Source organism: Coturnix japonica, chromosome 2 (assembly GCF_054131305.1).
Source record: "Coturnix japonica strain WE chromosome 2, WE-NBRP24, whole genome shotgun sequence".
NCBI lineage: Eukaryota > Metazoa > Chordata > Aves > Galliformes > Phasianidae > Coturnix > Coturnix japonica.
The window spans coordinates 10598198-10885136 of record NC_140664.1 but is presented as its reverse complement, the minus strand read 5'-3'; the positions used below and the strand labels follow the sequence as shown (position 1 = coordinate 10885136).

The following is a 286939-nucleotide window of genomic DNA, read 5'->3' as shown; positions in this document are numbered from 1 at the left end:
ACTGCACTGAGAGAGCAGCATGAGCCTTGTTAGTCCCAGCAGTAGCACCTTCCTTCACCTGAGAAGAAGGGAGCAGGATTCCAATGCTCAGCAGCACAACACCTCACATGCTGCTTACACACGCTGATCCTTCCAGGGGCATCAGAACTGAGCTCAGAGGGTCCTGCCCAAGGGCCTGGATCATGAGCGAGCATCAGACTGACAAAGCCCAGCCCTGGTAACAGTTAACAGATTCTTGCAGTTGGCAGCGCTAAATCTGCAATGTAACTGAGTGTGGAGCACCAGTGCAAGTATTAATACCAATAAAATTAATACTGTAAGAGCCAAAACACGAAGAGAGCTGTTGCAGGCAGATGTAGAATTGTGCGGAGCACTGACGTGATGCTGAGTCATTTGGACACAAGATGGAAGCAAATCAAAGCCCCTTTGAGATCAGAGGCAGAAAGCTGGGTTTGGAGGTGGCGTGCTGAAAGTAAGGAGTGGGCCGGAAAAGGAGTGCAAGAAGCCAAGGTGAGAGATAGCCAGCACAATGAGACCAAGGAATGTTCCATAGCCCAGCACAACACTGCTGACTTGGAACAGTAGCCACACAAGGCATTCAGAGCAACATTCATGTTGTTTTCTTTGCAGTAGAGAAAAAACAACATTTTTTTTTCTTTATTGCTGTATTTGAGAAAGCAGTGCCTGTTCTTAGGGAGTGCCACCTGCATCCGCCCTGCCAGGTGCTGGGGAGTTCACTGCTGTGCTGCCAGCGTGAGACAGCCACACGTTCACCAACCACACACACCAAAGTCCCCAAATGGCGCTGGCCATGTCACCGTGTGTTGGACAGCTCAGCCATGAAAGGACAGCATTTGGCAAGCATTTCACGCGCTGCTATTTCCACCTTCTAAACAGTGGAGCTGGTGAGTTCCCACAAAATCCCTCTACAAACCAGGGCCCACAAAAGCTGTGTTCCAACATCGTAACTACAGAACCTAATTAGGAGCTGTGGGAAAGCAGATTATGTCCTTTGTTTAGGGCTGCTCGTGACCATAAGTTTAAGAAGAAATTGGGAGAAGTCCCTGTTCCAGTAACTCAACTTTCGCTGATATGCACGGCATTAAGCTCTCCGTGTTTGTCGTGCCTTTGTTGTAAGATGTTCTCTTGTTGATGGCAACGTCATAATTAACTTACAGCCCATTAAGGACAGCCACGACTGAAAGCATGCAGGCAGGCTGCTTAATGACAGCAGTCAGGCCTGTGTGCTTCCCAGGTGGGCTTCTCTGCCAACCCAGCACTGCTCAACTCACACACATACACAAAAATTTCCACCTAGCAAACACACGCATGACTAAAACGAATATCCCGTAATACGTTGTGAATTAATGCTTACCCAGGTTTCCTTGCCAAGACATCACCTTTCATAACAAGCTGACCAGGATGTGGCTTAATCACATTAAGTCACCAAACTATCAGAGATAATTTGACGTGGCTGAAGGCAATATTCCATTTTGTTGGAGAGATTTCACAGCCGGTTTAGCAGGAGGATACGCTGTACCAAGTGTTAGCAACAGATGTCTTAAGAAGCATCTTAAAGCTTTAAGATCCATCTCAAAGTTGCAGCTGCATCTAAAAGTTTGTTCATGTACAGTGAACTATGTTTCCATTGTGAGTTACTGGAAGTCTCAGCACTCTTTAGTACTGCAGAACGAAACCCAAAGAGAACATGAGCAAAAGTCACGTGAAGAAAAGTCAGTTACATCTGAGAGATCACTACTTTTACATTATAAACTGTATGTTTACAAAAAGCCAGTGAGAGTTTCAGCATCAGAATTTAACAGCACCAAACGGGGCAAGAGCACACTTCTCCCTCAAATGTAAATTGTTTCAAACAAAAGCAAGAAGACATTTGCTGCCTCCTGCATGCCCAAAGCACACAGCGTCAGTGCATCAGAACATAAAGCAAGGAGGTGTCACTGTGAACTGAAAGCACAGGTAAGGATCCGTACCATGCAGGAACAACACTGCTGATTTTCACAGCAGAGGTTCTTCCTTCCTTGCAGGGTTTTACAAAGGACATGCTCTGACTGAGCACTCCTCAGTATGTATAAACAGCCCTGACAGTTTTGGCTTTCCATGTGTAAGCACACCAAGGGCCGGGCTAGAGCGAGTTCTGTGTCTGCAAAAACACTCAGCCTGGAGGAAATCTCCTTCCACTCCTAAGTTAAACATTCACTACTCAGATACTTTCCCAAAACCAAGAAGTTATTGCTATTGACAGCTTCACAGCATAAATGTATCTAAGATCCAGCTCCGAAAAGAAAATCACTGTAATGTCAATTAATCAAGAAATACTACAACTTTTAATTAAGAAAACGGCTAATTCTGTGGCTCCGAGTGCAACAACACAGATTTTGAAACCAAGACATTTTCTAACTGGACATCAGGAAGGAAGAGCAGCACCATAGGCCCAAAAGAACCACTGGTGCTTTAAGAACACCGTGAGGTATACAATGGACAGCTATCCCTGAACACTCCATACTGGATCTCTTATTATTTCAAATATAAAAGAATCTGTGGACAAAAGAGTTTTGAGACACCAAGATTTCAAATGCAGACTTTTACTTTCTTGAAATACATCCCATAAGGAAACGTAAAAAATACAGCATGAACTTTCTGCATGCATAATTCCATAAACCTCTGAAGACATGACAGTAAGTGCAACAGCCCTACGTTGCCAGAGGTGGGATGTGTATATCTGGAGAGAACTGCCCATCCAAGTGGCGTAAATCATCTCGGAGAATATCAAACCATTTGATCTCAAATTCTGAGGCCGATGTGGTTACCAATGATGACAGTGCTGAAGAGCCTATGCATTTTACCTCACCCTGAAATTCCTCTTTTAGTTTTTCTGGTACAAGATCTGCTCCCATCACCTGCAACCAGAGGAAGAACAAAGATAGGAAACAAGTAACGTGACATTAATGAGAGGTCACAAGCACCATCCGCCATCTAGGAGGCGCTTTCAAATCGCAATCAAGTTGTCTGCAACATTGTGCCATAAATATGGAAAACTGAGAGCTCAAACTTCCCCAAACTTCACAGCTCCACATCCCCCACCAAACATGCCCAGGTACAACTGTACATGGTGTGTTTTGCTCTCTGAACACCAGCACAAGCCCCACCGCCAGCTCTGTGTTCAGCACCCACCCCCAAGAGCACCAGTAGCGATCTCCCACCGAGGTGGGGGGTGTCAGACCAAGGGAAGCAAGGAAAGCAGCTCCTTGTCAGCAGCACTTTGGAAACCTGGGATAGTCTGCACGCTGCTGCCCTCTCATGGATGAAAGCCCACAGCACCGCTTGCCAACTCGGCAAGGACTCGGCTTTTATCAACTGAAACCTGACAATGCTGACAGCAAACTTCAACATTTTCTGGCTTCCTTTTGTTCTTTTAAATAGAGCTCCATAGACGCTGGAAACGTTTAAGCCCTATGTATAAAGCCACACGATATGATTCTCTTCCTCTGTGGTTCTTTTAAGTTAGAACCCAGTACATCAAACGGAACAAAGAAACAATGTAAGAGGAGCTTTTTCTGAAAATTTGCTGAAAGAATGAAGACTTGAATAATCCAGTGGCCCTCAGTGTCGTCTCCATTTGCATTTCATACTTATGATTCATTCTGTGGCATCTAAAGTGGCAGAGATAAAACTTGCTTCCCAGGAAATGCACAGCAATGATGCATCTGCAAATACAAGTCCAGCGAGAAACCTAACAACCATGAGCATTCCTGCAAGGAGAATTTCAGCAGAATGGAGATACACCTGCATGACATAAGCCAGCGCTACGCAGCTATCGCAGTCAGTCCCAGATAATGCAGTACCAGGGCATCGCCCTGCCTAATGTTCCTTGCTTCCTGGTATGGTTAATTAGCCCAGGGGAGCGTCAGGCACCCAGTCCTGCAAGCATGAACCAACCCACGTACCTCCACCAGGACCTGGTGTGGAGCTGCCTATGTGGTGTGAGCACACATGCAGAGAACACTCCCTTACCTTGGTCACCTGCAGCAAGGAGTTTTCATTTAAACCAAACTGTGCCACTTTATCATCAATTTCTTTCTGACATTTTATGTTATTCTCGAGAGCAAAGGATGACTGTTGCAGTTGAGTAAGCTGAAGTAAAAGCCTGGAATGAAAAAAAAAAGCAGTTAGAAAGGGTACAACTGGCACAAGAACAACTAAAACCAACTACAAGATAATACTTTAAAACAGCTCTTCTTCACTTTTTCCATTTGAGAAAACCGAATACATCTGTATTGATCTATTAAGGTCATTCTGTGTGCACACAATGACTGAAGAAATACAGAGAAAAACTTCTGAATAAGGAAATGCCAAGTATTTCTGGTGCCTCTACATGCAGTCACCACACAATTGAGCATTAGCAGTGGTACATCAAGTATCCCTCATCCTTATTAAGGCTTACAGAGACAGTAGTGCATTGCTGCATGCAGCACTGATCACCTTTGCAACCTGAGAGAAAATTGGTTCTGTTTCGACAAGCACCAAATATCACCTTCACACAGGTTAGTGTGGGAGTATTTTCTAAGACCTTTCACTGCTCTTAAGTTGAAGGCAGAGGCCCAGAAGTCGAGGAGTCAATTATTTACAATGCTCTGAAACAGACCCTCATTTACTGAATAAAGCAATACTAACATACCTTTTCCATGTGCAAATTACCCATGCAGCACCCACATCTCAGCTATACCCAGCTGAGCTGAATGCACCAGATAAGCCAACACGTAACTCTGCGATGGGAAGCTCATCACAGAGAAGCACATATGCTGATAGAGAATCACAGAATGGCCTGGGTTGAAAAGGACCACAACGATCACCTGGTTTCAACCCCCCTGCTATGTGCAGGGTCACCAGCCACCAGACCAGGCTGCCCAGAGCCACATCCAGCCTGGATACAAAGCACAGCACCACCATGCAGTCGAGCAAGGGAATCCCAGAACTGCCTGCATTGTTTCAGTGCATACGGTTCAGCAGTGAGATGAGAAGCACAGATTATTTTAATATGAACACAGCTTAATATTAGATACCAGTACTCAACCTGTTAACTTCTCCCAGGCCGCAAATAAAGTCACTTGCTTTCAAAGTACAGATAAAAACTGTCTTTATGTTTCCCAAGCGTTGCCTGCAGAGGTGCTCTCTGTAAACATGTTCAGAAGCTCAAAAAACTGCACTAAGGACATTCAGTGACTGACACATTATTGAGAGGCAAGAGAAACAAAAATAACAGAACTACTTTAACAAGAAACATTTCCTAATTATCTCTTTGAAATATTATATTTCGGAGATTTTTGTTGCGCGCAAAAAATTTAGGAAGAGAAGGAATAAAGGGAAAGAGCACTTTAATGCAGCCCTGTCAATCAGCTGTCACGGAGTTCATTTTTCAACCTCATCCATTATGCAAATTGGTGCATTATTAAAATAATACATTTTTGTTCAAGCACGAGGCTCCAGGCAAACAAGCCAGGTGGCACTCACAGAAGGAAGACGGGCTCGCTTCCCTTTGGGGGACTTCAGCTGCTGCATCTTTAATACCAAAGCAGGAACAGCCACGCTCTAACAGGAGCATTTGGAGGAGAACAAACCCTTTTGTATATCATTATTTGCAAGGAATCGCATAACAGGATCATTTAAAAAATGCTTTGCTTCTCAGCAGCACGTGGCAGCGGCTTTGTCTTTCCACCCAAATGGCAGCCATTCACAGCCACCATGCTGGTGAGCTTCGCTTTTTACATCCCAAGTACGAGAGGGTTCTCTCTAGGTTGGTGTTACCAATGCTGGAACAAACCTTTAAATCAGAGGTGGAAACTGCGAACATTAGGGATGGGGAATAACATCATTAAAATTGTTCTGGACTGGGAGCAGCTCAGATTAATCCAAGGATGTATTTTGTTACCTTGCTCTAACAAATGAGGCACATGCCTTTACGCCAACATCCTTTGCCATGTCAGGCTCCCAGGACTCGCAGGCTGCCTGTTTCCCTTCAGCCTTCCTTCCAGCACTGTCTGAAGTGCGGAGCGTTTCTGTTACAGCCTGGCTGCTGCTGCAGGTTTCTGTGCTCTCACTCTTCGTTTCTGCTTCAGGGCCAGACTGAGGGCCTTCCCTCTGGCAGTCTGATCTGTGAGGCTGGAGATTAATCTCTCCTCCAGCTGACATTTTAAAACTACCATCACTAACTTCTTCGGACTGATTTAGGTTTGCTTCTGGAATGTGTAATGGAGACAAGCTCTGCAAAAGGTCCATATAAGCTTCAGCAAGTGACTTCCAGTACCAAGGGTTGAAGGGATGTAAGCAGATCAGCTGCTGCAGACACACCATCTTCTTTTCTATGTTTTCCAGATCCCGATAAATGGCAAACTGCAGGTTGAGAACAGTCGTTAAGTGATCCGTGTTTGTAGCACTGTTCCTCTGAAAACAAAAGAAAAGAAGATTATAACAGGAGCAGAAGAACTGAACTGTCCTTCAGAGCCTAAGAAACATCTCCCTGGGTGATAACAAGCAAATATCCCTAAAAAATCTCTTAATTTTAAATGATACTACACGATACCGATCATTCAAGATCAAGCAGGCAGTGTTCCCTTCAGTGGCCTCATCCCAGTTTGAAAGACAAGAAGCCCATGAACACTGCTGTTTGCTTATCTGCATTACTGCTTATGTTCTACAGTTGCCCCTCTCTGTAATACGAACACCTTTTATACACAGTGAATTTGCAGATTTCAGAGCCTCCAGACATCTTCTTTTATGGGAAAAACTCCATTTGTGGTTAGATGCTCTTCTTGGTGGCACTTTGGCAGCAAGTATATGGAAATAAAAAGGAAGTGTTGAACTGTTGCTTTTATAGTGGAAAGATTTAAGCATTCATTTATCCCCTTTCTTATAATTCCTATTACATTACATTAATTCTGCCTAGCAGAGCATGACATTTAGTCCCTTCCAGGACTACCAGCTCCCTGCACAGGGAACTCATTGTGGTACAGGGTGTTCTGATTTCTAAAGAGTGATTATATCTGCAGTGACAGTTACCCTCTGTTTACCAAATACTGTGAGCACTGAACATCCTGAAGGATTAAACACATGCACATTATTTTTGCAGAAAATGGTCTGTATAAAAGAACTTCTGGCAGTATTTTTTACATTCAAAAGATGTGATTTACCATTCCTTCTGCAATATCCAGAGCTTCCTTGTGCCTTCCTAGTTGAGACAAACAGCGAGCCTGGCCCTCCTGGACGTCCCGCCTCATGGCAATGTTACCAGGAGGTAAGCGCTGTAAGCAGTTTGAGTATTCACACAGAGCTTTCTAGTAGCATCATTAAAAAGAAAAGACAAGTAAAACAGTGAGAGAATTTCATTTAAAAGCAATTCCAAGATCAATTTTTCTTTATACCAACTCAGCCAGCACCTATTGCCAGCAGCACACAAAGGCCAGGCCACGGGCTGAGCTCTGAGCGGCCCCAGCCTGGATGGTGAAGAGCAGCCCCAATCCTAATTAATGCCTCAGCTCTTCCAGGATTCCCAGGGCATTTCTCCACCTCTCCCCGACACCAGGCCTGATACAGAAGGAACTGTACGAGCTCACCCACAGGCCTAGGCCAAACATGAAATAAGGCACCTTTATCCCAGCTAACTCAGAGCACTCATCCTGAATTTGAAAGGCCTCACTTCATACACATGCACTCCTTGGTGAAACAGGAGGTGAGAACAAGGAGGTCTGTCCCTCAGCCCATCTGAATAAGCAGCTGGTCAGAGCAGACCTCAAGGAAAGCGAGTCTCCATCATTCCTGGAATATAAATTCCTCACAAGGTCGTTTGAATTTGCATGAAATAATTAAATATTAATTGGGCTCAGGAAAAAGACAAGAATGAGCAATATGCCGTGTCTTAATGCTCAGGGCACTCAGCAAGACTCCAATTAACATTTAAATACATTACATTAAGTATTCAGTGATGCTAAGGCTGGAATCTTCATTCCTTCCTCGCTGTGTGAGAGCTCAGACCAAAAGACCAAAAGACAGCAGAGCTCTCTCAAAATGAAAATGCAGATATTCCTGCTTGCCCTACTAATGTAATGAAGGGGTATGACCCTGGCAGACTTGGCATTATAAATCCCAAGCAGATTCTGCAGTCAGCTCTGTCCTAAAAATGAGTGTGGTGATCACTGCTCTGCTTGCCACTTCCCATCCAGTAGCTTAGGCTGGCATCAAACACTTTCACAGTGAGTGAACAATAGAGGGGCAGGACAGCTAACAGCGCACAAGTCAACCCTCAGGAGCCTGACAACTGCAGCCAGCTGTAACCTGACAGCCAGGGGGAGCTCTGAGAAAGGCGAAGAGCAGCCAGCGAGGTGACAGCGAGTGGATAAACCCTGAGCTGTGGCTGACCAGGACTTCAATGATTGCCAGCAGCATCTCTGACCACTGCTGAACCACTCTGATGTGCAGCTTTGGTATCAGTTGGCTCCAAGTGAAAAACAACCCTTCTGCTGAGCTGCAGAGCTGGGAGCACTGAGATACAGAGTTTGGGGCGGTGCTGGGATGGAGCCAGGCGTTGACTCGATGCTCGCTGGGTCCCTTCTAGCTCGGGATATTCTAGGATTGTTCAGACACACACATGTATATCTATATTCTCTAAACTCACGCAGACCACAGGCCCTTAAGTTACACTCCAGCTGCCACGAGAATACCTCAAACTGTCGTTCCCTGTAGGCCAGGTCAGCCCGGAACTTATGTGCCGTCAGTACTTCGGCGTCCTCCCCGCTGCTGGTCTCAGCGCAGAACCACTGCAGGCACAAACAAACCACGTGTAACCCCGCAGCCCCGCACTCCGAGGCGCTCCCGGGGGCTCCCTCAGCCCCAGCCCCGCGGCCCCAGCCCGGCTCCTCACCCGGGGCTCGCAGCGCTTGGCGCTGTATGGCGGCCCGGCCCCGCCGCCCGCGCCCCGCTCCCTGCTCTGTGAGAACACGGCCTCCTCGAACTCCCAGCCCAGCGGCAGCTCCATCTCCATCCTAGAGCGGCTCTGCGGGCCGCCAGCCGGCAGCGCGACCCCTGCCGGGCCGGGAGGAGCCGGGAGGGAGCACACGGGGTCAGAGAGCTGAGGGTGAATTGGGCTAGAGCGGCGGCGGCCATCTTGGGAGGGCGGAGCGACGTGCTGAGGCGGGCCGGGGTGGGCGGGTTCCGCAGGGTGATTGCCGGTCCCGGGCTGTGGTGCTGTCAGCTCGTCAGCGAGGTGTGTCCGCTGTGTAACGGGGTATCGCCGTATCATACCGTTGGGACTGCAAAGATAGCCCAGTTCCAGCTCCCCCACACACACACACCATGGGCAGGGCTGCCCCCCACCAGCTCAGGCTGCCCGGGGACCATCCAGCCTGCCCCTGAGCTCTTCCAGGGATGGGGCTCCCACAGCTCTATGGGCTGCTGTGCCAGTGAAAATCTTCCTCCCTAACCTAAATTTCTACTCATTTGGTTTAAAACCATTCCCCCTCGTCCTGTCACTATGTACCCGTGTCAAAAGCCGATCTCTCTCCTGATTATAAGCTCCTTTTAAACATTGGAAAGGCACAAAAAGGTCTCTCCGGAGCCTTCTCCAGACTCGAGAAGCCCAGCTCCCTTCTCCTGCCTTTGTAGAAGTGCTCCAGCCCTCTGATGATCTTCATGGCCCTCCTCATTGTGCACGCCAGTGTGCATGGGAGCAGTGGTGGTGATGGATACATGCTCAAAATATCTTCCGTACCAGCCTAGCTATGGCTGGATGTAGCATCAGGACATCAGGGACATGGTTTAGCAAGCACAGTGGCCATGGGCCAGCCAGTTGCACTGGATGATCTTAGTGGTCTTTTCTAACCTTAATGATTCCAACGAGTCTATAATCAGTTGGCATAAATCCCTGGGTAGAAACTACACTTTGGCAAGTAGATTTGAACAAATTGAGGTTTCTTCTGCTTTTAAACCGACCATTTGGCAAGCAAGAGCTCTTGAACATAGGAAATGGCTCAACAGGTGAGTCTGGAGAGAATCAGGAGTTTGCTCCATGTGATGCTTTTGATTGCTTTAAGTGTCAGGGGAACACAGCTGGGGCTTCTTGTGCATGCACACAAAGCTATCCAGCTTCCCTCTGCTCGCGGACTGGTGTGCTGAGCTCCTGCAGGACACGCAGAGCACACAGAAATGGATCCGTTGTTATCCAGCATCTGCGCTGCTCCTCACATGAAGCAGACACATGCACTCCTTTCCCACTCCTGCAGGCCTGCTGGTCATGGTGCAGTGCACCAGTCTGAGTACAGCACTAATATCCAGCAAGATAACTAAGAACAAACTGAAAAGTGGGAAGAAAAAAAACAACAAAAAAACACAGAAAAAGAATCATGAGGAATCAAAGTGAAACGTGGCCCCAGCAAAAAGTAGAACACAAACTGCAAGGCGCTCCCGAGGGCAAATCCAAGAGCAGCCCCATTGGCTGCCAGCTTAGATCGTGGAGTCCTCCAGGGCTCGGGGTTTCAGCCATCGTTGCTTGTGAGGATCCCAACGTGGTCCACAAAGGCTCTGTGTTGCAATGCAGAGAATGCCTTTGTCTGGTGAATCAATGATAGGAGGGAAGCAATTCCTGAGCACCACGCAGGGGGCCTAGCAGCTGACTGCACGGCTTGAGTCATAAGTCACAGCGTAACACCGCAGTTCTTCTTTCTTCCTTCCCTGGCTCTCCCCTTCCCCCAGCTCCCCTCAGACATTTACAAGGCTCCTTGCGTATTAGTTACAGATATAAAAAAAGTGCAACTGTAAGAAATTCCTCTGCCTTGTCAGCACTGGAGATTTGCTCAATTTCTCCTGCAAGCCCCAAGTCATCAGTATAGCTGCCAGAATACAAATTCCCACTTCACTTAAGTAAAGCTGTTTGCCTGAGCTTGCGTGGCATGATTTGCCATGGTGCTGTTAGCCTTGGCTTCATGCAGCAGAAAACGACAGCTCTGGAAGAAACAGCTTTGAGGGGGCTCGGAGATACACGAGCCCTATGGGAGCCCGCACTGCTGCAGCTGCTGTGTGTAGGCAGCTTCAGGGATAGAAAGAAGCCGGAGATGAATCTTCCTAAAGGCAGCCGAGGTCATGTTGCACTGCTAGCCTAAAGCACCAGCTCTGCATATGAAAACCAGACCGATGGAACCAAGGAGGCAAGTCTGTGTGCTTCACATTTCCATCAGGGTGAGCCCAGAGGAAGCCTGGACAGTAAAGGCATCTCAAAGGACAGGCAGGAATTCATTCTGCTGCCATAGGGCCTGAGCCTTCCAGCCAGGAAAAGAAAACACAGCGTGGCAGACAGAGCTCGTTTGAATCCTGACAACCTTTCTCCGGCCCCGTCTACTCTGAGGCAAAATTAATTCAAAAGAATTCCCCCCACTGGTGCCTATTTAATTCCTGATGTTATTGTTTGTATTGTGATAGGCTCTATGGGTCTTTGCCGCAGCCTTGTTCCAGGAGGAGAACACACACCACAGAGGTTTCAAGAGACCATCAGGCACACACAGTGGAAATGAGAAACCCTGGCTGGTAATGAGGGCCCTGTTTTGGTAGGCACTACCCACACATGTCGGCTAAGGAATAATGCAGCTCTGACATCGTTTACAGTTTTAATAAAGCATACTGGAAAGGAGCTGCCCTTGGAAGGAAGCAACAGACTCATTCTCTCCTCAGAGCAAGCGTGCTGTCTGCAGTGAAGAGAGCAGTCAGGCCCACAGGGAGCGTTCCTCAAAGGATGGGCGGCTCCTGAGTCATCAAGTGGGTTCTTCCAGACATTGTGAAATATTCATACCTTGGGGGAAAGATTAGTTTTCTTTTTTGACAGTCATAACATTGGCTCTTCTCTAAACACGTTCATGAAGAGAAGCTCTTTATTTGCTGACATTGTCTTGATGCGTCCTTTTCTCCCTGCACTTATTGTCTTTTGCCTTTTATTGAGATTGCAAGATCTCTACAGCAGAAACCATCTTTCATCCTCTTTGCGTGGTGCCAAACATAAGGGAATATTGTCCATGACTGGCACAGGAGGGTAACACAAACAACGCTTCATGGCTAAGGGCATGCTGAGGCTATCTCTGGTACAGACTAACAGAAAAAGTGACTCAACAAGCAGAACTGCAGTTAAAGTCCTTGTGAGCCTGGATGAACACTAGCAAATGTTACTACAATAGCCTGAGATACAACTGCAGACCTCAAAAGCAATCGTTCTCAAGCAATAAGTGGTCAGATGGAGGGCGGTGAAAGGCTGACCCTTGAGCCAAAGATTCCAGATGCCACCAACCAAAGTTAGAGAAAAATGATACTTGTCTCAAACTCAGTACATCTTCAAAGAAGCGCTGGTAAAAACAGAATGAACTTCTGTATATCTCAAGCTGGTTGAGAAACAGCCAAATGTGGCAAAGTTTCATTTGCTAGGTGTAGATCTGTCCTTGATGAAGGTAAAGCGAGCACTAAGGAAAGGCAAGGGAGCTGAAATGGTTCCTCACCCTAAAAAGTGCTCCAACACCCCACCCTCACTGTCTGCAAGAGGACAAGATGCTGAAACCAGAGCAGTGTGAGCAGGAGCGTACAGGTAAGTGGGCCATGGAATTCCTCTTCTGTGTACGTCATCCTGTCAGCTCACAGTTCTACAAAGACAGGACAAAAATGAAAGGGGAGATGAGGGGCTGTGCATCACAGAAATAAAAATGTAATAAGAACTGCTTGGTGACAGAAGCCAAATTTCCCTTATCTTAATACAGATAAGAGAGGATGCATCACACAAAGACAGTTCATTTGCTTATCTACCTTCTAACAGCGCAGCCTTTCAAACTGCTGGTAAGCCATATTAACCAGGCCATAATCCTTCCCCCTCAGGTCTCACAAAACCCAATAAAGTTGTTATTGCCAAAAGGGCACGCTAAGCACAGATGTGTTCAGCTATTAATGGGCTTTACAACTATTTTATGTCTTGTAAGACGAATGCTGAGCAGAACGAGCACACCCTTGGGCTGGACCAGAATGCTGCCGAAAAGAGGAATAAAGCTTTTAGGAAAGAAAGGTGATCAGATGCCTGGGAGAGTCTTCAGGCAGTGATCCTCCCTTGCAGCTCTGCACACTTCCTGAACTGACAGGAGTCACATGGATGGACCACTTTGCTCAGCCACCTGTGGTAAGCATTAAGGCTGGACCTGACAGTCAGCAGATACCAACTTGTCGCAGAAGCCATCACAAAGGCACTGCTGACCTGCTGCTCAACTGGACCAAACCCCAGACCTGCAGAGAGATGCGTATGCCTCCTTCTGTGCACATTTCCTATTTCAGTTTTATCACTTTGCCTCTGAAAACTCATTAACTTCTCCTGGCAACAGTTATGCTTGTTGCTTAATTGCTACTCCTGATTAAACCAGGCTGTGTGTTAAAACTTCACAGCTATGAGGTCCTTGGGACTGGGCAGGGCTGAACAGCACTGGGTAGCATCTCCTCCAGGATGTCACTGAAGCATCTGGCTGCTGCGCACCTCTGTTTGTACAGCAATCATTAAACTCAGCTGACATCCTGCAACATTGCTGTCCTGCAGGAACTGAGAAACAGTTCAGAGAATTAGGGGGGAAAAAAGAAAAAGAAGGAAAAAAAAGCTACATCAAAGACACAGATCCAGGGCTTTGGGATTGCCCTCGAGTACTTGGGGGCTTCTCTAGTCCCCGTCTCCTTGTCCATATGGAGAGGTAACTGCGTCCACATGGAAATAACCTGTCTGGCTCTTTCTGATTCTCCAGTGCCTTGTTTCCCATGCTGCTTCTGCACAGCTGGAAAGCACCAAGTGGAAACTGCTATTAAATTTAGCTCGCATGGCTTCACGCTTGCCTTGTCCAAGTATCGATGCCTGCAGAAAGCACGAGGCAAAGCAGAGGGAAAGCACCGCTAAATGAATACATGCAAACCAAATACAGAAATCAAGAATGGACTTTGCCCACCATTACATCCTTCCTCGGATCATTGGAAGTGAAATGGATTTGGGGCAAAGAACGACACACAACATACACCTGCGGTGCAGTTTCTGCCTTTGTGGTGTTGCTAAGAAAAATGCCCAGGCACTTCCCTCACACGGTGTCAGTGAGTCTCTGTCCCTGTGTGTGCTCTGTGCGTGCTGGAGGCAATGCCTGCACAGAAACCCTGGCAGATGGACTTCACCTGCAGGCACTGGGCGCTGCTGGGGAGGAACTGAAGGTTTGAGAGCAGATAACAACTGCATTATTATTTGCACCGCCTCTTCTGATTCGGAACACACCACTATTAGAGGTTATTCTGTAGAGCTTCTTTCACATTAGTCCCTTAAGATGGACTTCTCTGCAAGTGTTTTCTACTGTTTGGTTTTCATTTAGGAAAACCAAAAATCACTCAGAGTTACTGCCAACACCAACCCTGATTTTCACCCAAATCAACCAGATAACCCAACCAGTTTATCTCCCTTTTCCTGTCCTTTTCTTCTTCTACCAGATGGATATTTTATCTGAGACTGAAAGGAAACACCTCCACAGTGCTAATAGTTCAACATTACTGCAGTAGAAACATGCATATTTGAAGCGCAACAAGTCATTTAACAACAAAAAATGTTGGAAAACAGAGTCAAACAGCCCAAAGACCACCAGCAGCAGTGTTTCAAAGCAAAGCAAACTCCACAGGGAGCAATTTAACATCACTCCAGAAGGGACTTTCTGGTGCAGAGAGAAAACCAAAGCATTGCACAAAGTGGTATTCAAATTATTAAAAATAGCAGTTGACAGTATTGTTATGAGAACAACTGGAAGATGGAATGGGCTGGAAAGAGAAGGCTGGGAGAGGAGAAACAAGCCACGGGGCCAGCTGGTCTCCTGTCAAAGTGGGGACTGAGCTGCAGTGTTTTGGAGTCACTGACAACACCGTAAACAAAAAGGTAACTGTTTAAATAAACACAGCCCAAAGCTTTTCATAACTCTCTCTTTAGCTGATGGAATCTAGAACAAACATTCTTTTTTATTTTCCCTCCTGACTTTTTCACTGAACTGAGTAAACAGCACTGAGCTGTCCCAATGGCAAGCGCTCACCTCCAGCCCTGTGCGCAAGTCACAGCTTCAGCCAGGACTGTGACTGTAAGGACTGACTCAGACTCCAGCACAGGAACAGGTCTGTTGACTTCACCTTACGCTCACACAGGGACTGGGCTGAGAGCAAGGTGCCAGCTCCTGCTGTCAGTGACTCGTCCTACCAGCAAGGCAGCGGGATGCAGCATTCAACAGAACACGCTCAGACCCAGTCTCCTTGGAGGAGAACACATTTCAAACCAGCCCTGAGCTGACATCCAACTGACAGGGACTTCAGCAGGGAGGTGTGGTGGCGGCTGCTGGAGGCAACACCAGGTACGTTCAGTGTGAGCGCAGAGCAAAACGCTGCACACAGCCCCGACCTGCTTGTGGGGCAGAACAGCCAGCACCACACTGCTGTGCTGACTCGTGTGGGGCTGACCTCGTGCCGGCTCCTCAGCCAGGACACTTCTCCAACTCCAACGCACCTGAGGCATCGCTGACACTCGTGTTTGTGGACGGGGAAAGAAGACGCTTTAAGATGGTGACGTTTTCATGTGAACGCGGTTGCCGATTTCCACCCATCCTTTTAAAAAAGCACACGGTCGCTAAGGAGACATTTATTCCATTATTTCTGTTTTCAGATTTTTTGGTACAAAGTTTATTTTCACAAGTCCCCACGTGATCCTTTCTTCTACCAGCTTCTTTTGGGATTTTTCTATCTATCTCTGCTTTCTTTTCTTTATCTGTTGAAATAAAAGCAGTAATTGCTACAGAAAGCAATAATGGCAATATTAGAAATATGTTACAGCAGCATCCGTTCATCTCTTTGCCTCAAAACAATAACAAAAATAAATCCAAAGACAAGATCCGTACTGCCCCAAAGGCTTAGTTTGTAATAGCAAGCCGTATGCTGCGTTCCCGTGTGTAAGCTGTACAAGTCCAGCACAACTTCCCAAGTTTGTGCAGAGCCTGATAAATAAGACACAGAAATATCAGTTACGTTATACTGTTTCTAAGAACTTTTACTCTGTAAAATGTTTGGTCACTCAAAGCTATAAGCTTAATCACGTATCAAAGAACACAGGCAGTAAAGCCCATCTTACTAGAACATAGAGGATTAGGCCAAACAAAATATAAGAGGACAAAATCTAGTGGTCACTGAAGCCTCTTCCAAAAAGGTCTAAAACAGAATGTTTCCATCGTGTATCAGCATAAAAACGTAGTGTATTAAAATTTGATCTTTTTTTTCTTTCTTTTTTTTTTTTTTTTTACAAGCTGTCTTTTAATCAGTCTTCTATTTACAGTGCAGAACTTCTGCCAACTGCAGTAGTTTTAACTTTGGCACAACACTAAGTTCCAATCCTTTAGAGTATTCAAGTCCTGTGTGTGTCCAAATATTTTCTTGGTTGCACGAAAGATTAGGCCCATTCACAGTTAACCAGTTATCTTGAACTTTTTCAAGAACTGCTTCCCCTTCACCACACTGGGCAGCTACAAAGGAAAGACACTGTAAGCTATTGCATCACTCGTAAGAAACTCTTAATTCTAAACAATAATAATAGCGTTGCTTCCTTTAGCAACATCACATACACCAGACAGATCACACAGACTGCTACATACTGATTACCTTCTAAAAACCTTGCTGGTCGTTAGTGAATCATCTTCCTCATATTCAAATACATAACAATGCATTAACTTAATTTCATTTCACACGTCAAACAGGACATTTAAATATATTGCAATGTATTCTAGAAAATTGCAAAGCTCCATCATTTCTGTAAACGAGATCGACACCTGTTAACTCTCCTGTGCACATGAAGAGCAGTACCTAGTGCCACATTTTCTATACAATATAAAGCCTTCCCGGGTCGGGCAACTCATTTTTAGTGCATTTCTGTACAAACTGTAAGCATACATGCAGATAACCAACTAAGCGGAACTGGAAATGCTTCTGTAAGCTGGAACTGGAGGCATGGGGAACATTCCAGAATCGTAGTGGAGCTCTTGTGGTGGGTTGTTTTGTATCACAAATGAAGACAACTCGAATCTTCGTCATTCTGGCAGATTCTTTACATAAATTTCATGATAGATATCTGGTACTGAATAAGGGTAAGGAAATGCTTTGATCAATGGGGACACAAGTCTGACTTGTCTCAACACATTTTAAGATACGCACAATCCAATGTTCATACAGTAACATTCTCTCTACAAAACTCAGAAACCCCCAAACCATATTTATGCCACAGTTCTATAACCAAGGATCAGTTACTTTATCCACCACTGTATTGCCACCTGCTCTAGAATAACTACCAAAACCAAACCATACCAAACCAAGGCCTCACATCTCCCAGTGAGCGCCAGGTGGGGAGCAGAGGAGAGTACCATGGCTAACCACAAGGAAAGCCCAACAGGACACAACGCACAGTGCTGCCAGCCAGCCAGCGCGCTCCAAGGTGAGGCTGCATCTCAACTAACTTCAAATGGCTCTAACTCCAGTGTCTGCGAGCCACTTCTAACAGTCAGTGGAGTTCAGGGCGCAGCTCATCTGATCAACTGCAGGCAGTTAGGATGAGCTGCTGACACGCACTCGTTAGCTGTACTGATCAGCTACTACGGCGTCTTGCTCAAAGGCAGACACCGACATACAATCAGAAGAATCCCACCTTCATTCATGAAAAGTGCGGTGGGATCCTCAGTTACCATTCAACATTTTAAATGCTGTGTTAAGTCATTTTTAAAATGTATAAAACACTGGAAAAAAACATAGATGCTCTTCACTGCAGAAGGAAGAAAACCCCAAAGCTCAGACTATTCAACTTGAAAATACTGTCTATAACCGGTCTGTGCTTCAAAACCTCCCTTTTCAAAAGTGAGATAACAATACAGAAATTCAAGCTACTGAGCATGTAGTTATTGAAATGTTCACCTTCTGCTACAGCTTTCATTTCCTACCTAGTTTTAATACATCACAAACCTTAAGTCACTTGACCCAACAAGTCTGTGTCATGCCACATACCACACATACTCAGCCCTATGATATCAGAAGCCTGATGGAGAACACAAGAACAACACAGCGCTGCTCAGGGCACAGAACTGAGCCCTGCACTTGCCCTTCCCGTCTGTAACTTATACCATCATCCCAGGTATTGTGAATACCTCTCAAGAGTTCTACTGTTCTCTCATCAGTACTGTATTTTCATTACTACTAAATGCAGGCAAAATAATCTTCCAATAAATAATAAATTAAATCAAGGAAAGTAACTATATTTCATTGAGCTCTACATGTGGGTGTATTCAGGTAAGGGCAGGGATATTTAACATTACAGAATCTTAACAATTATCTTCTCTCCTTGGGAGATATGAATATAGACAGAGAGGAGGAGGTGGTGGAGGATGCAAATTGGGACCGTTGTATCTACAAAAGCAAACACTGAGATCCAATTCGAATACACAGTACTCCATTAAGTGCAAAAGGGAAAATACTCCTGACCTAAAACTACAGCTTATTACTCAGCAGACAGAGACCAGTTGTCAGAGTTGCTGCTGTGCTCTCATTTCAGAGGAAAATAGAGAAGGAGGAGGAGAATGTCTGCATGCTGGGGCCTTCTGGCCTTTGGGACTGCATCGTGCTGTGAATCACTTCGCATGGGCTTCAGGAATCCTTTCTCTGCTCTGCAGAGGAAAAGGGAGTGCATTTGCCTGCCTCGGTTCCTTGGTGAGCTGGAAGAAAATAGGCTTTTGCCCGAAGTCAGCAAGTCATGCATTAGAAAAATTATTTCATGCCACATGTGGATTCTGCATGAGTTTCCTTCAGAGTTACAGACAGAAACAATCCTGCATGTAATGCTGTGGGATAAAAAAATAAAAGCTTTAAAATCATTATCGGACAAAGCTGAAAAATGGAATGGCCTAATTTACTAAGGTGTATTAGAGATAATCCAGTACATTCTAATCACCAGGTGCTAGATATCTTTCTTTTGCCTTCAAATCAAAGCAGAGATTTGTACATGCTAAACATGAGAGACTGCAACAGTTGTTCTGTCAGAACAGCAAGCGTAACATTAGTTTTGCTCATCAGGTTCTAGGTAAGTGAATTCTGCAGGGCAAGCAACAGGCAGTCTCTTCAAGATTCTGCATTTTCCTTTCTTTTCACACCACACAAGCACTCCCTCAGTTCATTCAAAGCAAGGGGGAGTAACGCTGACTTTCTTTTTATAACTCACACCAATCTTGGGGTTATTAAGAGGGCAACACTGGAAAGCCAGCACTACATAGACAGAACTGTGCTTTCCATTGTACTCAGAAGCAAGAGCAGAACATGCCATGAAGCACTGTGGTAAGGGACAATGGATGGCTCACCAATTGCGACACTGCTTGCTTTTAGCCCTTCTCCCTCTCAATTCTAGCAAAGGATTACCTTCATCCTCAGTTAACTGTATTCCACAGACAGCATTAACTAGCATTGTAACATCAGGTACTCTTGGCAGACAGCAGATGAAGGAGAAATCTCAACGTTAGCTCCAGAGGAACTGATGCTCATGTCAATCCAGGGAGAGAATGAGGATGTGCTGAATCCCCTCGACAATTTCTATTTCTCTCAGGCAATGCAGTATGCCTTGGGCAACAATGGTAAGGAGCACAGCAGCCTAACAGGAGATGAGATGAATCTGGACTAGCCACAGTTACCAGCAGTTTTGAGCTCCAACCAGCCATGACCACAAGTTACAGACAAAGCAGTCCATCCTGTCAGCCACCAGCACACTGACAGCTCTTTCCAGTGCTTTTCTTGTCATTTCTGATGCAGGAGGCCTCTGGAAGGTGTTTCCCTCTCTCCCACAGTACACAGTGCAAATACATACATGCTGTAAACATGAAATAAACTGGTAATTAACGGATTCTTCTTTTAAAACAAAACAGATTATAAGTAATAATAAGTGCATACAACTGATGTTTTCAGCTCTGAACTCACCCAGATTCTTCTCACACTTGGCACAACTGAAAGGCTTACAATGTGCATCTATCCTAGAGGAAATGTGGGTACCCTGCATCTTTCATTATCCAACCCAAAGCTCTTTTAATTCAGACCTGTATTCTGCAATGGGGCCTCAGTGGGCTGCAAATACTTTAAAACCACCGGAATACAAGGAACTACAGTGTTTACAGCATCTGAAAATCCAGACCAGTATCAGCCATCCTCTCTGACCATTTTATGGGAAAAAGACATCCAATCCAATTATACTGAGTTTGATAAACAATGCATTTCCTCTTCCTGTGTTTTTCAGATCAGATGTGCTAAGGCCTACCATTATAGTTGAGTGTTATTTAACAGAACACCGCCAAAATGGAAAATTTGCCAGTTTAATCATATAATTAACTTGGATCCTTATTTTTCCCATCTTCTACAGAAGGTCTGATGTAGCGATAACCTACATTAAGTCTCTGTTAACAAAAACAGAGATGTTTAGACAGGTTTACTGGGTCTTTTGGGGGGGTAAGAAAATTAATTCTGGCTTGTCTTTAACATGTAAGGCAATTCCAGATTTGCTTGCTAAAAGCATATCCCCCAGCAGCTTAAGGATTTGCCTTAATTTTTTCATAAATTTATCTCTTTCCCTACTTCTCAGCCACCTGGAGTGGTACATGCTGGAAAGCCTGGATCCTGATCTCTTCTTACACCACAGCCATAGTACTCTAGAGAAACACTGCCTACAGAGTTCTGCTTCTGTCCCTTCATAAAGTCAAGCTGAGGGATTCTAGGCTTGTCCTCACAGTGATAAGCATCAAGAGTTAAAGGCATCACACTGCTGGCTGCTTTGTGCCTTGGTTTCATTGACCTGTGTCTTGGATGCCAGGAAACAGTTTGATAACCAAAACCGTGTCACACATATCAGTATTTCTAGCAATCTCAGAAGGTCAGAAAAAGGCTTTCAAGCAGAGCATCATCTTGCAATTCAGACAGCCCATTCAATCAGAGAGCAGAAAGGCAGCTACATGTGTTCAGGGAGGACGGTGAGTCAGGGAGGTTAGCAAAACCTTTTTTTTTTTTTTTGGTCAGACATTATTCCCTTTCTTTTTTTCACCAAGCTTTCATTCACAATCTGACATGAAACACAGATCTAACATTAACTCTTCTGCTTCAGAAAATCATCACTGAAAGCACTCCCTTGGTCTCTGGACAGTCAGTGATCACAGTAAGAAAGAAAGAGTAATTCTTGGAGATGTGGAAGCATTAGGACACTTTTTCTTCATGCTAATCTCTCTTGTAGGTCAACAGATGCAAATGCCTGCAGAGATGTTGGCAGAGGTGTAAAGGGAGATTGCTAAGATAGTTCCTGTTGGTACCCATGTAAAGCAAACAATACTGGTGACAGCAGCACCAACTCATCATCCATTTTTGGCATCTAAATATTACTCACCCCTAAAAAATACAGACTGACAGTAGCCAGGACACAAATTACTCTTCTTGGAGTACCAGTTTTCTATGATGCCAGATATCTGCATAACCTAGCTTTCATGAATTTGGCCCCTTATTTTTAAGTTGGTTATGCTACTATTTCATTGCCTTGAGACTGAATGGCTTTTTATATATGTACAAAAAGCCATTCTATATATATATATATATATATATATATATACGCATAAGCACTTACTCAAGATGCAGACGTTCCCTATCGGATTAGACTACTTCTGGAGTTCAGTTCAAGGAGATGAAACCATCTCTACAAATAAGTGTTCACCCAGCAGCCCTAAGAACAGCCAACATATCAGTGAGCTCAATTCAGTAGGATGAATTTTAGGTTAAACTTGCACGCAGAACATTCAATTGGGCTTTCGCTAACGAACAGTTAAACACTGGTTTGTTTATCATTTTTAAGCACCTAAAAGGCATATAACTTCATTTTGTTTGAAAATTAAAAAGCAGGTTAGTGCCACCACGTACTTGAAAACCTTTCTCGCTAGCACCTGAAGACACTTTTCATCTCTGTATCTGCGTATTCATACAAACCCCTAAGCGATGCTGAATGACTTTCAGGCAGTTTCCACCTCATGTTTACCTTAAAATACAGTGTAAGATTTCAAGAAATTATTCATATTTGTTAGAAATACACATCGTTTCTAACCATTTTCCAAAGAAGTAAAAGAATGCACAAGCTAAAAATGAATGTTACTATCAACTGCATCAAGTCTGCCAGGCATTTAAATTAAATTGATGTAAGATACACTGATTAAACTTAACAAAAAGCATTTTCTAGCAGTAAACTCATTCAGTTAGCTCGTAATTATCAGCAAGAAACATTTCAACACAAGTTCTGTAAACCCAAAACACTCTGAAGATACGCAAAAGGTGCCAATATCACCTCATTTTCTTAAACCAAGCAATTCTCACCCCTATATTCATTGATTCCTTTGTCACACTTTTCCCCTTCTCTTTTGAATTCTTTCCTTAAGAAACAAACCCAGGCCTTGAAACCTTTCAGGCGAAGTGATGTTTGCAAAAAGACATCTTAGGTTTTTGCACTTTCCTCCTCTGCGAGCAGGTAATGTTCTCCTACAACAACAGAAAAATGTGTCTGTGGTTTGTTTGTTTTTTGGAATTAAACAACATAAGGCCATTAAATATTGAGTAGCAGTCACATGAATGATGATCCTTCCCACTGGTCATGTGGGAGAGAAGGAGCTGAACTGGCGCTGATTTATAACCCCACATGCTCAGCTAGGCCCAAGGACATCCATCTCTGGTAGCAAGGAAGCAAATATCTGTTGCCTGCGCAGACAGCATCTTGCCCACGTTCCTTCAGGTGCAACGAAGATGCTAAGCAGGTGCTTGCTGAAGCTGAAGGCCATGAAAAATTGTTTGGCTCTTCACCATAACATCAAACCTAACTCACGGGTTTTTGGCTCCCAGATTCCAAACTGCACATCAATCTGATTTTGAAAGTTTACGCTTAACATGTCGTGGGGGTTCCCAAGTATCACTATCATCCGTTTCCTCTTCATCTTCCTGATCTTCCAGCATTTCATCTTCCTCCTCGTTTTCCTCAAACAGCTCTATTCCGAGTTCTAATCTTCTCTGCCTTTCTGCAAACCACTCTCTGACCTGCTCATACCCCATGTGAGATTTAGCTACGAGTTCATCAAGGTCTTGCTCATTAAGGAATTTGTGCTTCATATAGTAGTCCTTCAAGATTGCTGTTCCAGTTTTGAATTTTATGACAGACACACCTCGGTCCCAGCAATTTAACCTCTTGCTTCCCCGAGGCCTCCCTCGAGGCCTCCCTCTTCCCCGCCCCTTTGGTCTTCCTCTCCCTCTCTTCCTTGAAAAGCCTTGGCCATTCAGACTGTTTGCATTGGCACTCTGGTAGTAATAATACCACTTCAATCCCCCATTTTTCCAGGCATAGCGAGTATCTCCAAACCAACTCACAATTTCTGATCTCGGGAGCCCCGTTTCTTCTGCCAGCTTGTTGTACTCCTGTGGAGATGGCCACTGAGTACGGACAAAAGAACTTTTAAGCATGTGCAACTGCTCTGGTGATTTTTTGCCTACTTTGCTTGAAGCAGTGCCCCCTGATTTTGACCCTGCTGCTCCATCTCCCACAGATGTTTCTCCCGCAGCTTCCTCTTTTGAGCTGCTGGCATTGCTCTCATTCATCTCAGTCCCCTCCTCCTTTAAGACAGTAGATTTCCTTCTTTCTGTAAACCAGGCATCAATCTCTCTCCTGGTAAGTTTGGTTTGGGCTCTTAACCTATTCATCTCTTCATCAGTAAGGACAGGATTATTAAGAAAACTTGCTTGGAGGACTTGCAACTGCTCGGCTGTCTTCTCTTTGAATTTCTGTGGGGTGAAGTCAGGAAATGCACTCCAGGACGACTTGTTCTGTGGAGCAACTCCTGTTGGAGACTCATTCATTTCGTCACTGGAGTCAATAATGATGGTGGCACATGAGTCACTGTTGAGATGGATCCCATGGTTATTCTTTGAGTTTCTCTGATTGTAGCGTGTATCGCTGAACCACTTCTTGATCTCTCCCTTAGTCAGGCCTGTTATTTTCATAAGTCTACTAATTTCTGAATCCTGAGGAAACTGATTTTTAAGGTAGCTGACCTTTAATTCTGCCAGTTGCTCCTTTGTTTTTTTTGCTCGCATGCCAAAGTTATCGGGATTCATGTGTGCGGTTTCATTTTTGATAGGCTGAGGGGCTGGAACGGCAGCAACTTGTTTGGTTTCTGCAATAGGCTGAGCAGTGTGAATCTGACTCTTCTGTAACTGGGTTTGGTTTGGGACTCCTGCTACAGTCAAAGCTATTGGGGCTGTTACTGGTAACGTATTTGCACCTGCGACTTGAGTGAGAACAAGTCCTGGCTGACCAACTATTTGGCATGTCTGTAAAATTGAAGGTAAACCATTGCTGGCAGCGGAAATATGTGCTGGAATAACGGTAATTGTCTGTGGCACAGTATGCACTGTGCCGTTAAATTGTTTCCTCCTTGCTTCCTCCACTTCCTCTGGTGTCCAGCTCACACCATGTTTCAGACGCTGGGCAGAAAACCAGATTTTAATCTGTTCCTCGGTGTACTTAGCTTGAGTGGAAAGAACAGTGATCTCTGACATGGTTGGATATGGGAATTTGTTATAGGTGTTGAGCAAAAGAGGATTGTTGTCCAAAGCAGTATTATAGGTTGGAATGCTGTTTACAGGTATCAGGACTTTGGGGATCAGGTTTGAGTTCTGTGGAGCTGTAACAGCCGTTATAACCTGTGCCACCCCAGGCTGAATCACTGGGGTCACAACCGTACTAGCTACATCGGCCGCACTGCAAGCAACCGAATGGCTCGCTTTGGACTCAGAAACTGCCAGTGGTGGGTTTTCTACTACTTCTTCAGAGTTTGGCTCGTTTTCCTTTCCCTTCTCTTCACCAGGAATGCCATCGACTACATTGTGGAAAACAGCGATGCGTTTAGTCTCAGTTTTGTTTTTCATCATTTTCATAATAGGAGTTTTGCTAATGGAGATCCCAGCGGAGGGGGCCTCAGAAGGGTCAGCCTGTTCAGCATTTTCTTCTCTAACAAAACTCCCATCAAAAGTGAGATCATTTACTGTTTGTTCAAAGATTGTCTGATTATTACGTTTCACCATGGTCAACTTAAAATTCTCCTCTCCAGGGTGATACTTCAAATTATGTTCTGAGAGAGCATCGTATCTTTTGGTGAGAAAATTGCATTCTACACAGACATAGGATGAATTTAATACTACATTGGGATGTTCTGAGTCCACATGGAAAGTAAACATATTGAGATCTGGAGTCTGAAAAGAACAGTATTTACACTCATAACCACCTTCTACTTTATTTGTATTTTTCTGATTGTCTGAATCCACGTTCTCATGGACATCCTCTTCGCTTGCTATGCTCTCTGCTGTAGGATTATTATCTGCTGGCTTGACTACAGGTGGTCCTTCCTCCAAGTCTGATACCATTTCGAGATCCGGATCTTGCTCGTTGGCCAAGACCATGCACGGTGTTGTTGATTTTCGTTTACTTGCCATGCCTGTTAGGTGAAAGTGATACTGACTGGTCAGATACAGACTTAGCTTCAAGCTCTTCTTGATTAATAATAATGGCTTTTGGTACTTCAAGTCAGTTCTTGTAACGTCTCAACATTTATCCCATTAGCAGCTTTTCTTTTGTAGTGCAATCAGATTAAAAAGAGACAGTTGAGGATGAAATGTTGAGACACTGTTTTAAAGTCCACATCCACCACCTGTAGCAAAGAAGAGACAGTATAATTAGTTCAATTTAAAGAGTATCTTCTATTCTGACACACAGTATGATTTAATTCAACCCTTTGGTGTTCAATCTTCCACTGTTCACCCCTGAAACCAGCAGACCCATTCCAAGAAGAGACTGATCCTCAAGGCTAGAGTAAGAAAGGCAAATTCCAACTTACTTATTATCAGCTCAAATTTATGCAATGAATGCAACAAAAGGCATAAGACAGAGAATGGCACAGAAAATATGATCTTCTGTTTCCCTACAAATTTTGGCAGTCTTACCCTTGGACTGCTTTATCTAGGCTACAACACTCAGCTGCAATAGAAGCTCAAGTCCTTCCCATCACAAACTCAGCATGGCATCCCCATGCTTGTCTGCTATGCCCAAGGGTGTGAAGGCTCCTAGAAAATGAACGCTTAGCATATTTTTCTACTGCATTATGTACATACATGTATGCATGCCCTGGGTCATTTCTCCCAAGTTTGAAAAGAGACGAAACAACGCCTTGTTAAGGCACGCCACAAGACAGGGATGACAGCCCTCTCTTCCTAGCTCCCCAGATGTCATTCTCCAATTGAAGGCCAATCCCAGACCAATAAATTGTTAGCATGTGGCAATTAACTACATTGTTTTCATAGCTCCGTGCATTAATAGGGACAAGACTGACCACGCAAACTTCACTAGAGAAAAGGCATTAAAGAGTGACACAGTAGGCAGAAGCCATAGAAAATTATATATTTTCTATTCAGAATTCCTACTTCATTTATAAGAAAAAAACTACAGAAGTACAAATTAAATTTGAGGCCTACATAAATTCAGAGAATAAATATGTTCTTAAATTGCCCAGAGTGGAGTGAGCTGTTATCCCATGGGGACCACAACTAGTCTATTGGAAATGATGCACAAGCTACTGAAAAGGGTTATAAACTCTGTAATAGTTTCCTTCTTAAAACAAAATGAGACACTGATTGCTCAAGCCAGAAATCCCATAGATTCATGAATTTTTAGATAGCAGAACATTACCTACTTCCCAGAGCAATGGCATGCTCAAGTGCAAAAGGAAGACTCAAGCAGCTGTTTCAGAAGGTTTATAAAGGTAACAGCATGTAACAGGTTAAAAACAGAAAGACAGCTTTGCTCATGACAGAATCTTAAAAGAAAGCAGTGTCAAAAGAAGAGTAAAGAAGTGAGAAGGGGAAAAAAATACCATTTCTGCTCCAAACACAATCTTTAATTTTGATAACGTGGACAGCAGATGCTATTCTTAACCTCACACATTTTTTCTTCAGGCCAAAGACATTAACGTTCATCCATAGCTATCACACAGCGCTGCTCTGTAAGCTGATTTTTGAGACTGCACATCACCACAGTCATCTGCAAAATCCTCACCAAATGTCTGTAAGTGATCCTCCAAATCTATCTGTACTACTTCTGTGCACAGCCTGGCACAACGGGCTGCTTATGCCAAGGGTATGATTACACAGCATTAAGGACACTGACAGCGCTGGTAGATAAATCTTAGGTAATCATCATTTTGGAATGATAATTATTTCGTAGCACTGGACTTGAATGACGCTCTTCTTCCACAAACTAATGCTGGCACTCTGGAAAACAGCACAGAGGTGCAAAACTATTTATTTTAATGTATATACAAAGCATGCATCACAGGCCACCTAATTTATCTCTGCAGTGAGAAAACTAGGAAGCAAAGCCAAATGGACCCATTTGTCTCCATGTCCTGAGAGATGAGAGGTAGAACACCATTAACTGTGCTGCTTCTTGTGTGGGGCCAGAGGGCTCGTCACAAAAGGCAGACAATGGCCAAAACTGAATGTTGAGCAATTCTCTTGGAGAAGAGCTGGGTGGTATTACCTAATCCTTCTGCCATCTTGAGCACAACTTCAGAAATACCAGAAATACCAATTTTCAAAAGCTACTTAGCAGCCAGTAAAGCTGGCTGAAGTTGCAGTTTGGAAGGTAACTAAGATGCCTCCCAGCACCCATCCAGAATGGAGAACATAGGATCCATCGGTATGGGGCTGCCTGCACAGGCATAGGGGCTTGCTGAGGGTGACACTGGGCTGGCCCAGAGCACAGGTGAAAGCAATGTTTGACTTCACACACAACACTGCAGCATGCCTAGATAAAGCCTGAGATAATAAATAAACACAAACCCTGTCCAACAGATCAATAAGTGTTTCTCTGCTGTTCCTTCCTTTAGCAAACAACATTCATGGTGCCTGTAAGCCTACGAGTCTACCTGCATCTGTGCCTCTGTAGTTTAATCTCTGTAACATGTCCATTTTTGCTGTGGTTTTGTTTTGCTCATTGTTCACATATTATCCCACTCCTCTACTGTTTACTGAGCAGGAAACTGTTCCTATACTCTTCTTCCTGGAGGCATCCAAGGCCAGGCTGGATGGGGCTCTGGGCAACCTGGTCTAGAAGGTGTCCCTGCCTATAGCAGAGGGTTAGAAACAGGTGATCTTAAAGGTCCCTTCTAACACAAACCATTCTATGATACTCATTGCGCTTTTTTATTTTGCTTTATTTTTTTTCTCACAGGGCACTGTGATTTTAAAATCCTGCATAAATAAGAGCTGTGAAAAAGCTACAGCAGCGTTAGCTAAAATCTCAATGAAGCCAGATGCTTGCAACCTTTCCCAGCCTTCTGTCCCCTACAAGCAGTACAGAAACCTCCGCTTCCTTGCACTGGTTACCAATGGGATTACTTTATCTGTAGCACAATGCTTGATGTGTTCTTTCACTTTAACGGGTAATTATGAAAACTCATACTTGAGTAGAAAATCAAAGCAATTATGCATCACCTTTGTGCTTAAGTTCCTCCAAAACATCCCTTCTGTACTGCTTACAAGAACACCAAGTGCAACCCTGTCATGTATTTTGTCTTTGGCAGGGTTTGTGACATCCTGTTCCCTTAACAGGGAATGAAAGTAAATTAATTGGCTTGGTGTGTGTAACTTGTTTTTGAGAAATTCACCTTTTTTTTCTTTCCTTAAAAGAAAAAATCTCTCGCTCTCCAGGTGCTTACAGATAACAGCTTTTTTTTTTTTTTAGTGAATTCGTCCTGTATATTTCTGGGAACAAATATTTAGTTAATTGATGTGTAATTCTCTGCATGTTCTCCTCTGCTCATGCCTCATTCCCTCATTTAATATTGGCTATTATGTTTGCTTGCTTCGTGTCCATGAGGACCACCCCCTCAGCATTCATAAATTCCTGAAGACCGTCACTAATGGTCCAGAGGATACTCTGGCTTGCCCCTTAAATACTTCAGGATCAAATGTATGAGAAAATATTTGTAAGGTATTCTGTTTCTGTAATTTTATTGCTCTATATTGAAATGGTGTTGTGCAAATGGTTTGTCACAAAGTATTTCAAGTATGCACAACATGCCAAAAGTAGCATCTTTGGCTGGTTCTATCGAGAGAGTTGCAGTCAATAGCTCAATATACAGCTGGAGATCTCTGATAAGTGGTGGTCCTGAGGGGTCCATACTGGAACCAGTACTGTTTAATATCTTTATTAATCACATAGACGCTGGGATCAAGTGCACTCTCAGCAAGTCTGCAGATGATACCAAGCTAGGAGGTAGAGCTGACAAGACAGAAGGAAGGGATGCCATCCAGGGGGACCAAGACAAACTTGAAAGATGAGCTCTTGTGAATCTACAGTTAAACAAGGCCAAGACCAAAGTAATACACCTGAATTAGAACAATCAAAAACATGAGCGCACAACTAAGAGATGAATGGATTGAGAGCAGCCTTGGATGTTTTGGTAGGTGAAAAAAATGGACATGGGCTGGCAGTATGTGCTTGCAACTCAGAGGTGGAGAAAGGCATTTTTACAAGGGCATTTGTGACAATAAGAGGCAATAGTTTTAAACCAAAAGAGGGCAGATTCAGATTAGATGTAAGGAAGAAATACTACTACAAAGGTGGTGAGGCACTGACACAGGCTGCCCAGAGAAGCTATGGATGCCCAGTCCCTGAAGACATTCCAGATTAGGCTGTATGGGCACCTGGGCAGCCTGGTCTGAAGGATCCACAGCAAGGGGTTGGAACTAGATGGTCTTTAAGGCCCCTTCTAATCCAAACCATTCTGATTCTTCAATGGAAGAATCTATAGAATGAAGTTGCACTTCATCTCTCAGGACAAACACCACTGCAACACACCTTTTCCAAAATCTGGGGTAAAATTATGCACTACTGACATTCCTGGCAAAACCAGCCCATGAGAGGTATTTTCTCAGATATAAACAGAAAAAGAAAGTGAGTGCAGTCACACGTTCTCAAAGGTCCAGGAACTTTTATCATTGAGCAGGCAATTGCTCAGGACACAGCTCTTCAGAAATAGAACACAAACAGACACTAACCCCAATTCATTAATAATTTCACTAGCTCAGACTTATTCTCCAGAGTGAAATTCAAGACTTAGATGTTGTCTCTGTAGCAGATCTGGATAAAGACTTATGTAAGTATTTTCTAAATGCAGACAGAAACATGTTGCCTCTTTGATAAGAGTTTGAGAAGGAAACTAGTGAGGGGTCTGGAGCACAAGTCTTATGAGGAGCGGCTGAGGGAGCTGGGATTGTTTAGCCTGGAGAAGAGGAGGCTCAGGGGAGACCTCATTGCACTCTACAACTTCCTGAAGGGAGGTTGTGATGAGGAGGGGCTTGGCCTCTTCTCCCAGGCAACAAACAGGACCCGAGGAAATGGCTGCAAGTTGTACCAGAAGACGTTTAGATTAGACATAAGGAAAAACTTTTTCTTCAGAGAGTGGTCAGGCACTGGAATGGCTGCCCAGGGAGGTGGTGGAGTTGCCGTCCCTGGCAGTGTTTAAGAGGTGTCTCGATGAGGAGCTACGAGATATGGTTTAGTGGCTTGTGGTAGCAATGGTAATGGGAGGATGGTTGGACTGGATGATCTTGTAGGTCCTTTCCAACCAGGTGATTCTATGATTCTATGAAAAGACATGGTTGACAACAACAGGAAAAGAAGTAAAAGAACTTGTTTCCAGGACAAAATTATTACCCTTCCCTCCAACCTCTGAACAAGAGAAGCTGACTCAGCACAAAATAAATGAGGTTACAAAACACGTTGCACACATGTTCAGGCCGTATGCTTTATGAAAGGTCATTTTCCCTACTTGCCGTATGACACCTCTATCCAGCATACAAAAAAGGAGGTTAAAAAGAAAAGGAGGAAAAAACAACGTAGAGCCATACTCAAATAATGCCATTGGAAGAATGCACACAAATAGAGTGGCTTAGGAGAAGACAGGAATGGGAACTGCTTCTAACTTTTAAAATCACGTAGAGTATAAACAGCCTATTTGTCAGCACAGAAAGCTGTGTTTTGAGCTGAGTTTTGTCTTCTCTGTACAGCTTCTGGTTAATCCACAACAATATGGAACTGTCAATCCTTCATTTAGCCCACTCTTAACTATTACCATTCTGTCAGAGTCGCTGTATCCAAGCCAAGAACTATTCTGCACAGAGCTCAGTATAGCCATGATCTTCTCTGATGGGGCTGCCACTACGCTGCCTTACACTGCCCTTCAGTGAGGAAGGTGAAAAATGATGTTTTATGGAGCCAGTTTCTTCAGTTGTTCAATACCGGCAATGTTTAGAAGGTATTACTGCTTATTACTCTAAAATAAAACCAAATCTCAATGTAAACCTCACAATAATCACATTTCATTCTGGTCTTAAAACATATTCCACATCAACATGGGAGAAAAACCTATCAGACTGATAGCAGCAGGACTTCAGGCGTCCTATAATACAGGGGCAAGCTTAAAGTCCTTTCTGCATTAGCTTGCAATGGCTCCCACAGGCACACACCAAAAGTTGCTGTACTCCTGCCCACATACACCTTCTAATAAGCCAAAACCAGTCCTGTGCTGAGGCTGAGAAACGGGAAGTGAACATGAAGCCCAATGGAGACTAAAAAGAGCCTGCCAGAGAATATATGACAACCTACATGGTTAACTCCAATCCCCATTGGTTTTAAAGTATAATGAGCACGATCCATCACTGTAAACATTAGAATTTTAAGTTAGAAAGGATCATTAAATGACCTATGTTATCTTTGTCTGTTACAGAACACTTCCCAGCTACCTCTACAGTGAGCACGATTTGTCCTACTGTTTTTGACACACAAAACCATAGCCAGTTTTTAGGTCTGATCACGTAAGAGCTACTGATCAAATCTGACAGGTCCTTAACAATCATGGGTATGTTGGTGAAGCAGCATCTTTAACATATATGGTTCCTGTCTCTGCTCCTCAGGCACGTAAATAAGCAAGTATTTTCTGTTATTCAATTTGGCAGCTCAGTGTTGCATAGGCAGGTCTTGATTTTTAGCCCCCTACAGTATTTAATTCAAACTGTGAGCACTCGGTGCTTTTACCATCTCTGCGGGATCATTCTTCAAAGTATCAGACCTGGCTGAGATCGCTGATGTAAATGTTTGTCATACGCAGCAAAATGGGAGCGGAGTTAGAGACTGATTTTTCTGCATAGTTACGGCTGTTTTGTTTTGCTTGCCGTGCTGTTACACTGCAAACGGAAAGGAAGAGGAAATAACATTACTGACCTGAAAGGATTGCGGAATGCGTTTTGGGTTGATTAAACATTCACTTCAACCCCCAACACGTTTGCTTCAGGTTAGCTTCTAAAAACCGTTACAGTTAAAATCGATTCGCTTTAGAAATTGTTTATGAAAAAGTTTCTGCTTAAAACATCAAAACAAAAGGTTTTGTTCTCCTGGGATTTCCTTCTTTAAAACGAAGCAATCTGGCACAGACTCCATCTCACAAAATGTTTCTTTCAACTCCAATGTGCATTTGTTTTTTTCTTTCAGCTGAAGAATTTCTAGAGACCTTGGCTTTCCCAGGCCCTGGCCTAGCGCTGGAAGGACGAGACCTTCCTTTCACTTCCTGCTCCTCGTGTCCCCAGGCACCTTCCAGCTTTTTCGGAGGGGAAGGCAGCAGCCCTACAGATGGTCTCCTTTGCTAGACAGCCCGACTCATTCTCTCATCATCTCGTTGCTACACAGGAACCCCCGCGCTGTTAGAGGTGACACAGCTCAGCACAGATTGTCTCCCTCTCCTCTCCCCCTCCTCCACAGACTGAAACTAACTGTGCATGCCCTCATCGCACTGGAAACCGGATTTTAGATCAGCTGCTATTTGCTTTCATTATTATTTTCCCTTTGCTGTAGTGAAATGAAATCTCCACAGCAATTAACAAGCTTGGGAGCTCTCTACCCTTAAACAAGCGGGACGAGATCTCAGGGCTTGCTGGCTCCCAGCACTTCTCCACCTGACACCAGGCCAGCGGCATTGGCAGAAGGGAAGGCAGCAGTAGCTCAAGGACCACACTGCTGCATGCCAGTGTACCAACCTACACAGAGGAGGGGAACACACTTAATGCAGGTGGTCTAAAGAAGCAAATGTGCATGACAGGCATAAAAGTACTTTCAAGAGCGGGTGACAAAATATCCTGTACATTTTACCTTGAATACAAAAAGGTAGCAATACGTTACGGCTCATAATTCTGCCAACTTCTTTTTCTCCCTTCCTCCCTCCCCCCCCTCTGAAAACAGCAGAACACTTTTCTCAGACCTCAGGCTACATCCTTGCCAAATTTCGATTCCTATGTCAAATCCCTGAGGCACAGAGCTGTTCAGAAAAAGATAATGTGGTTTGCACACAGAGACAGACTCTCTTCTATCTCCTGCTTCTTTCTTCCCTTTATGCTCATTCTGCTCTTGAACCAGTTGAACACTGCCCCAAAATTCAAGGAATAAAGAAGAAAAGCAGCACTAACAAGTCAGAAATTCTCATGTCAAAGATCTTAAGAAACCAAAAACAAGGACTTGGAATGGACTCACCAGGAGATGCTAACATGCACTGCTACATATTCCATGCACAGACTTGAATACACCAGAATACAGATCTTGGATTTAAGTAACTTGTTAAAGTTCCCAAAATGTTCGAACATAAAAACATGAGCCCAGAGCCTGTAGGAGCCAGTATTCTATGAACGGGAATAAGCAAGTACTGGGAGTGTCACTTGAAAAAAGAGATCCTACTACACAACCTAGTCCAGCACTTGTTGAGATGAGGACTTTAAGTTACACCATCAGGGCTGCAACTAATCTTGAGTCACATAAGCTCTGTGGGCTTTTGCTCATCTGCACTTCCTCACTACCCCTTCTGCATGCTCCAGCCCCACCTGTGTCCCAATCCCATCCCACATCCTCCTCAAAGGCTCCTGCAGCACTTCAGCTATTGCTTTGTGAGAAGATCAAAGAGTGCAGCACACAGTTGAGTCTTTTATTCATTCTGTCACATGCTTTGTTTCCCCACTTGGAAGTAAAAAACGTGACTTTGGAGCTGACATTTTAGATATGTGTATCTTTTTAACATGGCTTTCGGTGTCATATATCAACATTATACTAAAGCGAATTGCATAATTCAAGGTGAACAAAAGCTAAAATTCACATGGTCCCCACTGACAGACACCTCCACAATGGTGACATGTACACAGCTTTGTGTCCATGCCTGCAAGCACAGCTGACCTTCCAGACTTTCTTCACAATGTTATCCTATGGCCTGATCCAACGCTGATCATGTAGCTGCATTTTTCACAGCAAAAGTATGTGTTACATACTTGTTGAGCTTCCCTCTCTGTATGGAAGGCACTCAGACCCTGCCATTAAGTGCAATACTCCCTCCGACTGCAGTGCTGAATGACCATCAAGATCAAGACAAGACTGTGAAGCTTGCTCAGGTTGGCGGGTATCACAGTGCAATGCCAACACACCCTTGGTCTGCTCCTGAAGAACTCTAGGGCACAGCCACAGCAGTTACAGCATCTCAGTGCTGGCTATGGAGTGCAGGCAGTTGCTGTAGAAGTTATGGAGATATACTGGGAACTTTTAAGGCATTTTAATTCTTTGAAGTTTTCGAAACTTGGCAAGACCCAGAACAACCCTATCTAACTTCAAAGTTAACCTTGTTTTGAGCAGGAGGTTGGATTAGATGATGTCCAGAAGTGCCTTCTGTTCTGCTTTATTTCTCTGGTTTAACCCTGCAGGTGGCTGAGCACCACGCAGTCGTTCACTCACTGCCCGCCAAAGCTTCCCAGTGAAACTAAGACATCCCCCTATGATACGGGGATGTATCACCTTATAACAAAAAGCAAGGAGGCCAGACTGAGTTGCCTGCATAAACAGTCTCTGCAGGTCTCAACCACCTAATAAAACACCACTGGGTTCCATGCTAACCTTTGCAAAAAGCAAAGCATTTTTATTTGCAACAGTGACCCGACTCCATCCTCCTGCTGAGCACTGTTCTGTACTACTAGGATGCTCCTGCTGCTTTCTGTGGGAGATAGCGTCTTATTCTGTGTACTCACAGAGCGGATAAACACTGTTTACTGCCAAAGAGGCCAGTGACAAAAAGAGTAAAAGACATGGGAATACAGAGCTTTCCAAGGATAATGAGCTGAATAAAAAGCTGAATCTGGAAGTTCCGTCACCTGGGGAAGTCAGAGAGATAACAGCATACTCAAGTTACCACGGAGAAACAAAGGCTCTTAAGGAGCCAACACCAGGCTCAGTCCACACATTCTGACCACAAACTTGACTTCCATAACTTAATTTCCCCTCTCTTAAGAGCTCAGAGCCCCATTTGTGATCTCCAGTCCAGGAGACGCTGCCATAGGCAGAACAGGGGCTGCACCTTTTTCTGTTATCCTAGAGCTGTCAGTGGTGTGAACTACTCTGGCAGTAGGAGCCCAGGTGTCCTGGCAGGGAAGAGAGAAAGTGGATTAAAGAAACAGGCTACTTTATTGCACCTTCTGTCTGCCACGTACTGGTGTAATCATGGAAAATGAGGACAACGGGACTTAAGTGAAAAGTATGCAGTTAAATAAAACACTGTGCTTCAAATGAACAGCTGCAGGGCTTTTACATTAAGTTTAAACACGAAATCGGATTAGTTTTGTTTTAAAATACATAGGTAATTTAAAGCTGCATGGATATCCTAGGGTCAAAATAACATTCTGACTGATTTAAATGAGAATTGATGGTAGAATTTTATTTAAAATATCGTATATGCTAAGAAAAACAGACTTGTCACAGAAACAATCCATGTAACCTACTAAGTATAAGTAAGCATTGTATTTTGACTCCCTTATGGGTTTTTTAAAGCTTCGATAAACACATATTCTTACATATTCTCCATATTTACAGCACCTAATTAATAATACAGACACGTTGTGCTGCTTAGGCAAATTTTCAATTAAATTTTAATTTCCAACCAAATGCAGTCTGGCATAAATTGGGAGTGATGGGAGATAATCATCATCCAAAAAACAAGATATGTGTAAGTCACTGTTTTCTAAGAAAATGAAGAGACATAAAAATTAATAACGTGAGTAACTGAATGCTGAGGTGAAGGCCTGATAAAATAGCACCGTATATAGAGAACTTATCCCTCTAAGCACAAGTCTGCAAACAACCATGAAGCAAAACAATGAGAAGCATTTTCTATTTATGAAAGATATTAAAAGTACAAATGCAGTTCAAAACCAGAACACATCATTTAGATCAGTGCTCCATACGTTCAGATTTAACCTGTGGTCAAATCTCCCATATTAAACCCATTTTGATTTCGACCAATTATTCCAATTCTCACGTATTTTAAATACTTTTGAATTAATGCATTTGTTAAGTCACTTCCAGGGCAAGAAGAGGAACAGAGAAACGGGTAAATAGAGGCAAGACGAACATGTCTGGTGTCATTATTAAATCAACCAACTCAAAAGAGTCCAGGGTGTGGTGCTCAGAGAGAATGAGAGTGTCCAAGTTTAGCATGAGAGAATAGGCAGGCCTGGAATACCCACGGGAATCAAACGCATCTGTTGTTGTAGGCAGCCCCAGCAAAACGTTACTGGTTTGGAGGCCTGGGGCAAGATTCCCACCCTTCACCCCCAGCATCCCCTTCTTTTCTATTTTTTCTGGACAGCCAAGTACAATATTAGCTTGTCGGTTTCTTTTTGCCATCGTCAGGCTGAGGCTGGGTGAGAATATTTTGTGTCTAGACTAATAAATGTTTGTAAGGGTTTTGCAAGACTGGTTTATGGGAACAGAATCCCCTTTTTGTTTTCTGCTGGAAAAAAAAAAAAAAAAAAAAAAAAAAAAAGGAGCATTAAAAGCAAATGAGCGCCATCGTGCATTTGTTTTAAATTGCACATTACAGCACTGCTATTTTATGTGCAATCAATACATAATTTGGAAGAAAAATGCTTTTAAAATTCAGAGCTATCCCTGAGCAGCTAAGGTTCTCTTGGAAACTGAAGGAGGAGTCTGAAATTATTGTTCTTTTGTTTGCATCCCCCAGTGGGAAAGGCAGCACAACTCGAAACCACGGTGCTCTGAGGCAGCATGAATCATTAGGAATAAAGATCACCCCTTTCGTTTATGCATTAGATATTAGAACTGAATCTAGGACAAAGGTAAACCAAACAGGCTCCTGCCTTCCCAAGCAGTTATCGGGTTAAATAAAATATCAAAGGGACTGTATAAATCTTGTGACTTCCTCTACTGAAATAAAAAAACAAAGATACTTAACGTTCTGCAAAGCACGGCCTGTGTAGATCCCAATTACAAGCGTCAACTTAATCAGTGGCAATTACTGGGATACCCACAGGCCAAAACCTACATTTTCTTTTTCATATTTGTTGAGGAGGGTGGGGTATTTCAAAATGAAATGGCTGACCATTTGTATTTCACCGCTTTGGGTGGAAATGAGCGAATCTTTCCACGCAGATCAGCGCAGAGTTGCTGCCCTGGTGTCAGCGGGCACCAGGCCCAGGCTCCCTCAGGAGCCGGCTGCCAGGCCTGAGCCGGGCCTGCTGACAGGGCACAGTCCACACACAGCCACTTTATGAGGACCAGGTCCAGGAATGGTTCACTCAGTCTTATAAATAAGGGAACGGACTGACATTCTGCCCTCAAAACTAGCTCGTGCCCATACGTGCATGGCCTAAAGCGCACCGGGAGTGCTGGCTGCTCTCGGTCAGTAAGCACGTGTGATCACAGGGTATGATCATTTGCTCTGTCATCAGCCCCACAAACATGAACGGACCGGGAAGCTTCAAAGCATTCTGAAGTCAAATTTCAGTGCGTGCTGAAAGGGAAAGCTTCTCCCTCTCTGTATTTCAAGATATTAGATAAATAAATTAGATATTTATTTCTAAGGATGTACATACACATCTATTTCCTCACTACGTGTGCAAGGAGTACATTTGTTTTACTCTTGTATATTTTGTATTTGTATATCTTGTATCTTGTATTACTCTTGTTTCGCCTCTCCACTCCTTCCCTCTAAAGGAAACAAACAACCAACGTTATCCGGCCCTTATTTTTCTGCTGGCAGAATTCAAGAACTAGAGAATTAAACGCAACCAAAAACAACCTGACAAGAATCAGATCTAAAATGCTACAACGCCTGTTTGCAGATTGTAAAATGAAACACCCAGAGTTGAAATCATCTTCTAACAAAAAGAAGAAAAAATAAAAAACAAAACAGAAAGAAGCAAAAAGCCTCCTTCCATCATAAATTATTTCTGTTGGTGAAATCACAAACATTAGTTCTCTGCTCACCCACAGCCTCCTCCAGCACATTTAAATAAACCGTGCTAAGAAGTAAAATTTGTAAAACACTCGTCAGATGGAAGGAGTAAAGTTGTGTGGGTTTGTATCATACGTACGCAGATACCTACAATATCAGCAGGTATCTGGTACGGGCACCAGTTCCCCCCAGTGCCCCCAGCACTGACCTTGTGCACTGAGCCTTCCTCAGCCCCCACCCTCACAAAGGACCTTGTGGGAGGGAGCCCTAAGTTTCCAACACAGCCGTGCTGGATGCAGTGCAGCCCTGAACGGTCCAAGAATTCCACCACCCAAGCTACAAATGTGTTTCGTCTTGCTGAGAATCCTACTGAGAAATAGAAACCCCTGAATTTTCATGCTTGCTTCATCCAAGCTCACTTTGCAACTGCTGCCAAGAGCTGAACTGCTGATACAACTCTGATCTGCGCAGCACCCTCAGCTCCTGCAGATGTTGCTGATGGCAGCTGACCTATATGTAAAAAAGCAGCATTTTCCTGCTTCAAAAGTAGTCTGAAGATAACTAGCAATGGTGACTCTTGGAAGAAGCACACAGCTGTAATGGAGGGTTTTAAACCCCACGTACTAATAACTGTTCCTGCCTGACTCCTTCCAAGTGCCTGCCCTCTACTCTTCTGATTACCTATGACACCCCTACATCTCATTTTGTCCCACTGTGCAAAACAGAGCCCGACACTCATGCACACCTCTGTTAGGAGAGCTTTAAATTCATCAGCATGTTGACAAAGAAAGCACATTTTCCTCTCTAACGCAGGGAGGAACACAGTCACATCAGTATCACGACCTGCTTAGGCTAATGTATCTCAGTTTATAGGAAAGCCAAGCATGGACACCTCCACCAAGACAGCTTGGGACTACACAAATACATATTTGCCTCTGAAGTTCTTAGCACCCTTGTAAGGTAAGCCAACATCAGAATAATAACACCCCAAACCTGTAACGAAGAAATCACGCCTTAAAACCTATACCACGTGTGCTTAACACACAACACCCATTACGAGCTGGCAGCTCTTTCTGGCCCAATGTACGTGGTTCTTCAGATGTCCTGAAGGTTCAGAGCATGGAACACGTGGAGCTTTTACCATAACCACTGGAAAGTTCAACAGCTCCTTTCTGTCCTTCTGCCTGTGGAGTGGATTTGGCACTCAGACTGTGCACAGAACAGCGCTGGCTTTGCCAGAAAGTGAGGGCTGGTGTTACACACGCCTCATTGCACAGCTCCGTCTGCGGCTTCTAAAACAAAGCTGCCAGCCTTCAGGGCTGCTGGGGACTAGCTTTAGTTGCGGGTCCCCCTGGCCCCACATTAAGTTCCTTCATCCCCTACTGGGCTCAGTGAATAAGAAAGGTGAGCAGCAGATTCCAAAATGCCACAGGGGAGGGCCAAGTCGCACAACGTGAACCTAAAATACCAAACGACTTCACTGAATGGATCCAGACACAGTTTGAAGCCTGTTCTTTGGCAGTAGAACACTCTGAGCTCTTTTAGGCATGCGAGGCACAGCACAGTTCATACTTCCAAAGGGTTTTTTGCATTGTTAAGTACTCCATGATCTTCAACATCACTTAAGGAGTGCAAAAAGTAGCAACAGCTTCAAAGTTCTTTATGGTTTTTCCCTCCCGTGTTTCCCCTTCCAGTCACACCTGCTGCTCGTTCAGTGCTCCGTGGTTCTCCTCCTTCCAGGGCTTGAGCACAACGCTGCCCTTTCCATAACACAACAAGGTAGCAATACAACGATACACCCTGCATCCGCATACCTCAAGGATGTACTCTGTTACAGTGAATTCTACTGAACTTTATAACAGTTACTGCAACCTTAAAGCACCGGAGGATACCAGAGTGTCACACATCTCCCCACACACGATGACAGCAGACATTTGCTCTATCCAGGCAGACTTCCGAGGCTGGTGAGGAGAGATCCTGCTCTACACAATATGTTCCAGGTCCCTGTACTCTGCAGGACATGAAAAACTTATCAATGGACCTTGTGAAGCAGCTCCCAGAAGGACACAGAACTGGAAAAGATCCATCAGTTGAAGCGATGCATAGGGCAGGACTATAACGTGCCATCTGGCAATAGGGGAAGGAAAGGCATCATCTTTGGCGGCTTCCACCTCCACAGAGAAAGAAACAACTGTTTATGCAGCAAAGTGGTTTGAATACTTGGGAAGGTCCCCAACTAGCAGAAAAAACACAACACCAATACCATAAAAACAACCAAAAACCCCCTAAAAAAACCCACTCTACATGATGAGTTGGAAGAAAGACAATAAATCAGAATTAATAACGAAAATAAAGATGTTGAAAACATAAGTAAGCATCTCCCTGGTGCAGACTGAAGAAAGAAGAAGCAACCTGAATGCCTGATTTGACGATATGACTAAGTTAATTAAAAACACAACGCTGGATTCTTACCAGCATCTGTTCAGCAAAGGTGCTGCCACTGATGTGTTCGGGGATAGATACATCACCTGAACACTGGGACTGACATTGCCGCCTGCTGAGGAGATGCTGAATACAAAAGGAGAAGGGGAAACAGTGCTGTATGGACAAGGGCATCGCTTGTTTGCACGCTGCTGACAACTCTGAGGCAAACCATCCTGGCAGTGGTGGATCAGTGACCTCAGACCCGGAGCACAGTGGGACAGGGCACAGCGGCCATTAACCTGCAGCAGGGAACAGCACGTCCGGGCCCTCAGCACCCAGCCAAGAAATGTCCGGAGCCTCCTCTCCCTTCATGACCCCAGACTGGTAGCAACTGTGAATTACACTCATCAAACAGATGCTGAAACGATCGTTCTCTCAACCTTTGCAACAGCCTCATGATTTCTAAAAACTAGAGAAATCTAATTCATAACATAGAAACATAGAAGGCACAGGGGATCCCTATGTGACAGAGAAAGGGAAGCTGATCACTGAAATAAAGGTTATGCATGGCTTAGCTGCGAGCGGTTGTGCCCTGATTGTATTTACTGTGTGCAAACAGAACAAAAACCAGTTCATACCGATTTAGGGCTTCACAAGTTACAGTTGCATAAGAACGGAAAAATTCTTAAACTCGGGGAAGGCGTCTGACTTAACACGGTCACGTATCTTTGAAGTAAGGCTGTTCGAAACCCAAAAGTCACATCCGACCAAAACGCCGTCAGTGTTTGCAACAACTTGATGAAAACTTGAAGCAAATTTTAATCCTCTCCCTCAGGCTACACGGAAATAAGGGGGGGAAATAGGGGAAAGCTGAAGGACAGCAGGGAGCTGCTGAGGCAGGAAAACAAGGGAAGTGTTTTGGGTACATCGGGAACACAAGGAACCCCAACACAGCCCAGAGTGTCACTGCTGAAATTCTTCAGTGAGGGGAAGTTTGCAGAAGGCAGAACAAGCAGCTCCACAAGCAGCTCCAGCACTCTGCAGTGATACACCGGCATACAGGAATGGATACTGTCTGTGCTGATAACAGCCACCAGTGCTCAGTTATGGCCACAGAGGTGCCAGAGAGAACAGGACCCAGAAGTGCCCTAAGAAGCACTAGGAGCAGGTTAGTGCCTCACATAGAAAAGTTCAACAATACACATCTGGGACAGTCCCTCCGTGCAGGGATGATGACAAAATCCAACAGCAAAGGGCTTCTCAGCCAAGCAAAGTTACACGAATCCCTCTCCTGAAGTCAGCGGTAGATCACCTCTGTTACAGCAGAGCCCTCCAGCCCAGGGAGCTCCTTCACAGCATGGCTGAGGGACAGCCGCGCTGGCAGGAGGTCAGAGCAGGAACAAATGTGTTCTGTGCATGGTGCGTGCTTGCTCAGAGCTCTGCACTGAGGGCAGCCCTATGGTCAGCAGCATGCAGCCAGCTCCCAGCAGTGGTGATGGGCTTCTGTCAGCACCCGCAGGTGATGCTGTATGAGAGCCTTCTGTGCGCGCACACACACAACACAGCTGCTGGTAACAGCCAACCGCACAGCACTCAAGATTCCTCTTTTTTCTACCTTTAATAGACTCCTTGTGTTCACCTAACAACTTTCACAACTATCTCTGCTTATTCATGTAACATTTGCATGCACTTGGACATCCCCGCCGTGCTCTGTGTTGTAAAACAGGAGGCACCGATCGCAGCACCTCAGCCCGAGGGGACACAAAGCAAACTCCTCCATAGAAGCCCGAGCGGCTCAGAAGTGAAGTACGGGCACCTGCCAGAGCGCCGCACTGCCACGAGCCCCCAGGGCCGCCTCCGTGCGCGGCTATGGGAGCGGGTGCTGAGCGGGGCGTGCCGCGGGCACCCTCCAGGCCTCGGCGTTGGGATGACAGCAGCCCGAAGCACCTGGAGGAAGCCCGCCGGCCCTCCCGCTGACAGAGGCAGGAAAACCAAAGTTGTCCGCTCTCGTTTCCAGCTGACAACTCCGATGAATCCTCCTCCATCCCGCGGCAAGTGACAGCGCACGCAGGATGCCGACTTCGCAGACAGCACGGAGCGCGGCCAGCCAGGAGCGCTGCCCCGCAGCCCACGGCTCCGCACGGCTCCCCGCACACACCCGCCGTCCGCCCGCCCGCTCCGGGCTGCCAGACAAAGGGGAGGCGGCGGGCGGGGCCGTCACACCGCGCCCACCCCGCGGGCGGCAGCGGCCCCGCCGGGCCCGACTCCCCCCGGCCCGCCCGCCCCCGCGGGGCTGGAGCCGCCCTTTCCCCGGGGAGGCGCCCGCCCTGCCCCTGCCCCTTCCCCTGCCCCGCCGTGGCAGCGCCGTGCCCGCCGGCAGGACGAGCGGTGCCCGCCCCCGGGTCGCTCTCCCGCCGCCCCGATCCCCCCCCGCTCCCGGCCGGCCGTACCTGCCGCCGCCGCACCGCCTCAGCCCGCGCCGCCCGCCCGCCTCCTCCGCTCACGGCCGCGCCGCCATCTTGCGTCTCACAAACTACTGCACTTCTTTTGGGGCGGGGGGGCGGCGGCCGAGCCGGGAACTCCCAACGCCGCCCGGGCCCTCGCCTCGCCGCCGCCCGCGGCGCCCACTCGCATCGTCCCGGCGCCTCGCTGCCCCGGGGCGGCCGCGCGGGGAGCACGGGCAGCGGCGGCCGTGCCTCTGCCTCCCTCACAGGGAGCGGGGGCGGAGCCGCTCGCCGCCGCCCCGCCCGTCAGCGGCGGACACCCGGCGGAGGCCGGTCCGGGCCCGCGGCCGTGTCCGACTTAGCGCCGGGCTGCGGCCGTGGGCTGCTTCGACGGGAGCGACGGCAGCGCTGCGTGCTCCCGAGCCGCCGGGCCGCGGGCGGACGGGGAAGACAGAACCCGCACGGCCCCGTTCTGTGGCTGGAGGTGGAACTTGGCCATCGTCTGCTTCCAGCCAGCTCGGTCACGGCGCTGTCGGTTCCAATGAGTACTTTTCAAAGCACCCTCATTACAGACTGTGAAGGCTGCTCTGAAAGTAATGCCTCCTGTTGTTTAATGTGGAAACGACAACAAACACACAAAGAGCACATAACACTGGAGGATAGAGCAAATTCCCAGCTAAGAAACACTGTTTTTCATCAGTCACCACTGTCAGCTATGTACTTCTGCCAGCAGTGCACAGCTGCATGCCATGCTTATAGACATGGGCAACACTGGAGCTCACCTACTGCTTTTCAGCATTTCACTGCCCTGTGCTCACATCCCATTCGGTGCCCATAAACATTCAGCAAGCATCCATCAATGCCAGAGTGCCATGTGTTCCACATGGAGGAATTCAGTTCCACACCTTCACTTCATCCACACTTCCATATCAGACACCATTATTGCCCCTCTGCTGCCATCTGGCACACGACAAAATGTATCAGAATAGCGGTGGGCAGCTTCAACATCCACAGCTCAACCACCACCATCTGCCCCTAATTGGCCAACATTATAAAAAATAGGAGGCATGACTTTCAGAGCAGCCCTTGTATTTCTTCTGTCACTGTTTGCAGCTTTGGCTCAGACGCTACATGGGATTGATTCACCAAGAGAGGAAAACCAGAATGTGGCTAACGAGAATTTGAAGATAAGACTGGGGATTGCTCTATCTCCATTACAGAGACTCTTCCAAGTCTCTAAGAGGATGAGAGCAAACCACACGCACACCCCAATCAAATCTGTGACACTAACCAAGCTGCAGAACAAGCCATGGAAAAGCAAAGTTTGACCCCGTTATTACATTTCCACTGTAACAGACGTTAAGGTGAATTTTTAACGTATGCTTTTCTTCCTCCTTCATTTGCCATTGCCACATCAGCAATATACCATACACAAGGTAAGCCGCTCACATAAAGCTCTTCTTTTAAAGTCTTCAGACTCGTGCTGTTTATTAAGAACTTTAATGAATAGAAACAAATGGACATTCATTTCTCATCAATACTCATCCAAACAAATGCAGATGAAAAAATAATCCCATGCAGATTAGAAATGCTGGGACATGCTAATAAGAAACAAGAACATGTACATAAGAAAACACGCTCAGGGATGGCTCCGTTAGGTATTCAGTACCATACCAGCAACAGATACTGCTACATACTTTGTCATTATGTAATTCAGCTAATGTAAAAAATGGTCACGTTTTCTCCACTATCAGAGTCTTGCTCTGATATTACTTACATATATTCTCAGTGAAATATAGTTAATTTTAAGAAATAGACAAATAGAATTCTCTCTTTGTCACTTAAGAAAATTATTTACAAATTTGATTCAACTATAAGGCACCATGCGCGCAACTAATAATTTACATTAAATTAATAAATATTAAAATACTGCTTTCCAGTATAAAGATTGTCACTGTTAGAAGCGAGACCAGGCATCGCGTTAGGAAGTTTCGATAGCAAACCTGACCCTGCCTCGAGTTGGGATTTTCATGGTTGAAAATACACCACAGAAAAAAAAAATCTTCATGGTGGAATTTTCTCCCACATTCTTTCTTTAGGTCGTTAATTACAGGACAGCAGCTTGAGATGCTGTCAGGCAATTAAACACAACATCTCTGAACTGCATTAAGAGTTTCCTAAAGGAATTAGATTTAATATGTCAGAATCAGAGTTGTTTTAAAACCCCTTACAAACCATGCTGTACAATAGATACCACCAGAGATTTCTGCTGAAAAGAAATACATATCTGGGAAAGGATGATAAAAGTTTATCAATTCATCCGTTGTTTTCTTTTATGAAGAGGCACCGGAAGAATCTTGGAAGACATTCGCGTCTACACTGTGACAAAGGCACTGAGTGCAGCACTTCACAAACCACACGACGCAAGGATAAGGTGCTGCTATTGGAGAGGACAGCTGAACGCACTGATCTCAAAAGACCGTATTCCTCCTGTCCGAGCTCACTGTTCATCACAGAATATCAACAAATACAGGGAAAGAATACAAAATAAAAGCCTTTAAAAAGAGTTTCTGAATTTTAGAAATGTATCTTAAGATAAATTTGTTTTATATAAGTAACGAAATAAACACAAAAACAACAGAAGAATGTGCAATGAAAACAATTCAGCAGAACTGAAATCTACAGCGTGTCGCAGATCTTACTTGCGCTAAGGCTTTAATTTCTTTCTTGATATCCTAGGAAGAAAAAAAACAATGGAAAAAATACTATTAGTCAGCAGAAATAAAACTGATAAACACTTTCTACTTTTCCACAAAACGAATAAAGAATTCATAATGACATCTAATCGTCGGTCATAGTTAACAAACAGTTTTTTTTTCTAGACTTTTCTCTAGTCTCACTAGAATCTCTCATTACATTTCATACTTTAATTGGTCTTAAGGATGGAATGTCTACCAGGTACCTGCCTGCCTGTGGGGGGGGAAAGAGGAAGCAGAACACTTAGAAAAGCACCCCTTCGTAGCCCCCCACCCCTATGTGAGCTCTCAAGAGAAACTACTGACAGATTAAGGTTAACTGCTTGGAAAGGGCTGCGTGGGTGACTCATTGTCTTCAAGTTCAAGCTTTTTCCTGCTGAAACCGCCAACAATGATGCCAGATCTAACAATGGTTTTGCAATATGGATAAATGCCTTCCAGACTGAAATGAAAAGTCTTACTTTGGTCGTTGTCTTTGCACAGACAACAAAGCAGTAAAGAGTAACACTAAGGAAGAATGATATCCAGAATGCATATATACTACTTAACTGTGATGGAACATGCTGTAAGACAAAAATTACCTTCAGTAATCCAGTTTTGTCATAATCTTCCCGATGTTGATAAATACACTGAGAAATTGTAGCATATACTTTTTCCAAATAAAATATATCAGCTTTCTTTGTTAGCTCAACAACCATATTCATCAGTTTCTGAGGAAAAAAAGGAAAAAATACAGGTTTAGAATAGCAAGAGATCCTTGGCTCTTTTGATTTTATAAACATTACTGCTAAGCTTCTAAGTGACAGTACTAACAGGTCGTCAGTGGGTTGTTTTAAGGTAAAAGGGTTGGGCGAATTTTAACAGTGAGGCAGAGAGGCTGTCTCTTAAGACAGCATTTACCAAAGTACAAACAGCAGCCTACAGTAATCTACAGCAGCTGTAGGCGTGGAAACACAATCACAGTCCATTATAGGTTGAATTATTTCACATTCTGTATGTCCCTGCCATTAACTGTTTCAATGGGCCTTATTTCATAATTGTACATAGAGCAAAAATATGTCCTATCCCAGAATTTAAGAAGTTGAAATCAGGCATACTTGGAGCTCACAGCAATCCACTAGCAATACAATAGGTGACTCGGTCACAATGCCCATCACTTTCTGCCGCAGTTCTGCCTGAGAACGTCTTTCACGAGTGATGCGAAGTACCGAAGGATCTGGAATGACCTGTCAGGTTTTCTGTTCTTCTGGAACACAGTGTCCATGAAGGGTCCTGTATTGGGGTTCAATCGCCCTCAACATATATAGACATAACACTGTTACAGCTCCTTAACTGAGCAACATTTGGCTTCTGCCTTCTTTCCAGCTAATGTCAGTCCTCTGCAAAAATAAGGAATACGGAGAAAGAGCACTAGAGAATATAGAAGGATAAAAGAAGGAAAAGAGACAGTCGTCAGCAAGTTGAGCATCAACACTTGATGCTACTTCAGAAAGAATTCAGGTTCGGAAACATCTTACACTGCAAACATTAGGATGTGAGTCTTCTACTCCATGTGCTACCCTGGATCCACACACCTTGAAGTGCAGTTTTCTTATCTTACACTGCTCATTATTGGAAAGTTCCCCATACAGCAAAAGAATGTCAATGGATGCTGTTTTACAGGTAGGTAACATTAGAAAGACAGACATCAGAACAACAACAAAAAAGAGAAGCTACAGAAAAATTGGAGCTTGGCTTATGTAATCACATGGGCTACATCACTACTGAAGGTACTGCTGATTCTTAAGAGACGTAACACAAATAATAGAATGAATTCAAAGGCTGAAGCTAATAAATAATATAATCCTCCTCAGATGGAATACAGAACTAAGTGTCCTGTTGCACATTTCACGTACCATTTGCCTCTTTCTCTCCAGAGCCGTCTGCATTTTGGCCAGCAGAAACGTCACTTTCCTTTCTCAGGTCTGAGAGTTCAGGCAGCCCGACACTCTCCTTTTCATCAGCAGTCATCTCCACATCAAGAAGCGCCCTCTCCTTTTCTGATCCAGCTTTATTCTCATTGCTGTTTGCCTGCCGATCCTGAAGAACAGTTTCACTTTCTTCCCAAGCAGAATCCCGTGAGGATTCGAATTCAGTCTGATCTGTGGTAGAAATGTAGCTTGCCAGCAAATCTTCTCCATCAGTCTCATTTAGGTCATCGCCGGGAATTTTATTCTCTTTGCTGGACTCAGAACTCCTTCTTCTCTTTGCTCCAATGGACGAAGAGCATTTGTCTCTTCTGCGCTTCCTTTTTGATGCATCTACAAAGAAACAGCAGGAAAAGTAAAGCAAAAGATTACCAGAAGAATTCATTCAAAATCCATCATCTTCATCTTACTTTACAAAGAAAACAATCAGAAGAATTGAAGCACAGTTGTCCTTCTCCCTACATATGTTCAGAAAAGATTTAAAGTTAACAGAGTCCATTTGCTATTAAAGATTAAAAAGTCAAGGCATAATCTCATTCACAAAATAGTCATCTTCAAGGTGTTACAGGTAGATGATTATTTCTACAAAGCCAGGTAAGACATTTACTATCTTATGACATGAATAACATAGATGAACAGCCAGAAAGCTTTTAAACCTGCTAACGAGCTGTAGTCTTCAAAAGCTAAACACATATTGAGAAGAGCTTAATTAAAGAGACAACTTAAAGGCAACATTTATAGAAGGAAAAAAAACAGCCTGTAAAGACTTACACCTCATACGCTTTCTGATTCTGCTAACCTTGTTAAAAACAAACTTTGTGGTTTTGCCCAACAGAAGAGCTCACCGTGCTTTGTATTTACACAAGATTGCACAAAGCATGAATGAAGTCGGTGGCCAAGATTCCCACTCACCCGTGAGACAAGGAATCTTTACAACATGTCATGTGTTTCAATGGAAAGAAGCCAAAGCCTCTTCATGCCCTACTCAAAGGAGCATGAAAATGTTCCATTTTCATCTCTATTTTTATAGTTAATCGGTTTTCCTTCACTTTCAGCCTTCAGTTGGAAATAGCAGTAAAGAGATAGCAAATATTTTAGCATTCTGGGGATAGAAGGGAAGAGAAGGGGAAGATGCCCTTTCGTATAACTGAGAAGTAGCTGAGTATTCAGAAATCATGATACCAAGAGTTAGCAAATTAGGAGCCATTCAACGTCACTCGAGACATCAAGACCGGTGTTTTAGGCTGGTGAACCAACTTCTTACTTGAACCTGAATTCATAACCAAACTGAATGGACGACCTCTGAATTTATTCAGTTTTTGAAGTAAATTCACAAACATTAAACCACCGGCATGGCCAGTTTCTCTGATGCCTGGCTTTTTATGTCACAATAACACAGGAGACATCAATGACATTAACAGGTTCACCCAGGAAGTCTGAATAAATTGCAACTTGCCATTGGATATTGGTGTACTGGCATCCACAGGTGCCACTGGCATCTTTGTTTTCTCATTGCACTCTGCATCTGTTTCCTTATATCCAGAAGCACAGTTTTCCTTTGGCATCACTGTGTAGAAAGCTGGAGCATACTTTGAAGAGCTGCAACCTTGCAATAAAGAACAGAAAGCAAAGAAGTTTATCTTGCCATTTCAGTTCCAAATACAGAGACAAGACTTAAAATCCCAAGCCTCAAAACACCTACCTCTTTTCTTACGAGATTCTTTAATTTCTTCACAAAGTTGTTCAAAGTCTTCATCTATTTCTTCCTTCACAATGGAATGTGCAGTGTCTTTCAAACTACAGGCTCTGTGCCTAATGAGACGATCTGCAATTTTACAGGCAGGATTTAGTATTTTCTACCAGGCAGTGAAACTCTTTGATCACACAGAAGAACGTTGCTCTGCATTGGTAGTTTCTGAAAGGGTATCTCAGGGAATATTTTTAGCGTAACAATATGAAAGTTAATTTTCAAAGCAAAAACACTAGTTAATTGATTTTCAGTAACATTTACATTCCACATCCAAGTAGTTGAGCGCTACAAGATTTACAATCCAGCAAGCAGTGCTGTCCGTGGATGTTGAAAAGGATCCGATGCAAGGCCCACACACACCATTTATCCATCTGTGCATTTCACAAAGATCAAAAGTGCTAACTCACCTCCAGGGTCTTTATCCGGGTTGTATTCTAAAGCGTTACTGCAGATGAGATCAATATCGTTCAGAAAATCTGCCGCAGTCAGGTATTGGTGAGAGTCAATCTTAGATAAAACTGTTGAAAGATCCATTGGATGTTTAATAATTGTGACATAGTCGGGTACCTACAAATGAAACAGAAGCGTTCAGAGGGTTTATTGGATTCGCATCATCTACCAAAATTCTTTATTTTAAAAACATAAAGTGCCCACTTAAAAGCCCCAAATATTGGAGACATCAGGAGATACTGAAATTAACCTGTAAACTGCTGGGAAATGGAAGGGCTCTTTGCAACACGCTAGAAGGGGAATAAAGAAAAAGAAACAGGGATGTCAGAAGCACATCAATAGTACAAAACAGACAGCCACGGTGGATTCATTTCACTTTGCCTCAGAAAAATCACAACAAAGACGTTTAAGGAAGTCACCCAACATTCTCTTTGTTGCTGGCAATGAGAGAAAGGCTGCATGAATTGCACCTTTGAAGTGTCAATGCTGGGCATCTACTTCAGAATGAGCCCAGGAGGTGCACACTGTTTTACTCAGACTGTAAGAGGAGCCTAATGACTAGCTGAGATGAGGGCATCTACATTCATTTAGATTATTCACACCTCAGGAACCTGGGGGAAAAGCAAAAGACAAGTCAGCAGATCCCTAAGGGAACAGGACTTTGCTGGTACACAGCTATATGAAAATTACAGCTGACTTGTAATGATACACCCCTGGTTTAGATTTATTCAGTACATTAAAGGAGAAAAGACCTAAGAAGTACATGGGAGACAGAAGAAACCACGCAACACTTATGGATGATCTCATACTGAGTATCCCCAGAGGAAACAGAGAATAGAATCTCAACATTTATTTTACAAACTGCTGCTTCTACTCCTGTTCCCCCAGAAACAATGGGCAGTCCACAAAAGTGCTTTAGGCCTTACTAAAATACTCCTACAAACAAAGTTTGTGATTATGAAGAAAGATCCCTCTATGTTTTCCAGAGCTACAGCATGCCTTATCAAAAGTCTTTTCAAGAGCAAATTGTGGTCGCTTTTGGTCTGATGTTTTAGAACAAAAATAGAGCTTTGAATAAGTATTCAAACAACAGACAGCTGAGAGCCTCAAGGAATCAGGAAAGGTAACAGCTCTTCTTGCTTCTCATTCTACTGCTAAGATCACAGCCCTAAAAACAAAGAAAAACCTCCATACACATAGCTCACAAACACTGAGAAATGATAATGCACACACAGATGAAATGGCGTTATAGATCAACGTCACTTTACCTCCTCTAGGTCAACAGGCTTTGTAAAGGCCCTGAAACGTCTGTCAATGGCAAGTCTATGAGTAACGTCCCTCAAGAAAATTCGGAGTTCACGCAAGGTATCTTCCTCCTGCTCCTCCAGACGCTTCATTTCTTCCTCTGTCAGAGGCTGAGGTTCCGGTGGTGGTACTACAGGCAGTGTTTCCAATGTCTGCCCTGCTACAATTAATCAGGCAATTTTAGCCAATGTCAAGTACTCAAATACAAGCACATGCAAAAGTACTGATAGAAAATTACCACCCAAGCAAATAGTGAACAGCTAGTAACTTGCACTTAGGAACGTTTTAGATGTAGAATATCCTAACCTGCTCTCCTTCTTGTTGTGGTAGGTTTAGCAGCTTGATCAAAAATCAAGTCCTCAAAAAAATTTCTTCTTTCTTTCTTCTTAGGATGATGGATATTGAAAACTTCTCCAAACTCAATGTTAAACAACGTTTGTACCTATAACATGAAAAAAACTGTATGATGCACCGGAATTGCTGTGAAATTCACTACATCTAAGACCACTCACTTTGTACCGACTTCCCTTACTGTCCTTTAATTTTAACCTGCATGGTGGCTAGAGAAGGAATGGAGAGGGTTCAGTAGACAAGAGAGGTAAGTTTTTATTGGTGTCAATTTGCACACTTCTAAGGCACAGCCCATTTTTCTATCTCTACTATCAAAAGGTAGGGAAAGAATTTCAATATTACCGTCAAGGAATTTATTTACCAGTATAAAAACTTTTGTGGAAACTTAAGCACTTCGTAACAAACACACCTATGTAATACCATCTTCCCCTTTGAGCACCGAGATAAAGTAATCAGAGTGAAAACAGCATATTTCTATTTGGAACACTTTAATGCAGACCCTTAGGAGTCTACAGTTACGCATGTTCCTTATTGAAGTTTATTCGGGGATACAAGAAAAAACTGACTTCAAAGTTACTTAGAAAGAAGCTGGAACTAGGCTTCCAATTTTAAAGCCTTGAATCTTTAGCCATTACAAAGAAAGAGGTGGATTTTTTTTTTCCTACAAGTGTTTCAATCTTAATTTATTCTAAATGAAATTTCATTACTAGTAGTTTATCCACCCTGCAATGCAATGGCAGAGCATCAGACGAAACGATCTCGCTGAAAATATCTTTTTGTGCAGTCCTTGCAATGGAGGTAGCCATCTTGACAAAGTAATTTGAGTGACTGCAAGGCAGTTAGGTACTATCTGAAGAAAATTTACCTTACGTGTTTGTGAGAAGGGGGGAAATGTTGGGTCAGTCATTTGACTCAGAAAACACTTGAGTTTGCTTTCAGCATTCTTATTCTAAGCAAATTTGGAGGGATTTGTTAGGGGACCTAAGTCATGACGGTATACATTTCAGAAAGCACAGTACTCCAATGCCTCAAGTGTTCCTTAAACAAGAAACTGAATAAAGAGTTAAGAGAAGCATTAACAGAAATACCTCATCTGGGAGATCTGCGTGACGTACATCCGATGTGGCAAGCAGCAAGACTGGAGCAAATGTTGGAATGTTCTGAATTAGTGACGTAAAAGTAGCTTTCAGTGAAGCTCCAACGCTGTCCCACAACAAATGGATATTTGGCATATAAATTATGCTTGGTGCTGTCCACTGAGCTTCTCGGATCACCTAGCAAAACAAAAGCTTGGATGAGACACCTCAACCATGTAGAATAGGCTGCTAATCAATAACTCTCCATATCCATCAAACTGTCCTAGGAAATGCATGTACACAGAGCCAAACCATCAAAACAAACTAACCAAAGAACCACTAAGAGGATAAAACTTGTACTTCTGCTCTAATATAGACATTGCTACACAGACAGAACCAAACCTGAATCTGTCTTTTGTTTTTTTCTTTATTTTCACCCCCAAAACTGCTAAAACATAAGAGAACTCCTCAGGAGCCTTGCAACTCAGCTGTGTGGTGGTGAAGAACCAAGACTAATCTTCCAGCAAGCTGTTTTAGTCTAGCTAAATTCCTACACGACTGCAGCTGCACAATTCTCAGTTCAGAGTAGGCATATATCCAAGTCAGCCTGCAGTACAGTCTGAAGGAACAGGTGTATGTCTGGTGGCCCTGCTAGGCAGGGGGGTTGGAACTACATGATCCTTGAGGTCCCTTCCAACCCAAACCATTCTGTGATTCTGTGAAACAAAGGCTTAGGTGAAAAGATGAGGGCTGACACTGCAAAAGATTCCTGGTTTTAATTCCTATCTTCTGGTACATTTTTATGAGATGACCAGCCTTCAGTCTGAACAAATGGTTCAGTAACTCAGTCACTTCTTAGCAAAGGATTCATCAGACCAGACAACATGCTCTGGAAGCCCAGCAAGCCACTGCCTACATGTGGCACATCATACAGGAGGTCATGCATCTACCACGTGGCAAGCATCCTTTCACACGACATGTTTCTCTGTGCACTCTTTCAGGTTATCGATGTTCAGGGAGTTCCTGCTGCAAGATGGGAAGTGTACATCCAAGGCAGAGATATACTGAATACTCTAATTCTATGGCTACTTGATACTCTAATTCTATGGCTACAGACACAGCCATCACATAACAAAAAAGGAAGTGCTCTCTGTGACAAAGGAGTAATCAGTCATGCATCATGCCTGTCCTTGTACTGCTCTCAAATGCTTCTAATAAAGATCAAAACGTTTTAACATAGTGACTCCCAAAAACAAAATGGATTTTCTGCCTGAAAGAAGCAGCAAAATGGCTCTACAGTCTGTTTCTTTTTTCTAGTTAAGAAAACCTCACCACTGTACAAATGTAAGTGTCGTGATTCTTAATGCATTTATTGCACACACTGCAGTAGCACAAAACATATAATATGCATATGTAACAAAACCAAACACAGAAAACCATTAACAAAAAACCCAAACAATGGTTGCCTTACAAATGTAACAACAACAAGGGATACAGAACTGCAGGATATGCAGTCTGATGCAGAGCCATCTACTGGGAGCACAGAGTCTTAGAAGCTAATGAAAACTACTTTCTGAATCCTACTGAGACGAGCTGGATTTCTTGCCACAAAGAAAGGCTTCTTAGCAGCACCTTTCAGGTTCCTGTTGCACTATTACTGCTAAATTTGCGATGGAAAATATGGCCACGTACAACACCCCTGCAGTTTTGGACTAGGTCAAAAAGAAAGCTGATTTTTCAGACATAAACAGTATTGCCTCTAGCAATAAAGTTTGCTCGTTTTACAACTCATTTGACTGTTTACTCTTAATTAATGAGATTGTGAGATTAAAGAGTAATAATGAAGAGGTACCTGTACACACGTCTCTTCAGCTGATGATACGCTGACAAATAAAACTGACATATCCAGAGTATGAACTGGAAACATTTCCAGAGCATGCAAAACAGCAGGTGCCAGGTGGGATGTCTGGCCATAGCCTGTCTTTCCTACTAATAGCAGGTGTGGCCTGCAGGATGTAGGCTGCCAATAAGCCTTCCTAGAAAAAGAACCACAAAATAAAAACATGAAGTGATAAGTAGACATAGATGTTCAAAGTTATATAAATTAAATGCAATTGGGACAGACACTTACCTACTAAAATCGAGGAATTTTTTTTGTGGTCTGTAAATTGTTTTATCTGTTACATTCTCTTCAAAGATGGAGGGCGAGTCATCACGTCTGTCAATTGTAGCACTATTTAAGGTAGGATTTAAACCACCTGAAAGACAAAAGAGGCTTGTTATTTTTTCCTAAGTAGTCTGTACCTCTTTCTCTTCAGCTTCAAAATCAGTGTCAAAACCTCTTCATTTCACATCACACGCTGACTGCTATTTCCTAGAGATCAACCTACTACACATCTATGGAGGCTGCAAGTCTCTGCAGTGCTGCTCCCTTAAGTTCCACAATGCGTATAACGTATGTTTCTCTGTGGTTCATTCTTTTCCCCATAGAATAAATATAATTAGGAACAATTTCTGTAGTTCTTAAATAGCTATAAAAAAAAAAAAATCCAACGAGGCCATTGCTTCCTGGAGCAGGTTCCCAAAGTGGAAGCATGGAGATTAAGGATGTAGTGGCCACAGACTCCCTGGTCTAGAACTACTGAATCATGACAGTGACAAACCCATCTTCTAATAAAGGACCCTTAAAGGTCACTGAAGGAAAAGACAACAGAAGGAAGGCAACAAAAGGGCAGGGCAATTACCAATCCCCTTTTCTGCTTCTATTTTACGAGTGCAAATGAAACTGCAACTCCACTGGGAGTAATACTAGTAGAAAATACTCCAGAAATCAGCATGTGACTCTTCAGGGATCTCCATTAATCAGGACTGGAATGAGCCTTACATGTCAGTCCTTATGTCCATGGCTAAATGTGTTAGCAACTGTCAGGAACAGGATGCTTTAGTAGAGAACGTGAAGTTCTCTCCTATGTATCGAGGCCTTCAGTACTTCCACCTCACATTTCACTTTGGAATCCAGAATAAATGCTATGCTATGCATTGTATTCCAATTACTCCCATAATAAAAGCGTGCACAAGAAAATAATAGAATTATATCACCATTATGGCTGATATGTTTGTGTACATGGACTGCACAGATCAGAAGCTTTTGCTTTGGCAAAATCATAAAGAAGTGGATCCTCTTATTATACCTGGCTGCTGGTCCTTCTTCAGTGCAAGCTCTGCATGAGGAAATACCCTTTGTAGGGCTTGTAAAATTTTCGTGAGCGTTTTTCCCAGAAGCGGCTTCATAATATGTGACAGTGCTCGGCCTGGTGTAGGCACAGCCCTCTGTGATGCAGGGACAATCTTCTGCATAGCCACGGCAAAATCTTTTGCTTTTATTTCAATTGAATTGATATCTAGTTGCAATTTCTCACTGCTGGAGTAGATCTGGGGGTAGCGTCGGCGGAGTGCACAGAGAGCAGCCTCAGCACACAAAGTTTTTATATCAGCACCGCAGTACCCTAAACAAACAAAGAATTCACTGTTACATCAGTCTCAGGCAAAACACAAGTCAAGGTCCAGGTTTCAAAGGTGCCACATTTAATGAATTTGCGACCCCAAAAACAAGTGGGTTAACCAAGAATTCACTGCACAGAAGGGATGTTTTGTTGTGTGTCTCACTGCCTGCTATCCAGGGCATATGAAACAGCTGGGGGAAGACGCCCCAAACCCATTCAATGTTCTGAGACAACAACAACAACAACAATAAAAAGGACGTAGATGAAAGCAGCTAATTTTGACTGCTGCGAAGGCGCATCAGCTGCCTAGTGGATTGGTTCTGCAGCAGAACACAACAGCTGGGGTACTGCTGGGTACAAGCTAAGATTCCTTAGAACTTAGTCACACTCACTAACCCATTTTATTTTCAGTCTTACCAACGCATTCTGTAGCAAGCTCATCTATAAACGTGTCCAGCGGCTCAGGTTTCCAGTCACAAGTATGAATCTTGAAAATTTCTTTTCTGGCCTGGAAACAAAAAAATTGTTGCATTTTATTTTATCCTATGTTTTTTCTAACAGCAACAAGGAAGAGGGTAGATTTAGATATTAAGACAAAACTCTTCACTATGAGGGTGGTAAGACACTAGAACAGATCCACGCAGCAAGGTTGTGGATGCCCCCTCCCTGGAGATGTTTAATACCTGTAGTATTGGGTCACAGAATTGTTTCAACTGTTGCCTCAAACAATCTTAAATTCAGGAGCACCAAGTTATAAGTTTCCAGGTTAAATTAATGAGTAATATCAAGTGGTCATCATCTCCCCTCCCACTCCCAGCAGATCCCATGTAGACACGGAAAACATAGTACCTGTGAATCTGGTCTTGCTTACTAGACCGAACAGGTGCAAGACCATCAATTTCATCAAAGAAAATAATTGCAGGTTTCATCTGGTATGCCTAGATTGAAAAACAGTAATACTGTAAAACAGCACTACTTAAAAAGAAAATACAGAAAGACATTATGGTTGGCAAGTCACTGAAACTAGATCTCTTAGACTAAAGTCAGGGATCAAACATGTTTGTTCCTTTTAGTACGTTTAACAATAATGTTGTTATGTTGTATTTGACTTGTCTTTTTTCTTTCACCTTTAGAGTATTATCAATCGAGGCCTTGATTGAGTTATAATAGTTATGTTATTAATATAAGTAGTAATGTTATTCTATAGGCAGTATCTTGAAATTGTTCTAACGGGGGAAATGTAGAGAGTGTTATTTACAGCTGGTTAGCTGAGAAGGGTCGTAAACACAGTGCAGCTAAAAAAGCAGCCATACCACCTGCAAGGACAACTAGAACAACAGGATGCCCTGTGATGGTGAGAAACTAGCCATAACAAATTATTGAGGAAGTACACTGCTTCTTTTACCTTCAAGACGAGAGAACAGTAGTTTATAGCCAATGCATATTTTCATTCCTTCTTAAACACACCAGTGATGACCAACATCCTGTGTTTCTTGACTAGTCACAGGGAAACCAAAAACAATACTGAATGAACTACTTGCTGAAACTGTCATCGTATGTATGTATATATAGATATACATACATATATCTGCAGCAGCAGATTTGCTCTGCACAGTATGAAATAGTGTCTCCAGATATCAGTCTTTCATCCAAGCTGGACAACTTTTGCTATCAAATTGGACTTTGTCACATTAGCATTAGGGTTGGATTTACTTTCTGACCTCTTTGTTCGGGAGGCCGAAGAGAAATTCCCGGTCAAAACGTCCAGGTCTCCGTAACGCAGGATCGATGGAATCTAGGCGGTTGGTCGCACCAATGATGACAACCTCCCCTCTGCAATCTAAACCATCCATGAGTGCCAGAAGCGTTGATACGATGGAGCTAATAGAAAGATAAAGTTTTTATTCACTGGTGAAATAAATTTTGTTACAATTGTTTGGCCTCAAGTTGCACCAGGGTAAGATGAGGTTGGATATCAGGAAAAACTTTACAGAAAGGGTTGTAAAGCACTGGAACAGTCTCCCCAGGGAGATGATTGAGTCACCATCACTGGAAGTGTTTAAAAACTGTTTGGATGTGGTGCTCAGGGACATAATTTAGCAGAAGGTTGATAAGAGATAAGGTAGTATGGACAGGCTGAGATTGGACTCATTTCAAGACAGACAAAAATAGGTAAGGTAACACAGACCTTGTGCTAGTGTTGGGCCACTGAATTGTTTTCAACTGTTGCCTCAAACAATCTTAAATCCAGGAGCACCAAATTATAAGTTTCCAGGTTAAATTAATGAGTAATATCAAGTGGTCATCATCTCCCCTCCCACTCCCAGCAGATCCCATGTAGACACAGAAAACATAGTACCTGTGAATCTGGTCTTGCTTACTAGACCGAACAGGTGCAAGACCATCAATTTCATCAAAGAAAATAATTGCTGGTCTCATCTGGTATGCCTAGATTGAAAAACAGTAATACTGTAAAACAGAACTACTTAAAAAGAAAATACAGAAAGACATTATGGCTGGCAAGTGACTGAAACTAGATCTCTTAGACTAAAGTCAGGGATCTCTACTTACTGACTTGGAGGATCTCACATAAGCAATGGAAAGCATCAGTCTATGTCAACCTACTTTGACCAGGTGACAGGAACAAATCATACCAGTAGCTGTTACAGCTATTTGTCCACCATAAAGAACAGTCAGAACTTAATTGAATTACAGGTCATGGAAGCAAACCTTATGAATTGAAATAACCCTGCTTTCAGACAGCATCTGTTTCCTTCTGATCTAAAGCCATCATCTGGTCTCCTGCAGCCTTATTTACAGCTGTTCTGGTGGGAGGGAATTTTTTTAGATTCAAAAGCTTTCCTCATTTAGATCTTTCCCCATTTCAAGCCCCTGATCAAGCTCCCTGACTATGGAGGCATTGAAAAAGCAAACATTGACATTCCCATTTCAGTGGGGAAAAAAAAAACAAACAAAAAACAACAACCCAAATAAAGTATCCCCAGAAAAAGGATGCTTTTAATAAAGATAATCACAGAAAAATACAGTTTCAACTGGGAATAAAATATTCTGCATATTTCAATCTTACCTGCTCAAATAATAAACGAAGGTGCCTTTCGGATTCTCCAACCCATTTGCTTAAGCAGTCCGCACCTTTCCTCATGAAAAAAGCCACTCTCCTGTTTCCTTGGCTACATTCATTAGCAAGAGCTCGTGCAACTAGAGTCTTTCCATTTCCTGGTGGACCATAGAATAGACATCCTCTACAATAGAAACACAATTCAGATAAGAAAAAAGACATTGTGAAATCATCCCCAGAATAAACAACTCCTCCTACTTAACCAAAACATTTCACGTATAAGACATCACAAATAGCTAAAGTTGGGTTAAGGTCCTAGCAGGTTAAAGTTCTGTGTTCCTACAACATTTCCCAAGACAACCAAACAAATGAATAATGCAGACACTTCAGATATACAAAACCTCTAGGAGGGAAGTGTATTGTCCCAAAAGGACTTGTCCAAAACTGCTAGCAGACAAACAGGTTATTAGAGCAAACTGAGGTCAAACAAGCAACGTCTGCCCAGATTGAGTGGTTAATAGATGAATCACCAACTCATTCTTTAGCTGCATACTCTTTGTTTTCACATAAGCATGGATTTGATAGCAAGACATGCTACTAAAACACTTAATTCTCTCTTAAAAAGCTTTAGGTTACAGGATTTAGTCTCCTGGACCACTTATTGCTGGTGAAAAATGAGGAAGTCTAATGCTAAACAGAAAAGTTAATAAATAAATGAATAAATAGTTTTTATTCATTTTGCACTTCAGATGAACATGACCAGCAGCTAAAAAAACACTAAATGTGCTGCTGTTTGAATGAGAATTGCAGTGAATTACAAGTAAGGCCCTGGAAGATTCTCTTTGCATTCTTTGTAATATTTCTGAAGTTACTGAAAGTAAATAGTCTGAACTCGTGCGTCCATTTGCAACAGGCCACATAAACATGACCACAACTTAGTAACTATACAAGACTGTAGAGAGTGTTATTTACAGCTGGTTAGCTGAGAAGGGTCATAAACACAGTGCAGCTAAACAAGCAGCCATACCACCTGCAAGGACAGTGAGAACAACAGGATGCCCTGGGATGGTGAGAAACTAGCCATGGTTTTGTGAACTCGGCAAGGGAGTTACTTTCAGGATGATAACAACATGCTGCAAAGATACTTGGGGATAGTATGTGATTGGGAACCAACGATGAGCTCCACTTTTGCAATATGTATGAGCTAATTATCCGTATTATAAATGTACACGCAGCCAAGGAATAAACGAGAATAGCTGATCATATGTCAATGACAGGTGTGGTCGTTTGCTTTTCTCCCGCCGTTCTACAACAAATGGTGACCCTCGACGTGATCTACCAGGAAGGATCCAAGCGGTGAAGGTGTTCGGATCCTTAAGCAGCGGGGATAGCATGCACCAGGAAAAGAAGGTGCAGGTGCTCTACGTGACCTTATAGAAGGGCCTAGCCGATACAGGCTGCCGACGTCCTTAAGACTGCAACAGCGCACTGACAAATAGGTATGGGAAGGCAAGCGGTTTATGAATTATTTCCTTGCTTTTTTAAAAAAAAGCGTCAGCTATTTTCTTGCTTTTTTTAAAAAAAGCATCAGGTTAAGGGGACAGACTTGCAAAGGAACTCCCCGAGTTGTTAGCATATGGGTATGCTAAAGGGTTATTTCAGAATCCGCTATTTAGTGCATGATCTTGCCTAATGGCGTAAATTTGGAGATGCAATTTTTCAGGGAATGATAGATGAGGAGAAGATGGCTAAGAAATGCTGGAAGTGGTGGCGTGTGGTTTATAATGATTTGCTGCAATATCAGGCAGAAAAGGAAGCGGCAGAGGAAGCTAGTGCTGTGCAGGGGAGGAATAAGAATTATAATGAATGGTCAGATCGCCCGGTGCCCCCTGCTGTGTCCACCGTAAAGTTGCCGCCGGCCGCTGAGCCTGCGTTGCCGGTGGCTGCGGAGCCGAGTGCCCCGTCTCCGTCTCCCGGCACGTCTGTATCAGACGAGCCGCCTGCATCGACCATGGCGCTACAGCCGGGCCCTCGACCCCCCTTTGCAATGAGCCGCTCCCTGGGGCACAGAGTGCCCTGGCGGAGGCCGTCGCGCGGGAGCGGGGGGGGCTTGGGCTGCGCTGGCGCGGGCTTGTTTACAGGCGGGAGACGGTGAGGCGTTGGAAGCGGTGCCACAGGCAGTGCTGCCGGGGGGTATTCGCCTAATGCTGCAGGGGGGGCACAGGCTGCTATCAGTGCTTTAGATTGGAAGTTGTTGTCACTATTGCGGTCTACGGTCAGTCAGTTTGGAGTAAAAAGTGAGCCAGCGAGACAGATACTGGATTATATCTGGAGTACTCAGGTTTTGCTGCCATCTGATTGTCGGGCTATAGCTAGGTTGATTTTTTTGCAGCACCAACAACTGCTATTTAATGCTTATTGGGAAGAGATGTGCCGACTGAGCGTTGCAATAGTTATGCAGCCCGGAGATCCCTTGTATAATGTCACCGTTGAAGAACTTTTAGGGGTGTGTCCTTTCATCCGGACGGAGGCCCAGGCTTTATTAGGACCAGTTAAATGTAGGGAGTCAATGTAATCTGGCCAGGCAGGCTATGGATAAGATCAAGGCACCAGGTGGGCTGTTGTCTTATATGGGAATTCAGCAGGGAAGAAATGAGGATTTTGGAGCGTTCATGGATAAGGTAGGTGGAGCCATAGAGAAGGCTGGAGTACCAGAGTACATGAGGGAAATAATGCTAAAACATTGTGCACTTCAGAATTGTAATGCTACAGCTCGTGGCATTCTAAGTACTTTGAGGAGTAACTGGACAATAGAGGAGGCGTTAGACAGACTATCGAGTGTGCCCACAGGGCCTCAGGCTTTCATAGTTGAGGCTATTAAAGAGCTAGGGGCAGGATTAAAGGCACACGCTGAGGCTTCTCAGAATCAAGTGCTAGCAGCTCTTGCACCCTTAAAAGCGTCTGCGGTAACCAGTGCAGGCCCAAGCACCTCTTTTAAATGTTTCCGGTGCGGCGTTAAGGGACATTTGCGACGGAATTGCCAAGCTGTCGGTGTGTGGTGCCAGAACTGCCGCTCGGACAACCACAACACCGTCACCTGCCGACGCCGGCAGGGAAACCTCCAGCCCAGCGCGAGAAACAACAGCGGCCGCGCTCCGACACAAGCAGCCGTTACCAGCCAACGGCCGCCTGCCGCCCCTCACACGTCGTGCGCAGCTGCGTCTGTGCACCCGCGTGTAACGTGCTTAAAGACACGGATGGACCGAAACCAGGGGATCGTTGTGACCCCGGTCCGGTAGATCCGGAAGGCGAATCGGACGCATTTCCTCCTGATGATACTTTGAAGGGAGCAGGAATGACAAATTTCCCTACGGCGTACTGTGATGTCTTAGAGCAGTGCAGAAAAGAAACAATATTAAGGGGTGATGCTGACACGTTGCAAACCTTTCCTGTGTTGTATCAGCCGAATCAGGCCCCCCGTTGGGAATCCCTGCCTTATGAGGCAGTGAAGGAGCTAAGAAAGTCAGTGAGAACATACGGAGTTCAGTCAGCCTTTACATACAATCTTTTGGTTGCAAACGGTGACAGTTACGCTATGACCCCTCACGACTGGAAAACTGTGTTAAGAATGATCCTCTCTCCTACGCAATACACCGTGTTTATGACTGAATACCGGCTACATAATTTGACTGATACCTCTTTGCCTCAAACTGGGACAAATCCATGTGGCACAGCACCTCTTCAACTGTGTCAGACAAATGTCACTCACGTTCCTGAATTTGGCTGTCTAAAATATGCACATGTAACGATAGATTCTCATTCTTCTTACGTATTTGCCACAGCACATACAGGTGAATATAGTCATGACACCCATAAACACTAGTTATCTGCTTATGCTGCTATGGGAATCCCACATACTACAAAAACACATAATGGGTCTGCGTATACCTCTAAGGCTACTCGAACTTTCCTCCAAGAAGGGGGTGTTAAACATACTACAGCCATTGCTCATTCTCCCACTGGACAAGCTATCACTGAGCACATTTATCAAACATTGAAATCCATTCTTATTATTATTAAACAAAAAAGGGCGGATATGGGAGACACACTACAAGAAATATTATGCAAGGTTTTGCTTGTTTTGCTTGTGCTGAAGTTTTTGAAAATATTATGTAAGGTTTTGCTTGTTTTGCTTGTGCTGAAGTTTTTGAATCGTGTTCACAGAGATACAGCTTATGTGGATTGTCATTTTGAGGCTTCCCCAGTGCTAAAGGAACAGCCTATGGTTAATGTTTGGAATATGGCCACAGGACTTTGGGACTGTACCCTAGCACTGACAACTTGGGGTCATGAACATGCTCGTATTTCCACAGGGACTGGCCCTACGTGGGTTCCAGCATGATATGTTCGGTCTCATCTGAAGGCAGAAAATAGCATCCAGCCTTCATAATAATTGTAATTGTGTATTTCCTACTTAGTGGTCTTGCTTTGTAACCTGCTGTGTTATAGATAATATTAGTAATAGTTTGACATAGTGTGTGATTTTCTGTTTTACCAATGCAGTCTAAAGAATTAGAGTTTAAAGCACTAGCTAGGATGTTGTGTGCTTCTTCTATTTTAGTAATAGATCAGATGTGTATTAAACAGGATTTGATGTAATCAATGCTAGAACCTACAGGAATAGCTCTTTTAATGTTTTAGTACTGTTTGGTTATGATGTTATTAGCCTATTAATTAGCTTTTCTTAATTTGCAAAGACAAAACCTGGAAAGGAATCTCAGTCAAAGAGATGACCCTGTATCATAGAATAGATGCCTCTCTTACATCCAACTAATTGGGATTTTTAAAATATAACCATGCATCATTTTAGACAAAAGTGCATGCTAATAGAGCTAAATTTGATAGTTTATTCTGTTTTCCAAGCAGGTGTTCCACTTGGGCTAATATATCACGCACTGGCCACGCGGATATGGTGAACAACTGGAAGAAATCCTTCAGACCCTGAATGCAGGAGAGAATCTGTGATGGGTGAGAGAGGAAATGTGCACCTTGAAGCAGGGGACGCCCTGCTGGCACTACCTATTGCATCCACCACCAACATGGTTTGCTGTTTCTTAAGGGTCAATAAGTAATAATGCCCCTAGCGATACTTTAGTACATTTGTCCTCTAAAATTGGTTCTGTTTGACATGCTATTCCATTAAATTGTGCGATCATTAATCAATTATTAGCCTGGATAACTCAGTTGGTAGAGCATGGTTATGAACATCTTAAAAGCATTTATTGCACAAATTTTAGTGGTCACTAAAAATCAATGTATCAGAGTTTATGAAAAATGAAGACTTTTCCTAATCAGTTACAGATTAACACAATGGGACCCTCACGGATGATTTTCAGGTTGCAGAAACTTAGGTTGCAGTACAAACACGTTTGTTCTTTTTAGTAGGTTTAACAATAATGTTGTTATGTTGTATTGGACTTGTCTTTTTTCTTTCACTTTTAGAGTATTATCAATCGAGGCCTTGATTGAGTTATAATAGTTATGTTATTAATATAAGTAGTGTTGTTATTCTATAGGCAGTATCTTGAAATTGTTGTAATACAAGAAGAATTTTATGGAGCAGCAGCCATGGATCGAGATAAGGAGTTCACAGAGCAGCTATGAAGCAGGATAAACAGCATGAGAACTAATTGAACAAACAAACTGAATTCCTTGTGAAATATGATTAGTCAGTCGGTAAACCAAGCCTTTTCAGCCTAAAAGAAAACGGGGGAAATGTAGAGAGTGTTATTTACAGCTGTTTAGCTGAGAAGGGTCGTAAACACAGTGCAGCTAAAAAAGCAGCCATACCACCTGCAAGGACAACTAGAACAACAGGATGCCCTGTGATGGTAAGAAAATAGCTATAACAAATTGTTGAGGATGTACACTGCTTCTTTTACCTTCAAGATGAGAGAATAGTAGTTTATAGCCAATGCATATTTTCATTCCTTCTTAAAAACACCAGTGATGACCAACATCCTGTGTTTCTTGACTAGTCACAGGGAAACCAAAAACAATACTGAATGAACTACTTGCTGAAACTGTCATCGTATGTAGGTATATATAGATATACATACATATATCTGCAGCAGCAGATATGCTCTACACAGTATGAAATAGTGTCTCCAGATATCAGTCTTTCATCCAAGCTGGACAACTTTTTGCTATCAAATTGGACTTTGTCACATTAGCATTAGGGTTGGATTTACTTTCTGACCTCTTTGTTCGGGAGGCCGAAGAGAAATTCCCGGTCAAAACGTCCAGGTCTCCGTAACGCAGGATCGATGGAATCTAGGCGGTTGGTCGCACCAATGATGACAACCTCCCCTCTGCTCTCTAAACCATCCATGAGAGCCAGAAGTGTTGATACGATGGAGCTAATAGAAAGATAAAGTTTTTATTCACTGGTTAAATAAATTTTGTTACAATTGTTTGGCCTCAAGTTGCACCAGGGTAAGATGAGGTTGGATATCAGGAAAAACATCACAGAAAGGGTTGTAAAGCACTGGAACAGTTTCCCCAGGGAGATGACTGAGTCACCATCACTGGAAGTGTTTAAAAACTGTTTGGATGTGGTGCTCAGGGACATAATTTAGCAGAGGGTTGTTAAGAGATAAGGTAGTATGGACAGGCTGAGATTGGACTCATTTCAAGACAGACAAAAATAGGTAAGGTAACACAGACCTTGTGCTAGTGTTGGGCCACTGAATTGTTTTCAACTGTTGCCTCAAACAATCTTAAATCCAGGAGCACCAAATTATAAGTTTCCAGGTTAAATTAATGAGTAATATCAAGTGGTCATCATCTCCCCTCCCACTCCCAGCAGATCCCATGTAGACACAGAAAACATAGTACCTGTGAATCTGGTCTTGCTTACTGGACCGAACAGGCGCAAGACCATCAATTTCGTCAAAGAAAATAATTGCAGGTCTCATCTGGTATGCCTAGATTGAAAAACAGTAATACTGTAGAACAGAACTACTTAAAAAGAAAATACAGAAAGACATTATGGCTGGCAAGTCACTGAAACTAGATCTCTTAGACTAAAGTCAGGGATCTCTACTTACTGACTTGGAGGATCTCACATAAGCAATGGAAAGCATCAGTCTATGTCAACCTACTTTGAGCAGGTGACAGGAACAAATCATACCAGTAGCTGTTACAGCTATTTGGCCACCATAAAGAACAGTCAGAACTTAATTCAATTACAGGTCATGGAAGCAAACCTTATGAATTTAAATAACTCTGCTTTCAGACAGCATCTGTTTCTGTCTGATCTAAAGCCATCATCTGGTCTCCTGCAGCCTTATCTACGACTGTTCTGGTGGGAGGGAATTTTTTTGGATTCAAAAGCTTTCCTCATTTAGATCTTTCCCCATTTCAAGCCCCTGATCAAGCTCCCTGACTATGGAGGCATTGAAAAAGCAAACATTGACATTCCCATTTCAGTGGGGAAAAAAAACCAAAAAACAACAACCCAAATAAAGTATCCCCAGAAAAAGGATGCTTTTAATAAAGATAATCACAGAAAAATACAGTTTCAACTGGGAATAAAATATTCTGCATATTTCAATCTTACCTGCTCAAATAATAAACAAAGTTGCCTTTCGGATTCTCCAGCCCATTTGCTTAAGCAGTCCGCTCCTTTCCTCATGAAAAAAGCCACTCTTTTGTTTCCTAGACTACATTCATTGGCAAGAGCTCGTGCAACAAGAGCCTTTCCAGTTCCTGGTGGACCATAGAATAGACATCCTCTGCAATAAAAACACAATTCAGATAAGAAAAAAGACATTGTGAAGAGAAACTATTTACAACCATCATCCCCAGAATAAACAACTCCTCCTACTCCCTTCAGATCAACCTCCTTAAAGTTTAGTGGAAGACACCTGATTTCAATTAAGAAGAAAAAGCTGTCTTATTTCAGATCCAGCTAAAACATTTGTTTCTATGATGGCAAGCGAACATAGAAGACTTTATTAATTAAAATAAATTTCCTAAAGAGTTAATATTCATTTGAAGTCATACACTTATTAACACCCACAAGTAAAGAATAGAAAGTGGTCATTCCAAACACTCATCTGAGACAGTGGGTTGGGTTTGTTTTATTTTTATAAAGCATTTATGGATATCCATGACAGCCAACATGGCACAAATCTGACTACAGCTTTAGAGCCACGTGCAGAAATGATAAACGGACCTTCATTTTAGAAATGGAAGAACCACCAAAAATACACTAACTGCTTTCAAAGATTTTTTGCTTCTATGTCAATAAATAAGTTAATTACAGCCCAAGGAGACACTTATTTCAGTGTGGATTAACATTATGAAAGGCCTCCACTAGAAGATCATGTAGTCCATCCAATACTTCCCGGCTAAATCATATTCCTCAGCACCACATCCAAACGTTTCTTGAACACTCCCACGGTCGGTGACTCCACCACCTCCCTGGGCAGTGCATTCCAGTGCCTGACTACCCTTTCCGAGAAGTAATACTTCCTAATGTCCAGCCCGAATCTCCCCTGGCGCAGCTTAAAACCATTCCCTCTAGTTCTATCACTGATTACACGAGAGAAGAGGCCAACCCCCAGCTCACTACAACCTCCCTTCAGGAAGTTATAGAGAGCAATAAGGTCTCCCCTGTCCCCCTCGGGACAGACGGGAAGCGGAGGGAGCGAGGCGGTCAGAGCTCGCACAGCGCTCGGGGCCCGCTCCCCCACAGCTCCGGTGGCCAAAGGGCTCCGCGCTCCATCCAGCGCTGACCCCGTCTCGCTCTGTACGGGGGGCTCCGTTCCCGCCCGTCCCCCCGCCCCGCCGCCACGCACTACTTACAGCCAATCTCCCCCTCCTCTCAGCCCTGGTGGCGGTCGAGGCGCCGTGCGAACGCCTCCAGGTGCGGCGGATGCTGAGCGCGGTGGGCTGCAGGGAAACGAACTCGGAGCTGGAGTCCATGATGGCGAAGGGCGGCCCGCGGCGGGCGTCGCTGCAGCGCAAGACCACCATGGTGGCGGGATCCCTCCGCGGCCACCGCTTCCCGACACCTTCTCCAGCCCCACGCCGCCCGAGCCGGCCCCACCACGGGCACGGTGCCGCCCCGCTCCCCGCCTTCTCAGCCCGGCTGGCTTCGCTCCGCCCGCGGCCTCCTTTTTCTCCTAGCACGAGTCCCAGCCCGCCTGGACGGCGGAAATCTGGAGGATTTCTATGCTGTTTTCATATCCAACGACAGGAGGATGCTGAGCGGGTTGCGGTCTGAATGTGCTGGAGGCTGTGAAGCCCTGTCTGGGTGCTCGCCCTCACCCTCACACCACAGCCTTTAAACCACTGCCCAGCACAGGGATGCGCCCCCTGGCATTTCAACCCTGATGTGGTTGTTAGACGTGCTTGAGGTTAAGGAAAGAAGCGTGGATAGGTGATGGAGAAACTTTGCCCTGTAAACTGGAAGATGAGAAGAACGATGAGATAGTATGGTTCAGAAGAGTATCTCATGCTCCTAAGAGATAGGAACGAGCAGAAATGTGGTGGCTGCAGCAGTGAGAGGTGATGCAGTGGATCACTGAGATTCGTCTGTGCGGAGCTGGAGTGTTTCATTTCGAATCACTTAATTTTCAGATTCCACTCTGGAAACAGAAATCAGGGCATGGAGACGAACCTGTTGTCTGGGTAAGGATTTCTGTTTTCTTTCTTTTTTTGGTATTTAAGTGCATGTTGATAGTTGACATCTGCGTAATCGGACATAGGCAGTGATATCCATCTTTCCTGTAACATCTGCATATCTGTAAAACTTTTTCACTGTGCAGACAGGTGACTACTGGCACAGGTTGCCCAGAGGCTGCCCTGTGCTCACATCCCATTCGGTGCCCATAAACATTCAGCAAGCATCCATCAATGCCAGAGTGCCATGTGTTCCACATGGAGGAATTCAGTTCCACACCTTCACTTCATCCACACTTCCATATCAGACACCATTATTGCCCCTCTGCTGCCATCTGTCACACGACAAAATGTATCAGAATAGCGGTGGGCAGCTTCAACATCCACAGCTCTACCACCACCATCTGCCCCTAATTGGCCAGCATTATAAAAAATAGGAGGCATGACTTTCAGAGCAGCCCTTGTATTTCTTCTGTCACTGATTGCAGCTTTGGCTCAGATACTACATGGGATTGATTCAGCAAGAGAGGAAAACCAGAATGTGGCTAACGAGAATTTGAAGATAAGACTGGGGATTGCTCTATCTCCATTACAGAGACTCTCCCAAGTCTCTAAGTGGATGAGAGCAAACCACACGCACACCCCAATCAAATCTGTGATACTAACCAAGCTGCAGAACAAGTCACGGAAAAGCAAAGTTTGACCCCGTTATTACATTTCCAATGTAACAGACGTTAAGGTGAATTTTTAATGTATGCTTTTCTTCCTCCTTCATTTGCCATTGCCACATCAGCAATATACCATACACAAGGTAAGCCGCTCACATAAAGCTCTTCTTTTAAAGTCTTCAGACTCGTGCTGTTTATTAAGAACTTTAATGAATAGAAACAAATGGACATTCATTTCTCATCAATACTCATCCAAACAAATGCAGATGAAAAAATAATCCCACGCAGATTAGAAATGCTGGGACATGCTAATAAGAAACAAGAACACGTACATAAGAAAACACGCTCAGGGATGGCTCCGTTAGGTATTCAGTACCATACCAGCAACAGATACTGCTACATACTTCGTCATTATGTAATTAGGCTAATGTAAAAAATGGTCACGTTTTCTCCACTATCAGAGTCTTGCTCTGATATTACTTACATATATTCTCAGTGAAATATAGTTAATTTTAAGAAATAGACAAATAGAATTCTCTCTTTGTCACTTAAGAAAATTATTTACAAATTTGATTCAACTATAAGGCACCATCTGCACAACTAATAATTTACATTAAATTAATAAATATTAAAATACTGCTTTCCAGTATAAAGATTGTCACTGTTAGAAGCGAGACTAGGCATCGCGTTAGGAAGTTTCGATAGCAAACCTGACCCTGCCTCGAGTTGGGATTTTCATGGTTGAAAATACACCACAGAAAAAAAATCTTCATGGTGGAATTTTCTCCCACATTCTTTCTTTAGGTCGTTAATTCCAGGACAGCAGCTTGAGATGCTGTCAGGCAATTAAACACAACATCTCTGAACTGCATTAAGAGTTTCCTAAAGGAATTAGATTTAATATGTCAGAATCAGAGTTGTTTTAAAACCCCTTACAAACCATGCTGTACAATAGATACCACCAGAGATTTCTGCTGAAAAGAAATACATATCTGGGAAAGGATGATAAAAGTTTATCAATTCATCCGTTGTTTTCTTTTATGAAGAGGCACCGGAAGAATCTTGGAAGACATTCGCGTCTACACTGTGACAAGGGCACTGAGTGCAGCACTTCACAAACCACACGACGGAAGGATAAGGTGCTGCTATTGGAGAGGACAGCTGAACGCACTGATCTCAAAAGACCGTATTCCTCCTGTCCAAGCTCACTGTTCATCACAGAACGTCAACAAATACAGGGAAAGAATACAAAATAAAAGCCTTTAAAAAGAGTTTCTGAATTTTAAAAAAATATTTTAAGATAAATTTGTTTTATATAAGTAATGAAATAAACACAAAAACAACAGAACAATGTGCAATGAAAACAATTCAGCAGAACTGAAATCTACAGCGTGTCGCAGATCTTACTTGCGCTAAGGCTTTAATTTCTTTCTTGATATCCTAGGAAGAAAAAAAATAGAAAAAATACTATTAGTCAGCAGAAATAAAACTGATAAACACTTTCTACTTTTCCACAAAATGAATAAAGAATTCATAATGACATCTAATCGTCGGTCATAGTTAACAAACAGTGTTCTACCTCCCTCACAGTGCCTTGTTATCCCCTTTAGCTTCCTCATGCATCCAAACTGGAGAGACTTTTCTCTAGTCTCACTAGAATCTCTCATTACATTTCATACTTTAATTGGTCTTAAGGATGGAATGTCTACCAAGTATCTGCCTGCCTGCGGGGGGGGAAAGAGGAAGCAGAACACTTAGAAAAGCACCCCTTCGTAGCCCCCCAGCCCTATGTGAGCTCTCAAGAGAAACTACTGACAGATTAAGGTTAACTGCTTGGAAAGGGCTGCGTGGGTGACTCATTGTCTTCAAGCTTTTTCCTGCTGAAACCGCCAACAATGATGCCAGATCTAACAATGGTTTTGCAATATGGATAAATGCCTTCCAGACTGAAATGAAAAGTCTTACTTTGGTCGTTGTCTTTGCACAGACAACAAAGCAGTAAAGAGTAACACTAAAGAAGAATGATATCCAGAATGCATATATACTACTTAACTGTGATGGAACATGCTGTAAGACAAAAATTACCTTCAGTAATCCAGTTTTGTCATAATCTTCCCGATGTTGATAAATACACTGAGAAATTGTAGCATATACTTTTTCCAAATAAAATATATCAGCTTTCTTTGTTAGCTCAACAACCATATTCATCAGTTTCTGAGGAAAAAAAGGAAAAAATACAGGTTTAGAATAGCAAGAGATCCTTGGCTCTTTTGATTTTATAAACATTACTGCTAAGCTTCTAAGTGACAGTACTAACAGGTCGTCAGTGGGTTGTTTTAAGGTAAAAGGGTTGGCCGAATTTTAACAGTGAGGCAGAGAGGCTGTCTCTTAAGACAGCATTTACCAAAGTACAAACAGCAGCCTACAGTAATCTACAGCAGCTGTAGGCGTGGAAACACAATCACAGTCCATTATAGGTTGAATTATTTCACATTCTGTATGTCCCTGCCATTAACTGTTTTAATGGGCCTTATTTCATAATTGTACATAGAGCAAAAATATCTCATATCTGAGAACTTAAGAAGTTGAAATCAGGCATACTTGGAGCTCATAGCAATCCACTAGCAATACAGAAGGTGACTCGGTCACAATGCCCATCACCTTCTGCCGCAGTTCTGCCTGAGAACGTCTTTCACGAGTCATGCGAAGTACCGAAGGATCTGGAATGACATAAATCCCTGTCAGGTTTTCTGTTCATCTGGAACACAGTGTCCATGAAGGGTCCTGTATTGGGGTTCAATTGCCCTCAACATATATAGACATAACACTGTTACAGTTCCTTCACTGAGCAACATTTGGCCTCTACCTTCTTTCCAGCTAAAGTCAGTCCTCTGCAAAAATGAGGAACACTGAGAAAGAGCACTAGAGAATATAGAAGGATAAAAGAAGGAAAAGAGACAGTCGTCACCAAGTTGAGCATCAACACTTGATGCTACTTCAAAAAGAATTCAGGTTCGGAAACATCTTACACTGCAAACATTAGGACGTGAGTCTTCTACTCCATGTGCTACTCTGGATCCACACATCTTGAAGTGCAGTTTTCTTATCTTACACTGCTCATTATTGGAAAGTTCCCCATACAGCAAAAGAATGTCAATGGATGCTGTTTTACAGGTAGGTAACATTAGAAAGACATCAGAACAACAACAAAAAAGAGAAGCTACAGAAAAATTGGAGCTTGGCTTATGTAATCACATGGGCTACATCACTACTGAAGGTACTGCTGATTCTTAAGAGACGTAACACAAATAATAGAATGAATTCAAAGGCTGAAGCTAATAAATAATATAATCCTCCTCAGATGGAATACAGAACTAAGTGTCCTGTTGCACATTTCACGTACCATTTGCCTCTTTCTCTCCAGAGCCGTCTGGTTTTTGGCCAGCAGAAACGTCACTTTCCTTTCTCAGGTCTGTGAGTTCAGGCAGCCCGACACTCTCCTTTTCATCAGCAATCATCTCCACATCAAGAAGCGCCCTCTCCTTTTCTGATCCAGCTTTATTCTCATTGCTGTTTGCCTGCCGATCCTGAAGAACAGTTTCACTTTCTTCCCAAGCAGAATCCTGTGAGGATTCAAATTCAGTCTGATCTGTGGTAGAAATGTAGCTTGCCAGCAAATCTTCTCCATCAGTCTCATTTAGGTCATCGCCGGGAATTTTATTCTCTTTGCTGGACTCAGAACTCCTTCTTCTCTTTGCTCCAATGGACGAAGAGCATTTGTCTCTTCTGCGCTTCCTTTTTGATGCATCTACAAAGAAACAGCAGGAAAAGTAAAGCAAAAGATTACCAGAAGAATTCATTCAAAATCCATCATCTTCATTTTACTTTACAAAGAAAACAATCAGAAGAATTGAAGCACAGTTGTCCTTCTCCCTACATATGTTCAGAAAAGATTTAAAGTTAACAGAGTCCATTTGCTATTAAAGATTAAAAAGTAAGGCATAATCTCATTCACAAAATAGTCATATTCAAGGTGTTACAGGTAGATGATTATTTCTACAAAGCCAGGTAAGACATTTACTATCTTATGACATTAATAACTTAGATGAACAGCCAGAAAGCTTTTAAACCTGCCAACGAGCTGTAGTCTTCAAAACCTAAACACATATTGAGAAGAGCTTAATTAAAGAGACAACTTAAAGGCAACATTTCTAGGAGGAAAAAAACAGCCTGTAAAGACTTACACCTCATACGCTTTCTGATTCTGCTAACCTTGTTAAAAACAAACTTTGTGGTTTTGCCCAACAGAAGAGCTCACCGTGCTTTGTATTTACACAAGATTGCACAAAGCATGAATGAAGTCAGTGGCCAAGATTCTCACTCACCCATGAGACAAGGAATCTTTACAACATGTCATGTGTTTCAATGGAAAGAAGCCAAAGCCTCTTCATGCCCTACTCAAAGGAGCAGGAAGAAATAATGACTGTTCCATTTTCATCTCTATTTTTATAGTTAATCGGTTTTCATTCACTTTCAGCCTTTAGTTGGAAATAGCAGTAAAGAGATAGCAAATATTTTAGCATTCTGGGGACAGAAGGGAAGAGAAGGGGAAGATGCCCTTTCATATAACTGAGAAGTAGCTGAGTATTCAGAAATCATGATACCAAGAGTTAGCAAATTAGGAGCCATTCAGCGTCACTTGAGCCATCAAGACCGGTGTTTTAGGCTGGTGAAACAACTTCTTACTTGAACCTGAATTCATAACCAAACTGAATGGACGACCTCTGAATTTATTCAGTTTTTGAAGTAAATTCACAAACATTAAACCACCGGCATGGCCAGTTTCTCTGATGCCTGGCTTTTTATGTCACAATAACACAGGAGACATCAATGACATTAGCAGGTTCACCCAGGAAGTCTGAATAAATTGCAACTTGCCATTGGATATTGGTGTACTGGCATCCACAGGTGCCACTGGCATCTTTGTTTTCTCATTGCACTCTGCATCTGTTTCCTTATATCCAGAAGCACAGTTTTCCTTTGGCATCACTGTGTAGAAAGCTGGAGCATACCGTGAAGAGCTGCAACCTTGCAATAAAGAACAGAAAGCAAAGAAGTTTATCTTGCAATTTCAGTTCCAAATACAGAGACAAGACTTAAAATCCCGAGCCTCAAAACACCTACCTCTTTTCTTACGAGATTCTTTAATTTCTTCACAAAGTTGTTCAAAGTCTTCATCTATTTCTTCCTTCACAATGGAATGCGCAGTGTCTTTCAAACTACAGGCTCTGTGCCTAATGAGACGATCTGCAATTTTACAGGCAGGATTTAGTATTTTCTACCAGGCAGTGAAACTCTTTGATCACACAGAAGAACGTTGCTCTGCATTGGTAGTTTCTGAAAGGGTATCTCAGGGAATATTTTTAGCGTAACAATATGAAAGTTAATTTTCAAAGCAAAAACACTAGTTAATTGATTTACAGTAACATTTACATTCCACATCCAAGTAGTTGAGCGCTACAAGATTTACAGACCAGCAAGCAGTGCTGTCCGTGGATGTTGAAAAGGATCCGATGCAAGGCCCACACACACCATTTATCCATCTGTGCATTTCACAAAGATCAAAAGTGCTAACTCACCTACAGGGTCTTTATCCGGGTTGTATTCTAAAGCGTTACTGCAGATGAGATCAATATCTTTCAGAAAATCTGCCGCAGTCAGGTATTGGTGCGAGTCAATCTTAGATAAAACTGTTGAAAGATCCATTGGGTGTTTAATAATTGTGACATAGTCAGGTACCTACAAATGAAACAGAAGCGTTCAGAGGGTTTATTGGACTCGCGTCATCTACCAAAATTCTTTATTTTAAAAACTTAAAGTGCCTTCTTAAAAGCCCCAAATATTGGTGACATCAGGAGATACTGAAATTAAGCACTAAACTGCTGGGAAATGGAAGGGCTCTTTGCAACGTGCTAGAAGGGGAATAAAGAAAAAGAAACGTGGACGTCAGAAGCACATCAATAGTACAAAACAGACAGCCACGGTGGATTCATTTCACTTTGCCTCAGAAAAATCACAACAAAGACGTTTAAGGAAGTCACCCAACATTCTCTTTGTTGCTGGCAATGAGAGAAAGGCTGCATGAATTGCACCTTTGAAGTGTCAATGCTGGGCATCTACTTCAGAATGAGACCCGGAGGTGCAGACTGTTTTACTCAGACTGTAAGAGGAGCCTAATGACTAGCTGAGATGAGGGCATCTATATTTGTTTAGATTATTCACAACTCAGTATATTAAAGGAGAAAAGACCTAAGAAGTACATGGGAGAAAGAAGAAACCACGCAACACTTATGGATGATCTCATACTGAGTATCCCCAGAGGAAACAGAGAATAGAATCTCAACATTTATTTTACAAACTGCTGCTTCTACTCCTGTTCCCACAGAAACAATGGGCAGTCCACAAAAGTGCTTTAGGCCTTACTAAAATACTCCTACAAACAAAGTTTGTGATTATGACGAGAGATCCCTCTATGTTTTCCAGAGCTACAGCATGCCTTATCAAAAGTCTTTTCAAGAGCAAATTGTGGTCGCTTTTGGTCTGATGTTTTAGAACAAAAATAGAGCTTTGAATGAGTATTCAAACAACAGACAGCTGAGAGCCTCAAGGAATCAGGAAAGGTTGTTACTTCTTGCTTCTCATTCTACTGCTAAGATCACAGCCCTAAAAACAAAGAAAAACCTCCCTACACATAGCTCACAAACACTGAGAAATGATAATGCACACACAGATGAAATGGCGTTATAGATCAACGTCACTTTACCTCCTCTAGGTCAACAGGCTTTGTAAAGGCCCTGAAACGTCTGTCAATGGCAAGTCTATGAGTAACGTCCCTCAAGAAAATTCGGAGTTCACGCAAGGTATCTTCCTCCTGCTCCTCCAGACGCTTCATTTCTTCCTCTGTCAGAGGCTGAGGTTCCGGTGGTGGTACTACAGGCAGTGTTTCCAATGTCTGCCCTGCTACAATTAATCAGGCAATTTTAGCCAATGTCAAGTACTCAAATACAAGCACATGCAAAAGTACTGATAGAAAATTACCACCCAAGCAAATAGTGAACAGCTAGTAACTTACACTTAGGAATGTTTTAGATGTAGAATATCCTAACCTGCTCTCCTTCTTGTTGTGGTAGGTTTAGCAGCTTGATCAAAAATCAAGTCCTCAAAAAAATTTCTTCTTTCTTTCTTCTTAGGATGATGGATATTGAAAACTTCTCCAAACTCAATGTTAAACAACGTTTGTACCTAAAGCATGAAAAAAACTGTATGATGCACCGGAATTGCTGTGAAATTCACTACATCTAAGACCGCTCACTTTGTACCGACTTCCCTTACTGTCCTTTAATTTTAACCTGCATGGTGGCTAGAGAAGGAATGGAGAGGGTTCAGTAGACAAGAGAGGTAAGTTTTTATTGGTGTCAATTTGCACACTTCTAAGGCACAGCCCATTTTTCTATCTCTACTATCAAAAGGTAGGGAAAGAATTTCAATATTACCGTCAAGGAATTTATTTACCAGTATAAAAACTTTTGTGGAAACTTAAGCACTTCGTAACAAACACACCTATGTAATACCATCGTCCCCTTTGAGCACCGAGATAAAGTAATCAGAGTGAAAACAGCATATTTCTATTTGGAACACTTTAATGCAGACCCGAAGGAGTCTACAGTTACGCATGTTCCTTATTGAAGTTTATTCGGGGATACAAGAAAAAACTGACTTCAAAGTTACTTAGAAAGAAGTTGGAACTTAGCTTCCAATTTTAAAGCCTTGAATCTTTAGCCATTACAAAGAAAGAGGTGGATTTTTTTTTTTCCTACAAGTGTTTCAATCTTAATTTATTCTAAATGAAATTTCATTACTAGTAGTTTATCCACCCTGCAATGCAATGGCAGAGCATCAGACGAAACGATCCCGCTGAAAATATCTTTTTGTGCAGTCCTTGCAATGGAGGTAGCCATCTTGACAAAGTAATTTGAGTGACTGCAAGGCAGTTAGGTACTATCTGAAGAAAATTTACCTTACGTGTTTGTGAGAAGGGGGGAAATGTTGGGTCAGTCATTTGACTCAGAAAACACTTGAGTTTGCTTTCAGCATTCTTATTCTAAGCAAATTTGGAGGGATTTGTTAGGGGACCTAAGTCATGACGGTATACATTTCAGAAAGCACAGTACTCCAATGCCTCAAGTGTTCCTTAAACAAGAAACTGAATAAAGAGTTAAGAGAAGCATTAACAGAAATACCTCATCTGGGAGATCTGCGTGACGTACATCCGATGTGGCAAGCAGCAAGACTGGAGCAAATGTTGGAATGTTCTGAATTAGCGACGTAAAAGTAGCTTTCAGTGAAGCTCCAACGCTGTCCCACCACAAATGGATATTTGGCATATAAATTATGCTTGGTGCTGTCCGCTGAGCTTCTCGGATCACCTAGCAAAACAAAAGCTTGGATGAGACACCTCAACCATGTAGAATAGGCTGGTAATCAATAACTCTCCATATCCATCAAACTGTCCTAGGAAATGCATGTATACAGAGCCAAACCATCAAAACAAACTAACCAAAGAACCACTAAGAGGATAAAACTTGTACTTGTGCTCTAATATAGACATTGCTACACAGACAGAACCAAACCTGAATCTGTCTTTTGTTTTTTTCTTTATTTTCCCCCCCAAAACTGCTAAAACATAAGAGAACTCCTCAGGAGCCTTGCAACTCAGCTGTGTGGTGGTGAAGAACCAAGACTAATCTTCCAGCAAGCTGTTTTAGTCTAGCTAAATTCCTACATGACTGCAGCTGCACAATTCTCAGTTCAGAGTAGGCATATATCCAAGTCAGCCTGCAGTACAGTCTGAAGGAACAGGTGTATGTTTGGTGGCCCTGCTAGGCAGGGGGGTTGGAACTACATGATCCTTGAGGTCCCTTCCAACCCAAACCATTCTGGGATTCTGTGAAACAAAGGCTTAGGTGAAAAGATGAGGGCTGACACTGCAAAAGATTCCTGGTTTTAATTCCTATCTTCTGGTACATTTTTATGATATGACCAGCCTTCAGTCTGAACAAATGGTTCAGTAACTCAGTCACTTCTTAGCAAAGGATTCATCAGACCAGACAACATGCTCTGGAAGCCCAGCAAGCCACTGCCTACATGTGGCACATCATACAGGAGGTCATGCATCTACCACGTGGCAAGCATCCTTTCACACGACATGTTTCTCTGTGCACTCTTTCAGGTTATCGATGTTCAGGGAGTTCCTGCTGCAAGATGGGAAGTGTACATCCAAGGCAGGGATATACTGAATACTCTAATTCTATGGCTACTTGATACTCTAATTCTATGGCTACAGACACAGCCATCACATAACAAAAAAGGAAGTGCTCTCTGTGACAAAGGAGTAATCAGTCATGCATCATGCCTGTCCTTGTACTGCTCTCAAATGCTTCTAATAAAGATCAAAGCGTTTTAACATAGTGACTCCCAAAAACAAAATGGATTTTCTGCCCGAAAGAAGCAGCAAAATGGCTCTACAGTCTGTTTCTTTTTTCTAGTTAAGAAAACCTCACCACTGTACAAATGTAAGTGTTGTGATTCTTAATGCATTTATTGCACACACTGCAGTAGCACAAAACATATAATATGCATATGTAACAAAACCAAACACAGAAAACCATTAACAAAAAACCCAAACAATGGTTGACTTACAAATGTAACAACAACAAGGGATACAGAACTGCAGGATATGCGGTCTGATGCAGAGCCATCTACTGGGAGCAGAGAGTCTTAGAAGCTAATGAAAACTACTTTCTGAATCCTACTGAGACAAGCAGAATTTCTTGCCACAAAGAAAGGTTTCTTAGCAGCACCTTTCAGGTTCCTGTTGCACTATTACTGCTAAATTTGCGATGGAAAATATGGCCACGTACAACACCCCTGTTGTTCAGGACTAGGTCAAAAAGAAAGCTGATTTTTCAGACATAAACAGTATTGCCTCTAGCAATAAAGTTTGCTCGTTTTACAACTCATTTGACTGTTTACACTTAATTAATGAGATTGTGAGATTAAAGAGTAATAATAAAGAGGTACCTGTACACACGTCTCTTCAGCTGATGACACGCTGACAAATAAAACTGACATATCCAGAGTATGAACTGGAAACATTTCCAGAGCATGCAAAACAGCAGGTGCCAGGCGGGATGTCTGGCCATAGCCTGTCTTTCCTACTAATAGCAGGTGTGGCCTGCAGGATGTAGGCTGCCAATAAGCCTTCCTAGAAAAAGAACCACAAAATAAAAACATGAAGTGATAAGTAGACACAGATGTTCAAAGTTATATAAATTAAATGCAATTGGGACAGACACTTACCTACTAAAATCGAGGAATTTTTGCTGTGGTCTGTAAATTGTTTTATCTGTTACATTCTCTTCAAAGATGGAGGGCGAGTCATCACGTCTGTCAATTGTAGCACTATTTAAGGTAGGATTTAAACCACCTGAAAGACAAAAGAGGCTTGTTATTTTTTCCTAAGTAGTCTGTACCTCTTTCTCTTCAGCTTCAAAATCAGTGTCAAAACCTCTTCATTTCACATCACACGCTGACTGCTATTTCCTAGAGTTCATCCTACTACACATCTATGGAGGCTGCAAGTCTCTGCAGTGCTGCTCCCTTAAGTTCCATAATGCGTATAACGTATGTTTCTCTGTGGTTCATTCTTTTCCCCATAGAATAAATATAATTAGGAACAATTTCTGTAGTTCTTAAATAGCTATAAAAAAAAAAAAAATCCAACGAGGCCATTGCTTCCTGGAGCAGGTTCCCACAGTGGAAGCATGGAGATGAAGGATGTAGTGGCCACAGACTCCCTGGTCTAGAACTACTGAATCATGACAGTGACAAACCCATCTTCTAATAAAGGACCCTTAAAGGTCACTGAAGGAAAAGACAACAGAAGGAAGGCAACAAAAGGGCAGGGCAATTACCAATCCCCTTTTCTGCTTCTATTTTAGCAGTGCAATGAAACTGTAACTCCACTGGGAGTAATACTAGTAGAAAATACTCCAGAAATCAGCATGTGACTCTTCAGGGATCTCCATTAATCAGGACTGGAATGAGCCTTACATTTCAGTCCTTATGTCCATGGCTAAATGTGTTAGCAACTGTCAGGAACAGAATGCTTTAGTACAGAACGTGAAGTCCTCTCCTATGTATCGAGGCCTTCAGCACTTCCACCTCACATTTCACTTTGGAAACCAGAATAAATGCTATGCTATGCATTGTATTCCAATTACTCCCATAATAAAAACGTGCACAAGAAAATAATAGAATTCTATCACCATTATGGCTGATATGTTTGTGTACATGGACTGCACAGATCAGAAGCTTTTGCTTTGGCAAAATCATAAAGAAGTGGATCCTCTTATTATACCTGGCTGCTGGTCTTTCTTCAGTGCAAGCTCTGCATGAGGAAATACCCTTTGTAGGGCTTGTAAAATTTTCGTGAGCGTTTTTCCCAGAAGCGGCTTCATAATATGTGACAGTGCTCGGCCTGGTGTACGCACAGCCCTCTGTGATGCAGGGACAATCTTCTGCATAGCCACGGCAAAATCTTTTGCTTTTATTTCAATTGAATTGATATCTAGTTGCAATTTTTCACTGCTGGAATAGATCTGGGGGTAGTGTCGCCGGAGTGCACAGAGAGCAGCCTCAGCACACAAAGTTTTTATATCAGCACCGCAGTACCCTAAACAAACAAAGAATTCACTGTTACATCAGTCTCAGGAAAAACACAAGTCAAGGTCCAGGTTTCAAAGGTGCCACATTTAATGAATTTGCGACCCCAAAAACAAGTGGGTTAACCAAGAATTCACTGCACAGAAGGGATGTTTTGTTGTGTGTCTCCCTGCCTGCTATCCAGGGCATATGAAACAGCTGGGGGAAGACGCCCCAAACCCATTCAATGTTCTGAGACAACAACAACAATAAAAAGGACGTAGATGAAAGCAGCTAATTTTGACTGCTGCGAAGGCGCATCAGCTGCCTAGTGGATTGGTTCTGCAGCAGAACACAACAGCTCGGGTACTGCTGGGTACAAGCTAAGATTCCTTACAACTTAGTCACACTCACTAACCCATTTTATTTTCAGTCTTACCAACGCATTCTGTAGCAAGCTCATCTATAAACGTGTCCAGCGGCTTAGGGTTACAGTCACGGGTATGAATCTTAAAAATTTCTTTTCTGGCCTGGAAACAGAAAAAAATGTTGCATTTTATTTTGTCCTATTTTTTTTTTTTTTCTAACAACAACAACAAGGAAGAAGGGAGATTTAGATAGTAAGACAAAACTCTTCACTGTGAGGGTGGTAAGACACTGGAACAGATCCACCCAGCAAGGTTGTGGATGCCCCCTCCCTGGAGATGTTTAATACCAGGCTGGATGGGGTTTTGAACAGCCGGGTCTAGAGGGAGGTGTTCCTGCCTATGGTAAGGGGATTGGAACTAGACGATCCTAAAGATCCCTCCCAACCCAAATCATTCTATGATTTTAATAGATTCAGATTCTTTTCTGTCAGTTCATGCAAGTAAAGTAGTTCAAGCACTACTCTTCAAGCTGCTGCAATTTCTATAAAGAAAATAATCATGATCTGAATATGTTCCATCACCAGTCTTGGTAAAAATTTTTATGGAAGCAAAAATTAATTATTGAGGATGTACACTGCTTCTTTTACCTTCAAGACGAGAGAACAGTAGTTTATAGCCAATGCATATTTTCATTCCTTCTTAAACACACCAGTGATGACCAACATCCTGTGTTTCTTGACTAGTCACAGGGAAACCAAAAACAAAACTGAATGAACTACTTGCTGAAACTGTCATCGTATGTAGGTATATATATATACACATACATGTATCTGCAGCAGCAGATTTGCTCTGCACAGTATGAAATAGTGTCTCCAGATATCAGTCTTTCATCCAAGCTGGACAACTTTTTGCTATCAAATTGGACTTTGTCACATTAGCATTAGGGTTGGATTTACTTTCTGACCTCTTTGTTCGGGAGGCCGAAGAAGAACTCCCGGTCAAAACGTCCAGGTCTTCGTAATGCTGGATCTATTGAATCTATGCGGTTGGTCGCACCGATGACAACCACCTCCCCTCTGCTATCTAAACCGTCCATGAGTGCTAGAAGTGTTGATACGATGGAGCTAATAGAAAGATAAAGTTTTTATTCACTGGTTAAATAAATTTTGTTACAATTGTTTGGCCTCAAGTTGCACCAGGGTAAGATGAGGTTGGATATCAGGAAAAACTTTACAGAAAGGGTTGTAAAGCACTGGAACAGTTTCCCCAGGGAGATGATTGAGTCACCATCACTGGAAGTGTTTAAAAACTGTTTGGATGTGGTGCTCAGGGACATAATTTAGCAGAGGGTTGTTAAGAGATAAGGTAGTATGGACAGGCTGAGATTGGACTCATTTCGAGACAGACAAAAATAGGTAAGGTAACACAGACCTTCTGCTAGTATTGGGCCATTGAATTGTTTTCAACTGTTGCCTCAAACAATCTTAAATTCAGGAGCACCAAATTATAAGTTTCCAGGTTAAATTAATGAGTAATATCAAGTGGTCATCATCTCCCCTCCCACTCCCAGCAGATCCCAGGTAGACACAGAAAACATAGTACCTGTGAATCTGGTCTTGCTCAGTGGACCGAACAGGCGCAAGACCATCAATTTCATCAAAGAAAATAATTGCTGGTCTCATCTGGTATGCCTAGATTGAAAAACAGTAATACTGTAGAACAGAACTACTTTAAAAGAAAATACAGAAAGACATTATGGCTGGCAAGTCACTGAAACTAGATCTCTTAGACTAAAGTCAGGGATCTCTACTTACTGACTTGGAGGATCTCACATAAGCAATGGAAAGCATCAGTCTATGTCAACCTACTTTGACCAGGTGACAGGAACAAATCATACCAGTAGCTGTTACAGCTATTTGGCCACCATAAAGAACAGTCAGAACTTAATTCAATTACAGGTCATGGAAGCAAACCTTATGAATTTAAATAACTCTGCTTTCAGACAGCATCTGTTTCTGTCTGATCTAAAGCCATCACCTGGTCTCCTGCAGCCTTATCTACGACTGTTCTGGTGGGAGGGAATTTTTTTGGATTCAAAAGCTTTCCTCATTTAGATCTTTCCCCATTTCAAGCCCCTCATCAAGCTCCCCGACTATGGAGGCATTGAAAAAGCAAACACTGACATTCCCATTTCAGTGGGAAAAAAAAAAAACAAAACCAACAACCCAAATAAAGTATCCCCAGAAAAAGGATGCTTTTAATAAAGATAATCACAGAAAAATACAGTTTCAACTGGGAATAAAATATTCTGCATATTTCAATCTTACCTGCTCAAATAATAAACGAAGTTGCCTTTCGGATTCTCCAGCCCATTTGCTTAAGCAGTCCGCACCTTTCCTCAAGAAAAACGCCACTCTTTTTTTCCCTTGCCTACATTCATTGGCAAGAGCTCGTGCAACCAGAGTCTTTCCAGTTCCTGGAGGACCATAGAATAGACATCCTCTGCAATAAAAACACAATTCAGATAAGAAAAAAGACATTGTGAAGAGAAACTATTTACAACCATCATCCCCAGAATAAACAACTCCTCCTTCTTAACCAAAACATTTCACGTATAAGACATCACAAATAGCTAAAGTTGGGTTAAGGTCCTAGCAGGTTAAAGTTCTGTGTTCCTACAACATTTCCCAAGGCAACCAAACAAATGAATAATGCAGACACTTCAGATACACAAAACCTCTAGGAGAGAAGTGTATTGTCCCAAAAGGACTTGTCCAAAACTGCTAGCAGACAAACAAGTTATTAGAGCAAACTGAGGTCAAGCAAGCAACTTCTGCCCAGATTGAGCGGTTAATAGATGAATCACCAACTCATTCTTTAGCTGCATACTCTTTGTTTTCACATAAGCATGGATTTGATAGCAAGACATGCTACTAAAACACTTACTTCTCTCTTAAAAAGCTTTAGGTTACAGGATTTAGTCTCCTGGACCACTTATTGCTGGTGAAAAATGAGGAAGTCTAATGCTAAACAGAAAACTTAATAAATAAATGAATAAATGGTTTTTATTCATTTTGCACTTCAGATGAACATGACCAGCAGCTAAAAAAACACTAAATGTGCTGCTGTTTGAATGAGAATTGCAGTGAATTACAAGTAAGGCCCTGGAAGATTCTCTTTGCATTCTTTGTAATATTTCTGAAGTTACTGAAAGTAAATAGTCTGAACTCGTGCGTCCATATACCATGACTGAGTTTGGATGACTAACAGTAGATAAGGATAATTAATAAATCTGTAATAACCCGATTTCATAATTGACAGGATTAGCTATGCAAGAAACAGCTTCTTACTTTATCCCAAACACAACAAATACCACAACATTCTTGTAAATAACAAGCATTACAAGTGATATGTGAGGAATTCATAAAAGGTGAGAAAGAGAAGCAGGCTTCCAAGCAACAAATCACAAATTACACTCATTAGACAATCTAATTGATTAGACAAGCTAATCAAGCCAACCTGTACATAAAACTCATAACAGAAAACACCCCAACCCAACTTTATAATAGCAAGACTCTTTTGACGTACGTTCTCATTTTCAAACACCAGACAAGAAATCTTTATACGTGACAAGATGCTGCTTTTGTTTTAAACCTATATACGTCTACTCTGGACTCCATCCATTTTAAAGAAATTATCTTTTACTGCTACTAAAACAAGCCCCCACTGTTGCCAAGAAGCAAAGAAACACATTGATAACTCGGTTGAATATTCTCCTGAAAACAGCTGACTTACAATGGATGGTTTTAATCAGTTACCTTGGAGGTTGAATTTTGAATTTCTCAAACACCTCCGGATAAAGCATTGGGAAAACGATCATTTCCTTTAAGGATGAAATGTGGTCACAAAGACCACCCACGGCATCGAATCGCACCTGAAGATCAGGTCAACAGAACACACGTTGTTAAACAAGTTAGCAACATGGATGAAGTTGTCACTAAAGATTAGATACATCAGCAGGCAGGAAATGCTCTGGGCTTTTTCTAAAGTTGCTTGACATAAAACATAGCTGTAGATGCCCCATCACTATAAGCCTCTACAAGCACTGGTGCAGTGAATTAAAACCACTTACCGAACTGTCAATTTGCATTGGCTCAACATCAGCCAGACTTTTTCCAATTTTCATTCGATTCTTGCAAACTCCCCTCAGATCATCCTCCATAGAGTTTACTGGAAGACACCTGATTTCAATTAAGAAGAAAAAGCTGTCTTATTTCAGATGCAGCTAAAACATTTGTTTCTATGATGGCAAGTGAACACAGAAGACTTTATTAATTAAAATAAATTTCCTAAAGAGTTAATATTCATTTGAAGTCATACACTTCAAACACCCACAAGTAAAGAATAGAAAGTGGTCATTCCAAACACTCATCTGAGACAGTGGGTTGGGTTTGTTTTATTTTTATAAAGCATTTATGGATATCCATGACAGCCAACATGGCACAAATCTGACTACAGCTTTAGAGCCACATGCAGAAATGATAAACGGACCTTCATTTTAGAAATGAAAGAACCCCCAAAAATACACTAACTGCTTTCAAAGATTTTTTGCTTCTATGTCAATAAATAAGTTAATTACAGCCCAAGGAGACACTTATTTCAGTGTGGATTAACATTATGAAAGGCCTCCCACCACTGGTCATTCTCGAGTAGCTTACGTATCAGAAAACAATACCAGTCAGAAATACATCTGGCTGAATCTACCTGACACATGCACATCTAGCTGAAATTATCCACACTGTGAAACATAAGCCCTTTTCACCAATGTAAGTTAGGCTTCAAAAACTTCCTTTCCTGACCATCTGTTTTCAAAAGTGCTGAACAAAACCCTCCTCATGTGCCTATCAACAGCATTCTCTGTGCTGGTTTTTTTTTTGGTTTGATTTGGTTTGGTTTGGTTTTTTTACATCCAGCAAGTACCCACCTCCTGCTATCCAAAGACTGGTTTCCTTTAAAGGCTCAGATTACCAGTGATAGTCATAAGGTTACTCTGTAACCACCAAAAAAAATGAAAAACCCTTTAAAGCTGATAGAGCAACAGAACTAAAAACACTACAGATAAATAGAAATTATCACTAGCCATGCACTGACCTCTTAGTCCGCTTCCTTGGTCCTGGTGAAAAAACAAAGAATTTAGAAAAATGTTAGTAAAATATTTGACAGAGTAAATTAGATGAAGATTCAGAAAATGTCATGTGTTTCACTATATAATCTAATATCTAATATATAATCTAATCTATAATCTACATATCTAATTCCAGAGGAAATTTCAACTGTTTTTGTTTTTCTATCAGTGCACAGTAGAAAAACAAACAAATACCTGTCTCTAAGGAGATTTGACATTTGAACAAGACTAGCAAGCCTGTTTAATTACAGTGATGGTGGTGAGTCATTGGAAAAAGGTTGCCCAGGGTGTACCAGTGGTTGATGTCCCATTCCTGGAGACATCCAAGGCAAGGCTGGATCAGGCCCTGGACAACCCAATCTAGCCTTTAAAGGTCCCTTCCAACTCTAAGGATGATAACTATTGTTTCAAGAACAGCTAGGTAGTCTTTGATTTTTAGTTCTCTTCTTTACTCCCCTAACTTAAAATCAGAAAATTCTCAGATGGAAAGAAGTCAACTATTCTGTACAGAATAGTACAACGAAGGAAAAATGGTAATACAAACTCTGAACTGCATATAAAGAAACACCAGAAGAACAAAGCAGAAATTCTAAAGTCATACTATAGCAGTTAGCAATAGCACTGCAAATGCAATACAGCAAAGCAAATGAAAAAGATCAGCAATAGAAATGGCATAGAAATAACGCACACAGGACACATGCATTTGACAACACCAGAATTTACTTGCAGAATGAAAGTACAGCATTAAACAGAACGGTGTGTAATTAGATATTAATCTTACTTCTGTGCAAGAAATAAACTCTTCAAAGAAACCGTGAACATAACTTACTTTCAAAAGGAGCTTGATAGGGCACAACAGTTTTCCTCTTTCGGAGGCCATAACGCTTCCGATTATCTTCAACATAAACATCTTCTTTAGCCTCAATTTCTTCTGATGACACTAGCATACCACAGTGTGATAGTAAATTGTTAGGTAGAGTTGCAAATGGTCCTAAAACCAACATGCACTACACAGATGCCTGTTGCTTTTACTGTTAACATCACCTAAACAACACAACAGACCTGGAAAACCTTAAGACAAATTAATGCAACATATTTCAGAAATTCCTAATCCAAGCAGAGAAGCACACAATACAGACAGGGTTCTCAGAAACCACTGGGGGACTTGCCATCATGCTGTTTAAGAATGAAATTCTGTCATCATGCTTAGCTAAAATGCAACTCCTATGAAAACAGATAGTTCAGAAAGTAATCACTTGTAATTTCAATCAAGTGTTTCCTGACAAAAAGTTTTAATATTCTACAATGGTAAGAATAACCATAGCAATCTACCTCCCATTCTAGCTGTGCCCAGTTCTAGCTGTGCCCAGGCCCAGTCATTGTCCATCTGGAATCCTTCACTTATAGTTTTCCTCCCTGCCACTAAACATCCCTGAACTCCTCTCAGCTTCTAATGGGAACTGGAAAAGCTTTTCTTGGGCTCCATTTGCACTCTTTTTCACTTAGAAAGTTCCCACAAGGATCATCTAACTTACTGCCTTCATCACAACTTTCCTCTTCAAAACTTCAAGTTTACCCAGCATTTCCAAGTTAGTGTGGTCTTTTGCTACTTAACCTCACTAATCTCATTTCACACTGAGTAAGCTCCTTATTACAGGCCTCAAAAGCAGCTTCATAGGCTTCCCACTAAATACAAAACCAGATAACACCAAGTTCTGCACAGATGATCTTCACACTTGGGAGGAGACTCTCAAACACATCTGGCAGCCTACTTTACTACCTGAAAATTCTTTCTGTGTTGCTCAAAACCATGAAAACGAGGCTTTTGACAAGAACATAGTAGAGAAAAATTGAAAGATAACTAACCTTCAAGCTCCTGATGACTGTCAGGTTCATCAATTCCTTCAATTACTTTCTCTTCACGAGAAAACATATCAAGGCTTTCCTAATGAAAAGCAACAACAAATATCAGTCATAAAAGTGCAGAACATCTGACATATGTGAGCCTGCTTGCCTACAGAATAAGATTACCAGAGGATCCCATAAGCACACAAAAATACAATAACACACAGGAGAATATAACAGGATCATGACTATGGCATCTACAATTTGGAACAAGAATTGCTAAACTAGACCAGGTCATACTTGTACAGGTTAAATACTTACCCGGATTAGTTAATAAACGAAGAACACGGCAAAATCGAGGAAAAAACAACAAAAAACCCTTCCTAGCAATACTAAGAAAGAAGAAACACTCTACTATCAATACTAAGAAACAAGAAACACTCTCCTAACAATACTAAGAAACAAGAAACACTCTCCTAACAATACTAAGAAACAAGAAACACTCTCCTAACAATACTAAGAAACAAGAAACACTCTCCTAACAATACTAAGAAACAAGAAACACTCTCCTAACAATACTAAGAATACTAAGAAACACTCTCCTAACAATACTAAGAAACAAGAAACACTCTCCTAACAATACTAAGAAACAAGAAACACTCTCCTAACAATACTAAGAAACAAGAAACACTCTCCTAACAATACTAAGAAACAAGAAACACTCTCCTAACAATACTAAGAAACAAGAAACACTCTCCTAACAATACTAAGAATACTAAGAAACACTCTCCTAACAATACTAAGAAACAAGAAACACTCTCCTAACAATACTAAGAAACAAGAAACACTCTCCTAACAATACTAAGAAACAAGCAAAAACCAAAAAAACGCCAACTACTCGCTGAGACAGGTGAGAGATGCTGCGTCAGGTAACGGCAGACAGCTCTGTTTGCGTTTGGTGTTCCATGGCAACCAGCCCTAGGTGTCCCACCCTGAGGAGGGGGCTTGGAACTGATGACCTCCAGAGGTCCTACCCGACCTCAACCACTCTGTAACTTGAGGGAAACAAAAAGCAATTCAAATCTAAACAAAAAACCCAAACCCCAATGGCAAATTTTAAATATCTTAATAGTCTATGCACCTATAATTCAATCGTACAGTAGACGTTCGTAATTTAATGGCATACAATTTTGACAGTGTTGAATTTAAAGGGCTTTCATTTCCGGAGAAGAAACACAGGAAACCGTACATTGCCTTTTGTTAAATTTGCCAACTCTAAGTGTGCTTGAACGCAATAAGACAGAAGAGCAAAGAACGAAGGAAAAACGGCCATGTTACACAAGCAGGATGGAAAGCATCACATAATCTTTATGTCTTCAGCCCTCAATCAGAACTTTTAATAAGACTTAGAGACAAAACTCAAGTCCTGAAACAAGTGTTTATTTGACTGGATCTCGTTTTAAATGGAATTTTAAGTCAGTTCACAGACTGTGCTATAAGACATGTATTTTAGCAGCTCAGCATTATCTCACAGCTTCTGCAGATGGTATTTCTTCCACTCTTAGAGGATGCCTGTAGAACAACTATATTGAAAGGACAGTAAGTTCCGATTAGAGAGCAAAATTGCACGGTGCTTTCGAAAACACGCGTTATTCTTGACCAGAAGTAAATTCTTTGGAAGAGACTTATTTCAGCTAAATTACTACTAAATTACTACGCAAAATATTCAACTTATGCAAAAATTATAAAATAAATGAGTATTTACTTGAGTATTGTTGAACACCCCAAAGGCTTCCAAGCCCTTTTTATGGCGTCTACGCATCTTCTCCATGTCATCCATTTTTTGCAACACTGCTTCTGCAGTACTAAGACAAAAAATTGACATGTAAGAGCAAAGGTAGGCAAGTATGCAAAGAAATTAAATGGAACACATCTGCAGTACAACATTTTAATATGGCATGCACAAATCAGAAGTCACTGACACCAAGCCGAGTTTTTAAACATTAATAAAGAATGGCATCAAATGTTTATTTATTTTACACAGATTGAAGAACAAGCATTTGAGGACGTGCCAACACGCACTGTTTTCAGATTTATGTTCCCTCTTGCTGAGCACAATTAAAAAGATGTGCATAAATACAGGATGAAAAGTATTCTGAAGATCATAGCAGGACCATTACATAGAAAATACAGTCGTTTTTAAACAGAGCTCAAGCTGCTCCGCATGGTAGCATTAAGTCATCTTTACTTAACTGACACGAGCTGTTTATTCTTCCTGTAACTGTAATCCACGTTTCTCATTTTTCCATAATTATATGTGCTGGAAAAATAATCCCTGCTGCTGTCACATTTTGCAATTCTTTTAGATAACAGTGCCAATTTGAGCTTCAAAATGAGAGGAAAGTCACAGGTAGAAACACAGAGTTGCTACAGTATTTCACTTTGGCTCTGTCAAACTTTTCTCGGTATCTTACCTGAGAGTTACGTAAACTTTTGTGAGCACAGAATTAAAAGTTCACTAGAAATGAAGACATCTGATACCAAGAAAGCTATTGAAAACAGTATATTAAATCTAAGGAAAAAATCAGAATGTAAGGATAACAGTTTGAGTCAGAAGACACAGAAATCCACATATGAAAGACGCTAAGAGCATGAAGATTCCTCATCCAACACCTATCTCTGCTGTCTAGAATGACCAAGTCCAAAGGCAATATTGTGTCATAGCACAAAGGCTTGCTAATAAAGCAAGGAAAATACACTTACTTTGTTATAAGTGCATCAAAAAGAACAGAGTGATTTGTAGTAGCGTTAACAGCTTCGTCGGACCTCCAAATCCCCATTTTCTTCATGGACTTGTTTCGCAGCTATCGCATCAGCTCTGGTTTTCAGCGCCCTTGGGACTGAAATACAGTCAATATGTGAGATATTCTCAGACAGCAAAGATGCAATTCCAGTTCTTTCACCACTGCTCTTGTAAAATGTAAAAAACAAACAGAAAACTTGTAGTGGATTTTTTCTTTAGAGGTTTTTGTCATGACCACAGCACTCTATACAAATGTTTTATTACCCTACGTATGTATGGATCACTTCTGTTTTCTACATCATGACACAAGGAGACACAAGCTCAAGGAGATGAGAACTGTTTCAAGATATACATCCAAATAGTAGAAAACTCCAGCTTCTATTTTCTTTAAAAGCCTGCCTAGCATTTAACATAGTGCATCCTTTTCCACTAGTTTCTTACTTGTGCTGCACTGAAATACTGGACAGAGGACACTGGGAAGGTAATAGCTACACCACAGCGTTAGTATGACGACAGCTATGATTTCAACTTGTCATTGCCAACTATAAAACTAAGTTTGAGACTTTTAAATAACATACTGGTACAATCAGAATACAAATAACAGCATGTGCAATGCTCTATTTCAGGCACTTGCCCTAGTTTAGTCTATAGCTGATAAGACACTGAATAGAACTAGTTGATTTTTCCAGTTGTCAGACAATGATTTCTCTGCACTTAGTGCTGCTTTCTTCACCACTGGCTCCAAGTTAAACCCACAAACATCAATGAAACCTTCAGCGTATTTGTGTATCTCCTGACCAAACTGCTATTTAAATTACTTTATAATAAAACTGTAGCAATCCCATCTACTTGCAAGAACAACTGTCAACTATTTTGTGTCCTGCAGACTCCAGAAACCCCATGCAAAAGAGAAACCTGAGGTAAGGATCAGATTCCTCAATGTCTAAGAAAGAGCTGGAATTCACACTGCATTCTATTAATTCCTTGGAAGTCTGGGAAGAATATCTTCCTATTTGCATAAAATTCTTAGGAAACTCACTGTCTTTGAGACATATTAATTTTGGCTGATAAATTCCAAAAGTTCTGGGGCCAAGCGAAATAGACAAAGTGAACAAGTGCCATCCTCCTCAAAATCCAGGCCAAATGAGAATCCTGTTGAGTTACAAATACTTACCTTCCTTATATTCTTCTTTTTTGGGGTCAGATTTCGGCTTTGCCAATTGCCTACATTAAGACAGAATAAAGAAGGAAGAGTTACTATATCAGCCCCATTAAAACTGGAAACCTCTCCACCTTTAAAATACAGAGCTTCACAGTACATAAAGAAAAGCCTTTAGGCTACACGCAGGACTCAGATCCCAGATCTGTGTTGTAACATATGTACACAGTTCTATACAAACATACATTTCCTAACATGCTGTAATGCTACAATGTGATGGAAAGTACAGCAGTAATACTGAGGTGGCAAATTCTTTAGCTGCAGCAAATAAAAGCACAAATGCAGCAGCTGTGGTCACAGAAATGAAGGAGCTCACCCTTGGAAGGCCTCAAGAATGAAGCAATCTCCAGTGAGATACCCTTGCCTCCACTTCCAGCCCTTAAATGAGGTCTGGGAAGGAGCACATCCTGGCTCCACCCCTTCCAGTCACTCAGGGGCATTACATACACCTGAGTTCCCCTGGGTTGAGGACAGGCCTTCTCCACCAGGAGCTCAACCACTGGTTCAGGCCGTGTCTTAGCATTTCCACTACACGTGCTTATCCTGAAATCTCAAAATATCAACTATATCTCATGAACCAAAGTGGAAGAGAGACCTCAAAAAAGTTGGGAAAGGATGCGTGGTTTTTGGACAAGGAGACGACTTTCTCCTTTGGACTTAAGCTAGTGACATTAGTCTGATAGTGACATTAACGTACCCAGAGAGCACTACACGTTCTTACCTGTAGACTTATCGTTACAAGACTCACTGGGTGTGCTTTCACTCTTGCTTATCACTACACACTGAACACAGGCGAAGTGTATATAAATACAATACCTTCCAAAGTGTCTTCTATTTACGTTCTCACTCAGTATTTCCATACTTTTCTCAAAGCTGGAATCTGAATGCACAGTGATATTTTTTCTTATTGGTCTCAAATACTGTCCATGGAAATATTCCATTTTGCCAGGGGAAAATCTCTATGAAAAGAAGGAAATAAGAATACATTTATTGGAACCATATTTATTCATCTGAAAAAGAAATTCCGCCTCGTTTACACAAGTTCATTCTTTAACTCTCCTGTCTTGATCGTGGGGTGACCAATGGCTGGTAGACACTGAACCCAATAAAAAAAATCAGAAAATGGGCAGCTTTCACAGCAAAAGCTCTCCTCTGTTCATCCTTTTCTTATGGATAACATAATATCTACAGTTAAAAAAAAAAAACAACACCAATATTCCAGCAAAGCCATTTGCAAAAACTTACTACTTCACTGAAAAAAACACCAAACAATCCACATTTTCAATTTCAGAACTGGTTCTAAGGGACAGTCTAGCCTATATGACACTGTATATCCTAGGATCAAAACCTATTTAGAAGAAGAAAATTAATAAGATACTTCTACTTCTGCGCACAAACTTTGCTATGAGCTACTTCAGTTACCGTTTGATCAAGACAATGACAGGAGAGTGGTCATTGGCTGAGAACAGCACAGGGCTCATGGGACGCCAATCGCCACTGCTGTCCTTTCTTCTTGTTTAGCTCTAGCTCCCAGTGAGAGAAGCCATCTGCATCCACGTGGCCTAACCCCTGCTCAAGCAGGGATATGCAGAGCAGGGTGCCAACTACCATGTCTAGGTGGCTGATCTCCAAGATCGCAGCCTCTCTGGGCAATTTGTGCCAGTGTTCAGGCACCCGCGTAGAACAGAAGTACTGACTGGTGTTCAAGGCAAGCCTCCGATGTTCCAGTGTCTCCTTGTCCTGGCACTTTTTTATTTTTTACTTTTTTTTTTTACTTTATTTTTTATTTTTTTACTTTTTTATTGCACTGACCCTCCAGGTATTTATATATGTTGCTAAGATACCCTTGAGCCTCCTCCAGGCTAAGCAGGCCCAGCTCTCTTAGTCTCTCCACACAGCAGAGATGCTCCAGCCTCATCACCTTGGTGGTCCTCCTCCAGACTATCTCCTGGTCTTTCTTGTACTGGAGGGCCAAAAAAGGACTCCAGGTGCTCAGTGCCTCATGCATACATATATAAGTGCTTACAGGAACAGAAGGGGACATCTATCATCATGGCCCATGCATCTTCGATGCCAGCAAGTGGAGCCTGGAGCACATCCACATAGTGCATGAGTGTGTACATCAGCACATGCCAGCACCAACAAACGTTCTACATAGTTGGCAAACAGGATAAGAGCATTGAAACAAGGTACTGCATGAGTTACAAGTGTGGACCAGATAATGGAGACACCAGGGTGTTTACACCAACTGCTGTGCTGGGGGCAGCTACTGGAGACCACAGATCTGGGCCTGCTACCAGAACCCCAGCTGTGTTTGAGTGCCCACGTGAGGCAAGTGGTAGAGGTCTCTGTAACAACCTCAGTGCCAAACAGTCGTTCTAGACTTGACAAACTGTGCAGACTCTTCTATCTTCATTTTTCCTCAATTCGGGATGCTGACAATACAGTACCAATGTACACTGATAACTCTGACCATCCTCCTCTCCCAGGACAGCACTGCAGTTCAGTGAGAGGGACGGAAGCACCAGGTTAACTGCAGCCAGCTGCCAAAAGAGCAGAACTATCTCTATGTCAGCTGCAGGAAGCTGAAAAAACACACTTGAGGAGTAAAACAAGTAGAAAGAAGTAGGTAAACCAGAACAAGAAGGAAACTGGATGAAGGAATTTTGAAGTTCCTTTCCTCCTTCCATAGGAAGCAATTATCAACAACTGTTTCTCAAAAGTTACCTATTATCTCAAAGGAACTGACTGTATGCTGCAGGGCCATCAGAGGACACAGGTGTGTTTAGGCTACAAGGCTGTGAGCTCTGTGCTGAGCCCCCATGCAGATGAAGAGTCTACAAAAGGGCAAGTTTTCACCTTGTCCAGACAAAAAGCAAACTGTGGAGCACACAGAGCTCAAGCACTGCTCACAGCGCAGTGATCTTGCTCAGCCTGGGGAGTTTTACTAAGACTACAAACATAAGGATACGTGGCTCCCAGAGGAACAGTAAACACCCGTGGCCTCCCATGGGACTCCTTGGGCCTGAGAACTTTGGAGAAGATAAATCCAGCAGACTCCAGTTTACCTTAGGCTTTCTGCTATAAGCTTCTTAACCTGTATAATGAAAATAACCTGAATAACTTGGAGATAAATGGCTTGGTGATATAACTGCAAGAGCTGCTACCAAGACTTTGCACACCAAGCAGTTCTGGAAATGACATCAGGACTTTAGTGACTGAAGAAAATGGGGCTGTTTAGTCTGGGGAAAAGGAGGCTGAGGGGAGACCTTATTGCTCTCTTCCAATATCTGAAAGGTGCTTACAGCGAGAGCGGGGCTGCTCTCTTCTCACTGGTGAAACATACAACAGCACCACAAAACAAAGAAAAACATTACAACTGGTTTCATAATAATGATTCTACATTCACTGCAGCTATTATGTTCACATTAAACTCCCTCATTCCCATCCCCACAGTGACAACGTGCCAAATGTGTTCTTCTGCCTCACTTTACATGTGAGGGACAGCAATACAATGAGCCTGAGACCACGGAGGCTTCCACAGCCAGTTATGGTTGAAAAAGTGAAAAAGAGGGGATTTTAAAGTAGACAACAGAACAGCGAGCACTCTCTACAAACGTGCCCACATCTACTTCAAAGCAGAGACACAGTCACAGAATCATCAAGGTTGGAAATGACCTAGAAGATCATCTAGTCCATCCAATACTTCCTGGCTAAATCATATTCCTCAGCACCACATCCAAACGTTTCTTGAACACTCCCACGGTCGGTGACTCCACCACCTCCCTGGGCAGTGCATTCCAGTGCCTGACTACCCTTTCCGAGAAGTAATACTTCCTAATGTCCAGCCCGAATCTCCCCTGGCGCAGCTTAAAACCATTCCCTCTAGTTCTATCACTGATTACACGAGAGAAGAGGCCAACCCCCAGCTCACTACAACCTCCCTTCAGGAAGTTATAGAGAGCAATAAGGTCTCCCCTGTCCCCCTCGGGACAGACGGGAAGCGGAGGGAGCGAGGCGGTCAGAGCTCGCACAGCGCTCGGGGCCCGCTCCCCCACAGCTCCGGTGGCCAAAGGGCTCCGCGCTCCATCCAGCGCTGACCCCGTCTCGCTCTGTACGGGGGGCTCCGTTCCCGCCCGTCCCCCCGCCCCGCCGCCACGCACTACTTACAGCCAATCTCCCCCTCCTCTCAGCCCTGGTGGCGGTCGAGGCGCCGTGCGAACGCCTCCAGGTGCGGCGGATGCTGAGCGCGGTGGGCTGCAGGGAAACGAACTCGGAGCTGGAGTCCATGATGGCGAAGGGCGGCCCGCGGCGGGCGTCGGTGCAGCGCAAGACCACCATGGTGGCGGGATCCCTCCGCGGCCACCGCTTCCCGACACCTTCTCCAGCCCCACGCCGCCCGAGCCGGCCCCACCACGGGCACGGTGCCGCCCCGCTCCCCGCCTTCTCAGCCCGGCTGGCTTCGCTCCGCCCGCGGCCTCCTTTTTCTCCTAGCACGAGTCCCAGCCCGCCTGGACGGCGGAAATCTGGAGGATTTCTATGCTGTTTTCATATCCAACGACAGGAGGATGCTGAGCGGGTTGCGGTCTGAATGTGCTGGAGGCTGTGAAGCCCTGTCTGGGTGCTCGCCCTCACCCTCACACCGCAGTCTTTAAACCACTGCCCAGCACAGGGATGCGTCCCCTGGCATTTCAACCCTGGCAAAATCATAAAGAAGCGGATCCTCTTAGTATACCTGGCTGCTGGTTCTTTTTCAGTGCAAGCTCTGCATGAGGAAATACCCTTTGTAGGGCTTGTAAAATTTTCGTGAGTATTTTTCCTAGAAGCGGCTGCATAATAGTTGACAGTGCTCGGCCTGGTGTACGCACAGCCCTCTGAGATGCAGGGACAATCTTCTGCATAGCCATCACAAAATCTTTTGCTTTTATTTCAATTGAATTGATATCTAGTTGCAATTTCTCACTGCTCGAGTAGATCTGAGGGTAGCGTCGGCAGAGTGCACAGAGAGCAGCCTCAGCACACAATGTTTTTATATCAGCACGGCAGTACCCTAAACAAACAAAGAATTCACTGTTACATCAGTCTCAGGCAAAACACAAGTCAAGGTCCAGGTTTCAAAGGTGCCACATTTAATGAATTTGTGGCCCCAAAAACAAGTGGGTTAACCAAGAATTCACTGCACGGAAGGGATGATTTGTTGTGTGTCTCACTGCCTGCTATCCAGGGCATATGAAACAGCTGGGGGAAGACGCCCCAAACCCATTCAATGGTCTGAGACAACAACAACAACAACAATAAAAAGGACGTAGATGAAAGCAGCTAATTTTGACTGCTGCGAAGGCGCATCAGCTGCCTAGTGGATTGGTTCTGCAGCAGAACACAACAGCTCGGGTACTGCGGGGTACAAGCTAAGATTCCTTACAACTTAGTCACACTCACTAACCCATTTTATTTTCAGTCTTACCAACGCATTCTGTAGCAAGCTCATCTATAAACGTGTCCAGCGGCTCAGGTTTCCAGTCACAAGTATGAATATTGAAAATTTCTTTTCTGGCCTGGAAACAAAAAAATTGTTGCATTTTATTTTATCCTATGTTTTTTCTAACAGCAACAAGGAAGAGGGTAGATTTAGATATTAAGACAAAACTCTTCACTGTGAGGGTGGTAAGACACTAGAACAGATCCACGCAGCAAGGTTGTGGATGCCCCCTCCCTGGAGATGTTTAATACCTGTAGTATTGGGTCACAGAATTGTTTCAACTGTTGCCTCAAACAATCTTAAATTCAGGAGCACCAAGTTATAAGTTTCCAGGTTAAATTAATGAGTAATATCAAGTGGTCATCATCTCCCCTCCCACTCCCAGCAGATCCCATGTAGACACAGAAAACATAGTACCTGTGAATCTGGTCTTGCTTACTAGACCGAACAGGTGCAAGACCATCAATTTCATCAAAGAAAATAATTGCAGGTTTCATCTGGTATGCCTAGAGTGAAAAACAGTAATACTGTAAAACAGAACTACTTAAAAAGAAAATACAGAAAGACATTATGGTTGGCAAGTCACTGAAACTAGATCTCTTAGACTAAAGTCAGGGATCAAACATGTTTGTTCCTTTTAGTACGTTTAACAATAATGTTGTTATGTTGTATTTGACTTGTCTTTTTTCTTTCACCTTTAGAGTATTATCAATCGAAGCCTTGATTGAGTTATAATAGTTATGTTATTAATATAAGTAGTAATGTTATTCTATAGGCAGTATCTTGAAATTGTTCTAACGGGGGAAATGTAGAGAGTGTTATTTACAGCTGGTTAGCTGAGAAGGGTCGTAAACACAGTGCAGCTAAAAAAGCAGCCATACCACCTGCAAGGAGAGCTAGAACAACAGGATGCCCTGTGATGGTGAGAAACTAGCCATAACAAATTATTGAGGAAGTACACTGCTTTTTTTACCTTCAAGACGAGAGAACAGTAGTATATAGCCAATGCATATTTTCATTCCTTCTTAAACACACCAGTGATGACCAACATCCTGTGTTTCTTGACTAGTCACAGGGAAACCAAAAACAATACTGAATGAACTACTTGCTGAAACTGTCATCGTATGTATGTATATATATGTATACATACATATATCTGCAGCAGCAGATTTGCTCTGCACAGTATGAAATAGTGTCTCCAGATATCAGTCTTTCATCCAAGCTGGACAACTTTTTGCTATCAAATTGGACTTTGTCACATTAGCATTAGGGTTGGATTTACTTTCTGACCTCTTTGTTCGGGAGGCCGAAGAGAAATTCCCGGTCAAAACGTCCAGGTCTCCGTAACGCAGGATCGATGGAATCTAGGCGGTTGGTCGCACCAATGACAACCACCTCCCCTCTGCAATCTAAACCATCCATGAGAGCCAGAAGCGTTGATACGATGGAGCTAATAGAAAGATAAAGTTTTTATTCACTGGTTAAATAAATTTTGTTACAATTGTTTGGCCTCAAGTTGCACCAGGGTAAGATGAAGTTGGATATCAGGAAAAACATCACAGAAAGGGTTGTAAAGCACTGGAACAGTCTCCCCAGGGAGATGACTGAGTCACCATCACTGGAAGTGTTTAAAAACTGTTTGGATGTGGTGCTCAGGGACATAATTTACAGAGGGTTGTTAAGAGATAAGGTAGTATGGATAGGCTGAGATTGGACTCATTTCAAGACAGACAAAAATAGGTAAGGTAACACAGACCTTGTGCTAGTGTTGGGCCACCGAATTGTTTTCAACTGTTGCCTCAAACAATCATAAATTCAGGAGCACCAAATTATAAGTTTCCAGGTTAAATTAATGAGTAATATCAAGTGGTCATCATCTCCCCTCCCACTCCCAGCAGATCCCATGTAGACACAGAAAACATAGTACCTGTGAATCTGGTCTTGCTTACTAGACCGAACAGCTGCAAGACCATCAATTTCATCAAAGAAAAAAATGGAAGGTCTCATCTGGTATGCCTAGATTGAAAAACAGTAATACTGTAAAACAGAACTACTTAAAAAGAAAATACAGAAAGACATTATGGCTGGCGAGTCACTGAAACTAGATCTCTTAGACTAAAGTCAGGGATCTCTACTTACTGACTTGGAGGATCTCACATAAGCAATGGAAAGCATCAGTCTATGTCAACCTACTTTGAGCAGGTGACAGGAACAAATCATACCAGTAGCTGTTACAGCTATTTGTCCACCATAAAGAACAGTCAGAACTTAATTGAATTACAGGTCATGGAAGCAAACCTTATGAATTGAAATAACCCTGCTTTCAGACAGCATCTGTTTCCTTCTGATCTAAAGCCATCATCTGGTCTCCTGCAGCCTTATTTACGGCTGTTCTGGTGGGAGGGAATTTTTTTAGATTCAAAAGCTTTCCTCATTTAGATCTTTCCCCATTTCAAGCCCCTGATCAAGCTCCCTGACTATGGAGGCATTGAAAAAGCAAACATTGACATTCCCATTTCAGTGGGGAAAAAAAACCAACAAACAACAACCCAAATAAAGTATCCCCAGAAAAAGGATGCTTTTAATAAAGATAATCACAGAAAAATACAGTTTCAACTGGGAATAAAATATTCTGCATATTTCAAACTTACCTGCTCAAATAATAAACGAAGTTGCCTTTCGGATTCTCCAGCCCATTTGCTTAAGCAGTCCGCACCTTTCCTCATGAAAAAAGCCACTCTCCTGTTTCCTTGGCTACATTCATTAGCAAGAGCACGTGCAACCAGAGTCTTTCCATTTCCTGGTGGACCATAGAATAGACATCCTCTACAATAGAAACACAATTCAGATAAGAAAAAAGACATTGTGAAATCATCCCCAGAATAAACAACTCCTCCTACTTAACCAAAACATTTCACGTATAAGACATCACAAATAGCTAAAGTTGGGTTAAGGTCCTAGCAGGTTAAAGTTCTGTGTTCCTACAACATTTCCCAAGACAACCAAACAAATGAATAATGCAGACACTTCAGATATACAAAACCTCTAGGAGGGAAGTGTATTGTCCCAAAAGGACTTGTCCAAAACTGCTAGCAGACAAACAGGTTATTAGAGCAAACTGAGGTCAAACAAGCAATGTCTGCCCAGATTGAGTGGTTAATAGATGAATCACCAACTCATTCTTTAGCTGCATACTCTTTGTTTTCACATAAGCATGGATTTGATAGCAAGACATGCTACTAAAACACTTAATTCTCTCTTAAAAAGCTTTAGGTTACAGGATTTAGTCTCCTGGACCACTTATTGCTGGTGAAAAATGAGGAAGTCTAATGCTAAACAGAAAAGTTAATAAATAAATGAATAAATAGTTTTTATTCATTTTGCACTTCAGATGAACATGACCAGCAGCTAAAAAAACACTAAATGTGCTGCTGTTTGAATGAGAATTGCAGTGAATTACAAGTAAGGCCCTGGAAGATTCTCTTTGCATTCTTTGTAATATTTCTGAAGTTACTGAAAGTAAATAGTCTGAACTCGTGCGTCCATTCGCAACAGGCCACATAAACATGACCACAACTTAGTAACTATACAAGACTGTAGAGAGTGTTATTTACAGCTGGTTAGCTGAGAAGGGTCATAAACACAGTGCAGCTAAACAAGCAGCCATACCACCTGCAAGGACAGTGAGAACAACAGGATGCCCTGGGATGGTGAGAAACTAGCCATGGTTTTGTGAACTCGGCAAGGGAGTTACTTTCAGGATGATAACAACATGCTGCAAAGATACTTGGGGATAGTATGTAATTGGGAACCAACGATGAGCTCCACTTTTGCAATATGTATGAGCTAATTATCCGTATTATAAATGTACACGCAGCCAAGGAATAAACGAGAATAGCTGATCATATGTCAATGACAGGTGTGGTCGTTTGCTTTTCTCCCGCCGTTCTACAACAAATGGTGACCCTCGACGTGATCTACCAGGAAGGATCCAAGCGGCGAAGGTGTTCGGATCCTTAAGCAGCGGGGATAGCATGCACCAGGAAAAGAAGGTGCAGGTGCTCTACGTGACCTTATAGAAGGGCCTAGCCGATACAGGCTGCCGACGTCCTTAAGACTGCAACAGCGCACTGACAAATAGGTATGGGAAGGCAAGCGGTTTATGAATTATTTCCTTGCTTTTTTTAAAAAAAAGCGTCAGCTATTTTCTTGCTTTTTTTAAAAAAAGCATCAGGTTAAGGGGACAGACTTGCAAAAGGAACTCCCCGAGTTGTTAGCGTATGGGTATGCTAAAGGGTTATTTCAGAATCCGCTATTTAGTGCATGATCTTGCCTAATGGCGTAAATTTGGAGATGCAATTTTTCAGGGAATGATAGATGAGGAGAAGACGGCTAAGAAATGCGGGAAGTGGTGGCGTGTGGTTTATAATGATTTGCTGCAATATCAGGCAGAAAAGGAAGCGGCAGAGGAAGCTACTGCTGTGCAGGGGAGGAATAAGAATTATAATGGTCAGATCACCCGGTGCCCCCTGCTGTGTCCACCGTAAAGTTGCCGCCGGCCGCCGAGCCTGCGTTGCCGGTGGCTGCGGAGCCGAGTGCCCCGTCTCCGTCTCCCGGCACGTCTGTATCAGACGAGCCGCCTGCATCGACCATGGCGCTACAGCCGGGCCCTCGACCCCCCTTTGCAATGAGCCGCTCCCTGGGGCACAGAGTGCCCTGGCGGAGGCCGTCGCGCGGGAGCGGGGGGGGCTTGGGCTGCACTGGCGCGGGCTTGTTTAGAGGCGGGAGACGGTGAGGCGTTGGAAGCAGTGCGACAGGTGGTGCTGCCGGGGGGGTATTCGCCTAATGCTGCAGGCGGGGCACAGGCTGCTATCAGTGCTTTAGATTGGAAGTTGTCACAATTGCGGTCTACGGTCAGTCAGTTTGGAGTAAAAAGTGAGCCAGCGAGACAGATACTGGATTATATCTGGAGTACTCAGGTTTTGTTGCCATCTGATTGTCGGGCTATAGCTAGGTTGATTTTTTCGCAGCACCAACAACTGCTATTTAATGCTTATTGGGAAGAGATGTGCCGACAGAGCGTTGCAATAGTTAGGCAGCCCGGAGATCCCTTGTATAATGTCACCGTTGAAGAACTTTTAGGGGTGGGTCCTTTCATCCGGACGGAGGCCCAGGCTTTATTAGGACCAGTTAAATGTAGGGAGTCAATGTAATCTGGCCAGGCAGGCTATGGATAAGATCAAGGCACCAGGTGGGCTGTTGTCTTATATGGGAATCCAGCAGGGAAGAAATGAGGATTTTGGAGCGTTTCTAGATAAGGTAGCCGGAGCCATAGAGAAGGCTGGAGAACCAGAGTACATGAGGGAAATAATGCTAAAACATTGTGCACTTCAGAATTGTAATGCTACAGCTCGTGGCATTCTAAGTACTTTGAGGAGTAACTGGACAATAGAGGAGGCGTTAGTCAGATTATCGAGTGTGCCCACAGGGGCTCAGGCTTTCATAGTTGAGGCTATTAAAGAGCTAGGGGCAGGATTAAAGGCACACGCTGAGGCTTCTCAGAATCAAGTGCTAGCAGCTCTTGCACCCTTACAAGCGTCTGCGGTAACCAATACAGGCCCAAGCACCTCTTTTAAATGTTTCCGGTGCGGCGTTAAGGGACATTTGCGACGGAATTGCCAAGCTGTCGGTGTGTGGTGCCAGAACTGCCGCTCGGACAACCACAACACCGTCACCTGCCGTCGCCGGTCGGGAAACCTCCAGCCCAGCGCGAGAAACAACAGCGGCCGCGCTCCGACACAAGCAGCCGTTACCAGCCAACGGCCGCCTGCCGCCCCTCACACGTCGTGCGCGGCTGCGTCTGTGCAGCCCGCGTGTAACGTGGTTAAAGACACGGATGGACCGAAACCAGGGGATCGTTGTGACCCCGGTCCAGTAGATCCGGAAGGCGAATCGGACGCATTTCCTCCTGATGATACTTTGAAGGGAGCAGGAATGACAAATTTCCCTACAGCGTACTGTGATGTCTTAGAGCAGTACAGAAAAGAAACAATATTAAGGGGTGATGCTGACACGTTGCAAACCTTTCCTGTGTTGTATCAGACGAATCAGGCCCCCCGTTGGGAATCCCTGCCTTATGAGGCAGTGAAGGAGCTAAGAAAGTCAGTGAGAACATACGGAGTTCAGTCAGCCTTTACATACAATCTTTTGGTTACAAACGGTGACAGTTACGCTATGACCCCTCACGACTGGAAAACTGTGTTAAGAATGATCCTCTCTCCTACGCAATACACCGTGTTTATGACTGAATACCGGCTACATAATTTGACTGATAGCTCTTTGCCTCAAATTGGGACAAATCCATGTGGCACAGCACCTCTTCAACTGTGTCAGACAAATGTCACTCACGTTCCTGAATTTGGCTGTCTAAAATATGCACATGTAACGATAGATTCTCATTCTTCTTACAAATTTGCCACAGCACATACAGGTGAACATAGTCATGACACCCGTAAACACTAGTTATCTGCTTATGCTGCTATGGGAATCCCACATACTACAAAAACACATAATGGGTCTGTGTATACCTCTAAGGCTACTCGAACTTTCCTCCAAGAAGGGGGTGTTAAACATACTACAGCCATTGCTCATTCTCCCACTGGACAAGCTATCACTGAGCACATTTATCAAACATTGAAATCCATTCTTATTATTATTAAACAAAAAAGGGCGGATATGGGAGACACACTACAAGAAATATTATGCAAGGTTTTGCTTGTTTTGCTTGTGCTGAAGTTTTTGAAAATATTATGTAAGGTTTTGCTTGTTTTGCTTGTGCTGAAGTTTTTGAATCGTGTTCACAGAGATACAGCTTATGTGGATTGTCATTTTGAGGCTTCCCCAGTGCTAAAGGAACAGCCTATGGTTAATGTTTGGAATATGGCCACAGGACTTTGGGACTGTACCCTAGCACTGACAACTTGGGGTCATGAACATGCTCGTATTTCCACAGGGACTGGCCCTACGTGGGTTCCAGCATGATATGTTCGGTCTCATCTGAAGGCAGGAAATAGCATCCAGCCTTCATAGTAATTGTAATTGTGTGTTTCTTACTTAGTGGTCTTGCTTTGTAACCTGCTGTGTTATAGATAATATTAGTAATAGTTTGACATAGTGTGTGATTTTCTGTTTTACCAATGCAGTCTAAAGAATTAGAGTTTAAGGCACTAGCTAGGATGTTGTGTGCTTCTTCTATTTTAGTAATAGATCAGATGTGTACTAAACAGGATTTGATGTAATCAATGCTAGAACCTACAGGAATAGCTCTTTTAATGTTTTAGTACTGTTTGGTTATGATGTTATTAGCCTATTAATTAGCTTTTCTTAATTTGCAAAGACAAAACCTGGAAAGGAATCTCAAAGAGATGACCCTGTATCATAGAATAGATACCTCTCTTACATCCAACTAATTGGGATTTTTAAAATATAACCATGCATCATTTTAGACAAAAGCGCATGCTACTACAGCTAAATTTGATAGTTTATTCTGTTTTCCAAGCAGGTGTTCCACTTGGGCTCTATATCACACACTGGCCACGCGGATATGGTGAACAACTGGAAGAAATCCTTCAGACCCTGAATGCAGGAGAGAATCTGTGATGGGTGAGAGAGGAAATGTGCACCTTGAAGCAGGGGACGCCCTGCTGGCACTACCTATTGCATCCACCACCAACATGGTTTGCTGTTTCTTAAGGGTCAATAAGTAATAATGCCCCTAGCGATACTTTAGTACATTTGTCCTCTAAAATTGGTTCTGTTTGACATGCTATTCCATTAAATTGTGCGATCATTAATCAATTATTAGCCTGGATAACTCAGTTGGTAGAGCATGGTTATGAACATCTTAAAAGCATTTATTGCACAAATTTTAGTGGTCACTAAAAATCAATGTATCAGAGTTTATGAAAAATGAAGACTTTTCCTGATCAGTTACAGATTAACACAATGGGACCCTCACGGATTGATTTTCAGGTTGCAGAAACTTAGGTTGCAGTACAAACACGTTTGTTCTTTTTATTAGGTTTAACAATAATGTTGTTATGTTGTATTTGACTTGTCTTTTTTCTTTCACTTTTAGAGTATTATCAATCGAGGCCTTGATTGAGTTATAATAGTTATGTTATTAATATAAGTAGTGTTGTTATTCTATAGGCAGTATCTTGAAATTGTTGTAATACAAGAAGAATTTTATGGAGCAGCAGCCATGGATCAAGATAAGGAGTTCACAGAGCAGCTATGAAGCAGGATAAACAGCATGAGAACTAATTGAACAAACAAACTGAATTCCTTGTGAAATATGATTAGTCAGTCGGTAAACCAAGCCTTTTCAGCCTAAAAGAAAACGGGGGAAATGTAGACAGTGTTATTTACAGCTATTTAGCTGAGAAGGGTCGTAAACACAGTGCAGCTAAAAAAGCAGCCATACCACCTGCAAGGACAACTAGAACAACAGGATGCCCTGTGATGGTGAGAAAATAGCTATAACAAATTGTTGAGGATGTACACTGCTTCTTTTACCTTCAAGACGAGAGAACAGTAGTTTATAGCCAATGCATATTTTCATTCCTTCCTAAACACACCAGTGATGACCAACATCCTGTGTTTCTTGACTAGTCACAGGGAAACCAAAAACAATACTGAATGAACTACTTGGTGAAACTGTCATCGTATGTATGTATATATAGATATACATACATATATCTGCAGCAGCAGATATGCTCTACACAGTATGAAATAGTGTCTCCAGATATCAGTCTTTCATCCAAGCTGGACAACTTTTTGCTATCAAATTGGACTTTGTCACATTAGCATTAGGGTTGGATTTACTTTCTGACCTCTTTGTTCGGGAGGCCGAAGAGAAATTCCCAGTCAAAACGTCCAGGTCTCCGTAACGCAGGATCTATTGAATCGAGGCGGTTGGTCGCACCAATGATGACAACCTCCCCTCTGCTCTCTAAACCATCCATGAGAGCCAGAAGTGTTGATACGATGGAGCTAATAGAAAGATAAAGTTTTTATTCACTGGTTAAATAAATTTTGTTACAATTGTTTGGCCTCAAGTTGCACCAGGGTAAGATGAGGTTGGATATCAGGAAAAACATTACAGAAAGGGTTGTAAAGCACTGGAACAGTTTCCCCAGGGAGATGACTGAGTCACCATCACTGGAAGTGTTTAAAAACTGTTTGGATGTGGTGCTCAGGGACATAATTTAGCAGAAGGTTGATAAGAGATAAGGTAGTATGGATAGGCTGAGATTGGACTCATTTCAAGACAGACAAAAATAGGTAAGGTAACACAGACCTTGTGCTAGTGTTGGGCCACTGAATTGTTTTCAACTGTTGCCTCAAACAATCTTAAATCCAGGAGCACCAAATTATAAGTTTCCAGGTTAAATTAATGAGTAATATCAAGTGGTCATCATCTCCCCTCCCACTCCCAGCAGATCCCATGTAGACACGGAAAACATAGTACCTGTGAATCTGGTCTTGCTTACTAGACCGAACAGCTGCAAGACCATCAATTTCATCAAAGAAAATAACTGCAGGTCTCATCTGGTATGCCTAGATTGAAAAACAGTAATACTGTAAAACAGAACTACTTAAAAAGAAAATACAGAAAGACATTATGGCTGGCAAGTCACTGAAACTAGATCTCTTAGACTAAAGTCAGGGATCTCTACTTACTGACTTGGAGGATCTCACATAAGCAATGGAAAGCATCAGTCTATGTCAACCTACTTTGACCAGGTGACAGGAACAAATCATACCAGTAGCTGTTACAGCTATTTGGCCACCATAAAGAACAGTCAGAACTTAATTCAATTACAGGTCATGGAAGCAAACATTATGAATTTAAATAACTCTGCTTTCAGACAGCATCTGTTTCTGTCTGATCTAAAGCCATCATCTGGTCTCCTGCAGCCTTATCTACGACTGTTCTGGTGGGAGGGAATTTTTTTGGATTCAAAAGCTTTCCTCATTTAGATCTTTCCCCATTTCAAGCCCCTGATCAAGCTCCCTGACTATGGAGGCATTGAAAAAGCAAACATTGACATTCCCATTTCAGTGGGGAAAAAAAACCAAAAAACAACAACCCAAATAAAGTATCCCCAGAAAAAGGATGCTTTTAATAAAGATAATCACAGAAAAATACAGTTTCAACTGGGAATAAAATATTCTGCATATTTCAATCTTACCTGCTCAAATAATAAACGAAGTTGCCTTTCGGATTCTCCAGCCCATTTGCTTAAGCAGTCCGCACCTTTCCTCATGAAAAAAGCCACTCTTTTGTTTCCTAGACTACATTCATTGGCAAGAGCTCGTGCAACAAGAGTCTTTCCATTTCCTGGTGGACCATAGAATAGACATCCTCTGCAATAAAAACACAATTCAGATAAGAAAAAAGACATTGTGAAGAGAAACTATTTACAACCATCATCCCCAGAATAAACAACTCCTCCTACTCCCTTCAGATCAACCTCCTTAAAGTTTAGTGGAAGACACCTGATTTCAATTAAGAAGAAAAAGCTGTCTTATTTCAGATCCAGCTAAAACATTTGTTTCTATGATGGCAAGTGAACACAGAAGACTTTATTAATTAAAATAAATTTCCTAAAGAGTTAATATTCTTTTGAAGTCATACACTTATTAACACCCACAAGTAAAGAATAGAAAGTGGTCATTCCAAACACTCATCTGAGACAGTGGGTTGGGTTTGTTTTATTTTTATAAAGCATTTATGGATATCCATGACAGCCAACATGGCACAAATCTGACTACAGCTTTAGAGCCACATGCAGAAATGATAAACGGACCTTCATTTTAGAAATGTAAGAACCACCAAAAGTACACTAACTGCTTTCAAAGATTTTTTGCTTCTATGTCAATAAATAAGTTAATTACAGCCCAAGGAGACACTTATTTCAGTGTGGATTAACATTATGAAAGGCCTCCACTAGAAGATCATCTAGTCCATCCAATACTTCCCGGCTAAATCATATTCCTCAGCACCACATCCAAACGTTTCTTGAACACTCCCACGGTCGGTGACTCCACCACCTCCCTGGGCAGTGCATTCCAGTGCCTGACTACCCTTTCCGAGAAGTAATACTTCCTAATGTCCAGCCCGAATCTCCCCTGGCGCAGCTTAAAACCATTCCCTCTAGTTCTATCCCTGATTACACGAGAGAAGAGGCCAACCCCCAGCTCACTACAACCTCCCTTCAGGAAGTTATAGAGAGCAATAAGGTCTCCCCTGTCCCCCTCGGGACAGACGGGAAGCGGAGGGAGCGAGGCGGTCAGAGCTCGCACAGCGCTCGGGGCCCGCTCCCCCACAGCTCCGGTGGCCAAAGGGCTCCGCGCTCCATCCAGCGCTGACCCCGTCTCGCTCTGTACGGGGGGCTCCGTTCCCGCCCGTCCCCCCGCCCCGCCGCCACGCACTACTTACAGCCAATCTCCCCCTCCTCTCAGCCCTGGTGGCGGTCGAGGCGCCGTGCGAACGCCTCCAGGTGCGGCGGATGCTGAGCGCGGTGGGCTGCAGGGAAACGAACTCGGAGCTGGAGTCCATGATGGCGAAGGGCGGCCCGCGGCGGGCGTCGGTGCAGCGCAAGACCACCATGGTGGCGGGATCCCTCCGCGGCCACCGCTTCCCGACACCTTCTCCAGCCCCACGCCGCCCGAGCCGGCCCCACCACGGGCACGGTGCCGCCCCGCTCCCCGCCTTCTCAGCCCGGCTGGCTTCGCTCCGCCCGCGGCCTCCTTTTTCTCCTAGCACGAGTCCCAGCCCGCCTGGACGGCGGAAATCTGGAGGATTTCTATGCTGTTTTCATATCCAACGACAGGAGGATGCTGAGCGGGTTGCGGTCTGAATGTGCTGGAGGCTGTGAAGCCCTGTCTGGGTGCTCGCCCTCACCCTCACACCACAGCCTTTAAAACACTGCCCAGCACAGGGATGTGCCCCCTGGCATTTCAACCCTGGCAAAATCATAAAGAAGTGGATCCTCTTATTATACCTGGCTGCTGGTTCTTTTTCAGTGCAAGCTCTGCATGAGGAAATACCTTTTGTAGGGCTTGTAAAATTTTCGTGAGCGTTTTTCCTAGAAGCGGCTGCATAATAGGTGACAGTGCTCGGCCTGGTGTACGCACAGCCCTCTGTGACGCAGGGACAATCTTCTGCATAGCCACGGCAAAATCTTTTGCTTTTATTTCAATTGAATTGATATCTAGTTGCAATTTCTCACTGCTCGAGTAGATCTGAGGGTAGCGTCGGCGGAGTGCACAGAGAGCAGCCTCAGCACACAAACTTTTTGTATCAGCACCGCAGTACCCTAAACAAACAAAGAATTCACTGTTACATCAGTCTCAGGAAAAACACAAGTCAAGGTCCAGGTTTCAAAGGTGCTACATTTAATGAATTTGCGACCCCAAAAACAAGTGGGTTAACCATGAATTTATTGAAGCATACACAACCTTATATAACCTACGTCCATTTTGTCTACGCCTACTGTATTACACACCAGTAAGATTCTTCCAGAATATGGGGAAGGGCCTGTCACGTCACATCCCAATAAGATCCCTGTATTTCGCCTAATACAACATCTCCCCCTCCCCATGCTAAGAAAGCTTAACCCGTTACAATACGCAACAATATAAACCTATAAGCCTATAGACCTATAAACGTGTAATCTTATAAACCTATTAACGTATGAAATCTATAAACTTATAAATCTATAAACTCTATATACTATTTGTGTATAAATCATTTTTTGAGCCATACGTTGCAAGCAACCTAGCAAGCATTGAAACACACACAGCACACACAACATAAATGCAAGGAATATAAGAAGCCCTATCAGTACTATCTTAAGCAACTCCTTGAACCACGGTGCAATACCACCAAACCAACCCTCCAACCATTTCCCAAAAGGCTCATCCTGAATGCCAATCTTCCTGGTGTGTTCTTTCAAGCACTCCAACTTCTTGTGCAATGACTCACTATGATCACTCAAGTTAAAACAACACATCCCTTCAAAGTCTTTGCAACCATGACCCTGTGCAAGAAGCAAGAAATCAATTGCTGCTCTGTTTTGAAGCATAGCATGCCTAATACTGTCAATGTCCATGAGTAGTTCACTCAGCAGTGTGGAAGTCACTGACAGGCTGAGGGAGTTGGGTTGACAGGCTGAGGGAGTTGGGTTTGTTCAGCCTGGAGAAGAGAAGGTTGCGGGGTGACCTCATTGCAGCCTTTCAGTACCTGAAGGGAACTTACTCCCAGGAGGGGAGTAAACTCTTCGAAAAGGCTGATAATAGCAGGACTAGGGGAAATGATTTTAAGTTAAAAGAGGGAAGATTTAGGTTGGATGTTAGGGGGAAGTTCTTTACTAGGAGAGTGGTTAGGTCCTGGAACAGGCTGCCCAGGGAGGTTGTGGATGCCCCGTCCTTGGAGGTGTTCAAGACCAGGTTGGACGGGGCCCTGTGCAACCTGATCAAGTAAAGGTGTATGTTTGGTGGCCCTGCCAGGCAGGGGGGTTGGAACTACATGATCCTTGAGGTCCCTTCCAACCCGGGTCATTCTGTGATTCTGTGTGATTCTGTGATTCTGTGAAGTCATGTTGGCCTGTTTTACGGACCTTTCTATGTCTTTCAGCTCTTGCACTGCAGCAACTCCTAGGGTAAAAATAGATGCAAAGATCCACGCTGTTGGTCCCCAAAGGTGAACTTTGTCACCACAATCCAACGCCAGCGCATGGATGTTCCGTCTCTCCCAGGTCTTAGTCATGTTTCCGGTCAAGTGTACCCACTCGAGGGCATGTGGGGACAAGACAGTTAACCGTCCCAGATAACAAGGCCCTCCCACTGCATTTGCTGGTATCCCTTGCCATGCACGGTCACCACAAATCAAGAATATACCTGGTGGCAGTGCCTTCGCAGTGGAGTTGTTCCAGATGTATTTTTCTGATCCCTGTCCTTTCACCCTGGGTTCAAAACAGCAGCCTTTTGCATACTCGCTGCTGAGATCGCAATCTATTCCCCGTTGAGAGCCATCAGGCCTCAACACGTTAATGACACCAGGGTTACTCACCCAATGTTCGGGTGGACAATAACTTCTATTTCCCATTGGTGTGGATATATTTGGAAGGAAGCCACAATATGACCCATCCCAAGTAAATTGCTCTGTATTGTGTGGATAAACGAGAGTGAATGGATCCGACCTATTTTTCCGTGCATTCCAATAAGGACCTCGGGGTGTGAGAAGGTCTAAAATATTTGAATGGCTCCTCTCATGGTTAAATTTTGCAAAGTCAGTACATCCAGGAGACCACCAATAGCCTCCCTTTTTATCCCACGTGTCATTAGGTACCCGTTGTGATCCCAATATCTGCAGCTCTTGGGGGTCCCAGGGGAGAGTGACATTCAGTGTGCAAATGACACATGCCATCCTTTTGCTGGCGAGGATTACAGTGTCATTCCCTAGGTCTCTGAGTGTGATGTTGATAGCTGTTGGTGCACAGAATTTTCTGCATGGATCCTGGATGGAATTATATGGTCTTACGTATCCCTGAAACTCAGAGGAGTTTCCCCATACAGGAATCCCAATCAAGCATGTTTGAAATGGTGAGGTAGTTGATTGCAGGCTAAGACAAAAATCTGTCTTGACTTTTTGTTTTGCCCAAGTAACCCACAAATTCCCAGGTTGTTGAATCAAATGAATACCCCCACCGGTGACCAACATAAAGACAAAAGACACAGCAGCATCAATATGGTGTTCTTGTTGGCAGCAGGGGTTGTTTCTCTCGGTTCTCCGGGTTCTTGGGTTTCTTTGGTATCCAGAAGAAAGCTCTTCTTTTGCGCTCCGTCGATTCAGGATTCCTTGGGCGGCCGATCAAGAGGTCCATGATCAACGCCACTATGAGGTCTGCACCCTTGGCCCAGTTTAAAAGAGTGGGAAGGAGCCCTGGGCCATTGGCACCCTCCCGTACCAGTTTCCCTGCGGCGAAACCTCAAATTTTTGACACTGATGTGCATCATGTCCAGCCCGACCACACAATTGACAAGGCTCCCCCAGTCCCTGTGACCCGCTCTGCTCAGCTCTCTCAGGGCACTGTGACTTAAAATGACCATGCTGCCCACACTTGAAACACGGACCTTTCCTTTCTCCTCCCCGGTGCGAGCTGCCACCATCACTGCAGATTTGATCGCAGAGCTAACCGAAGCAGCCATCCCTTGCAACGAAGCAGCCATTCCCTGCACGGCAGTTGCCAAGCCGTCATTATGCGAGGGCGTATTCTTCTGATGATCTAGCACATATTTAATAATCTCCCCTGGGCTATTCAGAGGCCCCTAATTATCTGCTGAACGTCCAGGAGCAACTTTTGCTTGAGATGATCTATAACAACCAAAGGCTGGACCTCCCTGGGGAGGTCAGACCCTTCAATGGCACGAAACAAGCGATTTGCAAAATCAGAAAACGACTCAGAGGGCTCCTGTTTGATATCAGACCATGGGAACACAGGCTCCGCAATCTTAGCCACTGTCCGCGGAGCCTGAAGGGCTGCATTTGTAAGCGCAGTTAACTCCCCCGCTCCAAGCCCCCTTGCTTGACCCTCCGGGGACCCCACCATATCATCTGCTAAACCTTCAAGAGCAAGAGAGTATTTCTTTCAACCCGAGCTCCATGGCCTTGACCTGCATGTGCATTAGCCGGATGATTGTTATCACGAGTTGCTTCAGCTACAACAGCCTGAAGCAGTCTATTCCATTCATCATACCACAACGTGTACTGTACGGGCTCAAGAATCACCCTCATGAGACTGACCACATCATACGGCAGGAGACTTGAGGCCATGAGAGCCTCAACTGCTGACATAGTCACCGGAGAACGCAGGCCCTTGTTCTTAACTAACTCTGCAAGGCGAGTAATCGCCTTGGAATCCAGAGGGGTCCAAGCCGAACCATCCTGCTTCACAATCATCGGCAGAGCAAAAGCTGTTGTTTCCGGGTCGGCTGTCCAGAGCTCCTCCCTTGTTTGGGTCCAATCAGTGAGTGCGGGCGGGCTCCACGGGACGGGTGCCGTGGGGCCACATCCCCCTTGGGCGGGCCACATCAAATCACCACCCCCACATTCACCTTTACTATCATACGGAGCGGCACAATCCGCCCCTTTCTGGGCGTCCACACAGCAACAGGCGGGACCCGACAGCAAGGAAGTACCACCCACCCCTACACTTTTCACCGGTGGCACCACACCTCCCCCTTTCAGCTCTGGTGGCACCGCCACACCTCCCCCTTTCGGCTGTGGTGGCACCACCATGCCTCCTCCCTTTGACTCTCCCGCCGCCTCCTTGTCCCCGTTCTTATCAGGTATGCAAGCAGCACTACATTCCTCAGGGGGCTTCCCCCCCCTTCATCTCTGTAAACGTCCAATGAAGGATACAAGGCGTCAGGATAGGGGGGTGGAGGCAGGGTGTCATCCTGTTCAGGGCGGTCTTCTGGAATGTCCCTTTTCTTCTCCGAAGGTGAAGCAACAGGTGGGGCCAAGGTAGCCGGCGCCATCTTGTCTTCCACCGAATCTGCAGGAGACAAGACCCCCCCCACGGCCTCCCCCCGTTTCCAAACCCAGTATTTCTCTAGCACGTTGGTTCGCTAGGTTCTCCCACGCTGCTTTCAGCGCTTCTAAGATAAATCCCCATACTTTGAATTCCAACACTTTCCAAGTGGCCAGCGACCTCTGGGATAACACAGCCGTAATTCCATCCCATCTGCCAGGATCGTATCAATCAGACGGGGTTGTTAAAAGCCCTTCCTTCTTCAACAGCAAGAGAACTGCTGTTACCTCCCTTTTGGAAGGAGCCTGTTTCCCACAGTGAAGTTTACAAGCGTGAAGAATTACCTTAATAACAGCTTCCATGACACCTCGGCCAAACGTAGGTCTCCTGGCCGTACCCTGGCGCTTCCCCGAAGATACCTGGGGGATCCGAGATTCCGAGAGCTCTCTCTCCCACCTGATGAAGAGTGATGCGCACTCCTCTTCGACACTGGGCTTCCGCTACTCCACGATAAGTATTCACTAGGGCAACGGGATCCTGCGGCCGTAACGCAGACAACTACTTTGCTTCAAGTGTCCCAAATCACGCCTAATTACATCAATCACATCGGTCGGTCACCATTTGAAGGCTTTACAATCGTTAATGGCTTTATGATCTCTCGCCTCCAACTGAAGCAGAAGTTAGACCAATTACCAAGTGACACCAAGGCGGTAGGGTGGTAAAATTGTGATTTACTGAAGCACACACGACCTTATATAACCTACGTCCATTTTGTCTACGCCTACTGTATTACAAGTCAGTAAGATTCTTCCAGAATACGGGGAAGGGCCTGTCACATCACATCCCGATAAGATCCAAGTATTTCGCCTAATACAACATACCTGAAGGAAAAGACAACAGAAGGAAGGCAACAGAAGGGCAGGGCAATTACCAATCCCCTTTTCTGCTTCTATTTTACGAGTGCAAATGAAACTGCAACTCCACTGGGAGTAATACTAGTAGAAAATACTCCAGAAAACAGCATGTGACTCTTCAGGGATCTCCATTAATCAGGACTGGAATGAGCCTTACATTTCAGTCCTTATGTCCATGGCTAAATGTGTTAGCAACTGTCAGGAACAGGATGCTTTAGTACAGAACGTGAAGTCCTCTCCTATGTATCGAGGCCTTCAGTACTTCCACCTCACATTTCACTTTGGAATCCAGAATAAATGCTATGCTATGCATTGTATTCCAATTACTCCCATAATAAAAGCGTGCACAAGCAAATAATAGAATTCTATCACCATTATGTCTGATATGTTTGTGTACATGGACTGCACAGATCAGAAGCTTTTGCTTTGGCAAAATCATAAAGAAGTGGATCCTCTTATTATACCTGGCTGCTGGTCCTTCTTCAGTGCAAGCTCTGCATGAGGAAATACCCTTTGTAGGGCTTGTAAAATTTTCATGAGCGTATTTCCTAGAAGCAGCTGCATAATAGGTGACAGTGCTCGGCCTGGTGTACGCACAGCCCTCTGTGACGCTGGGACAATCTTCTGCATAGCCATCACAAAATCTTTTGCTTTTATTTCAATTGAATTGATATCTAGTTGCAATTTCTCACTGCTCGAGTAGATCTGGGGGTAGCGTCGGCAGAGTGCACAGAGAGCAGCCTCAGCACACAATGTTTTTATATCAGCACCGCAGTACCCTAAACAAACAAAGAATTCACTGTTACATCAGTCTCAGGCAAAACACAAGTCAAGGTCCAGGTTTCAAAGGTGCCACATTTAATGAATTTGCGACCCCAAATACAAATGGGTTAACCAAGAATTCACTGCACGGAAGGGATGATTTGTTGTGTGTCTCCCTGCCTGCTATCCAGGGCATATGAAACAGCTGGGGGAAGACGCCCCAAACCCATTCAATGTTCTGAGACAACAACAACAACAACAATAAAAAGGACGTAGATGAAAGCAGCTAATTTTGACTGCTGCGAAGGCGCATCAGCTGCCTAGTGGATTGGTTCTGCAGCAGAACACAACAGCTGGGGTACTGCTGGGTACAAGCTAAGATTCCTTACAACTTAGTCACACTCACTAACCCATTTTATTTTCAGTCTCACCAACGCATTCTGTAGCAAGCTCATCTATAAACGTGTCCAGCGGCTCAGGTTTCCAGTCACAAGTATGAATCTTGAAAATTTCTTTTCTGGCCTGGAAACAAAAAAATTGTTGCATTTTATTTTATCCTATGTTTTTTCTAACAGCAACAAGGAAGAGGGTAGATTTAGATATTAAGACAAAACTCTTCACTGTGAGGGTGGTAAGACACTAGAACAGATCCACGCAGCAAGGTTGTGGATGCCCCCTCCCTGGAGATGTTTAATACCTGTAGTATTGGGTCACAGAATTGTTTCAACTGTTGCCTCAAACAATCTTAAATTCAGGAGCACCAAGTTATAAGTTTCCAGGTTAAATTAATGAGTAATATCAAGTGGTCATCATCTCCCCTCCCACTCCCAGCAGATCCCATGTAGACACAGAAAACATAGTACCTGTGAATCTGGTCTTGCTCACTAGACCGAACAGGTGCAAGACCATCAATTTCATCAAAGAAAATAATTGCAGGTTTCATCTGGTATGCCTAGAGTGAAAAACAGTAATACTGTAAAACAGCACTACTTAAAAAGAAAATACAGAAAGACATTATGGTTGTCAAGTCACTGAAACTAGATCTCTTAGACTAAAGTCAGGGATCAAACATGTTTGTTCCTTTTAGTACGTTTAACAATAATGTTGTTATGTTGTATTTGACTTGTCTTTTTTCTTTCACCTTTAGAGTATTATCAATCGAGGCCTTGATTGAGTTATAATAGTTATGTTATTAATATAAGTAGTGTTGTTATTCTATAGGCAGTATCTTGAAATTGTTCTAACGGGGGAAATGTAGAGAGTGTTATTTACAGCTGGTTAGCTGAGAAGGGTCGTAAACACAGTGCAGCTAAAAAAGCAGCCATACCACCTGCAAGGAGAGCTAGAACAACAGGATGCCCTGTGATGGTGAGAAACTAGCCATAACAAATTATTGAGGAAGTACACTGCTTCTTTTACCTTCAAGACGAGAGAACAGTAGTTTATAGCCAATGCATATTTTCATTCCTTCCTAAACACACCAGTGATGACCAACATCCTGTGTTTCTTGACTAGTCACAGTGAAACCAAAAACAATACTGAATGAACTACTTGCTGAAACTGTCATCGTATGTATGTATATATATGTATACATACATGTATATGCAGTAGCAGATTTGCTCTGCACAGTATGAAATAGTGTCTCCAGATATCAGTCTTTCATCCAAGCTGGACAACTTTTTGCTATCAAATTGGACTTTGTCACATTAGCATTAGGGTTGGATTTACTTTCTGACCTCTTTGTTCGGGAGGCCGAAGAGAAATTCCCAGTCAAAACGTCCAGGTCTCCGTAACGCAGGATCGATGGAATCTATGCGGTTGGTCGCACCGATGACAACCACCTCCCCTCTGCAATCTAAACCATCCATGAGAGCCAGAAGCGTTGATACGATGGAGCTAATAGAAAGATAAAGTTTTTATTCACTGGTTAAATAAATTTTGTTACAATTGTTTGGCCTCAAGTTGCACCAGGGTAAGATGAGGTTGGATATCAGGAAAAACTTTACAGAAAGGGTTGTAAAGCACTGGAACAGTTTCCCCAGGGAGATGACTGAGTCACCATCACTGGAAGTGTTTAAAAACTGTTTGGATGTGGTGCTCAGGGACATAATTTAGCAGAGGGTTGTTAAGAGATAAGGTAGTATGGATAGGCTGAGATTGGACTCATTTCAAGACAGACAAAAATAGGTAAGGTAACACAGACCTTGTGCTAGTGTTGGGCCACCGAATTGTTTTCAACTGTTGCCTCAAACAATCATAAATTCAGGAGCACCAAATTATAAGTTTCCAGGTTAAATTAATGAGTAATATCAAGTGGTCATCATCTCCCCTCCCACTCCCAGCAGATCCCAGGTAGACACAGAAAACATAGTACCTGTGAATCTGGTCTTGCTTACTAGACCGAACAGCTGCAAGACCATCAATTTCCTCAAAGAAAATAATTGCAGGTCTCATCTGGTATGCCTAGATTGAAAAACAGTAATACTGTAAAACAGAACTACTTAAAAAGAAAATACAGAAAGACATTATGGCTGGCAAGTCACTGAAACTAGATCTCTTAGACTAAAGTCAGGGATCTCTACTTACTGACTTGGAGGATCTCACATAAGCAATGATAAGCATCAGTCTATGTCAACTTACTTTGACCAGGTGACAGGAACAAATCATACCAGTAGCTGTTACAGCTATTTGTCCACCATAAAGAACAGTCAGAACTTAATTGAATTACAGGTCATGGAAGCAAACCTTATGAATTGAAATAACCCTGCTTTCAGACAGCATCTGTTTCCTTCCGATCTAAAGCCATCATCTGGTCTCCTGCAGCCTTATCTACGACTGTTCTGGTGGGAGGGAATTTTTTTGGATTCAAAAGCTTTCCTCATTTAGATCTTTCCCCATTTCAAGCCCCTGATCAAGCTCCCTGACTATGGAGGCATTGAAAAAGCAAACATTGACATTCCCATTTCAGTGGGAAAAAAAAACCAACAAACAACAACCCAAATAAAGTATCCCCAGAAAAAGGATGCTTTTAATAAAGATAATCACAGAAAAATACAGTTTCAACTGGGAATAAAATATTCTGCATATTTCAATCTTACCTGCTCAAATAATAAACGAAGTTGCCTTTCGGATTCTCCAGCCCATTTGCTTAAGCAGTCCGCTCCTTTCCTCAAGAAAAAAGCCACTCTCCTGTTTCCTTGGCTACATTCATTGGCAAGAGCACGTGCAACTAGTGTCTTTCCAGTTCCTGGAGGACCATAGAATAGACATCCTCTACAATAGAAACACAATTCAGATAAGAAAAAAGACATTGTGAAATCATCCCCAGAATAAACAACTCCTCCTACTTAACCAAAACATTTCACGTATAAGACATCACAAATAGCTAAAGTTGGGTTAAGGTCCTAGCAGGTTAAAGTTCTGTGTTCCTACAACATTTCCCAAGACAACCAAACAAATGAATAATGCAGACACTTCAGATATACAAAACCTCTAGGAGGGAAGTGTATTGTCCCAAAAGGACTTGTCCAAAACTGCTAGCAGACAAACAGGTTATTAGAGCAAACTGAGGTCAAACAAGCAACTTCTGCCCAGATTGAGCGGTTAATAGATGAATCACCAACTCATTCTTTAGCTGCATACTCTTTGTTTTCACATAAGCATGGATTTGATAGCAAGACATGCTACTAAAACACTTAATTCTCTCTTAAAAAGCTTTAGGTTACAGGATTTAGTCTCCTGGCCCACTTATTGCTGGTGAAAAATGAGGAAGTCTAATGCTAAACAGAAAAGTTAATAAATAAATGAATAAATAGTTTTTATTCATTTTGCACTTCAGATGAACATGACCAGCAGCTAAAAAAACACTAAATGTGCTGCTGTTTGAATGAGAATTGCAGTGAATTAGAAGTAAGGCCCTGGAAGATTCTCTTTGCATTATTTGTAATATTTCTGAAGTTACTGAAAGTAAATAGTCTGAACTCGTGTGTCCATATACCATGACTGAGTTTTGATGACTAACAGTAGATAAGGATAATCAATAAATCTGTAATAACCCGATTTCATAATTGACAGGATTAGCTATGCAAGAAACAGCTTCTTACTTTATCACAAACACAACAAATACCACACCATTCTTGTAAATAACAAGCATTACAAGTGATATGTGAGGAATTCATAAAAGGTGAGAAAGAGAAGCAGGCTTCCAAGCAACAAATCACAAATTACACTCATTAGACAATCTAATTGATTGTCTAATCAAGCTAATCAAGCCAACCTGTACATAAAACTCATAACAGAAAACACCCCAACTCAACTTTATAATAGCAAGACTCTTTTGACGTACGTTCTCATTTTCAAACACCAGACAAGAAATCTTTATACGTGACAAGATGCTGCTTTTGTTTTAAACCTATATACGTCTACTCTGGACTCCATCCATTTTAAAGAAATTATCTTTTACTACTACTAAAACAAGCCCCCACTGTTGCCAAGAAGCCAAGAAACACATTGATAACTCGGTTGAATATTCTCCTGAAAACAGCTGACTTACAATGGACGGTTTTAATCAGTTACCTTGGAGGCTGAATTTTGAATTTCTCAAACACCTCCGGATAAAGCATTGGGAAAACGATCATTTCCTTTAAGGATGAAATGTGGTCATAAAGACCACCCACGGCATCGAATCGCACCTGAAGATCAAGTCAACAGAACACACGTTGTTAAATAAGTTAGCAACATGGATGAAGTTGTCACTAAAGATTAGATACATCAGCAGGCAGGAAATGTTCTGGGCTATTTCTAAAGTTGCTTGACATAAAACATAGCTGTAGATGCCCCATCACTACAAGCCTCTACAAGCACTGGTGCAGAGAATTAAAACCACTTACCGAACTGTCAATTTGCATTGGATCAACATCAGCCAGACTTTTTCCAATTTTCTTTCGATCCTTGCGAACTCCCTTCAGATCATCCTCCTTAAAGTTTAGTGGAAGACACCTGATTTCAATTAAGAAGAAAAAGCTGTCTTATTTCAGATGCAGCTAAAACATTTGTTTCTATGATGGCAAGCGAACATAGAAGACTTTATTAATTAAAATAAATTTCCTAAAGAGTTAATATTCATTTGAAGTCATACACTTGTTAACACCCACAAGTAAAGAATAGAAAGTGGTCATTCCAAACATTCATCTGAGACAGTGGGTTGGGTTTGTTTTATTTTTATAAAGCATTTATGGATATCCATGACAGCCAACATGGCACAAATCTGACTACAGCTTTAGAGCCACATGCAGAAATGATAAACAGACCTTCATTTTAGAAATGTAAGAACCACCAAAAGTACACTAACTGCTTTCAAAGATTTTTTGCTTCTATGTCAATAAATAAATTAATTACAGCCCAAGGAGACACTTATTTCAGTGTGGATTAACATTATGAAAGGCCTCCCACCACTGGTCATTCTCGAGTGGCTTACGTATCAGAAACCAATACCAGTCCGAAATACATCTGGCTGAAGTCAGATGTATTTCAGATACAGTCAACAGTTATTGTTTAATGTGCTTGCATTAAACATGACCACAACTTAGTAACTATACAAGACTGTAGAGAGTGTTATTTACAGCTGGTTAGCTGAGAAGGGTCTTAAACACAGTGCAGCTAAACAAGCAGCCATACCACCTGCAAGGACAGTGAGAACAACAGGATGCCCTGGGATGGTGAGAAACTAGCCATGGTTTTGTGAACTCGGCAAGGGAGTAACTTTCAGGATGATAACAACATGCTGCAAAGATACTTGGGGATAGTATGTAATTGGGAACCAACGATGAGCTCCACTTTTGCAATATGTATGAGCTAATTATCCGTATTATAAATGTACACGCAGCCAAGGAATAAACGAGAATAGCTGATCATATGTCAATGACAGGTGTGGTCGTTTGCTTTTCTCCCGCCGTTCTACAACAAATGGTGACCCTCGACGTGATCTACCAGGAAGGATCCAAGCGGCGAAGGTGTTCGGATCCTTAAGCAGCGGGGATAGCATGCGCCAGGAAAAGAAGGTGCAGGTGCTCTACGTGACCTTATAGAAGGGCCTAGCCGATACAGGCTGCCGACGTCCTTAAGACTGCAACAGCGCACTGACAAATAGGTATGGGAAGGCAAGCGGTTTATGAATTATTTCCTTGCTTTTTTAAAAAAAAAGCGTCAGCTATTTTCTTGCTTTTTTTAAAAAAAGCATCAGGTTAAGGGGACAGACTTGCAAAAGGAAATCCCTGAGTTGTTAGCGTATGGGTATGCTAAAGGGTTATTTCAGAATCCGCTATTTAGTGCATGATCTAGCCTAATGGCGTAAATTTGGAGATGCAATTTTTCAGGGAATGATAGATGAGAAGACGGCTAAGAAATGCGGGAAGTGGTGGCGTGTGGTTTATAATGATTTGCTGCAATATCAGGCAGAAAAGGAAGCGGCAGAGGAAGCTAGTGCTGTGCAGGGGAGGAATAAGAATTATAATGAATGGTCAGATCGCCCGGTGCCCCCTGCTGTGTCCACCGTAAAGTTGCCGTTGGCCGCCGAGCCTGCATTGCCGGTGGCTGCGGAGCCGAGTGCCCCGTCTCCGTCTCCCGGCACGTCTGTATCAGACGAGCCGCCTGCATCGACCATGGCGCTACAGCCGGGCCCTCGACCCCCCTTTGCAATGAGCCGCTCCCTGGGGCACAGAGTGCCCTGGCGGAGGCCGTCGCGCGGGAGCGGGGGGGGCTTGGGCTGCGCTGGCGCGGGCTTGTTTAGAGGCGGGAGACGGTGAGGCGTTGGAAGCGGTGCCACAGGCAGTGCTGCCGGGGGGTATTCGCCTAATGCTGCAGGGGGGGCACAGGCTGCTATCAGTGCTTTAGATTGGAAGTTGTTGTCACTATTGCGGTCTACGGTCAGTCAGTTTGGAGTAAAAAGTGAGCCAGCGAGACAGATACTGGATTATATCTGGAGTACTCAGGTTTTGTTGCCATCTGATTGTCGGGCTATAGCTAGGTTGATTTTTTCGCAGCACCAACAACTGCTATTTAATGCTTATTGGGAAGAGATGTGCCGACAGAGCGTTGCAATAGTTACGCAGCCCGGAGATCCCTTGTATAATGTCACCGTTGAAGAACTTCTAGGGGTGGGTCCTTTCATCCGGACGGAGTCCCAGGCTTTATTAGGACCAGTTAAATGTAGGGAGTCAATGTAATCTGGCCAGGCAGGCTATGGATAAGATCAAGGCACCAGGTGGGCTGTTGTCTTATATGGGAATCCAGCAGGGAAGAAATGAGGATTTTGGAGCGTTCATGGATAAGGTAGCTGGAGCCATAGAGAAGGCTGGAGTACCAGAGTACATGAGGGAAATAATGCTAAAACATTGTGCACTTCAGAATTGTAATGCTACAGCTCGTGGCATTCTAAGTACTTTGAGGAGTAACTGGACAATAGAGGAGGCGTTAGACAGACTATCGAGTGTGCCCACGGGGGCTCAGGCTTTCATAGTTGAGGCTATTAAAGAGCTAGGGGCAGGATTAAAGGCACACGCTGAAGCTTCTCAGAATCAAGTGTTAGCAGCTCTTGCACCCTTACAAGCGTCTGCGGTAACCAATACAGGCCCAAGCACCTCTTTTAAATGTTTCCGGTGCGGCGTTAAGGGACATTTGCGACGGAATTGCCAAGCTGTCGGTGTGTGGTGCCAGAACTGCCGCTCGGACAACCACAACACCGTCACCTGCCGTCGCCGGTCGGGAAACCTCCAGCCCAGCGCGAGAAACAACAGCGGCCGCGCTCCGACACAAGCAGCCGTTACCAGCCAACGGCCGCCTGCCGCCCCTCACACGTCGTGCGCGGCTGCGTCTGTGCAGCCCGCGTGTAACGTGGTTAAAGACACGGATGGACCGAAACCAGGGGATCGTTGTGACCCCGGTCCAGTAGATCCGGAAGGCGAATCGGACGCATTTCCTCCTGATGATACTTTGAAGGGAGCAGGAATGACAAATTTCCCTACAGCGTACTGTGATGTCTTAGAGCAGTACAGAAAAGAAACAATATTAAGGGGTGATGCTGACACGTTGCAAACCTTTCCTGTGTTGTATCAGACGAATCAGGCCCCCCGTTGGGAATCCCTGCCTTATGAGGCAGTGAAGGAGCTAAGAAAGTCAGTGAGAACATACGGAGTTCAGTCAGCCTTTACATACAATCTTTTGGTTACAAACGGTGACAGTTACGCTATGACCCCTCACGACTGGAAAACTGTGTTAAGAATGATCCTCTCTCCTACGCAATACACCGTGTTTATGACTGAATACCGGCTACATAATTTGACTGATAGCTCTTTGCCTCAAATTGGGACAAATCCATGTGGCACAGCACCTCTTCAACTGTGTCAGACAAATGTCACTCACGTTCCTGAATTTGGCTGTCTAAAATATGCACATGTAACGATAGATTCTCATTCTTCTTACAAATTTGCCACAGCACATACAGGTGAACATAGTCATGACACCCGTAAACACTAGTTATCTGCTTATGCTGCTATGGGAATCCCACATACTACAAAAACACATAATGGGTCTGTGTATACCTCTAAGGCTACTCGAACTTTCCTCCAAGAAGGGGGTGTTAAACATACTACAGCCATTGCTCATTCTCCCACTGGACAAGCTATCACTGAGCACATTTATCAAACATTGAAATCCATTCTTATTATTATTAAACAAAAAAGGGCGGATATGGGAGACACACTACAAGAAATATTATGCAAGGTTTTGCTTGTTTTGCTTGTGCTGAAGTTTTTGAAAATATTATGTAAGGTTTTGCTTGTTTTGCTTGTGCTGAAGTTTTTGAATCGTGTTCACAGAGATACAGCTTATGTGGATTGTCATTTTGAGGCTTCCCCAGTGCTAAAGGAACAGCCTATGGTTAATGTTTGGAATATGGCCACAGGACTTTGGGACTGTACCCTAGCACTGACAACTTGGGGTCATGAACATGCTCGTATTTCCACAGGGACTGGCCCTACGTGGGTTCCAGCATGATATGTTCGGTCTCATCTGAAGGCAGGAAATAGCATCCAGCCTTCATAGTAATTGTAATTGTGTGTTTCTTACTTAGTGGTCTTGCTTTGTAACCTGCTGTGTTATAGATAATATTAGTAATAGTTTGACATAGTGTGTGATTTTCTGTTTTACCAATGCAGTCTAAAGAATTAGAGTTTAAGGCACTAGCTAGGATGTTGTGTGCTTCTTCTATTTTAGTAATAGATCAGATGTGTACTAAACAGGATTTGATGTAATCAATGCTAGAACCTACAGGAATAGCTCTTTTAATGTTTTAGTACTGTTTGGTTATGATGTTATTAGCCTATTAATTAGCTTTTCTTAATTTGCAAAGACAAAACCTGGAAAGGAATCTCAAAGAGATGACCCTGTATCATAGAATAGATACCTCTCTTACATCCAACTAATTGGGATTTTTAAAATATAACCATGCATCATTTTAGACAAAAGCGCATGCTACTACAGCTAAATTTGATAGTTTATTCTGTTTTCCAAGCAGGTGTTCCACTTGGGCTCTATATCACACACTGGCCACGCGGATATGGTGAACAACTGGAAGAAATCCTTCAGACCCTGAATGCAGGAGAGAATCTGTGATGGGTGAGAGAGGAAATGTGCACCTTGAAGCAGGGGACGCCCTGCTGGCACTACCTATTGCATCCACCACCAACATGGTTTGCTGTTTCTTAAGGGTCAATAAGTAATAATGCCCCTAGCGATACTTTAGTACATTTGTCCTCTAAAATTGGTTCTGTTTGACATGCTATTCCATTAAATTGTGCGATCATTAATCAATTATTAGCCTGGATAACTCAGTTGGTAGAGCATGGTTATGAACATCTTAAAAGCATTTATTGCACAAATTTTAGTGGTCACTAAAAATCAATGTATCAGAGTTTATGAAAAATGAAGACTTTTCCTGATCAGTTACAGATTAACACAATGGGACCCTCACGGATTGATTTTCAGGTTGCAGAAACTTAGGTTGCAGTACAAACACGTTTGTTCTTTTTATTAGGTTTAACAATAATGTTGTTATGTTGTATTTGACTTGTCTTTTTTCTTTCACTTTTAGAGTATTATCAATCGAGGCCTTGATTGAGTTATAATAGTTATGTTATTAATATAAGTAGTGTTGTTATTCTATAGGCAGTATCTTGAAATTGTTGTAATACAAGAAGAATTTTATGGAGCAGCAGCCATGGATCAAGATAAGGAGTTCACAGAGCAGCTATGAAGCAGGATAAACAGCATGAGAACTAATTGAACAAACAAACTGAATTCCTTGTGAAATATGATTAGTCAGTCGGTAAACCAAGCCTTTTCAGCCTAAAAGAAAACGGGGGAAATGTAGACAGTGTTATTTACAGCTATTTAGCTGAGAAGGGTCGTAAACACAGTGCAGCTAAAAAAGCAGCCATACCACCTGCAAGGACAACTAGAACAACAGGATGCCCTGTGATGGTGAGAAAATAGCTATAACAAATTGTTGAGGATGTACACTGCTTCTTTTACCTTCAAGACGAGAGAACAGTAGTTTATAGCCAATGCATATTTTCATTCCTTCCTAAACACACCAGTGATGACCAACATCCTGTGTTTCTTGACTAGTCACAGGGAAACCAAAAACAATACTGAATGAACTACTTGGTGAAACTGTCATCGTATGTATGTATATATAGATATACATACATATATCTGCAGCAGCAGATATGCTCTACACAGTATGAAATAGTGTCTCCAGATATCAGTCTTTCATCCAAGCTGGACAACTTTTTGCTATCAAATTGGACTTTGTCACATTAGCATTAGGGTTGGATTTACTTTCTGACCTCTTTGTTCGGGAGGCCGAAGAGAAATTCCCAGTCAAAACGTCCAGGTCTCCGTAACGCAGGATCTATTGAATCGAGGCGGTTGGTCGCACCAATGATGACAACCTCCCCTCTGCTCTCTAAACCATCCATGAGAGCCAGAAGTGTTGATACGATGGAGCTAATAGAAAGATAAAGTTTTTATTCACTGGTTAAATAAATTTTGTTACAATTGTTTGGCCTCAAGTTGCACCAGGGTAAGATGAGGTTGGATATCAGGAAAAACATTACAGAAAGGGTTGTAAAGCACTGGAACAGTTTCCCCAGGGAGATGACTGAGTCACCATCACTGGAAGTGTTTAAAAACTGTTTGGATGTGGTGCTCAGGGACATAATTTAGCAGAGGGTTGTTAAGAGATAAGGTAGTATGGACAGGCTGAGATTGGACTCATTTCAAGACAGACAAAAATAGGTAAGGTAACACAGACCTTGTGCTAGTGTTGGGCCACTGAATTGTTTTCAACTGTTGCCTCAAACAATCTTAAATCCAGGAGCACCAAATTATAAGTTTCCAGGTTAAATTAATGAGTAATATCAAGTGGTCATCATCTCCCCTCCCACTCCCAGCAGATCCCATGTAGACACGGAAAACATAGTACCTGTGAATCTGGTCTTGCTTACTAGACCGAACAGCTGCAAGACCATCAATTTCATCAAAGAAAATAACTGCAGGTCTCATCTGGTATGCCTAGATTGAAAAACAGTAATACTGTAAAACAGAACTACTTAAAAAGAAAATACAGAAAGACATTATGGCTGGCAAGTCACTGAAACTAGATCTCTTAGACTAAAGTCAGGGATCTCTACTTACTGACTTGGAGGATCTCACATAAGCAATGGAAAGCATCAGTCTATGTCAACCTACTTTGACCAGGTGACAGGAACAAATCATACCAGTAGCTGTTACAGCTATTTGGCCACCATAAAGAACAGTCAGAACTTAATTCAATTACAGGTCATGGAAGCAAACATTATGAATTTAAATAACTCTGCTTTCAGACAGCATCTGTTTCTGTCTGATCTAAAGCCATCATCTGGTCTCCTGCAGCCTTATCTACGACTGTTCTGGTGGGAGGGAATTTTTTTGGATTCAAAAGCTTTCCTCATTTAGATCTTTCCCCATTTCAAGCCCCTGATCAAGCTCCCTGACTATGGAGGCATTGAAAAAGCAAACATTGACATTCCCATTTCAGTGGGGAAAAAAAACCAAAAAACAACAACCCAAATAAAGTATCCCCAGAAAAAGGATGCTTTTAATAAAGATAATCACAGAAAAATACAGTTTCAACTGGGAATAAAATATTCTGCATATTTCAATCTTACCTGCTCAAATAATAAACGAAGTTGCCTTTCGGATTCTCCAGCCCATTTGCTTAAGCAGTCCGCACCTTTCCTCATGAAAAAAGCCACTCTTTTGTTTCCTAGACTACATTCATTGGCAAGAGCTCGTGCAACAAGAGTCTTTCCATTTCCTGGTGGACCATAGAATAGACATCCTCTGCAATAAAAACACAATTCAGATAAGAAAAAAGACATTGTGAAGAGAAACTATTTACAACCATCATCCCCAGAATAAACAACTCCTCCTACTCCCTTCAGATCAACCTCCTTAAAGTTTAGTGGAAGACACCTGATTTCAATTAAGAAGAAAAAGCTGTCTTATTTCAGATCCAGCTAAAACATTTGTTTCTATGATGGCAAGTGAACACAGAAGACTTTATTAATTAAAATAAATTTCCTAAAGAGTTAATATTCTTTTGAAGTCATACACTTATTAACACCCACAATTAAAGAATAGAAAGTGGTCATTCCAAACACTCATCTGAGACAGTGGGTTGGGTTTGTTTTATTTTTATAAAGCATTTATGGATATCCATGACAGCCAACATGGCACAAATCTGACTACAGCTTTAGAGCCACATGCAGAAATGATAAACGGACCTTCATTTTAGAAATGTAAGAACCACCAAAAGTACACTAACTGCTTTCAAAGATTTTTTGCTTCTATGTCAATAAATAAGTTAATTACAGCCCAAGGAGACACTTATTTCAGTGTGGATTAACATTATGAAAGGCCTCCACTAGAAGATCATCTAGTCCATCCAATACTTCCCGGCTAAATCATATTCCTCAGCACCACATCCAAACGTTTCTTGAACACTCCCACGGTCGGTGACTCCACCACCTCCCTGGGCAGTGCATTCCAGTGCCTGACTACCCTTTCCGAGAAGTAATACTTCCTAATGTCCAGCCCGAATCTCCCCTGGCGCAGCTTAAAACCATTCCCTCTAGTTCTATCCCTGATTACACGAGAGAAGAGGCCAACCCCCAGCTCACTACAACCTCCCTTCAGGAAGTTATAGAGAGCAATAAGGTCTCCCCTGTCCCCCTCGGGACAGACGGGAAGCGGAGGGAGCGAGGCGGTCAGAGCTCGCACAGCGCTCGGGGCCCGCTCCCCCACAGCTCCGGTGGCCAAAGGGCTCCGCGCTCCATCCAGCGCTGACCCCGTCTCGCTCTGTACGGGGGGCTCCGTTCCCGCCCGTCCCCCCGCCCCGCCGCCACGCACTACTTACAGCCAATCTCCCCCTCCTCTCAGCCCTGGTGGCGGTCGAGGCGCCGTGCGAACGCCTCCAGGTGCGGCGGATGCTGAGCGCGGTGGGCTGCAGGGAAACGAACTCGGAGCTGGAGTCCATGATGGCGAAGGGCGGCCCGCGGCGGGCGTCGGTGCAGCGCAAGACCACCATGGTGGCGGGATCCCTCCGCGGCCACCGCTTCCCGACACCTTCTCCAGCCCCACGCCGCCCGAGCCGGCCCCACCACGGGCACGGTGCCGCCCCGCTCCCCGCCTTCTCAGCCCGGCTGGCTTCGCTCCGCCCGCGGCCTCCTTTTTATCCTAGCACGAGTCCCAGCCCGCCTGGATGGCGGAAATCTGGAGGATTTCTATGCTGTTTTCATATCCAACGACAGGAGGATGCTGAGCGGGTTGCGGTCTTAATGTGCTGGAGGCTGTGAAGCCCTGTCTGGGTGCTCGCCCTCACCCTCACACCACAGCCTTTAAACCACTGCCCAGCACAGGGATGTGTCCCCTGGCATTTCAACCCTGACGTGCTTGTTAGACGTGCTTGGGGTTAAGGAAAGAAGCGTGAATAGGTGATGGAGAAACTTTGCCCTGTAAACTGGAAGATGAGAAGAACGATGAGATAGTATGGTTCAGAACAGTATCACATGCTCCTAAGAGATAGGAACGAGCAGAAATGTGGTGGCTGCAGCAGTGAGAGGTGATGCAGTGGATCACTGAGATTCGTCTGTGCGGAGCTGGAGTGTTTCATTTCGAATCACTTAACTTTCAGATTCCACTCTGGAAACAGAAATCAGGGCATGGAGACGAACCTGTTGTCTGGGTAAGGATTTCTGTTTTCTTTCTTTTTTTGGTATTTAAGTGCATGTTGATAGTTGACATCTGCTTAATCGGATGTAGGCAGTGTTATCCATCTTTCCTGTAACATCTGCATATCTGTAAAACTTTTTCACTGTGCAGACAGGTGACTACTGGCACAGGTTGCCCAGAGGCTGCCCTGTGCTCACATCCCATTCGGTGCCCATAAACATTCAGCAAGCATCCATCAATGCCAGAGTGCCATGTGTTCCACATGGAGGAATTCAGTTCCACACCTTCACTTCATCCACAGTTCCATATCAGACACCATTATTGCCCCTCTGCTGCCATCTGTCACACGACAAAATGTATCAGAATAGCGGTGGGCAGCTTCAGCATCCACAGCTCTACCACCACCATCTGCCCCTAATAGGCCAACATTATAAAAAATAGGAGGCATGACTTTCAGAGCAGCCCTTGTATTTCTTCTGTCACTGTTTGCAGCTTTGGCTCAGATGCTACATGGGATTGATTCACCAAGAGAGGAAAACCAGAATGTGGCTAACGAGAATTTGAAGATAAGACTGGGGATTGCTATATCTCCATTACAAAGACTCTCCCAAGTCTCTAAGTGGATGAGAGCAAACCACACGCACACCCCAATCAAATCTGTGATACTAACCAAGCTGCAGAACAAGTCATGGAAAAGCAAAGTTTGACCCCGTTATTACATTTCCAATGTAACAGACGTTAAGGTGAATTTTTAATGTATGCTTTTCTTCCTCCTTCATTTGCCATTGCCACATCAGCAATATACCATACACAAGGTAAGCCACTCACATAAAGCTCTTCTTTTAAAGTCTTCAGACTCGTGCTGTTTATTAAGAACTTTAATGAATAGAAACAAATGGACATTCATTTCTCATCAATACTCATCCAAACAAATGCAGATGAAAAAATAATCCCATGCAGATTAGAAATGCTGGGACATGCTAATAAGAAACAAGAACACGTACATAAGAAAACACGCTCAGGGATGGCTCCGTTAGGTATTCAGTACCATACCAGCAACAGATACTGCTACATACTTCGTCATTATGTAATTAGGCTAATGTAAAAAATGGTCACGTTTTCTCCACTATCAGAGTCTTGCTCTGATATTACTTACATATATTCTCAGTGAAATATAGTTAATTTTAAGAAATAGACAAATAGAATTCTCTCTTTGTCACTTAAGAAAATTATTTACAAATTTGATTCAACTATAAGGCACCATGCGTGCAACTAATAATTTACATTAAATTAATAAATATTAAAATACTGCTTTCCAGTATAAAGATTGTCACTGTTAGAAGCGAGACCAGGCATCGCGTTAGGAAGTTTCGATAGCAAACCTGACCCTGCCTCGAGTTGGGATTTTCATGGTTGAAAATACACCACAGAAAAAAAATCTTCATGGTGGAATTTTCTCCCACATTCTTTCTTTAGGTCGTTAATTCCAGGACAGCAGCTTGAGATGCTGTCAGGCAATTAAGCACAACATCTCTGAACTGCATTAAGAGTTTCCTAAAGGAATTAGATTTAATATGTCAGAATCAGAGTTGTTTTAAAACCCCTTACAAACCATGCTGTACAATAGATACCACCAGAGATTTCTGCTGAAAAGAAATACATATCTGGGAAAGGATGATAAAAGTTTATCAATTCATCCGTTGTTTTCTTTTATGAAGAGGCACCGGAAGAATCTTGGAAGACATTCGCGTCTACACTGTGACAAAGGCACTGAGTGCAGCTCTTCACAAACCACACGACGCAAGGATAAGGTGCTGCTATTGGAGAGGACAGCTGAACGCACTGATCTCAAAAGACTGTATTCCTCCTGTCCGAGCTCACTGTTCATCACAGAACGTCAACAAATACAGGGAAAGAATACAAAATAAAAGCCTTTAAAAAGAGTTTCTGAATTTTAAAAAAATATTTTAAGATAAATTTGTTTTATATAAGTAATGAAATAAACACAAAAACAACAGAAGAATGTGCAATGAAAACAATTCAGCAGAACTGAAATCTACAGCGTGTCGCAGATCTTACTTGCGCTAAGGCTTTAACTTCTTTCTTGATATCCTAGGAAGAAAAAAAATAGAAAAAATACTATTAGTCAGCAGAAATAAAACTGATAAACACTTTCTACTTTTCCACAAAATGAATAAAGAATTCATAATGACATCTAATCGTCGGTCATAGTTAACAAACAGTGTTCTACCTCCCTCACAGTGCCTTGTTATCCCCTTTAGCTTCCTCATGCATCCAAACTGGAGAGACTTTTCTCTAGTCTCACTAGAATCTCTCATTACATTTCATACTTTAATTGGTCTTAAGGATGGAATGTCTACCAAGTATCTGCCTGCCTGCGGGGGGGGAAAGAGGAAGCAGAACACTTAGAAAAGCACCCCTTCGTAGCCCCCCAGCCCTATGTGAGCTCTCAAGAGAAACTACTGACAGATTAAGGTTAACTGCTTGGAAAGGGCTGCGTGGGTGACTCATTGTCTTCAAGTTCAAGCTTTTTCCTGCTGAAACCGCCAACAATGATGCCAGATCTAACAATGGTTTTGCAATATGGATAAATGCCTTCCAGACTGAAATGAAAAGTCTTACTTTGGTTGTTGTCTTTGCACAGACAACAAAGCAGTAAAGAGTAACACTAAAGAATGATATCCAGAATGCATATATACTACTTAACTGTGATGGAACACGCTGTAAGACAAAAATTACCTTCAGTAATCCAGTTTTGTCATAATCTTCCCGATGTTGATAAATACACTGAGAAATTGTAGCATATACTTTTTCCAAATAAAATATATCAGCTTTCTTTGTTAGCTCAACAACCATATTCATCAGTTTCTGAGGAAAAAAAGGAAAAAATACAGGTTTAGAATAGCAAGAGATCCTTGGCTCTTTTGATTTTATAAACATTACTGCTAAGCTTCTAAGTGACAGTACTAACAGGTCGTCAGTGGGTTGTTTTAAGGTAAAAGGGCTGGGCGAATTTTAACAGTGAGGCAGAGAGGCTGTCTCTTAAGACAGCATTTACCAAAGTACAAACAGCAGCCTACAGTAATCTACAGCAGCTGTAGGCGTGGAAACACAATCACAGTCCATTATAGGTTGAATTATTTCACATTCTGTATGTCCCTGCCATTAACTGTTTCAATGGGCCTTATTTCATAATTGTACATAGAGCAAAAATATCTCATATCTGAGAACTTAAGAAGTTGAAATCAGGCATACTTGGAGCTCATAGCAATCCACTAGCAATACAGAAGGTGACTCGGTCACAATGCCCATCACCTTCTGCCGCAGTTCTGCCTGAGAACGGCTTTCACGAGTCATGCGAAGTACCGAAGGATCTGGAATGACATAAATCCCTGTCAGGTTTTCTGTTCATCTGGAACACAGTGTCCATGAAGGGTCCTGTATTGGGGTTCAATCGCCCTCGACATATATAGACATAACACTGTTACAGTTCCTTCACTGAGCAACATTTGGCTTCTACCTTCTTTCCAGCTGAAGTCAGTCCTCTGCAAAAATGAGGAACACTGAGAAAGAGCACTAGAGAATATAGAAGGATAAAAGAAGGAAAAGAGACAGTCGTCACCAAGTTGAGCATCAACACTTGATGCTACTTCAGAAAGAATTCAGGTTCAGAAACATCTTACACTGCAAACATTAGGACGTGAGTCTTCTACTCCATGTGCTACCCTGGATCCACACACCTTGAAGTGCAGTTTTCTTATCTTACACTGCTCATTATTGGAAAGTTCCCCATACAGCAAAAGAATGTCAATGGATGCTGTTTTACAGGTAGGTAACATTAGAAAGACAGACATCAGAACAACAACAAAAAAGAGAAGCTACAGAAAAATTGGAGCTTGGCTTTGTAATCACATGGGCTACATCACTACTGAAGGTACTGCTGATTCTTAAGAGACGTAACACAAATAATGGAATAAATTCAAAGGCTGAAGCTAATAAATAATATAATCCTCCTCAGATGGAATACAGAACTAAGTGTCCTGTTGCACATTTCACGTACCATTTGCCTCTTTCTCTCCAGAGCCGTCTGGTTTTTGGCCAGCAGAAACGTCACTTTCCTTTCTCAGGTCTGAGAGTTCAGGCAGCCCGACACTCTCCTTTTCATCAGCAGTCATCTCCACATCAAGAAGCGCCCTCTCCTTTTCTGATCCAGCTTTATTCTCATTGCTGTTTGCCTGCCATTCCTGAACAACAGTTTCACTTTCTTCCCAAGCAGAATCCTGTGAGGATTCAAATTCAGTCTGATCTGTGGTAGAAATGTAGCTTGCCAGCAAATCTTCTCCATCAGTCTCATTTAGGTCATCGCCGGGAATTTTATTCTCTTTGCTGGACTCAGAACTCCTTCTTCTCTTTGCTCCAATGGACGAAGAGCATTTGTCTCTTCTGCGCTTCCTTTTTGATGCATCTACAAAGAAACAGCAGGAAAAGTAAAGCAAAAGATTACCAGAAGAATTCATTCAAAATCCATCATCTTCATCTTACTTTACAAAGAAAACAATCAGAAGAATTGAAGCACAGTTGTCCTTCTCCCTACATATGTTCAGAAAAGATTTAAAGTTAACAGAGTCCATTTGCTATTAAAGATTAAAAAGTAAGGCATAATCTCATTCACAAAATAGTCATATTCAAGGTGTTACAGGTAGATGATTATTTCTACAAAGCCAGGTAAGACATTTACTATCTTGTGACATTAATAACTTAGATGAACGGCCAGAAAGCTTTTAAACCTGCCAACGAGCTGTAGTCTTCAAAAGCTAAACACATATTGAGAAGAGCTTAACTAAAGAGACAACTTAAAGGCAACATTTATAGGAGGAAAAAAACAGCCTGTAAAGACTTACACCTCATACGCTTTCTGATTCTGCTAACCTTGTTAAAAACAAACTTTGTGGTTTTGCCCAACAGAAGAGCTCACCGTGCTTTGTATTTACACAAGATTGCACAAAGCATGAATGAAGTCGGTGGCCAAGATTCCCACTCACCCGTGAGACAAGGAATCTTTACAACATGTCATGTGTTTCAATGGAAAGAAGCCAAAGCCTCTTCATGCCCTACTCAAAGGAGCATGAAGAAATAACGACTGTTCCATTTTCATCTCTATTTTTATAGTTAATCGGTTTTCATTCACTTTCAGCCTTCAGTTGGAAATAGCAGTAAAGAGATAGCAAATATTTTAGCATTCTGGGGACAGAAGGGAAGAGAAGGGGAAGATGCCCTTTCGTATAACTGAGAAGTAGCTGAGTATTCAGAAATCATGATACCAAGAGTTAGCAAAAGGAGCCATTCAGCGTCACTTGAGCCATCAAGACTGGTGTTTTAGGCTGGTGAAACAACTTCTTACTTGAACCTGAATTCATAACCAAACTGAATGGACGACCTCTGAATTTATTCAGTTTTTGAAGTAAATTCACAAACATTAAACCACCGGCATGGCCAGTTTCTCTGATGCCTGGCTTTTTATGTCACAATAACACAGGAGACATCAATGACATTAGCAGGTTCACCCAGGAAGTCTGAATAAATTGCAACTTGCCATTGGATATTGGTGTACTGGCATCCACAGGTGCCACTGGCATCTTTGTTTTCTCGTTGCACTCTGCATCTGTTTCCTTATATCCAGAAGCACAGTTTTCCTTTGGCATCACTGTGTAGAAAGCTGGAGCATACCGTGAAGAGCTGCAACCTTGCAATAAAGAACAGAAAGCAAAGAAGTTTATCTTGCAATTTCAGTTCCAAATACAGAGACAAGACTTAAAATCCCGAGCCTCAAAACACCTACCTCTTTTCTTACGAGATTCTTTAATTTCTTCACAAAGTTGTTCAAAGTCTTCATCTATTTCTTCCTTCACAATGGAATGCGCAGTGTCTTTCAAACTACAGGCTCTGTGCCTAATGAGACGATCTGCAATTTTACAGGCAGGATTTAGTATTTTCTACCAGGCAGTGAAACTCTTTTGATCACACAGAAGAACGTTGCTCTGCATTGGTAGTTTCTGAAAGGGTATCTCAGGGAATATTTTTAGCGTAACAATATGAAAGTTAATTTTCAAAGCAAAAACACTAGTTAATTGATTTACAGTAACATTTACATTCCACATCCAAGTAGTTGAGCGCTACAAGATTTACAATCCAGCAAGCAGTGCTGTCCGTGGATGTTGAAAAGGATCCGATGCAAGGCCCACACACACCATTTATCCATCTGTGCATTTCACAAAGATCAAAAGTGCTAACTCACCTACAGGGTCTTTATCCGGGTTGTATTCTAAAGCGTTACTGCAGATGAGATCAATATCGTTCAGAAAATCTGCCGCAGTCAGGTATTGGTGCGAGTCAATCTTAGATAAAACTGTTGAAAGATCCATTGGGTGTTTAATAATTGCGACATAGTCGGGTACCTACAAATGAAACAGAAGCGTTCAGAGGGTTTATTGGACTCGCGTCATCTACCAAAATTCTTTATTTTAAAAACATAAAGTGCCTTCTTAAAAGCCCCAAATATTGGTGACATCAGGAGATACTGAAATTAACCACTAAACTGCTGGGAAATGGAAGGGCTCTTTGCAACGTGCTAGAAGGGGAATAAAGAAAAAGAAACCTGGACGTCAGAAGCACATCAATAGTACAAAACAGACAGCCACGGTGGATTCATTTCTCTTTGCCTCAGAAAAATCACAACAAAGACGTTTAAGGAAGTCACCCAACATTCTCTTTGTCGCTGGCAATGAGAGAAAGGCTGCATGAATTGCACCTTTGAAGTGTCAATGCTGGGCATCTACTTAAGAATGAGACCCGGAGGTGCAGACTGTTTTACTCAGACTGTAAGAGGAGCCTAATGACTAGCTGAGATGAGGGCATCTATATTTGTTTAGATTATTCACACCTCAGTATATTAAAGGAGAAAAGACCTAAGAAGTACATGGGAGAAAGAAGAAACCACGCAACACTTATGGATGATCTCATACTGAGTATCCCCAGAGGAAACAGAGAATACAATCTCAACATTTATTTTACAAACTGCTGCTTCTACTCCTGTTCCCACAGAAACAATGGGCAGTCCACAAAAGTGCTTTAGGCCTTACTAAAATACTCCTACAAACAAAGTTTGTGATTATGAAGAAAGATCCCTCTATGTTTTCCAGAGCTACAGCATGCCTTATCAAAAGTCTTTTCAAGAGCAAATTGTGGTCGCTTTTGGTCTGATGTTTTAGAACAAAAATAGAGCTTTGAATGAGTATTCAAACAACAGACAGCTGAGAGCCTCAAGGAATCAGGAAAGGTAACAGCTCTTCTTGCTTCTCATTCTACTGCTAAGATCACAGCCCTAAAAACAAAGAAAAACCTCCCTACACATAGCTCACAAACACTGAGAAATGATAATGCACACACAGATGAAATGGCGTTATAGATCAACGTCACTTTACCTCCTCTAGGTCAACAGGCTTTGTAAAGGCCCTGAAACGTCTGTCAATGGCAAGTCTATGAGTAACGTCCCTCAAGAAAATTCGGAGTTCACGCAAGGTATCTTCCTCCTGCTCCTCCAGACGCTTCATTTCTTCCTCTGTCAGAGGCTGAGGTTCCGGTGGTGGTACTACAGGCAGTGTTTCCAATGTCTGCCCTGCTACAATTAATCAGACAATTTTAGCCAATGTCAAGTACTCAAATACAAGCACATGCAAAAGTACTGATAGAAAATTACCACCCAAGCAAATAGTGAACAGCTAGTAACTTGTACTTAGGAACGTTTTAGATGTAGAATATCGTAACCTGCTCTCCTTCTTGTTGTGGTAGGTTTAGCAGCTTGATCAAAAATCAAGTCCTCAAAAAACTTTCTTCTTTCTTTCTTATTAGGATGATGGATATTGAAAACTTCTCCAAACTCAATGTTAAACAACGTTTGTACCTAAAACATGAAAAAAACTGTATGATGCACCGGAATTGCTGTGAAATTCACTACATCTAAGACCACTCACTATGTACCGACTTCCCTTACTGTCCTTTAATTTTAACCTGCATGGTGGCTAGAGAAGGAATGGAGAGGGTTCAGTAGACAAGAGAGGTAAGTTTTTATTGGTGTCAATTTGCACACTTCTAAGGCACAGCCCATTTTTCTTTCTCTACTATCAAAAGGTAGGGAAAGAATTTCAATATTACCGTCAAGGAATTTATTTACCAGTATAAAAACTTTTGTGGAAACTTAAGCACTTCGTAACAAACACACCTATGTAATACCATCGTCCCCTTTGAGCACTGAGATAAAGTAATCAGAGTGAAAACAGCATATTTCTATTTGGAACACTTTAATGCAGACCCTTAGGAGTCTACAGTTACGCATGTTCCTTATTGAAGTTTATTCGGGGATACAAGAAAAAACTGACTTCAAAGTTACTTAGAAAGAAGCTGGAACTTAGCTTCCAATTTTAAAGCCTTGAATCTTTAGCCATTACAAAGAAAGAGGTGGATTTTTTCTTTTTCCTACAAGTGTTTCAATTTTAATTTATTCTAAATGAAATTTCATTACTAGTAGTTTATCCACCCTGCTATGCAATGGCAGAGCATCAGACGAAACGATCCCGCTGAAAATATCTTTTTGTGCAGTCCTTGCAATGGAGGTAGCCATCTTGACAAAGTAATTGGAGTGACTGCAAGGCAGTTAGGTACTATCTGAAGAAAATTTACCTTACGTGTTTGTGAGAAGGGGGGAAATGTTGGGTCAGTCATTTGACTCAGAAAACACTTGAGTTTGCTTTCAGCATTCTTATTATAAGCAAATTTGGAGGGATTTGTTAGGGAACCTAAGTCATGACAGTATACATTTCAGAAAGCACAGTACTCCAATGCCTCAAGTGTTCCTTAAACAAGAAACTGAATAAAGAGTTAAGAGAAGCATTAACAGAAATACCTCATCTGGGAGATCTGCGTGACGTACATCCGATGTGGCAAGCAACAAGACTGGAGCAAATGTTGGAATGCTCTGAATTAGTGACGTAAAAGTAGCTTTCAGTGAAGCTCCAACGCTGTCCCACCACAAATGGATATTTGGCATATAAATTATGCTTGGTGCTGTCCGCTGAGCTTCTCGGATCACCTAGCAAAACAAAAGCTTGGATGAGACACCTCAACCATGTAGAATAGGCTGCTAATCAATAACTCTCCGTATCCAAAAAACTGTCCTAGGAAATGCATGTACACAGAGCCAAACCATCAAAACAAACTAACCAAAGAACCACTAAGAGGATAAAACTTGTACTTGTGCTCCAATATAGACATTGCTACACAGACAGAACCAAACCTGAATCTGTCTTTTGTTTTTTTCTTTCCCCCCCATCCCCAAAACTGCTAAAGCATAAGAGAATTCCTCAGGAGCCTTGAAAGTCAACTGTGTGGTGGTGAAGAACCAAGACTAATCTTCCAGCAAGCTGTTTCAGTCTAGCTAAATTCCTACATGATTGCAGCTGTACAATTCTCAATTCAGAGTAGGCATGTATCCAAGTCAGCCTGCAGTACAGTCTGAAGAAACAAAGGCTTAGGTGAAAAGATGAGGGCTGACACTGCAAAAGATTCCTGGTTTTAATTCCTATCTTCTGGTACATTTTTAATGAGATGACCAGCCTTCAGCCTGAACAAATGGTTCAGTAACTCAGTCACTCCTTAGCAAAGGATTCATCAGACCAGACAACATGCTCTGGAAGCCCAGCAAGCCACTGCCTACATGTGGCACATCATACAGGAGGTCATGCATCTACCACGTGGCAAGCATCCTTTCACACGACATGTTTCTCTGTGCACTCTTTCAGGTTATCGATGTTCAGGGAGTTCCTGCTGCAAGATGGGAAGTGTATATCCAAGGCAGAGATATATTGAATACTCTAATTCTATGGCTACTTGATACTCTAATTCTATGGCTACAGACACAGCCATCACATAACAAAAAAGGAAGTGCTCTCTGTGACAAAGGAGTAATCAGTCATGCATCATGCCTGTCCTTGTACTGCTCTCAAATGATTCTAATAAAGATTAAAACGTTTTAACATAGTGACTCCCAAAAACAAAATGGATTTTCTGCCTGAAAGAAGCAGCAAAATGGCTCTACAGTCTGTTTCTTTTTTCTAGTTAAGAAAACCTCACCACTGTACAAATGTAAGTGTCGTGATTCTTAATGCATTTATTGCACACACTGCAGTAGCACAAAACATATAATATGCGTATGTAACAAAACCAAACACAGAAAACCATTAACAAAAAACCCAAACAATGGTTGCCTTACAAATGTAACAACAACAAGGGATACAGAACTGCAGGATATGCGGTCTGATGCAGAGCCATCTACTGGGAGCACAGAGTCTTAGAAGCTAATGAAAACTACTTTCTGAATCCAACTGAGACGAGCTGGATTTCTTGCCACAAATAAAGGTTTCTTAGCAGCACCTTTCAGGTTCCTGTTGCACTATTACTGCTAAATTTGCGATGGAAAATATGGCCACGTACAACACCCCTGTTGTTCAGGACTAGGTCAAAAAGAAAGCTGATTTTTCAGACATAAACAGTATTGCCTCTAGCAATAAAGTTTGCTCGTTTTACAACTCATTTGACTGTTTACACTTAATCAATGAGATTGTGAGATTAAAGAGTAATAATAAAGAGGTACCTGTACACACGTCTCTTCAGCTGATGACACGCTGACAAATAAAACTGACATATCCAGAGTATGAACTGGAAACATTTCCAGAGCATGCAAAACAGCAGGAGCCAGGTGGGATGTCTGGCCATAGCCTGTCTTTCCTACTAATAGCAGGTGTGGCCTGCAGGATGTAGGCTGCCAATAAGCCTTCCTAGAAAAAGATCCACAAAATAAAAACATGAAGTGATAAGTAGACACAGATGTTCAAAGTTATATAAATTAAATGCAATTGGGACAGACACTTACCTACTAAAATCGAGGAATTTTTTTTGTGGTCTGTAAATCGTTTTATCTGTTACATTCTCTTCAAAGATGGAGGGCGAGTCATCACGTCTGTCAATTGTAGCACTATTTAAGGTAGGATTTAAACCACCTGAAAGACAAAAGAGGCTTGTTATTTTTTCCTAAGTAGTCTGTACCTCTTTCTCTTCAGCTTCAAAATCAGTGTCAAAACCTCTTCATTTCACATCACACGCTGACTGCTATTTCCTAGAGATCATCCTACTACACATCTATGGAGGCTGCAAGTCTCTGCAGTGCTGCTCCCTTAAGTTCCACAATGCGCATAACGTATGTTTCTCTGTGGTTCATTCTTTTCCCCATAGAATAAATATAATTAGGGACAATTTCTGTAGTTCTTAAATGCTATAAAAAAAAAAAAAAGAAATCCAACGAGGCCATTGCTTCCTGGAGCAGGTTCCCACAGTGGAAGCATGGAGATTAAGGATGTAGTAGCCACAGACTCCCTGGTCTAGAAGTACTGAATCATGACAGTGACAAACCCATCTTCTAATAAATGACCCTTAAAGGTCACTGAAGGAAAAGACAACAGAAGGAAGGCAACAGAAGGGCAGGGCAATTACCAATCCCCTTTACTGCTTCTATTTTAGCAGTGCAAATGAAACTGCAACTCCACTGGGAGTAATACTAGTAGAAAATACTCCAGAAATCAGCATGCGACTCTTCAGGGATCTCCATTAATCAGGACTGGAATGAGCCTTACATTTCAGTCCTTATGTCCATGGCTAAATGTGTTAGCATCTGTCAGGAACAGGATGCTTTAGTACAGAACGTGAAGTCCTCTCCTATGTATCGAGGCCTTCAGCACTTCCACCTCACATTTCACTCTGAAATCCAGAATAAATGCTATGCTATGCATTGTATTCCAATTACTCCCATAATAAAAGCGTGCACAAGCAAATAATAGAATTCTATCACCATTATGTCTGATATGTTTGTGTACATGGACTGCACAGATCAGAAGCTTTTGCTTTGGCAAAATCATAAAGAAGCGGATCCTCTTATTATACCTGGCTGCTGGTCTTTCTTCAGTGCAAGCTCTGCATGAGGAAATACCCTTTGTAGGGCTTGTAAAATTTTCATGAGCGTTTCTCCCAGAAGCGGCTGCATAATATGTGACAGTGCTCGGCCTGGTGTACGCACAGCCCTCTGTGATGCAGGGACAATCTTCTGCATAGCCATGGCAAAATCTTTTGCTTTTATTTCAATTGAATTAACATCTAGTTGCAATTTCTCACTGCTGGAGTAGATCTGGGGGTAGCGACGGCGGAGTGCACAGAGAGCAGCCTCAGCACACAAAGTTTTTATATCAGCACCGCAGTACCCTAAACAAACAAAGAATTCACTGTTACATCAGTCTCAGGAAAAACACAAGTCAAGGTCCAGGTTTCAAAGGTGCCACATTTAATGAATTTGCGACCCCAAAAACAAGTGGGTTAACCAAGAATTCACTGCACAGAAGGGATGATTTGTTGTGTGTCTCACTGCCTGCTATCCAGGGCATATGAAACAGCTGGGGGAAGACGCCCCAAACCCATTCAATGTTCTGAGACAACAACAACAACAACAATAAAAAGGACGTAGATGAAAGCAGCTAATTTTGACTGCTGCGAAGGCGCATCAGCTGCCTAGTGGATTGGTTCTGCAGCAGAACACAACAGCTCGGGTACTGCTGGGTACAAGCTAAGATTCCTTACAACTTAGTCACACTCACTAACCCATTTTATTTTCAGTCTTACCAACGCATTCTGTAGCAAGCTCATCTATAAACGTGTCCAGCGGCTCAGGTTTCCAGTCACAAGTATGAATCTTGAAAATTTCTTTTCTGGCCTGGAAACAAAAAAAATGTTGCGTTTTATTTTGTTCTATGTTTTTTCTAACAACAGCAACAAGGAAGAAGGGAGATTTAGATAGTAAGACGAAACTCTTCACTGTGAGTGTGGTAAGACACTGGAACAGATCCACCCAGCAAGGTTGTGGATGCCCCCTCCCTGGAGATGTTTAATACCAGGCTGGATGGGGTTTTGAACAGCTGGGTCTAGAGGGAGGTGTTCCTGCCTATGGTAAGGGGATTGGAACTAGACGATCTTAAAGAACCCTCCCAACCCAAATCATTCTATGATTTTAATAGATTCAGATTCTTTTCTGTCAGTTCATGCAAGTAAAGTAGTTCAAGCACTACTCTTCAAGCTGCTGCAATTTCTATAAAGAAAATAATCATGATCTGAATATGTTCCATCACCAGTCATGGTAAAAATTTTTATGGAAGCAAAAATTAATTATTGAGGATGTACACTGCTTCTTTTACCTTCAATATGAGAGAACAGTAGTTTATAGCCAATGCATATTTTCATTCCTTCTTAAAAACACCAGTGATGACCAACATCCTGTGTTTCTTGACTAGTCACAGGGAAACCAAAAACGATACTGAATGAACTACTTGGTGAAACTGTCATCGTATGTAGGTATATATAGATACACATACATGTATCTGCAGCAGCAGATTTGCTCTGCACAGTATGAAATAGTGTCTCCAGATATCAGTCTTTCATCCAAGCTGGACAACTTTTTGCTATCAAATTGGACTTTGTCACATTAGCATTAGGGTTGGATTTACTTTCTGACCTCTTTGTTCGGGAGGCCGAAGAAGAACTCCCGGTCAAAACGTCCAGGTCTCCTTAACGCAGGATCGATGGAATCTAGGCGGTTGGTCGCACCAATGACGACAACCTCCCCTCTGCTATCTAAACCATCCATGAGTGCCAGAAGCGTTGATACGATGGAGCTAATAGAAATATAAAGTTTTTATTCACTGGTTAAATAAATTTTGTTACAATTGTTTGGCCTCAAGTTGCACCAGGGTAAGATGAGGTTGGATATCAGGAAAAACATTACAGAAAGGGTTGTAAAGCACTGGAACAGTCTCCCCAGGGAGATGATTCAGTCACCATCACTGGAAGTGTTTAAAAACTGTTTGGATGTGGTGCTCAGGGACATAATTTAGCAGAAGGTTGATAAGAGATAAGGTAGTATGGATAGGCTGAGATTGGACTCATTTCAAGACAGACAAAAATAGGTAAGGTAACACAGACCTTGTGCTAGTATTGGGCCACTGAATTGTTTTCAACTGTTGCCTCAAACAATCTTAAATCCAGGAGCACCAAATTATAAGTTTCCAGGTTAAATTAATGAGTAATATCAAGTGGTCATCATCTCCCCTCCCACTCCCAGCAGATCCCATGTAGACACAGAAAACATAGTACCTGTGAATCTGGTCTTGCTTACTGGACCGAACAGGCGCAAGACCATCAATTTCATCAAAGAAAATAATTGCAGGTCTCATCTGGTATGCCTAGAGTGAAAAACAGTAATACTGTAGAACAGAACTACTTAAAAAGAAAATACAGAAAGACATTATGTCTGGCAAGTCACTGAAACTAAATCAGAACAGAACAGTCCAAACTTAATTCAATTACAGGTCATGGAAGCAAACCTTATGAATTTAAATAACTCTGCTTTCTGACAGCATCTGTTTCTATCCGATCTAAAGCCATCACCTGGTCTCCTGCAGCCTTATCTACGGCTGTTCTGGTGCGAGGGAATTTTTTTAGATTCAAAAGCTTTCCTTATTTAGATCTTTCCCCATTTCAAGCCCCTGATCAAGATCCCTGACTATGGAGGCATGAAAAAAGCAAACATTGACATACCCAATTCAGTGGGAAAAAAACAACAACCCAAATAAAGTATCCCCAGAAAAAGGATGCTTTTAATAAAGATAATCACAGAAAAATACAGTTTCAACTGGGAATAAAATATTCTGCATATTTCAAACTTACCTGCTCAAATAATAAACGAAGTTGCCTTTCGGATTCTCCAACCCATTTGGTTAAACAGTCCGCTCCTTTCCTCATGAAAAAAGCCACTCTTTTGTTTCCTAGACTACATTCATTAGCAAGAGCACGTGCAACCAGAGTCTTTCCAGTTCCTGGTGGACCATAGAATAGACATCCTCTGCAATAAAAACACAATTCAGATAAGAAAAAAGACATTGCGAAGAGAAACTATTTACAACCATCATCCCCAGAATAAACAATTCCTCCTTCTTAACCAAAACATTTCACGTATAAGACATCACAAATAGCTAAAGTTGGGTTAAAGGTCCTAGCAGGTTAAAGTTCTGTGTTCCTACAACATTTCCCAAGGCAGCCAAACAAATGAATAATGCAGACACTTCAGATATACAAAACCTCTAGGAGAGAAGTGTATTGTCCCAAAAGGACTTGTCCAAAACTGCTAGCAGACAAACAGGTTATTAGAGCAAACTGAGGTCAAACAAGCAACTTCTGCGTGTGAGACATGTAAGTAAAGTACTTAATTCTCTCTTAAAAAGCCATAAGTTACAGGATTTAGTCTCCTGGACCACTTATTGCTGGTGAAAAATGAGGAAGTCTAATGCTAAACAGAAAACTTAATAAATAAATGAATAAATAGTTTTTATTCATTTTGCACTTCAGATGAACATGACCAGCAGCTAAAAAAACCACTAAATATGCTGCTGTCTGAATGAGAATTGCAGTGAATTAGAAGTAAGGCCCTGGTTGATTCTCTTTGCATTATTTGTAGTACTTCTGACGTTACTGAAAGTAAACAGTCTGAACTCGTGCGTCTATATACCATGAATGAGTTTGGATGACTAACAGTAGATAAGGATAATCAATAAATCTGTAATAACCCGATTTCATAATTGACAGGATTAGCTATGCAAGAAACAGCTTCTTACTTTATCCCAAACACAACAAATACCACAACATTCTTGTAAGTAACAAGCATTACAAGTGATATGTGAGGAATTCATTAAAGGTGAGAAAGAGAAGCAGGCTTCCAAGAAACAAATCACAAATTACACTCATTAGACAATCTAATTGATTAGACAAGCTAATCAAGCCAAACTGTACATAAAACTCATAACAGAAAACACCCCAACCCAACTTTATAATAGCAAGACTCAATTTTGATGTACGTTCTCATTTTCAAACACCAGACAAGAAATCCTTATACGTGACAAGAAGCTGCTTTTGTTTTAAACCTATATACGTCTACTCTGGACCCCATCCATTTTAAAGAAATTATCTTTTACTGCTACTAAAACAAGCCCCCACTGTTGCCAAGAAGCAAAGAAACACATTGATAACTCGGTTGAATATTCTCCTGAAAACAGCTGACTTACAATGGACGGTTTTAATCAGTTACCTTGGAGGCTGAATTTTGAATTTCTCAAACACCTCCGGATAAAGCAGTGGAAAAACCACCATTTCCTTTAAAGATGAAATGTGGTCAGAAAGACCACCCACGGCATCGAATCGCACCTGAAGATCAAGTCAACAGAACACACATTGTTAAACAAGTTAGCAACATGTATGAAGTTGTCACTAAAGATTAGATCCATCAGCAGGCAGGAAATGTTCTGGGCTATTTCTAAAGTTGCTTGACATAAAACATAGCTGTAGATGCCCCATCACTACAAGCCTCTACAAGCACTGGTGCAGTGAATTAAAACCACTTACCGAACTGTCAATTTGCATTGGATCAACATCAGCCAGACTTTTTCCAATTTTCTTTCGATCCTTGCGAACTCCCTTCAGATCATCCTCCTTAAAGTTTAGCGGAAGACACCTGATTTCAATTAAGAAGAAAAAGCTGTCTTATTTCAGATGCAGCTAAAACATTTGTTTCTGTGATGGCAAGCGAACATAGAAGACTTTATTAATTAAAATGAATTTCCTAAAGAGTTAATATTCATTTGAAGTCATATATTTGATTCACTATTCCACAAGTAAAGAATAGAAAGTGGTCATTCCAAACACTCATCTGAGACAGTGGGTTGGGTTTGCTTTTTTTTTTATAGAGCATTTATGGATATCCATGACAGCCAACATGGCACAAATCTGACTACAGCTTTAGAGCCACATGCAGAAATGATAAACGGACCTTCATTTTAGAAATGAAAGAACCCCCAAAAATACACTAACTGCTTTCAAAGATTTTTTGCATCTATGATAACAAATAAGTTAATTACAGCCCAAGGAGACACTTATTTCAGTGTGGATTAACATTATGAAAGGCCTCCCACCACTGGTCATTCTTGAGTAGCTTACGTATCAGAAACCAATACCAGTCCGAAATACACCTGGCTGAAGTCAGATGTATTTTAGGTATGATTAAACGTGACCACAACATAGTAACTCTACAAGACTAAGAGGATAACTCTCCACAGTTCAGGAGATGCCATCTCTGCTCAAACAGATACACCCCTCCCCATGTTCTGTAATAACAGTAACCTTCTTATAGTCTTATTACAGCTGTGCACCCGACGCCTCTCAACGCTCTCCTCCTCCTCATCAGATGAGGACGACAAGGAAGGTGGTGATGAGGAAGATGATGTGGAAGTAGCACGGTGGGCTGCACGTCTCATTCTGCAAGCATTTAAACACAAATGTTAAAAAACAAATAGAATTCTCTTAATATTTGATGTTACCTGTCGTCTACTCTATCTCATAACTGACTCTCCAAGATCCATTAACATTCCAGTTCAGCGTGCTCTTTATCAATCTGATTTCAAAAGCATGTCACATTATTTTCCTCAGAACAGCAAAACTAACTTTTTTCACCCCTTGGGAAAGTAAAACGTCTTTATTTTAGATAGAAAGTACATAAACAAATTGCTAATTTTATCCAATCAACCTAACACATGCACATCTAGCTCTTGATTATCCACTCTGTGAAACATAACCCCTTTTCAACAATGTAAGTTAGGCTATCCAAAGACTGGTTTCCTTTAAAGGCTCAGATTACCAGTGATAATCATAAGGTTACTCTATAACCAAATAAAAAATGAAAACCCTTTAAAGCTGATAGCGCAACAGAACTGAAAACACTACAGATAACTAGAAATTATTACTAGCCATGCACTGACCTCTTAGTCCGTTTCCTTGGTCCTGTTGAAAAAACAACAAAAATGTTGTGAAAAAACAAAGAATTTAGAAAAATGTTAGTAAAATATTTGACAAAGTAAAATAGATGAAGATTCAGAAAATGTCATGTGTTTCACCCATATCTAATTCCAGAGGAAATTTCAACTGTTTTTGTTTTTCTATCAGTGCACAGTAGAAAAACAAACAAATACCTGTCTCTAAGGAGATTTGACATTTGAACAAGACTAGCAAGCCTGTTTAATTACAGTGATGGTGGTGAGTCATTGGAAAAAGGTTGCCCAGGGTGTACCAGTGGTTGATGTCCCATTCCTGGAGACATCCAAGGCAAGGCTGGATCAGGCCCTGGACAACCCAATCTAGCCTTTAAAGGTCCCTTCCAACTCTAAGGATGATAACTATTGTTTCAAGAACAGCTAGGTAGTCTTTGATTTTTAGTTCTCTTCTTTATTCCCCTAACTTAAAATCAGAAAATTCTCAGATGGAAAGAAGTCAACTATTCTGTACAGAATAGTACAACGAAGGAAAAATGGTAATACAAACTCTGAACTGCATATAAAGAAGCACCAGAAGAACAAAGCAGAAATTCTAAAGTCATACTACAGCAGTTAGCAATAGCACTGCAAATGCAATACAGCAAAGCAAATGAAAAAGATCAGCAATAGAAATGGCATAGAAATGTAATGTGCACAGGACACATGCATTTGACAACACCAGAATTTACTTGCAGAATGAAAGTACAGCATTAAACGGAACTGTGTGTAATTTGATATTAATTTTACTTCTCTGCAAGAAATAAACTCTTCAAAGAAACTGTGAACATAACTTACTTTCAAAAGGAGCTTGATAAGGCACAACAGTTTTCCTCTTTCGGAGCTCATAACGCTTCCGATTATCTTCAACATAATCATCTTCTTTAGCCTCAATTTCTTCTGATGACACTAGCATACCACAGTGTGATAGTAAATTGTTAGGTAGAGTTGCAAATGGTCCTAAAACCAACATGCACTACACAGATGCCTGTTGCTTTTACTGTTAACATCACCTAAACAACACAACAGACCTGGAAAACCTTAAGACAAATTAATGCAACATATTTCAGAAATTCCTAATCCAAGCAGAGAAGCACACAATACAGACAGGGTTCTCAGAAACCACTGGGGGACTTGTCATCATGCTGTTTAAGAATGAAATTCTGTCATCATGCTTAGCTAAAATGCAACTCCTATGAAAACAGATAGTTCAGAAAGTAATTACTTGTAATTTCAATCAAGTGTTTCCTGACAAAAAGTTTTAATATTCTACAATGGTAAGAATAACCATAGCAATATACCTCCCAAGTTCTAGCTGTGCCCAGGCCCAGTCATTGTCCATCTGGAATCCTTCACTTATAGTTTTCCTCCCTGCACTCCTCTCAGCTTCTAATGGGAACTGGCAAAGCTTTTCTTGGGCACTGTTTGCACTCTTTTTCACTTAGAAAGTTCCCACAAGGATCATCTAACTTACTGCCTTCATCACAACTTTCCTCTTCAAAACTTCAAGTTTACCCAGCATTTCCAAGTTAGCGTGGTCTTTTGTTACTAAACATCACTAATCTCATTTCACACTGAGTAAGCTCCTTAGTACAGGCCTCAAAAGCAGCTTCATAGGCTTCCCACTAAATACAAAACCAGATAACACCAAGTTCTGCCCAGATGATCTTCACACTTGGGAGGAGACTCTCAAACACATCTGGCAGCCTACTTTACTTCCTGAAAATTCTTTCTGTGTTGCTCAAAACCACGAAAACGAGGCTTTTGACTAGAACATAGTAGAGAAAAACTGAAAGATAACTAACCTTCAAGCTCCTGTTGATTGTCAGGTTCATCAATTCCTTCAATTTCTTTCTTTTCACAGGAAGACATATCAAAGCTTTCCTAATGAAAAGCAACAAGAAAGATCAGTCATAAAAGTGCAGAACATCTGACATATGTGAGCCTGCTTGCCTACAGAATAAGATTACCAGAGGACCCCATAAGCACACAAAAATACAATAACACACAGGAGAATATAACAGGATCATGACTATGGCAAAAATGCACGGTGTTTTCGAAAACACGCGTTATTCTTGACCAGAAGTAAATTCTTTGGAAGAGACTTATTTCAGCTAAATTACTACTAAATTATTATGCAAAATATTCAACTTATGCAAAACTGATAGAAAATATGAGTATTTACGTGAGTATTGTTGAACACCCCAAAGTCTTCCAAGCCCTTTTTATGGCGTCTACGCATCTTCTCCATGTCATCCATTTTTTGCAACACTGCTTCTGCAGTACTAAGACAAAAAGTTGACATGTAAGAGCAAAGGTAGGCAAGTATGCAAAGAAATTAAAATGTAACGTATCTGCAGTACAACATTTTAATATGGCATGCACAAATCAGAAGTCATTGACACCAAGCCGAGTTATTAAACATTAATAAAGAATGGCATCAAATGTTTATTTATTTTACACAGATTGAAGAACAAGCATTTGAGGATGTGCCAACATGCACTGTTTTCAGATTTATGTTCCCTCTTGCTGAGCACAATTAAAAAGATGTGCATAAACGCAGGAAGAAAATAAGAATTCTGAAGATCATAGCACGACCATTACATAGAAAATACGGTAGTTTTTAAACAGTGCTCAAGCTGCTCTGCATGGTAGCATTAAGTCATCTTTACTTAACTGACACGAGCTGTTTATTCTTCCTTTAACTGTAATCCACGTTTCTCATTTTTCCATAATTATATGTGCTGGAAAAATAATCCCCGCTGCTGTCACATTTTGCAATTCTTTTAGATAACAGTGCCAGTTTGAGCTTCAAAATGAGAGGAAAGTCACAGGTAGAAACACAGAGTTGCTACAGTATTTCACTTTGGCTCTGTCAAATTTTTCTCAGTAGCTTACCTGAGAGTTATATAAACTTTTGTGAGCACAGAATTAAAATTTCACTAGAAATGAAGACATCTGATACAAAGAAAGCTATTGAAAACAGTAAGGAAAAAATCAGAACGTAAGGATAACAGTTTGAGTCAGAAGACAACACAGAAATCCACATATGAAAGACGCTAAGAGCATGAAGATTCCTCATCCAACACCTATCTCTGCTGTCTAGAATGACCAAGTCCAAAGGCAATATTGTGTCATAGCACAAAGGCTTGCTAATAAAGCAAGGAAAATACACTTACTTTGTTATAAGTGCATCAAAAAGAACAGAGTGATTTGTAGTAGCGTAACAGCTTCGTCGGACCTCCAAATCCCCATTTTCTTCATGGACTTGTTTCGCAGCTATCGCATCAGCTCTGGTTTTCAGCGCCCTTGGGACTGAAATACAGTCAATATGTGAGATATTCTCAGACAGCAAAGATGCAATTCCAGTTCTTTTACCACTGCTCTTGTAAAATGTAAAAAACAAACAGAAAACTTGAAGTGGATTTTTTCTTTAGAGGTTTTTGTCATGACCACAGCACTCTATACAAATGTTTTATTACCCTACGTATGTATGGATCACTTCTGTTTTTTACATGGTGACACAAGGAGACACAAGCTCAAGGAGATGAGAACTGTTTCAAGATATACATCCAAATAGTAGAAAACCCCAGCTTCTATTTTCTTTAAAAGCCTGCCTAGCATTTAACATAGTGCATCCTTTTCCACTAGTTTCTTACTTGTGCTGTCACTGAAATACTGAACAGAGGACACTGAGAAGGTAATAGCTACATCACAGCGTTAGTATGACGACAGCTATGATTTCAACTTGTCATTGCCAACTATACAACTAAGTTTGAGACTTTTAAATAACATACTTGTATAATCAGAATACAAATAACAGCATGTGCAATGCCCTATTTCAGGCACTTGGCCTACTTTAGCCTATAGCTGATAAGACACTGTACAGAACAACTGTCAACTATTTTGTGTCCTGCAGACTCCAGAAACCCCATGCAAAAGAGAAACCTGAGGTAAGGATCACATTCCTTAATGTCTAGGAAAGAGCTGGAATTCACACTGCATTCTATTAATTCCTTGAAAGTCTGGGAAGAATATCTTTCTATTTGCATAAAATTCATAGGAAACTCACTGTCTTTGAGACATATTAATTTTGGCTTTTAAGTTCCAAAAGTTCTGGGCCAAGCGAAATAGACAAAGTGAACAAGTACCATCCTCCTCAAAATCCAGGCCAAATGAGAATCCTGTTGAGTTACAAATACTTACCTTCCTTATATTCTTCTCTTTTGGGGTCAGATTTCGGCTTTGCCAATTGCCTACATTAAGACAGAATAAAGAAGGAAGAGTTACTATATCAGCCCCGTTAAGAACTGGAAACCTCTCCACCTTTAAAATACAGAGCTTCACAGTACATAAAGAAAAGCTTTTAGGCTACACACAGGACTCAGATCCCAGATCTGTTGTGTAACATATGTACACAGTTCTATACAAACATACATTTCCTAACATGCTGTAATGCTACAATGTGATGGAAAGTACAGCAGTAATACTGAGGTGGCAAATTCTTTAGCTGCCGCAAATAAGAACGAGCACAAATGCAGCAGCTGTGGACACAGAAATGAAGGAGCTCACCCTTGGAAGGCCTCAAGAATGAAGGAATCTCCAGTGAGATACCTTGCCTCCACTTCCAGCCCTTAAATGAGGTCTGGGAAGGAGCACATCCTGGCTCCACCCCTTCCAGTCACTCAGGGGCATTACATACACCTGAGTTCCCCTGGGCTGAGGAGAGACCTTCCCCACCAGGAGCTCAACCACTGGTTCAGGCTGTGTCTTAGCATTTCCACTACACGTGCTTATCCTGAAATCTCAAAATATCAACTATATCTCATGAACCAAAGTGGAAGAGAGACCTCAAAAAAGTTGGGAAAGGATGCGTGGTTTTTGGACAAGGAGAAGACTTTCTCCTTTGGACTTAAGCTAGTGACATTAGTCTGATAGTGACATTAACGTACCCAGAGAGCACTACACGTTCTTACCTGTAGACTTATCGTTACAAGACTCATAGGGTGTGCTTTCACTCTTGCTTATCACTACACACTGAACACAGGCGAAGTGTATATAAATACAATACCTTCCAAAGTGTCTTCTATTTACGTTCTCACTCAATATTTCCATACTTTTCTCAAAGCTGGAATCTGAATGCACAGTGATATTTTTTCTTAGTGGTCTCAAATAATGTCCATGGAAATATTCCATTTTGCCAGAGGAAAATCTCTATGAAAAGAAGGAAATAAGAATACATTTATTGGAACCATATTTATTCATCTGAAAAAGAAATTCCGCCTCATTTACACAAGTTCATTCTTTAACTCTCCTGTCTTGATAGTGGGGTGACCACTGGCTGGTAGACACTGAACCAGAATTCACTGAATTCAGAAAATGGGCAGCTTTCACAGCTAAAGCTCTCCTCTGTTCATCCTTTTCTTATGGATAACATAAAATCTGCAGTAAATAAAAGCAACACGAATATTCCAGCAAAGCCATTTGCAAAAACTTACTATTTCACTGAAAAAAACCACCAAACAATCCACAGTTTCAATTTCAGACCTGGTTCTAAGGGACAGGCTATAAGACACTGTATATCCTAGGATCAAAACCTATTTAGAATTTTCTCTCCCATCTCCGCTCCGCTTGTAACTGCATTCGAACTCAGACTTCCCAAAGGACTTCCTCCATCCACAGAGCAGCAAAGGGAGCCAAAAAACCCAATTTGACACAGTAACCTTTTCCATGTTTACGTGTCTGAGAAATCCGATGCACCTTGCCAAGTGCTTCTATTACGAGCTCTGTCCACCCATATTAAAATAAGAACGACTCAAATCTTAGAAGCCTTTCTATTGCCATTGATCTTCTTCACATTGCTACTCCTGAAAAGTTGATTGCCACGCTGATGCTGTGATGACCTTGAGAAGGGGCTCATCCTGTTTACAACACGGAGGTTCGCTAAAAGAACACCAAACATGAAAAAAGGAAGAAAATTGATATGATTCTTCTACTTCTGCGCACTAACTCTGCTATGAGCTACTTCAGTTAGCGTTTGATCAAGACAATGACAGGAGAGTGGTCATTGGCTGAGAACAGCACAGGGCTCATGGGATGCCAATCGCGAGATTAACTGCAGCCAGCTGCCAAAAGAGCAGAAGTATCTCTATGTCAGCTGCAGGAAGCTGAAAAAACACACTTGAGGAGTAAAACAAGTAGAAAGAAGTAGGTAAACCAGAACAAGAAGGAAACTGGATGAAGGAATTTTGAAGTTCCTTTCCTCCTTCCATAGGAAGCAATTATCAACAACTGTTTCTCAAAAGTTACCTATTATCTCAAAGGAACTGACTGTATGCTGCAGGGCCATCAGAGGACACAGGTGTGTTTAGGCTACAAGGCTGCGAGCTCTGGTGCTGAGCCCCCATGCAGATGAAGAGTCTACAAAAGGGCAAGTTTTCACCTTGTCCAGACAAAAAGCAAACTGTGGAGCACACAGAGCTCAAGCACTGCTCACAGCGCAGTGATCTTGCTCAGCCTGGGGAGTTTTACTAAGACTACAAACATAAGGATACGTGGCTCCCAGAGGAACAGTAAACACCCGTGGCCTCCCATGGGACTCCTTGGGCCTGAGAACTTTGGAGAAGATAAATCCAGCAGACTCCAGTTTACCTTAGGCTTTCTGCTATAAGCGCCTTAACCTGGATAAAGCAAATAACCCGCCGCCACGCACTACTTACAGCCAATCTCCCCCTCCTCTCAGCCCTGGTGGCGGTCGAGGCGCCGTGCGAACGCCTCCAGGTGCGGCGGATGCTGAGCGCGGTGGGCTGCAGGGAAACGAACTCGGAGCTGGAGTCCATGATGGCGAAGGGCGGCCCGCGGCGGGCGTCGCTGCAGCGCAAGACCACCATGGTGGCGGGATCCCTCCGCGGCCACCGCTTCCCGACACCTTCTCCAGCCCCACGCCGCCCGAGCCGGCCCCACCACGGGCACGGTGCCGCCCCGCTCCCCGCCTTCTCAGCCCGGCTGGCTTCGCTCCGCCCGCGGCCTCCTTTTTATCCTTTACCTTCCAGCGCGAGTCCCAGCCCGCCCAGCGGAAGGACACGCTCGGCGCGCTGCGTCCATTTGAGTTTCGGCGCGGGAACGGCGCCGCGCGCCACTCGGCCGCCGTGCGATTGGCTGAGAGACGCACGCCGCCAGCGGGGGGCGGGGCTTCCGCCGCGGGGCGGAGCTGCAGCTCACGGGGCGGGCGGTGCCGCCGGGTGGGCCCGGCCATGGAGCTGAGCGCAACGGCCTCGTACCGGGCGGCGGTGCCTCCTCGGGCTGCGTGCGTGTACAGCAGCTGCTACTGGTAAGGGGACGGCCGGGAGGGACCCCGAGGGCGGGATGTGCTCACTGTGTACCTGCGGCCTGGTCGCGTGTGGCCGCGTAAGGTGGGGAAACTCTGAGCGGAGTTGGATCTGTTGGGAATGTTGGAAAAAGAGATAAAAACCCCGCCCTTCGTGTGTTACAGCGAGGAGAACGTGTGGAAGCTCTGCGAGTACATCAGGAGTCAGGATCGGCACCCTCTGGAGGATTTCTATGCTGTTTTCATATCTAACGACAGGAGGATGGTGAGCGGGTTGCGGTCTGAATGTGCTGGAGGCTGTGAAGCCCTGTCTGGGTGCTCCCCCTCACCCTCACACCACAGCCTTTAAACCACTGCCCAGCACAGGGATGCGTCTCCTGGCATTTCAACCCCTGCCTGGCCTGGGAGGACACGGCCCTGCAGCCCTCCAGTATCACAATCCTCCGGGGTCAGGTGTGTTTAGGCCTCCGACTGTGAGATGTGGTTGTTAGATGTGCTTGGGGTTAAGGAAAGAAGCGTGGATAGGTGATGGAGAAACTTTGCCCTGTAAACTGGAAGATGAGAAGAACAATAAGATATTATGGTTCAGAACAGTATCTCATGCTCCTAAGAGATAGGAACGAGCAGAAACGTTGTGGCTGCAGCAGTGAGAGGTGATGCAGTGGATCACTGAGATTCGTCTGTGCGGAGCTGGAGTGTTTCATTTCGAATCACTTAACTTTCAGATTCCACTCTGGAAACAGAAATCAGGGCATGGAGACGAACCTGTTGTCTGGGTAAGGATTTCTGTTTTCTTTCTTTTTGTGGTATTTCAGTGCATGTTGATAGTTGACATCTGCTTAATCGGACGTAGGCAGTGTTATCCATCTTTCCTGTAACATCTGCATATCTGTAAAATACTTTTTCACTGTGCAGACAGGTGACTACTGGCACAGGTTGCCCAGAGACTGTGGAGTCTCCTTAGAGATCTCCAGAAGTCTCCTGGATGTGGACATGAGCATCTTGCTTAGGGTTGTTCAGTATCAAGTGTCAAAAGACAGGACTTCAAACTTTCTGTGATTGGGTTTAGTGTTCTCTGTAGTAAACTGCAAACTACAGCAGTTTGACTTTGGAAAGCTGCAATGTAAGTAACTGACAATATACATAACTCCAGTTTCTCTAAGCCTCCACCATGCCTATGTATTTATGTGTTAAGGAATAAGATAACTGGTATAAGGAGTAGTTTAATTTAGCTGTTCAGGCTTAAGTCAAAGGAGGCTGTAAAGAAATGGAAAGAATACTGAGATTTCCTGATGAGTACCATGGGTGAGGTGCCATTAGGAATCCTTCCACTGGTGGCAGAGGTGTCGGGGCCTAAATTTCAAGGACAGAAATGATATAAAGAAAATGAGACTATTATCTATTATCATTATTATAGCTGTAGCTTTGCTTTTAGATTTTTTTTTTTCCTCTCTCACTTCGACTTTCAAATAAACAGCTCTTTAAATGATGAAATTCTTCTTCCCAGGACTACCATGTTATCCTACTTCATGTTCCGGGTGGAGAGCAGAACTTCATTTATGACCTTGACACTACATTGCCATTTCCATGTCCTTTTGAGACGTACTGCACGGAGGCCTTCAGGCTGGATGACAGCCTTCATCCGCAATTTCACAGGTGCTGACAAAGAAAATAAAGACTGTGGATGGTATTTTGTGGAGACTAAGTTGAAGTTCTCTCTCTGGATAGACAGTGACAGAAGTTTCTGCTATATTTCGGGAACTAAATGCACTGTTATGTCTCCAAAGATCCTTACTTAGGAGTTGCCATCTTTTAGTTATCAAAAGCCCTTTGCTTCCCTGCTCTAGTTTCTTGGGAACTAGTTTGCTGCTTGACACAACATTTCCAAGCCAAGTATTTAACTAAATTAATGCTGTTGGAGAGGAAGGAGGGCTCTTATTCAGAATGACTAATTAATAACTATGACTAAGTAATACATGACAATGGTATTATATGCACACATCTTTTGATACTTTATGCAGTTTTTTCATTATTGTTCAGGAAGATCAGAATGATTCGAGCAGATTTGTACCTGAAGACGTTTGCTTCAGACAGATCTCACATGAAGGATGCTAATGGGAAATGGCAGAAACCTCCTCCTTCATACCCTTGCATTGAAACTGCAGGTAAGATGACAGAGTTCTGAAGCATTTGTCTTTTTCTGAACGCACAAAGCCTAGCATGCCTCCTGGCAGTTACCATTGTCAAACATTAATTACTCAGCTTTCATAAACTGAGCAGACAGGAGTGGTTTTGTGCTATCATTACAATAGGGAGATGAAAGAAAGGCCCACATAAGATGTTTGAAGTTTCTCTACCAGGTGAATAGACCTAAGGATGCTTCTGAGGCAAATGGGCAAGTCAGCCAGTGTTTCCCCAAGCACTGAGTGTTAGATTAGATAACAGCCTGTGGTCCAAGCACAGAAATAAAGAGCTTCTATCTCTTCTATTCTGTATGGATTCTTAAGCCATGCTTTGCACACAGCATGTCAACTTACACTAAACAAGTTTGCCAGGCTGGCTGTATGTTTTCTCTCATTTTGTTCCCAGATGCAGAAAAGCACGAAGTTTAGTTTTAAAAGAGGTTGTGTATGTTTGCTTTTGCTCTTTCTGCATTTTAAATAATACAGTGCTATATATTAGAGAAGGTAGGGTCAAAAAAAATACATTTTGTATTTAGGGGTATTATGGCTTTTAGTTGCAGGGAACTTAATTCACAATCTTTGCTTGGCTTCTAAGAACATTTTGTGTTTCAGACTAAATATAATTGAGTTATGAATGGGCATGAGAACACAGATATTGTTTCATGGAGCTTTAGGTGTTTTTAGATGTTCCAGGTTATGAAGCATCTCAGACTCTGTCTTGGTCCTTCTTTTCAGTAAAATGACATGCAGAAATGAGGCAGAATGCAGAGAATGCCTAACCTAAACTGCAGTACATGCTTCGCTGCTAGCTGAAGTCACAGGTACTGAGGGCTTTTTGCCTGTGTGTTACTTACTGTTACCTTACTGTTGTGATAGTTGAGCATTAATGAAGGTGTGATGAGCATAGACCAGTCCAGACTGAGAGGAGATGAAAACTCCTATGCTGGTTAAAACAAATGCTGGTTAAAACATTACTGCACAAAGTACAGTTCTAAAATGATCCAAGCAGTTGTAGATACATCTACAGCTGTGATGAATGACTCCATAGCTACAAACCCCATAAGTCTCCTCTTGACTGCATGGCTGAGCTTTGCTTTACTGATGAACAACAGCCACGTGGTCTCAGCCAACCTCCAGACTGTCTCTGTGATGTTGGTAGAAACTTAAAGGCATATGGATCTTCGTTCCTTCTGTTCTTCATTCCTTAGTCTGCACCTTACTGCACCAGAAGGAACATTCACAAGTCATCCAGTCAGGCTCCTGCTCTAAGCAGGTATAATGAGATCAGCATTCTTTAGGACTCTTTAGTCTTGAACAGTGCCAGGGATGAAGACTGCATCACCTCTCTAGGCTCAGCTGGTCAGCCAAAGTGGTGAGCTGCACACACGGTGCTTTCTCACCCAGCTTTATACTCCAAGCAGCTCTGCTGGAATCCTCATGCTTGAGCTGTGGCAGACTGCTCTGCCCTGTGAATACCTGAATGTCAGCAGCTTCCTGCTGGAGGAAGACAGAAGAGCCTGGTATTTTTTCTTCTTTTTGTTAAAGCAAGACATGACTTAAGGCACAGATTCATCACACTTGGGGTCTCTAACCCAGCCTGGGTTCCCTGAGCATCTTCCCTTGACAAATTAACAAGGTCTGGTTCTGCTTACTTTATGAGTCCTGATGAGATCAGCGCTCCTTACTGCAAGCCCATGTAAAACACAGCTTGCACAGTGCATTTCACAATTACTCAGAACAGATGGTCTTACAGCTTATGTACAACTGTTAACATCGCTCTTAACACTGAAAAGCCTTGTTTGGATTTCAGTTCTCCCCAAGCGTGTGGTAGCACATGTAAGAACTGATTTCTAAAGGCTTTTATTCCTTTTTAGTTTTGAAGGTAGCCCTGGTGGTGCAGTGGTTAAGGACACCGCCTTGCAATACTGGGGCCCGGAGTTCGAATCCCCCCTGTGGCGCAAGTGGTACAAGTGCCGCTCTGCTACACAGAGGCTCGAATCCCGGGGGTTGGACTCGATGATCTCTAAGGTCCCTTCCAACCCGCACGAGACTATGAAACTATGAAAGGTAATGTGAATTCTGGAAAGTACTTTGTTACTTATCTATGCAACAGGCAGGCTGCTAGACAGACGCCAGACAGATGTCTGCCATTTCTGTCTCATCTCCACTACCAGATAGTGGTAGAATCCTCATGAAAACCAAAAGGTCCAGGGAAAAAATAAAAGGACTACCAATATGAATATGAGTAGTTCATATGCACTATAACCCTTCAGTTCCTCTCATTTGAGATTAGAAAGAAAGACATCTAGGCCTTGGAGCATGTCTGGAGAAGGTCAAGGAGGATGGTGAGGGGTCTGGAGCACAAATCTTATGGGGAGCAGCTGAGGGAGTTGGGGTTGTTCAGTGATGGAAGAGGAAGCTGAGAGGAGACCTTATTGCTGTCTACAACTGCCTGAAAGGAGGTTGTGGTGAGGTGGGGGTTGGCGTCTTCTACCAGGTAACAGTGATAGGATGAGAGAGAATGGCCTTAAATTGTGCCAGGGAGGTTAAGGTTGGATGTTAGGAAAAATTTCTTCACCACAGGAGTGGTGAGGCATTGGCACAGGCTGCCCAGGGAGGTGGTGGAGTCCCCGTCCCTGGAGGTGTAATGTTCAGATGTTGTACTGAGGGACATGGTTTAAAGGGGAAGTTTTGGTGGTAGGTGGATGGTTGGTGGGATGATCTTAGAGATCTTTTCCAGCCTTGGTGACTCCGTAATTCTATTCTGTAAAAACCTGGATCTGTCAAGCTAGGCCCTGACTTCATGAGCTTTTGCACAAGTAAAGAATCAAGTATGAGTGTAATATAAATCTTATATATTCTTAACAAGCTCTGCTGTTCTTGACTTTGTGTAAATGTTATATAAAACATGCAGCTCCTTTGCTTCTGAGGAGGAATGCTCTTGGTTTGTCAGCTGTACCATCCAGACATCCTATATGAAAATTCTGCTGTGTATCGTTTTTGTATCTGCCTCACAAAAAGGACTTTCTGTTGTTCTCATGTGGTTTTTTTGCTGGGCTGCTTCCAAAAGCTGAAAGGTCTAACATAACTTGCATGGCATTCAGAGACAGCATATGAATAATAAGAACAGGGGGACTTTCATCTCCTGAAATGAATAAAACGTGAGAGGAGTCTGTTTTCCCATGGATAGTTATCGTATTGCTTCAGTGCCACCTGCTGGTTGGTTCTTAGACCATCCATTGCTGACAGGAGGGTTCTTGTTTGCTGCTTAGAGCAGCTCTTTTATTAAACTTCTGTGACAGACTGTTTTGCTCTGCTGCAGCCGTTCTGAATGCAAGAGAATATTTCACTTCCTACAGATGTTGTGACAGCCACTTTCAAGTTGCTAACAGCAGCAGCTGTGTTTGTAACGACTGGAACAATCCCCTTTGGGCTTCTTTACTATTCTCAGAATGTTATCATGAAATTATTATTCTACAAAGTGCACATAAAGCAGAGAACCCTTTGCATCTTAAACTATATGAGTAATCAAATTCATTTTAAAATAAAAGCATCTGGAAAGAAAAGCCAAGCAGGGAATTGGAAAATAAGCTTCCCAGTTCACCCGCAAGCAAGAGCTGTTATCCTCTGCTAATTGTTCTTGAGCTACAACAGCAAATTGCCGGGCTTGTGCTTGTTTAAATCATCACATAATCAGGTGGAAAGTTGCCCTGTCTGTTCTTTGGAAGCAGGACCGTGCTTGGCTGGATGTGAGGATTTTTAGTGTGCAAAGGCCAAAAAGACTAAATAAGAAAAAGGTGGAGTTAGAAGCCAGACCTTGCAATTGGTGAGAGCGTGGATTCAGCGAGCTGCAAAGCCATCATGCTGTACATGTTGTGCAAAGAAGAGAGCTGGGTGATGGCTGGCATTGTTGGGTGTGGGCTTCCCAAACATCATCTTCCCTTCCTCACTTGTGCCCTATAGTAGTAAGTCTAGTTACGTGAGGCTTTTGCAGCTGAAGCATGTTACATCCTATGGATTTTCTAATCCATTCGTTAGGGATTTGGTTCTCTGGTTTGGTTCTTAATCCTGAAGTGTGTGCATGAATCATCTGTGTTAAAATAAATACTTAAATGTGACAGAAAAGCTGTAACAATAAATCCGTATGCTCCCCCACTCTGTTCTTTAAACGCAGTCTCTTTTAATATGTATTTTAAAAGGTTATTTTCACAGCTTGTCAATGAGAACATACAGTAACAAACCCACAGATAGGAAATCTCTGATCAGTATGGTTGTGAGTCAGCACAGCATGCTTGTTGTACCAGACCAGCTCTGGGAAAAGGATATACAAGGTGTCTAAATCCAAACTGCAGATCATCACATTTCATTGAGCACTCTGCAACTGGGACAGAATGGTTTCTACCTTTTGTACTGGGGTCAGGTGAGATAGAATTCCAGGCAAAAGGCAGTCGTGGTTACTTTTCTCTCAAAAACATGGCAACTAACCTTTCCCCTTCTGACCTGCTACAGTGGTTCAGGAGTTAAAAATAAGTAAATAAATACAAAGTGTTTGCCCCCAACCAGCCTGAGCATCCCTCTAGGCTACAGGTGGCGCTGTGTCAGATGTTTCATCCTGTCTGCATGGCACGGCCTTGCTGCAGAGGGTCAGCAGGCAGCAAGCACAAAGCTCAGAGCTAGAAGGAACACAAACACAAGTGTAAGCAGCCTGAGGAATAAGATTCTGGATTTGCCAAGGATCTGATCACTTCTGAAAGACATAAGGCAGCTCTGGATCCTGACTGCTGCTGTGATCCAATTCCTTCGTTGCAAAGGGTCCCTGATTCAGCTGACTTTGGTTCAGGACACTGTGGGGAAATATCTCCCCTGCCTTTGAGTAGTTGGATTTTGTGAATGCAGAGAGATCAGTAGGTGCCCGTTGCATTGCAGTTGCCTGTTTTGGTTGTTATTTGTGCTGTGTTTCCCTGACACTCCACCCTTCTAGGCTGCTGCTGTAGGGAAAAATCTTTGTTATACACACTGTACCTGTGACTAATGATACCTACTGATGAGGTAATGTGATTATTGATTATTGCTATGGATGGGGGTTGAGGTCAGGGATAAATCAGAGAATCATAGGGTTGGAAGGGATCTCTGGAGATCATCTGTTCCAAACCTCTGCTGAAGCAGGTTCCCTACAGTAGTTACATAGGAAAGCATCAAGGTGGGTTGTGAGTATCTCCAGAGGAGGAGACTCCACAGCCCCACTGGGCAGCTCGTTCCAATGCTCTGTACCCTCTAAGTAAAGAAGTTTTGTCCTCACATTTGTATGGAACTTCTGTGTTCTGGATTGTGCCCACTAATGCCTCATTACAGATGCTGGATATAGATGTTGTAGTACTGCACAACTTGCAGAATGTTGCTGGACTGCTGCTCAGCAAGTGTGCTCTGAACTCTACCTTTTCAATCTCAGCTTTCGGTGTTTTGTTTGGTGAGATATTCATTATAGCTGCTACTGAAGCTGAATCAGGAACTTCAAGATTTCACTTTTCTGCTTCTATTTTAGATTCCAAGATGAACTTAGATGATTTCATCAGTATGAATCCCAAAGTGGGATGGGGCTCAGTGCTCCCCTTAGCGGACTTTGTGCACCGATTTGGCAGACAGACTGACTACAGCCCTTCCTTGGAAGAACAGTGAAGTAAGCAAAGAAGTTCTCTCTGCTTTATTTATGAGTCAGTTTGTTTTGTTCTGCTGCTCTTATGGTATATTTATGAATGGTTTTTATTTCTTTATATGGAATAAGTATTTGGGGGAATCTAATATGAACCAAATAAAGCCTTTTTTTCTAAGAATGAACTTGTTAGTTTTTTAATACATCAAATCAGAGGCAGACATCACACTTTTATAGTTTATATAATTATGTATTATAATAAATATATATTGCTTTTCCACCTACTATGCCCAAATTGAAAAGAGTATTGGCCCCAAGGTAATCCAGGCCAGGAAGCTAAACTAACAGAAGGAAGAAGAGGTTTTTTTCTTCCATTTAGCTCCTTGAACCGGCTTGCTGTGGGGTCAGACAGCTGCTGCTGCTGGTATAAGCAAATCAGCAGGAGCATATGGCTGGGGGGAAGGGAATAAACAGGACTGCCCTACAGAAGGGTGGAAACTACAGTAAGCATTTGTAAAGCACTTCAGTCTCGGTGAGGAAAAGCACAGTGACAGTTCTAAGTGTTAAGGGGATCATCTTATTTCTGTCTACAGAAACATGTAAAATACATGCATGTATTATTACCATATGTCCCAGTGGTTTCAGAGAATTTACTCAGCGTGTTAACAGAAGGGATAGATGGGCTGTTGGACAGCTGTGGGATTGATCTGATTTCATCCATGCATCTCTTTTTCAGTGCCATAAGGGCTGGCTGAATGCAGGAGCTTACACTTTGTGTTGCCAGATGTGTGCAGTGCAGCGGGATGCTGAGCGATGGGTTGCTGACATGGGTTCCCTGGGAGCCAGCACAGACTGAGCAGGAGTCCAGTTGTTGCAGCACTCGTCTGCAGAGTGGGAGAGCTTCCTCCATGGCCTTTCAAGTCTGGTGGCACTCAGTAACATCGGAGAGGGTGTGCTATCAGAAAACCACATTCAGGAGTACAGCAAGTGCTCATTCAGGGTCCCAAACGTGAGGTGGAGCAGAGGAGTGTCTACTCCCTGCTTGCTAACAGTAATTAGTGGAGGCAGCCCTTTATTTCAGCACTGATTAGTCCTGATGGGCCCTCCAAGGGACCAAGTGAATTTATTCTGTGCTTGCTCCTTTCTCTCACCAGTTAACTCATATCCTGTTTGCTTTGGGGACCTTACCATGTTTAATCTTCATGCTGACACTTGAGGCAGCCACATCAGTGTTGACTCATTGAGCTTCCAGCTGCGGACAGACAAGTTTGTTCAGAGCTGCTTTGTCAAGTGCCTGCAGAAGCAGAGGACATGAGGGTGCAAGCAAAGAACTGCTGCTGCTGTTTGTGGAGCAAAGAAGGCAGCGTCACTGACAGACACCCTTGTGATCACCAACGTATTAAACACCTCAGATTGGAAAGACTTTGCTGTGGGGGTGGATAAATGCAGTACACCGTACAACAAAGCATGGCTTGGCAAGTATGGCTCCACTTTGTCTGGTATAGCCATGCAGCCCAAAGACTGCATGCACAGAACAGTTTGGCACGTCCTGCTGTGAAATAAAATGAAAATAAATGAAATAAAATGAAAGCTTTGCCATCACCTCCAGGCTCATTTGCTGGTGTGTGCTGGTGCAGCAGCATTACTATGTTGTTCACCTACACTTGGTGCTATTGACAGCCCATATCTCGCGTGCCCATATTATATCCTGAGGCACGCAGAACAAAGGCATGCTGCTGATTTGCCTCTAGTAAGTGATTTCTTAATGCAGCTTTCTGTTCTCTTTCATCCTGCTTTAGCTTGTCCTTTCCCACAGTAAAATTTGCCTGTCTTTCTGTTGTCCATTATTATTACAGCATTTATGTGCTGAGGGCACCTGGGCAGCAGCTTTTCAGTCAGGCATTGAACGAGCAGAGAAGTTCCTCACAATCCCATTCTCTCTTAGCTTCTGCATGCCGCTGGTGACTGGAAATTGTGCACTTTCACTGCTACTTTCACAGTACTTTAACTGCTGGAAATGTTACGGCAGGACCCTGCTAGCCCTACCTCCATGCCGGGCACCCCATCTCATATGTTGGCCCTCTCACTTCCTTGGAACTATGGATGCAGTTCCATGGGATGTCAGTGACCCACATCTGTCCTGCCACTTCTTTGCAGCTTCTCTGTAGTTAAGAATATCATTTGCTCTGTAGCTCACCTTTTGTTTACCTGTTCGGGATGTTAGGAAAGGGCAAATAAGAAAATAAAAGATGGTTTTCTGATTCGTTTTCTTGGCTGTTGCATCTCTGTGAATGTAAACAGGCAGGCCCAGCTCCCAGCTGGTGAAAATGCCATTTTGCAGCCGGCCAGCAGAGAGAGCAGTGAGCACACAGCAGGCAGGCAGCTGCCACAGCTCTAAACGACCTCGACAGCAGCACGGGGCTGATCTGAGTCCTAGGGGCTGCTTGCGGTCTGGCAGACTCCCCACTGCCTGCCTTGCCTTGGGTTCTGCTCAGCGTTCACAATTCCTACTGAACTGGGTGCGTAGCACCTTAGAGTATCAAACTTATCAATATTCAGGTTTCAGAAGCTAAATTTAGGCACTCTTGACGCTGCAATATGATCTGCACTATTAAATGAACGGCTGGGAGGCACTGGGCTGTGTTGATATGAATCAGATTCCAGGATCAGAGCCCAGGTCGGAACATTGTGGCCTGCAGGTCCATTCCCTCCTTGCCTGCTCATCGGCCAGCCAGGGCCTCATGTGTGCTGTAATGCACGGCCCTGCTCCAGCCAACTGCTGTACCAGTGGCCATCTCTAGGGTCTGCTTTTCTCTTGCTATCATAGAATCATAATTATCCGGTGTTGGAAGGGGCCCACAAGGATCATTGAGTCCAGCTCCTGGCTCCATGCAGGACCACCCAAAAAGCAGAGCATATATGTGAGAGCTTTGGGTGGACACTATTCTAACTCTGCCAAGCTCAGCACCATACCTGCTGCTCAGGGTAACCTGCCAGGGCCCAAGCACCCCATGGTGACCCTGCTGCTGCCACCATCACCTCCCACTGAGGAGCAGATGGCCAAGGTTTGGTGGGGGTGCCCTCCTAAGACCCTTTGGATTTGCAGGCTTGGAGATCTCATCTCCTCTCATGGTGAAAGCTATCTTGACATTTGTCTCTTCTAAGGTAATTGCCTACTCAGAAACTTGTGGGGAGTGAAAGCTGGTGAGTTCCTTCTCCCCTCTGTCCATCTCCATGTGTGGGATGAAGGGTCCGTGGGTATCTGTGCAGGTTTGTGCAGTGGCTGTGCAGAGCTCTCGGCGAGGATCTGCTTTCCTCCTGCAGCCATAGAGGCTGCGCAGCCTCTTGTCAGGCTGAGTGCAGCTGCAGTGGTGGTTCTGGAAAATCTCTCCAGTTTGGCCTAAGATAAACAAATATGGTTGCTTAAGTATCCTCAATGTTTCCTTATACTTACAGTAGGAAATACCTTGGTTACTGAGGGCAGCTAAAACAAATCTTACTTAGTTATCTAATGCCTCTGGCAAGTCCCTGGGTTTCTGGGTGAGCTCAGCTACTTCCTATGCAGGAGGCAAACAGAGCTTTGTTTTGTGTTGATAGAAATAAGCATGCGAAGGACCTGAGTTGCAGATGGTCCCTCAGAGCCTCTGGGAGGTGGACTGGTTCACCTGGAGCTCCGGACAAGCAGGGTGTTTCCAACCAGCTGGATTCCTGACATTACATTACTTCAAAGCAGGAAATGCTCACTTGGCATTGGGTTCAGCGTCATGCAGCCTTCCCATGCAGGCCTATATCTGGAACCCAAACACTGCAATAAGGCAGGAATCATTATATGTTATGATTTTTTATGCGGCCTACACAGCGAGAATATGGTAGTTATCTCAGCCTTCCCTTCTTCCGCGTGTATAATTGCGGTGTCATGCGTCCCACCACCTCAGCGTGGCTGGAAGGGTGGCAGTGCCCCAGCTCCACTCCGAGCCTCCAGAGAAAACATTCTGCTTTAACTGTTTAGCTGCAAAGCCTCCTCTGTGCCTTCCAGTTGGAAGCTGCCATGGCTTCTGACTCGTGGGGTGAAACAAGGGTTTCCAGCCCTTGTTTATGGCTTGTGTAAGCAGTTTGGCTATTTATACTGTGCTCATCATGGAGCACTTTGCTGTATGAAATGGATGTAGTTATATTTATACCAGTACAAAACAAAGTCATGACGAACTGAGGCAGCAGCATTCGGAGTCATTTTGCCTTGCTCTGTGCTGCTGTTCCTTCAGCAATGGGAGCTGTGAGCTGGCAAAGCTGTGCTCATGGCACAAACCTGGCCTGCTGTAAGGCAGGAATCCCACCCGTGTTTTTATAAGCTTGTTTTTTGTCTTTTGTGTAGTAAACACAGCTACTTAGCAAGGGAGCTCCGACCAGCTGCCACCTCACTGTGAACACAAGGTGATGCCAACAGAGTTATATTAGTACGTCTGAAAGCAGAGTTTGATCCGTTCTGCCAGAAGTACTAAAAATACCTTCTAATATGCTAAGATATGTGTCTAGCCAAAAGTTGTTCTCAAACATGTTGTTCCATGGAGCTTCTGCACAGTGTGCAGAGCCCAACCACTCATGAGATGCAGAGGGAGTGGGGCTGTGGAAGGCAAAATGGCCCTGGCTTTGGGCCTTGGGGCATTGCCATGGCACTCCCTAGCTACGGTCCCAGCAGCAGGCCAGGAGGAAGGAGCCTGGGGGTAATACTGGGAAGGATTATTTCCTTAATCCTCATTTAGGATGCAAGGGAAGGGCTTAAAGCTGCATGAGGAGAGGGTCAGGTTGGAGTTAGGGAAAGGTTCCTCACCAGAGGGTGCTGGGCATGGAATGGGCTGCCCAGGGCAGTGGGCACAGCCCTGAACTGCCAGAGTTCAGGGAGTATTTGGACACTGCTCTCAGACACAGGGTTTGAATTTTGAGTGGTGCTGTGTGGAGCCAGGAGTTGTACTCAATGAGTTTCATGGATCCCTTCCAACACAGGATGTTCTATAATTCTCATTTAACTTATTCCATAATTACTCATAACATCCCCAGGCTGTGTATTTCTGACATCCAAGGGGCCATGGGCTGGTCTCGGTTCTCCATTGAGAGGAGATGAGTACAACCATGGTCCTCCTGTGCTCCTCACAGCCTGCAGGGCCCTCCCAGCTCACACCTTGCTCAGAGCTCAGGACCATCTGCAATGAGCAAACCCAGGCATGGAGTTTGTCCAGAGCTGGCAATGTTTTAGCCCCAGATAACACTGTTACAATAATACTGAGTAAATACTGCTATAACCACGTATTATAGTTCCTTGATACCATTTGGAGAATGAGCCATGGAGCTCAAGTGGTATGGCCTGCTGAGTTAGTAGAAGCTCTGTTTGGAGCTCTGTAACAGAATACAGCTTTGCTGTGGCACTCAGGCTAGGGTTTCACTGTCAACTTCAGGAAACAAGGATAAAAGGTGATTAAGTTTTAACCAGGATGCAAAGTCCTCATTGGTCTGGTGAAGGGCTGGGCTTGGTTGCCACATCCACTACAGCCACACTGGGGCCAGCGAGGGTCACTGTGAGACTTCATCTCCTATTCCTCCCTTCATAGAATCATAGAATCATTAGGGTTGAAAAGATCACTAAGATCATCCAGTCCAACCATCATCCCATCCCTGTGGCAGTTTTAGACCATGTTGCTCAGTGTGGCATCTACCCTTTCCCTGAACACCTCCAGGGATGGTGATTGTACCACATCCCTGGGCAGCCCTTGTATTCTGCTCAGCTTGATGTGACAGCCAGGAGAAATGGCCTGCAGCTATTCCTCCACCAGTTTCTAGCTCCAAGAGACTTCGAGGGTTGGGCACATGTTTGTGGAGAGAGACTGAAATTAAGGCACTCAGAACACCTGTTTTTTTCTATTCAGTTTTCCACCTCCTCTGTACATCAGGCAGGCAGGCTGTACTTACCTCAGGCAGAATATATTCATGAGAAATTGGTGTATGATTAATGCAGAAAAATTCCTTCCCCACCACAGGATGAGCCACGTCCTAAAACCTCTCCTTCAAGCAAAGCTGCTGCTGACAAGAAAATTACTGACCTCCATTACTCACACTGCAGAGCCCAGCTTCTCAAAGACATCTTTTATTAATTAGGTGCACATAACATGCACTCGGGTGTCGGTGTGCCTCTATGTGAGCACACAGGGAAGACACCTTTCCAGGTAGCATGGTTTGCAACAGTCTTGTCTTGACAGCTCTTCTCAACACCAGCTGCAGCTCATGGAGAAAGAAGGAAGGGATGAAGGTGGTGGGATACTGCCATGCCCCCTCAGCCCCTTGTACAGCTCCACAGAGAAGCTCACACAGAGATGATGCTCCGAGGGCAGGTGATCCCCTTATCTCTCCCATTAGCTGTTGGCTCCTCCTGAGCCTCACATCCACACCTCAGCCGTCGCTACCTAGAAAGCTTTTGTAGGCCAAAATTTGCAGCACTGTTGCTCATTTAAACTCCCATGGTCCTCCATTCCATCAAACTTTGGAAACAAAGAGTATTATTATTTATGTTTCTGATATGAGCTGTGCCAATACTTGGTTTCTTTGTCAAGACTAACTGGCAGTAGAAACACTGACAAACCCATGAGCAAATGTGTTACTTAAAAGCCTTTCTTTTGGCTGTTCCACCAGGGAGAGTTGCTTGTATGTTGTCTTGGCCCTGTGCTGAGGAGGAGGTGAAGGTGCTCAGGTGTGGTGCAAACCCCAACTGCACATAGGATGGGTTGTGCTGGCTGCCCCATGCAGCTGAGCCATCTCTGCACACGAAACTGTTTGGATGGCCTTTATTTTCTTTTGAATATTCGCAAGAAGCACACAGTAATAAAATGCAGCTTTTCCCCAGAGACCAAAGGAAAAGAATTACTGCTGGGGTGTAATGAGGGGCAGAGCCCGGCTCTTTATTTTCTGCAAAATAATCCCCATAGGACCAGCGGGTTTTTTTTTTTTCCTCTTTATTTTCTACTTCCTTAAACTTTCACAGATATTCTGCTGTAAAATATTTCACCCACTCCCATGTTAGCTAGGAGAGAAGAGGTTAAGTTCTCCTTTCTTACTGTAATTTAATTCATTTCCTGTTTTTCACAACTGTCTAGACACAGATCTAACGAACATTAACCCTGAATCCCACCATTGGGTTAAAAATAGAGGGTTTAAATATAAAAGGGTGTAATAAGAAAAAGATTGTAGGTTTCTACCTACTGCCATAAGCCAGCTATCTTAAATGAGAACCGTCTCATTGGTTACATACAAGGAAAGGAACCAAATAAAATTACTTTGACTTCAGAGAATTAAAAAGGATTTTGTTTGCTTTATGTACAAACAACATAAGTGCTGATGAGTCGTGGCAGAGCTGGCTTGATGCCCCTTCAGGAGTTATATCTGTCTGGATTTACACCTCCAGCCACATCCAAAAAAGAAAGAATAAATTCCACTTAAGCGAAAGAGCTATAAAAAGACTTAAAAAAAAGGTTGAGACAGAGTCTGTGCTGAAAACTGCTCAGGTTCTGGTGAGAAACCACATAACACCTGGTCATCCAAGGGCAAATTCTCTGGGTATCAATTGCTGCAGTAACCAAAGCCCTTCATCTTGGCATAGCAAAGGCCAAGGTGCCAATGCACCACCATATTTAAACACTCATGAGAAGACTCAGTGGGAGTCTCATCACCTTGAGCTATATCATGGAAAGCTGAACGCTGGCTGCAGCGTATGCTTGGAAATCTCCCCTTGGATGGGAGGCATCTCATGCAGGCTGGGCAGCCAAAAAGAGCTGTCTGGCCCAGAATGTGATCCAAACTCCTCTCAAAAGTACAAGTTTTGCCTATGGAAAAGAGGCGTAGAGAACAAAACCCAGAAGCTGTCTATCGATGCCCAGTGCTTGGGGCGGCCTGTAGTATGCCACAAACACCACTAGACAAAAGATCACCTGTCCGGTCATCAGTTCTGAGGTGCTTTATGAATGAACTGACTCTCACAGACATATTTTTAACTGAGTGGTCAAAGCCCTTTTAAAATAAGTCACAATCCATGGGTTGCCTTAAAGAGGAGGAAATGTCATTTCCTGAGCTGATTGCAATTTCTCCATCTACAAATGCGAAATGCAGAGGGCTCTTTGTTTATCCCATAGAGTTGGGAGTGGGCGTCTTTCCTGTTTAGCCACTCATTTTTAGCTGCTACGTTTTGTACTTTCTGCAACAAACAACAGAGAACTCTGTGACAAAACACAGCCAAGCTGGAAACTGTTGAAGGCATAAAATCATCCAGCATCTTTAAATGCGAGGGGCTGGACGTGCCACCTCAGCCGCAAAACTGTGTTTGGTTCCTCCCCTTCTCTGCTATGAGTTCAAGGCTTGTTCAGACCAGGACCAAAACGATCCAAGAAAAACATATTAAAGGGATATTTATTTTCTATCAAAAAGCACAATATAATACGCATCAAGAACTGAGGGGGGTGGGCTGATGTCCTTCCAGCTTAGGAAAGGCCTTTGAACCTACACAAGCTATTTATGGAGCCTTTTAGAAAACAGCTCTGTCCCAGTTGTGCAGTTTAATGAAAGGAACAGCTCAGGTTTTATCCAAAGTAAAGCAACCCCCCACACGACTCACTGCACTTCCCTTACATCCCTTATGAAGCAGGGGGAACCAGGAGTTAGTTGGTAGTGAAGGAAAGCTGGGGCAAAGCTGAGCCATTATCATTCTATTTGTTGTGCAGGTGGCTCTCAAAATACTGTTATCTTGTTTACTACTGGGCTGTAAGGCAGATGTTGAGGGTGCTTCAAGGAGCTCCCCATGATCTTTTTGCTAGAGATCAGCAGGTACCGTGTTATCATTGACCACTGCAAGGCCTCCTTCATCACCCTGGTTGGAAAAGACCTTTAAGGTCATCAGTTCCAATCATCAACCTGAATCCACAGTCCTGCCTCAAAACTACATCCCTCAGTGCCACTCATTTCAAATACCTGCATGGATGGAGACTCCACCACTGCTCTGGACAGCCCATTCCACTGCAACCCCAGACCCTGGGAGCTCCTAGGGGGAGGGGAGGCGTTACAGTGACAGTACAGTGGAAATAGGAAAAGGCATGACTCAACCTGTGTCACCTGAAGAGATCGCAGGCAGAGCTCACCAACCAACCCAGTGCATTCCTAAAGAGACCGAGTAACCTCCTGAAAGGACTTAGACCATAAAAATATAAGTACAACTGATTACTTTCAAGGAATTTGAATAAGAAGGGTATTTGAACTACAGCTGTCAAACTCCCTTGCTAAGACACTGACTGGTGCCTTGCAGCCTGTCCCCTGTTTTAACAGGGGGTGCACACCTCTAACTGTACTCCAGAGGCAGCATGGATAAAATAAAAAAAAGTATCTGCATTTTGTGCTTGTTTCCATAGCTGGTTTCCATGGAACAAGTCATCCTGCTCTTCCAAGGTAACCTCTCCTGTTTCAGCCTGAGTCACATTTGCCTTTAAAGAAAATGCTTTTAGTATTATTCTCCCCAATTTACTGTGACAGCTCCTTCAGTGGGCTCATCACTTGCCTTCCCCCTGGCCAAGAACCTGGCTCTGCGTGTTGCAGTCCTGACTAACCAGATGCAGTAACTAGAAAATAAAGTCATTGGGATAACATGGCTAGAAAAACACCTTGATAAACCAGAAAGTGAAGCTATTGGATCAGTGCAAGCACTAGAGATGCTTTTGGAGCAACAGACACTCCTATGCTTTGTTAAAAGTGCAAATTTCAGAGCACATGCTTCAGGTATGTACTGGTTTGACTGGGAGTGTTCCATTCACCTCATTTTCCTTTGAGTTGCAATGAAGTAACAGCTCTATGCTGGACGTTCCCGCATACCTTCTGCCATGATAACCCGAGTTCCAGATGTTCCTGCAGAAGAGTTTCTGCTTGGAGTCAAGAGAAGCTCAAGGCTGATAAGGTCAACCACATGGAAGCAATGAGACAACCAGCTCCGTGGGTCACATTGTTTGAACATTTATTGCAATTCAGTGTCAAAAAATGTTTTACAAAAAATACATTACTGTTTGCACAGAACAGCTGTAAAAATCAGAGTTGAACATGCAAGGGAAGAGGGGGAAAAAAAGTGTGCAAATTTATATGGAAGGATTTTAACCACACAATAATGTTAAACAAAAATCTTACTATACAAGGGGTGTTTTTCGCTTCATATTATCTCTACTTAGAACTTTAAGGAAAAACAAAACAGAACACACTCTTCCATATATAAGTAGGTATTAATAGTTACCGTAGATAAACTCCTAAAGACGAGCACGTTTGCCATGTCACGTTAAAATGCTTCCTTGGTAGCAGACTGTCAGTACTCTGCACCACTCATGACAGCTAAAGACATGCACGTTCCATGCTCACTTGCCCTCCCATGAAGAGAAAAGGCAGTGCTTGGCCAACAGAGGGGGGAATCTCCCTGGTGGACACAGTGTTCATACAGTAGACACTGCCTATGTCAAAGAAGAGATGGATTTGTTCCCTCTAGAGCCAGATCCTGCAAAGCCCATTTGGTACCAATGAAATCACTGGAGGAAGACAGGGGATAAAGATCAGGCACTGGTAAAGAGATTCACACCCCAGCAGCCACATGCTGCTGGATGTGTGAACAGCTGGTTGCGTCTTCAGAGCCTTTAACCGGCATCACTACGAGCAGCGTGGGCAGAACAGTCTGCAGCCTTGTAACTGGCATTGTTCATCAACTCACCAGCCGTGAGCTCCACTGGGTCTGTGTTTTGCTAACAAGCCAGCTTGGAAGAGTCACATTTTATAATTCAAAGCTATTTCTTTTTGGCAAGGTGCTGCTCTGTGGGGAAACTGCAAGGGTTTGTAAGAAGAACCCCAGAAGAAAACTCAGGTTCATTGTACCAAATGGCAGATAAGCATGAAACAGCACGTCTGATTTGTTAGCTACTTCACAGCATCTGAATTGTTCCTGCTCTAAATCCAATTTTAGCTGCTAAGGGCCAAGGAATTTTCTGGTCAGGAAAAGCTGGGACAGTACCTGTGTATGTTCTACTAGGAGAGAGCTTTGCAAGAATAACTGAAGTCAAACAAATGGAAACACAAACAGTTAAAAACCCGGGGCAAAGAAAAAGGGTAGAAAAAGATGCTTCCATAAACAGAAAGTGGCAGGGTGCAGTTACATGTTTACATACAAAGCAGTGTCTTTAGGGCAACACAAGCTTTCCTAATCACTTTACAAAGCAAAAGGATCTAGAAACTTTCACAATTAGAAACTCAAACAGTATGAGGAGTTGCACACGTTTTAGGATCAAACTTTACCATGCCTTGGTTAATATAAATGGCTGAAGGTATGTACAGCTGAAATGGTGCCTCCTGAAAAGCAAATCTGAATGCCTGCCCCTCCTAGGAAGCCAGAACACAAAGATCTCCCCCGCATAGATCTGTTTCTCCTCTCCATGGTGCCATGGCTCTACACCACTGCACTGCTTAACAGCCTCTGAAGATAAAGCATTTTTCTGCATACGCTGGGAGCAGAAAAACACCAAAGAGAGCAAAAACCTCCTTTCACAGTATAAGAACCAATGCATTTCTAAAGGGAATGCATCAACCAACTTGAAGCTGAGACACTGTTTGAAAAGAACATTCAGTTTCCAAAACACAAGTAAAAGTCTGTCTCCTATTCACACTTGCTCTGCCAGAATTGTCCCAAAATAAAGAGGTCCTTTTTGTGTGAGAGCAGCCTTACACCATCCTGCCTGGAGACCCGAGCTATCCCGGCTGGTTTTCCTGCCCTGCCATCCTAAGTCAAACAGATGCCTCTGCACTGCCAAAATACTGATCATTTTGTTTGAGCAGTTAAACTAACGTATTGAATTCCACACAATACCTCCCTGTACCAGCCACACGACAAACAATGAGTCTCCCAAGGAGATCACGTTCTGATTTGACAGCTGCTGGTGACTGAGGCCATGACTGAATGAGGCACATTCTGCTTCTTATTGTTTAATCAGATTTCTTCAGCAGCACAGTGGTTGGTTGGTTTGCTTCTGCTTGGAACACCAACAGCAACACCCCAGGACTCGGGATGAGCAGTGCACAGTTTGTATTAGGACTGGTCTTCATTGCTTTAAGATCTACACAATGCTAAGAATAAACACTAATTGAAATTAAATCCCACAAACAGGAGCCTCAGTTGCACATTAAGTTGTTCACTGGGTAGAGGACACAGCATCAATTCTTTGCTCAAGACTAGTGGAAGGCTGATAGAAGTAACAGTGTGACCAAGAAAGTTCCTGGACCACAGCTAAAGGCTGGGATTTCCCATCTTGTTGGGCAGGCTGGATTTAAGCCTGAGCTTGAAATTCACCCAGTGTGACAATCTCAGTGGGTAAGCATCATCTGGTGAGAATGGCCTCAGACTGTACAGAAACCCCCAGCATCTCATGGCAACTCCATCACAAGAGGCTTGTTGTGGATGGCAGGGGCAAGTCCACAAACCAAACTGTCCCCAGATCAGAGATGTGAGCAGGTGGACAAGTCATACATGTCCTCTTATAGAAAGCAACAGCAAGTGTCTCCAAAGACAGTGGCAATACGTCATTCACTTGCAAGTTCCTGTCTTTAACATCCTCTTTCACCAAGCCAGGTTTCATCCTCACCAACCCACTGACATCAATATGGGAATGAAAACAGAAACCGGCCTCCCTCACTCATGAGCATCCCCCCAAAACAAACACAAGTTCATTTTTCCAGGGTAACAGCTTTTAAATCACTTTCAGTTGACGTGAACATGATCACCAGGATTATTTTCACCAGCAACTAATGGAGAGAACTTCAAAACAAATGTAGTTCATATCCCACATTTTCTCCTCATCTCTGACAATGCCAAGCCCTAAGCCACAGCTATGAGCAGCACCGGCTCACAGAGCTCTCTAGAAGAGCAAAAACTTGGGCTTGCTGTGGGAAGTCAGAACAGCAGATTGTGGCAGCATTTGCCTGGCTTCCTCCTTCCCAGGTTTCCTCCCTTCTTCCCTACTGCTCCACCCAGAGGCACCTTTTCTTCCCTTTTTGAGTCTCTTGCAGGCTATGCAAAGTGATTTAGTTTGCAAAAAATGCAAATATTGACTATTATTTTTAAAAATATAAACAGCTGCAGAAAAGTGTTGAAAGTCAGTTATAAAAAGGTAAAAAAAAAAAACAAAACAACAGAATATTTAACAATAATTAACTCAAGTACTTCTTCCTGAATTGTCCTGAGTACTCCTCTTCCTCACAAGTCTTTGTACATGCACATGCAGAACCCACTAATATTTACCCTTCTGAGGTACCCTGCTTACATCGCACACAACAGAGAAAGTGCTACACAGGAGATCTACTGGCAAATGGCAAAACTTCCCAATGCAGGTTTTCAAGCTGTTACACACAAGCTGGAATCTTCTGCTCCACCACAGTGAGAAGTGAAGATCATGTTTGGAGTTTATCCACTTACTCAATAGGACTGAGACTTCAGCTCTAGGCTAGTGTTAAAAGATGCTATGACAAGGTCAGCACTGGAAGACAAAGGGTCTTCACTTCCCTCAGCACACAGAAGTAACCGAAGATGTCAATGTCATACTGGAAATCTCTAGCAGAAATTGGTCAGCATTTTGCTATCTCATCACCTTGAACTCCAATAGTATGAAATGAAGCAAGATGCTGCCAAGTCTTTCAATGAATGAGAAGCATCATTTCACAAGACACAGTGGCCCTGTTCTCCCTACAAACAACCAGCTCTAAGGTGATTTAATTCACTTGATGGCAGTCAGAATATAGAGCAGTGTATATGTTGGAAAACCAGGAGGACACAGGCTTGAATCAGATTCTAACCTATTTGGAATTTCATCCAGTGCAATTAACCTAGTGGAGCTGATATGAATTTACCTCACGAGATTAAACTCAGTCCTTTGCTTCTCTATAGTGGAACTTCCTCCCTTTTGGATGATCTTCATCCTTGTGGCTTCTCTTCCCTTTTGCTTTCATAAAACCAACAAATTAAAAGAGGATGGAGTAAAGTCTTAGGTATTTATATATGCCTATCATCTAGGCATTCAAGCACTGAGAAGAGCAAGAAAACTAACGTCAAGAGGTAAGCATTCATGTGAGAAAAGATGCTTACTGTCACAAACATTTCCCTTTAAATCATCGTACAAAATACAAAAGTTCACATTGTACGCCGGATCTGTGTTTGAAAGGTACTCAATTTGTTAGAGGTAGAAAGTGGTACGGTGCCATTCTTTTGTACGTAGGCTAGAGTTCCAGCTTAAGTCTTTCAGAATGTCTCCTCTCTTTAAAACCAAAAGTATTACTGGACTTGTCACAGGGATATTTTGCATAAATACTTTTAAAACGTCATATTTATAAATACACACACTAAATAAAACCAGATGGAGAAACGGTTCAACAGTCCTAGCCTCATATTGCTTTCTCTCAATTATTAGAAATGAATCAAAAGAGTTCTCAACGGTTGTGGGGCAAATTCATTTTTAACTTCTAAAACACAAAGGGTTTGCCCTGTATCTTGTACTCTGATCATAAAAAAAAGGGACTCTGTACAACATCTGCATTTATACATCAGTCCTATGGAAGGAAGTCTGTATTCCTTAAGTGCTGAGCGCCAGTGAGCAATTTCACCTCTCATCTCCAAAATCCTCTTGTTCCTTGACTCAGGAGCTTCACACGAACATGAATATTTACACTATTTACAAATGGAGTGTCCAAGCTCAGTGGTGTAAAGTGTCCCGTAAGAATCAATTAAGCTGTGGTGACTCAAGTTCAGAATCTGAACAAGTTGATAAAGTCTTGAGGTGAAAGAGAGGTGGAGCAGGTCTCTGGGTTGTTGGCTGTGCAAGGGTGATCAGTACCCTGGGAAAGCAGAAAACAACTCCATTTAGAGAGATTGCAGAAGGGGTGCCAGAACATCAGCTCGCTTCATGCTGCCACTCTGCCAGACTCCCTGCTCGCGAACAGAGCACAGCCCAAAATAATATTGCTACTCTTGCCAAAGCAGACAGCTCAGAACTGGGCTTCAGATTTTAGGGGCTACTGTCAAGTCAAGGGAAATAAAACCAGCGAAGATCCGCTCCACTCTTTCAATCTCTTCTCTGAGGGATCAGAAGGCAGCGATTTACAGATATGCTGTGGACATCAGCATAGTGGGAAACAAGTGTGATGTGCTCTGCTTGGTTGCCACCAGATCTTATTCTAGCCAATCCCACTGCCCAGACCTTCACCAGTGGCAGGAGCTGTGTGCAGTACCAGCATGATTTACTGCAGGTAGCCCTATGCTACACACATTTTCCTACCCTCAGGCCTCGATGGCCACAATTTGTTCAATGTAGAAAAAAAACGGGGAAGTCTGAAGTGTAGCAAAATGGTCTTAACAGCTGAGGGAGAGCCAAGATATTTCCTGTTCCTGCATACTAGCTTGTTCAAGCAAAGGAATTGCAACTCCTTTAGGCAGCTGCAATCAGAGGAAGCACTGAGTGCCCCGTGGCTCCTGCCCCAACCAAGGCTGTCCCACCAACACTTCATACCTTCCAAGAGAGGATGTGGCAATGCCTGCACAGCTGCAGCGTGTCACCGTACTGCTCCTTCCGTGGATAACACCTTATGAGCTTGAAGTACATCTTCTTCCAATCCAGCTGTCCCTTGTCAGATAGGATTAGCCGTTTGCGAATCTGGAAAGAAAAGAAGAGGCGGTAATTGCAGCAGGTAAAAAAAAGAACAACATACATTTTGTTTTCTCCATTTGTGGTGTTCTCTTCTCCCTTGCAAAAGGGAAGCACCATCCCTGCTGGTCCCGTAACAGTTTATGTGTAACACCAGGGAAAATCCTGTTCTGAATGCCCAGCTGTAAAAGGCTTCCTGAGAGCAACAGCCTCACATAATACCATCAGCAGGGTTTAGATTCAGCTCGTGAATACATCTATATGAAGCCTGGGAGCTATTACCTATTACCCTTGGCACCGTGTCTAGCTGGTGGGAGAGAAAGCATAACTGAATTTAACAGTTGCAGAAAATCAAGTCAGTGATTTGTCTTACCAGCCTGGGAGAGCTCTAACTTTCTTTTTGGGTTCATCAGTTGCAGAAATGGGATTTGAATGTACTCTTAAACAGAAATGACTTCCCCAAAGTCACTCCCAAAGTCAGACCCAACCTGAGCAAATAAAACAAGTCAACAGAAGTCTGGCACACGGTCCCTGAAATGCAGAGGCCTGGTTTAAATGCCTCACACATCCACCCATAAACAGAGAGGTGTGAGGGTTTGTTTTTTTTCCATTAGTTTTTAATTTTAGAAGACATGGAGATTACCAAAAGGCTGGTTTCCACATACTGTCCTGTCACTCACAAAACAGCTCAGAGGGGATTTCTTGCTCTAAAGGGCAGGAGAGTACAACTCATTGCTCACAAACCACATCCACTGAGATTTCTCCAAGAGGGTGTCAGTCCCTGGGACACGGCAGTTAACGCCACAGCTTGGCTGCACGTTTTCCCTGCACACGTGGGACAGACACAGCCATGACTTGCAGTTGTTACCACCTGGATTAGGGATGAAGAAGTTCACCCTATGACTAATTCCTCAGGCTCCTATTTCAAGGAATCATTGCTGTGGCATGCAAAACCCTCTACATAAATCATCTTTATGACCATTCTCATGCCAGCCTGTATCATCGGCTTGCAGCACAGCCCTCAGATCCAACAGACAGTCAAGTAAAGAGCATCCCACCGACGTGCATTCACTCACTAATGTGCTACAACAGACAACAATCTGCATCTCCTCATACCTGTCTGTCTGTGAAGTGGTACTGGCAGAGTTTCTTCCACAGCAGCCGGTCTTCACTGAGCACTTGCAGGTCAGGAGCCACTTGACCAAGGCTGACCAGGTCCCTCCCATCACTCAGTCGCTGCATGATGTTCAATTGTAAACACAATGGCAGGTCTGTGAAGGTAGTTCCTTTAAAGGCAGGCTGGAAAAGTATAAACTGAGCTCAGACAAAGCTGGAAACCAAAGTAATTCTACCCTGCAGTAACATCACTACTTCAAGTGCTTCACTGTATGCAGGAAATAAATCCAACATTTCTCTTTTGAATTGAGACATTACACCTTCTGCCCCAGGAAAGGATGTGATCTTCAAGGAGGAGTCTCACAGTCTATGCCTCTTCCTCTCTCATCCCTCCCATACCACCCTGACCCCAGAAGTACCACCACTAGAGCAGGACACTGGAGGACACATCTCAGTGTCAGACATGACCATTCTCATCTCTTCAAGACAAGAGACGCTGGCATTCATCCTCAGCTTCAGCCTTCTGTCACCCACACTGCTGGGAACCTCATGCACTTCCAGCATGTGTTTTAGTTCATGCTGTCACAAGATCCCGCTGTAACCACAGCAGTGGCTGATGAGTACCCACAGCAGGATTTTCCCTGCATGGACTCCCAAGTCTCTGCTGGCAGGGCTCATCTTTCCTCTGCAAACATCTGCAGAACCTGCCTGCCCCTTTTCCAGCAGCCACAGTCCTGCAGGCCGCTTAGCCGCACCAAAGCACACCCAAAAGAGCCAAAAGCCACCTTTACTTCCAGTCACTTTTGCCTGGTCTGCACAAGGTCTGGGACTGTTTTACAAGTCTGTGCAGCAGCACAGCTCCAAAACAAACTGGTCACAAAGGATCAGCAGGTCCTGAACTCTGGAGCAAATCAAGGCACCCATGGGAACAAAGCCCCTGCAAAGACCTGGGCCCTAGCTGCTCCAAAATCAGCCTCAGCCTTAATAAGGCAAACAGCAGCTTTGCAGATTGAGCCTCAAAGAAACAATGTTAAAGAGATGTGCCAAGTTTATCATTTACCCTGCACAGAGATGCTGCTATTTTTAAGCTGCAGAGTCACATCACCCGCCTCGCAATTGGCAGAGCCATTAACTGTTTCAAAAGAGAAGCACGAGGCCCATCAGCAGCAGGGGAACGCTGCGAGGCTGCTCTGAATCACATGGTCGCATCTCCAGCCATCTAAAGGCATGTGAGACTTCCTGGGCACAAAGAGTACAACTGCACATAAACAGTTCCCACCTTCCCCTCGGTGCTCAGTGCTGCTTTCTGCTCCTCCCCCAGCCCAGGGGACCTGCAAGGACCAACTGCTGCAGCAAGACGTTATTTGTGTCCAGCTCCTCCAGATAAGCAGAACAGCCTCGGTCATCTCCAGATGGTATCCGTTCCAAAACCAACACAACTTTGACAGTGCCATGGTGAATTATTTCACTGATCAACACAAACAGTTGCTCCTCTGTTCACAGCCCCCAGCAGCCTCACACTCTCTACCTTTTCAGTCATTCCCATCCCAGTTCCTCTTCTATTCCTCTCTCAGTAACTGGACCTTGAGACAACAGGACGCCTCCCCACTATTACACGCTGAGAGTTAAACTGTGAGCACACTGCCTGATTATGTGCAGACACTTGTTGGTGCACTTGGAAATGAAAGAGGAGGCAGACAGCCATGCTTCAGCACTCCTGAAGCCAATGAGTCTCCTATCTGCTATGCGGCAGGATCAGTGTCCCTGCCTGGTAATGAACACTGAGGTCATCCTTAGGGGCAGAAGGAATGTGCTGCAGTCTTGGATCACCTCCCATTGATCTCCCCTGCCACACTGTCTGTCGCATGCTCCTGCAGAGAGCCCACACAAGTTCCACAAGTTCCACTAGGGCCAAATTACACTCAGAGCCTCTCTGCTTAACAAGAGAAACAACAACAACAAAAACCCCAACCAAACTGAGGCACAATCTTATTTCTGAGGAAGCCAGTAGGACTAAAGCAACTCTACGCAGGTTTTCTGAGTCAGAGCCAGAGACTTATCTGCTACTTTTCTTTCCCCTCCATACTCCTTCCCAGGACTTTTCAAACATTACTTTCTTTGGACAAAGAACAGAGATTAGATCAGAGCAGATCATTATGTTGTCACTTTCTGGACAGGCTTTTTTCCTTTAAACACCACAAGCAACTGAGTGAACAGAACTGGGCTTGCTCTTCCTTCCTCCCCACTCAGCTGGTTTCATTCTAGCATGACCCAAAGTCATGTTCCAGTGGTGTACATTGTTTGGCTTTACAGGCTCTACATCTATTTGACTTACATTTCAGACAACTGTCTGCAAACCTACACCAAATGTACATAAAAGGCAGCTCCATTCACCAGCAGTATTTTGACGCAGAGATAGGCCAAGCACTGATATTCTTATGTGGGTTTTGAGAGTCAGTGAAGTAAAGCCATACTATATCCCAAAGCAGAGCAGCAGGAGGTAGGTCCTGACATACAGTGCATCAGGGAAGCAGATGCCACAGAGGAGCTGAACCCAGAAGTGCCCAGGCACTGAGCAGCTCCCCATAGCGATGCACCAACAGGGATGGACATGTCTCAGAGCAGAGCTGGGGCAGATCACCATCATATAAGGCAGTGCTAATTTCACAGCACTTCAAACTCCCTGGGTCCTCCCAGAGTTCATTTTCTCCCATGTCCTGCTGCCTGTAGCATTCTTTAACTGAAGGGCTGGAAATTACTTCCTACAATAGGCACACTGATGCAGAGGTCAGCACATGAAGAAGTACTGGTTATTTCTGTGGAGTCAGCACCCATTCAAGGTGAAGTGGAGCAAGTTCAGATTTGTTTTACCCGCAAAGCCAGGTTAGGATCTTATCGACTAATTCCCCCCATCTGCAGACACTGCTGGAAAACCAGATGTTGTGAAAGCAGGACTTGTCTGGCTGGAACAGTCAGCTCCAGACTACTGGAAGAATCACTGATGTTTTTCAGCCAGGAAGCATGAAGTTATGCAGCTATTTGGAAATTTGCATTTATTTCAGATTAATTTATTTTGGATTAAATAAACCAAAAAGCCTCAACTATCTGATAAACAAGTTTTGAAGGCCATTTCTCAGATTGAGAAAGACTGAGTTGACTTTTCATACCGAGACCTCATCTCTCAAGACTCTCGGGAGGGCAAGACCATCTTCTGCCCAGCTCAGCTAAAACAGAACCTCGAGGCCAAAAAGAAGTACTGTGGGATGCAGTCACCCAAATGAGAGCTACTACATGAGCTTGCATGAAGAAGCTGCATTATTTTTAGCCTTCAGGATTCATGCTTACCCTGGTGATTTGAATGTTGTTCAGCTGCTGTTGCCAGTGGAGAATCGTCTCCATCCTGTGCACCCACATGTTGATGTTTCCTACAAGGACAGACTTGCCGACCCGTTGAACCAAAGTGCAGAGAGATGTGTAGAGGGTCTGCAGCAATTCCCGTATTAGCCTGATGTTCTGCTGGTCTTCAAGGACTTTTGAGGAAAAGAAATGGTTATAAATGGAAAGCGGCCAAATCTCTTCCTGAATCTACATGTTTCTATGGGAAAGTAAGCTGCCGTACTCTCAGAAGAGAGCCAGCCTATGACTCTTTCTTAGAGAAAAATGCTTTAACATTAGCTAAGCTCAGCAGGTTAGACAGCAGATGGTAAGATTTTCCCAGGATAAGCAGATGAGTTATCTGCCCTTTCTACAGCACTTCCCATTTCCAGCCTCTGGAAATCAGTCAGCTTTCCCCTCTAACATGTGTGACGTTATCTGTATGCCTCTCCTCCAGTTAACCCAGTTGAGGGGCAAAGAAACAGCTCAGGATCTTGTGGCTCATTGTTAGTACGTGTACACAAAGAGCACCCTCCATTCCTTGGGCTCACTCAGAGATGAAGAGGAAGGGAAACAGACCACTTAACTGCAGCCCAGTCCTAAAGGAGTCCTAGGAGGTGAGACAACCCATAAGCTTCACTTGCCCCCAGAGGAGCGGAAGTATTTTGTATAGCAAACTAGAAACACAAAGCAAAAGAGACTGCAGATGTGCCAAGCTGGGGGGCAGGAACAGCAGCTCTCTCTTCTGTTGTCAGAAATAGGACTCAGTAGGCAGCAGAAGAGATGGTAACAGGAGAAGGAGGAATTGCCTCCCAAGTATCTACTAAAATTTGGCCATTTATTCCCACTCCCCCCACTCTGCAGAGCCCTTCACCAAGAGAAAGTGGAACTACAGAGAGCAGAAGTGGTGTCCCCCACTTCCCCCACCCTGCACTGCCTATTCTCGAGGATGTGGTTCATGCTGAGTACATCAAATTAAATCCAACTCCTCCTCCTCCCACTCAGTGTTTCCATTTCTTACCTTTCTGCACCACTTTCTCCAAGATGTTCATGTAGTTTTTCTGGGCAATGCCACTCAGTGACGTCAGCTGAGACTTCGCTATCAGCTCCAACAGCTGTGGATAAAAATAGAAGTCGCAAGCCTTAGAGAGCAGAGATACCTTTCTAATCTTAACTCCTGGTCACATGACACAGCAAAACAGTCCAGACACTTGTTTGCTGCATGAAAATAAAAGGTAGCTGGAACAACAGAGCAAACTCACACACAGGGGGGTAAGAAAACAAGATAAATAACTCAATCCACATCAGAAAGGAGGGAAGGGGGGCAAAAAAAAAAAAGGCCTTTTAACAAGTTTCAGGAGGAAAAACTTGATTTCATGGTCCAGAGATGCAGAGAAACCACAGCAGCACTCAGGCTGACAGCATCTATTCACACCAAGGAACAATGAATGGTAGACGTCACCGACCTTCAGTGGGGCATAAACAAGCAGTGTCATAAGGGAGCACGAGTGAACGCCAGTTTGGATGAGGATATTATTGATGGGGCATTAATAAGAATCAGACTCCTCAATTTACGTCAAACTCTTTGGCTGCATGGCTTTTGTCAGAGTGCTGTCACCACAATGGAAAGGTTAAGAACTGTATTAAAAACAAACCACCCCCCCCCAACCCAAACAAACCCCTATTCCCTCATGATTTTCTCCTAGCTTCCACAGCTGCAACGCTATCAAGCCATTCACCTCTCACTGTTTGTCCTGTTTACTCATTGCCTCCTCTAATGAGAAAAGTCACTTTTACTTTCGATTGCTGTTTATTTCCCACCAGAGTGCCTGCCTTCTATACAGGCAGGAAGCTGGATTTGGGTTGCAGATGCTAAAGGAAGCATCTCCCATGGGGAAAATGCCCTCTCCTCCCCAGGCTCTGCTGGCACAAGAGCAGCCACAAAGTTTCCTGTAGGTCATATTCAGCAGAACACGCAGTCTGTCATCTCCCAAGCTTTCCTCCCCCCAGCATTTTATAAATACACAGGCTGTCCACACGACATGCCATTTGTTGGGACGTACACAGCCCTCTGTTTCAATTTAGAAGGGAAAGGAAAAACCTTTTATGCTACAAATCAATCAACACGTTACCACATGACTAGCTTATTAATTCTTTATTATCTGGAGCTACGGTGTCCTATTGCTGGCACCACGCAGAGTACAGAGAAGGCGCAATTACTTGTGTCAAGTAACCGAGATGTTTTATGATACGACTTGATAAGTCAGGAGCTGAACTGTTTGCCCTGTTATAAGAATGACAGGAATGCATCCATAAAGTTACCCACAGCTTGCCACAGAGCAGCACGCTCAGGGATAGCAATTATTGCAGCCACTCTGCTCCTGTCAGGCACATGATTGCCAGTTAGGAGCAGCGGGTTGCCTGAAGCAGCCGATCCTTTCTTCCATTTAATTTCCAGGCCCACACCATCATCAATCAGGTGGCTTTGAGTTTACATTCTATTAATATCTTGCACCTCACATGACTGAAAGAAAACAAAATGGAAAAAGACCTGCATAAACTTGTGAAGGGCGGGCTGCCTGCCTGCTCTGTGGGCTCACTGTGGAGAAGCGAGATGTAGGAGTACTGGGTAGTGTAAGCCTTCAGGCCTCTGATTCTAACGATCAACTTGCCAGACTCCATCTGTACATTAGCCACACAAACAACTGCTGCCTCCAGATTGCACTGCTTGGGAACTGGCACACAGACAGCTTCCTCCAGGCTGCGCGTTAGCGATGTGCCCGTTGCTGAGCACACTAAAATATCCCCAGTGATAAGTATCACGTAATGCAATACTGTAAGAGCTTAAAGCCAGGGCCATTCTTTAGGAGGAACAAAGATAAAAATCTCAGTTCCCTGAAGAATGCTGAACTGGCACAAGAGTAAGCTAGCCAAACAAATACAAATTTGCCTTGTCTGTGTTTATCAAGGTTCAATTTCTGTTCAGTGAACCAGTTATGATGTCACATGTCACCTCCCTCCCCCTGCAGCAACAAACAGAGGATGAAATCCCATATGAAAACTATGTTGTGAATGCTTCTAGGACTATCCACTCCCCCAGGACCGCTGGCTGAAGCGACCAGTTGGCCTTCCAAACCAAAAGACATTTTTATTCCTGTCCTCATGTAATACATGCAAAGCAGGTAAGTGATACAGTTGAATGAGGCTCAGAACCATCCACGTCCCACAGACTCCAGTGCATTGAGGATCTTGTAGTGCTGACACAAACCCAATTGAGCACAGTCTCATTCTATATACTGACAAATTTGAGTCTACAGCATCACACAAATCAACAATGTCACTTGTATAATGCAGACTAAAAGCAGACGGATGAGTTCAGATTAATGCTGAGTAGGGTAAAAAGGCTGGAGAGCAGCTAGCATGTGTTGTGATGCACGGTGCACTAAGCCCAGGCAATGCTCAGCTGAGAGAGACAGATGGTAGGAGAGAGTGCAAAGGGAAAGGTTAAATGCAATTTTTAAAAGCCTGCTTTTCTAAAGCCAAGTAATTGCATTCCAGCTGAATTTCATTGGAGCCGGGAATCTGTAGCACCTCCTGAAAACAGGGCAGCGGATCCCACTTCGCTCTATCAAAAAATGAAAAAAAATTGACCTGGTAGCTTCTGTAGAAATGCCTCCTGCTCTACCTGGCCTGTTGTGATTGCTCTCAGGGGTCTGCAACAGCCAAGGTGAGGCAAGAGATGCAGAGGGTTATTCCAGAACATCTGCCAAACTGGAAGGAAGCAGCAGCTTCTAAAGCAGGGTGGAAACCTACTCGCTTGAGCAGGATGGGGTTCTTGCTCAAACACCACCAGCAGCAGCATCCCTCCATTGGAGCCAGAAAGGCATCTGCAGGCCTGCACTGCACTGAAGAAGGTAGAATCTCACCTAAGAAAATCCAATGCCCTGTAACAGTTAAATCACAAGCTTCAAGTTCTTCAAGCATAAGTCCACATCTGAGTGCCCCAAACTGCCCAAGAATGAATGTATCCCACAGTGACCCTCCAACACCTCAGGGCTGGGGAGGTGGCTCCTCACTTTGGAGCTGTGCGGAAAAACTTACTGCAATGAAAGTTTCCTTCTCATTCTCAGCCCTTCACTTTTTGTGGCTGAAATGTCACATTAGCTGTGAGCTGGGAGGCAGAGCAACAGCAGGGTGAGTTATAATGATTTACAGTGCAGGTGCTGACAGATCTCCACAAGGCAGCATTGAGCTGATATTCTTTCAGCACAGCATAAATCCAGGACTCCTGGAGCTAAGCACTATAAAAACTTAAGAAACACATTTTAGAGACTACTTTAGCAGGCTGCATGCTGTCTAGATCATGTTATGCCAGAAAAGCTGTGCCCATGCAGTTTACCCTGACCTAAGTTTTTATGATCAGAAACAGCACCTTCCCTTGAGACATCACCACACACCCATCATATGATGAATCCTTCTGAAGGAAACAGTCTGCAAAACCTCACTGTCATCTGAACAAAGTGTTCCCAAAGGAGATCCAACAGCTTCTGGGCTGCTGGCACTTGTCTCTCTGCTCATGTTGCATACACTCACAGGAACACTTTCAGCCTTCGTTAATTTTTTAAGAGCAGAGAAACCAAGACTGCTTCAAGACAAAGAATGGTTGTAATCCTCTGGATCAAAAGAACTTCCTTACTGAATCTATAGAGGGAATATTCTCCTTGTAATGTGTATGTAGCTGCTATATAGTTCAAGCTGTCAGCAAGGACCAGGTCATGGCAGCAATACCTATACTCAGCACTTCCAGCACTGTATCAGCACTGTCAAGATGAGATTTATGCTGGAATAAGTGTCTTCTTAGTTACATGAACTCAGTGGACACAGCTGATAGAACATGATTACAAAAAAATATTTGCTGTGCTTTTTGATGCCCACACTCCCACCTCTCCTGGAGGTGCCTGTTTTAAAACAGATCGTTGTGCTGTTAGGAACTCCTAAAGCTCAGTCTGGGAACACCTTAAGCAACAGACATTTCTGTACAACAACAAAAACCAGCACCAAAACACTACAGCACTTACATTTAGAGCTGTTTGTAGACAAGTGCATTGAAAAAGGCAAGAGCAAGTTGATGGTCAGGCCTGAAAGCCTATTTCATTATCAGCAGTAATGCAGCTTATCTACAGAGAAAGTTTGGAGGAGCCAGAGAGTCTCAGGTCTGTAGCTATTTCTTTCCCCTCCTTCTCTGTGGACATCCTCACGCTCTTCCCAAGCCTCCATCCCAACTTTCCCGCTTGGAAAGCATTTACTTGATGAAGTAAACAATGTGACATTGATCAGACACCCTAAGCAACGGGTAGAGCTCAAGAGAACAAGGAGAAGGAGGGAAGGGGAAAAAAGTCTGTCTGCCAATATTCAAGGCATTTTCCATGTGACAGATTGCTCATCTGTGTACTCTCAGAGGCCTATCATTTGCAAAGGACCATAAATGAGACCCACATCTAGGCAGAGCTTTTCACAAGTAGATCTGGCAAAAAAGGCATTTTATGAGCTGCTATTTACCACAGATTCAGCCAATACAATCCCTTCACGTGAGAAGGGAATTTTGCATTTGATCAACAGTACCAGCTTTAGGTTTTGTTTTGTTTGTTTTAAATCAGCAAACAAGTCAACCTCAATTAGAAAGCTTCATAGTTCTCAGTAGAGGTGCACCCTTAAAACTACTTAGCTTTAAAGGCTCAGAGAGGTAACTTGTAGAAACAAAGATAAGTACTGACTTCCACATGGAACACTACTATACTAGACACACAGCAGGTCTGGTATGCTTTAATGAAGGCATCCTCAAAGCAAAAATAAAGGAGGTCAGCCTGAGTGTCCCATCAGACTGCAACTTCAATGAAATTTGAGTTTAAAACATTCAGTGGGCCTCCTGCCCAATGGGTGCAGGCTCATGCGAAGTAACTGTCATATTGGGCTGTGCAGTAGTAGCCCAGCCCAAAGCTGGACTTGGAAATATATGAAGTTGAAAGGGATCCATGAGGATCATTGACTCTAATTCCTTTGTAGTGACCTCTGTGGAGTTTTTTCCCATAGTCCCCCATCAAGGGGATCCTTGTAGTACCAAATACTTGTTAAGGAAGGAACAATAAAACTTGTGGGTCATTGCCTTGGCACAAATTGTTTCTTCCAAAATAACTGCCCTGACGTTGACATGGTGGTGTATTTATCCAATAGCAGAAAACAGTGGGCAACTGTTCTGGCAGGCACCTTGTCTGTGCAAGCAGGAAAACAAGCTGTCCCAGGACCAGCAGCATGAAGTCTGAATTCCAATGAACTAGTCTCCTGCTTTGCCTCTTGTATGATCCCCACCACCACCTCTGTGACACTTTGCCCGAGCAATCACCCTTGTCCTGCACTGTGGGTGAGTAATCACTCCCCAATGTCTATACTCCTCCCAGGCTGACAGGGCTTTTCAAGGGCTCCTTGTCACCTAGAGAACAGGTGAACCTGTTTCCTTACTGACTTCTTATGACACTTGAGTCAAAAGGAAAGCAATACCACTGATGCTTGCTTCATAACCTAAAACCTAGACAGCTGGTGTCTCACCAGTGATTAACGGCTGATGAAATGTGAAAAGGAGCTGTTTATAAACAGCCTCGGGCTAATAAAAGCTTTTTTTTTAAGCTTATTGAATTCCAAGCCTTGATAAGCATTCTGAAATTTGAGATCAATTTGCAGATCACATGTGCATAAACAGTCTGCAGACCCTGGGACAGCAGATACCCCAGAACATCCCCACTCCTTGGTCACCTGAGGGAAATGAGAAGCCCTGATCCATTACACAAAGCCAGCACATAGTGAACCTAGGACCAATGACTCTTACCAACTGAAAGCATCGGGACAAATGAAATGCTTCACCCACTGAAACTGCTGCCAGTCACACAAGACTAAAGGCATCCATGATCGTTGGCACACAAGTTCAGATCAAGGACTCGAGGAGGTTCATCCCATTTTCTTGTTCCCAAAACACTCAGCTCCCTAAAGTCTCTCCCTTATCACTTCACAGGAGACAAACCCTCCAGCACTCATGCTTGCAGTTATTTTAGCCTCTTGTGTAAAAGATGTCCCCACTTCACGGCTCACACAGAGCCCGTGCTCCTTCTGGGGTTATAGGAACACTCAGAAGCAATACTTAAAACTCAGGAATTAGAAACAATAGTTTTTCTGGCTGTCCAACATGATTTCCATACAGCTGAAAGTTCTCAACTGTTCATTACAACCTAATTAAAAATAGGAGTGCTAGGATAAGGACAGCCCATCAACACTATTATCACTATCCTTCTCCATCTTAAAAGATCTTACAGTAGGTTTGGGGGTTTATCCACACATCTTCCATCAGTTACTTCACACAGCAAAGCCCAACATCCCCTACTTGCCCACCACCAAACTGGTACTCAGTTCAGACGTCCCACCACCGACACAGGGAGATAAGCCCTGGCCTTGCACTCACCCTTACAACATAGTTGAATCTCCGCGAGTCCAGGATAGCACTGGAGAAGTCAAGTCTGTTGAAGGCTTCTCCCAAGGTGCAGTAACCATGGCGCTAAGGGAAAAAAACAACAGTCTGGGTCATGTTTTGACAGACAAGAATCCAGACAGCACCAGGAAGATGTGACCCAGAGCAACTTGATTTAGCAAGATCATGGGTACAAAGCATGGGACTTGCTCACAACCAAAGGAGGCAGGCCCGTCTCCCGTGGAGCTGCACTTACTGACGTCAGGAGTAGGCCTGGTTCAACATAAGTTGTGGCATTTTCCCAAAACTGACTCGAGCTCTATTGTGACCTTAGATAGCTCAGTTCCATTTCTCCAGAATTTACAAGGGAGAAAAATTCTGACGTTCCCGGGGCTCAACATATAGCACAAGTTCACAGAGGGTGGTTGCATACAGCTACTTCCCTCCATGAGCCCAAAGCAAACCATTGTGATGAATTCCAATGATTTTCCATATTAGGACTGAACTGGGCGAAAGCCAAGAACAGTATTATGGCTGGGTCTGCAAACAGCTTTTCTTTCAAACCAAGGGAAGCAAAACAAGTCATATTTTAAACACACGTACAGAGCCTTGCACAGCGAGCCCTGGCTCCCTGACTGGGGTTTAAAATCATTACTGAAATTCCAACCACAAGCCAGATCCCTCACTTATCTCTTAATAGTTTCTGCTGATTTATATCAGCTCACTATCATCCACTGTGTGGAAAAAACAGTATGAAAATGGTACAAATATGAACTACAGAGGCACTCACCTCTTTTGTGCTCCCCTTGTGAACATAGATCCACTTTTCTTGATGAAAATCTGTTTAGACAAAGACATTTTGCTCAGTTAATCTTCCACTCTGCAGCAGTGTGGATCTCTGTTCTGCTGACAACACTTGCTGCCCTTCTATCACAAATCAAGTTATTTTGTGTTTACACCACTGAACTTGAAACCAAAACTAGCAACTTGCTGAGATGCTTTGTTTCCAACGTCCTTCATTTGAGACAACAGCCCTGAGCCTTAAGAAGGGGTTATGTTTCAGTGCCACAGCTGAAGACTGTAAATGTTTAATCTGCCAGTCACAGATATACCATGGCACCTCCTCTTCTTCTGTACCAAACAGTAATCATGGCTGACAGCCAGGTTTTGTTATTGATTTTATTAACTATTTATTACCTTGGATACAGGCTGGGGATTGAATGTCAAATTTGAAGTTGAACAAAAAATGTCATGAGACACCAGGCACGTGGGAGAGAGCTTTCAGCAGTGAGGTCAGACTCAGCCACAAGCAGAAGTATGCTCCTCTAACTAGCTAGAAAAGAAAAACCTCTCTGGGTCCAAATCTTCCTACTTCTAATTGTCCCTTCCTTCCTCCAAAAGTAGGAATTGCCCCCCAAAATAACTTTCCTGTACCCACCACAAGCTGCCACCTGTTTGCAGAGAAACCCTTACTTTGACAGCAGCTGTACCTTTCCCCACTTCATTTTTATACAGGCTCCTAGCCCTTCTTTTACCACACACCAGCAATTCAGCAGCTGTATAAATTAGAAAACCCTTCCATCCTGCAAAACTCTTTCCCTTGAAGGGTTCCAGAACAATGTCCCATTTCCCACCTAAGGGCACAGGGATGTAAGTTTGTAGTACTAAGACTCCAGGTACAAAGCCAGCATCAGCAACAGACATGCAGATCCTACGTTGGGCCCTTCTTAAATGAGTAGGTCACAGCAGAACCCAGCCAAAAACAGTCATGGTTACATTTGTTTGTTCACAGAGAACTGAATGCACAGAGGGGCCAGATTTTGGCATCCGTTTCCGAAATCCTGGGGGATGCATAGTGAGCTAATACTAGTGTGGGAATAGTAACTCATTTCCTCTGTGCATGTTTACATTTGCAGTCTTTGCTAACTCTAGTACCTATCTCGCAATCAGACAAATGCAGACCTCGCTGTCCCCACAGCATCCCCACATCCTCCCCCAGGATGCCATCTGAGACCTCTACTGCTCACTGCACGTGCAGAAAGATTTCAAACTTCTCATTGTTTTGAGCAATGCCGAAATCTTGTTTCATTTTTTTCATGCACTCCGTGCAAAAAGATATGATCAAAGCACACATTCAGGCTTATAGCCTCCAGTAACATAGATCAGTACTCAACATGCATATGGAAGGGAGAATATATTTAGCCTGTTGTGCACAAGGAAGTCTGCAGGGGGAAAAAAAAGCTGGAACTGGTTCATTTGAATGTACCATAGGAAAAAATTACCCTCTTTCTGACAAATACAAGTGACAAAAACTTGAACACAACAAGCATAACTCCTCAGAGCAGGGATTACTAACAGAAGCATAAATCTTCACATTAGACTGTATCCAAGTTCTCTTCTTAGGTCAAACACGGGCGCAAAGCCCTTTAAGATAGTTTGGAAGACTTATGTACTGCACAGAAAAGAACGGATCTGAAGCATTTTCCATTCTTTTCCTGAAAAAAGTTTTATAATAAAAAAAAAATATCCAGACATCTTACACTGAATCTTGGCTTTGTTGTTCAGTAGGTCTTTTTTCCTCTTCTTGGCAGCAACATCATAGTTGAGGCTGTTGAAGAGATTCTCTTTGTTGTGATCTTCCTTCTTACAAAAGCTGTGAATGACACAAAGCAAGGATTCTGTTTACTTCTGCAGTGTGCTGAATGTTAGGTTTCCTTCAAGGCGAGGTTTTCATTACAAGCTCAAATGCTACTGCTTTGTGTACCGTTCTACACGTAGGTTTTGCATCCAACATTGTTATTTTCAACAAACTTCAACACCCCATCTCATACTGGAGAAGATACAAATAGACAGGAGTAGGGAGTGCATAGTAGTGTTGGGATGCTGTTGTGCAGTATTCTTCTCCACCCTTTAATCTGTTTTATGCTTAATACAATTTCCTCCTGCTGTAGGTGGTAGATCCCTACAAGACAGACTCCTATACAAGGACATTTAGTCATCTGAGGGCATGCATACACATGAAATATTTACTAACAAAGTCTCTACAAAACATTTTATTTTCAAGCTTACAGAACAGCTCACTGAGATCCAGACTTGAATGCTAGTTTCCCAAGTAGCTGTGACCACACAAATGAACAGCAAGGATCTTGCACCCAAGACTGTCCACCCTCTGTATTTGCTGAAGCTCTGCTTTAGTTATATGATCAGCAAAGCAAGCTATAACCCTTTATTTTCTTTGAGCAATGAAAGACCAGAGACTGTCTGCATTGAGGTCACCACATTCTGCAGACCTGCAAATCAGTAGATCCAAGCAGCAGTGTGAAACTGAGAAGCCCTTGGGCAACTGCAGTATTGAGCCAGTACTGAAACAGAGCTGCCAACAGTGCTCTAGCAGCTCACAAATGATGGGAGATGGCTGCCTGTGGGCCTAAACCCAAAAGAGAAGGGCTCCTGAGGCAGCACCAGCCTGAGACTTCCCTGGAGGTCTGGGGGATGCTGCAACCAGTGCTTCTGTGCTGCTCACAGCATGGTGTGAGCCTCCTATGTAACAACTGCAAGGACCCAGCACAGACAGGCTGCTTCCTCTGCAGACATCATTCACACTTTCAGCCCTGAAACTCTTGTGAGCACCACAGACTCACTCACACCTGACAGCTACTCAGCACAGGCTGCTGCAAAGCAATAAAACCTGAAGGTCAAGGCTCCTTGCTTCCCTTCACTGCTTGATCTGATTGCCAGCCCAAGCCCACAGCCACACCACTAGCACACAGCCAACAAGTCACCAAGGCTAATTTCTCGTTCCCAGGGTTAGAGCAATCTAGATGTGAGAACAGAAGACCTGAGTGCTCATTTCCCCAACCTATGCAGTTTCACATTTGGAGACCAAAAGCAGACAACACAGCAGACAATGAAGCTATTTTGAGATGTCCAAGCTCCTACTTTAACCAAGATGCACAAAATAAACAGTGGGCCAGATAGACATGCCCAGTGCAGCTGCAGAACACAGGCCTAAAGAGCAGGATAGGTGCTTTAAATCCTGCCTGTCAACAGCACACCCTTGACTGTTGACTTCCTACTGAATGACTGTGTAATCTGAAACCTTCATAGCAGCCCTGGATGAATTCGAACACAGGAGACAAATTATTCCCTTGTTTATGTATTGCCAGATTTCCAAATGCTTTTCCAAGACATCTTGACATGTTGAACAGTTGGGGACCAGGACCTGACACTGCCAGGCCTAGTATGTCACCTCTGCACTTTGTAATAAAAAGAAAGAACCCACAGCAAACCTCAGTATTCCCAACCCAACGGCCACTGCCAGCCAGGCATTCTTCTACCATTTACAAAATAGATGCTTTAAATATTAAGCTTGATTTAGAGTTTACATAGAGGAGAGAAAAAGAACCACCACATAACCCCTCTGCACAACAGGATGTCATCTGTCACACAGCAGTCCCTGCTTGCTCCAAGCCACACCGTCATGCACATTCCTCTTCCACCTCCCAGCCCTGTGCCAACAAACCCAGATCTCACCAGGCTCTGCTGGCAGTGAGATGGAACCCTGCCTGAGCAGTTTGGTTTTGACAGGAGCAATCTGGCCAGAGATCATCACATCCATACTGCAAAGACTTCCTGCTGCAGCTTTACAGCGCTTCATCTTTGGTTTTTGGTTGTTTTACAGTCAGATTAATTGTGCTTCTTATTAACTAGGGAAGATATAAGGCTTCAGATACATTACACTTCCCCAGCTCGAGGACCAGGAAGCCTAAGGACGTATCTGCTTCTGGAGAAGGAGAGAGGGATTTCTCCAGAGCTTCTGAGCAAAGGCGGCAGCGAGCCAGGAGATTTTCAGGGACACTCCTTAAGGGCACATTCCTGAGGCCACAAGGCAGTGATTGTTTTGACATATTCCTCACTACAAGCAGCATCAGGAACACAAGGCTGCCGCTGCCCAGCCTATTTCTAAATTACAGCGTGCCATAGAGCAGCCACCCCCATCCTCAGAGCGGCATTACAGAGAGCTTCACAGCTCTATTTCTGTAGGAGGCAGCTCTGTGTGATGGCACGGCACAGCTCGGGCAGGTATAGCAGCAGGGAACTGAGCCACCGCACTCTCCTACACAACAGGCCCTGCTAATCCCCTCGCCCCCAGCATCAGCAAAGGCCAAACTGCACTTTATGGATTTATTTACCACAATATAGACGCTGGCTGATGACTCATAGGTGATTTACAGCACAGCATCATGTGATGAGCTCAAAAGCTTCGTGCTTCCAGCAGGGTTTTAAGATGTGTACACAAGGGGGGGAAGTGCTGGAAGCTCCAGGTGGGGCTCAGCTGAGCCTCCTCCCCAGCCTCAACCCAGCTCTATGGGATTAAATTTGGCCTCAGGTGATCAGCCTTAACCCTGATCAATGGAATCAAGGAAGGATCTGGGACTGTAACACCCTGACCTGACCCTCCTAGGGAACCTTGGGAGCAGCACTGCCCACCACCCATCTGGAGAGGAGATACCACAAGAGAAGCAGCCCGTCCAGCACAGTGTTTGTCATCCCACCTCTAAGGCAGCTCGCGGCAGGAGAGCCCGGAGCATTTGGGGGGGGTGCAGGCAACGGGTTAGACAAGCAAAGGAGACTAACCACACCACAAAGCTGAGTGTGCGCTGTTTTATTTTATAGCCCACACACCACAAGGTGCCGTTCCGAGTTCTGAGTGGGGTACAACGGGCTCTTTAGCCCGAACACGTTCAGAGCGACCACGGTCCGGCATTAAGGCACAGCCCCCCGGCTCAGCCGGCCGCCTGCAGCTGGGTCGGAGCACAGGGAGACGCTCCCCTATATCTCCTGCTTTCCTCTCGCTCACACCGCTCCCTACTAACCCCCCACCCCGAGCCGCCGTCCATCTTAGCGCGGTCGCCCCCCGCCCCGGCCCCCCAAGGACCGTAATGGCAGCACGGCACCCCGCACTACGGCGCCCCCTGGCGGCGCACAGCGAGCCGAGACACGGACGAAGGAAGGACGGACACCGGGACCGAGCCCCGCACCGGCACCGCATCGCCGCTACCTGCTGAGATCGCCAACGAAACCACCGCTCTTCTCATCGAGGAAACGCGTCCAACCGTCGGCCGTCTTCACCCAGCTCTGCCCGGGGGAGCGCCAGTCCTGCCCAAGGAACGGCATGGCGGCGGGCCGGGAGCGGTACTAACACGGCAGAGCGAACCGGACCGCTGTGCGCCTCGGCGGCAGAGCTACGAGCCCAGCTCCGCTCCGCGATATTTATGGGCGGCGCACGGAGTGTTGCCGGAAGCGTGATGCTGGCCCGGCCCGGCCCCGCCGCACGTGGCGGTGTTTATCGGTACCGCCCCTGGACGAGGGGCGGCCCTCGGGGGGCGGGGCGGGGAGGGGCGGTACAGGGACCTACGGGGTAAACAGCCACGGGGGGAGGCGTGTGTATGTATGTATGTATGTATGTATGTATGTATGTATGTATGTATGTATGTATGTACATGTATATGTATGTATGTGTATGTGTGTGTACTTTGTACGTGCGTTATGATTCCAAGTGGTGTCTATAATGCTATTTAGGTAAATACAAATAAAACACATATGTCATGTATGGAAGAACATATAGATGTTGCTCGCTGGGTGCACGCTTGAGTGCTCAATAACCAATGAATTCTGTTCTGGGCTTTAAAAGATACGGCCTTGCATGCAGGCCCAGGCCAGCAGTGCATCCTCAGACAGCGCAGCTCATTCTGTATGTGTGGGATGCTATGCTCACATATTGCACTGCACGTGCCCTGTGCTGTGGGTTCAGGCTAGAGAAGAGAAGGTTGCGGGGTGACCTCATTGCAGCCTTTCAATACCTGAAGGGAACTTACTCCCAGGAGGGGAATAAACTCTTTGAAAGGGCTGACAATAGCAGGACACGGGGAAATGGTTTTAAGTTAAAAGAGGGAAGATTTAGGTTGGATGTTAGGGGGAAGTTCTTCACTAGGAGAGTGGTTAGGCCCTGGAACAGGCTGCCCAGGGAGGTTGTGGATGCCCCGTCCTTGGAGGTGTTCAAGACCAGGTTGGACGGGGCCCTGGGCAACCTGATCTAGTAAAGGTGTATGTTTGGTGGCCCTGCCAGGCAGGGGGGTTGGAACTACATGATCCTTGAGGTCCCTTCGAACCCGGGTCATTCTGTGATTCTGTGATCCATCTGCACACACACACATTTCTCTGTGCTACAGCAATGGGAACGGCTTCACAGTTGCAACCAAGGGGTGAACTGAGAGCAGGCACAAAATGAAATTGAAGCAGGAGGGCTGAGTGCACCTCCCTGCTTCCCTCCCTGCCAGTGCCCTCCCTTGTGGGGGATAAAGCTGCTACCTTAGAGTGCTGGCTATGTTTTTATGTAGGGGGGATATCGTTAAGCCACGAGAGTGCTGAGAGCTGCAAAATTATTTTGGGTGAGCGCCCTGTGATTGAGCAACCTCTGCCTCCGAGGAGCGAGCTGGTTGTGATAAAGCACTACAGGTGACGCTGCCCTCCATCTAAAGGGGCTGATCCAGTTGGGGGGTGAGGACACCTCCATGCAGGGTGACCAGCTGGGTGTCAGTGCCCTCATCTTGCCCACTCTGTGCCTGGATGGGTGTGTTCAGACAGGCAGATTCGTGCCACTGACAACACCTTCATCCTTTGCAGGTTGAGTCTGCAGGAAGGGATGTGGAGAGCAATGGATGGTAAGGAAGACAGACACATGGACTGCTTTGTCCCATCTCATTTAAAAGCCATCGTGTTGTGAGGCAATAACCTTTAACATCTGCAGGATGTTGGTGTGAAGGGGGTAGCATCTTCCCTCTGGCTGCAGTGCAGCAGCTCTTGCAGGACCTTTTCAGTGTGTTCATAGCTACTGGGGTTATTGGCTCTGCAGAAACACATCTGCTCTTGCAGGACCTTTTCAGTGCATTCATAGCAGCTTTTGGAGCCCTTCAGCCCACAGCCTGTGGGTAACCTGTGCCAGTATTCCCTCACCTGCTCCATCTTTGGCAGAACCTTCTGTATTCCAGTTTGTGCCCAGTACCTCCTGTCTGGGCACTGGGCACCACTACTAAGGGCCTGGCTCTGTCCTGTGAGCACTTTCCCTTCAAAAGCATCAAAGCGGTCTCTTACACCTCCTCCTAGACATTGTGTTCCCCCAGCCTTGAAGTCCCTCCCAGTTGTTGCTTATTATTTGCTTATTATACTTACTTTATATACTTATTATTATACTTATTATACTTTATATCAGCGACGTGGCTGCACAGCCTGGGGCACCTGGCAAGAAGCTTCCTGGGGTGGCACCTTGACTCGGCCCTGTGCATACACTGCATTGGTGCCTGTAGACACCATAGGGCCAAGCTAACAGCAGGACATCAGCTCTGAGGGTGAAGGATGTTGCGTCAGGGCAGTGTGTGACCAAAGGCAGCAGCAGTGTTACACAGAAGTGCAGCAGGTGCTTCCCTGTTGGTTGTGACTCACTCGGGCTCATATAGGTGAGGGGGCTCAGGGTGAGTTGTTGGTGTGGTAACCATGTGGTAAAGGAGAGCCAGGAACTCTCCTTCAGAGCAAACCCTGGGCACGGATGTGAAGTGTTGGGTTAGGAAGAATGAGAGTCTTGTGGCTTACAGGTAAGAGCATGTGTTATGGGATCCTGCCCACAACACAGGCTGAGGCTGCTTCCACCCCTGATGGGAAAGGTGAGGAACCTCTGCACTGCCTGCTTAAGTGGGCAGAATGCAGGTGCAGCAGTAACACCCATGTTGCCTGTCAACACATGCACTTCTCATCTTTAAAGCATTAGTTGGTGCAAATTAATCCTCAGACCAGGCAGGCGAGTCTTGCCACACCTCACTCTGCAAAGAGAAAGAGTAAACGATGTGATGGAGGCCCATCAAAGGGTGAGTGAGGTCACAGCTGCAGTGAAGTCACTGCAGTTCCTGCCTGCCTGTCCCGTGAGCATTACACTGTGTGTACTCATCAGGAAGGCAGCTGGCAGCCCCAGCAGTGCCGGATCACAGCTTGTTTTCCCGGGGCAGTCTCTGGGTGCATCCTCTGAGGCTCACAAGGCCTGGTGTGCACACACACACTGCCTAGCTGAGGGTGCCAAAAGGCTGAGGGAACTGGCTCACAGCAGGATATGGGTGCAAAATGTTTCCTTTGTCACCTTTGGGTTGAAGATTTCCTCTCTGAATGGAGGCTTGGTGGTGGTTTGGGGTAATAGGGCTGTTTGTGTGTATTCCTAGCAAGGACTAGGTTGGACATTAGGAAATATTTCTTCTTGGAACGAGCGGTAAGGCAGTGGCACAGCTGCCCAAGGAAGTGGTGGAGTCACCGTCCAAGGAGGTGTTCAAGAACCGTGTGGATGTGGCACTGAGGGATGTGGTCATTGGGCATGATGGGGATGGGCTGACAGTTGGACTAGGTGATTTTCATAGTCTTTTCCAACCGTACTGACTCTAAGACTCAGGCCAAGTAACTGGCCCTAAGGACAGCTGCAGTTCTCACCAGCTGCAGCCTGAACTGGGGCAGTGTTCACCACTTCACACTTCTCTTCTTGATGGGAGCACAGAGGGTGGTGAACAGCACAGAGTCCTGGGCAAACACCTGCAAGCAGATGTGAAAACTCCAAACTAAGCAATATTTAGGGGAAAAAAAAAAAAAAAGAATACAAAGCCCTTGACTTACATCTGTTGAAAGAACCACACTATGAAACACAGGGTGATGTAGTTAGGACAGACAACACGGAGCAGAAAGCTGTGGCAGAACTGGCAGTTCCCTGTGCAGCAGGACAAGGAGCAGTGTGCTGCCTGCAGCCAGCCAGAAGCAGAACAATGTCAGCACACTGGCTGCAGTGAGGTACAGCCCCAGGGGCGCGTGCCTTGCAGGAGGCGTTAGAAGGATATCCAGGAATTCTTGTTCATAGTAAGTCAGGTGCAGTTCAGTTGATGGCAGTCATGGACATTTGATTACATAGAAAATATATATTTTCCATCTCAAAGAGTGTCTCCACCTCCTGCCCACCATGCCCAGCCCAGGAGTTTGTAGCCAGGAACTGTTAGTGCTCTGACATTTAGTTCCACAAGGGAGAAGAGCAGAAACAGAGCACTGAGGTGGCAAATGGCCAGCAGTGCTTGCACAGAGCATAGATGATGGTCTTGCATGAAGCAGGTCTCTCTGTGGGACAGCAAAGCACCAAAGTGTGTGCTGTTTGGCTGCTGGGGCTGCACCTCAGCTGCTGCAGGAGCAAAGAGCACCCAAAGGCACTGAGCTACTCAGTATGCTTCTGGGTTGTTGCACTTTGTGCACCTGCAAAAAGCAAGTCATCAGTAGGGTTGGTTTGGGCTAGCTTTGAAGTGTAGACCATGGCTGACTTCCTAGAATAACCAGTGATCTCCTATAATCACCCTGGGGACGTCACACAGTGACCATGCCCTTCATCTCTTCCGTCCTTCTTGTGGCACATCACAGCCGTGGCTCTGAAATGGGTCTGAGCATTGTTATTGGCAACACGGTGTCTTCTGTGGCTTCTGGGGTTGATGTTTGGTGGCCCTCTGTGCATTGCTGCCTGATTGATTGCCTGCAGACTCAGGGGATCTAGCTTTGTGCCCCTCCTTGATGCTCCTCCTTTTTCCCACTGCTCTATTTCTCTGGATGCCCATGAAGGGAGGTGGTTAACACTGGGTTACTCAGTTTTGCAGCCTGTGAGCATTTAATTTCTCTGCCTCCCAAAAGCTTCAGAAACAGAAGGATGGTTCTGTTCAAGGGTACAGCGTGCTGCTGAGGATGGACACACAGCCTCTTACAGTCTTACAGGGAAGGTGAGGACACGGATGAGGGAACAGAGTGTTAAATTTCCACTCTTCTGTTTCCCCAGCAGCCTGAAGAAAGCAGCTGTTTCCATTGCGTGAAGGCAGGGCAGTTTCCAAAGGTGGCCCCAAGCAAGGTCTGGGAAGATGCCAAGGCACTGCAGCCCTGCACATTGGGCATGCTGCCTGCTCTGAGCCACCCTTTGATGTGACAGGGGGAGCTTGAAGGTAAACCTTTCCTGCTGGACCAGCAGCACATCAATTCCTCCAGTTGGCTCTGGGAGAAGTTGCTGTTTTTCTCACCAGTGTTAAGCAAATGCAGATTTCATGGTTGCGATGTAAAAGCCAGCACAGGGGAAGCAGTCTGGGAAGTTGCTCCTGGAGAGATTTAGCCGTGTCCCTTTGCTGTTCCTCTTTCCTCTTATGTGTTTCTAACATTAAGGCTAACACAGAACTACCTGCTTTAGAAGGCAGCTTATGTGTCTATAGGAGACAGCTCTGTGCTGTATTAGCAGTTACTTTCCACAGAAGCCAAAGCCTGACCACTTGGTCTCCATAAAGAACCCACAAGAGTATCTTGGGATATTCACCTCCAGGTCTGTGGCAGGCTCCAGCCTGGGTCACTCTGTATTTTGCTTACCTAAACGTGATTCCAGCAGCGTCAGCATCGCTGCCTGATGGGAAAACTGTACTGAGCTGCACGGCGATGACTGGCTCTGGTGGGTGGCCAGCGATCTGTGCAGCCACAGGAGCAGACTGCAATGGGCAGTGGGACAGTTTGCCATGTGAAAGCTCCCATGAGCAGAGGAACATTGTTATTAGAGATTTCCGATTCTGGCTGTTGGTAGGTTACACAGTTTTTCCTAAACACAGCCTGTCCAGCTGCATTCCTGAAGCACACATTCTTTGCCTGCATAGCTCACCCAGAGTGTGGCCAGGAATAGCGCTGCAGCTCTGCATGGGACCTCTCCCAAATACATCTCTAATTGAATAGGGCTACTTGGCCCACGTGCTTGAACTCAGCCCAGGAGAGGAAGAATTGTAATTACCAATCGTTTTTGCTGCTTTTCATCCATTGCCATCTATTCTTTATCCTTTGCATTTAAGACTTCCTCTATTTCAGCCTTGTTTTCTGTTTTTTTGAGCATCTGACAGATGTTGTGTAAGTACCACTGCCCTCTATTGGGCCATGAGCAGGGACAGCAGAGCAGCCTTCTTGGGTTCATGCAGTTAAGGCCTATGGCTGTGCAGCTGGAGGTACCGATTTCTTTCTCTAAATCTGCATAGCTGAGATTCAGCTGGAGACTTGTATCCACAAAGAATTCTTGTCTGGAAGGGCCATTGCCAGCTTTCTGACTTTCATTGTAAATCTGGTGGTAGCTGGCTTGCTTTTGGCAGCCCCATTTTCTGGAGCACAGTATTAGGGTGAGACACTCAGATTCAGTTTAAACCCAGGATGCACATTTGCATCCTTGACAGCTGCAGGGAGAAACTGTGGGGTGTGTCCTCCATTTGCACCCATGGCTCAAAAGGCAGACACAAAATGCTGTGTGCTTTGGTTCAGAAGACATTCAAATGCATATATAAAGACAAAGTTGTAGTTTTTGAGTACTTGGTACTGCCATTCCTATGGAAAGATGCTGTTGTGCCAAGACTTTTTGCTATGGAGAAGCTGCCCATCATATTGAGATCCAGGTCTGCAGAGATCTAAGAGTCCTGGGCCAGGTGGCAATTTCTTCCCTTAGCTCCCAGGAGTTGCTGAGCAGGCACAGATGTACCGATCACCTTTCCCTTGCCTTGCATATCACCGCTGACAGGCAACCTTAATGCCAAGGCTTTAAATCTAAATCCATACAAATAAGACATAACATTTTTCTGTTTCGATGATGAATCGCATGAAAAAAGAGATGTTTTTTTTTGATCAGCCCTACTGCTGAAAACCACTGTGCCTCTGAGCTTTTCCCTTCCAGTAGATAACATGAAGACATATCTTAGGGGCTTTGGCTTCACCCCGTCAGGCTTGGTGTAGCTCCAGCAGAGGCAAAGACATCATGGCCCAGAAATCACAGTCTTTAATTCTCCTTTTGTGCTTCCCTTTGCTGTGTGCAGACATAATGGCAGTGGTGAGCCCTCCCTTTCAACTTCCCCCTTGCTGCCTTGTGATGTTTACATGGCGCGTAGCGTTCTGCAAGCTTCAGATAAACAGAAATAAAACCCAGCGCTGGTTTGCTTTAGAAGAGTAACCCGTGGAGTCAGCAGCCATCCAGTGGTTGTAACCTTTGACTCTTTCACCAAGAAGTGACTTTCTAGAGGAAACAAATAGAGTATCAACTTTAGGTTCCCATGTGTCACACATGAAAGCATTAGCAAAGTAAAGGCAGCGCGGGAATGAAGCAATAACGCATCTGGGCTTTCTTGGACAGCAGTGGAGTAGAGCTTGCCTGATTTTTCCAGGAAGCAAGTGGATTTGCAGAGAAAGTGCCAAGGAGTCACAGCAGCATCCCTTGTTATTACAAGGAGGGGATTTTCAGCACACACTGTGTTGAAATGATGATGTGCAGCTACTACATCTGTAGGCTCTTTTGTCTTTTTCCAGGCAGTGGGAGCCCAGCCCTTGGAAGATTCTGTACAAAGTGAAGAAGCCCAGAGGCAGCCCAGGGGTGATGCTCTCTAAGGTGTTCTCCATCAGTCCACAGGTGGTAGCTACATAAACAGGGGATAATGCTGATAATGCTGGTACCTGCAACAGGATGAATGAGGTCAGAGGGAGTAAAAGTCCATTTTCATTTGACTGTAGTTTCCTCATTTTTTTTCAGCCTTAGTTGGCAAAGATGCAATCTTCTTCTTGTAAAGCAGAAGGAAGATCTAAGCAACATAAGACCTATCTTCAAAAATATATACCAAGTGTCTTGATATTTTAAAGTATATTTAAAACTCTACAGGAAAAAAAAACCAAAAAACAAGCAAAACCTTTCTGCTTTGAGGGTTTTCCCATTCAAAAGACAAGCCATCGATGAAGTTCTAACTAAGCTAATACTGTAATTACACAACCACAACTTTGTGCTGAGCTCATCTTAAAACTTGGCTGATGGGCAGAAGTATTTATTGGAGACTATCACAGGTTACTTTCCCAAAGGTAGAAGTATAAGTCATGACAAGTCCTCAAAGTCACAGCATCATAGAATCATACAATTGTTTGAGTTGGGAGAGACAATTAAAGGCCATCTTCTGGTCCAGCTCCACAGCAATGAACAGGGACACTTACGGCTACAGAAGGTGCTCAGAGTCCCATCCAGCCTGATCTTGAATGTTTCCAGGGATGGGGCATCCACCACCTTTCTGGGTAACCTGTCCCAGTGCTTCACTACCCCGATCATAAAAGCTTTGTTCCTTATATTCAATCTAAATCTCCCTTCTTTAAGTATGAAACCATTTCTCCTTGTCCTGTCACAACAGACCTTGCTAAAGAGTTTGTCCCCTTCTTTCTTATGGGCCCCCTTTAGATATTGAAAGGTCACTATCAGGTTTCCCTGGTGCTTTCTCCAGGCTGAACAGCCCCAGCTCTCTCAGCCTGTCCTCATAGGAGAGGTGTTCCATGCCTTGGATCATTTTTCTGACCGTCCTTTGGGCATGCTCCAGTAGGTCCATGTCTCTTGTGTACTGAGGACTCCAGTACACAGTACTCCAGGTGAGGTCACTGGCACTACTCATCACTGATCTCCATTCAGACACTGAGTAATTGAGTCACAAAAAGTCCCCTTCGTACTTTAGAAGGGATTCAGGTGTTCAGAGTCGATGGAGAAATAATTTGTCTATGCCATAGTATGATCAAGGTATGGAGCCGCAGGACTCTGTATCTCAGCAAACTCAGTGGGATCATAATTCAGAAAGAACTCAGTCAGGCCACCTTTGTGGCTGGAACGTGTTTTGGGCTTTTATTTTTTGGCAAGAGCTTGCCAAGATTAGTCTCTGAACTCTGCACAAGCAGTTAGGTGCTCTGCTCAGACACTACAAATCAGTCCAAAAGGGGGAAACGATTTATCTGTCATCCCACATGGTTAAGATACACGAGCTGCTGCACTGGGACTACAGGCCTTCCAGGAAACAGTCCTGTCCCCAAATCCAAAAGGGCTCACCTGGCCCAGGACAGATCCGTTCTTTGTTTTTCTGGCAGCTGGGCTGAGTTTAACCAGTCTCTATGCGCAAGAAGAGCTGCAGCAATGCAGCCCTGCTCTTCATGCGCACCAGCTGCAGAGTGATGCAGTCTGCCCTCCTGCTCCTTAAGCTAGGTTGGATTACCTTGCCTTTTGCTGGAGTCACAAGCGTGCTCAGGGAGGGTTACCTGGGCTCAGCTTGTAGGCAGGAAACTGTTAAACTTCAGCCATTAACTGCAGGGGGTCTGTCAGTGAGTTGTCCCAGCTTGGTCTTTAGATTGCAATTCCCCAGCCGCAGAAGTTGTCTTTCTTTTCAGAGCTAAATTCTACACTGTGGTTTCCCACCCATAACACACCGAGAAAGTGAGTCCTCCTAAGTCCACATTTAATTTTAAGGTTCTTCTGTTCTAACACTCTGGAAGATTTCCCAGCCTAGGTGGGACACAGTAGCTGTATCTATCTGAATGTGCAGAATTAACTCCTCTGCTGCTGCCAAAACAGCTAATTTGGCCTCTGCAGCTGCTGTTGGCGACTTTCCCACTGATATAGTAGAACAGGTTTTGCTTTTAAATTTGCATTCTGTGTCTCTAGGTAATGATCAAAACACCGTGGTGCTTTGAAATAGACTTCTTGTGCAACACTCTCGTTCCTGCAGTCCTCTTGTAAGGAGGCAGATCTGGTGGCCGAGCAAAAAGCACTTCCCAGCAGACAGCATGCTATTTGTTGGAGGGTGTTAAACACTATGCAACATGCTGTCTTTTAAAGTGTGGCCACTGTAAGTGCACCAGCTGGAGCACAGGGGAGGAAAATGCTTCTAGATCCAAGCTGAGCCATCAACTATTCCATTGAGCATGAAGCTGGTATTCATAGCATTCATATTTCTGTTGAATGTCCAGCAAGTACTGCAGCAAAATTAGTTCCAGATAATGCATTTAGTGTTAGCTTAATGGAGAAAATCTTTTTTTGGAAGGGGATGTGTGTGTGTGCCCATGTAGCTGTACCCATAGTGGGAAGGATGTTGGCTATGGTGGGGGAGGATAATGACACATGGAGCCTAAGTGAGGTCTCATTGTGTGTCCGTGGAAAATAATTATTGTCTAAGGCAGTGTGCATAGCAAAGGAAAATGAGGAAACCTTGGACAGGTGACAGCTGACTGAAGAGATGAATTTTTAGATCTCTAAGCTGTTAGAAATGCAAAGATACACGATAAGACAATTACTTAGCTTAAAGTGCTTGAACCCAGACTTTTCCTTCTGTTTCCAGGTTCTGCAGCTTACTTTGTACAAAGCTGCTATTGCTCAGCCTCTTCGGAAACAGTCTTTGTCATCATGCCTGAGTCTAACTTCTCTGAGTAAATTGGGTCATTCTAATAGTGCTCATAATATACAACCCTGGAAGCCAGAAAGTAAATGTATTACTTTTCCCATAAAACTAATTTCACAATATTTTTGGTATAAGTCTTCCTGTTGTCTTTTGAAGAAAGCATTTAAACTGGAGGGAGAAAGAGGAAACAAAATAAAATCATCATCCCCAAAGCCTTCCTGTCACTGAAGTTGGAAGCCTCCTTATCTCCTGGTGTGGTTTCACTGTAGCTGTGAGCTTGTGGGAATGGATGATACCATGAGAACAGTTGATCCCATTTATCCAGTTTCCACCCTTCTTGATGCTAGAGTTTGTGTGGGATTACATACAAATGTGTTTCTCAGGAAAAGTCAACTGGGGATACCACTCAACTCCCTTATCTCTACAGATCTTCAAAGCCATCCCCATCCCTTGTCTAGATATGGACAGAGATGCTCAGTGAATCTCAGGGCCATCCTTCCTGTTTGATCAGGCTGAATGATGATCAGCTGTTCCAACAGCGGAAGTTGGTGTAAAAATGGAATTGCTGAAAGATTTGTAGGCTGTGGAGAGGGGACAAAATGGAAAGCACAGATGGAAGCAATTCCCAGAGAGGAGGGGTGGAGGGTGGGGGGCTCAACTGTGCTTCCTATTAATCTTCCTTTACTAGGGTGCATGGGGTCTGCAAGGATGTGCTTTTTCTCAGGGTCGTTGGGAAGAGGCTTCAGGTGATGCCAGTTATAGCATGAATCCATGGGCAATTGCATGCTGTCAGAAAAAACACAGTTCCCTCTAGATAGAGGAACCCATTTTCTCTCCCAAAGGGGCTGAAGTACTGAGAGCAAAGCATTACTGAGCTGATCTGACTAAGCTGACATAATAGGTTTCAGGTAAATAAGTTGCAGCCAGGCAGTAATTGCAGAAACACAGGCTTAATGGTGAAGACACAGATTGCTGCAAGTACACTGCAAGTGCAGAGGGTGTTATCCCTTCCTTTGCTCTTCATGTTGAAGTCCATTTTCTAATTGACAATTATAGCTTGACTGGCACTGCAGACCTGAACCAACAGATGAAATGAAACCTGATAGCTCCTCCCTGCTATTTAAAATAATATTCCAAAAATATCCCCCTGTTACCCAGGCATGGAAAGCACAAAGGGCAGAGGAGGACATGGTCTCCCAAATGCAGCCACTCCATCCCTTTTTCCCCCAGCTGTAGCCTGGTCATCCTCTGACTGCCTGTACAATGTAGGAATGTTTCTATCTTTAACCGAGGAAAGGAAAAGGGGACATTCTCTGATGGCTTGCAAAAGGGATGGCTGTAATGTTTCCGGCAGGAAAAGGTTAAAATTAACTTTATGATGCGTTTTATGGAGTGTCTGCTTCCTAGTGAAATCCTGGGTTTAGAAGCATTAGTTTGCTGCCATGTTGATACTACCTCGGGGTGCCCAAGAAGGCAGTGTTTTTGTTTCTCTGCTTTTCTGTCCTGTTTGGTGGATCTTTTGCAGTTCACCAGCATTAGCTGCTCTCATAGCACACAGTTCTCCTTTGTCAGGGAGGTTTTGTCTTTATCAGTGAAATGGCTCAACCAGTTGGCAACATAATGGATTAGCTACAGGTTCTGTAAAGCTTAACGTGTACAACAGTCAGCTCCTCCACATGTAAACCTAATTTTATAACTGACTTTATGCATGGTTTTAATTTACTTTATCCTCTACAGTCTAGCAGTGGTGCAGTGTCATTCCTGCAGCCAAACTGATGCAGTGTAATTCAGACCATTCATCTTGTTTGTAGGTTGACAGAGAAGGATGCAAATGAAAACTGGCAGATACCAGAGTTTCAGCCCAGAATTTAGTTCTTGGAATAAATTCCAGAACAAAAGCCTGGTTCTGAATGTAGGAGCCCATCCAGTAAATGGTTGAATCCCTCTGCTGGGAAATCGTAAAAGACATCATTTTTACCAGCGACAAAAACTGATATCTCTTCTCAGAAAACTTAATATTGGACTTGAGAGGCATCATGTTATGTACAGTGTTCATCTCCTTGGCATGTTGGACCAAAGAAAAAGTCAATCCATAATAATCTGGTAATTCACTGTAATTCACGTGTTAAGCCATCTGGCCCCAGAAGTTGTCATGCAATGCACAGGACAATTTATCCCCTAGCATATACTGTCACAGCATGTGTTAGTGCTGCAGATGGGACCAGAACTGCCCCCAGCTCGAGCAAACTACAGCACTGTCCCCAGCACACAAATGTGGATCCATGGAGACAGCATTTGGAGCACAGAGGAATCCTGCTGTCTCCCATTAAATGCTTCAGTCAGCTTTCTTTTTCCCCCAGCTAAAATGTCCTGCAGATCTAAGGGTAGAATCTGGATCTCAAAGCTAGAGAGCTTCCACTGTAGCACAAGCAAAATCCTAAAATGGAAAAATGAAAACCCAGAAATGTTGTTTTCCCCTTGCAGAAGTTCTGCAGGAAGCAGGGAGAGACTGCTGAAATGGCTCACTCCCAATTGCCTCTCCTGATCTCCAGCACTCAAAAGATCTCTTATCCTAAGGTCCAGAAGGACCTGGATATTGTGCCTATGGCTCTGGTATTGTCAGAAACCACCTTAAGGTAACTGAGCTCAGGGTTTGGTCTTTGTGAATCAGTTTTAGGGAAGCTGACGGCTACAAATCCCCATGTTTTTGTTCTGCTGAAAACAGCCCGAAGATCTAAATTTAACAGTTGATTTCACAATACTCATTTTTCACTGTAAGTAAAATCACTCTCGAAAAATAGCACATAAGAGGAAGAAATATATTCTCCGGATGCTCAAAAAGCAAACCAAAAAAAAGCACACAGGACAAATGTATCGTCTTTCACAGTTTAGATTGCTTCTGATGGAATAGATTTCTACTTGAGATCCTGGGGTGAATTCTGTGAATAAAGAGATGGCAGTTACAGAGCGTGTTCACAATTCCTGACCCCGTTTAGGAGGGAGATACAGCACGTATCTCCAGCGTTCTGGTCAAGGAAAACAATGCCTGCAGATCAGATCTGACACGTGAATGCTTTTTGCACATGAGCGAGACAGAAGATTTCTCCGGTATAAAAGAGACTTCTTCATGCACACAGTTATTCTGACAAATTTCCCCATGTAGACAAGTAATCACTATCACTTACTCCACACTCACATAACTGCAGTGTAATGAGGCCATAAAGTGGATGTAAATATAATTTGTACTTCAGGAATGGCATAAATCACCCTCACATTATGAGGCAATTTATTGTAAATGAGAGTGAGGCCTCTCCAGGGAAAATTTGTTCAGAAGAGTGACAAATGGCATCTTCTACACATTGCTTCCAGATCATATTTGAAACAAGGTCTGCTTTCACATAAGGCAGACTGGATACAGAGGATGCTTCTTGCTCCTCCGCATGCCTTCTCAGCAGCCCACCAGGCACCACAGACACAGCCAGGCAGATTTATTGGAGAGCACAAGATTTGCGTGTGTCCTTGGAAGCACAGTTTTTATTTGGGAACATCTAGGAAAGTGCTGGAATTTAGCCTGGCTCTTGAGTGCCAGCAGATTTTGTCAGTCTGGTACTTAGGAAAAGAGTCATTGCACTTAGAAACTGAACACAGCAGAGAAGAGACACCAAGTAGAATTGCACAGAGGCTTCAGTAATACAGTGTGCCATGTCACAGCCTCCTAGAACAGGAGGTGTGCACCCATTGTGGCTCAGGACTTGCCTTTCGCCATGTCCTCATGGTTCTGGGGATGACAGCAGAGATGTCCCCTCTCTATGTGCAGATGTACGACTGCATGGACACCTCTGAGGAGCAGGTTCAAGAATGGGTATTGAGGGCATAGGCTTGGCCCAGACTATCTTCCTGGGCATGGCCTCAGTCTCCCCCACCTGGAATCCTCAGAGTGCCATCCAGATCATGAGAGAGACCCTTCCCAAGTTGGTAGGATGCTTAAGCCTGCAGGGCACATCCATGGAGGTGAAACCTGTGACCCACCACCTCACTGAGTGTATTCTCTCCTAGGGAAGCTTTTTATGCATTCACCAGAAGAGCTGCTGGCAGGAGGCTGGCTCTGCAATGGGCGGTGTGGATGTGGCAAGCAGCTGGGTGGGGCTGAACCACCTGCAGTAATAGCAGAAGAATGCAACGTGCCTCCTGGGCTGCAGGGCGGCCTTTGAGCAGGCTTGGCACTGCATGGCTCCTCTGCCATGTGATGGATGAGCAGGTGGTATGGAATGGTGCTGCTTTTCACTCATTGTCAGGGCTTGTTTTGAGAAGTGCCATGCTGCTGTTGAGCATGATGTGCCCTCACGTGTCCAGCCACAAAATCAACAGAGCTCTGCCTGGGCTATCAGCTCTTGTTCCCTGACCACAGCCATCTCCTTGGGAGAGGCAGGGATTGATAAACTTCACTGGGAGGAGCTGAAGCAGGACTGAGTGTTTGCCCTGTGGTCAGGTTTGTGCAGCAGTCCCACCAGCAGTCCCACCCCATGTAGTTTTGCTCCATCTTGCTTCCTCTCTCCTGTCTCAGGTCAGAGCCTGGTCTTCAGGATGTAAATGGTAATTAAAGCAACACTTTTCATATCAGTCCTGAGCCTCAAACTGACCAATCACCTGAACCTTTGGTTCAGAGCATACTGCAGCTTCTTTAGACTGTCTTGTGTCTGCCTTGATTCAGTGCTGACCTCCTAGTGCTTCCTAGGCTCACTCCTGGAAAATGTTGGTCTTGACTCTGCCTTGCCGTACTCACATTTACTTCAGGTGGGAATACCTTTCTGTCCTGGGTCCCAGCATTTTCCAGGAGACAAATAGTCCCCGTAATAACAGACTTCATGTCTGCCTTGGAAAACCTATGGGCTCAGGGCTGAGCTCCAGCCACACAGAGCCACAGGCTGTTTGTGTAGGACCTGTGAGTCTGCAGAAACTTGATGGTGAAGCTGTTATTTTGGATGTTCTTCAGCCAGTGTTGCCTACACGTTGTGCCCAGGCTAGAGTTTAATTCAACTGTATGGTTTGAGGTGAGGCTGTTGATGAAAATTAAGAAAACATAACATCTTATGAGAGACCCCTTATGGTACTGGAAGTGGTTTTGTTTACGAAGGCCAGCTTGTCAGATGGAATTTGTCAATTTAGCATCAGTTTAACATCAGTGAGGCTTTGTTGACTTGCACACTCATAGGATTTGGTTCCAGCCCCCAGTCTGTATGGTTTTATAGCAGATAATGAATGCAACATGTTGTGCTTGCTTTTCCTCCCCTTCTCTGAAGCTGCAGTGCTACTGACCTGAAAATGTTTTCCCACTATGAAACTTTCAATTAGGACACAAATCCTTTTTTAAGATGCTGAATGCCACACGCTGACTTCTCTCTGTGTGGGAACAGCTCCGCTGTACCAAGAGGAGGTGTCATCTTGATGGGATAGCGATTCCTTGTGGCACTGACTCATACATTTGCGCTCATTTTCACATCTTCCTCCCAATCCTGTTTTAGGCTGCGTTTCCATTACTCCTCCACCCTGGGGGAGGAATCCTCAGCCAACACAGATCTAACCCGGAAACCACAAAGGCTGAAAAGATCTTTCATAGCAGTAATGATACCGTGTTCCTCTCCTCTGCAGCTGCATTTTGAAAACAAAAGACCAAGAGGCAAAGTTGCCACCCACAAGCAGAACTTGCAGCTCTGCAGTCATTGGGGACTCGTGCAAATAAACTTAATGCAGATGCCAGGGAATATGCTTCCTATTGACACCAGGGAACAACGAGAACTGAAACTAGAACCTAATCTAGGGTGAGAGCAATGTCTATTTTTGCATATTCAGCAAGGACAGGCTTAGACATGAGCTGAGAATTTAGCTTCATCCAGATTTTATTTGCAGTATTTGTAATCAGCAGTTTGGACCAATCTATTGTAAAAAAACCCAACAAAACAAAACATGGGAATACCTGCAAAAATAAGGTGGCTCATGCACTTCCACTTGGTTGCAACTCTGTAGACACTAATGTCCATGCACATATTCTAGCTGCACGAATGATTTCTTATCAAAAGGACTGGAAGACATGTTGAAGCACAGACAGTAGTTAGATGAGTCCGTTATTTCAAATGAAATGTAAATGAGTTGAAGTCTGTGCACTGGTGAATTCTTTTTACTACAGTGTTTTGCTAGACCAGGTTTACTTGTGTACTTCTGGGCTAAGTACTAGTACAGATAGTACTTTTGAACTGGCAAACAGTAAGTGATTGACATAAGACAGAAGGCCTGATTTCGTCAAGCCTTTGGTATGCTACTTGCTGGAAAATCTATTCTGATAAGTGCCATCCAGTGTTATTAAATGTGGCACTGGAAGGTAAACTAAGTTCCTGCCAAGGAACTGCCATTGTGAACTTGTTTGCTCTCTGTTCATACCAACAGGCCTGATGTTGGTTAATGGGAAAAGGTCAGTGGGACTATGAAGGGCTTGGCTGCATCTGGCTTTAGCTTCTGAAATCCCCATTCACATAGCAGTAGTGTAATTCTGTAAGCTTAGTATGTAGAAGACCATCTCTTCCTTCTCTTGGACAAATTCAAGAGCATGAACTGGAAGTAAGTAATATATGACCTAGAACTGTGTGGTATTTCACGTGCACTTGATGTCTCAGTACTCCATGTGAGAAGTAGGACGGTAGAGAATCAAGTTGATGTCCACATGAGCTGATTCTGAGCACCTGACATCCCTCCCCTTCACCCAAGGCTGTCTGAAATGCCTACGGAAAGCTCTTCCAAGAATTCCTGAATACTGTATTTCAGATGTCATGCTGTTTGTTTTCTTCTTCACCTGCTAGGAGTTCACCGCCTTAGCTGCCTAGGGCTTGATAATCTTCTCTGGATCAGTATGCTCTGCTTGGGTTTCTGTCGCTGCCTCTGTGTGACCTGTCCTCTACTGGTCAGACACAGGCTCACGTGGGACACCCACGCTCAGATGGAGACACCAGAATGGGTTATTTCTTCTGAGCTGATCAGGATCATACCTGTACCACCCTAAAATAAGGGCACTGTATCAAATAGCACTTGGCGCTCCTGAATGCATTTGTCTTCTCCAGCTTATGAGGTAGGGAAGAGCTATTTTCTCTCCGGTATGGAAAGGAAACAGGAGAACTGAGACGCCAGCGCCCACATCTACAAAGGTATTTAAGTTCTCTCTGGGATCTGAGCGTTGTGGCCAAGTGGTTTGTTGATAGTCACACACGGTCTGGGACAGCAGGTGCCGAAAGCCACGCTTCCAAAATCCTAAGCTACAGCCCTCACTGCAAGGATTGGATTTCTCCAAAACTCCTTTCAGGATCAATTCTAAGAAATGGCTGACATTGCTGGTGCCAGTTTCTCTGGTTACTTTCCATGGTGCCCCATGTCCCCAGACACTCTGTGCAGGGTCCTTTACAGGGGTTGCTCTCAGAACCCAGCTCTGCTTGTTCCTGGTGGGTGCTGTGGAGGAAAACACCTGTTGCTGTAAATCTGGTGGTGTTTCCTCGTTTCTTCTGCATCCCCTTTCAATTGCTGTAAGTACATCTGTGTGACCTGTTCTCTCCTGCTATGTAGGAACTTGGGCAGTCACACGGGGACATGTGGGGTAACTTGTACTCCCCTGACCCTGTAATTATAGAAGGGTCAGTTTATTTCCAGAAAGTATAGCTTACATATGGTTTTCCTTTCATTATTTTGGATGGAGTGATCAGCTAGAAGGGCTCTGCTTGTTCCCTGCAGCAACAGCAAGTAAATACCTGACCTATTTAGAGAAACATAAAGGAAACAATAGAGACCTGGAGAAATCTTTGGATGCAAGATGCTTGCTGAACTGTGTGTGACCCTCTGAAGAGCAACATTAGCTTAAAATATTAGTACATGTTATTTAGTGAAGATAAAAGAAAATTAGAGAAAATATACAAAGCTTGAGGTCAAGGGTTCCTGTGCAGTCCATTTCCCATTGAAATCAAATGGCCAAAATGAAGAGGTCAGCAGAAGTTTGCTTGAATTTGGATTGAGAGAAAACAAGGAAAGCTCCTTGCTCACTCCAGGGAGTGCTGTTATCAAGAAGATCTCATCATTACAGAACAAGGCCAGGGTTTTCAAAATTAATTAATTGGTTTGCTTGCCTCTCTTGACTTGAGCAGAGCAGAGCAGCTTTGGGGAAGGTGTGAGAAGCTGCTGAGCATCGTGGAGACCCGTTCTTATCCTAGAAGTGTTAGCCAATACCTTGAGTGTGCTTTGCAGTATTTTACCCATCTACTGTCAGATCAGACTCCAGGGGATAAATCAGGGGATTCTGACATGGGTGAATGTAAAGTCTTTCCTTCTTTCATCTTGGGCATCTCTGCTCTGCATCCCTTTTTAGTGCCAAGGCAGGCACGTAATGTCCAAATGGAGATGCCACATGTAAGCTTTAAGATTTCAGGATGCGTTGAGCTCACCAGTGCAGGCGGTGAGTGCAGAGACCTCAGGAGGGGTGCTTGAAGACAAGGTTGAAGGACTCCTGTGGTTCACAAATGCTACTTTGGAACTGGATAGTTGAGTACTGCCAGTTCCTAGAATCAGCTTAAAGTTAATAGAGTGATGGCAAATGCCCAAACATCCTCACAATCCTCTGTTTGCAGGCAGTTTTCATCACAGTACAGACAAAATAAAATGGTTTTTAAAAGCAACACACCCTGCAGGTCTCTGTCCTCGCCACTGACTGTATGAAATTTAAGCTAGCAAAAAAGAAAGGGGGAGGGAGTGAATTCTTACCAATAACGTAATTGGATAGCCTTGAAAGTGTCAAAAATGTGTGAGACTTTGATACATTTTTATCCTCTTAAAATAAAACAGATGCAGAGGGGAGGCTATCAGGAGGTGTCTCAGAAAGGCTGGTGCAAAAGACTGAAATAGCTGAAATATTTGCTTTTTTCCAAGAGGAAATCTAAGAACGGGCTCCCCAGGGCAGTGGGCATGGCTGCGAGCTGCTGGAGTTCATGGAGTACTTGGACAGTGCTCTGACAGTGGCTTGAATTTTGGGTGGTGCTGGGGTGGAGACAGGAGCTGGACCTGATGATTCTTGTGGGTCTCTTCCAATTCATGGGATTTTATGATTTTCGGTTAATCTGAATTTTGAAATAAGGTTTCAGATGACTTTGAATGGATGCTTTTCACATCCAGGAACATGGTGAGAGACTTGTAGCTTACCTGAGAGATTGCCTCCAGGTAGAAGAGCCATTGCTTAAGGAACGATGTTTCTGCTCGCTAGACATGACATTACTTATGTTTGGGTTCTTCTTATAAGGCCATTCTTCTCTCCATATTTAATCCATTCTTGATTTCAATGGAAGGCAGAGTATAGAAACAAAATGTAACAACAAAAGGTGGGGGCTAACTTCAGCTCTGTTATTTAGAAAAGCTTTTCCTAACATTGGTAGTCTTTAAAAGAGCATTTATTATTTTGTAGCAGCCTCACTCAGAATCAGACCTCCATTCATTTTATGCCTCTCTGTATTTATCCAGCAGATCATCAGTTCACGTAAGTTCATCATTATGTTCATTTAAGAGCGCAGTGTTCTGTTACTGTAGGTGTGGTTACTTCGTAAATAGCAGATAGCTGCAGTGGGACTGTACAGAAGCTGCCTTTGGCAGTTCTTGAGAGACAGCATTTTTTCAGGCTTTAGAGGATTTGTTTGCAATAGCTCTGTGGGGTGGGTAGCATCCTTATTGTAATGGTGCAGCAATGGAAACACAAAAGAAGTGACATATTTTGCTTATGATCGCTCAGCGAGCCTTTCTCACTTGACTGCCACCTAGCTCTGCTGCTGCTGTACACTGAGAAACTAACTCTCATGTCCACTAGTAGTGATAATAGGAGTAAAGTATGAAATATGCTAAGGAATGGATATTGGGAGAGTCCCATCTGTTCACCAGGCGCTGGGATGACAGTCTGTCTCCCTAGGGATGCTTTGCACTCTCCTGAAAACATGACCTAATCCCATGAGCGGATAAAAGCTCTGACTGAGGATAATGTGCTCCTGAGCTTCTGGCTCCTTTGACTCCTTCCCTGTCTTGGACAAACCTCCTCTCTCTCTGAGCAGTTAACTGAGTCCAAATCTCAGTATTCTCCTCCTTATGGTTTATTATGAATTTATTAGGAAAAAAATCCAATCCCTTCAGCTATGAAAATCACCCTCCTTTGTCTATAAATAGGTTTAACCTCTTAAACTGTGTCAGATGCTGCTGATTCATCAATCTGATCTAGATCTTCAGATGTTCTCTGCTCCTGCAGCTCCAGGGCAAGTGACTCATGCTGACTACAAGTGCAATATCCCGCCGAGCCTGGCAGAACCACCATTCTGCTGACAGTGCCTGCAGATTTCTACTGAAACCTGGGTGAGGGATTTGCTGCAGGTCAAGGTGAGCTTGCCAGCATCCTGCTGCCCCACACGCTGTGCTGGATTTACATGAAAACCTGTGTATTTGCACTAGTCCAGTCACAGACCAGCAGAGGAAAAATGTGTTACAGAATCAAAGAAATATGATAAAGGCAAAACCCAAATGAGACATAGTAATCACTTCCCCAGCTGCATTTCCATAGCAAATCTAAGCAAGGTTTGTCTGTCCTGCCTATCACCTGACTTTTGAAATCGCCTTGGGTATCTGAAAGAAAAATGCCAAAGTATTTTCAGTCAATCTAAATGGTTTTTATAATTTGTGTCTGAAACTCAGAGAGCCTTAACAGGCTGTGCTCCCTCCTCGCTCTGTAAAGCAGAGAAAAATCACATTCTCAAGTTGTTTGTTTTTTGCTGGTTCCTGAAGCTGTCCCAACCCCTCTGCTACCTTTACTGGGGAAGGAGAATATCTGGATGTTGAAAAGCAGTAAAAAAAGCTCTTCTCCTATACATGTTTTAGGGTGACATTGGCCTTCCAGCTGTGGGGCACCTGGAGACAGAAGAGGATGGTGTTAGCTGATGCCTTGCTGCCACTTATTCCATGCTTCCCTGGGCCTTAGCACTTGTCAGGTCTCCTTTGTGTTCTGATCAGTGTGTATGGTTGCGTGCTGGTCAGTGTGCCAGGAAGCAACTGGGAAGAGCTAAATTTTATCTCAGGTGTGCTTCAGTTATCCAGGTTAAGGTGTAAGGTATTGCTCTTGCCTAATGAATGAGCTGGATGCTCTGAAACTCTGCTGATAACACTCTGAGGATCCTCTGCGTCCTCTGCTCTGCATCCCTCATAAAATCTTTAGGGTAAAGACTATTGTGTTTTACACTGCTATCACAAGTAATGGACTCTTGGCTTGAAAACTATGATTGACTGTGCATGTCATATTTTATGCCTTTAAAAACATAAGATTAAGCTTGGAAGGACAAACACAGTTTTGGCTTCTCTATCATTTTCATTTGAGTCTGCAGGCAACCCTTTTTTCACTGGGTGTTATTCTGCTGAGAACATTTCCAGAACCTTCTCTGACTGGAAAAGAAACTGACTACTTTTACTGACATTTGTTTGAAGTTATCATGAGCAAAAAGACTACTCTTGTAGGTTCTAAACAGAGTCTCTCATCTAGAAGCCTTTGGGACTTCAGTCAGCGCCTCTCAAGCCCAAGTATTGCTTTCTTATAAACAGGAACTGAATCCTTCCTTAAATATCACTATTTCTTGAAAGACATCTGTAGGATTTCTCTGTTTTCACAGAATCATGGAATCATTTAGGCTGGAAAAGACCTTCAAGATCACCAACTCCAACCATCAGCCTGAACTATGGAGTCCCACCACTAAACCACGTCCTTGTTCAAGGCTAGAGCTGGTGCCTGGTTAAGCTGCTGGGAGTCTTCTCCTTAGGATGTCCTGTCTGTATATGTCTGTACTGCTTGCATGAGCATGAGTTGGTTCATGCTGTAGTTGGGGAAATTTGGGATCCTATTAATAGTTAATCCATGTGCAAGCTCTCTTGAAACAAGATCCAGGACAGAAGCGTGGTCTAGAGCCCACAGCTGTGGGCAGCATAGACACAACCTGGGTGACAAGAAGTCCTTCCAGGCCTTTGCACAGGACAAACCCTGGGAAAACACCTGGCAATAGCAGCAGGAAGATTTGTGCTCTGCTATTGGTGTCCTATCTGTGAACCACAGTGCAGAGCAGCGGAGTCTCCTCCAGGGCTCAGCCCTTTGTTTGCCCCCAAGGGATGCCATCTTGACAGATGGCTGCGGGCAGTGGCCACTCATGCCCTGATGCCCTGCACCGGTTTCCTGTGTCACATTTGATAACACTGTTTATGCCAAAGGCAGAATTTTCCTGACAGGGGCCATGCTCTGTAGTGCTCAGGCTGTCTCTAAGAGTAAGAGTCCTGCCCAGGGAACAGATAAACAGAACAATGTTTGAGCCTCTGGTACTCTTTAAAGTCATTTTCTGGGAAACGTATGTGTCATAACAACATAAAGCAGGCATATTTCCCTTGCTTTCAATCTGCCGGGTGCCAGGGTCTACGTCATTCCAGCACTGAAACAGATCCAGCAAGTTCATGGTAACTTTGCTCTCCCCGGAGCTGCCTCTTTTGCCCCCCTGGTTTGTACTTGCCTCTTGCCTCGCAGCAGCTTTCCTCACCCCTGTCAGGGAACATCACATCTGTTATGGTTAATATCTCATTTTCACGGGAAGCCCTTGGGAACTGAGCCCTTATCTCCACATGCCATACACATCAAAACTGTTTAATCAACCCTATAAATTCCAGGGCTGGCTGCTGATCTGGATAAGACACTGTGCTTTCCCAGCACCAAAGGTTCATAACCAAGCTGCACATTTCAGGCAGTGGAATGGGCTGCCCAGGGAAGTGGTGGAGTCACCAACCCTGGAGGTGTTCAAGGAATGTTTGGATGCTGTGTTGAGGGACACGGTTTAGTGAGAACTATTGGTGATGGGTGGATGGCTGGACTGGGTGATCCTGTGGGTCTTTTCCAACCTTGATGATTCTATGACTCTATGATTCAGTAGCTTCCATACAGATTTCTCTCTGCTCCTCAGGGCTGGACACATTCACTCACTGTCCCCCTACTCCTGTAGAAAGGTGTCTGGACTCTGCACTAAGGGTCTGGTCAACTTTGTTTTGCCAGACCAGGAGCATCCTACTACCTTGAAAACTGAGGTTTTAAAAGGAGTCGAGAGTTCCTGGTGTCATTTTCTGCTGTCTTGGGGTGTCACTGACACTTCAGGACACCCACAGAACACATCTGCTCAGAATTTTGACCTAAGAATGTGCAAGAGGAAGGAGAAACTTCAGCAATGAGCCAAGTCCAGGGGAAACTGATCCTTAAGGCTGTGGCATTGGTGTAGCTGAGGAAGGGGACGTGCCTCTGCTCTGATCCAGTGTGTCTGCTTTAGGTGTGGTGGAACATGGCTCATTCAATGAGACTCAGAAAGAATCTTAGGAAGATCGCATATGGGTAGACTGCATAAAAGAGGATGGGTTATAGATAGATACCTCTTGATCAGATGAAGAGGTGGACCAATTTTTGCCACCTTTCCCCACCTCCATCAGTATTTGGCCCTGAGCCTAAAACATGTCCAACAGCTGTGGGGATGCCTTGTGATTGCAACACTTCAAGGTATGCAGCTAAAGGCTTGGGGCTTCTCGAGACGTGCTGCTCCTTGCTTTTCTCGGAAAGGGTTCTCACAACAAGGAATCAACACAGGCAGACAAAGAGCCACATGGCAAGCAGCAGCTGGAGCACGTGGGCAGCTCACAGAGTGACAGGGCAGTTGGGCTCCTTGCTTCTCTGCTGCTGTTTTGGAAACCTCAGTAAACAGAAGAGCCCAGATCAATCTCAGTGCTCGGGTACAAACTCTGTGCAGCCCCATTGACATCAGTGGCAAAGCCTGAGATACATGTTCCTTCCTATGCATCATGCACAAGCTAGTCTGAAAAAGCTGCTGCAAACACCCTTAGCAGCCCACTAGTTAGCAGGTCTCAGCTTGTTGCAGTGATGAGTTTGTGTTCATTTGTGCCATGAAGAATATGAGTGTTTAACGTCCGTGGGGGAGCTTTCCAGCAGCTGGAAAAAAAGAAAGTATGGATGTTTATATTTTGAAAGAAGGGATTGTTTTTGCCGCTCTCAATTATTAATGTCTCTCAGGTCAGGCTAAGGAACAATGCCAGGGATAAGTTACCCCGTGTACTATTCAGATATGCTCTCCCTGACTGTTTCCTTCTCAGCCAAAGGATTCACCTCGCAATGAACTCCTTAACGGCTGGAAAAAAAGAGCGATGGAGGCTGAACTCGGTGTGCCCGTTTATTTATGCAACAACAGCTTTTCAACTTCGTCAGGTGCGTTTAATCAAAAAGAAGCAGGAAATGCATTATAACTATAAACACGTATTAGTGCACAAGCAAAAGGCCGCCCTTGGAAAGGATTGTGTTGTTTGGGAAACGGTTACAGTGAGAAAACACAGGCTTAACCTATGGAGCTCTTTGCTAAGATCAAAGCGGTGCTGCCTACTGCCATGAGCTGTCTGGGTGGTGGGGTTCAGCTGTGGGCTTCCAGCGAGGGAAGTTGAAGAAGGTTAAAAAGAAAATGCTATCATCTTCCTTTTTTCTTTTGCCTAAAACATTTTCCCCAGTCTAAAAAATGACTCAAACATTAAATATTTGCTATTAAAATTAATAGAATTAGTGAAGATTCCAGCTGAGAACACAATAATTAGGGCCTGGTCCAAAGCCCATGGAGAAACTCATTGTTTTCAGCAGGCTCTGGCTCAGGGCCCTGGTGAGACAAAGCGAAGATGGAGTTAAGGCACAGCCCTGGGACAGCTTGGATCCCCCACAGACTTTCCATGTGACTGTGCCCAAACTTGCACACGTTCCTCAGCCCTGAGCACAACCAACCCCAAGCTGCTGTGAAATGCAAATATCCTGCTGGGCTGCACGGCTGGGTGTACTGTGGGTAAGATGCAGGAGGGATTCAATGCACTCCTTTGGCACCATAGTGCTGTGCTTAAAATAAAAAATAATAAAATAATACAGACAAACTGGAAATTGCCCAAGGGAGAGGAACAGAAATGATCGGAGGTCCAGAAACGTTACTTATGAGGCAAGATTGAAAGGGCTGGGTTTGTTTAGTCTACTGAATTCAAAGTGCTAACAAACTTTAAAAATGTAAAGAATAACGTGATACCACAAAGGGTAATCAATTGCCCTTTAACTATGTGGGAACAGCTGAATGTAGAGCAAAAAAGATTTAGGTTGTTGAAAGCTGAGAGGTTAATAAAGCACTCCAGTGTGTACACCGGGGAGGGAGCAGAATGTCTCTCATGGGAGATTTTCAGTGTGCTGTACATGTACGTGTGGTGAGGGACTGGGTAACTTGCTGTCCCAAAGAGCTGCCTGCTTTCAGACTCAGTCCTACAGCTTCCATGATTTAGTGACTGTTGTGGGACACTCAGATATGAGACCTCAGAAGTGATGAGTCTTCACAGCCCTCCTTGATTAGGGAAAAAGCCAGCAGCTGCTCTGCCCTCAAAATCAAGGATCCTTTCTGCAAACCCTCACTTCTTTGGTTTCCACAGTTATTAAATAAAGAGCAACACCCACATCTGCATGGACCTGTGGTCATATTTGTGAAGTACCTTGCCAAGTACCTTCAATGAGGGATTCCCATTGAATCCAACACTTGAATGTCAGGATGATGAGACCTCCAGGAAAGCACATGATGATTTAGAAAGTGCTGGGGGTAGCAATGGCCCTGCAGACCAAGTTCAGAGAAGTCTCTTCCTGATGTTGGAGGAAGGACTGCCTTGCTGACTCCTGCTAGAAGAGCTTTCACACATATCACCACTGACCATGGCTGCAAAGCACTTAGGAAGGTAGTAGATATTGCTCTGAATGGACCAGGTGGTGGCCAGAGCCTGAAAAGACGAGCAGCATCCCTTCTCCCTTTAGCTCTGGCTCTGAGGCAATATAACCCTACCCTGAAGGAACTGAGGGTGATGTGAGCTTCCTCAAGGGCCGGGGAAGGATGCTGTGCTCAACTCTGCTGTGACTATTCCTTTTCTTTGCACTCCCTGTTTCCTTCCCAGTCTCATTTATGAGAGGTACTATTTGGTCCTTGTGTGAATACTGAGAAAATTGTTAGTTATATGATATGGGAATTAAGAAAATCCGTCTGCTTCCAAGCATAAACCAATGACTGTGACAATGATTTGCAAACACAGGGTTATGACCCCAAGTTGGCTTTTTTTTTTTCTCAGTTCTGGGTACAGTCACGAGCCTGGCAGGAATCTGTGTAAGCTACAATGTGTGGCAATGACTGGCGTCTCCCAGAGTCTTTGAGCTGACTGGGATCACAACAGGAAAAAGTTTGGGAAAGTGCCATTGAGAGTTTAGGAATAAACAACTCCCATGGGCAGGCTGTCCATAATTGGCCATGACAAGGCTTCTCTCTCCAGAGATCTAGAGCTGGCCTGTGAGGAAGCAGAATGAATCATTGCTCTGGTCCAATTTGGCAAGTGCTGTGATGTAGCTCTGCTTTGCATGGGAGGAGATGATGATATAGACTGAAAGGCAGGAGAACTATAGCCAGAGGCTTCCGAGCTGGGAGACGAGTTTGGGTTCCCACTCATTTCTTGTTGGTTTACTCAGATCCTTAGAAGGAAACCGAAGCAAAAACCACTGATACAAAAACAGTTCTCTTTCTCAAAATGTAGAGGAGACAATGGGGACTCCTCAACACAAAGCCCATACAAACAAGAATAAACATTTTATTTTGCATTGTTAAAATAGCATTCAATGTGCAAGTCCTCCTTCCAACCCCCAGCTTTGTTAACTATTTTTGTTGACCTTCTGCTTCTGGAAACAGATTTACAAGAGGATATCACAGAGGCTGGAACTGGTGTCCTGCAGCATGGTAATGGCCACGTGGCTGTGCAGCCTTCTGTGAAGAGGAGGGTTGAGTGTGGTTTCCTCAAGCCACCCTGTGCTCTTGGAAAAGTCCCATTTTCTTCTAAATATGAGGAAAATGGTGTGTATTTTATGCCATTCTTATCCTAGATGATGATCACCAGAGCAATCTTAAAAGCTCCTTGCTATCTCAACAAACTTACCAAGCCTGATAATCTGACAGCAGTTCAGTATCTGATGATTGATCCTCTGCCATAAAAATACTGGCAGAACCTCATTAAAATACTGGTGGAGCCAGAGCTGCTCTGCCAAGTGGCAAACTTAGATTTGCTCTTCTTGGAAAGCTGGTTTCCTGTCACTGGCAATGTCTCATTGCTGCTCTCCAGTGGTTTGGAAAGAGGAGAAAGGGAAAAAAATGTTCCACCCAAATACATCATCTCTTTTACATCTCTTTTCCTCCATGTGCTCTCTTGTAATTACTAATTTCAGGAACACCATCAGCTGAAGATCTTCCTGACCAACCCTACTTCTATCCCCACAGCAAAGGAAAAAGGGAAACTTCCTTCAAAGCAAGATACTCCCAAAAAGAAGCCGCAGATAATCTTTATTTCCATTGTCCCTTCTCCTGCTCCTTTGGAGAGCAGGCAAATGAAACAAAAATATTCACTGCAACATGAAAGAGAGGTAGCTCAAGGAAATTAAATCTGCATCTTGTAATGTAAGCATTTAGATCAAAGTGTCAGCCTTTTAATATATCAGTTTTCTATTGATACTGGAAACATTAAAAGTGTCTATCTTATAAGATGTTTACTGCTAATGCAGACAGATGCTTCCAGGCTGGCTACACATTCAGAGCTTGGGACTTAATATTCAAAATGGTGCTGCCACTGGAAATAGAAAACTTGGTCGGCTCCAAGCAGCAAAGGGCCATGACATGCAGCTTAGTAGTTCTGCTTCTTTGCACACTAACATAAATGCAGGTTACCCAGATTTTACTTCCTCTGGAGGCACCAGCTCTCCTATCTGCCTTTCATTTCAATGTCTTTGCAAAGCGAAATCCTGCTCTTACCCAGTCATTTTTCCTGCTTTTTCTTGCGATTCCGGGTAAGGCCTTAAGGCAGGATTTTAGCAGTACCACATGCAGTATTGGTCAGATGAATATGGCATGAGCATGAAGATCATGAATTTTCTGGCAGAGTATTTGGGGAATAATCAACCCCACTAGAACCTTCAAGAACAAGAGTTGGTGGGATTCCAGGAGGATTCCCTGTGCTCTGTGCAGAGCAAGGAGGAGGAAAACAACAAACATCCTGGGAGGTACAAAATGTCATTCAGAGAAAGTTAGAACAGGGTACACACTGGAGTGTGAGGCACCCATGGTCAAACAGTTTGTGTGGCAGATTTCCTTTTGGTGTCCATGTGTCAGTCTCTGGGTCATAGCAGTCCAAGGAATCTGAATCTTCAATGACATTGTCCACAGTGAGACATCGTCCTCCTGTAACATACAGCTTGTTCTTGATGACAGTGGCCCCGTGATGCATTCGCCTGTCCCTCATGTCGGCACATCTGACAAACTTGTTGCCTTTTGTATCATAAGCAATTATTCTCCGAGTGTACCCTAAATGCAAAGACGGAGGTAGAAGAGACAGACACACATTAGGTTTAATGGCTCAGTTTATACTGGTAGATAATTTGGCAGAACTAAATATCTAATTTGGGAACCCTCTTGTTTTCATCCTGTCTCCTATCACCTTGTCATCTAAGGCTCAGTGAGCAAGGGTGGCAGTCAACCTATCGAACACGCTTGGAGTTTACAGTTTTCCATATGCACTTTTATACATCCTCAAGCATTTCTCTTTGCTCAAAATGCTTCTAGACCTTCACTGAGAAATCCAGAAACTAATAGTATGGGGGAAGCCAAAATGGTGCTGTGTACTCGATAGTGTGGTCCCTCTGCTGCTTATTCCATTCCTATATCCTCCGTGTCACTTCTGTGTTGCCAACTATGCTGGCAGTTCAGTGGTTGGCCATTCCACTGAGGGGCAGTTCAACCACACATCACTGAGAGGTAGGGGCTGGTATGGGTCATGAGCAATGGAGTGCCTGTAAATAACTTGTCCCCACCACCTCCATGGCCCTGAGAGCCCATGAGAGATGTGTATGGAGACTGAGCATAATCCACCTCTCCCTCACAAGTGCTGTATGCTGTTGCAGCTCATACATGACTTTTGTTCCTACAGCTTGGTAGCCATATTCAGCATCAATGCTTCTTGATGACACAGCTGGCTGCCACTCTGACAATACCTGGCCAAAGCAGAGTCATCCTAAGCAGGAAGCATGCAGAATCCTGCAGGGTCTGTACATGGGCAGGCAGGAGGGTGGGTGAAAAGGAGCCCTTACCTCCCACGATGATAATCTGGTCTCCAATCACAACAGCTGGTGCACAGACGTTCTTCACTACTCTGGTCTCCATCCGAAACCACATGTTCCTGGAGACATGATAAACCTGACAAATAAATAAAGATGCACACACAGCTGTTTATGTTGCTTTTTGACTGGCAATTGTAATTACAGAGAAACTGAAGGTTTTTATTTTGTCTTAATGAATACAATCCACTGGCTTGAACTGCTGGGAATTTTTCCCCACTCCTTTTTTCCTCGTATGTCCCCTTGGAAAGCATTTGTGTTCCCTTGGATGGTCTGCTCAGCACGCACACTAAGGCAGAGAATTTGCCATGTACATGCTTCTTCACTGAAAGTCTTCCTACGGCCACTGAATTGCTGTAACTGCTGGCTAACAGCCTCCCAGAAGTCAGGTCACATCCCTTCATTTTCCCATTTTTCTGTGTAGTTCTTCCTTTCTTCACTATTTCCTGGGCAAACCAACTGCAATTTCACCTAGCTCTGCTGGCAGCCTGTGTTTGCCCTGCTGCTATATTTGTGCTGTTGTGTGGTATGCACTCAGGTTGGCAAAGAGACTTGTTGATGGGACTTAGAGTGTGATATCTAAGTCATCAATTTATGTGAGAAAAAGAACTGCTGCCAGATGATGATCAGTCAGTCATCTGTATATGGGTGACATAAACTTTTATGTCACGTCATTCGCTTCTCAGCACAGCAAATATCTTCAGGACATCTCCCCACATTGATAATCACATTTCCTTTGCCTTGATAATTAAGTATCATAATCATTCTAACTAAGTATTGCTCAAGTGCTGGCTGCCGTCTTGGCCTTTAATGATGCTTCTTAATTAAACTACCTAAAGCAGTGAAAAACACTCAAGTGGAAAGTAACATTGCATCACTAAAGCATCAAATCAGATAAGGAAGGATTTAATCTCTTTTACTATCCTAATATAGCTTAACTACCAAAAGCAGGCAGAGAGCCAGCAACATGTGGCAGACTTTTAACACAACTGTTTATGTGAAATAACTGTCAGTTTAAGCTTTGGCCTTTTGATGAGTGAGAGTCTAATTGCTCTAATGATCTCAAACTGACATCTTTGCTATCATTGCAAGGAAACAGATGCACAGCTGAGACCCCAGCTTAGCTGCAGGCTGGCCAAACAGCAAGCACTGATTTGGGTGAGTAGTTGCAGATGTGGAGGTGGCCATGGGGTCAGTTACTGCCTGCCATTGCAGCATCCATGGGAGCTCCCAAGACCTCTATATGAAATTCTCATGTGACAGAGCCAGCGCCAGAGGAAGGGCCTCAGGCCTTATGTCTGAAAAATATTTAGTGGAGAAAATGAAAGAACTACAATGCTCCTTGGAGACAAGACTTATTTGAAGCAATGTGTCAACTCATCCTGCCTGTTGCTGCAACTCATAAGGAAGTTTAGTTTTGGAACTGACTTCTTTCATCAAGGTGATGATGAACCACTGACTTGGTTAAGTAAAACTGCCTATGTCAAGGAGGACTGTTACCTGGATAAGCCGGACAGGGTTTTGCATAATGTCTTCTCCCCCAAAGAGGTACACCCTCTGGTCTTTGGCAGCAACAGCAGGGTGAAGGACAGCAACAGGCATGTTTGCCATGCTCTCGCAGGTGTTGTAGATGCTGTCATATCTTTCCACAGAATTCAGGATTTCTTGGTTTTCACCAATTCCACCAAATGATAAAATATAATTTTTATATGCCAAGCTTCTGTGGGAATAACGTGGAACTAGCATAGGCTCAACCAACCTCCACTGATTGAGTTTGAGGGAGTAAATGTAAATATTATCGCTGACTGGACTTTTCTTATTGCTAACAGGCATCCCTCCAAGCACATAAATATTACTGTGTAAGCTGACTGCAGATGCTTTGTACAGTCGTACAGGAAGTTTGGCCAGGCTTAGCCATTGGTTGGTCTTGTCATCATACAGCAGGACATCCCTTGTGGTCTGCTGGTTGTCCTTCCTGCCACCAATGATGATGAGGAACTCTTGGTTGGAGTATCTGCGAGGAACGTGTACCATTGGCTTAATGTCAGGTGCATTGGTGCTGTACAAGGAAAACATCTGTCTCCGAGCTGACTCGAGAATGCTCCTGCAAGTGGGTGAAGACTGAACAAGAGAGTCATTGGCAATGAAATGGAAAAGGAAAGTTGGATGGACGTACTGAAGCCGGACCATCTTGAACAAGTCTTGGATGTAGCGTTGTCTTGCCTGGAGGTCATGCCGGATCCAGACCATCAGCGTCTCAAAGACCTGCTCCTCCTCCCCACAGAGCTCATCATCCCCCAGGTAATCGAGGAGCTCCAAAGGACAGAGATCCTTGAGGTCCTCAGAAGAGGCCACTTCAGGAAAGCATTTCAAAGCCATAGCCTTGGCTTTCTTATTCAGGCTTTGGCAGTTCAAGATTTTTGCCAGTCTGATCATGCTTAGACAGTTGTCAGGAGTCATCTTATCTTGGAGGTAGGCAGAGCAGGCCTCAAACAGCTTAGCGTACTGCAGCATGGATGCTGTCTCCAATAGGTACAAGACATTCTCAGCAGATATGAGAATCTCCCCTGTGTAAATGTAAAGGATAATCTGGTCCAAAATTTCAGCATCAATGCCCTTCAGGGTGACTTTAGCTTGGCGACTCTCTTTGAAGTTATTACAGAACATTGCCTTGAAGTACGGGCTGCTGGCAGCCAGCACGTTTCTGTGGCAGGGAACTTCAGAGCCCCCAGAGCAGAGGGTAACATCAGTCAGCATCCCGCTCTGCCGCAGCACATTCAGCTGCCTCAGCAGTTCAGAGGAGAAGTCCTGGTCTTTGAAGAGAAACTCCTCAGCAGATTGCTCCTCCATAGCAAAGAGAGAGATGAAGTCTGGACTTGGCAGAAAAAAACAATTTCTTAGCAGCTTTTAAAGAAGTATCCAGCTCCAAGGGAACAAATCAGGACTTTGATGTTGCTCTAAATATTCATTCGCTGTTATGCATAAAAATGGAACATGGGTTAAACGCAGTGGGAAAGTAATAAAGAAGCTAAAAGGTCACAAAGACCCTTTAAAATTTTTATAAATTTATCAGATAGATTGCAGCTCTAGGGTCAGCATTGCCTGTGACTCTGGCAAGAAGCAAAAGCACTGAAGTTATCTCACTGATTTGGGATGAAAGCTGAACGGCCAAAGCAATGGGGAGGTTCATTTTAATCATGTCGAATAAATGCGCTTGGACATTTATTCACTATTTTAAAGTATTAGCCGTTTAGTAACTTGCATCTCTTTCCCCTAGAGTTAGTCATTCCCAAAGAATGTAAATCTGGCAGAGCTGAACTCTGCAGCAGGACTAACTAAACCCTAGAGACTGGGAATCTGCATTAAAACAGTTATTTATTATCTCTGCTTAGCTGTGGTTTTTTTATGTTAATCAGACACACAATGACTAAATTAAGTGCCAGGCAGAACAATCTGATGAGTATTTATTTCATGCCTAACCGCTTAATCTGCAGTGAAATCGTACGGTAGAAATGTTTACCTTCCGATGTCCTTCCCTGCATGCACTTACTCTCTGTCGCTTATTCTCTGCTGAGATTTTCCATAGCTAGAGCCTGGATAAAAACTATAAACCCACAGGACGTTTCTTTCAGTAGGTGAGTGATTCATAGAAGGTGATTTCTGGACGTGTTTATTCTGAAGTCACTTTTGCCGCTCTCAGGAGCTCTGTGCAGGAGCTGCGAGGCGGTGGGGCATTGTATACATTCCAGCGCTAAGAATAGGCACATATGGACTTCTCACAGTTATCACATGTGACACCGCCGTTGCCTTTTGCAATGACCTGGCTGGTACTGAGCATGCCCGGCTGGTGTTTTTCTGGCAAATGTTTACATATAATAAATAGACACGGAGAGGAAAGTTCACTTATAAAAGTCCTGGCTGTCCGTTTGGAAACAGCAACAGGACCCTGTCCTAAATTGCCTGGGAACTTGAGAAGCCTGTAAACAGTCTGCAGCGCCTCGCGCTAGGTGATGCACTGTCACGTATTTTTGTGGAGAAAGCAGAGCCTGCAGGGATCCCAGAGGGATGGACCATGTCTCCACCTGATGGAGAGGTTTTGGGTGCACCTGCCTTTGTGGTCTGCAGTGGTGGGTGTGTAGGTGATCCTGATGCACTGGAACTCTCATGACTATGGCACCTAGAGTGGATAGGCAAGTGCTTTGAGGGAGGTGAGTGGAAACTGGAGCAGTTTGCTGAAGTGAGGGTAGCAGGCTGGAAAAATCACTGCACCGAGAGCCCTAGGCTTCTCATTGCAGACCCCTCTAACTGCAGATGTCTGAACAGGGTGTCTGAGCTTCCCTAGCAGCTGGTGAACTCTGGTCATTACAACCATGGAGTTATCCTGGTCACCAGCAAGCATCACCTATTTTGGGGCAGATGGATGGTCCTCCAGGCAGCTCTGACTCAATCTTCCTGGGCTGTAGGTGTTCATTTGTCTTGGTCATGTGTAGGTGTCTTGTACACTCTTGTTAGGTATCTGAGATGCTGAGCCTAAATCCATCCCATGGGCTTGGATCAGTTGAGCACCATGTGTCCCAGGGGATCCTCTACAACCCCAGATGCCCACACAGAAGGGCTGGGGCTCTAAAAACAGCAGCTTTCATCACAGGCTGTGCCATACGTGTCCTTTCCCAGAGGGTTCATTAAGGAGCCTGCTGATGGCCCAGTGAGGCCAAAAGCCTGTTGAGCCCCAAAGGCTGTTGAGCCCAGAAGGCCCAGTGTCAGCATCAGGCTGGTGTAGGCCTTCCTGGAAGCTGCAGCATCTCTCCCAGTGTGATCAATCTGGTGGGGTGATGGAGGAGAGGGGAAGGAGCACGGGATTACCTCGATGGGTCACTGTCAGGCACTGTGCAGCCTCTTCTTTCTCCTTTAGCAGAGGCTGAGCTGGAGGATGGTGCTGTGCATAACGCCCTCCCATCCTTGCTCACTGCCATTGCTGCCTCCCCAGCTGGCCACGAGCTTGCTGTAAATATTTAGAGCGGCATTAAGAAAGCAAAGGAGTATTTCTCCCTCCTCATCCAAAGAACATTAACTACCCAAACAAAACACCCTCTCTCTTTCTTTCTGTATGCATACGCTCTCGTCACAGCCCATTTTGATGATGGATGCTGCTTTATGCCTCTGGCTCAGGCTCTTTGCTGCCTGTTTAGTTCTGCCTCTTCTTGGCAGAGACTGTGGATTATTTTTTTAACCCTTAAAGAAACAAACAGAGCTCTCTGACTTTACTGTTGACACTGCTTTATGGGGTCGTGGAAGGGTAGGTGGCATGTTCGTGTACTTTAGATACAGATAAATGTGGCATTTATTTAGAAGATCCCAGGCTTGAGAGTTTTGCAGGGTTATGCAAACTCCTGCTGGCCTGGAGTACAGCATGTGCTGTTTAACAAGCTTTCTGCACTCGGGGGGGTGCTGCTTCCTACTCAGTCCCCACGCAGGTCCCTGCCAGCTCTGGGCTGAGGCTCCCCAGCAGTGAGGCTCCCACTGCCCACTGTACAGCTCTCCTTTTTGCCTTCTGAGAGCTTATGGTTTCCTCCAATCAAATGGAGATACTTAGCTAAGATTTCCTTTCTGAATTAAATAAAAATACTTTTTCATGGCACATCCTGTAATGGCAGGACGTGTATGACCCCTGCTTCTGCAGCATACCTCAGAATTTAGTGCATTTGTCCTCATTACCTCTGGTACGAGAGGGAAGAGCAGTTTCTTCTGTGACACCATGGAACTTGTCTAAGAAAGCCTGCTTCTGAGTGAATCCTTGAGGCAGGTTCCCTGGGCAACTGTGCTAGTCACAGACCCAGGTCCACAAAGGCTTTAGTGGTTCTTTTTTTGGGTGATGGGATATTGCATTAACCACAGAGCAAGATATTACACAGATAATGGAGAGTGGTCTGAACAGAGTGCAAATGGGAAGTGGGCTTGTTTGCAGATTATCTCACCCACTGGCACTGTGAAACTCAGTGTCATATGTCCCCTATGCCACTGAAAGAGATGATAAAAACACCAACTCTCAGCAGCCTCAGTTAATGAGAGGGCAATGTCCAGAACATGAAAATGTCTAGCAAGGAATAACCACTCTGCTGCTTTTGAAAACTTGCCCTGTTTCTTCTACTCTCTCTCAAGCGTTTAGAATTACTCCATTTTAGGATTAGGACGGCTGAATCTTTGATCTGACCCAGAGCACATCTTCTTATGTTTTAGTGTAATGGGATGATGAAATGCCTATTATCATGCACTAAGCAGCAGAGTGGAAAAGAGCTGTAATCTAATCAGCCAGCAGGCAGGTGCATGGAGAGGGCTGCTGATGTCAGACAACTTCTAAAACCCATATGCTGATCCTATTACAACTCAGGTGAAAATGAACAAATATGGAGAAAGAACAGCTCAAAACAGAGAGTCCACTGAGCTTATTCAGCGCTACATGTTGCCCTGATGACCACCAGTCCCAGGTACAACTCCTTGACCAAAATTTGTAGTTTAAATAGGCAGGAGGACATGAAAAATAATATTCCTTAATATGGTCTTATTAAAACTGGAAGACATAACAAAGCCAAAGATTATCATTCCTCATTGTAAAAAGAGATAATTAGAGGGATCACAATTAATCAGATGCCATGAGTTGGAGAGCACAGGGAGATGCCCCAGGCAGCAGTGGCAGCTGGCTGTGTTTACAGCATCCAGCCTCATTTGGGAAAGCAGCTGGCACTGCCCAGATACTGCCTGCTCTGTCAGTGTGGAGCTTGGTCGGTGGGCACCTGATGCCATTTGGCTTCTTACAGGCTGGAGGGGAGAGAAATATGAGAGCAGAAAGGAAGGCAAGCTATATGGGGAATTGTTATATTTATATATTACATATTTCTTGCATGGATATATATATAATTTATACTCATAGTGAAAGAAAGAACAAAAATATATCTACACAAGCAAATTAGTATCAAGAGATAGAAAGGGATAAGGACCCTTCTGCTCAACACGTTTCTGAAACTTATCAGCTGATAGCACAAGGATACCTAACTCCAAATGTGATGTCTGGGCCAGACCCATCAAGGAAATGTTTCCTCATGCCCAACAGCTGATTTTGGATGCATTCTGTTACTCCCCGTTGAAGCGTCCTCCCCATGTCTTGTCCCTGTTCAGCCTGAGATGAGTGTAGATTCACGACTTGGTTCATTAAATTGAGAAAGTAGACCTTTGACCCTCTCCTCCTCTAGCTCACTGGTTAACGGCTTAGGTTCACTGAAAGCACCAAAAAACCCCAAGCCAGTAAATAGCAGAGAAGACACTGAAAAGAGAACAGAATCCAGAGAGAAATGCTATGGCTATTTCACATGGTACTGCCAGGTGTGGTCTCCTGCTCACAAACTGCTGTAATTCTCCTAGGGTCACCAAATGTAAGCTGGAGGGACCCTGGGAGACCAGCTACCCTCCACATTAGATCAAGTTGCTCAGAGAATCCTGTTGTATTTTGGAAATCTTGAAAGGTAGACACACAACCTCTCTGAGCAATCATTTCCAATGCTGAACCACTTTCCTGAAGAAGTTCTATTTGATGTTCCTCAGATAAGAAATTATTTTGTTGTGATTTGTGTCAGTTACCTCTTGATCAGAAAGAAATCTGCTAACTTCCTTTTGCCAGCACTAGTTTTCAACTATCTGGTCTTTTTCCAGTTCTGTAAGTCCAGACACCTTTGTGACTCTTCCCTCATTTCTCTATTAACTATTGCATTACTCATTATTTGTTTAGCTTTTCAGTAAGCATGGTTCCACTAAGTACCCAACCACCACTGCTGTCATTCCCATTGGTATGATACTTGGTTCTGAGGTAAGGCTTAGTTTATGGCTTAATTGGGTCTCAATTCAGTTCTGTTTTAGAGGATGAATAAGGAACTCATCTGTAGATACTGGTCTTGGAATCTGAACTCAGATTTTGAACCTGTGACCTGAACTTCTTGAAGAGAGGCATGGGAACAAGTTTTACAGCTTTGAAGACACAGAGCAACTTCACAAGTGTCACCGCCATCACTGCATGTATTGTGTACAGACAGATAGATAAATATAGCATATAATTCAGTAATGACTTTGCCCCAGTATGTGTGGGTGTGAAGATGTGTGGGCTCCCGGCTTGGTTTCAGGCCAATCTCTAATTAAAGAGAGAAAGATTAAGATGAAAGTGATTGTACTCTTCCCTCTGTAGTTAGAATGACTTGCTGGCATTAATTAAAACAGTCTTCAGGCAAAAATAAATGTGTCTGCCAAAGTTACGTGCCTCACATTAAATAAGTACATAGCTGGGTTTAAAGGGTGCTAGAGGTTTCACAGAAATCAATCATATGGCTTTGGGCACTCTTCCTTGAATATTTTAAAACAAATCCTTTGCCTAAACCAGCTCCTTCACGTGCATTTCAGACAACTGCTGGCTTTTCTTCCAAGTACATCATTCGAGAACTGGCACCTGCCAGCTTATCTTGGACAGAACATACAGTGTGACCTCTGAGGTATAAAATATCACCAGGAACATTGGACACCTAAGTAGATTATTCATGTATCCTTTCTATGGTCTCTGGTTACAGGAGACTCATGGCAACAATATCAAGGAGATACGCATATCCCATATCCTGCACTACCCCACTTTCTGGGTCTGAAAATTAAAGACAAAGTCAAATCCAGAATCATAGGGCTCATTTCAGATTCCTCTGATATTTTTTAGGTTGCTAGAAATGTTGTCAAATGTGGATCAGACCCCTAAAGTGCTGGGACATCCTGTCACACCTGTGATATACAGATCCTAAAGCCTCCCATCTTTCTCACTGTTTATTTTGCCCCCCACCTTTACAGACTGTAACTAGATGTCTGAATACCTGAATACTACCATTGTGACATCAATACAAGCAAAGAGAAACAAGTCCAGTTCTTCAGAAGTACTATTTTCAATAGAAAATAGATGACAAAATACCTCAGAGGATGTGGGTCTAAAGGACCCTTTCATAGTGTACTGCACTCAGAAGCACGAAGTGACCAAAGACAAAGAAAAGCTCACACACCCATCTTCTTCACACAGACATTCCTCTCTCTTTCTTCTTTTTTGTCAGACTTTCTGATGTTATTTTATATCTATATCATCTGTCCCAGAATTTTAGGATAATTCAGGATGGAAGGGACCTCGGGTGGTCTCTTGTCCAACCAAAAGCAGGGTTAGCCATGAGATCAAAACACATTGCTTGAGAGTTTTATCCAGTTGGGTCTCTGAAACCTCCAAGGATGGAGACTGTGAACTGCCCTGAGGTCCATGTCTACCGCTGTAGAAGTATGTCCATGATGAGCAGATCCAACTCATGAAATCCCATCTCTTCCATGGACATTTTCCTGTGCCGTATCTCAGGCGTTAGTGCCAGTGTAGACTGCAATTTCTTATCTCCAGTACAGGATAACTTAGAATATAAGTAGGACTGAGAGGGAAACTCACAGACAGGGAAATCATTCCAACCTCTCCTGCTGATAGGAGGATTTTACTCAGAGATTCACTTAAATCATTAATTCACAGCCTACCGATTGTTTAAAGAGCTGTAATAATGGACTGAGAAGAAATTACTACCTATTTTCTCTGGGCAGGACTGTGATGGCATGGCATTGCACCCCTCACACTGGGGAAGAAACACAGAGAAAGAGCAAGGACAATCTTAAGAACAGCACTAAGTCTTAAGAAAGGCAGGAGGTCTATATAGAAGAAATAATGGCAGAAAAAAAAGATTCTTCCACACATGCAGACATAAAGAGGCCAATTTAGACTTCGTTTTTTAACACATCTTTATTGCTTAAGGACATTTGGTGAGACAGCCATAACATAAACCTCATGTCCAGCTTTACTTGGCAATGATTTTCCCAGCTGGAAAGAAAATAAATTGGATTTTTTTCTTTGTGCTAATGCCACATTTTTTGAATGCTATTTTGGAAGCTAATCAAGAGGTGGCTGCTCAGCATGCCTCTTCATTCTTGATGGTTATTTATTGCAAAATAGCCAGAAGCAACTTTCTGAAGTCCCCAGAGGTATCAGATCGGACAGCTTCAGTTAACGACTTCTTGTACTTTTCCTGGAACTTCCCCTTTATTGCTGGAAGGTCACTCTGAGAAGACACCAAGAGCCTCTTTAGAAGAGTGGGTCATGTTTTGTACCATGTGCCCTGCTCCTACCAGGACCCCTGAGGTCTGATTCAAGGTCCACTGCAGCCAGTGGGAGAAGAGGAGAAAGCAGGAGGTCCAAACACCTTGGAGGACCCTGGAGTTCTTGTTAGGACTTGAGGTAAGCTCATGTGAGGTGGTGTGGTGAGGGGACACTAGCTGTGAAAAGGGGGATGGACATGAGTGGAGCGCCATGCTGGGGTGGCCAGGGGCATCGCTACCTGGTGTTCAGTGGTGCTGCGTGGATGCACTCCGTGGTGTCAAGAAGGAAAAGGAGCACTTCCATGTATAAAAGATGGAGTATAAAAGACAGTTTTGTTGGTTTTGTTCCACTCATGGAAGTAATTTTCTGGTTACTATGAGGGGAGAATGAAATGCCTTGTCTCAAGCTTTCTGGTGAAAAGAAACCCACTGCACAGTTGTGATCTTTATTACTGCGGTCTTTAAGTGTTCTCTTGATTCAGCTGCATCTTAATGAGGAGACTATATTGGAGACTGATTTCTCATGCTTCCGATTATTGAGAAATATGCTCTCCATGTCCATGTGAACAATTCCGCTTCTGCGTCAAGACTGAAACTTCCCTGGGGCTATAATCTCAACAGCTTATAAGGTAGGAAGAATTAAAGACTATGTTTAGAATCTCAAACGTCTTTTTCAATTTTGTGCTTTTTAAAATTACAATTATCTCCTTTGGCTCTTTATTTCTCTTCCCTCCTTCCCATCTGCTTTTCCAGGCTGGAATCGGAGAGAATTGGCAACGTATATTTATAAGCAATTATTAATTTGAGAACTGCTGCTTTATAATTACTTCACTAGGAATTTAATTTACTTTTTTGCATCTTATTGGGCCTCCCTACAGGCCATTTTTATCCAGGTACAGTTGACTCTACTATAGGCTTTCTGTATGCTTGCTCATCCTTTCAAAACCAGAAATAGATGCCATACCAAAATTAGCATTGCCTAGGTATAAAAGCAGAGTGTGGCCTCTGATGTCATTGGGCTGTATGGGGTTGGCTGATCCACCAGAGCTCACTCCATACTCTCTACATTTGTATTTCTCACAGAGCTGCTGATACAATAGTATTGCAGATTGCAGGATACCCTACCTCAGCCCTGGTCACAAGGATGCGAATCAAGGTATCTTCATCAGTCCCAGCTCCTTTCATTGACTCGTGCAGAAGTGTAGCAAAGTAACCCGGACAGTCTTTGGCACAGCTGACTGGAGAACAGTAAGAGACTTCATTACACTTAAATACTTACACTTTGTATTACATCTTCAATCAGAAGGAAATAAGGAAGAAATACAAAAAACTCTCTAGGGTTATAATCATGTAGACGTATGAGCTGGGAGGGTTTGTATTTTATAACTAGTTCTCTATCCACATACAAGGAGCAAATTTGGAATCTGAATGGAGTCACACGTTTATCCAGAGGGAAAGTTCATTACACAGTGAAATGATAAACACTGACTCCACTGCTATTTCACAGTGAAAATGAAATGAATGAGGATGAGCGTTAGTCCATCGAGAGTTCTCCTTGATGATATATTTACTGTGTCCAGGCCCAGGACACCAGACACAAGAAAAACGTGGAACTATTGGTGTGGGTCCAGAGGAGGCTATGAAGATGGAGCCTTTCTCTTATGAAGAAAGGTAGAGGGAGCTGGACTTGTTTAGCTTGGAGAAGAGAAGGCTCCAGGGAGACCTCATTACAGATTTCTAGTACTTGGGGGGAGCACATAAAAAGGAGAGAGATCAATGTTTACATGATCTGATAGCAATAGGACAAGGGAGAATAGCTTTAAACTAAAAGAGATGAGGTTTAAGTTAGATCTTAGTAAGAAATTCTTTACTCAGAGGGTAGTGAGGCACTGGAACAGGCTGCAGATAAGTCATTTTCAGTTTAGGGTTACCTCAATAACCGTCACCAGGCAGAACCCCCAAGAACCAATGTCAGAGGAGGGCAAGAACTAGAAAAGAAAGGTCTCAATGCTTTTTTTTTTTTCTTTTACCCAGAGTGAGATAAGCTTTCTCCAGATCTCCTGATGTTTCACTTTTAATGGATTCTTCTATGTCTTTTCCACACACCTACAAGGACAACAAAATGTAGCTGTAAGAGCTGCTCTCTGCACACGTCATAGCACTGCCGTAAAACCCACTTTATATTAAGGATCCAATGGCAAAAGCCCAATTCACATCCTTTTAGCTCTTTACAAGAGAGTAATTCATGGACAAATGAAGCCTTTCTTTGGTTTAAGTGCTCACAGATCCACTGGCACCAAGAAAACAGAGGCTACAAGGCCTGGTAAGGCACAGCAGCCAGAAGATGGATAACATCAATCAGGCAGTTGTACTCATATCAGAGGGCTTCTAGAACAAAGAAGCTTCAGCTTCTTCTTGAGTGACCCTGAGTCTAGGAAAAAGTCTCTGAGTTCCTTCTAATCCTTTTATCAAGGTTCTGGATAGTTTCCACACAAAGAAGATAAATTTTGGAGCTTTACCAGCTCTGTGAAGCTTTGTTACTTATTGTCTTTGGCTTCCCAGGGAAAGTTTACAAGCACTTCAGTTGTTCCCAAGTTTTTGTATTATTCTGTAGAAAAAGGGAAAAAGAGACTGCAACTTCAAAACACAGTTCATTTTGACCTAGTGAATTTTCTGAACCTCAAAGCCTTTTACTTTGCTCTGCTTTGCTACTTAGATGCCTCTGCGTGTTTCAAAACTCCAGTGGACTTAAGCTCAGACCTAGGAGAGCACAAATACAAGGCAGCATTGGATACCTTGTGAGATTCTGCAAACCCAATTGATTTGTCTCTATCTTTCCAAAAGTGAAGGATTGATGTTTGCATGGCTCTAATATGGGCCCCCTTCCTCTCATACAGCCAGAAAGGATGTGGTAGATTGGGTTGGGCAATATGATCTTCTTGGCTTTTGGAATCAAAAAGTGAAGGTAGCTTGGAACCCCCAGGATATTGGCAACTCTGAGGGAGTATCAATTAGTGACTGGTTTTGTTCTCCTGCCAACAACAAACCAAAAGCTGGATTAAGCTTCAAACATTTTTCCAAATAAGGGTTCTTTATTATAATGACATTGAAAGAAGACTATGACTGAAGGTTTCCTATCTTCAATGCTTAGGGTCACAGTTTTCTGATGAACTCAGAGACATCGCTCTCTTCCAGTATCTGAAAGGTGCTTACAGTGAGAGCAAGGCAGGTCAGTTGCGCCAAAGTAAGTTTAGGTTGGACGTTAGGAAACACTTCTTTACAGAAAGGGTAGTTAAACACTGGTATAGGTTCCCCAGGGAGGTGGTCGAGTCGCCATCCCTGGATATGTTTAAGAGCCGTTTGGATGCAGAGCTCAGAGATATATTATTTAGCAGAGGGTTGTTAGAATTAGGGTACTATGTTGTTTGGACTTGATGATCTTCGAGGTCTTTTCCAACCTGAGTAATTCTATGATTCTACATCCTAGGGGATTTTGGGTTTCTGAGCCAGAGGCTGGAGAATGAACATCACTGCTGGGCTTCCACCTACCTGCTGGGAGAAAAACTTTGCATTTGCCTTTGCTTGAACTTTCACAGGTCAAGTAAACAGCTAAGGCTCTGCTGCTTACTTCATCTTTTGCTTGTGAGGAGAGCACAGCAAAGTCCTTGCACCTGCTGTCTGCTCAGAAGAGGCTGGAGATGTGCCTCTGCCCTAACAGAAGGGTTGTGGATGAGTGCAATGGAGAGGATGGGAACAGGCACCTCCAGACACTGCAAGGTCTCATGAGTAAGCCAGGAACAGGTCCAGCATGCATCCGCCCAGCTGTGTGCCACCTCACTGTCCCAGAATGGTCAGCCCTCCTGCTGCAGGAACCAGCACACGCATCATCATGCAGCTGTGGGACACCACAACTTTTGTTTGGTTGGATGCTGTGTGGGTTATGAAAGGGAATATCCTCTGCTTAACTGGCATACGATACAGCTTTTTCCCTCTATAAGATCAGGATCTAGTAATACAGAAATTATTTCCAAATTCCTTTAAAATGATAAATAAAGGGTAACCTTCTCTACATGTTGTTGCAGGGCCTGCAAGCTACACATTACATCCTGTGCAACCCACATCACATAAGAGAATAACTCACCTTTTCGTAGGCCTGAAAAGTTGCTCTCAGCTGACTGTAGCTTCTCTTTGCTAAGACAACATTGAAAGCCAGCTCCTCTGTTCCCCAGCGGCCTTCTCCTGCCTTAGATATTGCATGTTAATGTTTGATGCACTTGTGTATCCCACATGCTCAGTGCATTTTGTCACCATCTCATTGCTGAGCAGCACCAGATAATTGTTGTTTTTCTTTCTTTCTGTAGTTTCACTTACTTTATACAGATCTGAGGCATCCTGCTCAGCGAGCTCTACGTTGACTTGCTGGTTCTCATCTCGGGTTGCCTACAGAAAAGGACATTATGGTTCAAAAAGAGACTCAAGTGCTGGTTAGTTTGTGGTGGAGGGGAAGTTGGTCATTTAGCGGCCTTTGCAAACATTTTGGTTATAGTTTTGCTGCCACCTGCTGACAACTGCTTAGTAATGGGTCACTGTACAGCACGGGATAAAACTGTCCAAGTTCAGCATGGACTTGAGGTGAAGCCTGCACATTAATCAGTGCTGTGTACTCCCTGAGAGCTGTGAAATATTCCTCAATAAATGAATATAATGCATGCTCTGAGCATTCACTAGCACTGTTTTTGTTTGTTTGTTTATTTGTTTTCTAACTGAAATTACAAACAAATTATCTATGAAAAAGATATATGGATAATACACATTTGCATCTCCTGAAAATATACCCCAAGAGGTTGAAGCAGTGCTTTCCAGACTGGTTTACTTAGCAACTGGACTGTTAAAACTTTAAAATGTATCAAATCTTTTCATTTCCATGGGCTGTCTGGTCAGATGGTTGCACTCCTACTTGTGATCTTACTTTAATTAGCTATACTATGTCTTTATAGAAATGTTACTTGTTTTTTATTTCATGTGGCTGGTTTAAAATCAAGCATGTTGTAATGGAAAATACACTTTCTTTTTGTGAATGGAAAGCAAACATAAAAGCAATTTCTTTCTTACTTCTTCTGTATCTATATGAATTGTAAGTTGAGATTGAAACCAGGTGTCACAGGCTTTAGACAGAAATCAGCATAGTGTAGTCACGATCCTTCATGGGTATTCTACCGTTCTATCCTCAGTGTTTTCAAGAAACGCGTAGATACAGTACTGAGGGACATGGTTTAGTGGGCATGGTGGTGATGTGTTAATGGTTGGAGTAGATGATCTTACTGCTCTTTTCCTACCCTAGTGATTCTGTGATTCTATGATACCATTACTGTGGTAAAATCATAAAGTTATGCTGATGCCTACCAATTATCAGAATTTCTAAAATCACTTCTGAATTTGTATAATCCCCATTGTGACATTAAACAGCTGAAAACTCAGTTTTTGTCTGGAAGAATGCCTTTAAGAATCTCTTTTGCTTATTATAATTACTTTGTTATTATATTACTAATTGCACTCATTCTAAATAGCAGCTAATATTTATCATGATAAATAAAATAAAATCTGTCTTCCAGGTTAGTGCATAATAGTAAAGTTCCCAGACTCACCTCCAGCACAGTGACCAGTATCTTCCTCAGGGAACCACTCGTGTCACCTTTCACATCAGACTCCAGATCTTTATCAAAGACTGTGCAGGAAAAAAAAAAACAGATCTGTGAGGGTTCACTCAGTGATGAAGGCCTCAAATGAAGGGATATGAAAAGCAACACTACTTACGCCGCTTGTATGCCTCCTTTATGCTTATGATTTCCTAGGGAAATAAGAATGCAAATCAACAAGCAAACAAGCAGACAAAGCAAGTCAGCTTTTTGCACTGCTACCTAAGGTACATCACATGTAAAATCTACCAGAATGTCCCAACCTTATTGTTTTGTGTGCAGAGGATCTCAATCAGCAGCGACTCGTCAGTCCCGGCACCCTTCATGGCCTTGTGAAGCTCTCGGGCCTTATACTCGCAGGGAAGGTCCAGCAGAGCCAGCACAGCCTTTTCAAAACTGCCACTCAGGTCTCCCTTCAGGACTTCCTCCAAATCCTGTGAAGACAGGAAGGGTTAGCGCAAAAATCCAAGAGGAATTAGAGAATTCCATGATTTCAAAGCTTTTTCTGTACCAAAAAGGGACAAAAGTATGGAAAACAAAAGGTATGTGGGAATCTCTTTGCATATTAAATTCCCCCAAAATATTGAATGATCTTTTTCTCCCGTCTTCAAATATTAGCTGCTCATGGTCCAGTTTGGACTCTTCCTTGTTTAAATACTTATTCACTAGTATTTAAAATCCCTTACCAGGAGAATTTGCCCCAAAACACAACACAGAAACCTCCTGTTTTGAAAGAGGTGCAACAAAACGGATCCAACTTCCCTCAAATTCTCTTCCACTTTTGGTTAAAATGGACTTACTACAAGAAGCAACATGTTTCTATAAAGTGCTTTGCACTTTTTTTTCCACCAAAAACAAAGATAAAAAGAAAAAGGAAAGAAAAAAAACCCTCACAAAGATCCTTTCTGTTCTTTTTAATTAAAAAATCAGTAATGGAGAAAAGCTGGCTGGTGTTTATGTGTCAGCTGAGCACTCACATTGCGTATAACATCTACCAATGATTTATTCAAGCTCTTTCTTCAGCTCATATTTCCTGCAGTCCAGGAAGTATTTGACAGCTACAGAACAGCAGTGAAGAAGGCCAGTTCTACATCTATTGTTCTGAAGTGTGCTCTTGCCCAACCGCAGATGAGCTCCATCCCTCAAGCCAGCAGCTCCCACCAGTGCTGGACCAGTCCCAGGGCACTGGCAGACCACACTTCCTCTAAGAGTGTGCAGCTCTGCTCTCACAAATATCTGGGTTGGAAGGGCTGTGACATGCCCATGTCACTGGGATAACCCCTGGAATTTGTCCATTTCCACTGCCTGTTTTTCTTAATCCTCATTTAGCAATGCACTCAGTGGTGTGCATGCACTCAGAATCATGCTTGCTGTCTGGTTTATGTATGACAGGCTTTCCACTTAAGTGCTGCCTGTCTTATTAACATTGGTTAAAGACTGAAGAGCAAGCAGACCTTAAGAAAATAGTGATTTAATAACAATACTGAACAGTTATTTACATACAAAATACATCGAAATCTTTTATTTTCCTTACAAGCCAAATCATAAAGGCAGCCTTTGTGTCCTCCCTCCAGAAAACAAGCACCCTTGGAGATTTCTCATTTTTTCCATGTGGCGTCTATCTCATCATGAGCATAAATCAATATTAAATCTATTTGACTCACAAAAATATAATGATGTAAGACCAGAAAGTTCCTCTGAATATGTACCTGGTCAAAGGGTATTTCAATCTGAAATTTCCCTGTTACTTTAATTGCATTTGTCTTGCAATTAATTGCAATTGCCTTTGTTTCAGGGTTTTCTTTCTTTCTTTTTCTTTCTTTTTTTTTCTTCTGAATGCACTAAAGATAAACACAAGCTGAAGTACAGAGTCATACAGTTATTAAGACTGGAAAGAGCTCTGAAAAATCATAGAATTATAGAATCATAGAATGGCTTGGGTTGGAAGGGACCTCAAGGATCATGAAGCTCCAACCTCACTGCAGCAGGCAGGGCTACCAACCTCCACATTTAATACCAGACCAGGCTGCCCAGAACCCCGTCCAACCTGGCCTTAAACACCTCCAGGGATGGGGCATCCACAGCCTCGCTGGACAGCCTGTTCCAGCACCTCACCACTCTCTTAGTAAAGAACTTCCCCCTGACATCCAACTTAAATTTTCCCTCCTTCAACTTAAAACCATTTCCCCTTGACCTTGTCCTAGTCATCTAGTCCAACCATCAACCCATCACCACCATGCCCACTAAGCCAGGTCCCCCAGGGCCACATCTCCATGTTCCTTGACCACCTCTCTGGGCAGCCTGTGCCAACTTCTTGCTACTCTTTTTGAGAAAATATTTGATTTTGGTGATGAATGTTTTTTTTAGCTGTCCCAACACTGAATAAAATGCTCTGATCTGCTTAAGGCCGAATTAAAAACAAATATTCTGAATCCTGATGTTGTTAATACAACAACTTTTTTTGGCAGCTAAAAAATTGCTGAATCAGAAACCTTCAATCTATTGGGCCCTTGGTATCTCAAAAGCAGAGGTCTAAGAGCTCCATTTCCAGCATGTACGCCATTCAAAAGAGAGAGGCCAATTATTCTGACATACCTTGCCATAGAGAGCTTTGTACTTCTGTTTAATTTGTTGTCTCTGCTCTGATGTTCGACTTGACAAGACTTCAATAACTTTTTTTTCATCAGTTCCTGAAAAAGAAGGTTGTACATAGACAAGGTTTAATCAAGAATCCAGTGCAGAGGAAAGAAAAGAGAAACAAATCAATATACATACATCAACTCAGGAAAACTTTGGGATTTGTAGAATCTGAGAATCTTCTGAGAATATATTTATCTGTAGTCAGCTACAGTGTTCAGAACGTAAAATAGAAGATCACTGCCTTATGCTGCTGATATGTTATCAGAGGATCTGAGTCTTCTGTTTCTGATCAGAGTTCTGACATGCCAACGCCCATGGACTGATGTCCATGTTTAGAGTGGCAGTTGTTGAACCAGTCCCTGGCCCTATTTTCCACCCCTGCAGTGCTTTTCAACTGTGGCAACAGCATGGGGCGAGTGGCTGGGTAGGTGAGGGTATGATCAAATCAGTCTTGTTTACTCACTGCCTTAACGGTGGACTGTACAAAACAGGTTGTCCTCTATGCTAGATGGAGTCAGAAAGAGGAGAGGGAATTAGACTTCATGGTCTGAATCTCTCTGCTGATGCTGTTTTGTTTGGCATAAATAAGTGGGAGAATGCAGTCGCTGGGAAGTCCCAATGATGGGCACTGCAGGGGCTATTTCTCTGGGGAGCCCACAGGGGAACTGACCACACGACGTCCTGCCATGGGAAAGTCCTGAGGAAGCTTTGACCTGTAACTTATGCAATAGATAGATGCTTGCTGAAGGCGGTGACCTTGTTCTTGCACTTTTCTTGCCCTAAGCCAATATAAACAGATGTTTGCTCTAAACAAGGCAGCTGGAAGGCATCAGTCAGTGTTTGTGGCTAATGGGACAGGACTACAGCAGTGCTATTTGGATGCCTGAGTGACACAACAGAGCAGCTATTGCATTAGCCTCTGTCCTGGTGCACTTCCATCTGTGGGGCCAATGACTTGCCTCAGGCATTTACTCAAAACAGGTATTGAAATGAAAATCTGTCAGGGGATACCTCTGGTCCTGACTGAGGTGGGCACTGCCACAATGTGCATAACATATAAAGTGTTTAAGTGGCAGCCTTACTGGCTGGACTCCATGAATGTCATATCAGCATTGACAGCTTTGTGGTCCTGTCACATCAGCAAACAGCAAGTTTAGCCCGATCCTCTGGAGTCAAGCAGTTAACAAAACAGATCCTACCAGTCTTTGAACAAACTGGCTGCCTTTCCCATTTACCTTAACTCCATGTGTGTGCACGCTGTTTGAGTCAGTGACAGAAAGCATAAAGATTAATTGAAAATGGTTTAAATACTGTTCTGGAATACAGATATGCTTTTTATAATCTTGAATTGCCCTTTGCACAAAAGCAAAGGGCTTCCTTACCCGCTCCTTTGCAGGCACTGTGTAGTTTCTTGGCATCTCGGTCTGCATCAAACCCATGATGACGGCGTTTGTCAGTTGACTGGGAAAACAGAGACACAACAGACAAATGGGAAATGACTTTGCATTATTCCCTTTGAACCACAGAAGTCTGGGCCAGGTTCTTGCCTGATCTTTAGTCACATCATCTAAACTTTGAAGTTCAGATTGGGCTTCGCTGTGAAGCTCTGTCTATCACAAGGTCTCCTGGAATTGGAGCAAGAACAGCTGTTTCCACATGACACGTGATGCTGATCCTATGTAACTTTGCTCTGACAGTTCAGGCTTGTTCAAATAATCTGAATGTAATAACTTTATATTGGACAACTTCATGTCAGATCAAATACTGTTTGTTTGTACCACATTAACAACAGGCCAATATAAATGACTTATCAGATGCACGCAGAACCCTGCACACATTTAACTGTTAGAAGCTGGCAGTCTCTATGGATTGAATAAAAATGGGTCCTGCATACCTTTCTTCAATTGATGTCCTTATACAAACAAAGTAAATGAAGATATATAACTTCATAAAGATGGTGGTTGTACATGTGTGCATCTGTGTGTACTGTACATATGGTTACTTTGAGCTAGATCTATCAGGAATAATAACTCAAAGTCCACTACTACAGCAGCAGCTTATAGCCTGACATATAAATGAAAAACAGAAAACCATGCTAATTCGTACTAATTTGACAGGGTGTGAACCAGAGGGGCTGCAGTTCTGGTAGTCCCATGCTCTGCTATTTCTTAGACAAGGGTAGATAAGTATCTGGGATCAGGCCAGCAACATTTTCAGCCCCTGTAGTATCATGAATCAGATAATTTAAACGCCTAAGAGCTTAAATAATACTGGAAAATAGCTCCTAGGCTCCTAAATCAATTTGAACTATATGCACACCATCTGCTCTGAGGATCTAAGTGTGTACTATAAGTGCTTTGGTATTTCCATTCAAATGGCAGCAGGTTGATCTGGCGGCTTGTTTTGCAGGGCTGCCAGGCACTGGCTTTCCACTGCTGTTAGGTGTGACAAAGGGTGATGGCACCCAAAGGCAAAGCACTCTGCTCTCCATTAGGAACAGTTAAGGGTGAGGACACCCTGGGACATGGCACTGAGCCCTTCCAAAAATACCCCTCAGTAGAAGAGCTACATGGCAATGTTTTCTCCTTGCCCTAGGGGAGAACAAAGGGCAGAGATTACTCCTGAAAAATGCCACAGACAAGGTCACTCTGTTGGCCTGAGGATGATTTCTGCAATGCACTGGTATAACCTGCTGGCATTCCTCCTAAGTTTCACACTCTGCACTACCAGTTCTGGTGGAAGAGATATAGCTCTGCATTAAGTTGCTCTCTATCACAAGGCAAAGGGCCTTATCTCATGGATAAACTTTAAATACAGTCCCTATGCTACTTTCCCTTTGAAATAGACTAAACACAATTTAAGCACCTTGGCTTTTCTAATGCAGTCAATGGCTAGGATACAACATACCGCTAATGGCAGTGGCTGTAATGCGGCTTTCTCACTTAAATTATCTTAATTGAAAGTTATTATTTCAACAGCAATTATTAAGGTACAGGATCAATTCATAAGGTTCTCAGACTTATGGCACTGCAGCCTCACAAGGTAACACCTTCACCAGCCCATTATTGCTTGTGAATGTGCACCCTCCTGTACGCTCTCAATGGTTGGCAAAGCACATACACACTTCCCCATACCTTTCCAGATAGGTGAAATTAGATACATATAAATAATATTTTCTAGTGAAAGATTTTGTTTAATGATCTTCCAGCTTCTCAAGAACCTTGTTGAAAGTGAAAGGGAAACACAGTGTTAGAAGCAGTGTTAGAAAACAAAAATCAGCTAGAAACCATTATCTGTCCAAAACAAATCATATCAATTGCTTTCCTATTCTCCTATTGTTCACAGGGCAGTTGTGCTTCTAGCATGGAATCATGTAGGAGTTTTTTGTTTGTTTGTTTGTTTGGCACAATGAGAGCTGAAAACTCAACAACTCTAATTTATTTCTCCTTTTCCAATGGTCATGTTACCCCTCCATTTTCCTTTCTATCTTGGTAACAGAAAGACTCAACAGAATAAAGTTCAACTTTATTCTCAGCAACCCCACCCTCAAGGATTAGATTTGGGGAGCAGAATAAAGGTATTCCACAAAACAACAGAAATCCATTCTGGACATACAGCCCATCATTTGAGAACGCCCTGCAGAGAGGTGTCCTCTCTCCCTAACACCAATTTGACAACGCAAAGCATTGCAGCACTTCAGTCCATACTTTGACATAGGCTTGTTAGGGTTGTCAGAGTTCCTCCTATGCTTGGTAATGCACTGATAATTTCTTCCATTAGTATCATGCATACTGGAACAATCCCAGTGGGCACTGCAAGCTGGTTTGTTACTGTATGCCTCAATGGTTTTGGTCTGTAATCAGCCTACAGCTAGTCCCTAACCCCTACATGCCACTTGTTGGTGTAGCTGTTGGGTGTGTGTAGCACAGTTGCTACAGGTAGGAGAATGGTAGCACCATCAAATGAAATGACATAGTGGATTTATGAGAATTCATAAAGGCATAAAGAAAAGTATTTATTTGCGAGGGTAAAGTATGATGAAGAGAAGGAAGGTCGGTTTCTCAATGATGTTCAGGATATGTTTGTTTTAAAGCACTGCAAGAACAAGCTGTGATGAAGCCACTGTCTTCAAATAAACCACTGTCAAATGTTAACTGGTGACTCTGAGGATATCACTTCTGTAGTACTGTGAGTAACACTAGCATTAAAGCTTTGTAGATTGGAAAGCTGATAACGCTGGGTAGGAAACTGTCAAGGCCAATTCCTGAGTCACTCAGAACACCCTGGTTAAAACTCGCTGTCTGCTGGGTCTCACCCATTGGCACGGCCCTCCCACGCAGAGGAGGGAGACCTGCTCCAGATCTGGGCTTCCTCCTGCCCTGCAGAACTATGGCACATTCTCCTGAAGAGTTAAATGGCAAAATAAATTGATGCTTCATACAGTTTGTGACTATGTATGCATTTATACAGGCAGAGTCACTTTAATATAGGTCTTGTTTTAGAATTTAAGCTCTCAGATTAGATTTGATTAGCAGTGTCTTGCAAGTGTTGGTGCTGCAACAGTTCTAAAACAACCACTTTTAACATGTAAAGCATACCCAGTCATTTATCCTGCTGTAAATAACATTTTACTTCAAGGAGATCATAGAATCATAGAATGGCCTGGGTGGAAAAGGCCCACAATGATCATCCAGTTCCAATCCCCTGCTATGTGCAGGGTCGCCAACCACCAGACCAGGCTGCCCAGAGTCACATCCAGTCTGGTCTTGAATGCCTCCAGGGATGGGGCATCTGCAACCTCCTTGGGCAACCTGTTCCAGTGCTCCACCACCCTCTGTGTGAAAAACCTCCTCCTAATATCTAACCTAAACCTCCCTTGTCTCAATTTAAGACCATCCCCCCTTGTTCTATTTCTATCCGCCTTTGTAAACAGCTATTCCCCCTACTGTTTATATGCTCCCTTCAAATACTGAAAGGCCACAATGAGGTCTCCCCAGAGCCTTCTCTTCTCCAAGCTAAACAATCCCAGTTCCCTCAGCCTTTCCTCATAGGAGAGGTGCTCCAGCCCTCTGCTCATCTTAGTGGCCCTCCTCTGGACCTGTTGCAAAAGCTCCACATCATTCTTGTGCTGGGAGTCCCAGGCCTGGTCGTGGTACTCCAGATGGGGCCTCACAAGAGCTGAGTAGAGGGGACAAATTTATAGCTGAAGATGGTCCACAATGCTTAGAGAAGCATAAGGAGACTTTTCTTGATGTCAGCATATGGAGGAACACTTATGGTACACAAATAAATAATATAGTTGGAGAGATGTTGTAGTATATTGTGGAGATTTCTGGAGACAACAGCTAATGGCTTCCTGGAGGTAAAGACAACACAGATATATATATAAATTGCTAAGCTGTCAGAAGACAAGAACAGAAGGAATGCTGCCATGAGCATGCACACAGGTAGCTTCCTGTATTGCAGAAGGGAGACAAAGTATTCTACCTGAAAATAGCTGATAATATATCTGAGCAACCACTGGTATTTTTCCACCCCCAACCACTTAAGCAGATGCACAACCATGGGAGCAGAGATTTATGGAAGAGTAATTTCAAAACAACAGAAAGGGTTGCTGCAAGGGATGCTGCTGACCACGCTCTTCTCCTGCAGCTCCAACATGGATCAATGCAAAGTTGTGCACAGCTAAATGCAGATGCAGATCCCAGAGGCAAATCAGTAGGAAGAGCCAGCAGGAATGTGGCTGCTGCTCAGCATAACTGGGATACATACAGAATTGCTGTGAGCACATCTCTAACATGGGCTGGATCAACCCAGAGGTGTTGAGATTTTTGCCAGCTCCATTGAAATGATTTATTCAGCAGATGTCTTACTTCAAGATTGTCAAGATTGTCTTTGGTTGCTGTACTCCATTGCTCTTTGGCTTAACAAAAATAAAAATTAAATCTAAAATGAGATACTGCAGAAAGGGCAGACTGACCCAGCTAGGCTCTTTGTAGCACTCACTACTGCACATGAATGTGGTCTGGAATAAAATTTAGGGCAGTACTGAGTTGTTGGTGTCTGGTGCCACTAGAGATGCCTCAGGGTAAGCTCAATGCCAGCTGGAAATGTGTAGGCTGCTGTGTGACCTGCACCTGTAACTCGTTACAGCTGGGTCTGAGGGCATCTGCAGTGGTTACTGGAAATTGGTACGGAATCAAGTCCCAGTTAATTTACTGGTTTTGTTATTCTTCCCATGCATTTAATTACAATCACAAAGATGCACTGGAGAGAACCAAGATTTAAACAAGAATTACATAAACCAGTTCCACATGGAATGATATGAGCTTCCTTTGCTATCCAAGTCTTGTTTCCCACAGATTCCCATCTGGCTTCAGACTGATTTCTGTGCTTATCCTGCACATCACCATAAGGATTCTCTGATGTCTGCCATGGGTTGAGGTCACAAATCAGTCTTTTACTGAAAGAATTTCTAATACAGTCTCTCTCTTCTTTTGATTTTCATGAAACAAACCAGGCACCAATTAGCTTTGAGACTAAAACCTTGCTGGCAAATTTAGCTAAAAAATTCCAATAGGTACAAACATTTTTAGCCAGGTGTCCTGGTTTTGGCTGGAATAGAGTCTGGATAGAGCCATGGTATGAATTTGTGACCAGCATAGCACAGATAACACCGATACATTACCTGAGCAGTACTAACACACACTCAAGGAATTTTCTGCTTCTCATTCAGCCCTCCTAGTGAGAAGGCTGGGAGGGGTCACAGCCAGCACAGCTGATTTCAACCATATTCCACACCACCTGACATTATGATCAGCAATAAATCTGGGGAGAATACGTCTGGGGTTGCCATCTGAGGAGTGGCTGGGCATAGGTCAGCTGATGGTGAATTGCCTTTTGCATCATGTGTTTCTCATTTTGTTTTGTTCCCACCCCCACTTTTTGTTTTTAAATCTAAGCCCATGAACATTCTCCCTTTTGCCCTTCTCATTCTCTCCTCCCGTCTCGTGGAGGGTGAGCAAGTGACTGCGTGGGGCTGAGCTGGGGTCAGTCCCAGCACTGAGGAATACACACAGATACATGACACTGCAGTATCCTGCACTGTGCTCCTTCAGGAAGCCAGGCCTGATGTGAATGACAGGAAGGCAAACAAGTAAGTCAAAACAACGGTAAACCCAACAGAAATTGGAAACTGTGGCACTTGTCGATTCCTCAGTTCTCACAACACACAGTCCCTGATCCATCAGCTCCACCAGCTTTGCAGAGCCCCATCTCCAAGCAACTAGCAGCTCTCTTCCAGTTCTGCACCATGAGATATCCCAGGACTGGTTTGGGTAGAGCTTGCAGCAGTGGGTAAGCGAGCTGGCACCTCAAGGTCACTTTCAATCCCATGCTCCATGAATTTGTTTTCCTTTTTTCTGTGTCTACTAAGATGTGTCCCAAACCATTTAGTCACCTTGTTAGCATGGTAAGTAACAGGACTGGGCTGTTTATTAGTTAAGTTATATCTAATATCTTACGACCATGGTCAATTGCTTTTAGCAAATCACCATTTACATGATAAATGTTTTATCAACATGCATGTACTTAAGATTAATTATTTATCTTGGCAGAAGCTTTTAATGAGCTATAACACAATTGGAATTTGAGGTTAACTAGATTAACACACTGAGGGAAAAAAATGATGTACTGTCTTAGATCTTATAGTTGTGGCTCTCCAGTATATCCCCACTACCCGCAGTGCCACCTGCTAACATCTGAAAGGGCAGTTTTAGTGGTAAATGACCCAATTCCCATCATTCATTTCCAACCCCTTCCTTGTGTTAAGAATAAAACACAAGAATAAATGTGGCAGAAGGCTGCGGTGTTTGGTTCTGATCTACTTAAAAAGAGACTGAAAACATGGTGCCATGTTTCTGGTCAGAAATAATTTTTCAGTGTAGCGTAGTGCTATCTCAGGCTGCATGGAACTGGGTGACATTCTGGATCACAGCAGAAGCAATGAGTGCAATAGGAATGGTCACAGCCTCTGCTCAGAAAGCTACAGACCGTTGTTCAGAAAGGCCAGAAAACCTACAATCGCCACAATGCATAACTAATTCCGATAGAAAAACCTGCAAGTACTGGGACTGCTTAATATGGCAGGGAAAAAACCAACACTAACAAAGATGAGTTACTAGGAGTCAAGACTGTGCCTTATCTAACTGGGAAAGGCTGTTCATGAGTGAAGATAGTCATTATTGCATGGTTGTTTCCCCATCTCTTATTATCCTGTCAATGTCAGATGGTCTTCTGCAAGGTCTTCAGTAAAATTCAAATAACTGGGCTCCATTACTCAGGTAGGAATTCATGAAAACAGCAACAGTTTTAACACGGAGGTCAGAGTAGATGGGAGCTAGTGTTTAAAAACAAACACAAGTCAACAGCTGTGGCATGCTGGCAACAGGGCAGTATCAACAAGCACCAGGGTTTGTGCTGTGGTAATAAAAAGGTAGGGCTGATAACATCTGTAATAACAGGAAGGGCTCCTGCTGGTGCAGGGTTGCTGCTGTGGGTCCTCATTTTGGATATTTCTGTCTGGAAGTACTGGCCAAAGGGATCTGCATTTAGGGAATGTAATGAGATCAAGCACAGGGAAGGATGTGCTCAGACAAATTGGATGCATGGCAACTTCAGGACTACGTGTGTCCTTTTGACCACCACCTTTCCTCCTGTGCTGTTTCACGATGCACACCTGTCATTATTGTTTGTTTGCGCAATTTTCTCAGCCAACCACAATATATAACTGGAAAATTGCCACCTGCTTTCCTGACCGCATAGACAAAAGCACCTTTGCCATTTGCCACCTGCCAGGCACTCTGCTGCTCCTCTCCAAAATCCTTATGACTGTTTTAGGTTTAACAGCTGTATGACAGTAGCACACACCCAGCCTAACTTTCTGCTGAAGTTTGCTGCTATCAGCAACCAAAAAATTCCAATAGGAAGTGTATGTTGGACAACACAATGCATGTCAGTCATGCAGACAGGGTTTCCATACTCAATAGCCTTTGTTATGACTCAGTTACTCCCTTCCAAATAAAGAGGTGCAAATAATCTACATCTGAGACTAAAGATGCAGCGATAACAAGATCATAATAGAAATAGCTTCATTTGCCTTTTCCCGCTATAAAAAATAATAATAAATAATAGTTTCCTGGGTGCCACGTAGAGAAAAAGTGAAAGTCACAAAACTGCAGCTCTTCTTCTTAGAGACTTCAATTTATCTGCTTCAGTGCAAACATCTTTGTAAGTAAGATGTGCCAGAGCATGAATTGGGCTCCACATGACTTTCTTTGAAGACTTATCTTCAAAACAGAAACCACAAAAGTGGCTAATAAATGGCTTTTCATGCCGGGAGAAAATCTGGGATTCCAAATCTAGGATAATTTATACACACATATAGCATAGCACACATACCCAGTGTGCTAAGGGTAGAGTCTGCTTTTATATCACTGACCGTAATGCCTGGCTGGAAAACACTTTGTATGCTGGGCCGTTATACAGCTAATGATAACTAAAATGCCTAGAACTGACAAATTCTGCTTGTTTTTCAACTGAGATCCCAAACCTCTGGCTTGCATACACCTACAGATATAGCTCAAGCATCCTTATGTCTCATTACAAATTTGTCACTCTTCTCATTACCTCAGTTGAAACTTGTGATGAGTTCTCGTAATCGACAGATCTGAAGCTAAGTATTCTGTATGCCAACAAAAAAGCTAGCATCACTCAAGTGCATATTTAAGCATTGGTACACATATGTATACCAACACAGGACTGCAATACATGGGTGTAATCTTTGGGAACATCATACATTTGCACATTCAAAATCTGAAACTTTTAAAAACAAAAGAACTGGAGGGAGGTAGGATCCTAAAAGGGAAACACCAAGACTGCATGCATTGGTCCTTGGCCCTCTGCAAGATGTATTATTTAAACACCATTTACATATCCATAGATCCATACAAAGGAAGTAAATATGCAAACATTGCATGTATGGTGTCTGACAAACCAACTGCATCTATCAATTGTGGAGATTTCTTTGTCTAACTGCCTTCCACCTTGCAGGATGGAGGAAGTCTCAGGGTGCTCTCAAGTTGGTTGACTCCCCTGGGGCAGTAGTCATAGTTAGCAACACAGCTAAACTAATTTTTCTGGATAACAAAAAGAATATGTCATGGTTCTCCCCCAGTGTTATGTGAAGGTATTTCTGTCTTCTGCTGACTGTGGGCTTATGGCCAGAGAATGAACAAGAATCTACTGACACTGAATGCCAGTCTGCCAAGGGAAGCAACAAATAGCTTTTGTTGAGCTTTGCAATGAGATGATAAAACTACACTGCAGTTGGTAGTGGTTGTCCTAATGAGGTACTTCGATCCTTTTAAGCGACACAAAGGCCCTTGCAATGTTTGTGAGCTTGTTCCCAAAGGATCCATCGGGTGGAGGTGCTCTTGAGGTTATACTTACATTTTTACCTTCAAGTTCTCAAACCATCTGGCCCACCTCCTGCCACCTCCTTCTTATGTTAATAGCGTCCTGCCTGGCAGGAGGTTTAGGCTTCTTTACAATGGGAAGATGAAATGCAAGGGACTTTCAGAGAATTGCAAAAAATGGCTTAAATTAGTAACAAAGCATTACTCCATCCCCCAGAGTAGCTTGAGAACATCAGAATAATGCATACAGGGCCTTGGATTATTTAGTGACAAAAGTTTTAAAAGACAGTTAAACAATTTCACAAATGTTAAAATGGATCAAAGTTTTCAAGCCATCATAACACAAAAACCATTGCTGCTATTCCCCAAATGCTCCCCAAAGCACCTTGCTTACAGCAGAACAGCCACTCAAATTTTCACATGGATTGATTCCACTTGCAGTGATTTCGAAGAAGAGCAGATGTACAGATAAGCTTTAAGATGCAAGAATGCAAATGGAGAAAATAAGTTTAAATGACTTAAAATCTCTAGGGATGAGCAGTCAAGAACTTTGGCTGATTGTAGAAAGGATCTGGACTGAACTTAGACAGTGAGAAGCATGTGGAAGCATGCAGATTTAAAGCTCTAACATCGTGTCAGGCGCAGCTCAATCAGAAGCTCATATTCTAACAGAAAGTTACTTCTTGGAATTGGTTGGATTTTTTTTGTTGTTGAAAGTGTATTTTTCAGTAATGTTTGTTACTTTTGTTCAAATTAGCATGCTTAGGAAAGATACTGATTTTGATGAAGGCTTCATTTTAAGTATCATACGCTCCGATATAGCTGAAAAGTCCAATTTCAACTTCCAAGCAATGGCATCTTTCCTTTCCTACAAACATTGTTCCTTTGAACAATGCTTAGTTTTTGGTGAAAATTTAATTTGACAGTAACATTTTCCTTTGTTAAGTTTTAAACTATAAATCCATCCCATCAGAACAAAATACCTCAGCTGACAGTGCTGATTCAGCTACTAACTCTCCCTGCAAAATTTGGGTCAGCCAAAGAAATTTCACTTTCTGAATTTTCAAGGGGGACAAAATGTTGGAATGATGCAGTATTCAACAGAACGAAACAACACAGCTTTACTAGCGCTGATCTTGATCACAGAAGAGGAGCTGCCTTTGTGCACTGCAGTGCCTCCCAAAGCCACCATAAACAGCTGCAATGTGTGCTGTGACACCACAGTGCCCCTTTCATCCCTTGTGAAAAGAGTGCTTACTGGCTTATCTGTTGACAAACTTGTTGTCCCTATGGTTGGTTCCCGTTTATCCTCTGGGAGGTTGTAAGACTTGCTCTGGAGGTTTAAAAAACACAATACATAAGACACTCATGAACCTACGATTGCAAAATACAAGTTGAAAGCCTCTATTAAGAACCGAATGTTTTCAGGCTGTTCCAGATGTGGTTCTGCAGGTACTTCTCCAAGACAACCTGCAATTTCATGCGGACAAATGATGAGGAGGGAAGAAACAGGATATCTTCTATTGATACATACTGTGAAATTGCAGATTTGGGGCAATCAAAAAGATTGAGGCACAGCTGAATAAACTGTAGTTCTTCCATGATTTTTTAAGTGGAGCTGAAAGCCCCCTAACTTCATCAATACAAGACTCTTCATTTTCAGAAGTGCTGATCATTCAGCGCATCCACCCAAACACACAGCTATCACTCAGGCTATTTTGAGGTTAAATGTCATTATGCAGACTTAGATATTTACTATTAAGCACCAAAACATTGGCCAAAATTGTCTCAGCCCCATATGATATGATTCAGTGCAGCAATATGGATTTTTGTCAGACCTGTCTGCAAGCATCACACTTTGCAATTACTCCTGTCTCTACTATTCAGTGATAAAATTGGCTGAATTTGGCCTCTGGAATGGAAAGCTTTTCATAGATCTTTAGGGAATTGTGTTTAGAAGGTTCCAACACAAATTTACTAATCTAAGTCAATTTGGATGTCCCATGACATCCTATGCATCACTTCTTTTTCTCAAAGTGCAATAAAACTATGCCATTAATGGTGTTAAAACAAGCAGAACCTGCATTTTACTGCAACCATTTCATAACCCACATATTGCAATGAAGTGGATGCTACCAGCTATATACATACAATTTTTATGCCCACACTTTAAGTTTACTTTGAATTTAAATCTTCATTTGCAGCTGTATTAATGCAATTTAAAGTGAAAGGGGGAAAAAAACAAAAATAAAAAAAACCCAAAAAAACAGGAAATTATTGTACTCTTGACTATCCAGATTAAAGAAGTACTTACATGTGAACTGCCCATTTTTGCTTAGCCTGACTGTGGAAGACACAATTCTTCTGCTCTTCAATAAAACAAGCATTCAGATGAAATAGTCAACTTTTCATACAGTTGCTAAGTTCTACCCAGCCCCGGGTTAATCAATAACTTTGGTCTTATTTAAATTCTAGTCATTTCAAGGTGGGGTGTATTCATCATTACACGGTGGCTTTATTATCCCTGCAATCTAATAGCATATCCTGTTGGGTCATAGAGTTGGCTGGTTTAGCCAGAGAAAATAAGGATTTCATAATATAAACCCTAAGGTTATACATACAACCTTTTATCTAATTGTTATTACAATGATTTAAAACAGTTCAGTACAGTAGTGCTTAACATACAACTTCCAGTCATTTTAGAAGGAAGGATGCCTGTTTCGAAAAAGTTAATATTTGATTTTATGGGACTTGGTGGTATTTAATATGTCATTGAAGACTCACAGCTCCCACAGAATATGTCAAACAGAATCTCACAGCACTAGGTTTATGTGGCAAGGTTTTGGCATTGGGGAGAAGGGGCTGCAGGGACGGCATCTGGAGAAGAGACCAGTGATCGTCCTTGTACTAAGCAGAGCCAGTTCCAGTTTGCTCCGGCCAATACACCAGTGTGTGTCTCACAGACAGTACTTTCCTGCAAAGACCTCAATACATTTCAAACACTTAAAACTGAATGATTGGGTTTGACTGTAGTGTTCTAACATAAGGTGTAAAAATCCAATGTGAGAATGAGGAATTTTCTTCAGAATTCAATGCCTTGTGGTGACATCCTGTCTCAGACACCTTCAATACTATTACTGAGCTGGGAACTATCCATTTCTTCCATGATCATTTTGGGAATAAAGTTGATCCAACAGACATTAAAGGAAATGCTGAAGTTGGAGAGAAAACAGCTGTAGGGTTTCTATGGAATATGTTAGGTCGGTGGGCACCCATAGAGTCCAATACAATCTGGTAATTGTATTGCTTGTACTGACTGTGAGAGAAATACAGCAGCACAGCAGGTAAAACAGAGGGCAGCTCATTAAGGATTTTAAGCTATCAGTAGATTGAGTAATACATCCTATGCTATGCTGTGCATGTGCATGTTCTATCTGCATATGAAAATTAGGGCATCAGTAATGAAACGTGGAACTAATTTATTGCAAGAGTTGGAAGGGACCTCGAGGGATCACAGAGTCCAACCCCCCTGCTAAAGCAGGTTCTCTACAGTAGGTTGCACAGGCAGGCACCCAGACAGGAAAAAGCACAGACAGAAAAAGCACAGAAGATCTGTAATAAGGAAAATAAGCAGATAATTTTTGAAAAAACAGTGAACTGAGAAGATAAATCTCAAGACTTACTGTGTATAACTGCTGTGTAAAACTGAAAGAGACTAAATTAAAAGCAGTAAGAAAACATGTGTACCAGTAATGCTGCAACAGGTACTTTTAGCCAAATTAAACCCCAACAAACACTAAACCACAACTGAGGCTGCACATAGATGCAGAGAACAAGAACACGGGGATCAATTTAAAAAGCAAACAGGCAGAATGAATTATGAACAGTTAGACATCAAAGGCAAAAAGAAGATGGTCTAAGCAAACTGAAGACGTAGGAGTCAGACAAAAGTAAGTGTAGATTACACAACATGGAAGGAGAAACAAAAGGATGATGCAGTCCAGGCTGAAGGATTAGATTTCTCTTCTGCTTTTTCTCACAAAGGAAGATTACAACTACCAAAAGTTTCTTCCTAATTATCTTAGTTTTGCTTCCCTTTTGCCAGCGCTACCATTGAAAAGTCGGAGCTATCTTAGTTGATAGGAATACAATGGAATCTACCACACTTTTTATTCTTTTATTGCATACACTAATGTTATTCTGACCACCAGAATTTTTAGCTTGTGAATTTTTGTACCTGATTTAATAGTTACTATGTCCTGGTGCCACCAACAAGAGAATTTACTTCAGAACCATCCATGGAAAAACGTCCTGCCCTTCTGTAGGGTGTGTCTAATCACTGATATCAAAAGCAAACAGACAGTACCAGCCAAAGACCTGCACCGCCTGCTTTACGTAGCACTCAACAAGGAGAAGTGGCTTTGTGTTAGTATCTCCTCATAGTTCATTTATCAACCAGCGTTAGGTGTGACAGAGATGTGAAACCTGAGAACTGTGCAGGATGAGGTCACTTCCACAGGGCACGACTGAACTATTGCAGAGCTCATCTCACCACCCATGCCCTGCTCACATCTCTGTGTACATGCGCAGCTCCTTCCCGTCCCACCGGCAGTGACGTCCATTCGCTTCCTGGGCCGTGACGCGGAAGCAGCGGCGGCAGCGGGCGAAGCAGGAGGAGGTGGAGGCGGTGCGGGTGAAGAGCGGGGCGGCCCCGGGGCTGGAGCGCCCCCCGGCGGTGGGGCCGTGCGGTGCGCTCTGCTGCCCTCGCCATGAACATCGACGTGGAGTTCCACATCCGCCACAACTACCTTTGGGCCCGGCTGCCGGCCAGCGTCAAGCAGGTAACGCCGGGAGGGCGGCCACAGCTCCTGGCCGACGGCTGCGATGTGTGGGGAGAGGTGGCGGGGAGGCACTGCCCTGCCAGCACTGAACACGGCGGCCCCCGTGTTGGGGGGGGGGCATTAGGGGAATTGGGGTATCTGTGTGGAAACAGAAAGATGTGGACGTCTTCGGCCTGGTGTATGGGTGCTGCTGTGTGGTCAGGGAGCTGTGCACTGCATGGCCTGGGGAAAAAACAACTCATGAAAGTTTGATGTGCCGGGTTACACAGGGCCCTGACAGCAGCACTCAGGTAGTGTGTCAGGCTCCAAAGCTAAGTGCTGCTTGAAGCAGGTGGTGGAAAACAACTCCTTCTCTTGTGCAGAGGATGGAGAGGAAGAGTAGGCCCTGAATAGTTAACTCTGTTGAGTTTGAGGTAGTTCCTCTTTGGGAGGAATGTGAATGGTGATTTACATTTACTTGCCCAGCAGAGTGCCGTGCTGTGCGATTAAAGTGGAAAACTCAGCACTGTATAATGTGTTATTTTATTTAACTTAGCTTCTGGGATTCTGTTGTATTTGGTTTTAGAATAGTCTTCAATATTTTTATACTTGGAGAAAATACTTCAAAGTTAAATCAGATATGGATCTCGCCTGTGAGTGTATTTCTTTCCTCTGATGCTGGGTTTTGCAGTGCATGGGTACTGTGCTTGTTTGTTCTCTGTATTCACAGAATTGCAGAGTTTATAAGGTAGTTCTGGAGGTCTTCTCATCCAGCCCCCCACTACAGCAGGGGGGTTTCTGTACAGTGGTTTCACAGGAAAGCATCCAGATGGGTCTTGAATTTCTCCATGGAAGGAGACTCCACAGCCCCTCTCAGCTGCTTGTTCCAGTGCTCTGTACCCGTACAATAAAGAAGTTCTTCCTCATATTTATATGGAACTTCCTGCGTTGCAGTTTTTGACTGTTGCCCCTTATTCTGTCACTGCAAACCACTGAAAAGAGCCTGGTTCCGTCTGCTTGATTCCCACACTTGAGATATTTATTAGCAGTGATAGAATTCCTTCTCAGTCTTCTCTTCTTCGGGCTGGACAGATCCAGGTCTCAGCCTCTCCTCTAATGGGAGATGCTCCAGGCTTCTAATAATCTTTGTGGCCCCCCGCTGGACTCTCTTCAGTGGTTCCATATCTTAAACTGGGGAGTGCAGAACTGGACTCAGTATTCCAGATGTGACCTCATCAGGGCAGGGTAGAGGAGTATACTCTACCTTATATTCACTAGTATAGAGTATAATATAGAGTGTGTATATATATATATATATATATATATATAGAGAGAGAGAGAGAGAGAGAGAGAGAGAGAGAGAGAATATATTATATTCACTATATAGAGTATACTCCCTTATATTTAGTAAAGTACTTTTCAATCTAAGGATCTTTTGTAACATGAGCATCAAGTCTTTAATAAACCAGGGGAAGAAAATCTGCTCACTTTTTAGTAGAGCGAAAGAATAATGTGAAGAATTTTGCAGGACGATTTTCAAAGTAAGGCATTTAAAACATTAACCAAAGTTCTCTTTTTATCTTGTTTTGGGATAGTGAAGCACTGTATGCCTTAATCTTGTGACCAAAGATCACTTGATTGCCTACTTGTGGGAAATTACAGCTGAACTCTTTCATTATTTATTTATAAGCTTCTTAGGTGCTGTAGCTGAATCTTTGTGTCATTCACAGTTAGTGGTTTGTGCTGCACTAATTCTGGGCACTTCTCAAGGCTGCAAGATGCTGAATGCTTGGTGTAATGCTCAGTGCTTCATGTAACCTGAAAGAACGTTTATAACCTTTGATTTGAAGATGACAGGCTCCCTTTTTGGTAGCAATGGCTCTTGGAAAAGAAATAATATCTCGAGGTCACTATTTAATTCTCCATCTTGTGTAGAGGGACCTATTTAACTAAAGATACTTTTGACCTCACAGTGGAACTGAAAATACTATCGCTGTAATGAAGTGGGGGACTCATTAAATACCAAATGCCTGCATGTGCTTCCTAATGAGACACCTTGCACTGGTTTAACTAAGACAGGTTTTGTGCACATTAGCTAAAAGTCTTTTCTGTTTTTAAGGCTCTTGGAAACTCTCAGAGGGAATATGAAAGGCAGGTTGTACTCTACAGTATCCGCAATCAGTTACGGTACCGGAATAACTTAGGTGAGTAAAGAAGTTAACTTTTAATTGCTGCCCAAATCTTCTCTGTGGAAGATTGTCTTTACTATAAAACTGCAAGAACTAGTTCTGTTTAAAGATCCCTCCATCCCTGAAATAGTTCTAAATGATAAAACATCACAAGAAGTCGTCACATCTGAGGCTTGTTTGCAGGCTTCCGTTTTACTTTGCATTGACTGCATCCAGTCCTCTTTTACAGTGGATAATAATTTCACTAATGAACAGATCATTTTCCAAAGCCTGCATGCGCTGTCTCAGTGGGCCACATCCTGGTAACCTGCAAAGTAGATCTGCTCTGTTCCGATGTGTAATGGCTCTGAAAGTAATTATATTGTATGTAGGAATTTGTGTGTGCTAAATGCCATATTGCCCTCCTTTATTTTGTTTTTAGCTTTCTGTCAATCTCTGTTATACTGTTTCTTAGTCTTCTGTTCAGACATTTTTTTTTTTTTTTACTGAACTTGACCTTGCAATGCAACTGTTTCTCCTTTTTTCTTGTAGTTAAGCACGTCAAGAAAGATGAACGTAAATATTACGAGGATCTGTTAAAATACAGTCGTGACCATCTGATGTTGTACCCATACCATTTGTCTGACATAATGGTGAAAGGGCTGAGGGTAACACCGTTTTCATATTACACAGGCATAATGGAGGTGAGTACAAAACTATGGTGAGAAATGGTGTATTATGTCCTAGAGATGTTGGTGTTGGCTTGGCTTGTATGCAAGGCAGCGTCAGGTGGCTTGTTTGTTTTTGGGTAGGAACTGCTAACAAGTTGCAGCTTTTAGATAACTACTTGTGTCTGCTGTTTTTTCACCCTTGTACTCCCATAAACCTTTCAAGAACTGGACTTTGTCATGTGGAGCTGGGTGGAACTCATGTTTAGGCCCATCTCTCTTGATCCTTGAGATCTGTGATTCTTCATTTCCAACTGCTCGTGAAAGAAATACCCCATTCTGTTTGGTTAATAAAACAAAGGGAATTTTACTTTAAAAAAAAACAACACCCAACTAAACAAGGGAAGAACAACACATTTCTATGGTTGTGTCCTTATTCAGAAATGGCACTTGACCATATCAAAAGCTTTTTTCTATGAGCACTAAGATGGTTCTGTTTTCTGTCAGCTCTCTGGCAACCTTTTTGTTTTCTTTGGATGTCAGAGAGATGAAGGAGAGAATTGTCGAGGGTAAAGGTGAGAAAACTTGTGGGTTGGGATGAAGACAGTTCAGTAGGTTAAGCAGAAGCTGCATGCGCAAGCAAAAGCTAATTAAGGAATTCGTTGGCAGCTTCCCATTAGCAGGCAGATGTTCAGCCATTTCCTGGGGCTCATCATGTGTAATGGTTACTGGGGAAGACAAATGCTGTAGCTTGGTACATTCTCTCTCCTCTCTTCCTCCTGTCCCTCAGCTTGTGTTGTTGAATACCACGTCATCTGATATTGTCATACTATACAGAACATCTCTTTGGACACTTGGGTCAGCTGTCTGTCCCCTCCCAGCTTCTTTTGCATCCCCAGCCCCTTCTCTGGCTGGGCCCACTGAGAAGCTGAGATGTTCTTGAGTCTGTGTAAGTGCAGTGTTCTGCAGTAGCTAAGACACTCATGTATTATCAGCATTGTTTTGATCGCAAATCCAACACATCTTCTATGTTGAATAAAATCAACATTATCCTAGCCAGAATTAGTGTACTGACTTTAATAGATTTCTGATTTAATTTCAGGGATTTATTTTTGAAGGATGAGTTCTTCATTTGCTTCTCTGAAGCAATGACATTCTCGTTGCAATTAAATTTTCTCGTCTTTTTCAGGATATAATGAACAGTGAAAAAAGTTATGATTCGTTACCTAACTTTACTGCTGCTGACTGTAAGTATTATCCAGCTGCAATACTGCTTTCAATGAGTTGGAGTTAAGGACCTTCTGAAAATGAATTTGTGGGGCATCTATTTGCTTGAACACAAATCTGCGAATGAAGATGTAGAAGTGTTTGAACAGTGATATTCAGGAAGGTGTGCTCCCCTTCCTGTGCAATGTTCTGTCTCTATGATAAGCACAGGAATCGGGCTGATTTGAGTACTACTAGACATGATACAACAACAGCTTCTTGTCATTGCGTGAGCTTCTGGGTGGAAAGTCTTAGTGGTTGTTGTGTCACCCAGCTGAGCAGCTGATACTTTCCTACTGTGTGTTTTGGTGTGTGTTTTGGGTAGAAGGCTTTGGGATGTCTTTGAAATGCTGTTGGCTCTGATATGAATTAGCACCAGTGGACGAAGAGAAATGATGTACAAGGAAAGAGAATGTCACTTTGTGATACCCCTGGATGTGCCAGATCAGCTGTCTTACTTTCTGTTAGATTGTTGTGGGCACAAGAAGGGGAAATTAGGCACGTGAACATGTAACCTCATGTTGAATTTGAAGGAGAACAGAATGATTACCCCGTGACAACTGAGACAGAATATGGGTTAAAGCTTCTGAGTAGTTTTCCAATATCTTTTTGTAATTTGTTAATGGTTCAAGGCTGGCAGCTATATTAATTATAGAATTAATTCTATCTATATATAGAATATAATAATATATATATTATATATTATATATATATATTATATATATATATATTCTTATATATATATATATATATTCTTATATATATATTCTATATATATATATATAGAATATATATATTCTATATATATAATATATATATTCTATATATAGATAGAATTAATTCTATAATTAATTTCTGATTTACTTGAGCAGAGTATCTTTCTCATCTTCCTTAAAGGCTTACATGGCCTTTTGTGCTCTAATTCTTAGTTTACAGAGCTCTAATTGAGTGCATGGTGTGGCAGTAGGGTAGAAAAACACCCTGTTGATCGAAACAGGTACAGCTATACTTCTCTTGATTTGAAGAGTTGTAATTACCTGCTGAAGTGAAGGCAGAAGAGATAAGAGTTTGATTGTTCCCTGCTACTCCATGACTTGAGAGAAACTGCATGCTTTCTAAAAGAAACCTGTGTAAAGTAAATAAATAGGAATGGATTTTGTTTCTCAGGTGCACATGGTTCTTGGCCAAATTCATTTAGGACTGAATTTAGTTCCTCCAGGTATCCTTTTATTTTGGGAAGGAGGAGTAAGTAAAAGTATTAGTTATACAAGTAGGCTTGTTTCTTTTAAGAAGATTTTATGTATCTTCAGTTTAAACCCTTCCAGAGAAATAAAACCTTGATTATTTTCCAGGTCTAAGACTTCTTGGTATAGGAAGAAACCAATATATAGATCTAATGAACCAATGTAGATCTTCAAAGGTAAGTTTGTCTTCGGTTTCATCTTTCTTCCCTCACCCACTGTGTGTGATTTGAAAGGAAATAGTGGAAAAATTCTGTGGGCCTTGTTAGTTTAATATTATGTGTGATTAAGAACAACATAACATATTGCTAATTATTTTGTTTCTTTATAAAAGTACTAAAACCAGAATAGACTAAAGAACAGGATATTCAGCATTACTTAAAACAAAAACAAAAAACAGAAAAACAATCAACAAATACAAGGGTATCCACCAAAATATGGAGTAGGCAGAGTGAGCCTAAAAGTAACAACTATACAATAGAAGAGAATGGAGAATGAGCTATCTAAGCATGTAAATGAACAGTACCCTTTAGTTTTTCTTTCTTGTACTGAAATGCACTGTACTTTTATGGCATCATACTTACTGAGACTATGGAGTCTTGGTCTTTTAAAGTAAATAAACTGTGTTCTTAAAATGGATTACAATTTGAGAGAGGAGGGAAGCACGTCTGCTTCTGATCAAGTGTGGGCCTTTACTAAAAGTCAAAGCTAATAGTATTTGTGTGCCCAGTCTAAATACAGTGTACTTAGAAGTCAGGTTATATAAAGGTAGATAGTTGCCTGCATGTGTGAAGTGCTATTTATTTCTATCTCAAATGGACTGTACCACTGCAGAAATTTTTCAGAAGGAAAACTGCACGTGATCTGTTACCTGTGAAACCTGTGGAAATTACCATAGAAGCTTGGTGGGTTGTGCAGTCTGGCTACATCACTGAGGATGATATCAAGGTACTTACAGTGCAGCTGTCAGCTCTGGTTTTGGTTGAATACTCACAGTTCCTGAAAACAGACTTCCCTTTGTGTATTCTATACAAAGACTGGTTGGAGTCTGGAGCTTTATAACAACTCTGTCATGCAAATAGTGATTGGAACTGGTAGAAGTGGTATCATTCTTTGTTGGTATTTGTTGCCCTCTTCCTTTGTGCTTCTTGTCACATACAGTGCTGAGGTTGTTTTGTGTCAGCAAAACTGGGAACTGAAGCGTATGTTGCTGTGCTTTATAGGGAACAAGCAGCAAAAACATGTCGTCTTAAACTTGTTTTTTAACAATTGTCTGCTTAAATGTGTTTTAGCTCTGACGTCTTGGTTTTGACTTCACCTTCAGTGCTAGTGGACCTTCTTTGTTACTTATCTTCATTTCTGCTCCTTGTATCTCTGTCTTGTACCTTTGTTTCATTGATTGCATTCAAAAAACTTGTGAGCTGGCTTAGTGTTTTGTTATCATTCTGCTTTCATTTTCACAGCATCCTATTTCATGCTCACGGTTTTTCTACAGTCAGCTATAGTCTTTTGATCTGTATTTAATTCCTTCTCTTTTGGTTTACCTTTTACCTTAGATTGGAGCATAGTTAATGCAGTGATGTAGTAGTAATCAAAGCAAGTTTCCTCCTTTTGGCTGTTACTGGAAATATCTCAGACAGTGGTTACGTACATTCTGACATTCCAAAGTAGCTAACCTGAAGGAAATTCCTTTGGTATTGAAAATGACCTCTTTCTAGAATGGCTCTAGTTGCATATCTGACCACTTAATTGACAAGTTTTAAAGCGGATAGCTATTATACTCTGTTGTAAAACACCTGTGCAATTAAATACTGTTTCTAGAGCACATTCAACTTCATATAGGAAGAAAAGTAAAAACTTCAGTAAGAAGCACAGTGAATTCTTCAGTGTAAGCATTTTATTGAAGAATATGGTTGCTTTCTGTATTTTTTTATTACCTGTGACTGATCTGAATGTGAAGTGTTCATGGTGGGTCTCTGTTGTTGTTTTCTTTGAATGGTATTATTCAAGTTGTGTAGACTCATTTCTGGAACCATCTAACACCATTTTATTTACTTAGATTTGCACTACATCGGAAAAGTCTGCTATTGATAAGATAATTGATTCAGGTCCTCAGCTTGCTGGTTCATTAGACTTCAATGTAGTTCACAGTAAGTGTTTAACTGGCGTTTCTTTTCTGTGTGTAGGTCTTGCTCAGTAAATTGAGATAAAATCATGCAGTGTCTGAAAATTCAGGTATAATAGGATTGAAGAAAGCTTAAGTTTGGGAGAATGTGGAGAAAAATACTCAAGAGCTTGTACAGACTGCAGTCTAAGTAAATGATTTAACAGTGAGCCATTAGGAGGTGTTGCTCTGATATTACTTCGAGTAATTTAAGGCATTTCTTTCTTAGAAACTGATAGTAAGGGCTCAGGGTGGAAACAGAGGGTATATGAGAATGAGAGAAACAAAAAAACAATATAATAAAAAGACAAAACTGGTGTTGCTGGGAGCTAAAACTTTACTGGTTGTTTTTCAAAGAAAAAGTTTTGAAATTTCTTACTATATGAACACCATCAAAAAATGGAGCTTAAGAGGTTGTCTACCTCAAATGTCTGAATAGGTTAATGAAAAACTGCGTGCTTCTCCCTATTCCAGTGTTATAGACAAATCGTAGTAATCAAGGGAGAACAAATTCATTGACAAATCATCTTTGAGAACTCTGTAAATCATAAAATCATAGAACAGTTTGGGTTGGATGGGACCTTTGAGATCACCTAGTTCCATCCCCCCTGCTATAGGCAGGGATAGCTCCCACTAGACCAGGTTGCTCAAAGCCCCATCCAGTCTGGCCTTGAATGCTTCCAGGGAGGGGGCATCCACAGCCTCACTGTGAACACAACATGTTCCAGTGTCTCACCATGCTCACAGTAAACTTTCTTTCTATCTAGTATAGATCTACCCTCTTCCAGTTTAAAACCATTTCCCGTCATCCTGTCGCTGCCTGCCATTATAAAAAGTCCCTCCCCAGCTTTCCTGTAGGTTCCCTTCCAGGTACTGGAAGGCTGCTATAAGGTCTCTTCAGAGCCTTCTCTTCTCCAGGCTGAAGAGCCCCAGCTCTCTCTACTACAAGTAATTGGTGGAATGATGAGACCTCTGGAAAACCACATAATGACTCAGAAAGTGTTGAGAGAGGTGGTGGCTCTGCAGGTCCTGTTCAAGGAAGTCTCCTCCTGTCACCAGTGGAAGGGTTGCCTTTCACCCATAGCACTGCTGGGCACAAGAACTGCAAAGCACTTGGGAGGACGCCATATATTGCTCTGGTTGGACCAAGTGGTGACCAGAGCATGACTATAGGGGCTACCAAATATAGCTGCTTAAATTTCTGGTCCTCCTGTTGTGCTCTGTTTCCTGAAAGTAGCTGTAAACTCCAGGTATATTGCATCATAATTCAGGTAAAGAACTCTGTTTTAGGGTAATAGCTGCTGAATGTTGGATGTAGTTTGTGTATTGCAAAATAACATTGTACAGTATAAGCTAATAGGAAATACTTTACATTCTGAACTGACAAGGAAAATCTAAATATATTATTAGGACTCTGCAAAAAGCTTTTTCTCCAATGATTTGCTTTTATTTATACAGGCTTGTATAACAAGGGATTTATTTACCTCGATGTACCAATATCTGATGACAGCTGTATAGCAGGTAAGTAAATATTTTTATAGTATAAGCCTGCATTTTCTTGGATTTATTTCAGTTGTTATAACGACATTGGTTTTATTGTACGTAGGACATTTTCAACTTGAATTCCTTTCTTTTAATATAAATATCTAGGTAATCTGAGATTGGTCTAATGATTCACAGCACAACTTAAGTACCTTCCTGTATATCTGCAATGAAAAGGGATCACGATGCAAAGAAACGTAGCTGCCATGCTAAAAGGACTTGAATTTTTTATTCCTATGCAGCTTTTTCTTTTGTTAGATCTGGCTTTTAAAAAAAATATATAATAGATATCAGTTCCATCCTTTACATTTTGTCACCTCAGTTATAGCAGTGTGCTGTGTCTGGGCACTGGGTAGGAACTTAAACTAGTGCAGCATATGGCTGTCTTTGAGCAACTCATGCTGTGCTAAGTCTCAAGGGTTTTGGAGTTGTATAAAGATGCACACTTTTGAAACCTGCCCATGCGGAATTCCATGTCATTACTGTAGTAGAGATCAATTAAACAAATGTCCTCTAAATACAAGAGAGTTGCTACTTAATGCTATCTTTGGGCTTCTCAGCCCAGGGTGAAAGAAGGGTGACTTTCTCTGTTCTTCTTGTCATTCCTCAACCCCACTCACTTTTTTCTTTAACAATTTACTTTCCATTGGCGTTAGAAAATTAAGAATTATCTGTAGTGGCTGAGCAGGAGTCTGAAAGACAGTGATGAAAAGCAGAGAGGGTTTTTTTTAAATACTAGAAAACATCTTGAGAACCATTATTTTCTTAAGGGCTAGGAGAAATTATAGTACCATATAAACTCTCTTTAGGCTTTTATTCTTTGAGACTTGAAAAATACACATACCATTGTAAACTGGTATGACAGATACCTCTGTGTAATTTTGTATGCTGTTTTATGCGGTTTCAGTTTAGAAAAGAAAATTACCAAATTGTAATCATGCAAGTATTTCTTTTCAGTGCCACCACTGGAAGGTTTTGTGATGAACAGAGTGCAAGGTGATTACTTTGAAACGCTCCTGTACAAGATATTTGTTTCAATAGATGAACACACTAATGTGGCAGAGGTAAGTAAAGCTCACCTTGTGTCTTGGTAATGGGAAAACCATGAAAGGACCAGAGCACACTGGTGAAATACTTAAGGCAAGAGTATGGATCAGTATCGAGGGGTTTTGTAAGTATTGTCTGACTTGCAGAATTTGAGATAAATTGGTTTTCTTAGTACTGAATATAATTTCAGTAGTTCTGCAGGCAAGATACACATTCAGTGAAGCAACTCCATCAGCTGGACTGAATTTACATGGGAATAATTTATGCAGCTTGTTCTGTACTGGCTAGAATTGGAGTCTGTTTTCCCACTGTTCCAGATGTATTGGTTCTGTTTTGCCAGTGTGAATTAAGAAAAATAAAAATCTCTGCTTGTGAAAACATGCAGGGTGTTGGCTTAGAGTAGGAACGTAACTTTTGCATAAATATTTATAATTGTAGTGCTTTCTTTCATAAGGTTTGATTCTCAAACGTGTGGGAAAAAGAACCTGAAAAAATACCTAGCGAACATGCAGATTTTATCTTCTCCTCTGTATGACTTACAAGATACATGATTAACCTAAAAATTGCACAGTAGGAGATAATCTCCTATTTCTTGTGCATGCATTAAAGTGGAACAATCATGAGACTTCATTCCATTTTTTTTTCCCCATTGCTTTTGGTTGAGACAAAATTGCTTCTACCATTACGGTCTTTGTCTAAAAAATAAAGAGAAAAAAGTAACAAATAATGCCAACGCCCAAAAATTGTGGATTATCACTATCTGCATGATGAGTTTTGCATTGATGACTTTTCTTTTTTTCTTTTTAGCTTGCAAACGTCCTAGAGATTGACTTATCTTTAGTAAAGGTACGTGCATTGCTCATCTGTTATTTGATGTGAGAATCTCACTGTCATGCAAGTTGGCTTCATGGAGGGGTTTCATATTGCAATTCCTTATTACGTCTGTGTAATTTTTGTGTGTTTCTTCAGAATGCTGTGTCCATGTATTGTCGATTAGGCTTTGCTCATAAAAAAGGCCAAGTAATCAATCTGGATAACCTTCATCCATCATGGAAGAATGTTCCTTCAGTGAACAGACTGAAGTAAGTGTATCTGTTCTTTTACAAAGTGTATTTCTCTTTGAAGAGAGAGCTAGAACCCAAATAATCTGAAGTAGAACTATTTGTTTGACTGATAATTTCACTTGGCTTTCTAATATACATAGCGACATATATACTTGATTCCCTTTCTTAGGATAAGGGATGGTAATGCGTCCTTGGAATAGTATTTCTATTGCCATTACTCACTAGTGGCTTTTTGACTTCAAGTTTTTCATTGCTTACTTTTGAAGAAGCAGACAAGTGTGCACTTGTTCTGAAGCGCTGAGGAGGAAACCACAGCTCTTACTATGCCAGTATAGAGATGATGTCACTTGGTACAGCTGCCAACGAATGTGTACATAAAGCTTGCTTATTTGCTGTGAAGTCCTCTTGTAATTCAGTTGTAGATGCTGATAGCATACATTTATCTATATAAAATCCTGGGAAAGCGATAATTGTAATAGAAAGCAAAAGGTTCTCCAAGTTGAAGTGTCAAGTTATGTTATTTAAGCATTGTCAGGTACTTGATTGAATTCAGTTTCTCTTAAGCTATTTAAAAACAAACAAAAAAACCCAAAAATCAGTGTCTGAGTTTGATTTATGTTAATAGGAGTACTTTGGATCCTCAAAAGATGCTGCTTTCATGGGACAGTGGGGAAAACAGAAGTCCTGTGCAGGAAGCTGGGTCATCAGCCACAGATACAGACACCAACAGTCAAGATGATCCAGGTTAGCATGACCAATGTATCTAATACATTAGGAAGAATTGCTTCATAGCACTGTAGGCAGTAAAGGAATTTATAAAGAAAATTTTTTTGTTGTTGTTTTGTGTTTTTTTTTTTTTTATTTTTTGGTATGAATTATACACTGGGGAGGTGATGTCTAAGTCTAGGTTTATTCAGTCTCATTGTTAGAAAATAAGGTATTTTGCTCATGTACGTTATCATTATTAGCTGATGCTAAGATACCAGTACATGAATGATCAGCACTGTTTATTCAGCACTGATAAGGCAATTCTTCTGTACTCAGTGTGGCATTAACTGGGGCTTTTTGATTATTTTAAATAGTTGTATGACTTGATGTCTTCATGTTTAAATCAGATGTGATCTTGTATTTTTTTTCTTGTTCTTTATTAGCTGAAACAGCCAGTGTGAGCAGCCTGAATCTGTCCAGCGGACACACAAAGCGTATTGCCTTCCTGTTTGATTCTACCCTCACTGCCTTTCTAATGATGGGAAATCTTTCACCAGTATGTCCAAATTGTTCAGTGTATTACACTAAGACTCAACACGTAGAGTTTGAAAATGCTTTTACTTCCATATAACATGATTGTTTTAAGACCTTTTATATTGTTGCAGCTAAGAAACACTTGGTCATAAAATTTTTGCTTGCCCATTCTCTTTTCAAAGAACTCAGACTGTTTTGTTTTATTATTCCAGAACTTGAAAAGTCACGCCGTCACTATGTTTGAAGTTGGGAAACTGTCAGATGAGTCTCTTGACAGTTTCTTGGTGGAGCTGGAGAAGGTAATCTGGTGCATGTGTGGCCAAATGTTTTTTCAGCACTAGTGTAAAGGGGCAAAAAGCCTTCCATATTTTCACTTTGTATGACTACTCTAAGAGCCTCGCTTAACAATGGAATGATATGATCACTCCTCATCACACTGAATCTAAGTGGTTCAGTTAATGTGTTGATTATTAACAATATCCATGCTGCAAGTGACTTTGTGGAACACACTATGCATGTATGTGAATGTGTAGAATGTCTGGTAAGCAAATGGAATTCTAGAACTACATTTGCCCATGTCTATGTGAACATATACCTGCATTACGGCTTGTCTGTTAAATGCAAATCGCCTTCTTTTAGTAAGATGTTAATATTTTTGAAAATCTGCATATTGTTTTTGTAGGAAAACTTGACAATTTGACTAGCATGACCAAGACTCACTTTCCATTTAATAGTTGCTGTGTATAGCTTTTGGGGTTCTTATGCAATTAAAAAGCTTTCAAATGATAGCTTGTTGATTTTTCCTGTTGCATTATTAATGTTTATGCAAACAACATGCCATTTATATGCCTTTATTTTGCTTCTTGTTTAGGTTCAAAGCACAGGTGAAGGGGAAGCACAGCGATACTTTGACCATGCACTTACACTGAGAAACACAATCCTGTTTTTGCGGCACAATAAAGACTTAGGGGCACAAGCCATACAGCCTGACCAACCAACTAATGGTACTGTGAACTCTTCTGAGGAAATATTTTATGTGTGTTTACTTATCAGCCATGGACTCACAGCAGTCAGTTCCCTGTTTGATTAAAAGTGTTTTGAAGCCCCCAAAAAAGTTGCTTAATCCTTTGAGTTTGCAGTACTGAGTTGTAATGCTGAATGACAGATTTGGTGCACAGGCTTAGGCTTAATGTCCAAAGCAACAGATTAAATCGTAATGGTAATGGTGGCAAGATGAGCTGAACTTGAGACGGGGTTTGGTATTATGTTGTTTACTTCTGAAGGCTGTAACAAAGGAAGTAATCCTTTTATTCAAGTGGCGTTTTCTATCAGAAAGGAAAAACATTTTCTAGATTAGGAAAATGAGTGTATTCTTCCTAATGAAGATGGATATTTCTAAAATCTCACCTAACTTTTCTTTTAGTAATTCTATGTACTTTTCTTTTCTGGGATCAGTTAATCAGTGAGGACTAAGTTGTAGCTCTGCCAGGGAATTGTGTATTATTTGAACTACTGAAATTACTGAGATTAACTTGAATAAGTCTGTACATAACTTAAGACTTTGTTTTGGAAAATACCGTATTAATGGCTTAGAGGGAAGAACAGAAAATCTTAGATCATGCTTTAGGTTTTATGTTCCATTTGAATTAATCAAGAATCTTATATTCTCATCATAGGATTTCCCTTGGATCTCTTACGATGTGAGAGTTTGCTTGGCTTGGATCCAGCTACCTGCAGTAGAGTTCTCAACAAAAATTATACCCTACTGGTTTCAATGGCACCACTCACCAATGAAATTCGACCTATTAGTAGCTGTACACCCCAGGTGAAAAAAAGACTAGGGGGAAAAACTGTATAATAATATAATTAGTTTTGTAGCTTTGTGTTTATGTATATCTGTTATGTGTCTCTTCTAAAGAGCATAATTGTTGGCATATAGAATAGTATTGCAGTTACTCTAAAAATATATATTTACTGAGTAAAATGTGAATACTTACTACATTTTAATTTATTAACATTTCACCTATCAAGTTGGGTTAATCACATATGTTTTCTTCTTGATCTTGTGCTGATATAAAATACTATCAAGAGAGTAAGTACCTAGAATGTCATAGAATCATAGCATGGTTTGGGTTGGAAGGTACTTTTAAGATCATGTAGTTCCAACCCCCCTGCAAATATCATCTCTCCTTAGTAAATTAACACATTTGTACTCCTTTTTAGCTTTATGTTTCTTTAAAACTGTCAATTATTAACTTATATCTGTACATATAAGAATTGCAATAACAGGCTCTATTTTTTTCTGAATAATCTCTTCAGCATATTGGACCCGCAATACCGGAAGTCAGTTCAGTTTGGTTCAAACTGTATATTTACCACATAACTGGACAAGGACCACCCTCTCTATTACTCTCTAAAGGAACACGACTTCGAAAACTTCCAGATATTTTTCAGGTAGTGTATGTGGAGCTCGATTTTTCTCTCCCTTCTCTTAATGTTTCAGAGATTTGCTGTACACTGAAGAGTTCATGCAGTTGTAATCTGAGATATAATCAAGTAGCTATTGTAGCTTTCTTAGAAACAAGACTTATGTAGTATAAAATTATAGTCATTTGAGTTGGAAGGAACTCTTGGAGGTCATCTAGTCCAACTCCCCTGCTATGATAGGGGTCACCTACAGCTGGAGCAGGTTGCTCAGAGCCCTGTCCTGCCTGTCTTTGAATGTCTCTGGGAACATCCACCCATCTCTCTGAATAGCGTATTCCAGTGCTTTGCTACTTTTACTGTAAAAACCTTTTTCCTTATATCCAATCTAAATCTTCTCTCTTTTAGTTTGAAACCATTTCCCATTGTCCTAGCACAACGGGCTCTGCTAAAAGAGTCTGCCCTCTTCTTTCTTATAACCTCCCTTTAGATATTAGATACTGAAAGGCTGCTATCAGGTCTCTGTGGAACCTTCTTTTCTCCAGGCTGAACACCCCCCAGTTCTTGCTATGTCCAATTCAAGTCTGAAAGTCTTTTTTGCATTCTGGCCTTCAGAGGGACTTGTGTCCCACAAAAGAGTGTTTTGAGGTATTTGGTAGCCTTGGCAAGCCTAGTTGGGGGAGTGATCATGGCAACTTTTAAACTTGGTGGGACCAAAAAGTTGTGGTATCTGTTAACTGTAATTGACATGCAGCAGACACATAGCAGTGTTCGTGTCTCACTGATTACAGCAAGGTTCAAAAAGTAGTCAGAGTTGTAATCTGCAGTAACTTCAGAATTGTAGTAACATGCTATTAGTCTAACTGCAGCATTTCACTTTGTGCTTGAATAGTCCTTTACTATTGTAAATAACCTTCTGTCTTCTAGGGTTATGATCGCTTACTTATAACATCTTGGGGTCATGACCCAGGAGTAGTTCCTACTTCAAATGTGCTCACAATGTTGAATGATGCTTTAACGCATTCAGCTGTTCTAATTCAGGTATGGAGTACACTCTGTAAATGATGAAAACATGTAATTTTGGGTAAAACTATTACATCAAAGAGTAGATTAAGAATGTAGGAGACCTGTGCTTCTGTTGGGAGCTGAAAAATGTTTAACTTTAGCCCTTACTGGTGTGTTTTAGAGGGGGTGAAGACTGGTAAGTTTTGACCTCAGTGCATTTGTAGTATGCATTACATTATAAGCAAATATTAGAATTTTGCCAAATGAAAATGAGATAGGGATTTATAGGAGCTTTGAGGATATAGTAAACTGAAATGAAAATGTATAATCCACATGTCTTTTTGAATGATAGTGGTGTATAAGATAGCTGAGAATATGAGCTGCTATTCAAGAAACTGCTCCTCTTCAATGAAGCTTAACTAGTTATCTTCATTCATGTGCATTTTACACGGAAGAGGATGCAGTACCTTATTCAATCTATTTATTTCAAGAGTTTTAATACAGAAACATTTCTATGTCTCATCAATGTGACTAGTAGCTTTTAAATATGAACATGATTAGGACTAAGCTAAGCTGATGAGTGCTATTTCTTTTGTGCCTAATGTGATTTTCTTGATGTTCAGGGTCATGGCATGCATGGAATGGGAGAAACTGTACATATACCTTTTCCATTTGATGAAGCTGAGCAGCAGGGAGGTAACTTTATTTAACATAATCTCTGTGCCATCATATTGAATGATATCCTGTGCAGGAGGTTTGCAATAATTCTTGTAAAACATATTTTCTAGTAATTATGAGCCAAGTTAGATGGAAAATTGAAAGAGCATTTAAATTATTGACAACTTAGTCCTAAGCTGGTAGATAAGGTTCACTCTGTTCTGTATTCCATTGTATTCAGAATGTTCTCTCTGGACTGTATTCTGTCTCAGCGCAGGCATTGAGAAGTAACCTCAGCAAACATTTCTAAATCTTTATTTGTACATACTCATTAATTCGTGTATATTCTTTTGTGGAACTTACTTCTGTTTGGCATTTCTTATGAGAGGTGAGACCAAAAGCAAATAGTAGTACTGGGAACTATGATAGAGGATTTCCCACTAAGGGAAGAGCTTTGTTAGCAAATTCTGCTCCTTCAAAGTCTTCCTAGTTCAACTGAGTTTAAAAAGCAGAAATTAACTTTCTGATGTACTCCTTGGTGACAGGAGGCTTTGGATTGGCTGTAGGCTTTCTAGCTGAGAGTTTTCCTTGAAGTGCAAATTTGCAGATATAAAATTTATTATTTAGATTACTAGAAATAAAGCTAATTTCATAGTCTTGATTTTTATTAGGCTCAAAATGGATTGCCTTTTGTATATGTCCTCTTTGGGCTGGCTGGCTGTTTTTTAACTTGAAAAAATCTAGGATTAAGAAGTCAGTGATGAAACTCCTTGTTACCCACTAGTACTGTACTATAATTCTTCAGAATATCAGATCTATGGAAGTTCTGGTATTGGACTTTTCAGAACATACTGTGACACTGAGAGAGTTGGATGTTGTTTTTTCTTAGCTGAACCTATCTATTTCTGCTGTCTGTGTGCAAGATAACTATCTTCTTAAGTGTTATCCCATGTCTACCCTTGTTATTGCTAGACTGTAGCATTAAAGGAGACAAAAAAATCCAGATAAAAAACAGTTTGGCTGAGACGTGAACTATATGGCTATGGAGGAGGGGTTTTCACTAAAGTAAACTGGGATATTGTGTTTTCTTTCTTCTAGACTTCTCTCGTGTGAACATGGGCATCCATTCAGCTTTAAAGATATTGAGAAACAAGGTAGACTTGCAGCATTTTTGTGGCTATGTCACTATGCTGAATCCTACAAGTCGGCAAGCTAACAGGAAGCTGAGTGATGCTTCTGATGGAAGAGGTTAGTTAGCAGTAATTGTGTGTGTGTGTGTTCTGTTAATTTGCGAACCGTTACTTCAGCAAAGTTGAGCAAAGGATTATACCCAAATGATTTGGTTTTCTACATGATATGGAATCATAGGATGGTTTGGGTCAGAAGGGACCGTTAAGATCACCTAGTTCCATCCCCCTGCTATAGGCAGGGACACCTCCCTCTAGACCAGCCTCACAGCCCTATCCAGCATGGCCTTCAGTGCTTCCAGGGAGTGGACATCCACAGCCTCTCTGGGCAACCTTTTCCAGTGTCTCACCATCCCCACAGTGAAGACTTTCTATCTACTATCTAGTCTAAATCTACCCTCTTCCAGTTTAAAACCATTTCTCCTTGTCCTGTTGCTACCTGCCCTTTTAAATAGTTCCTCCCCAGCTTTCCTGTAGGCGGGAACCTTCAGGTACTGGAAGGCTTCTATAAGGTCCTCTTGGAGTCTTCTCCAGGCTGAAGAGACCCAGCTCTCCCAGCCTATGTTGGATATCATACATTTTGAGCATGAGTCTGCTATCTGTAGGCTTACTTCCTAATTTCCCTTTGAGCCTAAATTAGCAAATACAAACTGAAAATCACTGGACTAGAATAACCAGCAGAAGGGGGAGGAAATAATTTCAAAACATTAAGATGTAAATTGTGTCATTTTCCTATGCCAGAACTTAATCTTTTGTACATGTGTTTAAGATCCCTAAGTAGCTCTAGAGTCCTAAAATCATTAAGACCTTATATTTCTCTGTAACATTTCTTCCAGTTTAATAGTTATGTAGGTTGCTCTGAAAGTAGTACCTCCTATATTTTTCCATGGAAACAAAGAACACCATAGCACCATGTGATAGAGCAAATTTTAGCTATAAAACACTGTTGTCACCACCATTAGCTATGTATTTTTGCCAGTGATGAACTAGAGCCTGCGTGATACCCTTGTAAAAATCTCCAACAGAGGATGTAATCTCCTGTTGCCACTGCTGTAATGCACCACCCACCACCTGATTGCACTCACATCCACTGTTTTGTCTCCATAAATGTTCAGAAGGTGTCTGTAAATGTCAATGAACCCCTCGTGCTGGGGTTCAGTCCCACATCATTGCTTCACATCCACTTCCGTGTCAGACATCATTTTGTCAGACTGTCCCTCTGCTGCCATCTATAGTATGGCTAGAAATTTAACTGAATATTGGGTGAGAAGGGTCAACTCTATGGCTGTATCACTGACATCTTTGACATTGTGGGCCAACATAATAAAATAGGAGGCATTACTTTCAGAGCAGCTTTTGTATATGGGATTTGGGCAAAACTTTTGTCAAGTTCCTTACATCAATTAGTACTTAAACATATACTCATCTAAATGTTTATGTAAGGATTATTTTACCTCTAGGAGATGCTGATCTAGCATCAGGATCTGATGTAAATGGGAGTACAGAGTCATTTGAGATGGTAATAGAAGAAACATCAATGGATTCTGCAATCAAGCAAAGCCTTGAAGGTAAAACCATGACAAACATTCTCTGTCTAGTAGGATGCCTTCTTTTTGAGGATCTAAACACATATTATTGTTCAATACTGCTGTACTTGTCATCTCAGACTATAAGTGTTTTTACTTCTTAAAACTCAGATTTCCTTAAATCTTTGAGCAGTTAAGTAAACAAACTGCCTCAAAAAAGCATGAATTATCCTGTAGATCTGAGAGAATAGATCTGACTTGACAGAATTGCTTTTGGGATCGATATTTGCTTTCTTTTTTTCTTAGAACTTGTTTGTCTTTTTAGTTCCCACGTCAGAACTGGAATGGGTTCCTCTGGAATTATGCTTTGGCATTCCTCTCTTCAGCTCTGAGTTGAATCAGAAAGTCTGCAGAAAAATAGCCACTCATGGATTATGTAGAAAAGAAAGGTGAGCTTTATTTTATCAGCTACAGGTTTAGCAGTTGTGTTATGTCCAGAGTTCCTGCAAAGTGATTTGGGTACTAACAGCTTGATAACAATTGGACCAGAACCAGTTTAAGAGTTCCTAACTTAAGTGTGTAAGGTGATGGTGTCCCTTTTTGACTCAAAGGTGCCAACTGTAATGTTAATGCCTAGTGAACCTTAACCCACCAAAAAAAAACCGGTCTTTTTTGTTTGTTTTTGCAAGGTAGAAAATAAATTCTTTCTAGGACGCTATCTGAACATTAGGTAAGCTTAGAATGCCTTCCTGGTGATCTCCCCTTTGTGGCCTATCACAGATTTCTTTTCTTCACCACCTGACCACCAAAAAATCTTAGTAGTGACTGGATGTAAAATGCATTTGGTTTTAGTGGAAATTTTCTTTGGATTTGGCATTTTGTTTGCTAAGTTTAATGCTGCCGTATGATCAAGCTGACTTCTGCTTTTGACAATAACTTTCATAAAGAAAAGATTACTCATCCAACAACATGTGTTTTGTTTTGTTTTGTTTTTTTCCCCTATGATGTGGTTCTGGAAACTAAATAAAAGGCTGCTTGAAAACACAGGGATTTTAGTATAGTAGCTGACTAGCTTTTAACAGTGTACCACTATGAAGTTACCTGCTTCTGAAATCCACAGCAGTGTCCTTGATAAGAAGAAAACATGTTACAGTTTAATTTCCTAGTATATTTTATGTGAAATAATATTGTGCAACTGTAGTAGTTCCCTTTTAACATTATAAATCAGGAAAATAGTATTTAGCTGGCTGGACTCACAAGTACATGAGAGATTTGAGCACCTCATCAGTGCTAATGTTATATGAAAGCTTTTTATTTTGTCATGTAATGTCTGGTCCTACAAAAGTAACTTTTGAGCAGTTTACCATGATAATTCTTCACTAGATTAAATTGGGGCACCTTGGAAGTTTGGGAATTTATGGCATGTATTTTGATTCTCTGTATTTGTACATAGATTCTTCTCTTTCACTTTTTACAGCCTTCAAAAACTGTTACATTCCAGTAGAAAGCTGTCCTTGCAGGTCCTCAATTTTGTTCATTCATTCCAGGTAAGGAGGAATAACCAACAAGAAAATAATTCCGTTTGCTGTGTGATTGTCTTTGTTTTCCTCTTTGTTGCTCTTTGCTGAATAGAAATGTGTGTGGTGGTCGGCTTTTTTCATTTCTTACCCTCCTATAAGTAGCAACTGTATTAAGTGCTGTAAAATTCAAATTCTTCTGGTGACAAAAAGTGAGTTCTTCCCTTCCCTGGTGATGAATGAGCATTAGTATGTAAAAGTACAGATGTTGGGGGAGTCTTTAAGGACAAAGGCAGAAAGGGGGACCTTGCATAGCAAGAAAGGAGAAATGCGTCCTCCACAGCCTCCTATAGTTCTGCGTGGAAATATATGCTTTCAAGATATGTCCACTGTAACATGGAATCTATTAGTTGCTTATCAGCTGATGCTGGTTATCATCTGATACATTTGTATAAATTCCTATCCTTTCAGTAGAATAAGGAACTTGGAATAACTTACTTACGTTAGGAATATAAGGAATAACTTACTTACCTTAGGTAGTGTTTCAGGTGATGTAAGCCTAAAACCATTTCTTCAGGAGAACATTGGAGGTTTGCAGAAGTTTGAAGCCTTGAAACCATCCATCAGTCTCAAGTGACTTCTTCCTAACCTTTTAGATGCTGTCTCTGAGATGCGCTTTTTATACAGATGATTATCTGTAAAGGGAGGGGAAAAATGCTGAAGTGATTTTATTTTTTTTAAGCTGAGAAACCAAACTCATGGGAAATATGCCTACTCGTACTATAATCAAGTCAGTACTTCTAAAGAAGAATATTCCTAGCAGAATATGAGATTGTGGCAGTGCTTAAACTGATGTGATAGCTGTCTTAATGATTTTATAGCTGCATGTTTACTTTCCTAGATCTTCCCTTAATTTTTAAGTCTCAGCCCTCCATGAAGGCTTCTTGGAACCTACATATGTACACACATACACAGATGTAGCCAAGGCAACTGTGTGCCCATTTCATGCTTTCCTTTGTTCTGTTTTTACTTTCATAGCCATTTGGATTAAACACACTTCAGAAATACTAAATTTGCTGATTGGAATATCTTGCTATATTCTAGCTATTAAATCTTTCATTGTTTCCCTTGTTTTTAAGACAGTTTTCTGATTTTTGTTTTTAGGAAGGTACTTCAACGCTGGATCAGCTCCATGATGCTGGTTGTTCAAGTTCACTTTTGCAGCCAACTTCTGCAGATATGGGTGTTCCACTTCCTGCCAAGAATCTCATGTTCAAAGAAGGTGTATTATCTGAATGGAATGGACGATCCCCTTCCTCAGTTTTTATTTCAACCACACCTAAGGAACAGGTCAAATAGAGATTCTCACACATTGATCACTCAATGCCTTTCTTCTATTATGGTTAATTTATAGTGCCAACCACTAAGAAGTGTACTGTTGCTGCAGCATAACCCGTGTAAGAGTAGTGTTACAAAAACGTGCTGTGTTGCAGTATTGGGGAATTGCTTAAACTGTCTAGAACTTGTTACTCATTACTGCGCATCTTGCTGCAACAGAGAGCTTTTTAGCTGTCAGCACTATTTTTACCTTGAGACAATCTTTCTTTTATAACTAAACATGCTGTTCGTAGGCTTTTTGATGATTGTTAAATTTCTATGCCATCACCACAAAATTGCAATAGTAGTTTTCTATGTTCGTTACTCAGACGTAAATTCTGTTCAGTTTTGTACTGTAATACTGAAAGCCTTTCTGTATAAAGGTAGGAGATTTGGCACTTCCTCTAAAAGCTCAGTAATACCAACTGTTTAAAAAATGTATCATGGTGATACGGGGCATTAAGAAGTGTTGAATTATGTAGTTCACCCTAATACTGTGGCCTTGACAGATCAGCACAGTAGGAAATGTGATGCTTTCAGGGTCTCTGTTAGGGCAGGCTTTTAAGCCCTCTTGATGATTAAGGCCATTCTGAAGATGGACAGTGTGCTTTCTTTCATCTCTGGTAAAATTCAGTGGAGATGTGGAATTATGGGAAGGCCGAAGTGGTTGGCCCTCTCTGTAGAGTTCTCTATAATAATGGATTTGTTTTGCTCTGTGTATGAAACCTGGAATTGGAGATTTGGGACACACTGTGAGTTGGTTCTACTTCGTTATTTGATGTTGCTGTGAGAAAACTCTTGATGTTATAAGTTGACTTCAAGGTAGATAACTAGATATGTTCCCTTGATTAATGTTTAAAAGGAAAGATCTCTTAATTTTTTCATGACTGTCCTTAAAGAAGGATAGAAGATAGCAGCAGAAGTTGTGTAGGCAGAGATTTCTCTGAATCTGTTTTCCTTTTAACCATTAGCTGTTCATTCTGACAAACATTAACAGAGTACTGTTATCATCTAAAATGATGTTCTGGCTCTATTTGTAGGGGATGATATTATGTGTCATGATTTCATTTTGTTTATATTAGGCATTAACAGCTTCTTTCCAGCTTAAAAAAAAAAGTCTATCCCTTTTAGCTCACAAGGAAACAAGAGACGTGGAATACTAAGACCTTTAATCCAGGTGACTAAGTACTCTGCCAGCTCTCTTCTTTGCTGGAACTGCCTTGATATAAATAATGTAAAAATAAAACAACCATCCTGTCTTTACTAGCCTACGTTATGTAACGGACCAAGAATCTGTGGCATTGATGATGCTGGAAAATAACGAGTAGAAAAATGACAACATTTGGGTTTGTATCCTGTTCTTTATGGCTGTAAGAAAAAAAACCACAACAAGTTTGAAAAGGGAAAATGTACCACAATAGAATAATGCAGCGACTTCAGCTGAAGCTGTGAGAGTTTATTTTCTCCTTGGCATTATATACATTCCTGATGTGTAAGTGTGGGACGTGTGCTTTAAGAACTGGAAGTCTGTAGTACTACAGTTTGCTCATTGCTGCTCTTTTCTTTTTATATATATTTTTACATCTGTTGTGTTACGTATTTTACCAAGAGCAACTGAATGTAGTATTCTGCGTAAGTTACAGAGCTAGATTACAGAAAATTATGTACACTACAGTTACTTTTGTACTGGAAGTGCTTATTTTTTGATAGTCTTTTTTTTTTTTTTTAAGTTGTCATATTTCCCTCAAAGGAATTGAAGAGGAAATGGATGTTGGTCTGCTAGAAATCGCAGAGAATATGGGTTTACTGTGAGAGTTGTTATGTGAAGATTAATTCAGTATCAAGCGCTGTAGGGGAACTAAGCAGTAGATTATGATTCACGCTTTCAGTACCATAGGCAATACTTTCAGTGCTACAGTGAACTGTAATAGATGAGCTAGTTTGGCATATTGTATTAAATTTTGCCATGCACAATGTCTATACAAGCACAGAACTGATGATAGTACAAGTTAAATCTGCTGTATGAAAGTCTAAGAATGGATTAAAGTTCCTGTTCTCCTCACTGTGTACTCTTCAGTGTTACTGAGTGAAGGATGTTACTAGGTTCTCAATAAAAGTAGTCTGCTCTTCAGAGTTGTTTAATACCCACAAATCTTGCTGTTAATGGTGAAAATTCCAGATATGTTGGCAATTCTTAGAAGTCGAGCTACTATAATTTAGGTGCTTCAACATTACTTTAGAGCTTGAATGTTCAAGTCTTCATATCTGAAGTTTACGGAATAGATTGCAACCAAAGAAGTCCATAAAATACCTGAAACTCAACTACGGTTCCAGTGCTTGGGATGGTCCAGAGACTCAAAGTATGTGACTTTTGTTTTAAATGTGGTGTAAAAAAAGAAAAATAAGGTCTCCAAGATCTTCACACCAAAAGAATCTATTTTATATTGTTCTGCAAATAAAGTCTAATGAAATCAGCTTCTTTTCTTCAGGTCGTCTTATTGAAAGTTGGGGGAAAATCTCACGCATTGTAATGTTGTCAGTTGTTTTAAGTTTGTCTTCAGCAAGATCTGTTCTTGACCCGTCAAGGAGAGGTTGGCTGTGTGCTCTGGCACAACCCAAGTAGTGGTTATTCCGGATGAGTGTACCCGGCCGTCTTCAAGAGCCAACTGGAAAGCATGTGTTACTGGTTCTCAGATTTCTGATCATGATACATTACTTCTTTTTTTTTCTTTTTTCTTTTCTCTTTCTCACCATTGTTCTCAGATCCTCCTTTTGCTTGTACAGTATTCCTAATGGTTTGTATTTTGAAGGTTTTTAAAGTATGGCTGTAGCTGAATACAGTTGAATTCTTCTAGTGTGACATTCTTAACGTTATACATTGAAATGTACAAAGTCTGTGTTCCATTAAATTATTGACACATGTAACAATTGTTTACAAATAAACTGCCGTAGGTCAAACCATGTGCAGAATCCTTCACGTGCAGTAGTTCTGTTGTCTTGTGCACAACAGTAAAATATCATCGTGTCATTGTAGTGCTCAAGACTGTCCAGTGTTATTCAAATATCTCTCCCATATACTTGCAGAAGCACAGTTTTATCAAGGGAAAATCTTTTTCCAT

At 43.0% G+C, this 286939-nt stretch overlaps 12 protein-coding genes and 2 long non-coding RNA genes across 25 annotated transcripts; 3 read left to right on the top strand and 11 right to left on the bottom strand.

Moving 5' to 3' along the window:
• Positions 1-2587: 2587 nt before the first annotated feature.
• C2H8orf76 (chromosome 2 C8orf76 homolog) lies at positions 2588-22628 on the bottom strand. 5 transcript variants are annotated; one of them, XM_085539343.1, is made up of 7 exons: positions 15587-15844; positions 12543-12683; positions 8733-8828; positions 7206-7349; positions 5948-6459; positions 4033-4165; positions 2588-2918 (listed from the first exon to the last, which is right to left on the bottom strand). In XM_085539343.1, exons 4-7 carry the CDS (start codon positions 7290-7292, stop codon positions 2712-2714), a joined length of 939 nt encoding a protein of 312 aa, XP_085395469.1. In that variant the 5' UTR covers positions 7293-7349; positions 8733-8828; positions 12543-12683; positions 15587-15844; the 3' UTR covers positions 2588-2711. The 5 variants fall into 5 exon arrangements, with proteins under 5 accessions (XP_085395469.1, XP_085395466.1, XP_015711666.3 ...); XM_085539340.1 differs by lacking the exons at positions 12543-12683; positions 15587-15844 and adding an exon at positions 22489-22628; XM_015856180.3 differs by lacking the exons at positions 12543-12683; positions 15587-15844 and adding an exon at positions 8933-9066.
• Positions 15157-16066, top strand: LOC146761694 (uncharacterized). The gene is made up of 2 exons (XR_014943301.1): positions 15157-15434; positions 15559-16066. It is a non-coding gene; the product is annotated as an uncharacterized LOC146761694 (long non-coding RNA).
• Positions 16375-19657, bottom strand: LOC146761693 (uncharacterized). Its single transcript, XR_014943300.1, has 2 exons — positions 19519-19657; positions 16375-16592 (listed from the first exon to the last, which is right to left on the bottom strand). It is a non-coding gene; the product is annotated as an uncharacterized LOC146761693 (long non-coding RNA).
• ZHX1 (zinc fingers and homeoboxes 1) lies at positions 21942-43684 on the bottom strand. Of its 2 annotated transcripts, none has more exons than XM_015856179.2 (2): positions 43418-43684; positions 21942-25862 (listed from the first exon to the last, which is right to left on the bottom strand). In XM_015856179.2, exon 2 carries the CDS (start codon positions 25645-25647, stop codon positions 23023-23025), a length of 2625 nt encoding a protein of 874 aa, XP_015711665.2. In that variant the 5' UTR covers positions 25648-25862; positions 43418-43684; the 3' UTR covers positions 21942-23022. The 2 variants fall into 2 exon arrangements, with proteins under 2 accessions (XP_015711665.2, XP_085395465.1); XM_085539339.1 differs by lacking the exon at positions 43418-43684 and adding an exon at positions 32309-32457.
• Positions 43685-46450: 2766 nt separating this feature from the next.
• On the bottom strand, positions 46451-68806 carry LOC146761692 (ATPase family AAA domain-containing protein 2-like). The gene is given in 19 exon segments (XM_085539338.1): positions 46451-46515; positions 46518-46616; positions 46619-46877; positions 47265-47383; positions 48063-48467; positions 49591-49740; positions 49837-49959; positions 50292-50451; positions 51603-51799; positions 51946-52081; positions 53079-53264; positions 54919-55102; positions 55198-55324; positions 56258-56572; positions 56987-57077; positions 58291-58450; positions 66546-66634; positions 67270-67444; positions 68520-68806. Coding segments are annotated over 18 exon segments (2925 nt in total). The 5' UTR covers positions 67345-67444; positions 68520-68806; the 3' UTR covers positions 46451-46465.
• Positions 68807-71702: 2896 nt separating this feature from the next.
• Positions 71703-97612, bottom strand: LOC107306782 (ATPase family AAA domain-containing protein 2-like). The gene is given in 28 exon segments (XM_085539337.1): positions 71703-71864; positions 71867-71959; positions 71962-72220; positions 72608-72726; positions 73410-73814; positions 74945-75094; positions 75191-75313; positions 75646-75805; positions 76830-77026; positions 77173-77308; positions 78307-78492; positions 80147-80330; positions 80426-80552; positions 81486-81800; positions 82209-82299; positions 83102-83261; positions 83740-83828; positions 84465-84639; positions 85956-86071; positions 86270-86378; positions 87289-87310; positions 88152-88262; positions 89189-89267; positions 90933-91032; positions 91931-92067; positions 93010-93194; positions 94006-94148; positions 97360-97612. Coding segments are annotated over 25 exon segments (3642 nt in total). The 5' UTR covers positions 92017-92067; positions 93010-93194; positions 94006-94148; positions 97360-97612; the 3' UTR covers positions 71703-71814.
• Positions 97613-100595: 2983 nt separating this feature from the next.
• On the bottom strand, positions 100596-112505 carry LOC146761691 (uncharacterized). The gene is made up of 9 exons (XM_085536822.1): positions 112353-112505; positions 111633-111777; positions 110786-111054; positions 110175-110494; positions 108925-109099; positions 108201-108289; positions 107563-107722; positions 101320-101494; positions 100596-100684 (listed from the first exon to the last, which is right to left on the bottom strand). The coding sequence occupies exons 1-8, from the start codon at positions 112503-112505 to the stop codon at positions 101432-101434; spliced, it is 1374 nt and encodes a 457-aa protein (XP_085392948.1). The 3' UTR covers positions 100596-100684; positions 101320-101431.
• Positions 112506-115982: 3477 nt separating this feature from the next.
• On the bottom strand, positions 115983-156614 carry LOC146761690 (ATPase family AAA domain-containing protein 2-like). Its single transcript, XM_085536821.1, has 11 exons — positions 156405-156614; positions 133359-133391; positions 130465-130784; positions 121838-121946; positions 121524-121639; positions 120047-120221; positions 119323-119411; positions 118685-118844; positions 117812-117900; positions 117380-117470; positions 115983-116965 (listed from the first exon to the last, which is right to left on the bottom strand). Exons 1-10 carry the CDS (start codon positions 156612-156614, stop codon positions 117404-117406), a joined length of 1368 nt encoding a protein of 455 aa, XP_085392947.1. The 3' UTR covers positions 115983-116965; positions 117380-117403.
• On the top strand, positions 130560-166121 carry NTAQ1 (N-terminal glutamine amidase 1). Of its 5 annotated transcripts, none has more exons than XR_014943298.1 (8): positions 156559-156689; positions 156852-156951; positions 157412-157462; positions 158194-158342; positions 158727-158851; positions 160744-160936; positions 164412-164546; positions 165256-166121. XR_014943298.1 is itself a non-coding variant. In XM_085539346.1 (7 exons), exons 1-6 carry the CDS (start codon positions 156613-156615, stop codon positions 164543-164545), a joined length of 636 nt encoding a protein of 211 aa, XP_085395472.1. In that variant the 5' UTR covers positions 156559-156612; the 3' UTR covers position 164546; positions 165256-166121. The 5 variants fall into 5 exon arrangements, 3 of the variants coding, with proteins under 3 accessions (XP_085395473.1, XP_085395472.1, XP_085395471.1); XR_014943299.1 differs by lacking the exon at positions 160744-160936 and adding an exon at positions 159605-159690; XM_085539346.1 differs by lacking the exon at positions 160744-160936.
• LOC107310546 (ATPase family AAA domain containing 2) lies at positions 133651-156515 on the bottom strand. Its single transcript, XM_085539336.1, is given in 29 exon segments — positions 133651-133809; positions 133812-133910; positions 133913-134168; positions 134556-134674; positions 135361-135765; positions 136894-137043; positions 137140-137262; positions 137596-137755; positions 138782-138978; positions 139125-139260; positions 140260-140445; positions 142006-142189; positions 142285-142411; positions 143349-143663; positions 144078-144168; positions 144964-145123; positions 145602-145690; positions 146175-146349; positions 147589-147704; positions 147903-148011; positions 148677-148811; positions 149312-149333; positions 150158-150268; positions 151165-151243; positions 151545-151644; positions 152539-152674; positions 153566-153615; positions 154431-154573; positions 156079-156515. Coding segments are annotated over 29 exon segments (4194 nt in total). The 5' UTR covers positions 156250-156515; the 3' UTR covers positions 133651-133759.
• An 8414-nt stretch (positions 166122-174535) lies between the features above and the next one.
• Positions 174536-198628, bottom strand: FBXO32 (F-box protein 32). Its single transcript, XM_015856276.3, has 9 exons — positions 198319-198628; positions 194798-194910; positions 193048-193097; positions 192252-192344; positions 185766-185859; positions 184715-184899; positions 181370-181552; positions 180119-180262; positions 174536-179447 (listed from the first exon to the last, which is right to left on the bottom strand). The coding sequence occupies exons 1-9, from the start codon at positions 198432-198434 to the stop codon at positions 179358-179360; spliced, it is 1068 nt and encodes a 355-aa protein (XP_015711762.1). The 5' UTR covers positions 198435-198628; the 3' UTR covers positions 174536-179357.
• A 27420-nt stretch (positions 198629-226048) lies between these two features.
• KLHL38 (kelch like family member 38) lies at positions 226049-231581 on the bottom strand. The gene is made up of 4 exons (XM_015856293.3): positions 231421-231581; positions 229401-230770; positions 227874-227979; positions 226049-227091 (listed from the first exon to the last, which is right to left on the bottom strand). The coding sequence occupies exons 1-4, from the start codon at positions 231440-231442 to the stop codon at positions 226805-226807; spliced, it is 1785 nt and encodes a 594-aa protein (XP_015711779.2). The 5' UTR covers positions 231443-231581; the 3' UTR covers positions 226049-226804.
• Positions 231582-237722: 6141 nt separating this feature from the next.
• ANXA13 (annexin A13) lies at positions 237723-259343 on the bottom strand. 2 transcript variants are annotated; one of them, XM_085537017.1, is made up of 12 exons: positions 259220-259318; positions 258164-258238; positions 247813-247891; positions 246386-246480; positions 244054-244224; positions 243909-243942; positions 243740-243819; positions 242466-242534; positions 242236-242337; positions 240125-240200; positions 239220-239332; positions 237723-238057 (listed from the first exon to the last, which is right to left on the bottom strand). In XM_085537017.1, exons 1-12 carry the CDS (start codon positions 259232-259234, stop codon positions 237938-237940), a joined length of 1029 nt encoding a protein of 342 aa, XP_085393143.1. In that variant the 5' UTR covers positions 259235-259318; the 3' UTR covers positions 237723-237937. The 2 variants fall into 2 exon arrangements, with proteins under 2 accessions (XP_085393143.1, XP_085393144.1); XM_085537018.1 differs by lacking the exon at positions 258164-258238 and having other exon boundaries at positions 259220-259343.
• Positions 259344-261548: 2205 nt separating this feature from the next.
• On the top strand, positions 261549-286294 carry FAM91A1 (family with sequence similarity 91 member A1). 2 transcript variants are annotated; one of them, XM_015856285.3, is made up of 24 exons: positions 261549-261746; positions 263845-263929; positions 264446-264597; positions 265751-265808; positions 267180-267247; positions 267903-268016; positions 269128-269218; positions 270691-270753; positions 271732-271838; positions 272629-272667; positions 272791-272903; positions 273511-273629; positions 274037-274149; positions 274340-274426; positions 274999-275131; positions 275804-275952; positions 276447-276581; positions 277479-277592; positions 278180-278252; positions 279312-279461; positions 280861-280968; positions 281252-281375; positions 282404-282473; positions 283608-286294. In XM_015856285.3, exons 1-24 carry the CDS (start codon positions 261675-261677, stop codon positions 283800-283802), a joined length of 2532 nt encoding a protein of 843 aa, XP_015711771.1. In that variant the 5' UTR covers positions 261549-261674; the 3' UTR covers positions 283803-286294. The 2 variants fall into 2 exon arrangements, with proteins under 2 accessions (XP_015711771.1, XP_085393142.1); XM_085537016.1 differs by lacking the exons at positions 281252-281375; positions 282404-282473; positions 283608-286294 and having other exon boundaries at positions 280844-280968.
• The last annotated feature ends 645 nt before the right edge of the window (positions 286295-286939 follow it).

Coding starts and splice junctions, on each gene's coding strand:
- ZHX1 (XM_015856179.2), bottom strand. CDS start 25,647: ATGGCAAGTAAACGAAAATCAACAACACCGTGCATGGTCTTGGCCAAC.
- KLHL38 (XM_015856293.3), bottom strand. CDS start 231,442: ATGCAGGGAAGGACATCGGAAG. Junction 230,771..231,420: donor GCAGGGAAGGACATCGGAAG/GTAAACATTTCT, acceptor TGCCAAGTCCAG/ACTTCATCTCTCTCTTTGCT. Junction 227,980..229,400: donor ACCCTGTCCGGCTTATCCAG/GTAACAGTCCTC, acceptor TTTATTTGTCAG/GTTTATCATGTCTCCAGGAA.
- NTAQ1 (XM_085539345.1), top strand. CDS start 156,613: ATGGAGCTGAGCGCAACGGCCTCGTACCGGGCGGCGGTGCCTCCTCGG. Junction 156,952..157,411: donor TATCTAACGACAGGAGGATG/GTGAGCGGGTTG, acceptor CTTAACTTTCAG/ATTCCACTCTGGAAACAGAA. Junction 158,343..158,726: donor CTTCATCCGCAATTTCACAG/GTGCTGACAAAG, acceptor ATTATTGTTCAG/GAAGATCAGAATGATTCGAG.
- LOC146761691 (XM_085536822.1), bottom strand. CDS start 112,505: ATGACTAAGACCTGGGAGAGACGGAACATCCATGCGCTGGCGTTGGAT. Junction 108,290..108,924: donor TTCGTTTATTATTTGAGCAG/GTAAGATTGAAA, acceptor TTTTCAATCTAG/GCATACCAGATGAGACCTGC. Junction 101,495..107,562: donor TCGGCCTCCCGAACAAAGAG/GTCAGAAAGTAA, acceptor TTTCTATTGTAG/AGGATGTCTATTCTATGGTC.
- C2H8orf76 (XM_015856180.3), bottom strand. CDS start 9,052: ATGGAGATGGAGCTGCCGCTGGGCTGGGAGTTCGAGGAGGCCGTGTTC. Junction 8,829..8,932: donor CCAAGCGCTGCGAGCCCCGG/GTGAGGAGCCGG, acceptor TTGTGCCTGCAG/TGGTTCTGCGCTGAGACCAG. Junction 2,919..4,032: donor CCTTGCTGCAGGTGACCAAG/GTAAGGGAGTGT, acceptor CTCTGGTTGCAG/GTGATGGGAGCAGATCTTGT.
- ANXA13 (XM_085537017.1), bottom strand. Junction 244,225..246,385: donor ACAAAGCTCTCTATGGCAAG/GTATGTCAGAAT, acceptor CTGTCTTCACAG/GATTTGGAGGAAGTCCTGAA. Junction 242,338..242,465: donor ATGCCTCAGATCTGTATAAA/GTAAGTGAAACT, acceptor GCAATATCTAAG/GCAGGAGAAGGCCGCTGGGG.
- FBXO32 (XM_015856276.3), bottom strand. CDS start 198,434: ATGCCGTTCCTTGGGCAGGACTGGCGCTCCCCCGGGCAGAGCTGGGTG. Junction 181,553..184,714: donor ACAACATTCAAATCACCAGG/GTAAGCATGAAT, acceptor ATACTTTTCCAG/CCTGCCTTTAAAGGAACTAC. Junction 180,263..181,369: donor ACCACTTCACAGACAGACAG/GTATGAGGAGAT, acceptor TTTTCTTTCCAG/ATTCGCAAACGGCTAATCCT.
- LOC146761690 (XM_085536821.1), bottom strand. CDS start 156,614: ATGGCCGGGCCCACCCGGCGGCACCGCCCGCCCCGTGAGCTGCAGCTC. Junction 118,845..119,322: donor AAGCAAGACCAGATTCACAG/GTACTATGTTTT, acceptor TCTTTCTATTAG/CTCCATCGTATCAACGCTTC. Junction 117,901..118,684: donor TCGGCCTCCCGAACAAAGAG/GTCAGAAAGTAA, acceptor TTTTCACTCTAG/GCATACCAGATGAAACCTGC.
- FAM91A1 (XM_015856285.3), top strand. CDS start 261,675: ATGAACATCGACGTGGAGTTCCACATCCGCCACAACTACCTTTGGGCC. Junction 269,219..270,690: donor AGACTTCAATGTAGTTCACA/GTAAGTGTTTAA, acceptor TTATTTATACAG/GCTTGTATAACAAGGGATTT. Junction 273,630..274,036: donor CAACAGTCAAGATGATCCAG/GTTAGCATGACC, acceptor GTTCTTTATTAG/CTGAAACAGCCAGTGTGAGC.